Consider the following 288358-nt stretch of genomic DNA (forward strand, 5'->3'; position numbering starts at 1 on the left):
GATGCACCAATATCCGGGTTGGTTTTAGGACATCCCGCACCATTGACTGGATTACCAATGCCTTTTCCAAGGGAAGGAACACCTTTTGTTCCTCCGTATCCAGGATCATTCCTAGGAACGGAAGCCTCCGTGTTGGTTCCAGATGGGATTTTGGTAGGTTCAGAATCCACCCGTGATCCTGGAGAAGTCTGGGTGAGACTCTCCCTGGAAGGCGCTTTTATCAGCAGGTCGTCCCGCTATGGTATGATGTTCACTCCCTGTTTGCGGAAGAGAAACAGCATCTCTGCCATCACCTTGGTAAAAAAAACCTCGGTGCCGTGGAGAGGCCAAATGGCAGGGCCTGAAACTGGTAGTGACAGTCCTGCAGTGCAAACCTTAGATATGTCTGATGAGGCGGCCAAATCAGAATGTGAAGGTACGAATCCTTGATGTCGAGAGACACCAGGAATTCCCCCTCCTCCAGACCTGAGATCACCGCTCTCAGAGACTCCATCTTGAACTTGAACACCCTTAAGTACGGGTTCAGTGACTTGAGGTTTAAAATGGGCCTTACCGAACCGTCCGGTTTCGGTACTACAAACAGGTTGGAATAATAACCCTTGTTTTGTAGGTGTAGTGGAACTGGAACAATGACCCGAGTCTGTACCAGTTTTTGAATCGCTGCCTGCAAAGTCAAACCTGCTTCTGGAGAAGCTGGGAAGCCGGATTTGAAGAATCTGGGAGGTGGGAGTTCCTGAAATTCCAGTCTGTATCCCTGTGCGATAAGCTCTTTGACCCAGGGATCTTGACATGATGTCGCCCATATGTGACTGAAATAACGTAACCGGGCTCCTACCTGCCTGTCTTCCAGGTAGTGCGGTCCACCATCATGCTGAAGGCTTTGAGGAAGCAGATCCGGAGGTTTGATCCTGAGAACCTGCAGCAGCGAGTTTTCTGGGTTTACCTTTACCGCCTCGTAAGGTTGTAGAAGAACCCTTGGATTTTCCTTTAAATTTTGCAGTTCGAAAGGACGCCAGAGTTGGAGCAGAGTAGGTTTTCCTAGCTGGGGGTGCTGCGGAAGGAAGGTATGTAGACTTGCCTGCCGTAGGTTTGGATATCCACGTATCCAGTTTATCTCCAAAAAGAGCCTCACCCGTGAATGGTAGGCTTTTCACGCCTTTCCTGGAATCCGCATCCGCAATCCCCTGGCGTAACCACAAGCCTCTGCGTGCTGACACTGCCATGGCAGTGGTGCGTGCATTGAGCAAACCAATTTCCTTTAAGGCCTCCACCATAAAGTTAGCAGAATCCTTAATATGCTGTAGGAGTAAAATAATCTCCCCCCCGGGTAAGGAATCTAAGCCGTCAATTAGGTTACCTGACCACTTAGCAATGGCCCTAGTGATCCATGCACAAGCAATAGTGGGTCTCTGGGCCACCCCAGCCGCAGTGTATAAAGATTTGAGAGACGTCTCATTCTTGCGGTCAGCTGCGTCCTTTAAGGACGCGGCCCCGGGAACCGGTAAGACTATCTTACGCAACAACCTGAACACTGATGCGTCCACAATCGGCTGGTTTTCCCATTTCTTCCTATCCTCCGCAGGAAAGGGAAAGGAAGAAATCAGCCTTTTAGGGATCTGAAACTTTTTGTCAGGGTTAACCCACATCTCTGCAAACAGGCATTTAATTCCTTTGAAGCGGGGAAAGTAGCTGAGGATTTCTTTTTAGTGTTAAAATAAGATTCCTCTTCTACATCTTCAGTCTTGTCAGGAATATGTAGGACAGATCTGATAGCCTCAATGAGAGCCTGTACACCCTGTGACAGGACAGCATCCCCCCACTTGCATCCACTTCACCCTTCTCTGGATCCGACGTGTCAGGATCAGTATCACCGTGCACGATTTGGGCCAGAGTATGCTTTTGTGAGCAAATGGCAAGAGTGTGGGGCACAGGCATGGGAGCTGAATCTCTATTTATCAGATCATCCATAGACTCCCGTAAGAATTTTGTCTCATTCTCAGTATAAGACAGCTTAGTAGAAATATTTGAAATCATACCTTTAATGGAGGCCAACCATGGGGGTTCAACCCCACTGGACTGGGAGTGAACACTATCCTGAGTACAGGGTAGTGAGTCCCCAGGGGATGAGAGACATTCCGCTGTAAAAGACACACAGTCCCTGGACATGATTGTAAAGGGACACCCACACACACACACTAGTGAAAACTCAGTATATGTAGGCAGGGTCCTCAGAGAGACAAAGAAATCAGAGCCAGCCACACAGTGCCCCTTTTAGCAAGGTAAAACCTAGCTGGGTCGCACAGAAATAAGCTTCTTAGTAGTGGTTATAATCTTAAACTTGCTTACCTCCCCTTTACTAAGACCCCCTGGTACCACCGAAGAGACTTGGAGTCCTCGTGGAGGAGCTGCGTGTTCCTAGGAATGCTGCCTGTATGAGCTGCAGAGGGACATGGCGCTGGAGAGCTGTAGGATCCGCTCTGAGTGAAGCCCCGCCCCCTGTAATGGCGCGCGGCTTCCCACATTTTTTACACTGGCCCTAAGGTGAAAAAATGTCTAACCAAGAGTTAAAACCCCTGTTAGTATGTTGTGGCCAGTGTGGGCATCAGCGGAGGCTCAGCGCGCCCCTCACAGTGGGACACATTGTCAGTGTGTGTCTGTCTGAGCCCCCTGAAGTGCAGCCTGCAGTCAGAGCTGCGCTCCAGCCATTGTGCCGCCATTCCCATCGGCGCCCTGCTAACCGGGACGCCGGCGTTATACTCGCCACTCTTCATCTTCTGGCTCTGTTAGGGGGTGGCAGCGTGCTGCAGGATGGTATGCTGCGCCGTGGTGTGGCTTGCGAATAGCTCCCTCAGGAGCTCAGTGTCCTGTCAGCAGAGAAACGGGACCATTAACTCTAAGGAAGTTGGGCCGTTCTCCCTAAGTCCCACGAAGCAGTCAGGCTGTTACCAAACAGCCCTGACTGAAAATAACAAACATTTAAAATAAAAGTAGAAAACTCTTCAGGAGCTCTCCAAAGCATGACCAGCTCCTCCGGGCACATTTTCTAAACTGAGTCTGGTAGGAGGGGCATAGAGGGAGGAGCCAGCCCACACTATTGATTTCTTAAAGTGCCCATGGCTCCTAGTGGACCTGTCTATACCCCATGGTAGTAATGTGGACCCCAGTATCCTCTAGTAAGAGAAAGAAAACAATAGAACATATTACATCATTGTCAGAAATGCATCTTGTAGTACTGTAGCATGATAGAGCAGAGTACATGATAAGCACTTCTATAAACAACCAAAACAAGTCTATAAACCATGACGGTGACTGTACAAATATGTACACAGATATGTAAGGTTAGAACTGTACAGAATATCACAGAGGTCAGACAGTACTGTAATATCACGTGCTAATTGATCTATTTCAAAGCAGAATATAAATCACAAAGTCAACCCATATTAGGATCTAGAGGTTGTATAGAGCTTTTACCTAGTCGGGACAAACACCATCTATACTCTTTTTTTTATGAAACTGAGGCATAGAATGAATCACATCTAAATAGATGGCGTTCATGGTTAACAACTTTGTTTACTAAGGGTCTCTATTTAAAGAGATCAGGGACAACAGGGGCACACCAGGATCTGGTGATAATTACTTTTGCAAAAGTAGTAAGGCACAGGTAGGGATAGCCATCAACCTCTATGATTCAAAATAATCGATGGTCTATGACTGATGTTGAATACTTTTACCATCGATGGGGGAGAACAAGATGGTTTCCTACCATTGATGGTCCAGTGTTACCACAAAGCCACGCCCCCGGGCTCTGTTTGGCTCGCATTTCATTGTACAGTAATGCAGGGGTGACCATTGATGGGTAAAACCATCGATGGATTCCCTCCAGATGGTTTTACATTATCGAGGTCATCCATAAATGGTACCATCAATGGTGACCATCGATGGATAACCCACCTATGGACATCCCTAGCATAGGGTGTAACAATATATAGTCAGTGAATGGTTTTTTTCTAAATCAATCCCAAAAGGACATATTCTAGGATTTAAAGAGGAAAGGGAAGGGGAAGGGGAAGTAGATACAATGGGGTATATTTACTAAGCTCCCGATTTTGACCGAGATGCCGTTTTTTCATCAAAGTGTCATCTCGGTAAATCTCGGTCATTTACTAAACACTAATCACGGCAGTGATGAGGGCATTCGTAATTTTTTGCTAGTTCAGGTAAAAAATTACGAATGAATACACCATCGGTCAAAACGCGGCTGTTTAAGTATGAATCTCGGTCATTTACTAAGAAGTGCAAAGCAAAAAAACACAAAACACTGCCGTGAAAAATTACAACTCGTAAAAAAGTCCTAAAAAAAACCAGACCTGCTTTTTTTATCCGTGATTTGAGATGCATGCAGGGATCCATGAGATCCGTGCATGTATATCAGTGGGAAGGGGTGTGAAAGTGCTTATTTTTGCTAAAAAAAATTGCGTGGGGTTCCCCCTCCTAAGCATAACCAGCCTCGGGCTCTTTGAGCCGATCCTGGTTGCAGAAATATGGGGGGGAAAATGACAGGGGTTCCCCCATATTTAAGCAACCAGCATCGGGCTCTGCGCCTGGTCCTGGTCCCAAAAATACGGGGGACAAAAAGAGTAGGGGTCCCCCGTATTTTTAAAACCAGCACCGGGCTCCACTAGCTGGACAGATAATGCCACAGCCGGGGGTCACTTTTATACAGCGCCCTGCGGCCGTGGCATCAAAAATCCAACTAGTCACCCCTGGCCGGGGTACCCTGGGGGAGTGGGGACCCCTTCAATCAAGGGGTCCCCCCCCCCAGCCACCCAAGGGCCAGGGGTGAAGCCCGAGGCTGTCCCCCCCCATCCAATGGGCTGCGGATGGGAGGGCTGATAGCCTTTGTTGTAAAATAAAAGATATTGTTTTTAGTAGCAGTACTACAAGTCCCTGCAAGCCTCCCCCGCATGCTGGTACTTGGAGAACCACAAGTACCAGCATGCGGCGGAAAAACGGGCCCGCTGGTACCTGTAGTACTACCACTAAAAAAATACCCAAAAAAAGACAAGACACACACACCGTGAAAGTATAATTTTATTACTTACATACACACATACATACATACTTACCTATGGCCCCACGCAGGTCGGTCCTCTTGTCCAGTAGAATCCAAGGGTACCTGTTGAATAAATTATACTCACGAGATCCAGGGGTCCAGGCTCCTCGGCAAATCCAGGGTTAATCCACGTACTTGCCAAAAATAAAAAAACGGTGTCCCGACCACGAACTGAAAGGGGACCCATGTTTGCACATGGGTCACCTTTCCCCGAATGCAAGAAACCCACTTTGCCTTCTGGCTAAGTGGGTTTCTTCAGCCAATCAGGGAGCGCCACGTTGTAGCACTCTCCTGATCAGCTGTGTGCTCCTGTCTTCACTGACAGGCAGCACACGGCAGTGTTACAATGTAGCGCCTATGCGCTACATTGTAACCAATGATGGGAACTTTCTGCTCAGCGGTGACGTCACTTTAGGTCAACCGCAGGGCAGAAAGTTCCCATCATTGGTTACAATGTAGCGCATAGGCGCTACATTGTAACACTGCCGTGTGCTGCCTGTCAGTGAGGACAAGAGCACACAGCCGATCAGGAGAGTGCTACAACGTGGCACTCCCTGATTGGCTGAAGAAACCCACTTAGACATCAGTCAGAGTGGGTTTCTGGCATTCGTGGAAAGGAGTCCCATGTGAAAACATGGGGCCCCTTTCAGTTCGTGGCTCGGCTTTCCGTTTTCTTATTTTATGCAAGTACGTGGATTACCCCTGGATTTCCCGAGGAGCCTGGACCCCTGGATCTCGTGAGTATAATTTCTTCAACAGGTACCCCTTGGATTCTACTGGAGAAGAGGACCGACCTGCGTGGGAACTTAAGGTAAGTATGTATGTATGTGTGTATGTATGTAATAAAATTATACTTTCACGGTGTGTGTGTCTTGTCTTTTTTGGGGTATTTTTTTAGTAGTAGTACTACAGGTACCAGCGGGCCCGTTTTTCCGTCGCATGCTGGTACTTGTGGTTCTCCAAGTACCAGCATGCGGGGGAGGCTTGCTGGGCCTTGTAGTACTGCTACTAAAAACAATATCTTTTCTTTTACAACAAAGGCTATCAGCCTCCCCATCCGCAGCCCATTGGATGGGGGGGGGCAGCCTCGGGCTTCACCCCTGGCCCTTGGGTGGCTGGGGGGGGGGACCCCTTGATTGAAGGGGTCCCCACTCCCCCAGGGTACCCCGGCCAGGAGTGACTAGTTGGATTTTTGATGCCACGGCCGCAGGGCACTATATAAAAGTGACCCCCGGCTGTGGCATTATCTGTCCAGCTAGTGGAGCCCGGTGCTGGTTTTAAAAATACGGGGGACCCCTACTCTTTTTGTCCCCCGTATTTTTGGGACCAGGACAAGGCGCAGAGCCCGATGCTGGTTGCTTAAATATGGGGGAACCCCTGTCATTTTTTTTCCCATTTTTCTGCAACCAGGATCGGCTCAAAGAGCCCGAGGCTGGTTATGCTTAGGAGGGGGGACCCCACGCATTTTTTTTCATTATTTTACAGTGTTTAATTAAAAAAAAAAAAAAATAAGAACCCCAGCACGGATCACACAGATCCGGCCGAGATTGATTGTAAAAAAAAACGGCAGTGTTTTGCTAATCACTGCCGTAAAAATAGGTAAAAAAAAACGAATGACATCGACATCGGAAGAAAAGAAAAACCCGAATACGACAGCTTAGTAAATCCATCGTAATCAATTCAAAAAGTTGCAGTTTTACACTGTCGATGTCATTCGTGATTGAACTTTGACCTTTTTTCGGAAATTACGAATCTTAGTAAATTTACCCCAATATCTTCCCACACCTTGGTCCAGAAGGAGTACACTACTGGACATTGCCATAGTGTCACACGCCAGAGGCGGCGTTCGCCGCGCTTACCCCTGCGTGCCTGCTGGTCTGTGTTGCGGCCTCCGCCTTCGGTGGGCCACGGGCTCCGGCGTCTCGCTGGCGCGGCTCCCGGCGGTTCTCCAGGGCAGGGGCGCCGCCATGTCACCCGGCATCACGTGGACGGGGGGCAGGTGACGTCATCAGACTGTTCCGCCAATCCAGCGGTGGCGGGAGATTCAAAGTCAGACGCCGGACAGAGCCTCAGCGCCTGAGTATCGTCTTTCCCCTGAAGTGGATGCCAGCGCTCTTGTTCCCGGCAAGAATCTCTGAAGCTGTACTCCAGTGTCTCCGGCATTTCCAGGTGCCAGTTCGCTGCACAGGTTCCAGCGTTCCCAGCGGCTGGTGTGTCTCTCTGCGGTCCAGTCACCAGTGCTCCTAGGAATCAGCGTGGGCTGCGGGCCCTAATCACCGTTCTCAAGTTCTGCAAATCATCAGCGTCTCAGTCACCGTTCTCAAGTTCTACAAATCATCAGCGTCTTAAACCACTGCACTTAAGCTCTGCAAATCATCAGCGTCTCAGTCACCGTTCTCAAGTTCTACAAATCATCAGCGTCTTGAACCACTGCACTTAAGTTCTTCAAATCACCAGCATCTTAATCTCCGTTCACAAGTTCTTTAAGTCATCTGTGTCTTTAACCACCGTTTACAAGTTCTTCAAATCATCAGTGTCTCTTAAACATCGCTCACAATTTCTTCAGTCACCAGTATCTTTAACATTGCTCACAAACCCTTCAATGGGCCTGGACATTTCCTCATAAGTTCCCTTCATGCTATATGACTTTGAGTTGTTCTTTTCCTGCAATAAAGCTCTTCAATATTTCACCAAACCTTACTGTCAGAGTCCTGTATGAGGAAATCCTATATCAGGTCACCCCTGTTCCGGCCCAGTTGTGGTTCCTCTTCCCAACCATCGGAAGAATCCCCGAGTTCACAACACCCCCAATCTAGGTCAGTGACACATAGTAAATGTCAAAAGTCTGAGTCATCTGCATTACATTTAGGGCAAAAATCATTAGTCCGAAAGCCTGCCTTTAGCATATACATGGAGTGGTAGATTTAATGGCACCTAAAATCTGAAGCCAGTACTCATCTGAGAGAGAGCCTATGTCAGCTTCCTATTTAAGCTTAAGAGGAATTAGTAGAGAAGGGAAGGTCCTAACATTAAGGCTATGGCAGTGCCGAAACTAGATATGTGCGCTGTGTGCCTTGCACACAGCGCAGGATGACTTGGGGCACAATCAGCCCTCCTCTCCCAGCCAAGCCGACGCTTATAGTGCAGCAACCCCGGCCCCCCCTGTTTAAAAGGGCCCCCCACCACAGTGGCACAGATCAGATCTCTTATAGATCTGATCTGCGGTGCACTGCTGCGCTCGAGTGTGCGGCTCCTCACTGCATGGTGCACACTGGCAGCACGGCGCCGAAGTTGGAAATCCGTACACAGGACAGCTGAGCGACGGCTCAGCTGTCCAATAACATTTGTAGCAGCAGCAGCAGCCTGTGGGGAGGGAGGAGGAAGGATCACTGGCAGCAGAGTCAGGCAGCGTGTGGAGCCGCCAGGTGCACGGAGGTTGTGTGTTGCTTGGAGCTCATCTGCTGTCTGTGTCCATGGTCACAGCCCCCTGTCTGCCAGCCAGCCAAACAGAATAAAGTAAGGCTGGCTGTATTACCATCTATCTGCTATAAATTAATTTAGAATGTGAAAAGGAGCGGATGATCCGAACCACATTGACCTGCAGACCTGCAAATATACCAGTTTTTATTGCATTATACCTTATGCCTTGTGAGATACGTTTGTATTCCGCCATCGGAGATATATATGTATAGACCCGTCAAAGACTGCGGCATATCATTAATGTAATTCATCGGCCTTCCTCTTTATTAGGGGCCAGGAGGGGGGATTCTACCTGCCGTAATGTGACAAAAGGAGCTCTACCTGTGGTACTGTGTCAGAGGGGATTCCACCTGCTGTAATGTGTGACAGAGGTTCTACCTGGTGTAATGTGTGTAAGTGGCACTACTGTTTGGCGTAATTTGAATAATGGAGACTACTGTGTAACGTAATATGAATTGGTATTATTGTTTGGTCACGTCCCTTCCCCATGAAGCCAGCCCTATATTTTTGGCGCACACCTACGACGCGCACTGGCCCTATGTTTAATATTGGGGGGGGGCGCCAATGCTGTTTCTTGCACACATCGCTAAAATGTCTAGTTACGGCACTGGGCTATGGTAAATCATAGATATCTGCTTTTTGGGACCTAGGTACTCAAGCAAATTTTTTGCAGGAGACAGAGCGAGGGAAGGAGGGGAATTGCCAAACTGGGCTCGTATGGCATGTCTCAGCTGTAAATATCTATAAAAGTCTGTTCTAGGAAAATCAAACTCATTCTGGAGTTGAAGAAAAGACTTAAAGTGACCATCATGGAACAACTGTCCCAGAGAAACAACACCATTAATAATATAAACATTATCTGAAGTTTCAGTCGCTCGAAATAGGAAGAATTGAACCAAAGAGGGGAATCTCCATCATGGTTCCCCCATTCAAATAAAGTGTAAGAATATCTCCATATTAGAAGGGCCTGACACAATAAATGAGGAAGGCCAGACAGAGAGCTGTCAAATAGTAAGAATTGTAGAGGAGTCATGAAGTCCAGGGCCGCAACTAGGAAGGGGCTAAGGGGGCATGCACCCCGGGTGCAGAATTTGAGGGGGCGCCGAGGAGTTTCAGAGGAGCAGGGGAGTTTTTTGTGTTTTATTATCGGCAGTGCTGTGCTGCTCCAGTGAGACAGCAGACAGCTCCCTGAGCAGTGTCTCTGATCCACCTGTCTGCCCGCAGCTGGCTCCGATGCTGTGCAGGTGAGATCCAGTACCTGGGATCTCTCCTATGCCAGCTACTGTCTTAAACTCTCTTCTTTGCCATGCAGTGCAGTAACTAACTAACATGTGCCATGCAAGCTGTAGAAGCAAGCTGTTGGTGTTGTGTTTTTCAGCAGGCTATGATCCCAGTTGCCTGCCCAGCACCAACCGATAACAAGCTGCCAGCTACACACCATTTAGAGTGCACACTGCCCCAGGCTTTTGCTTGTTAACAGGTGCAGTCACCGATTTTACAGGAAGCAAAGGCTCACTTTGCTATACATCCACTTGACAGTGGAAACTACGAGTCTGGACAACCTCAAACTCTCACCGAGTATCATTACAGCAGCTTTTGTGGTGAGTTTAAAGACAGACTTTGTTATCAGCACTGTGCTCCCAGTTAGCAGTATCAACCTCCGATTTGCTTCCCAGATGGGGGGATTTGGTGTAGCTACAGGGGGGTGTAGTGGAACATGCTGCTGGGGTAGGGGGCATGTGAAGCTTAGGGCAATTGGCGCACATAGGGGAATATTTCCAATAGTATCCCCTTCTATTAAAATGTTTTGATAATCTAATTATTTTAGTCTGACAGGGTTTGTTTTTTTTGGGGGGAAGCCCTTGCCCCGGGTGACGTAAATCCTAGTTTCGGCCCTGCATGAAGGACCCCACCCGCTCAGCAGTTATGGTATGATTGGTAACCAAGGTAGCCCAGGAAGATAGGTGTACCAATTGAGAGGCCACATATTACATACGACGACTGGGGAGCCCAAGACCTCCCTAGGCCTTAGATCTGAATAAAGTTTCAATCGATACATGAGCCATCCTATCACCACAAATAAAAGAGGAGAGGATGCTATCATTCTTTGTGTATTTTTAATATTGGACTGAAGTTATTAAACTGTTAATGCAGGGGATATCGCAAATATCTCCTACATTAGTTAACTATCGAGACTAGACTGCATGACACCACCTCCATAGAACCTGATATTAGGGATTAAGCTCTGAAAAGCATACTCTTATGAGCTTGACCACTATACGTACGCAGGGCCGGTCCTTGGCCTTGTGGCGCCCCGGGCAAAATATAGGGGCATGGCTTCAAATGGGGGCGTGGTCAGTTACGCCCCCATTTATGTCCCCTGTAGCGACGCTGAAAGAAAAAATTAAATAAAAAAAAGTATACTTACCATCCCCGTTCCTGATCCAGACCGCTGCAGACCTCCTCCGCCGGCGGCGCCGCTCTTCTCCTCTCCTCGATCTATGGGAGAGACGTTATTACGTCTCTCCCATAGAACAGCATAGGCACTAGAGGTCAATTATGACCCCTAGTGTCTGTGCCACTATGCTGTGCGGTGCGCGATGACGTCATCGCGCACCGCACAACTAAGGTCCTCTCAATGAAGGGAAACTAGACGCTACGCGTCTGGTTCCCTTCAAAGCGGGGGGCACAGTGGGGCACTGCGGGGGGCACAGTGGCAGATCTTGCTCTGGTGCGGAGCCCTCCGGAAGGCGGCGCCCCGGGCAAAAGTACCGCTTGCCCGTGGCAAGATCCGCCACTGTACGTACGTAAAGCCATCTGGTATTAGAAGATAGTGGGCATAGGGAAGGGTCTTTTCATATCCCTCCTCTGTGTGTCTACAGCTCCTTTTCCATTACCTTGCTCTCACTTTCCATTATGCCTTGCAGCTTACACACACACAAACAGTATGCACTCCTGATGTTGACTACAGAATATCGAATGTTATGATGTCAACATGGCCAAAATGTCCACATACTGTATGACATGGGTGACGTAGTGAAAATAACAATATTATTGTAAGGGTGACCTGACAAATGCCTTGTGGATATTGTGAACATGTTGACATTTCATCGGTGTCAACATGGTGGCTGTTGCCCTAATATACCTAATCTATATATAGAGTATATGTACTTACCATTTTAAATAATGTCCAGAAGCGTCCAGGAAGCAGGTAACGACAATCATGCAGCTGTGGAAGCTTCTTTGCAAGTGGACACATGCACTATAGCTTTTATCCACATGCTCGAACCTAGTTCTGCCGACACATAAGTGGGTCTTACTCATACCTTCGTCTGAATCAGGGACATGTTGTGAGGTAAATGGCTTGGGAGGCACTGACTAGTACCATAGCCAGATTTACATAAAATATATGAGCCTAAGGGTACATGTGGGCATTATACACAGGTGCAGCAGTATATACTATGACAGGAAAGACTCTGCCTCACCTCACCATACGTCACTGTTCTGAATGGTCGTAAATAGCATAGACCAAATACAGTATAGGACTGTGCATGCATATACGAACACATGGTGACCATGAAAAAGACCTATATGCCTTGAAAATCCTTATTAGTTGCAAGGAGCCATAGGCAAGTGCAAATAGCGGATGATGGTCACCATCACCAGTGAACCATTGATTATTGACAATGGGGGGTAATTCAGACCTGATCGCTAGGGTGCTTTTCTTGCAGCCCTGCGATCAGATAGTCGCCGCCTACAGGGGCAGGGGAAAAGCACTGTGCAGGTGTGAGATCGCATTTGTAGCAGAGCTGCACAAACATCAGTTCGCTGCTGCAATGGATTCCTGGTGATCGGGGGCGGGGCTGACGTCAAACACCCTCCCTCCAAACACCTGAGCCCATCTGCGTGTTTCCGGACACTCCTGTAAAACGGTCACTTGCCACCCACAGGCGGCCTCTTCCTGTCAATCACCTTGCAATCCCTTTTTTCGCACCACCCCATCGCTTGGCAAAGATGCCTGGTGCAGTCGTCCGACGCGCAGGCGCATTGCATACACATGCGCAGTTCAGATCTGATCGGCTACTGTGCGAAAACGCACAGCAGCGATCAGGTCTGAATTGAAAAGTATTGATGCTCTTCTTTTCCACGATTAAGTATAGATGATGCTTTCCTGAGCGTGTTTAAACAAAAAAGTTTTGCTTTTGGGTTTTTGTTTGGAGATGTGTTTCTGCTGTATTATACAGATTTTGTAGTTTTACATGAAATAAAAAGTATAAAATGTGGACACAAGTGACATGCACCTGCTGTAAATGGATGCATATGCTACAGTTGCCAGAACGCATCCCAAGCTCTGCATGTGGGTGAAAAAATAGGATTTTGGTACTCACCGTTAAATCCTTTTCTCCTAGTCCGTAGAGGATGCTGGGGACTCCAAAAGGACCATGGGGTATAGACTGGATCCGCAGGAGCTTGGGCACACTAAAAAAGACTTAAGACTGAGTGTGAACTGGCTCCTCCCTCTATGCCCCTCCTCCAGACCTCAGTTATAGGAGCTGTGCCCAGGAGAGACGGACATTACAAGGAAAAAATTTTGTCTTAACTAAGGGCTACCAAACTACCAGCCCACACCAAAAACATACCGTACAACCGGAATAACACCAAACCAGATAACAGTATGCATAAAACTCCAGCAACCCGCTGTAACAAACCAATACACAACTCGTGTACAAACTAACTTAACCAGTAAGAAAACACACTGCAAGTAATAGTCCGCACTGGGACGGGCGCCCAGCATCCTCTACGGACTAGGAGAAAAGGATTTAACGGTGAGTACCAAAATCCTATGTTCTCTTACGTCCTGGAGGATGCTGGGGACTCCAAAAAGACCATGGGGATTATACCAAAGCTCCAGAACGGGCGGGAGAGTGCGGACGACTCTGCAGCACCGACTGAGCAAACGCCAGGTCCTCTTCAGCCAGGGTATCGAACTTATAGAATTTAGCAAAAGTGTTCGAACCCGACCAAGTAGCCGCTCGGCAAAGCTGTAGTGCCGAAACACCTCGGGCAGCCGCCCAAGATGAGCCCACCTTTCTGGTAGAATGGGCTTTAACCACCTTCGGCACCGGTAACCCCACCGAAGAATGAGCCTGTTGGATCGTACTACAAATCCAGCGTGCAATAGTCTGTTTTGACGGGGGATGACCAACCTTGTTGGCCGCATACAAAACAAACAACTCTTCAGTTTTCCTAGTAACAGCTGTTCTAGAAACGTAAACCTTTAGCGCTCTTACAACATCCAGAGATTTTGGAATCGCCACTTCTTCCGAAGCTACCGGAACCACAATAGGCTGGTTAATGTGAAATGACGAAACCACCTTTGGTAGAAATTGTTGACGAGTCCTCAATTCCGCCCTATCCACATGAAAAATCAAGTATGGACTCTTATGAGATAAAGCTGCCAATTCCGATACTCGCCTGGCAGATGCCAGCGCCAAAAGCATAACCACGTTCCAAGTGAGAAATTTTAATTCAACCTTCCGCAAAGGTTCAAAACAGGAAGACATGAGGAACCGCAAAACGAGATCAAGGTCCCATGGCGCTACAGGTGGTACAAACGGTGGATTGATATGCATTACACCCTTCACAAAAGTCTGAACCTCTGGGAGGGTAGCTAACTCTTTTTGAAAGAAAATAGACAAAGCCGAAATTTGCACTTTGATGGAACCCAATTTCAGGCCTGCATCTACACCCGCCTGTAAAAATAAGATTTTACTCACCGGTAAATCTATTTCTCGTAGTCCGTAGTGGATGCTAGGACTCCGTAAGGACCATGGGGATTAGCGGCTCCGCAGGAGACTGGGCACAACTAAAGAAAGCTTTAGGACTACCTGGTGTGAACTGGCTCCTCCCACTAAGACCCTCCTCCAGACCTCAGTTAGGATACTGTGCCCGGAAGAGCTGACACAAATAGGAAGGATTTTGAATCCCGGGTAAGACTCATACCAGCCACCCCAATCACACCGTATAACTCGTGATACTATACCCAGTTAACAGTATGAAATATAACTGAGCCTCTCAACAGATGGCTCAACAATAACCCTTTAGTTAGGCAATAACTATAAACAAGTATTGCAGACAATCCGCACTTGGGATGGGCGCCCAGCATCCACTACGGACTACGAGAAATAGATTTACCGGTGAGTAAAATCTTATTTTCTCTAACGTCCTAAGTGGATGCTGGGGACTCCGTAAGGACCATGGGGATTATACCAAAGCTCCCAAACGGGCGGGAGAGTGCGGATGACTCTGCAGCACCGAATGAGCAAACTCTAGGTCCTCCTCAGCCAAGGTATCAAACTTGTAGACTGTTGCAAGAGTGTTTGAACCCGACCAAGTAGCAGCTCGGCAAATTTGTAAAGCCGAGACCCCTCGGGCAGCCGCCCAAGAAGAGCCCACTTTCCTCGTGGAATGGGCTTTCACAGATTTAGGGTGCGGCAGTCCAGCCACAGAATGTGCAAGTTGAATCGTGCTACAGATCCAGCGAGCAATAGTCTGCTTAGAAGCAGGAGCACCCAGCTTGTTGGGTGCATACAGGATAAATAGCGAGTCAGTTTTCCTGACTCCAGCCGTCCTAGAAACATATACTTTTCAGGGCCCTGACTACATCCAGAAACTTGGAATCCTCCAAATCCCAAGTAGCCGCAGGCACCACAATAGGTTGGTTCACATGAAAAACTGCTACCACCTTAGGAAGGAATTGGGAACGAGTCCTCAATTCCGCCTTATCCATATAAAATACAGATAAGGGCTTTTGACAAAGCCGCCAATTCTGATACACGCCTGGCCGACGCCAAGGCCCACAGCATGACCACTTTCCACGTGAGGTATTGTAGCTCCACGGATTTAAGTGGCTCAACCCAATGCGACTTCAGGAAATCCAACCCTACGTTGAGATCCCACGGTGCCACTGGAGGCACAAACGGGGGCTGACTATGCAGCACTCCCTTAACAGAAGTCTGAACTTCAGGCAGTGAAGCCAGTTCTATTTTGGAAGAAAATCGATAGAGCCGAAATCTGGACATTAATGGAACCCAATTTTAGGCCCATAGTCACCTCTGACTTGTAGGAAGTGCAGAAATCGACCTAGCTGAAATTCCTCCTTTGGGGCCTTCCTGGCCTCACAGCACGCAACATATTTCCGCGATATGCGGTGATAATGGTTTGCGTTCACTTCTTTCCTAGCTTTAAATAGCGTAGGGACAACTTCCTCCGGAATGCCCTTTTCCTTCAGGATCCGGCGTTCAACCGCCATGCCGTCAAACGCAGCCGCGGTAAATCTTGGAACAGACAGGGCCCCTGCTGCAGCAGGTCCTGTCTGAGCGGCAGAGGCCATGGGTCCTCTGAGATCATTTCTTGGAGTTCTGGGTACCAAGCTCTTCTTGGCCACCCGAAACAATGAGTATAGTTCTTACTCCTCTCCTTCTTATTATTCTCATTACCCTGGGTATAAGAGGCAGAGAAGGGAACACATACACTGACTGGTACACCCACGGTGTTACCAGAGCGTCCACAGCTATCGCCTGAGGGTCCCTTGACCTGGCGCAATATCTTTGTAGCTTTTTGTTGAGGCGGGATGCCATCCTGTCCACCTGTGGCCTTTCCCCACGGTGTACAATCATTTGGAAGACTTCTGGATGAAGTCTCCACTCTCCCGGGTGGAGGTCGTGTCTGCTGAGAAAGTCTGCTTCTCAGTTGTCCACTCCGGGAATGAACACTGCTGACAGTGCTAACACATGATTTTCCGCCCATCGGAGAATCCTTGTGGCTTCTGCCATCGCCATCCTGCTTCTTGTGCCGCCCTGTCGGTTTACATGAGCGACCGCCGTGATGTTGTCTGACTGGATCAGCACCGGCCGGTGTTGAAGCAGGGGTCTAGCCTGACTTAGGGCATTGTAAATGGCCCATAGTTCCAGAACATTTATGTGTAGGGAAGTCTCCTGACTTTCCCATAGGCCTTGGAAGTTTCTTCCCTGTGTGACTGCCCCCAGCCTTGAAGGCTGGCATCCGTGGTCACCAGGACCCAGTCCTGTATGCCGAATCTGCGGCCCCCTAGAAGATGAGCACTCTGCAGTCACCACCACAGCGACACCCTGGCCCTTGGAGACAGGGTTATCCGCCGATGCATCTGAGGATGCGACCCGGACCATTTGTCCAACAGATCCCACTGGAAGATCCTTGCATGGGACTTGGCGAATGGAAATTCTTCGTAAGAAGCTACCATCTTTCCCAAGGCTCGCGTGCATTGATGCACCGATACCTGTATTTGTATTAAGAGGTCTCCGTCTAGAGACGCCAACTCCATGGACTTCTCCTCCGGGAGAAACCCTTTTTATCCTGTTCTGTGTCCAGAACCCTAGCCAGGAACAGTAGACGCGTCGTAGGAACCAGCTGCGACTTTGGAATATTCAGAATCCAGCCGTGCTGTTGTAGCACTTCCCGAGATAGTGCTACTCCGACGAACAACTGCTCCCTGGACCTCGCCTTTATAAGGAGATCGTCCAAGTACGGAATAAGTACTACGGCCATTACCTTGGTAAATACCCTCGGTGCCGGGGACAGACCAACGGCAACGTCTGGAATTGGTAATGACAATCCTGTACCACAATTTTGAGGTACACCTGGTGAAGAGGGTAAATAGGGACATGCAGGTAAGTATCCTTGATGTCCAGTGATACCCTGAAATTTTCCAGGCTTGCAATAATCGCCCTGAGCGATTCCATTTTGAACTTGAACCTTCGTATATAAGTGTTCAAGGATTTCAATTTTAGAATGGGTCTCACCGAACCGTCTGGTTTCGGTACCACAATCATTTTGGAATAGTAACCCCGGCCTTGTTGAAGGAGGGGTACCTTGATTTCACCTGCTGGAATTACAGCTCTTGAATTGCCGCCAGTACTACCTTTCTCCGAGGGCAGCAGGCAAGGCTGATGTGAGGCAACGGCGAGGGGGAGTCGTCTCGAACTCCAGCCTGTATCCCTGTGATACTACTTGCAGAACCTAGGGATCCACCTGTGGGCAAGCCCACTGGTCCCTGCAGTTCCCGAGACGCGCCCCCACCGCACCTGTCTCCACCTGTGGAGCCCCAGCGTCATGCGGTGGACTCAGAGGAAGCGAGGGAAGATATTTGATCCTGGGAACTGGCTGACTGGTGCAGCTTTTTCCTTCTTCCCTTGTCTCTGTGCAGAAAGGAAGCGCCTTTGACCCGCTTGCTTTTCTGAAGCCGAAAGGGCTGTACCTGAAAATACGGTGCTTTCTATGGCTTTTGTGAGGAAACCAGAGGTAAAAATTTCTCTTCCCAGCTGTTGCTGTGGATACGAGGTCCCAGAGACCATCCCCAAACAATTCCTCACCCTTATAAGGCAGAATCTCCATGTGCCTTTTAAAGGCAGCATCACCTGTCCACTGCCGGGTTTCTAATACCCTCCTGGCAGAATGGACATTGCATTAATTCTGGATGCCAGCCGGCAAATATCCCTCTGTGCATCCTTTATATATAAGACAACGTCTTAAATATGCTCAATGTTAGCAAAATATTATCCCTGTCTTAGCGTATTAATATTATCTAACAAGGTATCAGACCACGCTGCAGCAGCACTATTTATGCTGAGGCAATTGCAGGTTTCAGTATATAACCTGAGTGTGTAAATACAGACTTCAGGATCGCCTCCTGCTTTTTATCAGCAGGTTCCTTCAAGGTGGCCGTATCCTAAGACGGCAGTACCACCTTTTGACAAACGTGTGAGCGCCTTATCCACCCTAAGGGATATCTGACCTATCCTCTGGCGGGAAAGGGTACGTCATCAGTAACTTTTTAGAAATTACCAGTTTCTTATCGGGGGAAACCACGCTTCTTTACACACTTCATTCATTCATCTGATGGGGGAACAAAACACTGGCTGCTTTTTCTCCCCAAAAATAAAAACCCCTTTTATGTGGTACTTGGGTTCATGTCAGAAAATGCATAACACATTTTTCATTGCCGAGATCATGTAACGGATGTTCCTAGTGGATTGTGTATATGTCTCAACCTCGTCGACACTGGAGTCAGACTCTGTGTCGACATCTGTGTCTGCCATCTGAGGTAACGGGCGTTGCTTGAGCCCCTGATGGCCCTTGAGACGCCTGGGCAGGCGCGGGCTGAGAAGCCGGCTGTCCCACAGCTGTAACGTCATCCAGCCTTTTATGTAAGTAGTTGACACTGTCGGTTAATACCTTCCACCTATCCATCCACTCTGGTGTCGGCCCCACAGGGGGCGACATCCCATTTATCGGCCTCTGCTCCGCCTCCACGTAACCTTCCTCATCCAAAATGTCGACACAGCCGTACCGACACACCGCACACACACAGGGAATGCTCTGACTGAGGACAGGACCCCACAAAGTCCTTTGGGGAGACCGAGAGAGAGTATGCCAGCACACACCAAAGCGCTATATAATTTAGGGATTAACACTATATTGAGTGAATTTTTCCCAATAGCTGCTTGTATATATAATATTGCGCCTAAATTTAGTGCCCCCCCTCTCTTTTTAACCCTTTGAGCCTGCAAACTACAGGGGAGAGCCTGGGGAGCTGTCTTCCAGCTGCACTGTGAAGAGAAAATGGCGCCAGTGTGCTGAGGGAGATAGCTCCGCCCCTTTTTTGCTGACTTTTCTCCCGCTTTTTCATGGATTCTGGCAGGGGTATTTATCACATATATAGCCTCTGGGGCTATATATTGTGATATATTTGCCAGCCAAGGTGTTTTTATTGCTGCTCAGGGCGCCCCCCCCCCAGCGCCCTGCACCCTCAGTGACCGGAGTGTGAAGTGTGTATGAGGAGCAATGGCGCACAGCTGCAGTGCTGTGCGCTACCTTGGTGAAGACTGATGTCTTCTGCCGCCGATTTTCCGGACCTCTTCTTGCTTCTGGCTCTGTAAGGGGGACGGCGGCGCGGCTCCGGGAACGAACACCAAGGCCAGTTCCATGCGGTCGATCCCTCTGGAGCTAATGGTGTCCAGTAGCCTAAGAAGCCCAAGCTAGCTGCAAGCAGGTAGGTTCGCTTCTTCTCCCCTTAGTCCCTCGATGCAGTGAGCCTGTTGCCAGCAGGTCTCATTGTAAAATAAAAAACCTAAAATAAACTTTCTTTCTAGGAGCTCAGGAGAGCCCCTAGTGTGCATCCAGCTCGGCCGGTCACAGAAATCCAACTGAGGTCTGGAGGAGGGTCTTAGTGGGAGGAGCCAGTGCACACCAGGTAGTCCTAAAGCTTTCTTTAGTTGTGCCCAGTCTCCTGCGGAGCCGCTAATCCCCATGGTCCTTACGGAGTCCCCAGCATCCACTTAGGACGTTAGAGAATACTCAAACGTTTGGCCCCGTAAATCTCCCGTACTTTTCAGGATGGCTCACTCACAATCAGGGTGTAGGTGCTGGGGGGTGCAAGGGTTGGTGATGGTGGGGAAGGGGGGTGGAATGTATATGCACCTAGGCCCACCACTCTCTAGTTCCGCCAGTGGGTCAGGGATAGGTTGAGTAAGTGTAAGCAGCGGTAGGGTGCAGCGGCAGCTAGGACTCAGGGTTATTCCGTAGCGGACAGTCAGTACGGGCCGGTGGTTGCACAATTATGTTTAATTTTATTTCTCTGCGGTGTATTATATCTATTTGTATAATTAATAACTAGGGAGAAATTAGATTAAGCCATGTTACTTTACTGAGAGAATGTAAGTGCTAGACATGTCCCTGGGCGGTGCACCCCCTAATAAAATTAGCTGCGCACGCCTATGACTATCATGTAGGATATCACATGGTCTGGAAGATGCCTGTATGTGTAGGAATATAACCAATGTCATCATCATACAACAGAGGTTCAGCCAGACTCTTGTCACCTCCTGCCCTCTGCGTCTTTCAGCCACACCAGCATCTCCCATTGTAAAAAAAATAAAAAAAATTGAACCTGCACTGGATACAGCATACAGTGTTTGTTCACGTGTCAAAAACCAACATACAGGCTATTTGAGTGAAATCTACAGTGCATCCGGAAAGTATTCACAGCACTTCACTTTCCACATTTTGTTATGTTACTGCCTTATTACAAAATAGAATAAATTAATTTTTCCCTCAAAATTCTACACACAATTACCCATAATGACAACGTGAAAAAAAAGATTTTTATTTTATTTTTTCAAATGTATTAATAATAAAAAACTAAGAAATCACATGTACATAAGTATTCACAGCCTTTGCTCAATACTTTGTTGATGCATCTTTGGCAGCAATTACAGCTTCAAGTATTTTTGAATATGATGCCACAAGCTTGGCACACCTATCTTTGGGCAGTTTCCCCCATTCCTCTTTGCAGCACCTCTCAAGCTCCATCAGGTTGGATGGGAAGCGTCGTTGCACAGCCATTTTCAGATCTCTCCAGAGATGTTCAAATCGGATACAAGTCTGGGCTCTGGCTGGGCTACTCAAGGACATTCACAGAGTTGCCCTGAAGCCACTCCTTTGCTATCTTGGTTGTGTGCTTAGGGTCGTTGTCTGAACGATGATCCGTCGCCCCAGTCTGAGGTCAACAGTGCTCTGGAGCAGGTTTTCATCCAGGATATCTCTGTACATTGCTGCATTCATCTTTCCCTCTATCCTGACTAGTCTCCCAGTTCCTACCACTGAAAAATATCCGCACAGGATGATGCTGCCACCACCATGCATCACTGTAGGGATGGTATTGGCCTGGTGATGAGCGGTGCCTGGTTTCCTCCAAACATGATGCCTGGAATTCACGCCAAAGAGTTCAATCTTTGTCTCATCAGACCAGAGAATTTTGTTTCTCATGGTCTGAGAGTCCTTCAGGGGCATTTTGGCAAACTCCAGGCGGGCTGCCATGTGCTTTTTACTAAGGAGTGACTTCCGTCTGGCTACTCTCCCATACAGGCCTGATTGGTGGATTGCTGCAGAGATCGTTGTTCTTCTGGAAGGTTCTCCTCTCTCCACAGACTGCTGAATGCTGTAACTCTGACAGAGTGACCATCGGGTTTTTGGTCACCTCCCTGACTAGGGCCCTTCTTCCCCGTTCGCTCAGTTTAGACGGCCAGCCAGCTCTAGGAGTAGTCCTGGTGGTTCCCAACGTCTTTCATTTATGGATGATTTAGGCCACTGTGCTCATTGGGACATTCAAAGCAGCAGATATTTTTCTGTACCCTTCCCCAGATTTGTGCCTCGAGACAATAATGTCTCAGAGGTCTACTGACAATTCCTTTGACTTCATGCTTGGATTGTGCTCAGACATGCACTGTCAAGTGTGGGACCTTATATAGACAGGTGCGTGCCTTTCCAAATCATGTCCAATCAACTGAATTTTTCACAGGTGGACTCCAATTAAGCTGTCGGAACATCTCAAGGATGATCAGTGGAAACAGGATGCACCTGAGCTCAATTTTGAGCTTCATGGCAAAGGCTATGAATACTTATGTACACATGATTTCTCAGTTTTTTATTTTTAAGAAATGTACAAAAATCTCAAAAAACCTTTTTCATGCTGTCATTATGGGGTATTGTGTGTAGAATTTTGAGGGGAAAAAATAAATTTATTCCATTATGGAATAAGGCTGTAACATGACAAAATGTGGAAAAAGTGAAGCGCTGTGAATACTTTCCGGATGCACTGTACATAGCACTAGGTAGGTGGTGCTGCCAGAATGTATAGTTCAGCAAACTAAATATAAAGGGGAGCTCTACAAAGATGTAGAGCAAAAAATACTATTTGTCTTTTCCAGGGCACACTTACAAGTTTAATGAAAAATATAAAAAAAAATAACTTTTATTTAAAAATACTAGGCTGTAGAATTTATTTTTATTTTTTTGTTCATAAACAAAGGGGATTTTAGTAATTATCTGTTAGGGTAAAATACCCAATTGTTAAAAAATGATGGGTTATACGTAACTCTAATTGTAGCTTACCTGGTTTTGCATAGCGATAATCCCTTAAAAAAAAAAAAGGGTGGAAAACACTCTGACAAAATGTATATCCTGATACAGGGGTCTCTATCATTGGAAATATTGAACATAATGTTAATACAGTTATTCTCTTTTGGTCTACCTATATGTAGAACTCCCCTTTACACCATCATCTACCACCTGCATCTCTCAGCCACACCATCATCTCCTCCCTGCATAATTTCTCAGCCACACTATCATCTCCCCCCTGTGTCGTCTCTCAACCACACCATCATCTCCTCCCTGCATGGTATCTTAGCCATGCCATCTTCTGCTCCCTATGTCATCTCTCAGCCACGCCATCATCTCCTTCCTGTGTCGCCTCCCAGCCACGCCATCATCTCCCATCTGCATCTCTCACCATGCCCCTCACTTTGTGTGTCTCAGCCTCCTCCTTCACTATGTGTCTCTCAGCCTGCCCCTCTTCAATCTATCTCTCAGCCTTCCACCCTTCACTCTGTGCCTCTCAGCATCCCCCTTCACTCTGTGCCTCTCAGCCTGCTCTCCCTTCACTCTGTCTCTAAGCCTGCACCCCCCGTCACTCTGTGTCTCTAAGCCTGTCCCCCTTTCACTCTGTCTTTCAACCTCCACCTTCCTTCACTCTGTGTCTCTCCACCTACCTTCACTCTGTGCCTCTCAGCCTGCACCCCCCTTAACTATGTGCCTTTCAGCCTGCACCTCCCCTTCACTCTGTCGCTCAGACTGCACCCCCTTCACTCTGTGCCTCTCAGCCTGCACCCCCCCTTTACTCTGTGCCTCTCAGCCTGCACCCCCATCCACTCTGTGTCTTTCAACCCCCACCACCCTTCACGCTTTGTCTCTCAGCCTGCAGCCACCTTCACTCTGTGTCTTTCAATCTCCACCTTCCTTCACTCTGTGCCTCTCAGTCTGCACCCCCCACCTTCACTCGGTCTCTCAGCCTGCATTCCAGTCACTCTGAGTCTTTCAACCTCCACCTCCCTTCACTCTGTCCTCTCAGTCTGCACCCCCCCCCACCCCCACTTCACTCTGTCTCTCAGCCTGCACCCCAATTTACTGTGTGTCTTTCAGCCTGTCCCCATTCCCCCCTTCACTGGTAGCCGTCCTCACCTATGACTGTGTGTGCCGGTGGACAGTGTCACTGAGGTCAAGCAGGTGCTGCCGCAAGAACAGCTTAGAAAGCTCTTCACAGCAGGACAGAATCAGAAACAGGCTGGCGGACAGATGAGCACGCTGACGTCATTGCGTAGTTCAATGAGGCGGAGCCAGGACTAGGAATTTGAAAGGCTGTCAATGGCATGGCAACCATGATTGACACGGCAGCTGATGGCGGGGCGCCGCAAGTGGGGACAGGAATTGGACGCTCGGCAACTGCAGCAGGCATCTGTGAGGGGAGGTGCCGGACATTAGGGGGTGCATGTGCGCACCAGGCACCCCCTGTGCGCACGCCTATGGGATCAAGATGATGATGATAATAATAATAATAATAAGGGGGTTATTTATGAAAGCTTATAGACATAAAATTGTGAGAGATAAAGTACACTCCTAACTGCAATTTCTCATATGTCCTAGAGGATGCTGGGGTCCACTTCAGTACCATGGGGGTATAGACGGTTCCGCAGGAGCCAAGGGCACTTTAAGACTTTTCTAGAGTGTGAACTGGCTCCTCCCTCTATGCCCCTCCTCCAGACCTCAGTTTAGAAAATGTGCCCAGGCAGACTGGACGCACTCCAGTGGAGCTCTACTGAGTTTCACTGAAAAGACTTTATGTTAGGTTTTTTATTTTCAGGGAGACTGCTGGCAACAGTCTCCCTGCTTCATGTGACTTAGGGGGAAGAAGCAGGAACCAACTTCCTAAAGAGTTTCATGGCTCTGCTTCTTGCTGACAGAACACCATTAGTTCCTGAAGAGTACTGAACACTAGCTGCGGCTATGCGCTCACTCCCACTGCACGCCGTCACCCCCCTAACAGAGCCAGAAGTCAGAAGACGCATGAGTATTATTACCAGAGATCTGCAGAGGGACCTCCGGTCATCGTGATGGCTCAAGGTACCGCGCAGCGAGCGGGAACGCTGCGCGGGCATGCTATCCATACACAGCGCACAGCAGGGTGCAGGGCGCGGGCGCGCTGGGCAGCATGAAAACCTACTCTGATTGGCAAAAAGGTAGCATATTGGGCCGTGGCACAATCCTACACCCCCGCCAGTATAAATATTACCTCATGTTTGCTGAGGAAAAATGCGCCATTGCAAGGGGCGGGGCTCATTCCTCAGGCAGCCAGCACACTGCTCAGCGCCATTTTCTTCCAGCAAAAAGCAAGGGAAGAAACGCTGATCCTCCTCTCAACTTAAGATTTTAGTATCAGAGTGCAAAAAGGGGGGGTAAGTGTATATTGTGGTATTATAACTTATTATTGACAATATATATAGAGCGGAAAGTCTCTGTGTACAAAGTACACGACACAGGGATTTTTGTTTAAGCGCTGAGTTGTGGACTGGCAAAGTTTTTCTGTGTCCCTCTGACAGATTTTACTGTGGGTCTGTCCCCTATAAGCCCCGGAGTGTCTGTGCTGTGATTGTGCACGTGTGTGACATGTCTGAGGCAGGGAGCTCTCCCTCTGTGGGAGCCATGTTAGGGACACAGAGTTGTAATGTGACACCAAGAGCCTGACTGGGTGAAAGATTTACGTGATAGTGTGAATCACATCAGTAAGAGATTGGATAAGTCTGAGTCTCATGCAGAAAACTGAAAATAATCTGTTGAAGATGTGATTTTAAATAGTTCTGCCTTTCATCCACAGGGGACCCCTCTGGGTCACATAAACTTTTGCACAAGTAGTATGAACTGATACCGACACGGACACTGATTCCTGTGTCGACACTAGTGATTCCAGGGGAATAGGTCCTTAAGTTAGCGAAAAACATTCAAAACATGTTTTAGCTATAAAGGAGGTATTAGAAGTTACGGGACCCCTCCTTTACCACAGGAGAGGGCTTACTTTAGTAAAGAAGTGATGTAACTTTCCCTCCACCTCATGAGCTGAACAGTCTCTTGGAGGGAGTCTGGTTTAACCCGAAAAGAAATTTCAGATTCCCAAAAGAAGTCAGGCAGATTAGCTTTGTCCATGCAGAGGACAGGAAAAGGTGGGAGTCACCCCCCATTTTAGACAGTGCCCTGTCACGGTTAAAATAAAAAGGTGTTTTTTCCCTGCGCCTGGGACGGCTTCACTTAAGGAGCCGGCAGACCGCAAATTGGAGTCTACGTTGTAATCTATTGATGTGGCCAATGGGACACTACTCAGGCCTACCATTGCCTGTGCGTAGGTGAGTGGTGCTATTGAAAAGTGGTCAGAAAACTTGTCATTAGACATTGACACAATAGAGATGAGATACTCCTAACGTTAGGGCATATCAAAGACGCTGCTGCGTACATGCTAGAAACCATAAAAGATATTGGTCCCTTGGGATCAAGAGCAGCTACCATGGCAATCTCAGCACAGAGGGCGTTGTGGATTTGCCAATGGAAGGCTGACGCAGATTCCAAAAGGAATATGGAGGTTCTCCCGTATTAAGGTGAGTCCTTATTTGGAGATGGGCTGGATGCTTTAGTTTCTGCGGCTACCGCAGGTAAGTCGACATTCTTGCCTATTGCTCCTGTGCCGGCGAAAAAGACACATCACTCTCAGATGCAGTCATTTGGGCTCAAAAATTACAAAAAAGTTCCCCTCTCTTTGTGGGTAAAGAAAGGGGAAAAGGAAATAATGTCCACAGCGTCTCCAGGATCACAGGAGCAGAAATCAACCTCTGCTCCTGCCAAATCTTCAGCATGACGCTGAGGCTCCCTTGCGGGAGTCCGCTCAGGTGGGGGCACGTCTGAAACTCTTCAGTCAGTTCTGGGTTCAATCTGGCCTAGACCCGTGGGTCATACAAATAGAGTCCCACGGGTACAAACTGGAGTTTCAAGACATTTCCCCAGGCCGTATTTTCAAAATCGACCTAACCAGCTTCTATCCCAGATAGGGAAGTGGTGGCAGCAGCAATACAAAAATTGTGTCAGGATCAAGTTTTTGTCCTGGTTGCCTTGTTACAACAAGGAGAAGGGTTTATTGCAACCCTATTCGTGGTTCCGAAGCCGGACGGCTCAGTCATACTGATTCTAAACCTGTATACTCTGAATCTCTACCTGCAAAGGTTCTAGTTCAAGATGGACTCCCTGAGGGCAGTGGTTTCCAGTCTGGAGGAGGGGGACTTCAGGGTGTCAGTAGACATAAAAGATGCCTACTAACACGTTCACATTTATCCTCCACATCAAGCTTATCTGAGATTCGCAATACAGAACTGTCATTACCAATTTCAGACGTTGCCGTTTGGACCTTCCACGGCACCAAGGGTTTTCACCAAGGTGATGGCAGGAGATGATGGTCCTCCTTCGACAACAAGGAGTCAATATAATTCCTGACCTGGAAGATCTCCCGATAAAAGCGAGATCCAGGGAAAAATTGGTGCAGAACATGGCACTCTCCCTGACAGTACTTCAACATCACGGTTGAATCATAAGTTTTCCAAAGTTACAATTGAAACCGACGACAAGGTTGTCCTTTCTGGGGATGATACTGGACACAGAAGTACAGAGGGTATTTCTTCCAGTAGAAAAGGCTCTGGAAATCCAGAGAATGGTCAAACAAATTCTGAAACCAACAAGAGTGTCGATTCATCAATGCATTCGGGTGTTGGGGAAGATGGTAGCGACCTACGAGGCCATACAGTTTGGCCGATTCCGTGCCAGAGTATTCCAGTGGGACCTGTTGGACAAGTGGTCCGGATCCCACCTACACATGCACCGGAAGATAATCCTGTCATCCAAAAGCCAGAATTTCGCTCCTGTGGTGGCTACACAGTTCTCACCTACTAGAGGGACGCAGGTTCGGGATTCAGGACTGGGTCCTAGTAACCACGGATGCAAGTCTCCGAGGCTGGGGTGCAGTCACACAGGGAGAAAGCTTCCAAGGAAGATGGTCAAGTCAGGAAACCTGTCTTCACATAAACGTTTCGGAGTTGAGAGCCATTTACAACGGCCTTCTACAAGCGGGGCATCTTCTTCAAGATCAACCCGTACAGATCCAGTCGGACAATGTAACAGCAGTCGCGTACATAAACCGTCAGGGCGGAACGAAAAGCAGAGCGGCGATGGCAGAGGTGACAAAGATCCTCCTCTGGGTATAAAGACATGCAAGTGCTCTGTCGGCAATTTTCATTCCGGGAGTGAACAACTGGGAAGCAGACTTCCTCAGCAGACACGATCTCCATCCAGGAGAAAAAGGCCTCCACCAAGAAGTCTTCGCAGAGGTGTCAGGTCTTTGGGGAGTTCCTCAAGTAGACATGATGGCATCTTGTCTCAACAAGAAGCTTCAGAGATATTGTTCCAGGTCGAGAGACCCTCAAGCAATAGCAGTGGATGCACTGGTGACCCAGTGGGTGTTTCGGTCGGTGTATATTTTTCCTTCACTTCCAAAAGTGCTCAAGATCATAAGGAGAACAAGGGTTCGAGCGATCCTCATTGTCCCAGACTGGCCAAGGAGAGCTTGGTATCCAGATCTTCAGGAGTTACTCATAGAAGATCCTCGTCCACTTCCTTTTCGCGAGGACCTGCTGCAGCAGGGGCCATGCGTGTATCAAGACTTACCGCGGCTACGTTTGACGGCATGGCCGTTGAGCGCCGGATCCTAGCCCAAAAGGGTATTCCCAATGAAGTCATTCCCACTCTGATTCAGGCCAGGAAAGGAGTAACGTCTAAACATTACCACCGTATTTGGATAAAATATGTGTCTTGGTGTGAATCCAAGAAGGCTCCTATGGAAGAGTTTCAGTTAGGACGTTTTCTCCATTTTCTGCAGGCAGGTGTGGATGGGTTCAATCAAGGTCCAGATTTAGGCTTTGTCCGTTTTCTTTTAGAAACAATTGGCCTCCCTTCCAGAAGTTCAGACGTTCGTGAAAGGGGTTCTGCACATCCAACCTCCATTTGTGCCTCCAGTGGCACCATGGGATATTAATGTGGTGTTGCAGTTCCTTCAGTCGGATTGGTTTGAACCTCTACAGGAGATAGAGTTGAAGTTTCTCACTTGGAAAGTGGTCATGCTGTTGGCCTTGGCATCCGCAAGGAGGGTGTCTGAGTTAGGGGCCTTGTCTCACAAGAGTCCTTACTTGATCTTCCATGAAGATAGGGCTGAGTTAAGAAATCGTCAGCAATTTCTTCCGAAGGTGGTTTCTTCTTTCCATATAAACCAACCTATTGTGGTGCCAGTGGCTACTGACGCCTTCGCTGCGTCAAAGTCTCTGGATGTGGTCAGAGCTTTGAAAATTTATATCGCTAGAACAGCTCGGATACAGAAAACAGAGGCTCTGTTTGTCCTGTATGCTCCCAACAAGATTGGGTGTCCTGCTTCTAAGCAGACCATTGCGCGCTGGATCAGAGGTACGATTCAGCACACTCATTCCACGGCAGTATTGCCGATACCGAATTCGGTGAATGCCCATTCTACTAGAAAGGTGGGCTCATCTTGGGCGGCTGCCCGGGGGGTCTCCGCGTTACAACTTTGCCGAGCAGCTACATGGTCAGGGGCAAACACGTTTGCTAAGTTTTACACACTCTCCTGCCCGTACTGGAGCTTTGGTATAACCCCATAGTACTGAAGTGGACCCCAGCATCCTCTAGGACGTATGAGAAAACAGGAAAACAGGACTTTAATACCTACCGGTAAATCCTTTTCTCCTAGTCCATAGAGGATGCTGGGCACCCGACCCAGTTGTGTTACATTTGTTTTCAGCATGTTGCTGCAAATGGTTCATGCCTGTTGGCATGTGTTATGTTGAATGCCATGTTGTGCGGCATCATGGTTGAGGTGTGAGCTGGTATGAATCTCACCATTAGTATAAAAGTAAATCCTTTCCTCGAAATGTCCGTCTCCCTAGGCACAGTTCCTATAACTGAGGTCTGGAGGAGGGGCATAGAGGGAGGAGCCAGTTCACACTCTAGAAAAGTCTTAAGGTGCCCATGGCTCCTGCGGAACCGTCTATACCCCATGGTACTGAAGTGGACCCCAGCATCCTCTACGGACTAGGAGAAAAGGATTTACCGGTAGGTATTAAAATCCTGTTTTTTCAAACACAGCCTGTAAAATGGAAGGCAGAAGTTAATTATCTGGTACTTAGGGGTCTATTCATAAAGAGAAAAGCCCTAAAACAGGGCTTTTCTCTGCTTTGGGCTATTCACAGAGCGGGTTACTGTGGAGAAGTTTCTGCCTTCTCCAGCTGTACCCCCTGCTCCATGCCTGAATCGCATCACCCAGAGCCGGCCCTAACCAATATGATGCCATAGGCAAGATTTTGGCTGGTGCCCCCTAGCACCGCCGCTAGTTCTTCAGGAGATGCCTTGCATGAGTCAGCTGGCAGCTCTGCTAATGTCGGGTGCCTTTTGTTTATGAAAATGCATCTTATTTGCATTACTATGTGGCTAGGATGCAAAAGCAACTTCTGCTGATTAAAATGATATGCAGCATGCCTATATTCTGTGTGTGACTGCGGCTGTATCTGCATATGAAATGCTACATTACAGTGATTTCCAGGAATACACTGCAACGTAGCATTTCGTATGCAGATACAGCCGCAGTCACACACAGAATATAGGCATGCCGCATATCATTTTAATCATCAGAACCTGCTGGTGCCCCTAAGCATACCAAATGCCCTAGGCATTTGCCTAGTTTGCCTATGCCTAAGGCCGGCTCTGGCATCACCATACTTTAGTATGGTGAGTGTGATTCATGAAAGAACAGAAAGCTCCGCTTTCCGCTTCTCCAGTGTGTTCTCAGGATGGTGCAATCTGAACATCAGTTCAAAACGAGCAGGGGAGCCCAATACTTCCCTGCTCTCTGCCTGGCAAGCGGCACTAGCTCCGCCCCCTGACCACCCAGCAGCCTCCCGGGAGCTCAGATGGCGGCGCATGCGCAGAAGGGACCTGTCAGCTAACTCAACGCATCGCAGAGGGGACTACTGAAGACGGAATCGCCAGAGCCGTGGATACCGGATCGCATTTCCGCTAGAGATGAGCGGGTTCGGTTCCTCGGAATCCGAACCCCCCCGAACTTCAGCCTTTTTACACAGGTCCGAGGCAGACTCGGATCTTCCCGCCTTGCTCGGCTAACCCGAGCGCGCCCGAACGTCATCATCCCGCTGTCGGATTCTCGCGAGGCTCGTATTCTATCGCGAGACTCGGATTCTATATAAGGAGCCGCGCGTCGCCGCCATTTTCACACGTGCATTGAGATTGATAGGGAGAGGACGTGGCTGGCGTCCTCTCCGTTTAGACTGTAGACTAGAGAGAGAGTAGAGAGTGACACTTGATTTACTAATTTTGGTGAGCATATTAGGACGGAGTACTACTTGCTGATAGTGTGACCAGTGACCACCAGTTTAATCCGTTCTCTGCCTGAAAAAAAAACGATACACAGTGTGACACAGTCACATACCATATCTGTGCTCAGCCTCAGTGTGCCCTCAGTGTGCTGCATCATCTATGTAATACTGTATATCTGACTGTGCTGAGTGCTCACTGCTCACACAGCTTAATTGTGGGGGAGACTGGGGAGCAGTTATAGCAGGAGTACATATTTTTAACAGTGCACACTTTTGCTGCCAGAGTGCCACTGTCAGTGCCAGTGTGACTGACCAGTGACCACTACTACTTGCTGATAGTGTGACCAGTGACCACCAGTTTAATTAATCTGTTCTCTGCCTGAAAAAAAACGATACACAGTGTGACACAGTCACATACCATATCTGTGCTCAGCCTCAGTGTGCCCTCAGTGTGCTGCATCAACTATGTAATACTGTATATCTGACTGTGCTGAGTGCTCACTGCTAACACAGCTTAATTGTGGGGGAGACTGGGGAGCAGTTATAGCAGGAGTACATATTTTAACAGTGCACACTTTTGCTGCCAGAGTGCCACTGCCAGTGCCAGTGTGACTGACCAGTGACCACTACTACTTGCTGATAGTGTGACCAGTGACCACCAGTTTAATTAATCCGTTCTCTGCCTGAAAAAAAACGATACACAGTGTGACACAGTCACATACCATATCTGTGCTCAGCCTCAGTGTGCCCTCAGTGTGCTGCATCATCTATGTAATACTGTATATCTGACTGTGCTGAGTGCTCACTGCTCACACAGCTTAATTGTGGGGGAGACTGGGGAGCAGTTATAGCAGGAGTACATATTTTAACAGTGCACACTTTTGCTGCCAGAGTGCCACTGCCAGTGCCAGTGTGACTGACCAGTGACCACTGACCACCAGTATATTGTGATTGTCTGCCTGAAAAAGTTAAACACTCGTCGTGTGGTGTTTTTATTCTATAAACGCATTCTGCTGACAGTGTCCAGCAGGTCCGTCATTATATAATATATACCTGTCCGGCTGCAGTAGTGATATATATATATATATTTTTATATCATTATCATCCAGTCTATATTAGCAGCAGACGCAGTACGGTAGTCCACGGCTGTAGCTACCTCTGTGTCGGCAGTCGCTCGTCCATCCATAATTGTATACCACCTACCCGTGGTGTTTTTTTTTTTTCTATCTTCTTGATACTAGTAGCTTACTTTAGGAGTCTGCAGTGCTGAGCTGACAGTGTCCAGCAGGTCCGTCATTATATAATATATACCTGTCCGGCTGCAGTAGTGATATATATATATTTTTTTTATATCATTATCATCCAGTCTATATTAGCAGCAGACGCAGTACGGTAGTCCACGGCTGTAGCTACCTCTGTGTCGGCAGTCGCTAGTCCATCCATAATTGTATACCACCTACCTGTGGTGGTTTTTTTTTTTTTCTATCTTCTTGATACTACTAGTAGCTTACTTTAGGAGTCTGCAGTGCTGAGCTGACAGTGTCCAGCAGGTCCGTCATTATATAATATATACCTGTCCGGCTGCAGTAGTGATATATATATATATTTTTTATATCATTATCATCCAGTCTATATTAGCAGCAGACGCAGTACGGTAGTCCACGGCTGTAGCTACCTCTGTGTCGGCAGTCGCTAGTCCATCCATAATTGTATACCACCTACCTGTGGTGTTTTTTTTTTTTCTATCTTCTTGATACTACTAGTAGCTTACTTTAGGAGTCTGCAGTGCTGAGCTGACAGTGTCCAGCAGGTCCGTCATTATATAATATATACCTGTCCGGCTGCAGTAGTGATATATATATATATTTTTTATATCATTATCATCCAGTCTATATTAGCAGCAGACGCAGTACGGTAGTCCACGGCTGTAGCTACCTCTGTGTCGGCAGTCGCTCGTCCATCCATAATTGTATACCACCTACTTGTGGTGTTTTTTTTTTTTCTATCTTCTTGATACTAGTAGCTTACTTTAGGAGTCTGCAGTGCTGAGCTGACAGTGTCCAGCAGGTCCGTCATTATATAATATATACCTGTCCGGCTGCAGTAGTGATATATATATATATTTTTTTTATATCATTATCATCCAGTCTATATTAGCAGCAGACGCAGTACGGTAGTCCACGGCTGTAGCTACCTCTGTGTCGGCAGTCGCTAGTCCATCCATAATTGTATACCACCTACCTGTGGTGTTTTTTTTTTTTTCTATCTTCTTGATACTACTAGTAGCTTACTATAGGAGTCTGCAGTGCTGAGCTGACAGTGTCCAGCAGGTCCGTCATTATATAATATATACCTGTCCGGCTGCAGTAGTGATATATATATATATTTTTTATATCATTATCATCCAGTCTATATTAGCAGCAGACGCAGTACGGTAGTCCACGGCTGTAGCTACCTCTGTGTCGGCAGTCGCTCGTCAATCCATAAGTATACTAGTATCCATGCATCTCCATTGTTTACCTGAGGTGCCTTTTAGTTGTGCCTATTAAAATATGGAGAACAAAAATGTTGAGGTTCCAAAAATAGGGAAAGATCAAGATCCACTTCCACCTCGTGCTGAAGCTGCTGCCACTAGTCATGGCCGAGACGATGAAATGCCAGCAACGTCGTCTGCCAAGGCCGATGCCCAATGTCATAGTACAGAGCATGTAAAATCCAAAACACCAAATATCAGTAAAAAAAGGACTCAAAAATCTAAAATAAAATTGTCGGAGGAGAAGCGTAAACTTGCCAATATGCCATTTACCACACGGAGTGGCAAGGAACGGCTGAGGCCCTGGCCTATGTTCATGGCTAGTGGTTCAGCTTCACATGAGGATGGAAGCACTCAGCCTCTCGCTAGAAAAATGAAAAGACTCAAGCTGGCAAAAGCACAGCAAAGAACTGTGCGTTCTTCGAAATCACAAATCCACAAGGAGAGTCCAATTGTGTCGTTTGCGATGCCTGACCTTCCCAACACTGGACGTGAAGAGCATGCGCCTTCCACCATTTGCACGCCCCCTGCAAGTGCTGGAAGGAGCACCCGCAGTCCAGTTCCTGATAGTCAGATTGAAGATGTCAGTGTTGAAGTACACCAGGATGAGGAGGATATGGGTGTTGCTGGCGCTGGGGAGGAAATTGACCAGGAGGATTCTGATGGTGAGGTGGTTTGTTTAAGTCAGGCACCCGGGGAGACACCTGTTGTCCGTGGGAGGAATAGGGCCATTGACATGCCTGGTGAAAATACCAAAAAAATCAGCTCTTCGGTGTGGAAGTATTTCAACAGAAATGCGGACAACATTTGTCAAGCCGTGTGTTGCCTTTGTCAAGCTGTAATAAGTAGGGGTAAGGACGTTAACCACCTCGGAACATCCTCCCTTATATGTCACCTGCAGCGCATTCATCATAAGTCAGTGACAAGTTCAAAAACTTTGGGCGACAGCGGAAGCAGTCCACTGACCAGTAAATCCCTTCCTCTTGTAACCAAGCTCACGCAAACCACCCCACCAACTCCCTCAGTGTCAATTTCCTCCTTCCCCAGGAATGCCAATAGTCCTGCAGGCCATGTCACTGGCAATTCTGACGAGTCCTCTCCTGCCTGGGATTCCTCCGATGCATCCTTGCGTGTAACGCCTACTGCTGCTGGCGCTGCTGTTGTTGCTGCTGGGAGTCGATGGTCATCCCAGAGGGGAAGTCGTACTCGTAAGCCCACTTTTACTACTTCCACCAAGCAATTGACTGTCCAACAGTCCTTTGCGAGGAAGATGAAATATCACAGCAGTCATCCTGCTGCAAAGCGGATAACTGAGGCCTTGGCATCCTGGGCGGTGAGAAACGTGGTTCCGGTATCCATCATTACTGCAGAGGCAACTAGAGACTTGTTGGAGGTACTGTGTCCCCGGTACCAAATACCATCTAGGTTCCATTTCTCTAGGCAGGCGATACCGAAAATGTACACAGACCTCAGAAAAAGACTCACCAGTGTCCTAAAAAATGCAGTTGTACCCAATGTCCACTTAACCACGGACATGTGGACAAGTGGAGCAGGGAAGGCTCAGGACTATATGACTGTGACAGCCCACTGGGTAGATGTATGGACTCCCGCCGCAAGAACAGCAGCGGCGGCACCAGTAGCAGCATCTCGCAAACGCCAACTCTTTCCTAGGCAGGCTACGCTTTGTATCACCGCTTTCCAGAATACGCACACAGCTAAAAACCTCTTACGGCAACTGAGGAAGATCATCGCAGAATGGCTTACCCCAATTGGACTCTCCTGTGGATTTGTGGCATCGGACAACGCCAGCAATATTGTGTGCGCATTAAATATGGGCAAATTCCAGCACGTCCCATGTTTTGCACATACCTTGAATTTGGTGGTGCAGAATTATTTAAAAAACGAGAGGGGCGTGCAAGAGATGCTGTCGGTGGCCAGAAGAATTGCGGGACACTTTCGGCGTACAGGCACCACGTACAGAAGACTGGAGCACCACCAAAAACGCCTGAACCTGCCCTGCCATCATCTGAAGCAAGAAGTGGTAACGAGGTGGAATTCAACCCTCTATATGCTTCAGAGGGTGGAGGAGCAGCAAAAGGCCATTCAAGCCTATACAACTGAGCACGATATAGGAGGTGGAATGCACCTGTCTCAAGCGCAGTGGAGAATGATTTCAACGTTGTGCAAGGTTCTGCAACCTTTTGAACTTGCCACACGTGAAGTCAGTTCAGACACTGCCAGCCTGAGTCAGGTCATTCCCCTCATCAGGCTTTTGCAGAAGAAGCTGGAGACATTGAAGGAGGAGCTAACACAGAGCGATTCCGCTAGGCATGTGGGACTTGTGGATGGAGCCCTTAATTCGCTTAACAAGAATTCACGGGTGGTCAATCTGTTGAAATCAGTGCACTACATTTTGGCCACCGTGCTCGATCCTAGATTTAAAACCTACCTTGGATCTCTCTTTCCGGCAGACACAAGTCTGCTGGGGTTCAAAGAACTGCTGGTGACAAAATTGTCAAGTCAAGCGGAACGCGACCTGTCAACATCTCCTCCTTCACATTCTCCCGCAACTGGGGGTGCGAGGAAAAGGCTCAGAATTCCGAGCCCACCCGCTGGCGGTGATGCAGGGCAGTCTGGAGCGACTGCTGATGCTGACATCTGGTCCGGACTGAAGGACCTGACAACGATTACGGACATGTCGTCTACTGTCACTGCATATGATTCTCTCCCCATTGAAAGAATGGTGGAGGATTATATGAGTGACCGCATCCAAGTAGGCACGTCAGACAGTCCGTACTTATACTGGCAGGAAAAAGAGGCAATTTGGAGGCCCTTGCACAAACTGGCTTTATTCTACCTAAGTTGCCCTCCCACAAGTGTGTACTCCGAAAGAGTGTTTAGTGCCGCCGCTCACCTTGTCAGCAATCGGCGTACGAGGTTACATCCAGAAAATGTGGAGAAGATGATGTTCATTAAAATGAATTATAATCAATTCCTCCGTGGAGACATTGACCAGCAGCAATTGCCTCCACAAAGTAGTACACAGGGAGCTGAGATGGTGGATTCCAGTGGGGACGAATTGATAATCTGTGAGGAGGAGGATGTACACGGTGATATATCGGAGGATGATGATGAGGTGGACATCTTGCCTCTGTAGAGCCAGTTTGTGCAAGGAGAGATTAATTGCTTCTTTTTTGGTGGGGGTCCAAACCAACCCGTCATTTCAGTCACAGTCGTGTGGCAGACCCTGTCACTGAAATGATGGGTTGGTTAAAGTGTGCATGTCCTGTTTATACAACATAAGGGTGGGTGGGAGGGCCCAAGGACAATTCCATCTTGCACCTCTTTTTTCTTTCATTTTTCTTTGCGTCATGTGCTGTTTGGGGGGTGTTTTTTGGAAGGGCCATCCTGCGTGACACTGCAGTGCCACTCCTAGATGGGCCAGGTGTTTGTGTCGGCCACTAGGGTCGCTTAGCTTACTCACACAGCTACCTCATTGCGCCTCTTTTTTTCTTTGCGTCATGTGCTGTTTGGGGAGTGTTTTTTGGAAGGGCCATCCTGCGTGACACTGCAGTGCCACTCCTAGATGGGCCAGGTGTTAGTGTCGGCCACTTGGGTCGCTGAGCTTAGCCATCCAGCGACCTCGGTGCAAATTTTAGGACTAAAAATAATATTGTGAGGTGTGAGGTGTTCAGAATAGACTGAAAATGAGTGGAAATTATGGTTATTGAGGTTAATAATACTTTGGGATCAAAATGACCCCCACATTCTATGATTTAAGCTGTTTTTTAGGGTTTTTTGAAAAAAACACCCGAATCCAAAACACACCCGAATCCGACAAAAAAAAATCGGTGAGGTTTTGCCAAAACGCGTTCGAACCCAAAACACGGCCGCGGAACCGAACCCAAAACCTAAACACAAAACCCGAAAAATTTCCGGTGCTCATCACTAATTTCCGCAAGGGTCGGTATACATGAATAGCTACTTATCAAAGCTATATAGCCCATCGAACTGATGTGATCTATAGTGATAAGTAACAATTCACTTTTTTTATACATGAATAGACCCCCTTATCTCTCACAATTTTATCTCTCACCGAGCTTTGATAAATACCCTCCTAATAAAATAATTATTATTATAATTATTATTATTCATATAAAATTATACTCATATAAAGTCTTTGTTGTAAAATAACAGTCAAAGGGGGGTATTTATAAAAGCTCGGAGAGAGATAAAATTGTGAGAGATAAAGTACCAGTCGATTAGCCTCTGCCTTACATTTACATTTATGTTATAGTTACGAGCTGATTGGTTGGTACTTTATCTCTTACAATTTTATCTCTCTCCAAGCTTTGATAAATAGCCCCCCCAAAAAAATAAGAATTTACTTACCGATAATTCTATTTCTCGTAGTCCGTAGTGGATGCTGGGAACTCCGTAAGGACCATGGGGGATAGCGGCTCCGCAGGAGACTGGGCACAAAAAGTAAAAGCTTTAGACTATCTGGTGTGCACTGGCTCCTCCCCCCATGACCCTCCTCCAAGCCTCAGTTAAGATACTGTGCCCGGACGAGCGTACATAATAAGGAAGGATCTTGAATCCCGGGTAAGACTCATACCCGCCACACCAATCACACCGTACAACTCGTGATCTGAACCCAGTTAACAGTATGATAACCGTAGGAGCCTCTGAAAAGATGGCTTCCAACAATAAACAACCCGATTTGTTTGTAACAATAACTATATACAAGTATTGCAGACAATCCGCACTTGGGATGGGCGCCCAGCATCCACTACGGACTACGAGAAATAGAATTATCGGTAAGTAAATTCTTATTTTCTCTGACGTCCTAGTGGATGCTGGGAACTCCGTAAGGACCATGGGGATTATACCAAAGCTCCCAAACGGGCGGGAGAGTGCGGATGACTCTGCAGCACCGAATGAGAGAACTCCAGGTCCTCCTCAGCCAGGGTATCAAATCTGTAGAATTTTGCAAACGTGTTTGCCCCTGACCAAGTAGCTGCTCGGCAAAGTTGTAAAGCCGAGACCCCTCGGGCAGCCGCCCAAGATGAGCCCACCTTCCTTGTGGAATGGGCTTTTACAGATTTTGGCTGTGGCAGGCCTGCCACAGAATGTGCAAGTTGAATTGTACTACAAATCCAGCGAGCAATAGTCTGCTTAGAAGCAGGAGCACCCAGCTTGTTGGGTGCATACAGTATAAACAGCGAGTCAGATTTTCTGACTCCAGCCGTCCTGGAAACATATATTTTCAGGGCCCTGACTACGTCCAGCAACTTGGAGTCCTCCAAGTCCCTAGTAGCCACAGGTACCACAATAGGTTGATTCATGTGAAACGCTGAAACCACCTTAGGGAGAAATTGAGGACGAGTCCTCAATTCTGCCCTAACCGAATGAAATATCAGGTAAGGGCTTTTATAGGATAAAGCCGCCAATTCTGATACGCGCCTGGCTGAAGCCAGGGCCAACAGCATGACCACTTTCCATGTGAGATATTTCAAATCCACTGTGGCAAGTGGTTCAAACCAATGTGATTTTAGGAACCCTAAAACTACATTGAGATCCCAAGGTGCCACTGGGGGCACAAAAGGAGGCTGTATATGCAGTACCCCTTTGACAAACGTCTGAACTTCAGGCAGTGAAGCCAGTTCTTTCTGGGAGAAGATCGACAGGGCCGAAATTTGAACCTTAATGGATCCTAATTTTAGGCCCATAGACAATCCTGCTTGCAGGAAATGTAGGAAATGACCCAGTTGAAATTCCTCCGTAGGGGCCTTCTTGGCCTCACACCACGCAACATATTTTCGCCAAATGCGATGATAATGTTTTGCAGTTACATCCTTCCTGGCCTTGATCAGGGTAGGGATGACTTCATCTGGAATGCCTTTTTCCTTCAGGATCCGGCGTTCAACCGCCATGCCGTCAAACGCAGCCGCGGTAAGTCTTGGAACAGACAAGGTCCCTGCTGGAGCAGGTCCTTCCTTAGAGGTAGAGGCCACGGGTCCTCCGTGAGCATCTCTTGCAGTTCCGGGTACCAAGTTCTTCTTGGCCAATCCGGAGCCACGAGTATCGTTCTTACTCCTCTCCTTCTTATGATTCTCAGTACTTTTGGTATGAGAGGAAGAGGAGGGAACACATATACCGACTGGAACACCCACGGAGTTACCAGAGCGTCCACCGCTATTGCCTGAGGGTCCCTTTACCTGGCGCAATATCTGTCCAGTTTCTTGTTGAGACGGGACGCCATCATGTCCACCTTTGGTTTTTCCCAACGGTTTACAATCACTTGGAAGACTTCTGGATGAAGTCCCCACTCCCCCGGGTGGAGGTCATGTCTGCTGAGGAAGTCTGCTTCCCAGTTGTCCACCCCCGGAATGAACACTGCTGACAGTGCTATCACATGATTTTCCGCCCAGCGGAGAATCCTTGCAGCTTCTGCCATTGCCCTCCTGCTTCTTGTGCCGCCCTGTCTGTTTACGTGGGCGACAGCCGTTATGTTGTCCGACTGGATCAATACCGGTTGACCCTGAAGCAGAGGCCTTGCTTGACTTAGGGCATTGTAAATGGCCCTTAGCTCTAGGATATTTATGTGAAGAGACGTTTCCATGCTTGACCACAAGCCCTGGAAATTTCTTCCCTGTGTGACTGCTCCCCAGCCTCTCAAGCTGGGCTCCGTGGTTATCAGCATCCAATCCTGAATGCCGAATCTGCGGCCCTCGAGAAGATGAGCCTTCTGTAACCACCACAGGAGAGATACCCTTGTCCTTGGAGATAGGGTTATCCGCTGATGCATCTGAAGATGCGATCCGGACCATTTGTCCAGCAGATCCCACTGAAAAGTTCTTGCATGGAATCTTCCGAATGGAATCGCTTCGTAAGAAGCCACCATTTTTCCCAGGACTCTCGTGCACTGATGCACTGACACTTGTCCTGGTTTTAGGAGGTTCCTGACTAGCTCGGATAACTCCCTGGCCTTCTCCTCCGGGAGAAACACCTTTTTCTGGACTGTGTCCAGAATCATCCCTAGGAACAGTAGACGTGTTGTTGGAATCAGCTGTGATTTTGGGATATTCAGAATCCACCCGTGCTGACGTAGCACTACCTGAGATAGTGCTACTCCGACCTCTAACTGTTCCCTGGACCTTGCCCTTATCAGGAGATCGTCCAAGTAAGGGATAATTAATTAGAGATGAGCGGGTTCGGTTTCTCTGAATCCGAACCCGCACGAACTTCATGTTTTTTTTCACGGGTCCGAGCGACTCGGATCTTCCCGCCTTGCTCGGTTAACCCGAGCGCGCCCGAACGTCATCATGACGCTGTCGGATTCTCGCGAGACTCGGATTCTATATAAGGAGCCGCGCGTCGCCGCCATTTTCACACGTGCATTGAGATTGATAGGGAGAGGACGTGGCTGGCGTCCTCTCCGTTATAGTAGAAAAGAGTAAAGACTGAGTGACTTAGTTATAATTGTGGGGAGGATTGGGGACGGGGAGCAGCTGTTAGGGAGTACAGTGATTTAGATTAGGAGAGAGAGAGAGAGAGAGAGATTGACCTGATTTACTGGAGCTTAGGAGTACTGTAGAAGAGAGTGCAGAGTTTACTAGTGACTGACTACAGTGACCACCAGACAGTGCAGTTTTATTTAATATATCCGTTCTCTGCCTGAAAAAAACGATACACACAGTGACTCAGTCACATACCATATCTGTGTGCACTGCTCAGCCCAGTGTGCTGCATCATCTATGTATATATTATATATCTGACTGTGCTCAGCTCACACAGCTTATAATTGTGGGGGAGACTGGGGAGCACTGCAGTGCCAGTTATAGGTTATAGCAGGAGCCAGGAGTACAAGACAGTCACATACCATATCTGTGTGCACTGCTCAGCCCAGTGTGCTGCATCATCTATGTATATATTATATATCTGACTGTGCTCAGCTCACACAGCTTATAATTGTGGGGGAGACTGGGGAGCACTGCAGTGCCAGTTATAGGTTATAGCAGGAGCCAGGAGTACATATTATATTAAAATTAAACAGTGCACACTTTTGCTGCAGGAGTGCCACTGCCAGTGTGACTGACCAGTGACCTGACCACACTGACCACCAGTATAGTTAGTAGTATACTATATTGTGATTGCCTGAAAAAGTTAAACACTCGTCGTGTGACTTCACTTGTGTGGTGTTTTTTTTTTTATTCTATAAAAAACTCATTCTGCTGACAGACAGTGTCCAGCAGGTCCGTCATTATATAATATATATACCTGTCCGGCTGCAGTAGTGATATATATATATTTTTTATATCATTATTTATCATCCAGTCGCAGCAGACACAGTACGGTAGTTCACGGCTGTAGCTACCTCTGTGTCGGCACTCGGCAGTCCGTCCATAATTGTATACCACCTAACCGTGGTTTTTTTTTCTTTCTTCTTTATACATACATACTACGACATCTCTTTATCAACCAGTCTATATTAGCAGCAGACACAGTACAGTACGGTAGTTCACGGCTGTGGCTACCTCTGTGTCGGCACTCGGCAGTCCGTCCATAATTGTATACCACCTAACCGTGGTTTTTTTTTCTTTCTTCTTTATACGTACATACTACGACATCTCTTTATCAACCAGTCTATATTAACAGCAGACACAGTACAGTACGGTAGTTCACGGCTGTGGCTACCTCTGTGTCGGCACTCGGCAGTCCGTCCATAATTGTATACCACCTAACCGTGGGTTTTTTTCTTTCTTCTTTATACGTACATACTACGACATCTCTTTATCAACCAGTCTATATTAGCAGCAGACACAGTACAGTACGGTAGTTCACGGCTGTGGCTACCTCTGTGTCGGCACTCGGCAGTCCGTCCATAATTTTTTTCTTTTTCTTTTTTTCTTTGCGTCATGTGCTGATTGGGGAGGGTTTTTTGGAAGGGACATCCTGCGTGACACTGCAGTGCCACTCCTAAATGGGCCCGGTGTTTGTGTCGGCCACTAGGGTCGCTAATCTTACTCACACAGCTACCTCATTGCGCCTCTTTTTTTCTTTGCGTCATGTGCTGATTGGGGAGGGTTTTTTGGAAGGGACATCCTGCGTGACACTGCAGTGCCACTCCTAAATGGGCCCGGTGTTTGTGTCGGCCACTAGGGTCGCTAATCTTACTCACACAGCTACCTCATTGCGCCTCTTTTTTTCTTTGCGTCATGTGCTGATTGGGGAGGGTTTTTTGGAAGGGACATCCTGCGTGACACTGCAGTGCCACTCCTAAATGGGCCCGGTGTTTGTGTCGGCCACTAGGGTCGCTTATCTTACTCACACAGTCAGCTACCTCATTGCGCCTCTTTTTTTCTTTGCGTCATGTGCTGTTTGGGGAGGGTTTTTTGGAAGGGACATCCTGCGTGACACTGCAGTGCCACTCCTAGATGGGCCAGGTGTTTGTGTCGGCCACTAGGGTCGCTTAGCTTAGTCATCCAGCGACCTCGGTGCAAATTTTAGGACTAAAAATAATATTGTGAGGTGTGAGGTATTCAGAATAGACTGAAAATGAGTGGAAATTATGGTTTTTGAGGTTAATAATAATATGGGATCAAAATGACCCCCAAATTCTATGATTTAAGCTGTTTTTTAGGGTTTTTTGAAAAAAACACCCGAATCCAAAACACACCCGAATCCGACAAAAAAAATTCGGTGAGGTTTTGCCAAAACGCGGTCGAACCCAAAACACGGCCGCGGAACCGAACCCAAAACCAAAACACAAAACCCGAAAAATTTCAGGCGCTCATCTCTATAATTAATACGCCTTTTCTTCGAAGAAGAATCATCATTTCGGCCATTACCTTGGTAAAGACCCGTGGTGCCATGGACAATCCAAACGGCAGCGTCTGAAACTGATAATGACAGTTTTGTATCACAAACCTGAGGTACCCTTGGTGAGAAGGGTAGATTGGGACATGGAGATAAGCATCCTTGATGTCTAGAGATACCATATAGTCCCCTTCTTCCAGGTTCGCTATCACTGCTCTGAGTGACTCCATCTTGAATTTGAACCTTTTTATGTAAGTGTTCAAAGATTTTAGATTTAAAATTGGTCTCACCGAGCCGTCCGGTTTCGGTACCACAAACAGCGTGGAATAATACCCCTTTCCCTGTTGTAGGAGGGGTACCTTGATTATCACCTGCTGGGAATACAGCTTGTGAATAGCTTCCAATACTGCCTCCCTGTCGGAGGGAGACGTTGGTAGAGCAGACTTCAGGAACCGGCGAGGGGGAGACGTCTCGAATTCCAATTTGTACCCCTGTGATACTACCTGCAGGATCCAGGGGTCTACTTGCGAGTGAGCCCACTGCGCGCTGAAATTCTTGAGACGGCCCCCCACCGTGCCCGAGTCTGCTTGCAGAGCCCCAGCGTCATGCTGTGGACTTGGCAGAAGCGGGGGAGGGCTTCTGCTCTTGGGAAGAGGCTGCATGGTGCAGTCTTTTTCCCCTTCCTCTGCCCCGGGGCAGGAATGAGCGGCCTTTTTCCCTCTTGCCCTTATAGGGACGAAAGGACTGGGTTTGAAAAGACGGTGTCTTTTTCTGCTGAGAGGTGACCTGGGGTAAAAAGGTGGATTTTCCAGCCGTTGCCGTGGCTACCAGGTCCGATAGACCGACCCCAAATAACTCCTCCCCTTTATACGGCAATACTTCCATATGTCGTTTGGAATCCGCATCACCTGACCACTGTCGCGTCCATAACGTTCTTCTGGCAGAAATGGACATCGCACTTACTCTAGATGCCAGGGTGCAAATATCCCTCTGTGCATCTCGCATATATAGTAATGCATCCTTTAAATGCTCTATAGTTAATAATATACTGTCCCTATCCAGGGTATCAATATTTTCAGTCAGGGAATCCGACCAAGCCACTCCAGCACTGCACATCCAGGCTGAGGCGATCGCTGGTCGCAGTATAACACCGGTATGTGTGTATATACCTTTTAAGATATTTTCCAGCCTTCTATCAGCTGGTTCCTTGAGAGCGGCCGTATCAGGAGACGGTAACGCCACTTGTTTTGATAAGCGTGTGAGCGCCTTATCTACCCTAGGGGGTGTTTCCCAACGTGCCCTAACCTCTGGCGGGAAAGGGTATAGTGCCAATAATTTATTAGAAATCAGCAGTTTTTTATCGGGGGAAACCCACGCTTTATCACACACCTCATTTAATTCATCTGACTCAGGAAAAACCACTGGTAGTTTTTTCACACCCCACATAATACCCTTTTTTGTGGTACTTGTAGTGTCAGAAATGTTCAATGCCTCCTTCATTGCCGTGATCATGTAACGTGTGGCCCTACTGGACATTACGTTTGTCTCGTCACCGTCGACACTGGATTCAGTATCCGTGTCAGGGTCTGTGTCGACCATCTGAGGTAACGGGCGTTTTAGCGCCCCTGACGGTGTCTGAGACGCCTGAACAGGCACTAATTGATTTGTCGGCTGTCTCATGTCGTCAACAGTTTTTTGCAAAGTGCTGACATTGTCATGTAATTCTTTAATTACTACCATCCAGTCAGGTGTCGACTCCCTAGGGGGTGACATCACTAACACAGGCAATTGCTCTGCTTCCACATCATTTTCCTCCTCATACATGTCGACACAATCGTACCGACACCCAGCACACACACAGGGAATGCTCTGATAGAGGACAGGACCCCACTAGCCCTTTGGGGAGACAGAGGGAGAGTTTGCCAGCACACACCAGAGCGCTATATATATACAGGGATAACCTTATATAAGTGTTACTCCCTGTTATAGCTGCTGTATTTATATATTAGCTGCCAATAGTGCCCCCCTCTCTGTTTTACCCTGTTTCTGTAGTGCAGGACTGCAGGGGAGAGTCAGGGAGCCGTCCTTCCAGCGGAGCTGTGAAAGAAAATGGCGCTTGTGTGCTGAGGAGAAAGGCTCCGCCCCCTTCACGGCGGCCTTTTCTCCCGCTTTTTTCAGGAAACTGGCAGGGGATAAATGCATCCATATAGCCCAGGAGCTATATGTGATGCATTTTTTTAGCCATATAAGGTTTTTATATCGTTTTTATTGCGTCTCAGGGCGCTCCCCCCCAGCGCCCTGCACCCTCAGTGACCGGAGTGTGAAGTGTGCTGAGAGCAATGGCGCACAGCTGCAGTGCTGTGCGCTACCTTATTTGAAGACAGGAACGTCTTCTGCCGCCGCTTTCTCCGGACCTCTTCGCTCTTCTGGCTCTGTAAGGGGGCCGGCGGCGCGGCTCCGGGACCCATCCAGGCTGAACCTGTGATCGTCCCTCTGGAGCTAATGTCCAGTAGCCAAGAAGCCCAATCCACTCTGCAGTCAGGTGAGTTCGCTTCTTCTCCCCTTAGTCCCACGATGCAGTGAACCTGTTGCCAGCAGGACTCACTGAAAATAAAAAACCTATTTAAACTTTTACTTCTAAGCAGCTCAGGAGAGCCACCTAGCTTGCACCCTTCTCGTTCGGGCACAAAAATCTAACTGAGGCTTGGAGGAGGGTCATGGGGGGAGGAGCCAGTGCACACCAGATAGTCTAAAGCTTTTACTTTTTGTGCCCAGTCTCCTGCGGAGCCGCTATCCCCCATGGTCCTTACGGAGTTCCCAGCATCCACTAGGACGTCAGAGAAAATAATAATAATAATAATTGTATAATCCAGTGGGTCGCAAACTGTGTGCCTAGGCACCCAGGGTACTTGCAGGGGTCCCTTGAGAGTTAGTGGTCCAGAACCAATCTAAATTATTTGGGTGTGGTACGCAAGGTCGACCACACTTAAGGGCCATATACACTAGACATTTTGACCAACATGGCCGATACCGATGATTGTGAACGATATATCGTTCACATCGTCTAGTGTGTATGGTCCTAGAAATCAATGATGCGCGCACCTGTTGATTGCAGGTTGGCGGTCGGAGGTGCTGCATGCTCAATGTGAGCAATGTCACTTGTGACATCGCTCATCACGGCATGTGTGTACAGAGCTGCGATGAGCAATGTGCACAATGTGACATTGCTCACCTCCCCGGCAGCGGCTCCCTCCCCGCCAGCAGCTCTGACCCTGGCAGCGGCTCCCTCCCTGTCAACGGCTTCCTTCCCGCCAGCGGCTCCCATGTCTCTCCCCGCCAGCGGCTTCATTCTAGCTGAGCCGCTGATGGGAGCTCAGCGTCTCTGTCCACTGTCCCACCAATTACATTTTTTACACCCACTGCCTACCAATTATATTTCCACTGTGCCAACGTAATAAAAAATACAATTATATTGGGTTCTTATTTTTATATATATATATATATATATATATAATATAAAGTCCAAAGGTGCGGCACTCCTAGCGGCTTGAATAAAGGACAACAGCAGGGCATGCGTTGTGAAAACGTTTCAATGCCTTTATTACAGCATTGTCATCAGGTCTTCTTTGCCGCAATAAAGGCATTGAAACGTTGTCTACACGCATGCCCTGCTGGTGTCCTTTGTTTAAGCCGCTAGGAGTGCCGTACCTTTGGACTTTATGTGACTATTATTAGTCGAGGCGCAGTAACGTGGTCATAATGGGAGACCGGGCACTCTGGTCTGTATATATATATATATATATATATATATAGTGACAAGGATCACAAACACGGGGACTCAGATGAACACTTTCAGTGTTTATTTTGAACAGCAGGTCACCACATAGCAAGTTAAATCCATATGCAGTCGGTATTACAGGCAGTAGCATACAGGCACTCTCAGCATAGCAGACTCTTGATAAACCCCAGTGGTCCCTAGTCTAACCCACACAACCCGGCCTATCATTTGGGTAGCTACTCCACCATCAAGAGCAAGGTGACTCTGCCCTGAAAACCCTTATATCAGAAAATCCCAGGTGCTGCTGATCACACACCTGGGATTCTGCTACTGCTTCCAAAATCTGGTCTGGATCCTCCACATTACTTTCACATGGAAAAATGCTGTCTCTGCCACAATATATATATATATATATGTGTGTGTAAAATTTATTGAACCTATTATAATTAATTTTTTATTAAGTTGGTGGGGCAGTGGGTGATAAAAAAAAATAAGATTTTACTCACCGGTAAATCTATTTCTCGTAGTCCGTAGTGGATGCTGGGAACTCCGTAAGGACCATGGGGAATAGACGGGCTCCGCAGGAGACTGGGCACTCTAAAAGAAAGATTAGGTACTATCTGGTGTGCACTGGCTCCTCCCTCTATGCCCCTCCTCCAGACCTCAGTTAGGATACTGTGCCCGGAAGAGCTGACACAATAAGGAAGGATTTTGAATCCCGGGTAAGACTCATACCAGCCACACCAATCACACCGTATAACTCGTGATACTATACCCAGTTAACAGTATGAAATATAACTGAGCCTCTCAACAGATGGCTCAACAATAACCCTTTAGTTAGGCAATAACTATATACAAGTATTGCAGACAATCCGCACTTGGGATGGGCGCCCAGCATCCACTACGGACTACGAGAAATAGATTTACCGGTGAGTAAAATCTTATTTTCTCTGACGTCCTAGTGGATGCTGGGAACTCCGTAATGACCATGGGGATTATACCAAAGCTCCCAAACGGGCGGGAGAGTGCGGATGACTCTGCAGCACCGAATGAGAGAACTCAAGGTCCTCCTCAGCCAGGGTATCAAATTTGCAGAATTTAGCAAACGTGTTTGCCCCTGACCAAGTTGCAGCTCGGCAAAGTTGTAAAGCCGAGACCCCTCGGGCAGCCGCCCAAGATGAGCCCACTTTCCTCGTGGAATGGGCTGTTACTAATTTAGGATGCGGCAATCCAGCCGCAGAATGCTCCAGCTGAATTGTGCTACAAATTCAGCGAGCAATAGTCTGCTTAGAAGCAGGAGCACCTATTTTGTTGGGTGCCTACAGGATAAAAAACGAGTCAGTTTTCCTGACTCCAGCCATCCTGGAAATATAAATTTTTAAGGCCCTGACTACGTCCAGTAACTTGGAATCTTCCAAGTCCCTAGTAGCCGCAGGCACTACAATAGGTTGGTTCAAGTGAAAAGCTGATACCACCTTAGGGAGAAACTGGGGACGAGTCCTCAATTCTGCCCTATCCATATGGAAAATCAGATAAGGGCTTTTACATGACAAAGCCGCCAATTCTGACACACGCCTGGCCGAAGCCAAGGCCAATAACATGACCACTTTTTTCCACGTGAGATATTTCAGATCCACAGTTTTAAGTGGCTCAAACCAATGTGATTTCAGGAAACTCAACACCACGTTGAGATCCCAAGGTGCCAAAGGAGGCACAAAAGGGGCTGAATATGTAGCACTCCCTTTACAAATGTCTGAACTTCAGGCAGTGAAGCCAGTTCTTTCTGGAAGAAAATCGACAGAGCCGAAATCTGGACCTTAATGGAACCCAATTTTTAGGCCCATAGTCACTCCCGACTGTAGGAAGTGCAGAAAACGACCCAGCTGAAATTCCTCTGTAGGGGCCTTCCTGGCCTCACACCACGCAACATATTTTCGCCAAATACGGTGATAATGGTTTGCGGTTACTTCTTTCCTGGCTTTTATCAGCGTAGGAATGACTTCCTCCGGAATGCCCTTTTCCTTTAGGATCCGGAATTCAACCGCCATGCCGTCAAACGCAGCCGCGGGAAGTCTTGGAACAGACAGGGCCCCAGCTGTAACAGATCCTGTCTGAGCGGTAGAGGCCATGGGTCCTCTGATATCATTTCTTGAAGTTCTGGGTACCAAGCTCTTCTTGGCCAATCCGGAACCACGAGTATCGTTCTTACTCCTCGCCTTCTTATTATTCTCAGTACCTTTGGTATGAGAGGCAGAGGAGGGAACACATAAACCGACTGGTACACCCACGGTGTCACTAGAGCGTCCACAGCTATCGCCTGAGGGTCCCTTGACCTGGCGCAATATCTCTTTAGCTTTTTGTTGAGGCGGGACGCCATCATGTCCACCTGTGGCCTTTCCCAACGGTTTACCAACAGTTTGAAGACTTCTGGATGAAGTCCCCACTCTCCCGGATGTAGGTCGTGTCTGCTGAGGAAGTCTGCTTCCCAGTTGTCCACTCCCGGAATGAACACTGCTGACAGTGCTAAGACGTGATTTTCCGCCCATCGGAGAATCCTTGTGGCTTCTGCCACGCCATCCTGCTTCTTGTGCCGCCCTGTCGGTTTACATGGGCGACTGCCGTGATGTTGTCTGATTGGATCAGTACCGGCTGGTTTTGAAGCAGAGATCTTGCCTGACTTAGGGCATTGTAAATGGCCCTCAGTTCCAGAATATTTATGTGTAGGGACGACTCCTGACTTGACCAAAGTCCTTGGAAATTTTTTCCCTGTGTGACTGCCCCCCAGCCTCGAAGGCTGGCATCCGTGATCACCAGGACCCAGTCCTGTATGCCGAATCTGCGGCCCTCTAGAAGATGAGCACTCTGCAGCCACCACAGCAGAGACACTTTGGTCCTTGGAGACAGGGATATCAGCCGATGCATCTGAAGATGCGATCCCGTCCAAGAGGTCCCACTGAAAAGTTCTTGCATGGAACCTGCCGAATGGAACTGCTTCGTAGGAAGCTACCATTTTTTCCAGGACTCGCGTGCAGTGATGCACCGACACCTGATTTGGTTTCAGGAGGCCTCTGACTAGAGATGACAGCTCCTTGGCTTTCTCCTGCGGGAGAAACACTTTTTTCTGTTCTGTGTCCAGAACCATCCCCAGGAACAGTAGATGCGTCGTAGGAACCAGCTGCGACTTTGGAATATTCAGAATCCAGCCGTGCTGTTGTAGCACTTCCCGAGATAGTGCTACTCTGACAAACAACTGCTCCCTGGACCTCGCCTTTATAAGGAGATTGTCCAAGTACTGGATAATTCTTTCGGCCATTACCTTGGTAAATACCCTTGGTGCCGGGGACAGACCAACGGCAACGTCTGGAATTGGTAATGACAATTCTGTACCACAATTCTGAGGTACTCCTGGTTAGGAGGGTAAATAGGGACATGCAGGTAAGCATCCTTGATGTCCAGTGATACCCTGAAATTCTCCAGGCTTGCAATAATCGCCCTGAGCGATTCCATTTTGAACTTGAACCTTCGTATATAAGTGTTCAAGGATTTCAATTTTAGAATGGGTCTCACCGAACCGTCTGGTTTCGGTACCACAACATTTTTGGAATAGTAACCCCGGCCTTGTTGAAGGAGGGGTACCTTGATTTCACCTGCTGGAAGTACAGCTTGTGAATTGCCGCCAGTACTAACTCCCTATATCCGAGGGCAGCAGGCAAGGCTGATGTGAGGTAACGGCGAGGGGGAGTCGCCTCGAACTCCAGCTTGTATCCCTGTGATACTACTTGCAGAACCCAGTGATTCACCTGTGGGAAAGCCCACTGGTCCCTGAAGTTCCCGAGACGCGCCCCCACCGCACCTGTCTGTGGAGCCCCAGCGTCATGCTGTGGACTCAGAGGAAGCGGGGGAAGATTTTTGATCCTGGGAACTGGCTGTCTGTGCAGCTTTTTCCTTCTTCCCTTGTGCAGAAAGGAAGCGCCTTTGGCCCCCTTGCTTTTCTGAACACGAAAGGACTGTACTCGATAATACAGTGCTTTCTTAGGGTGTGAGGAAACCTGAGGTAGAAATTTTTCTTCCCAGCTGTTGCTGTGGATACAAGGTCCCAGAGACCATCCCCAAACAATTCCTCACCCTTATAAGGCATAATCTCCATGTGCCTTTTAAAGTCAACATCACCTGTCCACTGCCGGGTCTCTAATACCCTCCTGGCAGAATGGACCTTGCATTAATTCTGGACGCCAGCCGGCAAATATCCCTCTGTGCATCCCTCATATATAAGACTACGTCTTTAATATGCTCTATGTTAGCACCATATTCTCCCTGTCTAGGGTAAATATTATCTGACAGGGTATCAGACCCTGCTGCAGCAGCACTATACATGCTGAGGCAATTGCAGGTCTCAGTATAATACCTGAGTGTGTATATACAGACTTCAGGATAGCCTCCTGCTTTTTATCAGCAGGCTCCTTCAAAGTGGCCGTATCCTAAGACGGCAGTGCCACCTTTTATGACAAACGTGTGAGCGCCTTATCCACCCTAGGGGATATCTCCCAACGTGACCTATCCTCTGGCGGGAAAGGGTACGCCAGCAGTAATTTTTTTGAAATTACCAGTTTCTTATCGGGGGAACCCACGCTTCTTCACACACTTCATTCACTCATCTGATGGGGGAACAAAACACCGGCTGCTTTTTCTCCCCAAACATAAAACCCCTTTTATGTGGTACTTGGGTTAATGTCAGAAATGTGTAACACAATTTTTATTGCCGAGATCATGCAACGGATGTTCCTAGTGGATTGTGTATATGTCTCAACCTCGTCGACACTGGAGTCAGACTCCGTGTCGACATCTGTGTCTGCCATCTGAGGTAACGGGCGTTTTTTGAGCCCCTGATGGCCTTGAGACGCCTGGGCAGGCGCGGGCTGAGAAGCCGGCTGTCCCACAGCTGTTACGTCATCCAGCCATTTATCGGCATCTGCTCCGCCTCCACATAAGCCTCCTCATCAAACATGTCGACACAGCCGTACCGACACATCGCACACACACAGGGAATGCTCTGACTGAGGACAGGACCCCACACAGCCCTTTGGGGAGACAGAGAGAGAGTATGCCAGCACACACCAGAGCACTATATAATGTAGGGATAAACACTATCACTGAGTGAATTTTCCCCAATAGCTGCTTGTATAAACAATATTGCGCTAAATTTAGTGCCCCCCCTCTCTTTTTAACCTTTTGAGCCTGAAAACTACAGGGGAGAGCCTGGGGAGCTGTCTTCCAGCTACACTGTGAAGAGAAAATGGCGCCAGTGTGCCGAGGGAGATAGCTCCGCCCCTTTTTCGCAGACTTTTCTTCCGCTTTTTTATGGATTCTGGCAGGGGTAATTATCACATATATAGCCTCTGGGGCTATATATTGTGATTATTTTGCCAGCCAAGGTGTTTTTATTGCTGCTCAGGGCGCCCCCCCCCCCCCCAGCGCCCTGCACCCTCAGTAACCGGAGTGTGAAGTGTGTATGAGGAGCAATGGCGCACAGCTGCAGTGCTGTGCGCTACCTTGGTGAAGACTGAAGTCTTCTGCCGCCGATTTTCCGGACCATCTTCATGCTTCTGGCTCTGTAAGGGGGACGGCGGCGCGGCTCCGGGAACGAACACCAAGGACGGGTCCTGCGGTCGATCCCTCTGGAGCTAATGGTGTCCAGTAGCCTAAGAAGCCCAAGCTAGCTGCAAGCAGGTAGGTTCGCTTCTTCTCCCCTTAGTCCCTCGTTGCAGTGAGCCTGTTGCCAGCAGGTCTCACTGTAAAATAAAAAACCTAACATATACTTTCTTTCTAGGAGCTCAGGCGAGCCCCTAGTGTGCATCCAGCTCGGCCGGGCACAGAAATCTAACTGAGGTCTGGAGAAGGGGCATAGAGGGAGGAGCCAGTGCACACCAGATAGTACCTAATCTTTCTTTTAGAGTGCCCAGTTTCCTGCGGAGCCCGTCTATTCCCCATGGTCCTTACGGAGTTCCCAGCATCCACTAGGACGTCAGAGAAAACTTCATTGGTTCCCCCTTCTACAGCCCTGCCCACCCAGAAATGCCTCCCCAATATTAAAATATGTAAAAAAGGTGCCAATCCCAAAGATATATTTCATCTTTTAAATTGTCTGAAAAATTGCTTAGTGTGTACACTTTCGTTTGTCGGGGCTCTGGGAAGTTCAAGGGAAATTGCTCATCTTCCACATTGTTCATCTCTCACATTGGTCATGTCTTCTAGTGTGTAGGGCCCTTTAGGTTGACAGAGTCTATGTCGACCATTATTGGTCGACGGTAAGTAGGTTGACACGGACTCTAGGTCGACATGTACTAGGCTGACATGACAGAAGGTCAACATGAGTTTTTGCACTTTTTTTGGTGTCGTTTTCACCGTACAGTGACCGGGATCCCCAATTAGTGCACCGTGTCCGCTTGCCATGCTGCGGGCAAGGTACCTCGCTCCGCTGCGCTCAGCACAGGTTACCGTTCCCAATTGTAGTCCACGTGGATCGTAAAGTATGAAAAAGTTCAATTTTTTTTTGTTTTTTTGTAAAACTCATGTCGACCTTTTGTCATGTCGACCTAGAACATGTTGACATAGAAACCATGAAGACATACTTGCTGTCGACCGATACTGGTCAACCTAGACAGTGTTGACCTAAGTGTGGTTGACCTAGAGACCGGATACCAAATTATTTATGGTCAATGTAATAGGCAAAACCAGTGCTGGTGGCTGTAAACCATAAAATATGTGGACAAACAAAAGCAAATCTTGTCCCTCACCCCCTAAGGAAGACATGTAAACACAATTTACTTAATTTAATATTCCTTTTAAATTTCTCAGTAAGAAACGTTTGGGGTGTAGACAGGGCCGGTTCAAGGGCGCAGAGCGCCCCGGGCAGGAAAGGGGCGTGGCCTAATACAGGGGGCGTGGTGAGTCACGCCCCCTGTACATTGAAAGCGCCGCTTGAATGCTGAGCGGTGCGCGATGACATCATCGCGCACCGCACAGCAAAAGGTCCTCTCCACGAAGAGAAACTAGACGCTATGCGTCTAGTTCCCTTCGTGGAGAGGACCTTTGCTGTGCGGTGCGCGATGACGTCATCGCGCACCGCTCAGCAGTTACTCTCCACGAAGGGAAACTAGACGCATAGCGTCGCCCCGGGCAAAAGTCCTGCTTCCCCGTGGCAAGAACCGCCACTGGGTGTAGAGTAGGATCTTGATCCGAGGCACCAACAGGCTCAAAGCTTTGACTGTTCCCAAGATGCACAGCGCCGCCTCCTCTATAACCCCGCCTCCGTGCACAGGAGCTCAGTTTCGTTAACCAGCCCAATGCAGTAGCAGGTACCAGGGGCGACAATTGCTCGTAGCCAATTACACCACACACTCACCACAGGAGAGGGTGTCAGCGGCTATTGCCATACCAACCCAAAGAAGCTAAGTGCATCAGGGTGGGCGCCCTGTGGAGCCCAGTGTACCTCGCAGAAAGAGATTTAACAACGGTAAGTTCTTACCATAAATCTCGTTTTCTGCTGCGGGATACACTGGGCTCCACAAGGATTAACATCGGGGATGTCCTAAAGCAGTTCCTTATGGAAGGGGACGCACTGTAGCGGGCACAAGAACCCGGCGTCCAAAGGAAGCATCCTGGGAGGTGGAAGTATCGAAGGCATAGAACCTAATGAACGTGTTCCCTGAGGACCACATAGCCGCCTTGCACGGTTGTTCAAGGGTCGTACCACGGTGGGCCGCCCAAGAAGGTCCAACCGACCGAGTAGAATGGGCTTTGATGGTAGCAGGAACCAGACGACCAGCCTGTACATACACGTGCCGTGTAAAAAATCTAATACTGTAGGGTGCCGTAATTAAAAAGAAGTTTGAGAACCACTGGTATAATCTGTACCCATACTCTGCCATGCGTTCTTGAACATATGTCCGCAACACTTTCTTTCATAATAATAAATAGATAGAATACAGCATTTTTTTTAATGTTATGATATAATACTAAGGGGGCTATTTATCAAAGCTTAGAGAAAGATAAAATTGTGAGAGATAAAGTACTAACCAATCAGGTCCTAATTTACATGTTGCAGACTGTATTTGAAAAATGACAGGAGCTGATTGGTTGGTACTTTATCTCTCACAGTTTTATCTTTTACCAAGCTTTGATAAACATCCCCCTAAATAGCATTGTTATATAGTTGAACAAACGCTTTTGATAGCTTTTTGAACTACAGTACAGTAAAAAAAATTATCTACACATAGACAACATGCATCTTTAGCAACTACTCTCTGGAGCAGTGGCGTAACAAGGATGGGACGAGCAGGGTGTGTGACCTGGGCGACGTGACGGGTCAAGAAGAGGGGGCGCCATGGCGACATTATTAGCACTACTATCTCTGCCGGCAGTGATGCAGCTGCTATGGACCCGGCCAGGCTGCCTCCAGGGCCAGCATCCCCTGCACCCAGTCACACTAAACTCCCTCCCTAAAAAACAGCCCTGCCCTGGGTCCATGCAGGGGCAGGTCTGGTGAGCCGGAAACCTGCGCACCTCGACCCTTGCGACAGTCAGGAGCCCAGCGACTCTTTAAGCTAGAAAGAGTGATGGAGATCTGTGCCGCCCTCCCCCCAGCAGCACCGGCGCCCTCCCTCCTCCAGCAGCCGCACAATGAAAGGCAAGCAGAGCTGGGCCTCCTGTGGCTCAGTTCCCCATGGTGTCCGGTCGGTGCTGCGACCCGGCCTCACAATGCGGACATTATCGGCTGGGGCGGTGCCATGTGGCTGCATAGCAGCTTGAATAGCTCCGTGTCCTGCCTGGACATCCCCACTGCCGCCAGTCTCGCCATTAGCCACTGGAGGCCTATATCTGGTTCCGCGGGCCTCCCTCTCCCCCTGCAGGTCACCTGAGGTGGATTGGAGCACAGAGCAGGGCGTGCCCAAGGAGCCTTGTACCCCCTACCCGTGTGTGTGTGACAGCCTGTACCCCCCTACCCTTGTGTGAGACACCTTGAACTTTCACCTACCCCTGTGTTTGTGACACCCTGTACCCCCTACCCCTGTGTGTGTGTGTGTGTGTGTGACAGCCTGTACACCCCTACCCATGTGTGTGTGACACCCTGTACCCCCATACCCGTGTTTGTGACACCCTGCCCGTGTTTGTGTGTGCGTGACACCCTGTACTCCCCTACCCCTGTGTGTGTTTGTGTCACCCTTTACACCCCAACCTGTGTGTGTATGACACCCTGTAGGAGGTACACCTGGTAGGAGGTATCCCTGTGTTTGTGGGTGTGACAGACTGTACCCCCCTAACCCTTTGCGTGTGTCACCGTGTACCCCCTTACCCCCTGCCGCCGGTCTCACCATTAGCCACTGGAGGCCTGTACCTGGTTCCACGGGCCTCCCTCTCCCCTTCAGCTCACCTGAGGTGGATTGGAGCACAGAACGGTGAGTGGCCGAGGAGCCCTGTACCCCCCTACCACTGTATGTGTGTGACACCCTGTACCCCCCTATCCCTGTGTGTGTGTAAGTGTGACACCCTGTACTCCCGTACCTCTGTGTGTATGTGAGACACCCTGAACCCCCCTACACGTGTGTGTGTGTGTGTGTGTGTGTGTGTGTGTGTGTGTGTGTGTGTGTGTGACACCCTGAACCCCCCTACACCTGTGTGTGTGACACCCTGTACCCCCCTACCCCTGTATGGACACCCAGTATCCCCCTACCTCTGTGTGAAACCCTGTACCCCTCTACCCCTGTCATCCCATCCCTGCTTGTGTTTGTGATATCCTGTATCTCCCTACCTCTGTAACACCCTGTACCCCTCTAGCCTTGTGTGTGTGTGTTACACCTTGTGCCGCACCCCTCCCCAATGTATCGCAACCTGTATCCCGCTACCTGACATCCTGTACACCCCTACTCTCCATGTATGACACACTGTACACCCCTTACACCTGTATGTCCTCTTGTAGCTCCCTGCTGCTCACCTGGTGAACGCTGGTTGGAAGGCATAGCGCTCTTTACAAAGATGTCCACCAGCTATTCTGAGCTTCGGGAAGAGACACTGCATCGGAGCCACACACAGCTGACCCGGCGGTGGATCTCCACAACAGGTGCACATTCCATTGGCAGTTATTAATATCAGAGTGAGACACCACTACCATACATTCAGCCATGGTAACTCCACAGCTAATGTGTTTTTGTATATATTTATATTGAGTATATACTCATATTTTTATTGATTAGTCTGTGTGATTTATTAATAAATGTGATATTTTTATTTACACTTTTCCTCTTCTTCCCCCTCTCTCTTCTTCTCCCCCTCTCTATTCCTCTTCTTCTCCTATTCCTCACTCCATCCCTCTTCTGCTTCTCCTACTCCCCCATCCCTTTCTTCTGCTCTTCCTCCCCCCTCTTCTTCTCCCCTCTCTCCTCCTTCTCCTGCCCTTTCATCTTCTCCTCCTCCCTCTCCCCCCCCCCATCTTATTCTACTCCTCCCTCTCACTTTTTCTCCCTCTCTTCTTCTCCTCCCTCCCTTTTCCCTCTTCTACTTCTTCTCAACTCCCCCCCCCCCCTCTTTCTCCTCCCTCCTTCCCTTTTTCTTCTTGTCCTCCTCCCTCACTTTCTCCTTCCCTCTTCTTCTCCTACTCCCTCCATCTCTTCCACTCTCTTCTTCTCCTCCTTGCCCCCCTCTTCCTCTTCTGCTTCTCTTCCTGTTTCTTGTCCTACTACCTTCCCTCCCACCCCTCTTCTCTCTTCTTATTCTCTATTCTACTCTCTTCTTCTCCTCCTCCCTATTGGCTTTCACAGTCCTCCCTACACTATCCTTTATATGTATACCACATAGACTGCCTCTGCTTCATTTTCCTATTGCCCAGCACTCTATCCCTGTCCTAGTTTATGTAAGATTTCATCTATATAAGCTTTTATAGTTTGTTTGGTGTTTTTTGTGTTGTTGTTGTTGTTTTTTTTTTGGGGGGGGGGGGCGGCGGCACAATTTTTTATCTTGCCCTGGGCGCCAAAATCCCTCGTTACGCCTCTGCTCTGGATTGACATTTTAGCTGGGATCCCTCCGAGTCCCAGTCACACAAGAATATACTGTTCTTATGCTGTCAGCTCAAGAGGACACGCATAATCCTAATGACTTCATCAAGTGCTGACAGGTTTTAAGTAAATGGAGGGCAACTGCTAAAAAACAAGTAAGCGTTTCAAAGTGTATGACACAGATTCATCACATTGTTTAAGGTCAGCCATCAAGACAGGGTGACCACAATTTACTGTTATAACACAAGTCAAAGTGGTGCTCCTGGGCCTTGTTATTTGTAGTCACCTGTCAGTCACAATTGTTTTACAGATATGATAAAGGGGATTATTAAACACTGAATAAATTGGTATAGATTAGTATTACCCAATTCTAATGTTCTAAAAAATAATTAATTATATTACTTTTCTCTGACGTCCTAGTGGATGCTGGGAACTCCGTAAGGACCATGGGGAATAGACGGGCTCCGCAGGAGACTGGGCACTCTAAAAGAAAGATTAGGTACTATCTGGTGTGCACTGGCTCCTCCCTCTATGCCCCTCCTCCAGACCTCAGTTAGATTTCTGTGCCCGGCCGAGCTGGATGCACACTAGGGGCTCGCCTGAGCTCCTAGAAAGAAAGTATATGTTAGGTTTTTTATTTTACAGTGAGACCTGCTGGCAACAGGCTCACTGCAACGAGGGACTAAGGGGAGAAGAAGCGAACCTACCTGCTTGCAGCTATCTTGGGCTTCTTAGGCTACTGGACACCATTAGCTCCAGAGGGATCGACCGCAGGACCCGTCCTTGGTGTTCGTTCCCGGAGCCGCGCCGCCGTCCCCCTTACAGAGCCAGAAGCATGAAGATGGTCCGGAAAATCGGCGGCAGAAGACTTCAGTCTTCACCAAGGTAGCGCACAGCACTGCAGCTGTGCGCCATTGCTCCTCATACACACTTCACACTCTGGTCACTGAGGGTGCAGGGCGCTGGGGGGGGGCGCCCTGAGCAGCAATAAAAACACCTTGGCTGGCAAAATAATCACAATATATAGCCCCAGAGGCTATATATGTGATAATTACCCCTGCCAGAATCCATAAAAAAGCGGGAGAAAAGTCTGCGAAAAAGGGGCGGAGCTATCTCCCTTGGCACACTGGCGCCATTTTCTCTTCACAGTGTAGCTGGAAGACAGCTCCCCAGGCTCTCCCCTGTAGTTTTCAGGCTCAAAAGGAGAGGGGGGGCATTAAATTTAGGCGCAATATTGTTTATACAAGCAGCTATTGGGGAAAATTCACTCAGTGATAGTGTTTATCCCTACATTATATAGCGCTCTGGTGTGTGCTGGCATACTCTCTCTCTGTCTCCCCAAAGGGCTGTGTGGGGTCCTGTCCTTAGTCAGAGCATTCCCTGTGTGTGTGCGGTGTGTCGGTACGGCTGTGTCGACATGTTTGATGAGGAGGCTTATGTGGAGGCGGAGCAGATGCCGATAAATGGGATGTCGCCCCCTGTGGGCCGACACCAGAGTGGATGGATAGGTGGAAGGTATTAACCGACAGTGTCAACTACTTACATAAAAGGCTGGATGACGTAACAGCTATGGGACAGCCGGTTTCTCAGCCCGCGCCTGCCCAGGCGTCTCAAAGGCCATCAGGGGCTCAAAAACGCCCGCTCCCTCAGATGGCAGACACAGATGTCGACACGGAGTCTGACTCCAGTGTCGACGAGGTTGAGACATATACACAATCCACTAGGAACATCCGTTACATGATCCCGGCAATAAAAAATGTGTTACACATTTCTGACATTAACCCAAGTACCACTAAAAAAAAAAAAGGGTTTTATGTTTGGGGAGAAAAAGCAGGCAGTGTTTTGTTCCCCCATCAAATGAGTGAATGAAGTGTGAAAAAGCGTGGGTTCCCCCGATAAGAAACTGGTAATTTCTAAAAAGTTACTGATGGCGTACCTTTTCCCGCCAGAGGATAAGTTACGCTGGGAGATATCCCCTAGGGTGGATAAGGCGCTCACACGTTTGTCAAAAAAGGTGGCACTGCCGTCTTAGGATACGGCCACTTTGAAGGTACCTGCTGATAAAAAGCAGGAGACTATCCTGAAGTCTGTATTTACACACTCAGGTACTAGACTGAGACCTGCAGATAGTGCTGCTGCAGCGTGGTCTGTAACCCTGTCAAACAGGGATACTATTTTGCGAACATAAGACGTCGTCTTATATATGAGGGATGCACAGAGGGATATTTTGCCGGCTGGCATCCAGAATTAATGCAATGTCCATTCTGTCAGGAGGGTATTAGAGACCCGACACTGGACAGGTGATGCTGACTTTAAAAGGCACATAGAGCCTTATAAGGGTGAGGAATTGTTTGGGGATGGTCTCTGGGACCTCGTATCCACAGCAACAGCTGGGAAGAAAATTTTTTACCTCAGGTTTCCTCACAGCCTAAGAAAGCACTGTATTATCAGGTACAGTCCTTTCGGCTTCAGAAAAGCAAGCGGGTCAAAGGCGCTTCCTTTCTGCACAGAGACGAGGGAAGAGGGAAAAAGCTGCACCAGTCAGCCAGTTCCCAGAATCAAAATTCTTCCCCCGCTTCCTCTGAGTCCACCGCATGACGCGGGGGCTCCACAGGCGTAGCCAGGTACGGTGGGGGGCCGCCTCAAAAATTTCAGCGATCAGTGGGCTCGCTCACAGGTGGATCCCTGGATCCTTCAAGTAGTATCTCAGGGGTACAGGCTGGAATTCGAGGCGTCTCCCCCCCGCCGTTTCCTCAAATCTGCCTTGCCGACAACTCCCTCAGGCAGGGAGGCTGTGCTAGAGGCAATTCACAAGCTGTATTCCCAGCAGGTGATAGTCAAGGTGCCCCTACTTCAACAAGGACGGGGTTACTATTCCACACTGTTTGTGGTACCGAAACCGGACGGTTCGGTGAGACCCATTTTAAATTTGAAGTCCTTGAACACATACATAAAAAAATTCAAGTTCAAGATGGAATCGCTCAGGGCGGTTATTGCAAGCCTGGAGGAGGGGGATTACATGGTATCCCGGGACATCAAGGATGCTTACCTACATGTCCCCATTTACCATCCTCACCAGGAGTACCTCAGATTTGTGGTACAGGATTGCCATTACCAATTCCAAACACTGCCGTTTGGACTGTCCACGGCACCGAGGGTCTTTACCAAGGTAATGGCAGAAATGATGATACTCCTTCGGAAAAAGGGAGTTTTTAATTATCCCGTACTTGGACGATCTCCTTATAAAGGCGAGGTCCATGGAGCAGTTGTTGGTCGGAGTAGCACTATCTCGGGAAGTGCTACAACAGCACGGATGGATTCTATACATTCCAAAGTCACAGCTGGTTCCTACCACACGCCTGCTGTTCCTGGGGATGGTTCTGGACACAGAACAGAAAAAAGTGTTTCTCCCGCAGGAGAAAGCCAAGGAGCTGTCATCTCTAGTCAGAGACCTCCTGAAACCAAAACAGGTATCGGTGCATCACTGCACATGAGTCCTGGGAAAAATGGTAGCTTCTTACGAAGCAAAATTCCATTCGGCAGGTTCCATGCAAGAACCTTTCAGTGGGACCTCTTGGACAAGTGGTCGGAATCGCATCTTCAGATGCATCGGCTGATACCCTGGTCCTTGGAGACAGGGTTATCTCTACTGTGGTGGCTGCAGAGTGCTCATCTTCAAGAGGGCCGCAGATTCGGCATACAGGACTGGGTCCTGGTAACCACGGATGCCAGCCTTCGAGGCTGGGGGGCAGTCACACAGGGAAGAAATTTCCAAGGACTTTGGTCAAGTCAGGAGTCGTCCCTACACATAAATATTCTGGAACTGAGGGCCATTTACAATGCCCTAAGTCTGGCAAGGCCTCTGCTTCAAAACCAGCCGGTGCTGATCCAATCAGTCAACATCACGGCAGTCGCCCATGTAAACCGACAGGGCGGCACAAGAAGCAGGATGGCGATGGCAGAAGCCACAAGGATTCTCCGATGGGCGGAAAATCACGTCTTAGCACTGTCAGCAGTGTTCATTCCGGGAGTGGACAACTGGGAAGCAGACTTCCTCAGCAGACACGACCGACACCCGGGAGAGTGGGGACTTCATCCAGAAGTCTTCCAACTGTTGGTAAACCGTTGGGAAAGGCCACAGGTGGACATGATGGTGTCCCGCCTAAACAAAAAACTAGATATTGCGCCAGGTCAAGGGACCCTCAGGCAATAGCTGTGGACGCTCTAGTGACACCGTTGGTGTACCAGTCGGTTTATGTATTCCCGCCTCTGCCTCTCATACCAAAGGTACTGAGAATAATAAGAAAACGAGGAGTAAGAACGATACTCGTGGTTCCAGATGGGCCAAGAAGAGCTTGGTACCCAGAACTTCAAGAAATAATATCAGAGGACCCATGGCCTCTACCGCTCAGACAGGATCTGCTACAGCAGGGGCCCTGTCTGTTCCAAGACTTACCGCGGCTGCGTTGGACGGCATGGCGGTTGAATTCCGGATCCTAAAGCAAAAGGGCATTCCGGAGGAAGTCATTCCTACGCTGATAAAAGCCAGGAAAGAAGTAACCGCAAACCATTATCACCGTATTTGGCGAAAATATGTTGCGTGGTAGTGAGGCCAGGAAGGCCCCAACAGAGGAATTTCAGCTGGGTCGTTTTCTGCACTTCCTACAGTCAGGAGTGACTATGGGCCTAAATTTGGGTTCCATTAAGGTCCAGATTTCGGCTCTGTCGATTTTCTTCCAGAAAGAACTGGCTTCACTGCCTGGAGTTCAGACATTTGTAAAGGGAGTGCTACATATTCAGCCCCTTTTTTGTGCCTTCTGTGGCACCTTGGGATCTCAACGTGGTGTTGAGTTTTCTTAAAATCACATTGGTTTGAGCCACTTAAAACTGTGGATTTGAAATATCTCACGTGGAAAGTGGTCATGTTATTGGCCTTGGCTTCGGCCAGGCGTGTGTCAGAATTGGCGGCTTTGTCATGTAAAAGCCCTTATCTGATTTTCCATATGGATAGGGCAGAATTGAGGACTCGTCCCCAGTTTCTCCCTAAGGTGGTATCAGCTTTTCACTTGAACCAACCTATTGTAGTGCCTGCGGCTACTAGGGACTTGGAAGATTCCAAGTTACTGGACGTAGTCAGGGCCTTAAAAATTTATATTTCCAGGATGGCTGGAGTCAGGAAAACTGACTCGTTTTTTATCCTGTAGGCACCCAACAAAATAGGTGCTCCTGCTTCTAAGCAGACTATTGCTCGCTGAATTTGTAGCACAATTCAGCTGGAGCATTCTGCGGCTGGATTGCCGCATCCTAAATTAGTAACAGCCCATTCCACGAGGAAAGTGGGCTCATCTTGGGCGGCTGCCCGAGGGGTCTCGGCTTTACAACTTTGCCGAGCTGCAACTTGGTCAGGGGCAAACACGTTTGCTAAATTCTACAAATTTGATACCCTGGCTGAGGAGGACCTTGAGTTCTCTCATTCGGTGCTGCAGAGTCATCCGCACTCTCCCGCCCGTTTGGGAGCTTTGGTATAATCCCCATGGTCCTTACGGAGTTCCCAGCATCCACTAGGACGTCAGAGAAAATAAGATTTTACTCACCGGTAAATCTATTTCTCGTAGTCCGTAGTGGATGCTGGGCGCCCATCCCAAGTGCGGATTGTCTGCAATACTTGTATATAGTTATTGCCTAACTAAAGGGTTATTGTTGAGCCATCTGTTGAGAGGCTCAGTTATATTTCATACTGTTAACTGGGTATAGTATCACGAGTTATACGGTGTGATTGGTGTGGCTGGTATGAGTCTTACCCGGGATTCAAAATCCTTCCTTATTGTGTCAGCTCTTCCGGGCACAGTATCCTAACTGAGGTCTGGAGGAGGGGCATAGAGGGAGGAGCCAGTGCACACCAGATAGTACCTAATCTTTCTTTTAGAGTGCCCAGTCTCCTGCGGAGCCCGTCTATTCCCCATGGTCCTTACGAAGTTCCCAGCATCCACTACGGACTACGAGAAATAGATTTACCGGTGAGTAAAATCTTATTTTCTACCAACCCAGGTCCGACCCATGTTTCCATACGTGTTCCAACCTAGGTCAGACCCAGGGGCAGATTTAGGGATAAGGGTGCCCCTAGGCAAAACATAAACGGCCAACCTCCCCCCATCCCCCTCCGTCTGCTTTTTTTTTTTTATTGACTGGTTATAAGTCCTCATTTGATGATAGCAAGTTTAATAGGGTAATAAAAGAAAGCCACTATGATTTATGATTTTTTTTTATTATTATGTATACATATTTACTAAGGGGACAGCTTACAGGGGTAGTATGTACATGTCCTACCTGTTTACACTCCATTCAAGATGGCATGTGGTCAGGGAAGTATCTAGAGAGAAGGAGGCCCGTGTGCAGGCTCCGCCACGCCATTTTCCCAGTGATTCCTGCAGTGCTGCTGTTTCGCCACGGGACTCTGAAGGGTATTACAAACAATGGGTGCAGGGTGTGCAGTGTGGGCCTCCCTGGATCCCGAAGACACATGTGCACCGCACACACTGTACACATTATAAATACACCAGTGCATGTGGTACAGTAGAGTGGAAATATTTTGCAGTTACTGCTACTTTTGGGTTGACCGTACCAAAACAAGCTTCTAAGTGCCACCCCTAGGCATGTGCCAAATGGGAAATTTGCCACTGGTCAGAACCCGTTTACAGTGCACCGTGGACCCAGGTTATTCCCAGGTGAACCCTAGTCTGCCCTGCATGTCACTCACAGACACTCCCTTGAGGTGGACCTCTGCATACACAGCCAATCAGCAGCTTTTAAGCTTAACCTGAGTCAGATAACCTGGGTCGCAGCATTTACACTGCAATCTTACCAGGGTCCAACCCTGATAGCTACCAGGTGCGGATTCCTGAGTCACTCGTACCCTTAACACCGAGTCATGACCCGGGTAGACCCAGCAATAATCCAAGTTATTTCCGCAGTGGAAAAGAAGTGAGTGTTGGCTCCCAAACTTTCTTGAATCAAGGTGCCCTACCTAGAGTATCAGCATTTTTTTTCTGTCACCGCTAGGCCAACAGTTTTTATTGAAAAATTCTGCAAAAATTATTAAATTATGTAAATGTGTTTGTCCACGTATTTTATGATTGCCAGCCACCAGCAATGGTTTTGCCTATCATAAATAGTTAGATTTTATAATGGACTACTAACTTGTGGCCCCCTGCAAGTGCTTTGCAGCACCCACATTGGGAACCACCGAAAATAGGATTTTAATACCTACCGGTAAATCCTTTTCTCGTAATCCATTAAGGGATATTGGGGAAATCTAGTAAGATGGGGTATAGATGGGGTCCAAAGAAGCCAGTGCACTTTAAATTTCTTCACCTGGGTGTGCTGGCTCCTCCCGTCTATGCCCCCTCCCACAGGCAGTTATAGGTAAAAACGTGCCAGAAGGAGAAGGAATAAATATATATATATATATATATATATGAGAAGGAAATATGATAACAAAGAGTGGTGAGATTTACAAACCAGCACACCACTAACATACAACAACCAGTAACGGCTGGGAACAATAACAGCAACAGCTGAACAGGTAACCACATAACAAGAACCTGCAGAAAAGTCAACGCACTGAGGCGGGTGCCCAATATCCCTTATAAACGATGAGAAAAGGATTTACCAGTAGGTATTAAAATCCTATTTTCTCTAGCATCCATAAGGGATATTGGGGAAATCTAGTACGTTGGGGATGTACCAAAGCTTCCAGAACGGGGGCGGGAACGTGCAGAGACTGCTGCAGCATCGCCTGCCCAAATTGGGTATCCTCTTAGGCCAGGGTATCAAACTTGTAGAATTTCACAAAGGTGTTCTTCCCTGACCAGGTAGCAGCTCGGCAAAGTTGTAAGGCCGAGACTCCATGGGCAGCCGCCCAGGAAGAACTCACTGATCTCATAGAGTGGGACTTCAGAGACTTAGGAACAGGTAAGGCTGCCGACACATAGGCCTGTTGAATAGTAAGCCTAATCCAACGAGCAATGGACTGCTTTGAAGCAGAACAACCCTTTTTCCGCGCATCATAGAGCACGAACAAAGAATCCGTCTGTCTGATCCAAGCCGTTCTCTTGACATAGATCTTCAAGGCTCGTACAGCATCCAATGCCTCCCGAGGAGCAGAAGCGCCAGAACTGGATGGAATCACAATAGGCTGATTCAAGTGAAACGCAGAGACAAACTTCGGCAGCAACTGCTGTCTAGTCCGGAGCTCTGCTCTGTCTTCGTAAAAGACCAAGTATGGACTTATACATGATAAGGCCCCCAATTCTGAAACACGTCAAGCAGAAGCCAGGGCCAGTAACATCACCACCTTCCACGTGAGGTACTTCTCTTCTACCATCATCAGAGGTTCAAACCAGGAGGACCGTAGAAAATCCAACACCACATTGATATTCCCAGGGTGCCGTAGGCGGCACAAAAGGAGGGTGGATGTGGAGCACCCCTTGCAAGAAGGTCTGAACTTCAGGCAACACTGACAATTTCTTCTGGAAAAGAAAATGGAGAGGGTTGAAATCTGGACCTTAATGGAACCCAGATGTAAGCTCTTATCCACACCTGCCTGCAGGAAACGTCCCAAGTGAAACTCAGCAGGCGGATTTGTGCATTCCTCGCACCATTAGACATATCTCCTCCAGATACGATGATGGTGTTTTGACGTCACAGGCTTCCTGGCCTGAACCATGGTAGCAATAACCTTCTTGGAAAGGCCCTCGTGAGCTAGAATGTTCCGCTCAGCCTCCATGCCGTCAAACAAAGTCGCCGTAAGTCTGGGTAGACAAACGGTCCTTGTTGAAGGAGATCGCTTCTTAGTGGTAGAGACCAAGGGTCTTCGACGGACATATTCAGAAGATCCGCGCAACCCCACCGGTCAATGATCTGCTGAAACACCAGATGGTGGAGCCCCCACTCTCCCGGGTGGAGATTGCAACGACTCAGGAAGTCCGCTACCCAGTTGTCCACACACAGAATGAAGATTGCTGACATTGCTCTTGCATTTCTTTCCGCCTACAGGAGTATTTTTGACACCTCTCGAATGCAGGCTCTGCTTTTTGTCCCTCCTTGTCGATTGATATACGCCACAGACGTGGCGTTGTCAGACTGTACCTGGATCACGTGATCCTTGAGCAGGGAAGAGGCCTGAAGCAGAGCATTGTAGATCACCCGAAGTTCAAGAATGTTGATCGGAAGGAGGGCTTCGTGGCCTGACCACCTTCCCTGGAACTGCGTCCCCTGGGTGACAGCTCCCCATCCCAGTAGACTTGCATCCATCATGAGAAGGGTCCAATCCTGAATCCCGAAACTCCGGCCTTCCAGATTTGAGGACTGTAGCCACCACAGGAGGGATATCCTGGCCTGAGGTGACAGCCAAATCATCCGGTGCATCTGTAGATGCGATTCGGACCACTTGCTCAGAAGATCCAACTGAAATGCTCTGGCATGGAACCTCTCATACTGGATCACCTCGTATGAGGCAACCATCTTTCCCAACAATCTTATGCAAAGATGGACGGACACTCGATTAGGTTGGAGCACCATGCGGACCATCTGCTGAAGTGTGTTTGCCTTGTCCTCTGGTAGAAACACCTTCTGGGCCACAGTATACAGCAACATCCCCAGGAACAGGAGCCTCTGAGTTGTCTCCAGGTGGGACTTCTGTAAGTTAAGGATCCACCCATGGACTTACAGAAGATGGATGGTGCAGTCAATATGGAGCAACAAAAGCTCCCTGGATCAGAAGATCGTCCAGATAAAGGACCACATTGAGCCCCTGGACCAGGAGTTGGAACATCATCTCCGCCATCACCTTCGTGAATACCCTCGGGCTGTGGACAAGCCAAAGGGTAGTGCCTGGAATTGGAATTGATTGTCCAGCAGGGCAAACCTCAGGTACGTCTGATGAGGTGGCCAAATTGGAATATGGAGACAGGCGTCCTTGATATCCAAGGAGACCATAAATTCCTGTTCTTCCAGGCCCACAATCACTGCTCTCGCAGGGATTCCATCTTAAACACCTTCAAATAAGGATTCAAGGATTTTAGATTCAAAATGGATCTGATCGAACTGTCTGGTTTCGGCACCACAAACAGGTTTGAGTAAAACCCCGTGCCGTGTTGTGGTAGAGGTACTGGAACAATGACGTGAGACTGGACCAACTTTTGGATTGCCTGTTGCAACGTAACTTGCATATCTCCCAAAGCTGGTAAGCTTGATTTGAAAAATCGATGGGGTGAGTACTGTCAAACTCCAGCTTGTAGCCCTGAGAAACGAGATCTCTGACCTATCCTGGCAGGAAGTCTTCCAGACGTGGCTTAAGTGACGCAGTTTAGCTCCCACCTCGAGATTCCCTTCGGGGTGGGTGGGCACAGTCATGCTGAGGCCTTAGTGGAAGCAGAACCGGTAGACTGTTCCTGAGAACTGGTGCTTGCAGGTTTTCTGGACTTACCTCTGGTGCCTCTAGTCGCATTGGACGCACCTCTGGCCTTAGATCGAAATCTGTGAGATCTAAAGGACTGGACAGACAGCCCCGGATAGGAGCGTCTCACCGGCGGGGCCCCAGAGGGGAGAAACGTGGATTGTCCAGCCGTAACTTTGGAAATCCAGGTATCCAATTCAACCCCTAAAAGCCAATCTCCAGAAAAGGGGAGGGATTCCACACTACGTTTGGATTCTGCGTCCGCAATCCACTGACGCAACCAGAAGGCCCTGCACGCCGACACTGCCATGGCTGAAGTCCGAGAATTAATGTTCCCCATCTCGAGTGAATCACAGAGGACACGTGTAGTGTCCTGAATGTGTTTCAGAAGGGTTACCATAGTAACTAAGGGCATATCTCCCGAGAGGCCCCCCTGAATTTGAGTGGTCCAGGAATGAATGGCATGGGTCATCCAGCAACCCACAATGACCGGTCTTTGTGATGTACCAGCTGCTGTGTATATAGACTTTAGGGTAGTCTCTATCCTCCTATCCCCAGGATCCTTCATGGTAAAAGAGGCCGGGGCAGGCAGCACCGCCTTCTTAGACAGACGAGAGACTGATACATCCACCCCATGGGGCTCCTCCCAAAATTTTCTACCTTCAGGAGCAAATGGGAAAGTGCGCAAAAACTTTTTGGACACTTGGAATTTTTTGTCTGGATTTTTCCAGGCTTGTTTGAAGAGGTATTCTAACTCTGTAGAGTCAGGTAAAGTGACATTTGGCTTGTTCTGTACAAAGAAAAATGACTGCTGTGATGTAGCATCCTCTAGTGGGAGCTTTAACACGTCCCGTATAGCCAGAATCAGGGGTTCACGGGATCCAGGTCATCCCCATCCTCCTGTATATCCTCATCTGTATCAGAGAGTAGAGCAGGTAACCCACGTTTCTGTGGCCCTGCATGAGAGAAGGGGGGCTGTGCATCTGCCCTAGCAGCTAAATCTGCAACAGCTTGTTGTAGTAGCTGAGTCTTCTGCACATTAGCAGTGAGCTGGGATGACATATCTGACATCATAGTCTTAAGAGAACCTAACCAGTGGGGCTCTGGACCCTCTCCCCCAGCCCCTTCACTGGTTTGTGAATATTGACTGCATTGTTCACATGAAACAGAATCAGTAGATAATGGAGAGAATCTGGTGTGACATACACTGCACAATTTGTGTTTACCCATGTTTCACAGTAAGCACAATAACATACACATACAAACAGTGATATTGCAAGCCTGCACTACTGTATGTGAGTAGACACTGAGAGAGGGGACACCAGCACACCCTGAGCTACACAGCCCCAGTGAGGCTGTCAGCTCACTATAATACTGTAAACACTAACAGTTTCTATCCTAAATTTGATTTAGATAGTGTACACAAACGTCTTTCCCCTTTGCTACACCCTGTACCAGATATCCAGCGTGGCTGAGAATCAGGAAGTGCTGTGTGTGCTGTCTGTGACTGCAGTAACCAAAACGCCTCAGGTCCCGCTCTGAGGTAGTTCTGCCCCCTCCAATGGCGCCGGAGATACCTAATATTATTATACTGGAAAAGTCTCCTTTTTAGCTCAAAACCCCACAAGTGCTAGTCAAGCGTTTGTGCCAGTTCCCACACAGGGGATCTTAGCGGGATCCCCCGGGAGGGTCCTGTACGCCGCGCCCGTGGTCAGCCGCACTTTGAACCAGGGGACCCCCCTAGCGCTGTCCCCGGTTTGTACTCACCACCGATGTCACCTTCAGGCAGCGTTAGGGGAGTGCAGCGTGCTGCCGCTGTGACAGCCAAGGCAAAGTGCCCCGCTGAACAACAACCCCTCAGGACGGTGGTCCTGCATCGGGGAAGCGGCTCTGCACCTCGTAAGGCCGATGACCGCCCCCTCCAACTCCCACGGCGCAGGTATGCTGTTGCCCAGACAGCATACCGAAAATAACAAATAGAAAACAAAGAAATGGAAGAAACTCTCTGGAGCTTGCAGAGTGTGCACCCTCTCCTGAGGGCACTTTTTTCTAAACTGCCTGTGGGAGGGGGCATAGAGTGGAGGAGCCAGCACACCCAGTTGAAGAAATTTAAAGTGCACTGGCTCCTTTGGACCCCGTCTTACTAGATTTCCCCAATATCCCTTATAGATGCTAGAGAAAGAGGGGATTTTTCTTTTAAATCAGTAATTTTCTATTCCTAATACTGCAAATAAAGCTGATTTTCTATTGCACACCACCTCACATGTACCATACCCTCCAACAATTTACACATAAAAATGGGTACAAATTCGAAAAGGGGGCGTGGCCACGGGTAAACTGATGAGGTCACCTCCCTTTTCCTATACTTTCAATGGAAGTTTGGAGAGCCAAAAATCGGCAGACCATAAAAAGGTACTGTACCTGCAAAAAAGGTACAGTTGGAGGGTATGCATGTACTATGTGTAAATATTGCTGCACTGTTCTGAAATAATGCAGTGATTAGTATGTAATGTAATAGACCTATCAAAGCCTACAACTTCTGGAAATTTAGGAGCTCGTCTCCTGGTAATTAAGAGTGCTAGCGGTCGGTGCTGATTGTACCATTTACTGTAACCGCACGTGACAGGTCTCAGTATGCCCCGGCCACATAAATATAAGCTGTATACCGTGCAGAAGGCGCCTACCCACGCCTGCCTACGGACACCTGTAGGTAATATTGTGTGCAGCGCGGCTTGCCATTGGTCATGGCCCAGCCCCGCATCGCACCCTCCCCCTGCATTGGCAGCTCTGTGACCATCTTTGGTAACAGACTGAATCAGACTGGCCGGGCAGATGTCGTCATGCGGCTGGTAACGTCACGGGTTCCTTATTTTAACGCACCGACGTCCGGGGTGGACAAATAGATAGTACTGCCGCCATATTTAATGTGGTCATGATTGGGTGTGCTGATATTTGGGCTAGGGGAATATCGCTGTCCACCGGGCCATATGATGTGCGTTAGGTGCTCCCCACAGCGTATGCACAGTAACATAACAGTAGGCGCACCTATAACAAGCTGGTGTTTGGCAGTATACGGCGCATGGTGGAGGGCTATGGGGCAAGGATGACATAGGACACGCCCACACCCGGCGCATTCTCACACCGCTATACCATATTCCTGTATGGGCAGCGCTCGCGTGCCGTGCATCACACCCGCCCACCGGTTCATTTCGCGGAAGTGATTTCCCGCGGCGTATGCTGGGAGCTGGCTGGTGGCTGCCGGAAGCGGGGCAGAGAGGGAGCAGCGGCTGAGGTGAGCAGGGAGGGGCCGGTGTGGCAGCCGGTACAGGAGTGGGCTCAGGGTGCATAGCCTGTACGTGGGTGCATGGTAGGTGTGCGCCTGCCTGGCTGCATGCATGTGTGTGCTCGTCACATGATGTGAGTAGTGAGGCTGCTGTCACTTGTATGCTGTCACTTGTATGCTGCTACCCGTCCTACGTGTTACACCCCATAGCGAGACATGACACATAGGTGTGTGTGTGTGTTTGGAAAAATGTCCTGATGCCTGTGCACCGACAGTGCTGGTATCCTTGTACTAGCTCCTAGTGTACGTGTGCATGCAATGTGCGTGCCTTGTTGCAGCAGGCTGCTGTGCGATGTCACCCACCGCTGACTAAGGACTGGATTGTGGGGGTATTTGGGGCAGTATAAGCTGCAGGTAATTCTTGCAGTGGAGGAATGTGCAGCTCTCTGCTCAGACATGTTCGGCCACTTCCTGTAGCAGCAGGCCTCCTGTAGTGCTAGTCCCTGCTGCGCTGTAGGGTGTAATGAGGCTATCAGACTTCCTCATTCTTGTGCTGCCTGTTAAGAGCTCAGACATCTATCCTTGTAATACACTTTTTCATTTGACTAGAGATAATATCTGCATTATCCCTATTAAAGCAAGCTCTTTATTTTCTACCAGTGTATAGCTTTATAGTATTACATTTTCATGTACAGGTGATTTTCTTATGACTTTGCTTTACACTTTCTTCTCTATTGATTCTCAGTTATAAAGTCATGGCGGAGCTGCAGAGTCTTGTTCTTCGCCTGGAGAAGGCTGTGGGAAAGCTGGAGGTTCTTGCAGCAGGGTCAGGGGCAGGTGCATCCTCTGAAGGTGAGCGATCTTTTTTACCTTTTCCCCTATGCACTGTATCTGTAGGTAGTCACATAGATTACATCTGTGTAATCTGTTGTTGATGTATTTTTTTTCCCCCCCACCCTAGACACAGCACAGTTTGTTCAGATCTATGACTCGCTCATCAGTGGACCTGTAGGAGAATTTATGAAAAGCAGTAAGGCAATTGGTGGAGATCTAGAGAAACAGGTCAGTCTACCAGGTTCCATATGAAGTGACTGATAACAGAGTAAAATAACACATACATAGCTAGTTCACAAGCTAGTTCACACACCTTAACAGAATGAGCGGCCAACGTTTTTGTGATAGATGTGACTAGTAGGGTACAATATGTTGACAGGATGATGATGTTGACCATGTCAACACTAATCATATATTCAGAGATGAAGTGTCAACATATTGTCCCTGGTGTCTTCCGTGTGACAGTCAGTTCCAGGTCAGACCTCCGATGCTGCAGCCACCCAGTAAGTATTTCTACCCGAATGTTGACATTCTGGTGTCAACCTTTTGACTACATCCCAATGTGAAACATTTTGTGTAATAAAAGGACATGTGTAGCCATTGCCTTGCAGATAACAAACTAATGGCTCCAAGTCTGTACTCCATTTTGTGTGCATAGCATTGAAAGCACACAAGCTCAAGCTGTGCTTGTATTAGGGACCATTTATTCACACAGAAAATGACCCAGTTTTCTAATGACAGACCGAATGGACCATCTTTTATACACTGCTGGTGAACTAGTATATACTATGCCTGTTCTGCTTAGGAATATGAGCCCTGTTGCAAGTGCTTTTTAATGTCCAGTTGTGCACTATTGATTATCAATGAACATGGCTCAAGCACAGTAAAATGGCCTCTGTGATTTACCTCAGGACTGATTCAAACCGCCCTGCAATTCTGTCCTTTGCATTATGTCTCATATGGAAGTTGGGGTATCGCCAGCAATATATGCAGAAGTTTCTGACGGGGTACCATCCACTGTGTAGTTCAGATGTGGAGATAAAATGGCTGTATTGAGAAACAAAACAAGTAATCGGTTCGTAAAAAGGAGTGATTTGCTTTACTTTTTTTCCCATTCAGGCTGAGCTGCTTCTTGTTGGCCTAAATTTACAGCGTGATGTTTTGGTAAAAGCTTCACAGTTTCAGCAGCCAGAAGAGGTTAGTTAATATGCTGTTTCATAATAATAAATAGAAATGTTACTGTAGTAACATACTTTTTGTCTTTCCAGTTTGAGTTGTAAATCTGTTTTCTGCCCCATACAGAAAGAACTCTCTGCTCTTCTTGCCCCTCTGTCTGGTCAGATTCAGGCTGTGCAACAATTTAGAGAGCAGAATCGAGGTAGCAAACTATTTAATCATCTTTCAGCAATAAGTGAAAGTGTCCCTGGCCTTGGATGGGTAGCAGTGGTAAGATATGATGATTTTTATGTTTTATTTTGGGAGATTACAAATATATGTATATATAATATACATTTTTTTTTTTTTTGTGTGACATTGCACTTGTGGTTTTTATTATTATTAATATATAAAAAAAAAAAAAATATATATATATATATATTTATATTTATTTATATATATATATATATATATCTATCTATCTATCTATCTCTATATATATATCTATCTCTATATATATATCTATCTATCTATCTCTATATATATATATATCTATCTATCTATCTATCTCTATATATATATATATATATATATCTATCTCTATATATATATATCTATCTCTATATCTATCTCTCTCTATATATATATATATATATATATATATATATATATATATATATATATATATATATATATATATCTATATCTATATATCTCTATCTATATCTATATATATATATATCTCTATCTATATCTATATCAAAGGGACAGTATTCGGCACTCCTATAAATTTAAATATGCAACATGCCCGGTGCCATCCACAAAACAGGTAATGTAGCAAACGGATACTGGCGGCACTCACGGTCTTGTATGGACACAAAGAAATGAGATGACCCAAATCAATGTAGCTTAACGTTTCGGTCTTTATTCGACCGTCATCAGAAGTCACAATGAAAATATCACATAAGCTTACCTTTATACAAACAAAGAATCGCCACACGTGCAGCGTCCCCGGTTCTCACGGAGATTCACTTCCGGTTGCGTTATTCCTCATGGACAACAATGCCCTGCAGGCGTCGCATACCGGTGTGCGCATATCCCATCACCATAGTAACATATACAAAAAGGGTTGGCCCAGTGTCCCGGACAATAGCACTGTTTAAGGAAAGCAAAAATAATACAGCTTGGGACATACTGAAAAAATGTTACATCAAGAGGCGTGCATGTGCTGCATGTAGATAACCTTATATACATCTATAATATGTGCAAGATGCAGATTATTACTAATACAGCAGCCATCATGATGAATTATAAAAAACAAGCAAATGAAAGAGTTTCATTGAGCCCGTTGGGTGACACCGTGTTTAGCCGGTGTATCCAGCGGGCTTCTTTCTGTAAGAGGATTCTATGCCTATCACCTCCCCGTTTGGAGAATGGGACCTGCTCTAACATTTTATAACGTAGAGTGGCCAAACCATGCTGATGCTGTTTAAAATGTTTGGCCACCGGCTGATCAATATGCTTACCCTCTAAAATTTGCTTGATCGCACTTCTGTGCTGCAACATCCTCTCTTTAAACTGACAACTAGTTTTGCCTATGTAAAGGAGCCCACAGGGACACCGTATGCAATAAATGACAAATTTACTAGTGCAGGTTAAAACCTGCCTAATCGCAATTTTATTACCATTGTGTGGATGTAATATATAATCACCGGTCTCCAAATAGAGACAGGTGGTGCAACCTGTGCATTTATAATTGGCAGGTTTCTTAGAAAGAAAAGTCACAGTGGGGGGGACAGAGAATGGGGAGACATCATTATGCACTACCTTACCCCTAATGCTAATATATATATATTATAGCAATCAGCGGCACTCACGGCTCCCCGATAGGGAAATGAAGACTCTCAGTCGTTGTGCGGTCAACGTTTCAATGTTATTGAGTTTAACATTTTCATCAGGACATAAACAAACAGTGGAAACACATACCTTTATACCTGTCCAGAGGAAGTCCGTGGCGTCCGCCGGGTCTCTGTCCTCAAATGATGACGTCACGGAGCCGCGGCGTCACGGAGAACCCTGGAACACCTGTGTGTGCTGATTGCAGCCGAAGCCGCGTGATAAAAAACAAAAACACATAGATACAATCATAACTTATACATGCTGGAAACTAACTTGGATATTTTGCAACATTATGAATTCACAATTAACAGAGATATAGCTACATAAAGTGGCATTGATGGATACAATATGATGCATGATCTAAAATAAATTTCAGTGATGGGGTCTATACCAATTAACCCAATACATCTACTAGTTAATCCCATAAGGGAAATACATACGATAGCCAAATATAATAAGGAGAACTTCACAGGTTATGATCGTCTAATATTATGTTGCTTGGTTCTGTGGACCAAACTTATAGTATGGCGAGAAGCAAAATTGTCTGCCCATGAACCCACAAGTGCAGAATATTAGAGAAAACAGTGTAAACCCGAGTGCTCGTTGAGTCCTCTGGGCGACAAAGTGTCTAATAGGAAAATCCACCTGGCTTCAGCTTGAAGTAACCTAAGTCCCCTATTGCCACCACGTTTGAGTGGAGGGACATGGTCAATAATTTGATGTTTAAGAACGGCTAGTGAATGTTTGGCGTTTAAAAAATGTCGTGCGACGGGTTGGTCGCTTCTACCAGTGGTTAGGGCTGCTCGGACCGATGTCCGGCCATGCGTTCTTTAAACGAGCATTCCGTTTTGCCGACATAATGTAGCCCACAAGGGCAACTTAACAAGTATATTACATATTTGGTGGAACATGTAAGTCTATACCGTATTTTGAACAGTTTGCCTGTATAAGGGTGGCAAAAACTGGTGCCTACTATCATATGATTGCACGTAGTGCAACCCAGACATTTAACACATCCAGCCCTTTGTGGATTTAAAAAGGATGTGGTGGTGGATATTACGGCTGGTGGAAATTGTACATTAGTTTTGACTAAATGATCTCGCAAATTGCGTCCTCGTTTATATGCGGGCATTAGACTGGTGTTTGATAGTGAACTCAGCTGTTTATCAGATTGGATTATGGGCCAGAAGTTTTTGCTGACATGATTAATTTCATGACTTAAAGTGTTGAATTTATTGACCCATATAAATTTATTAAGACTTGTTTTTTTCTTTGTTTTGAATAATTTTGATCTAGGAATTTTCATGACTTTTGTTTTAATGGATTGCAGTTCAGAAAGTTGGTAACCTCTATCTGAGAATTTTTCTATCATTTTATCTAATGCTGTACTCACTTTTGTCTCATCGCTAACTATCCTGTGTACTCTGAGCATTTGTGGGTATGGAAGCCCTTTACGTAATGAAATAGGATGATGGCTAGAAGGAAGTAGAATATTATTACGATCCATGGGTTTTACATACAAGTCAGTGACCATTTTATTGTCAGAGATCATAATTTGTACGTCAAGGTAATTGACGCTGGTCTTATCAATACTGTATGTCAATTTTACAGGAGATGGAGACCCGTTATGTGTTTCAATAAGGGTAATTAATGACTCTGTTGAGCCTGTCCATAGGACCAACAGGTCATCTATGAATCGCAAATACAACATAATATTGGAAGAAATGGTAGTGTCAGAAAAAAATAAATCATCCTCAATCTGAAACCTAAAACTGTTAGCAAAGGATGGGGAAACATTACTACCCATAGAACAACCTTGTAATTGGAGAAAGTATTGATTATTAAACATAAAATAGTTTCGCTGTAAAGTAAGTTGTAACAATTCCATGAAGATATCTATACTGGGTCCCTTGTATGCAGGGTTGTTGGTAATTAGAGACCTCACTGCCGAAAGACCTTGGTCATGGGGTATACAAGTATACAGATTGTTAACATCTATAGTGGCCAGTATACAATTTGATGGAATCACTGGTAACTTGTCCAGTTGCTTTAATAAATCTGTAGTGTCCTTGAGGCAGGAGTCTCTAGCTTGAATACAGGGCTGTAAATAAAAATCCAAAAAAACAAACACATTGGTACAGGGAGTCCCGTGCGGAAATAGTTGGTCGTCCAGGTGGGGTAAGACTGTTCTTATGAATTTTAGGGACAGAGTAGAGGATAGGTGTAACGGGAAACTGGGTTATTAGTGCATCCACTTCTTCCTTGGTTAACTGACCATCGTTAAATGCTCTTGATAGAATTAAATCCAATTCACGTTTAAAGCGTGCTGTGGGATCATGTGGTAGCTTTCGATGCGTGTGAATGTCATCCAGTTATCTGTTTAGTTCTGCTACATAATCGGAAGTGTTCTGAACCACTAGGGCCCCGCCCTTATCGGCCGGGCGAAATACTATATCGTCATATTTACTCAGTCTGAGTAATGCTTCCCATTCGTTTTTGGTAAGGTTCGAATGGTTCTGGCGATCTTGTTTAATATGGCCCTGTATTTGATGGTCAACTGTTTTACAGTAAGTGCGGATCGCCTGGTTCTGTGATATTGGGTCGAATTTTGACTTTCTACGTAATGTAGCAGGTAATGCGTTGTCATCGGTGACAGTAGAAGGACACAAATTGAAATGTTCCTTTAGTCTTAATTGTCTGCCTAGTTTGTATTGCTCTATTTTCCACTCAAATGGATCGATGGTATTGGTGGGAACAAAATTGAGGCCTTTTGCTAAAAGTTTGTTCTCCCCATTGAGAACAAACTTTCTACATTACGTAGAAAGTCAAAATTCGACCCAATATCACAGAACCAGGAGATCCGCACTTACTGTAAAACAGTTGACCATCAAATACAGGGCCATATTAAACAAGATCGCCAGAACCATTCGAACCTTACCAAAAACGAATGGGAAGCATTACTCAGACTGAGTAAATATGACGATATAGTATTTCGCCCGGCCGATAAGGGCGGGGCCCTAGTGGTTCAGAACACTTCCGATTATGTAGCAGAACTAAACCGACAACTGGATGACATTCACACGTATCGAAAGCTACCACATGATCCCACAGCACGCTTTAAACGTGAATTGGATTTAATTCTATCAAGAGCATTTAACAAAGGTCAGTTAACCAAGGAAGAAGTGGATGCACTAATAACCCAGTTTCCTGTTACACCTATCCTCTACTCTGTCCCTAAAATTCATAAGAACAGTCTTACCCCACCTGGACGACCAACTATTTCCGCACGGGACTCCCTGTACCAATGTGTTTCTGTTTTTTTGGATTTTTATTTACAGCCCTGTATTCAAGCTAGAGACTCCTGCCTCAAGGACACTACAGATTTATTAAAGCAACTGGACAAGTTACCAGTGATTCCATCAAATTGTATACTGGCCACTATAGATGTTAACAATCTGTATACTTGTATACCCCATGACCAAGGTCTTTCGGCAGTGAGGTCTCTAATTACAAACAACCCTGCATACAAGGGATCCAGTATAGATATCTTCATGGAATTGTTACAACTTACTTTACAGCGAAACTATTTTATGTTTAATAATCAATACTTTCTCCAATTACAAGGTTGTTCTATGGATAGTAATGTTTCCCCATCCTTTGCTAACAGATTTAGGTTTCAGATTGAGGATGATTTATTTTTTTCTGACACTACCATTTCTTCCAATATTATGTTGTATTTGCGATTCATAGATGACCTGTTGGTCCTATGGACAGGCTCAACAGAGTCATTAATTACACTTCAGTGATCGCGCTGAGCCAAAAAAAAAGTGGGTCCCAGGGACCCTTCACTTTTAAAATTTGGGGTCCTTCCGGTTTTTTTCTTGGTCCCATCGGAATGAAGGTTCTTATTAATCTTAAACTTGTTTGGACACTACAAAAGTGTTGCAAGATGGGGGGATGGGGTGACAATGCTGCTGGGCTGTGTAGCATGCAGGACACCCTGCACCAAAGGTGTAACTAGACATTTTGGTGCCCTTAGGCAGAAAGTGAATTGGTGTTCCACCTCCTAGATCGCAAAGTATAGGAAGTGCGCGGCGCAAATTTTTTGGGGCGTGGCTTCATAGGGAAGGGGCGTGACCACATAATAGTGTCAATTCACATTACGCCAGACAGTAGTGCCGCTTATGCACATTGCACCAGGAAGAACCTACTTTGCACACTGCGCCAGTTACAGCACGTCATACACTTTGTTCCAGGTAGAGGACTTATACAAATTGCACCAGGTAGAGCACGTTATCATACACAATGCGCCCGGTAGAGCACGTTATTATACACATTGTGCCCGGTAGAGCACGTTATTATACACATTGCGCCTGGTCGAGCACGTTATTATACACATTGCGCCAGGTAAGAGCACGTAATTATACACATTGCGCCAGGCAGAGCACGTTATTATACACATTGCGCCAGGCAGAGCACGTTATTATACACATTGCGCCAGGCAGAGCACGTTATTATACACATTGCGCCAGGCAGAGCACGTTATTATACACATTGCGCCAGGCAGAGCACGTTATTATACACATTGCGCCAGGCAGAGCACGTTATTATACACATTGCGCCAGGCAGAGCACGTTATTATACACATTGCGCCAGGCAGAGCACGTTATTATACACATTGCGCCAGGTAAGAGCACGTAATTATACACATTGCGCCAGGCAGAGCACGTTATTATACACATTGCGCCAGGCAGAGCACGTTATTATACACATTGCGCCAGGCAGAGCACGTTATTATACACATTGCGCCAGGCAGAGCACGTTATTATACACATTGCGCCAGGCAGAGCACGTTATTATACACATTGCGCCAGGCAGAGCACGTTATTATACACATTGTGCCAGGCAGAGCACGTTATTATACACATTGCAGTAACCATTTATGACCTCCGGTCGCGCGGGGCTCTGAGACACTGGATGGGGTGCAATACAATGCAGATAGATGGGATCTGATCTCAATAACTGTCAGGCTGCACCGACGGACGCTACCCCTCTGCCCTGAAGCTCCAATACTGTCTGCAGTGAATCAAAGCAGTGCAGCCCCAGGTGCTGGGAGGCCGACTGCACGAAGGGGCCGTTTGACACATGTGGCTCCGCCCCCAGCAGCGAGTCACTGACACCATTTTTTATGACAGCACAGTGCAGTGAGTGCACTGGCACAAGTAGCCAGCCGGTGCCTGTAGTGTCCGCAGCCTGGAGGAGCTCTTTGTGAAATCGCAAGCAGAGGCTGTCCTCTGGCAAGATGGAGCTCCTCCAATCGCTTCCCCTGACGGGCTGGACACTGCTAAATATACCGACAATCAGTTACAACTGTGTTAAAGTAGTGGAGCGCCAGGTGCAATGGGAAAGTCAGTGTCACACTGCACAGTTGTACCGATTACCGGTATATTTAGCAGTGGCCAGCCCGACAGGGGAAGTGATTGGAGGAGCTCCTTCTTGCCAGCCTCTGCTTGCGATATCACAGATAGCTCCTTCAGAATGCACTGTGCTGTCAGAAAAATGGTGAGAGTCGGTGACTCGCTGCTGGGGGCGGTGCCACGTGTGTCAAACGGCCCCTTCGTGCAGTCGGGCTCCCGGGGAAATTCCAGGTGACTTTAGTGCCCAATCCAACCCTGCATACCGGTCATTGTTCTATCTCCCCGTGTGCCCGGCTCCCGTCGCCCGAGGTCAGGCCCCCGAACCTTACATTCTATCTCCCCGTGTGCCCGGCTCCCGCCGCCCGAGGTCAGACCCTGACACTCTGGGCAGCCTCACATTGCACACACGGAGCATGATGCGGAGCTTGCAGCACCCGGACATCCCGCATCTGCACCGGCTACTCCGGGTGAAGCGGGGCGCTGCAGCACTGCTTACCTACAGCTGGAGCTGTGCAGCCCGGGCGGCTCCTGCAGCTTACACCGCCCTCTCAGGGAATATCGGGTCTCATTGAGCGGGTCCCGGGTAGGGGGGTGGCGGCGGGCAGATACGGAGCGGTACTCGCGGTCGCAGAGGAGGGTGCTGGCAGCGAAGCGGAGGTGGAGCCGGATAAGGATAAGATTCATGTGCTGCCGGCGGAGCCCAAGTCAGCGCGCAGCGGGGAGCTGGATTCAAAGCGGGAGATGCTGCAGGCTGTGATTGGCTGAAGACTACAGCAGGTGATTGGCTGAGGAAACCTCCTGCGTTCCACTGACTGGCTTACGACATGCAATTGCAATGCAAACACATTCAGATGAGCGCGTCCTGTGGGACCCGCTCATCTTCTAAATGTGAGTCCTGGGCGGCCGTTTCTGGGTAAAATACGCGCCATAGCGCGTTTTTGCGATCACTGCACTTATTGAAACACATAACTGGTCTCCATCTCCTGTAAAATTGACATACAGTATTGATAAGACCAGCGTCAATTACCTTGACGTACAAATTATGATCTCTGACAATAAAATTGTCACTAACTTGTATGTAAAACCCACGGATCGTAATAATATTCTACTTCCTTCTAGCCATCATCCTATTTCATTACGTAAAGGGCTTCCATACTCACAAATGCTCAGAGTACGCAGGATAGTTAGCGATGAGACAAAAGTGAGTACAGCATTAGATAAAATGATAGAAAAATTCTCAGATAGAGGTTACAAACTTTCTGAACTGCAATCCATTAAAACAAAAGTCATGAAAATTCCTAGATCAAAATTATTCAAAACAAAGAAAAAAACAAGTCTTAATAAATTTATATGGGTCAATAAATTCAACACTTTAAGTCATGAAATTAATCATGTCAGCAAAAACTTCTGGCCCATAATCCAATCTGATAAACAGCTGAGTTCACTATCAAACACCAGTCTAATGCCCGCATATAAACGAGGACGCAATTTGCGAGATCATTTAGTCAAAACTAATGTACAATTTCCACCAGCCGTAATATCCACCACCACATCCTTTTTAAATCCACAAAGGGCTGGATGTGTTAAATGTCTGGGTTGCACTACGTGCAATCATATGATAGTAGGCACCAGTTTTTGCCACCCTTATACAGGCAAACGGTTCAAAATACGGTATAGACTTACATGTTCCACCAAATATGTAATATACTTGTTAAGTTGCCCTTGTGGGCTACATTATGTCAGCAAAACGGAATGCTCGTTTAAAGAACGCATGGCCGGACATCGGTCCGAGCAGCCCTAACCACTGGTAGAAGCGACCAACTCGTCGCACGACATTTTTTAAACGCCAAACATTCACTAGCCGTTCTTAAACATCAAATTATTGACCATGTCCCTCCACTCAAACGTGGTGGCAATAGGGGACTTGGGTTACTTCAAGCTGAAGCCAGGTGGATTTTCCTATTAGACACTTTGTCGCCCAGAGGACTCAACGAGCACTCGGGTTTACACTGTTTTCTCTAATATTCTGCACTTGTGGGTTCATGGGCAGACAATTTTGCTTCTCGCCATACTATAAGTTTGGTCCACAGAACCAAGCAACATAATATTAGACGATCATAACCTGTGAAGTTCTCCTTATTATATTTGGCTATCGTATGTATTTCCCTTATGGGATTAACTAGGAGATATATTGGGTTAATTGGTATAGACCCCATCACTGAAATTTATTTTAGATCATGCATCATATTGTATCCATCAATGCCACTTTATGTAGCTATATCTCTGTTAATTGTGAATTCATAATGTTGCAAAATATCCAAGTTAGTTTTCAGCATGTATAAGTTATGATTGTATCTATGTGTTTTTGTTTTTTATCACGCGGCTTCGGCTGCAATCGGCACACACAGGTGTTCCAGGGTTCTCCGTGACGCTGCGGCTGTCACGGCTCCGTGACGTCATCATTTGAGGACCGAGACCCGGCGGACGCCACGGACTTCCCCTGGACAGGTATAAAGGTATGTGTTTCCACTATGTTTGTTTATGTCCTGATGAAAATGTTAAACTCAATAACATTGAAACGTTGACCGCACAACGACTGAGAGTCTTCATTTCCCTATCGGGGAGCCGTGAGTGCCGCTGATTGCTATATTTATTTATGGACACCCCATTTGGGGTAGTTACTTGGAGGGCACCAGCTTAGCAATTTTATTATACTTCTGGACGGAGTGCTGCTGATCTCCATTATATATATATATATATATATATATATATATATATATATATATATATATATATATATATATATATATATATATAATGACTACGGGTAGCTAACAGAGTGAGGATGATCTGCCCTGAGCATTTTTGCACAATTGGTTAATTGCTACCACGAACTTCTTTCATACATTGCTTTCATATTATTTCTAGACCCCCAAACCTGGTCCCTTCGTGAAGGAGTTCACTGATGCAGCAATGTTTTACACCAACAGGGTGCTGAAGGAATATAAGGATGTGTAAGTTGTTATAGGCAATAGTCACTGTGTACTGCCAGTCCTGCTAATGTCACGCCCCAACATTTGCTCTGCCTGATATCTACATTTCAAACAGCTTTATCTGTGGCTATTTCATTTACAACTGCGCTGTAGCGGAGTACAGCCCATAGATATGGTAGGGTGTGGTCATTGTATTAGTCATTAGATTAGTCTGAATTCACATGAGTAGTTTTGTTTCATGCACTTTTGGTTTAATTTCCCTCATTACATTCATGTGCCATTATGGATTGTTAGGGACTTTATTTATTGCGGACTTACATTTCTGTGAATTTGTCCATTGCTTTAAAAAACACAAATAGAAGCATATGCACTTCATGGGATACATTTACATTGCCGGCGGTCAGGATACCAATGTTGGAATCCTGACCGCTGATGATGCGGACAGCCAGAATCCCGGCTAACGGGCTATTCCCACTCGTGGGTGTCCACGACACCCATAGTGGGAATAGAACCTGTGGCGAGCGCAACGAGTCACCGAACCCACAAGGGGCTTGCTAGCGCTCGCCCTGCTGCCGGCGTTCTGGTGGCCAGGATCCCAGCGTCGGTATGCTGACCAAGGGGATCCCATACCAAATGCAACTTTATCTTTAAATGACCCTACTTATGAGGGACAATTTTATTGGCAGATCAGCTGTTTCAGAAGCGCCCATGGCTGCCAGCAATGTGGTGTTTTTTTTTCCTCTCCCCACATAAAGGTGCACAGGAAGGGTAGAGATGTTGGGCTTTCTGTAATAGGCAGGCAGATCTGTTTGCAGCCAGACATCACTGGATGCTCAGTACAATCTTGCCGCTCATTGAATGCCTGGTGTGGGGCTGTGGAAGGACATGAATGGTGGGTAAATGTAATTTATTGTTTATCTTTCATGGCAGAGATAAGAAACATGTAGACTGGGTCCGTGCATATCTGAACATCTGGACAGAGCTGCAGGCCTATATAAAGGAACATCATACAACAGGCCTGAGTTGGAAAAGGACTGTGAGTCCACTGATTACTGTCTTTACTTTGTGATGGAACAGGGAAGCTGATGAGACTGCTCATGAAATGTGTTGTACATTTTTTTTTTCCTGTTTGACATTTAGGGTCCAAAGGTTGGGAGTGCCACTTCTGCACCATCTGCTCCTCTGGCCCCCAGAGCTGGACCACCCCCACCTCCTCCCGGAGGACCTCCTCCCCCTCCCCCTCCCCCACCAGTCTCTGCATCTGCTCCAGGTGATGACTCAGTGTCTCGTTCCCAGCTGTTTGCAGAACTCAACCAGGGAGAAAATATTACCAAAGGTGAGTGAAGTAGAAATAATGGTCTAAGAAGAATTAAGGCAATGACAAGGAAATGTCAAACTATTTGCATGTAGTGCAGGTATTAAACAATGGATACAGAAACTATACTGAAATGTGGGTGAAGCCTCTATGTTGGGAATAACAATTAGCTCTGTTTATTTAATGTGGGTGAAAAAAGGGGGTAGCCTCAAGCTTTAAAGTGCTTGGAGCTATATTCAACTTGAGCCCCATCTTTGCTCCCACTAAATGGGTGAGATTCAAATTATATATCACACCCAATTTCCTTTCTAAAATGATCTCCGTTATCGTGCATATTGCGCCCATAGTAATCAGGTTTAGCTGTGTAAAGGGTTGGGTGCCTCGCTACTTCGGGAGTAGTGAGCTGAAATAATGATACAACGTCCCTAAGGGCAGAAACAGAACAAGTGTGGAAAGGGGTGAAAAGAATTGAATCCCGCCCAATGAATCTGTTTTCGGCGTTGACTCATAGAATCCGGGATAAGTTCCAGACCTATGTGTTAACGTGGTTGCGCTGTCCGAAAATGGCTTATTTATTAGGAACTTCTTTTCAAGTTCATTCAGACCAGAAGAGAAATCCCAGTTAAGTGCACACTGTGGGCTGCCTTCAGGAAGTAATTGAATAGCCATGGGGGGATCAATTAGTAAATTACTGCAGCTAATTGAATCCCACCCAATACCTCTTTCTTGGCAAATTTCATGTAGTGTTCAATTTAAGTGGAAAACATAACTCCCTGCAATTTTTTTTTATGTGATCTTAAAAAGCGCATAAGTTGGCCCAAGAATATCTGGTAATATGAGAGTAAATGACAATCGACCATTTGTTCCCACATGCCATAAAACAGACAAAAACATTCAGACAGGTTGGTTAGATCAAATGGATTTAACACATTTGTCTGACTTGTTTTTACCTGTTTTAGCAATAAGTAAATTGATACTTAACAGATAAAAAGCAGTGTCAGCATGTTGAGAGAAGTAGAGGGGTCATTTATCCTTAAAGGCTGACCATATTTATTCACAGGTAGACTCTTGTTGTTGGGCCAATATCTGTCTTCTGTGCAGTGGTGCAAGTGGGCGGGTACGGGTGGGTACGGCGTACCCGTAAGAATTTAGCCGTGGGTACGCCGTACCCACACCGACGGGCCGCCGCCGCTCCTCGGACCGCCGCTGATGTGAGGGAAGGAGAGCGCAGCCTGTGCCTCTCCTTCCCCTCAGTCTCCGGCGGCTGTCATAGTTTAATTCAGCGCCGATCCGTGAGCCAATCAGAGCTCGCGGTGCGAGCTCTGATTGGCTCACGGATCGGCGCTGAATTAAACTGTGAGACACCCGCCGGAGACTGAGGGGAAGGAGAGGCACAGGCTGCGCTCTCCTTCCCTCACACAGGACGGCAGCGGTGAGCAGGGAAGGGGGGGGGGGGGGTGTTATACCTGGCACTGGGGGATATCTGGCACTGGGGGGGCATTTCTATCTGGCACTGGGGGATATCTGGCACTGGGGGGCATATATACCTGGCACTGGGGGGCATATATACCTGGCACTGGGGGATATCTGGCACTGGGGGGGCATTTCTATCTGGCACTGGGGGATATCTGGCACTGGGGGGCATATATACCTGGCACTGGGGGATATCTGGCACTGGGGGGCATATATACCTGGCACTGGGGGATATCTGGCACTGGGGGGCATATATACCTGGCACTGGGGGATATCTGGCACTGGGGGGCATATATACCTGGCACTGGGGGATATCTGGCACTGGGGGGCATATATACCTGGCACTGGGGGATATCTGGCACTGGGAGGCATATATACCTGGCACTGGGGGATACCTGGCACTGGGGGGCATATATACCTGGCACTGGGGGGCATATATACCTGGCACTGGGGGGCATATATACCTGGCACTGGGGGATATCTGGCACTGGGGGGCATGTATACCTGGCACTGGGGGATATCTGGCACAGGGGGGCATGTATACTTGGCACTGGGGGATATCTGGCACAGGGGGGCATGTATACCTGGCACTGGGGGATATCTGGCACTGGGGGGGCATGTATACCTGGCACTGGGGGATATCTGGCACTGGGGGGGCATGTATACCTGGCACTGGGGGATATCTGGCACTGGGGGCATATCTGGCACTGTAGGGGCATTTCTGTATCTGGCACGGGGGGCAATGTATATCTGACACAGTGGGGGCATTTGTGTATCTGGCACTGTGGGGCAATGTGTATCTGGCACTGTGGGGCAATGTATATCTGGCACTGTGGGGCAATGTGTATCTGGCACTGTGGGGCAATGTATATCTGGCACTGTGGGGCAACGTGTATCTGACACTGCGAGGCAATGTATATCTGGCACTCTGGGGGCATTTCTGTATCTGGCACTGTGGGGCAATGTGTATCTGTCACTGTGGGGCAATGTGTATCTGTCACTGTGGGGCAATGTGTATCTGTCACTGTGGGGCAATGTGTATCTGTCACTGTGGGGCAATGTGTATCTGGCACTGTGGGGCAATGTGTATCTGGCACTGTGGGGCAACGTGTATCTGGCACTATTGGGGTCATACGTGTATCTGCCCCTCCCCCATATGTGTATCACGCCCCCATTTCCATTGGCCACGCCCATGTGTCATTTGGCCACACCCATTTTTTGCGCGCTGAGGGTGCAGGGCGCTGGGGGGGGAGCGCCCTGAGACGCAATATAACACACATATACCTTAGCTGGCAAAAGGAATACATCACATATAGCTCCAGGGCTATATGGATGTATTTTTTCCCCTGCCATTTTACACAAAAAAGCGGGAGTTAAGGACGTCGTGAAGGGGCGGGGCCTATCTCCTCAGCACACTGGCGCCATTATTCCCTCACAGCTCCGCTGGAAGGACGGCTCCCTGATTCTCCCCTGCAGTACTGCATCTGATTCAGGGTAAAAAAGAGAAGGGGGGGCATTTTGGCAGCAAATAACTAGATTAACAGCAGCTATAAGGGATTAACACTTATATAAGGTTATCCCTGTATATATATAGCGCTGGGTGTGTGCTGGCAGACTCTCCCTCTGTTTCTCCAAAGGGCTAAGTGGGGTCCTGTCCTCTATCAGAGCATTCCCGGTGTGTGTGCTGTGTGTCGGTACGCGTGTGTCGACATGTATGAGGAGGAAAATGAGGTGGAGGCGGAGCAGTTGCCTGTGTTAGTGATGTCACCCCCTAGGGAGTCGACACCTGACTGGATGATTGTGTTTAAGCAATTAAGTGATAATGTCAGCAATTTACAAAAAACTGTTGACGACATGAGAAAGCCGGCAAATCAATTAGTGCCTGTTCAGGCGTCTCAGACACCCTCAGGGGCCCTAAAACGGCCGCTACCTCAGTTGGTCGACACGGATCCAGATACAGATACTGAATCTAGTGTCGACGGTGACGAGACAAACGTAATGTCCAGTAGGGCCACACGTTACATGATCACGGCAATGAAAGAGGCATTGAACCTTTCTGACACTACAAATACCTCAAAGGCGGGTATTATGTGGGGTGTGAAAAAACTGCCATAAAGCGTGGGTTTCCCCCGATAAAAAACAGCTAATTTCTAATAAGTTATTAGCACTATACCCTTTCCCGCCAGAGGTTAGGGCACGGTGGGAAACACCCCCTAGGGTAGATAAGGCGCTCACACGTTTATCTAAACAAGTAGCGTTACCGTCCCCTGATACGGCCACCCTCAAAGAACCAGCTGATAGGAGGCTGGAAAATATCCTGAAAAGTATATACACACATACTGGTGTTATACTGCGACCAGCAATCGCATCAGCCTGGATGTGCAGTGCTGGAGTCGCATGGGCGGATTCCCTGACTGAGAATATTGATACCCTGGATAGGGACAATATTCTGTTAACTATAGAACATTTAAAGGATGCATTGCTATATATGCGTGATGCGCAGAGGGATATTTGTACCCTGGCATCAAGAGTAAGCGCAATGTCCATCTCTGCCAGAAGAGCATTATGGACCAGACAGTGGTCAGGGGACGCAGATTCCAAACGGCACATGGAAGTATTGCCGTATAAGGGGGAGGAGTTATTTGGGGCTGGTCTAACAGACCTGGTGGCCACGGCAACGGCTGGAAAATCCACCTTTTTACCCCAGGTTACTTCACATCAACAGAAAAAGACAGTCTTTTCAAACTCAGTCCTTTCGTTCCCATAAGTACAAGCGAGCAAAAGGTCACTCTTTTCTGCCCAAGGGCAGAGGAAGAGGAAAAAGGCAGCACCATGCAGCCGCTTCCCAGGAGCAGAAGCCCTCCCCTGCTTCTGCCAAGTCTTCAGCATGACGCTGGGGCTTTACAAGCAGACTCAGACACGGTGGGGGCCCGGCTCAAGTATTTCAACGCGCAGTGGGCTCACTCGCAAGTGGATCCCTGGATTCTACAGGTAGTATCAAAGGGGTACAAACTGGAATTCGAGGCGTTTCCTCCTCATCGGTTCCTGAAGTCTGCTTTACCAAAGTCTCCCTCCGACAGGGAGGCAGTTCTGGAAGCCATTCACAAGCTGTACTCCCAGCAGGTGATAATCAAGGTACCCCTCTTACAACAGGGGAAGGGGTATTATTCCACACTATTTGTGGTACCGAAGCCGGACGGCTCGGTGAGACCAATATTAAATCTAAAATCTTTGAACACTTACATAAAAAGGTTCAAATTCAAGATGGAGTCACTCAGAGCGGTGATAGCGAACCTGGAAGAGGGGGACTATATGGTGTCGCTGGACATCAAGGATGCTTATCTCCACGTCCCAATATATCCTTCTCACCAAGGGTACCTCAGGTTTGTAGTACAAAACTGTCATTATCCGTTTCAGACGCTGCCGTTTGGATTGTCCACGGCGCCTCGGGTCTTTACCAAGGTAATGGCCGAAATGATGATTCTTCTACGAAGAAAAGGCATCTTAATTATCCCTTACTTGGACGATCTCCTGATAAGGGCAAGAACCAAGGAACAGTTAGAAGTCGGAGTGGCACTATCTCAGGTAGTGCTAAGTCAGCACGGATGGATTCTAAATATTCCAAAATCGCAGCTGATTCCAACGACACGTCTACTGTTCTTAGGAATGATTCTGGACACAGTCCAGAAGAAGGTGTTTCTCCCGGAGGAGAAGGCCAGGGAGTTATCCGAGCTAGTCAGGAACCTCCTAAAACCAGGACAGGTCTCAGTGCATCAGTGCACAAGGGTCCTGGGAAAAATGGTGGCTTCTTACGAAGCGATTCCATTCGGAAGATTCCATGCAAGAACTTTTCAGTGGGATCTACTGGGAAAATGGTCCGGATCGCATCTTCAGATGCATCAACGGATAACCCTGTCGCCAAGGACAAGGGTGTCTCTCCTGTGGTGGCTTCAGAGGGCTCATCTACTAGAGGGCCGCAGATTTGGCATTCAGGATTGGATCCTGGTAACCACGGATGCCAGCCTGAGAGGCTGGGGAGCAGTCACACAGGGAAGGAATTTCCAGGGCTTGTGGTCAAGCATGGAAACATCTCTTCATATAAACATTCTAGAACTAAGGGCCATTTACAATGCCTTAATTCAAGCAAAACCTCTGCTTCAGGGTCAGGCGGTGTTGATCCAGTCGGACAACATCACGTCAGTCGCCCACATAAACAGACAGGGCGGCACGAGAAGCAGGAGGGCAATGGCAGAAACTGCAAGGATTCTTCGCTGGGCGGAAAATCATGTGATAGCACTGTCAGCAGTGTTCATTCCGGGAGTGGACAACTGGGAAGCAGACTTCCTCAGCAGACACGACATTCACCCGGGAGAGTGGGGACTTCACCCAGAAGTCTTCCACCAAATTGTAAACCGTTGGGAAAGACCAAAGGTGGACGTGATGGCGTCACGTCTAAACAAAAAACTGGACAGATATTGCGCCAGGTCAAGGGACCCTCAGGCAATAGCAGTGGACGCTCTGGTAACGCCGTGGGTGTACCAGTCAGTGTATGTATTCCCTCCTCTGCCCCTCATACCGAAAGTATTGAGAATCATAAGAAGGAGAGGAGTAAGAACTATACTCGTGGTTCCGGATTGGCCAAGAAGGTCTTGGTACCCGGAACTTCAAGAGATGCTCACGGACGAACCGTGGCCTCTACCTCTAAGACAGGACCTGCTACTGCAGGGGCCTTGTCTGTTCCAAGACTTACCGCGGCTGCGTTTGACGGCATGGCGGTTGAACGCCGGATCCTGAAGGACAAGGGCATTCCAGAAGAAGTCATCCCTACTCTGGTAAAAGCCAGAAAGGAAGTAACCGCAAAACATTATCACCGCATTTGGCGTAAATATGTTGCGTGGTGTGAGGCCAAGAAGGCCCCTACACAGGAATTTCAACTGGGTCGTTTCTTGCATTTCCTGCAAACAGGACTGTCTATGGGCCTAAAATTAGGGTCCATTAAGGTTCAAATTTCAGCCCTGTCGATATTCTTCCAGAAAGAACTGGCTTCAGTACCTGAAGTTCAGACATTTGTGAAAGGGGTGCTGCTGCACATACAGCCTCCTTTTGTGCCTCCAGTGGCACCTTGGGATCTCAATGTTGTGTTGAGATTTCTAAAATCACACTGGTTTGAACCATTGTCTACGGTAGATTTAAAATATCTCACGTGGAAGGTGTCGATGCTGTTGGCCTTGGCTTCAGCTAGGCGTGTGTCAGAATTGGGGCTTTATCATGTAAAAGCCCTTACCTAAATTTTCATTCTGACAGGGCGGAATTGAGGACTCGTCCTCAATTTCTACCTAAGGTGGTTTCTGCATTTCACATGAACCAACCTATTGTGGTACCTGCGGCTACTAGGGACTTAGAGGACTCTAAGTTGCTGGACGTTGTCAGGGCCTTGAAAATATATGTTTCCAGGACGGCTGGAGTCAGGAAAACTGACTCGCTGTTTATCCTGTATGCACCCAACAAGCTGGGTGCTCCTGCTTCAAAGCAGACGATTGCTCGTTGGATTTGTAGTACAATTCAGCTTGCACATTCCGTGGCAGGATTGCCACAGCCAAAATCAGTAAAAGCCCATTCCACAAGGAAAGTGGGCTCATCTTGGGCGGCTGCCCGAGGGGTCTCGGCTTTACAACTTTGCCGAGCAGCTACTTGGTCAGGGGCAAACACGTTTGCTAAATTCTACAAATTTGATACCCTGGCTGAGGAGGACCTGGAGTTCTCTCATTCGGTGCTGCAGAGTCATCCGCACTCTCCCGCCCGTTTGGGAGCTTTGGTATAATCCCCATGGTCCTTACGGAGTCCCAGCATCCACTTAGGACGTTAGAGAAAATAAGATTTTACTTACCGATAAATCTATTTCTCGTAGTCCGTAGTGGATGCTGGGCGCCCATCCCTAGTGCGGATTGTCTGCAATACTTGTATATAGTTATTGTTACAAAAAATTCGGGTTATTATTGTTGAGCCATCCTTTCAGAGGCTCCTTTAAATTTATCATACTGTTAACTGGGTTCAGATCACGAGTTGTACGGTGTGATTGGTGTGGCTGGTATGAGTCTTACCCGGGATTCAATATCCTTCCTTATTATGTACGCTCGTCCGGGCACAGTATCCTAACTGGCTTGGAGGAGGGTCATAGGGGGAGGAGCCAGTGCACACCACCTGATATCTCAAGCTTTTATTTTGTGCCCTGTCTCCTGCGGAGCCGCTATTCCCCATGGTCCTTACGGAGTCCCAGCATCCACTACGGACTACGAGAAATAGATTTATCGGTAAGTAAAATCTTATTTTTTTCTACTTGCACCACTGCTTCTGTGTAGACTTAGAGCCACCACAATACACTGGTTGAATACTTACAGCAGGCATGCCCAAACTGCGGCCCTCCAGCTGTTGTGAAACTACATATCCCAACATGCCCTGACACAGTTTTGCTGTCAGAGAATGCTAAAGCTGTGTCAGGGCATGCTGGGATGTGTAGTTTCTCAACAGCTGGAGGGCTGCAGTTTGGACATGCCTGACTTACAGTATGTAACCAGTATTTCAGTTATTTAAAGAAAAAAAAAGTCTCAAATAATTGAGTTTTTTAAAATGTACTTTTAGAGACTACTGGTTCACAACTGAAACAATCCGTTTATCGTTTGTAATATGTGCAAATGAATGCTTTTGCAAGTGTATTTTATAATGAATGTGCAAAACAATATACCAAAGGTATACATTATTCAGGCACTGCTTAGGGTTGTTTTATCTGGCAGTTGTTAAATGGGGGTTAGTCAGTCTCCCAGAAATTTTTAGGCATTAAAAAACAAATCACATGAAAAACACAATACATTTGATACTAGATAACAGGCCATAAAAATAGCAATTGGTCAGTTAGTATTCACAGTCTCTGACCATGAGTAATTACAGTCCTGACTAGATATTGGACACTTTAAAATCAATAGGCATGCCACCCTGGGACATGAATCCAGCTTGGGGTAAATATTTACCAACTTGGTTTTGGGGTACAAATTAGCAATGGTCCAAATCGGCGGTGGATTCCGACGCAAGAAAATTGTCATTCTTATTCCACAATACACCTGCTAGAGGTTCTAAAGTATAAAGCTTTGTTCAAAGTGTGTTACAGGAACCCCTGGTAATAATGCCCACTGTCCAATGGAAAATAACCTGACCAGTTTCGCTGCTAGTTTACATCTTTATCAAATCTGTATTTTGATGAGTATTATTAAGCCATGTACGCACTTGTCCGATCCTCGGCATATTAGACTACAGCTAAGGCTTTATCCAATCCTACTGTAGACCTGTTCGCAGATTCTACAGCCAATCCTCGCTACACACTTGTCCAATTGTTAAGCAGAACACCAATCTGAATCTGCTGAAAAAATACATTCAGCTGTGGAGGAAGGGGATTCATTAATGAGAAATGTAATCTGGATGAAGGACGGAGGAATGAATAGGCATTTAATAATCCTCCCCAAAGCAAATTGTGTTGGGTCACCCCCCCCAAAGGTATATCAAGCCCTAGGATCTTGGAGCTGACCCTGGTTTTAAAAATATCGGCAACAAAACAAATAGGGGGTCCCCTGTACTTGCAGGGGGTAATGCCACAGCCAGGGGACACACTTGACTGAGTCCCATAGCCGAATCCTTCTCCCCCCTTACTAGTAATCCCAGGCTGGGGGATTCCTGGGGAAGTGGGGACCCACCCAATAAAGCCCCCCCCCACCCCCCTCCCCTCCTCCAGGGCACCCAAGGCCACGGTTTAAAGGTGCGTACACACGGTGAGATAAATCTGTGAGTTTGACTATATAGTCAAAATCTTAAAGAAAGTTAGTGCATATCTCATGGTGTTAGGCAGCTTGCGACACCGATTCGATCCCAATGCGCACTCCCGTGGGGTCGGTATCGTAAGGCTAGAGAGACACTGCAGGCAAGTCAATCTTGACTATCTAGTACAAAGTATAGTCAAGATTTGGCATAGCAATCATCTCACTATGTTTACACACCGGGGATTTCTCCAGGAACCTCTGGGCAGTGGGAGCCAGGTAAGTAGTCCATTAGTGAAATAATACTGTCTTTTACTTGAGGACTACAGGTCCCAGCAAGCCTTTCACACACATACATATGCTAGTACTTGAAGAACCACAAGTACCAGCAGATGGGGCATTAAGGGCCTTCTGGTATCTATGGTCACTTTGTAAAAGAAATATAAAAATAAATACAGAACGCCAAATGTGTTTATAGTTAGCCAGCACCTTCACTTGGGGGCCGGTGGCCTTCAAGCTCGTTTGCATGTCTGCCGCCCATCCAGGACTTTCTCTGCGTCTTCTATCTTCAGGAGCTCTATCTAGCTCCTCCTGCGTACTGACACCCACTAATTTGTGCTGGCTAATATTAGCCAGCACAAGGGAGTGGGATGATGACACTGCTTGCTGTGCCCATTATTACTTTAAAAAAAAAACAGGGGGGCATTGTGTCAATAATTTTTCTTCTTTGACCACTAGGGTTATCTCGACCATGCTTCGAGCTAGGAAATCGTCTTCATCCCGAATTTATCATGGAGTCTGGAAAGCTTTCTTCTCTTGGTGTTCACAGCGGCAGTTTAGTCCGCGGTCTTTTCGCCTTACACAGCTTTTGGCATTTCTCCAGTTATGGCTTGATCTGGGCCTTAGCCTTTCCTCACTTAAGGTCCAGGTTTCTGCCCTTTCTGTCCTCTTTCAACGTCTGACGTTAGGACCTTTTTTGCAGGGTGTACTACATGTACACCCTCCATTTGTGCCTCCGGTTTCTCCATGGGACTTTCCGTTTTTCAGATTCTTCAGTCGGCGCCGTTTGAACCGCTGGATAATGTTGAGCTTAAGTGGCTCATGTGGAAACCGGTAATTTCTGCAGCGGGGTACACTGGTATTCCACAGGGAATAACATCGGGGTGTAGAGTTGGATCTTGATCCGAGGCACCAACAGGCTAAAGTTTTGACTGTTCCCAGGATGCACTGCACCGCCTCCTCTATAGCCCCGCTTCCAGGCACTTTGAGTTCAGTTTGTAAGTTGGTGCCAGCAGTGCAGGTCACTAACAAGGGGAGCTGCGCTAGGCAGCCCTGAAAAGAGCTTTTTAGAAGTCTTCATGGGCTACAGAACTTTCTATGTCTTTATGACATGCTGTGCTGCGGCTCCATCACCTCCCTGCATACTCCCGCGGCCGGGTTCTCGTGTACTTGCAGTGGGGAGACACCGATTTTTAGGCACACCACCGCTGTCACTCTCCAGGATTGCGTGGCTGCACTAAAAGGAGGAGGTAAGAGAGTCCCCCAGGCGGGATCCGCCGGTATATCGCGATCTGGTCGCGGTGCCAGGAGACGGACCGCGCCGCTGGTGTGAACACTGTCGCACAGGGACCCCACTACATCCACCAGGGCAAGGAGCACAGGTCGCATTTATTAAAATCCGTTTATAAAGGGCTCCACAGTACCCGATGGTAAGGTCCAGCAGAGGGAATAAGGCGCCGACCTGTAGCCCCTCCCCCAGCTTCGGGCGCCATATAATGCTGGTGTTCCTGCCCCTTCACTCTCTCTCTCTCTCTCTCTCTCTCTCTCTCTCTCTCTCTCTCTCTCTCTCTCTCTCTCTCGTGTCATCAGCGCTTTGCATTTACAGACACTTAAGTATTCTACATGTAATTTTAGACAGTGTTAGTTAAAAACAAGTGTACTGTTAACTGAATATTTAGTACAAGTATTCTGTGATATACGTCCAGTGTTTACTGTGCATTGTTATATATCTATACATGCCTATGGGTGGTCTTCAGGTTGCCGACGGTCGGGATCCCGGCGCACAGTATACCGGCGCCGGAATCCCAACAGTTTTTCTCCCTCGGGTGGGTCCATGACCCCCCCTGGAGGGAGAACACCGTGCCCGCAACGGGCTCATTTGCGCTCGCCATGCTGTCGGTATGCTGGCAGCTGGGAGCCCGGCATACCATACCACACTTCATACCTATATGTAATTACTAGTCCAGTGCAGTTTTATTGTTTATATGTAATAATTCCTGCATTGTACCTGTGACTGAGTGTGCCTGTAGCTGCTTTGTGGATTCCATTCTTGCGTATCACACATTTTGCTATCACTATATTCTGTACCCTGGGGAACGAAGTGCGTCAGGGTCTCCTATAATACATAGTGCTACACAGGGTAAACTGTTTGTATTTCTCACTCTGTTTTTCAGTCACCCCATACCACTTAAATCCTCTGTGCTCTATATTTACTGTCACAAAACACGGGATTATTTGCTGGGTTTTGTGTTTGGCTATATTGTACTGTTACGCCCTAAGGCTACATCCCATACAATGACTGCTACACAGGGTGGGACATCCGCGGACGCTCCTGCATCATGCATTGCTGTTGTCACGGATTCACCAGCGGGGGAAGTGTTAGCTGCTGGTTCAGGCGCTGGGGTTCATACATCTCCAAGTCCGTCTGCGGTACCTGTGGCCAATCAGGACCCACCTTAGGTAGTTTTCTCAAATTGCTGACTACGCTTGTATTGCGTCTTATGCCCCCTGTGGGGCCTCCCATACCATTGCAGCCACACATTGTCCCTGTAGTTGGCGGATACTTTGTCTACCCAGTTACAGCAGTTAAATCAGACTTTGGTTAGACAAAAGTCCACCCCACGTCCCTCTGGGGCCAAGGGGTCATCTAAGCGGGCCATTTCTTTCTCACAATCTACTAATATTTTGGATAATTCTTCCGATGAGGATGGGGAATATACTGATCCGTCAGACACTGATACAGTTGCTTCTGATGAGGAATCTCCAACCCAGGTTGATGTTCCTGACCTTGTGGAGGTTATCAAGCTGATTCTTCAAATTGATGATGACATTGAGTCTCCCGTTACATCTAAGAAACCCGATAAGTTTAAACGTCAGAAGGTTACTAAAGTAGTTTAACCACGTTCTGACCTTTTAATTGACATACGTCAGGAATCCTGGTCTTCTCCAGGAAACTCTTTCCTGTCTAAAAAGATGCTAGCTCGTTATCCTATCCCTGCGGAGTTGAGTAACAAGTGGGAAACTCCACAGCCGGTGGACTCTCATGTCGCCCGTCTTGTCATCTACTCTGCTTGTCACCTCACTGAAGGAACCAACAGCTAAGCGTGTGGAGGGATGCCTGAAGTCTATTTACACTCTTAGCGGTGCTGTACATAGACCCACTAAGAAATTGAAGCATGGGTTCAGGCAATTGAGGATGAGCTACCTCAGGATTTTTCTGACACTGCCAGACAATATCTGTCGTATATTACCACAGCCTCATATTCAGGAAGTGGCCTCTGATGCAGGGGTCCTGGCGGCCAAGGCATCTACTACATCTATCCTGGCTCGCCGGATTCTGTGGTTGAGGTCCTGGGAAGTGGGCCTGGACACTTAAAAAGACCTTTGAGGTACTTCCTTTCAAGGGAGACATACTTTTTTGGGAGGATCTGAACAAGATTGTGACTGACTTGACTGTTGGCTAAGACTGCGTTTCTCCCAAGTACTAATCCTTCTGCTCAGAAGGCTGAGTACCACCTTTCATTCCTTTCGACCTCCAAGTAAAGCAAAAGGTCAGGCATACCCGAGACAGGCTCGTACTTCCAAAACCACTAAGCCCAAATCTAAACAATCCTGGGCCGCCCGTCAGCCTGCTTCCAAACAAGACAAGCCTGCATGATGGGGCGGGCCCCCCCTGGGGGACCCCAGGGTGGGAGGCCAACTTCTGCAGTTCACCCAGGCCGGGTTAAAGCCCACTTCAGATGCTTGGGTGCGGGAAGTGGTCTCTCATGGGTACGCAATCTCTCCTGGAAACAGGAGTGGTAATGCCGGTACCTCTATCCCAGAGAGGCAGGGGATACTATTCGACCCTGTTTCTAGTTCCGAAACCGAATGGGTCCTTCCGGCCTATCCTCAACCTCAAATCATTGAACAAGTTTGTAAGAGTGTCCAGATTCCGTATGGAAACTCTGTGCTCTATTTTGCTGGCCATGGAACCCGAGGACTATATGGTATCCCTGGACGTACAGGATGCTTACCTGCACATACCTATTGCCATTTCGCATTTAGCAATATCTGCGGTTTGCTATTGGCAACCTTAATTTTCAATTCCAGGCTCTGCCATTTGGACTGGCCTTGGCATCTCGGATTTTTACCAAGGTCATGGCTGTGTTGACTGCTTTCCTCCGTCATCAGGGAATCGGGATCCTGCCGTATCTGGACGACTTGTTGATTCTAGCGAACTCCCAAGATGCCGGTCCAATTCCTACAAGCCCACGGGTGGCTCTTCAATTGGAAGAAGTCCTCGCTGGTCCCTGCTCGGAGCATGGTGCACCTGGGGGCGCTGCTGGACACACACAGCCAAAGACTTTCTGTCTCCGGAGAAGGTCCTGAAACTTCAGGAAAAGATCAGATGCTTCCTCTCTCGCCAGAGTGTCGATACACTTGGCGATGCAAGTACTAGTCCTCATGGTGTCTGCTTTCGACATGGTAGAGTATGCTCGATTTCATTCCCGCCCTCTGCAAAGGTTAATCCTTTCCAAATGGGACGGCAAGCCTCATCAGATTAGGTCTCAAATGATCTCCTTGACACCGGAGGTTCGTCTGTCACTGAGCTGGTCGCTACAGGACCAGCAGTTGAGCAGGGGCCGTCCCTTCTGGATATCCAACTGGGTCCTCCTGACAACAGATGCCAGTCTGCGAGGTTGCGGCGCGGTGATGGAGCAACACACACTCCAGAGTCAGTGGACTAGGGAGGAATCCCTCCTCCCGATAAACATTCTGGAATTGCGGGTAGTGTTCAATGCGTTGACACTGGCCCTGCCTCTGGTACAGAACAGGCCTGTTCAAGTACAATCAGACGCCACCACGGTGGCATACATAAATCATCAAGGCGGCATTCGAAACCGCATGGCAATGATGGAAGTGTCAAAAATCCTCCAATGGGCGGAACGCCATCTGCCAGCCATATCGGCAGTGTTCATTCCGGGACTCCTCAACTGGGAAGCGGACGTGCAAGCCGGAGAGTGGAGTCTTCATCCCAAAGCCTTTCAACTCCCTAGTAGACAAGTTGGGCCTACCAGATGTAGACCTGATGGCATCTCGACACCATCACAAAGTTCCGGTCTTCAGAGCAAGGACAAGGGCTCCTCAAGCAGCGTTCGTGGACGCACTGCCAATTCCATGGAAGTATTAGCTGCCATACGTGTTCCATCTAGTGTCACTCCTGCCCAGGGTAATACGGAAGTTCAAGCAAGGAGGAGGAATACTACTTCTAGTTGCTCCAGCGTGGCCCAGACGGCATTGGTTCTCAGACCTACAGGGTCTCTCGATAGAGCGTCCCCTTCTACTTCCTCAACGCTCAGACCTCCTCGTTCAGGGCCCTTGTCTACCTGGACCTGGCCAGACTGGCTTTGACTGCTCTTGAAGCATCACTCCTGAGAGCAAAAGGATTCTCTGAGGCTGTCTTTCAAACTATGTTGAAAGCCCGTAAACCAGCTTTGGCTCGGATTTATTACGGGTCTGGAATTCTTACTTTACATGGTGTGCTGCTAAGAATTATGATGCATATACTTTAAAAACTTCCAGACTTTTGGCTTTTCTTCAACAAGGCCTAGACTTGGTCCTTCGTCTGGCCTCCCTCAAGGTTCATATATCTGCCTTTGTCGGTGTGGTTTCAGAGAAAAATTGCGTCTCTCTTCCTGACATTCACACTTTCACTCATGGTGTTCTACAGATTCAACCTCCCTATGTCCCTCCTGTGGCTCCATGGGATCTGTCTGTCGTCTTAAATGCCCTGCAAGAGTCTCTATTTGAACCTCTCGAGTCTGTAGACCTTAAATGCCTTGCGCTTTAGGTCGTATTTCTGTTGGCTATTGCCTCTGCTAGGAGGTTGTCGGACTTAGGTGCTTTGTCCTGTCCTGTCTACCTTTTTCTGATTTTTCACCGTGACTGGGCAGTTTTTTGAACTCACTCTGGTTATTTGCCTAAGGGGGTTTCATCTTTTCACCTTTTAACCAGGAGATTGTGCTTCCGGGCCTTCATCTCTTCTGGTCTGTCTTTGGATGTGGTGTGGAAAGGACTGCCTCTATCAGGTGGTCAGATTCCCTTTTTGTGCTTTTTGGTTTTCACAAACATGGCTGGCCTGCGAATAAGCAAACCTTGGCCAGATGGATTAGAATGGTGATTGCACAAGCTTATGCGCAGGCTGGGCTCCCAGCTCCTGCTGCTATCAAGGCCCATTCTGCTCGGTTGGTTGGACCTTCTTGGGCGGCAAGCCTTGGCGTGTCCGCAGAACAATTGTGCAAGGCGGCTACATGGTCCTCTGTGAACACGTTCATCAGGTTCTATGCCTTTGATACTTCTGTCTCCCAGGATGTTTCCTTTGGACGCCGGGTTCTTGTGTCCACTACAGTGCGTACCCTCCCATGAGGTACTGCTTTAGGACATCCCCGATGTTATTCCTTGTGGAATACCAGTGTACCCCGCTGCAGAAAAGCAGTTTTATGGTAGACTTGCCATTGTTAAATCTTTCTGCGAGGTACACTGGATTCCACAGGGCGCCCACCCTGACGCACTTAGCTTCTTTGGGTTTGTATGGCATTAGCCGCTAGTCCCTTCTCCTGTCATGAGAATATGGTTCTATGTGACTAACATTTACCGTCTCTTACCTGCTACTGCATTGCACGGGTTAACAAAACTGCGCTCCAGTGCCTCAGGGCGGGGCTATAGAGGAAGCGGTGCAGTGCATCCTGCGAACAGTCAAAGCTTTAGCCTGTTGGTGCCTCAGATCAAGATCCAACTCTACACCCCGATGTTATTCCCTGTGGAATCCAGTGTACCTCACAGAAAGATTTAACAATGGTAAATCTACCATAAATCTCCTTTTTCTTCTCGCCATTTCATCTGCTCGATTGTGTTTCCGAATTCAGTGCCTTATCCTGGCGCTCCCCTTTTCTGGTGTTCCATTCCGACCGTGCGGTCCTGCGGACCAGGTTGGGTCATCTGCCTAAAGTGGTCTCCCGTTTCCTCATCAATCAAGAAATTGTGGTTCCGGCTTTTTCTGCCTCCTCGGCTTTGGAGGCTACCCTAGACGTAGTGCGGGCTCTCCAGATTTATGTTGACCGGACTAAGGACCTCCGCAGGTCGGATGCTATGTTTGTCCTCTGACTGTCACGGGGATGGCCTTCTACGAAGCAGTCTATAGCTCGATGGCTCCGTTTGACTGTCCAGCATGCCTATACGGCAGCCAGTCTTCCAGTCCCTGCGGGGGTTACGGCCCATTCCACTCGTTCTGTTGGTCCTTCTTGGGCTGCTAGCCAGAGAGCCTTGGCTGAACAGCTCTGCAGGGCAGCTACGTGGTCTACTGCTGCCACTTCTGTCAGGTTTTATGCCTTTGACACCTTTGCGTACCAGGACGCCTCCTTTGGGCGTTATGTTCTCGGCGTAGTCCAGGAGCGTTCCCACCCCTGAGTGGACAGCTTTTATCACTCTGCCCCCTAGTGGATGAAGAAGAAAATAAGATTTATGTTCTTACCTGGGTGTCCATAGGGGACATAAGGCTCCCTCCTTTCATGCACCTGTCTTGCTTGACATTGTTCCTCTGTTAGTTGGTGTGTACAGTTGATGGCCGTATATGGCTCTGTCTGTGTAATAGTCTTCCTTTCCTCATTTCCTCGCTCCTGCCGGAGTCTTGCTAACTAAAAACTGGTAGGCTGCGGTCAGAGAAGGACTGAGGGCTGCTGGGAAGAGTTCTGTTAACTCTTTGGTGTCCAGACTCAGTCCTCAGCCTTCCTATACCCAGCATTTATCCCTGTGCCCCCTATGGACTCGAAGAAAAAGATTTACCCAGGTAAGAACAGAACGCTTATTTTGAAATTGGATGCCACGCCTGCCGCTATTATGCCCGCCATCCACTGCCGAACTCTACACAGGATTAAATTTACAGTTCTGCCACCCCGTTATTGGCGCCTCTGCAGCCTCACCCTACCCAGATTCCCATTATGTCCCGTGGCAGATTGTGCTGGGTCCCCTCCGGATCCTGCACCGCTGCCACGCTGATAATATGCTGGGTTGCCGGGACCAGAGATCGGTTGCCAGCTCCGGTCTTCGCAGCCTACACACTACAATATCTGTCGGCGGCCGGTTCTCATAGTTTTTAAGCATGGTTAAAAACCAGGAGACCCGATAAGCGACTAGGATTGGCTGTGCGGTTGGTCGGGAGTCCGATCTCCTGAGTATTGGACAAGTGTAATACCTAGCTTTAGTCCTATAAAGAGTAGTTGCATGTACACAAACATGTTGAAATTAAGCTATATGACCACCGTAAATATATCTTGTACTTCTCATTTGTGATATAGCTCTGAAACATGTTTCGGATGATATGAAGACTCATAAAAATCCTGCTTTGAAAGCTCCGAGTGGTCCAATTCGAGGACCTAAACCATTCACTAGTCCAAAACCAACAAACATTGGTTCTCCTGCAGCCAAACCGGCTCCCAAGAAGGAACCAGCAATACTGGAATTAGAGGGCAAAAAATGGAGAGTGGTAAGTGTATACTGAAAAGTTAATCACTAGAAGTACCCATCATTTAACCTTTTCATATACTTATGGATGAGAACTGGGTTTTGGAGCTTAGCTTAGGGGTACAGAATACATACTATTTGCCGGCTGTCAAGATCCTGACTGCGGCATCCCACCTGCCATAATGCCGGTAGCGGGGCGAGCGCTAAGAGTCCCCTTGCAGGCTCGCTGTGCTCGCCACAGGTACTATTTTCACTCTATGGGTGTCGTGGAAACCCACGAGTGGGAATAGCCCGTGCGCCGGTATTCCCAGCATCCGTATCATGACCACCGGTATCTCGACAGCTGGCAAACTGATTGCATACTAAGGGTACAAGTGACCCTGTTTGGTGTAGTTGCATATGGTTGGCTAATTGCAAGATGCTGTGGCATGTAGCCATGTTTACGCTGGTAACATACACAGGTAATCCATTAGGCAATATTTTACAAACCAATCAATTTCCAGGAATAGGTTAAGACTAGGGGGGGTGTATATATGTGTGTGTGTATGTATATCTATCTATCCATCTCTCTCTCTCTCTCTCTCTCTCTATCTATCTATCTATCTATCTATATATATATCATATATATATATATATATATATATATATATATATATATATAATCTATATATCTATATATATATATATATATATATATATATATATATCTATATATACATACATACTCACTCGCTCACTCACTCTCTCTGAAGGGGCTACGTGCCCCGAAACGTTGATGCTGTAACCTGCAGTTTTTGCACTAAGTTTGTTTTGCACAAGAAGTCAAGTCTCTGAGTGCCGCCTTTTATATCTGAGATATATATATATATATATATATATATATATATATATATATATATATATATATATATATATATATATATATATATATATATATATATATATATATATAATCCAAACAAATGACCGGCACTCTCTTAATAATACCAACTGAGCCGGGTGCCATACAGACACTGTGACGTGTAATGTAGAAGCAGGCAGATTGTCGGCACTCCAGGCATTCACAAAAAGAACAAGCTGACACGTAGCAATATACTACGTGTCAGCTTGTTCTTTTTGTGAATGCCTGGAGTGCCGACAATCTGCCTGCTTATATATATATTTTTTTTTTTTTTTTTTTTTTTTCCATAAAAAAAAAATGGATAACTGCAGTTTTCACACTATCACCATACATAAAATGTAAGTATCTCCAGAGTGTATTAAAGTTTTAAAAACAATTTTCAGAAGTAGCTAATGCCATTTTCAGATGGTGGAAACAGGTACTTTCTTCGGAATATGCTTTTGTGATCCCCTTTCTTTCTGATCTTCCTCCCGCACAACACAGCCAAGCAGAGTAGCTAGCTAGATTTCGGTGTCTGTAGTGAACCGTAGCAGGAAGCATAGCCGGTCATAGCCCGCTGTCTGCTGTAAATCAAGTACTATTTTTAATACAAATTAATATATGCCTGTAAGTACTGTAAGTTGGAGGACACACAGCAGAAGTTTTCTTCAGGTCTGAGCTGACTGGCCACTGGTCCCTTCTGTAGAGTGAAGAAGCTGGATGGGCAGTTGTGAAGAGCAGCAGCACAAATAGGGGCTGTAATCGCTGGGACAGGACTTTTCCGCTGTGGCTATCCCAGCACTGATAGACATTCATGTGGGATTTGCATAGATTACATTGAATAGCAGCGTTATTATCACACACTCTAATCACAAACCCATTCTAATAAATATGCCCCTAAATCTGTTGGGACTGGCAAATTTAGTTGACTTGTTGAATTTGTAAAATCCAAATAATATGGGATGGTTGGATCAGAATTTATTTTGTTTTGCTAGGACACAGAATAACCTATATGCAGTTTGTTCAGTGATCATTTGTCTTATTCTTTCACAGGAGAACTACGAGAATGCATCCAGTCTGCAGATAAGTGACACTGAACTCAAGCAAGTGGTTTATATCTACAAGTGTGTAAACAGCACCTTGCAGATCAAGGGCAAGATCAATTCCATCATTGTAGGTGAGCAAGCAAAGAGTGGAGGCAAGGTACTCTTGTACTGCTCAGATCTGATGCTGAGTACACACTACACACTACACAGCATGTGTACCCAGCTGATGTGACGTGGCAAGTGCATACACGTTTGTCAATACTGGATACGACGGGGTGAGTCACGGGACATGCTGCATTCTGCAGCATCATTGCTAGCGCCATTCCCCATCGGCCATGATGCAGGGGATGTCGCTAGCGACCCATGGGTACACACTAGACTATGTATCTGATGTCAATCTGGTCCGCAGGATCAGGCGACATATTGACTAGTGCAGGGATGGGGAACCTTCGGCCCTCCAGCTGTTGAACTACATATCCCAGCATGCCCCGCAACAGTTTTAACATGGCCAGATAGCAAAACTGTAGCAAGGCATGCTTGTATGTATAGTTCAACAACAGCTGGAGGGCCGAAGGTTCCCCACCCCTGGTCTAGTGTGTACCCAGTTTAAGTGTAACATAGATTACGGTGCATTATAAACCTAGGTACATACCATACAAGAATTGGACCAATTTGCTAATGATAGTGTGATCTGTTTAGTTCTGTAGTGTACGAGAATGATTGTTTTGGAGTTTTGCAGATAAACAGGAAAAATCAGTCATGCAGTTTTTGATTATCCGATCAGTCAGCCAAGACAAAAATCTTGGCCTGTATCTCACGATAATGTACAGTGTGTGGGCATTCTTGATAATCTGATATTTCCCACATTTTTTCCATGACTGTCATCCTCCTTGTGGGCTGACACATGCAAGTTCAGTGTGGTGTGGCAAGAAGTGTTTTTTTTTTATATATATATATATATATATATATATATATATATATATATATATATATATATATATATATATATATATATATATATATATATATATATATATATAAAAAAAAATAATAGCTTACTGTGTTGCTCAGATCTGCTGAAATTGCCCCATTTGTTGGGATGACCAAAATCAATCGGACAGTATTTACCTAGCGTAAGCATGGGGTTTATGATAAGCATTGTGATCTTGTCTCCCCAGATAACTGCAAAAAGCTTGGCTTAGTGTTTGAAGATGCTGTCGGCATTGTGGAAATCATTAATTCCCGTGATGTAAAAGTACAGGTGCGATGTTATGTAATTCCTTTAATGGCCTCCTATTACCTATTTAAAGTGCTCTTAAACGGTTCAGACTTTAAAGTGGGACGAATTACGTCAAATTTGTGTTTGCTTCATGAATTTTATTGGTGTGAAGGAATGCCTGCTAAGTTACAGCAGTGTGTAGTCTGTAAATAATTTACGTTGTGGATCTTCGGTCTGTTCAATGACTTCTTTACCTCATATTTCAAAAGTATTTAGTTTCACTTAACATTCTTGGAACATTGTTATATTTTGCTGTTATTTTTAAAGGGCATGGGTGTTTTTCAGTACCATTTCACTTTCTTATGTTTAGGTGTTGGGTAAAGTGCCAACAATATCGATCAACAAGACTGATGGCTGCCATGTTTACTTAAGTCAGGATAGCATTAAATGTGAGATCATCAGTGCCAAATCCTCAGAGATGAACATTTTGGTCCCAGGCAGCGGAGGAGAATTTGTAAGTATAATTGTCCCCCTTGCTTGGCATGTATATACTATAGATACCGGTATATTATAATTTAGCTTAGGTACATGGTGGATAAACAACAGACAGAGAGGAGGGGGTGCAAATCCCCACCCCTGAATTCCCTTCCGCACACTGAAAATTACCTGTAACCATCCCTGAACCTATCTGGTAATAAAATTCTGAGAATTAGTCACAAATGTTTGCAAACACATGTTTAGCTGCTGGCCACGTCACGGCTTCTCCGATACAGCAGTCCTAACCTACATAATAGCAGTGCCCACATGGGGCCATGTAATTTGTCACAGTAGGCCTCATGATAAAGGCTATTACTAAAACACTTCCAGACAGAGAGCTAACTTACCCAGGAGCCACCCCCAGGATCTCCCATTGGCACTACAAGGAACAGCATGCCTTCCAAATGCTGCTCCCATTCAATGCCTCTTGCACACAAGCAGACAAACAATTTGGCAGTTGCTCAATCATACCTGGAGATAATTGTATATTGTATAAATGTATATACTATAGATACCGGTATATTATAATTTAGCTTAGGTACATGGTGGATAACCTTATTTAAAACTACAAAAAAAAGTCATAAAGAAAAGTACTGCTCTGAGAAATGACCTGTTAATACTGTTGGTTACTGTGTTTCTCCTAATGCTGTAGCTGCTATGGAATCTCTGAATGTAATATCTGTCTCTGCAGAGTGAGTTCCCAGTGCCAGAGCAGTTTAAGACGGTTTGGAATGGTAAGAAGTTGGTGACCACGGTGACTGAGATCGCTGGGTAGATGCAACAATCTGCCTTCCATGACATGGCTGGACACCATGTCTTCTACAGCCCTCTGTGTTCTCTCTGCTGCTTCTCTTGAGGATTGCTCTAGCTGTAGGATAGAGACCTGATCTTACAGCTCTATGCTGATTAATGTCCTGCTGTACCACACCTAATTAGTGCCAGAAGTTAACCGAGAGCTGCTTATGCTAATCTCTTGTCCCACCCTGCCCATGCCAATTTAAAGGGTAGGACGCTGACTGTCACTATATACGATTTAGGCTAGTGGCTGGAGGGAGCAGTAAAATGTTAATTGGACCAAAGTATGACTGGGTAGGGAGCAGTTTGTTTAATTCCATGCACACAGGGAATAGCACAGCTCTTGCCCACTGAATATTGGCTTTTTCTTTTCAGCACTTCCAGGGTTTACTTTTTATATAGAAATATCTACAGAAATATGCAATTCTTTTCCTTAATCTCTTACTCTTCCTGGCTTGTCACTCCTGTACTGATACTTAATGCCAATGTGTACCGAACCTTTCTAATGTGTTAGCAGGTTCTGTTCTAATATTAAGGGAACAGGAACAGTCCCTGCACAGACTGTGGAACGAGTTTACAAATCAATCATTTTATTAAAAATTCAAAGTTAAGTGAAATGAACAGTGTCTTTTCTTTTTTTTCTTCTGTAAAGTCATGACAATACCAATAACATGTATGAGATATCATGGACCGTAAGGCTGGGGTCACACATAGCGGCCAAGCGGGTCCTGCTTGGCTGGGAGGTTTTTTTTTGTGTGCACACGGATCCTGTTCCGCGGGATGCCACAGAACAGGATCCGGCCAGTGACACACAGCATTTTAATGGAACACATTCTGGCACAGCCGCACTGTGTCAACACATAAATTGAAATGTATGTGTTCACATTGAAATCGTCCTGTCATCTGGCTCAACCACAACATGCTGCAGTTGTATCCAGCGGCGGGAATGCCGCCCATGTTTGGGTGCGCAGTCTACTTGCAGCCAAGTCAGCAGGTCCCGCTTGGCCGCTATGTGTGGCCCCAGCCTAAGCTAAGAGGGTATCTTTACTCTTAGAATATCTTTATAAGGGCAGATTTAACGAGTGCTATTCTTTTCATCACTTGTTGCCAATCTGCTCCTTACTGTCATTTTTTTTCAAACACTACAGTCTGTAGGTTTTTACACTAAGTGCTTGTACTTACAGCCAGGTAAAACTGCTTTGAATTTACATGCACCACACAGCGGCCTGGAGAGTTGTTGCAGCTCTCATCAGAGACTATAAAATCTGCTTTCATATTTTGCAAAAACAGAACATTAAGTATTGCCATGACTCTGTGGGCAACATAAGGAACACTTTGTCTATACCTGCTGTTATTGTAGTGTAATGTCTGGAGAACACAATGTAATGTACAACAACCTGAGTAAAAATAGATTTTATGAAAACAAGTCACTTTAATTTCTTTCTCTTACTATTGGGTTCCAGACTATAATTCACATGGCCATTTTAGATAGTCAATTAATGAGTATTTCCACACATGAACACAGGTTGAAAGAATGACATGGAGAATCTGTTCAGGTATGCAGCGTACAGTACAAATAGTATATTGTTTTCAGCTGTTAGGTCAGTCACTGTTTCTAGCAGTTGAAGCCATAGCATGTATCAGTGCAATTCAGGGGGGATGGGGGTGGGGGTTCCACATATAAACTAGCCCCAGATAGGATTGTTAGTGGAGGAAGGGTAGTATGTGCTCAATGAACCACTGCTCTGAAAATTGCAGATGGTCACCATCTGCAGCCAAGAACACCAACTTTCCAGACTTGTCCATTTCTTTCAAACCCAAACGATCCTACAAAGGGTAAAATAATTTGAGATATTATTGAATAACAATGCACAAGCAATTCTTTAAACATTATTTAAAGTTGACAAAATACTGGACTACAACTTTAGATGGTTTTTATAAGTAAATATTTTACTACTGAACATTGTGTTGTAAAGTTGATCCACAGGTCTAATCTTGCCTCAGATGGAAGCCTGAACTGTTGGCCACAATTTAACACCATGTTGCCTTATATGAAGAGATGCATACATAGATGCATGCTGACTGAATTCTAGAATATTTGACTGTTATGGAAAAAAAACTATTGGTAACAAAGTGTTGGGGAAAAAAGTTTTACAAAGTACACCCATCATCAAATGAGGGCATCATGGATAAAGACAGAGGTTTGGAAAAGGTTAGGGCAAATATTGTGGCTGAATTATTCCTCTTAATATGGGCACATGTATAGTTTACAAAAAAAAACTGTGACTTTTTGTTTTTATTACCTCTATATACAGGGAGCTCTCTTGTAGTGGGATGGTCTCTTTACTTTGTCCAGTTTGGTAGAAACCAAACCACTAGAGGAAGGAAATGGATGTTGTAAACTTGTGGCTGGGAGCAGCAAACTGTAATAAATTTTAAACAATGTACTAACCTCCGATTCAGCTGGATCCACCATTGAGTCTTTCAGGAATTTTACCATAACAAATTTATCCAGAGCTTGAAGATTGCGCTTATATGTCTCATTTACATCCTAAAAGGCAAAGAAAGGGTAAAGCTGATGGGAAGATTAGATGACCTTACATAAAGAATGTGAGCTAGCATTAACCGCACTAGGACATAAACATCTACTTCAGTCACTATACTATTACCAGTCAGCCACTAGATGGACATTTGAAAAAATTTGCACATCAGGCTGTGAAGTCAGTTCATGTACAGATCGGCGGGTCGCTCATACACATAAGACATGCCAATATATTGGCATTGGCTGTGCTGCAGAGCTGACACAACATTTCTGAACAACGTTATTCAGACATATTGGGTGTGCACACCCACGATGACCTACAGATATACTGAATGGGGAATATATCAGTGTGTACTTAGTGTAAGAGTTTATTTTACATGACTACAGGTTGAGTATCCCATATCCAAATATTCCGAAATACGGACTTTTTTGAGTGAGTGAGATAGTGAAACCTTTGTTTTCTGATGGCTCAATGTACACAAACTTTGTTTAATACACAAAGTTATTAATAATACTGTATTAAATGACCTTCAGGCTGTGTATATAAGGTGTATATGAAACATAAATGAATTGTGTGAATGTAGACACACTTTGTTTAATGCAAAAAGTTATAAAAAAATATTGGCTAAAATTACTTTTAGGCTATGTGTATAAGGTGTATATGTAACACAAATGCATTCTGTGCTTAGACTTGGGTCCCATCACCATGGTATCTCATTATGGTATGCAATTATTCCAAAATACGGAAAAATCCCATATCCAAAATACCTCTGGTCCCAAGCATTTTGGATAAGGGATACTCAACCTGTACTTTAATTTCTCTATCGTCCTAAGTGGATGCTGGGGTTCCTGAAAGGACCATGGGGAATAGCGGCTCCGCAGGAGACAGGGCACAAAAAAGTAAAGCTTTACTAGGTCAGGTGGTGTGCACTGGCTCCTCCCCCTATGACCCTCCTCCAGACTCCAGTTAGATTTTGTGCCCGAACGAGAAGGGTGCAATCTAGGTGGCTCTCCTAAAGAGCTGCTTAGAGAAAGTTTAGTTTAGGTTTTTTTCTTTACAGTGAGTCCTGCTGGCAACAGGATCACTGCAACGTGGGACTTAGGGGGAAAGTAGTAAACTCACCTGCATGCAGAGTGGATTTGCTGCTTGGCTACTGGACACCATTAGCTCCAGAGGGATCGAACACAGGCCCAGCCGTGGAGTCCGGTCCCGGAGCCGCGCCGCCGACCCCCTTGCAGATGCTGAAGCGTGAAGAGGTCCGGAAACCGGCGGCTGAAGACTCCTCAGTCTTCATAAGGTAGCGCACAGCACTGCAGCTGTGCGCCATTTTCCTCTCAGCACACTTCACTGGGCAGTCACTGAGGGTGCAGAGCGCTGGGGGGGGGCGCTCTGAGAGGCAAATATAAACCTTATACAAGGCTAAAAATACCTCACATATAGCCCATAGGGGCTATATGGAGATATTTAACCCCTGCCTGACTGGAAAAATAGCGGGAGAAGAACCCGCCGAAAAAGGGGCGGGGCCTATCTCCTCAGCACACGGCGCCATTTTCTGTCACAGCTCCGCTGGTCAGAACGGCTCCCAGGTCTCTCCCCTGCACTGCACTACAGAAACAGGGTAAAACAGAGAGGGGGGGCACATTAATGGCTATATATATATATATTAAAGCAGCTATAAGGGAGCACTTAATATAAGGATATCCCTTGTATATATAGCGCTTTGTGGTGTGTGCTGGCAGACTCTCCCTCTGTCTCCCCAAAAGGGCTAGTGGGTCCTGTCTTCATTAGAGCATTCCCTGTGAGTTTGCGGTGTGTGTCGGTACGTGGTGTCGACATGTATGAGGACGATATTGGTGTGGAGGCGGAGCAATTGCCAAATATGCAGATGTCACCCCCCAGGGGGTCGACACCAGAATGGATGCCTTTATTTGTGGAATTACGTGATGGTTTATCTTCCCTTAAACAGTCAGTTGAGGACATGAGGCGGCCGGACAATCAATTAATGCCTGTCCAGGCGCCTCAAACACCGTCAGGGGCTGTAAAACGCCCTTTGCCTCAGTCGGTCGACACAGACCCAGACACGGGCACTGATTCCAGTGACGACGGTAGAAATTCAAACGTATTTTCCAGTAGGGCCACACGTTATATGATTTTGGCAATGAAGGAGACGTTACATTTAGCTGATACTACAGATACCGTAAAACAGGGTATTATGTATGGTGTGAAAAAACTACAAACAGTTTTTCCTGAATCAGAAGAATTAAATGACGTGTGTGATGAAGCGTGGGTTGCTCCTGATAAAAAGTTGATAATTTCAAAAAAGTTATTGGCATTATACCCTTTCCCGCCAGAGGTTAGGGCGCGCTGGGAAACACCCCCTAAGGTGGACAAGGCGCTCACACGCTTATCCAAACAAGTGGCGTTACCCTCTCCTGAGACGGCCGCACTTAAGGATCCATCAGATAGAAAGATGGAAGTTATTCAAAAGAATATATACACACATGCAGGTGTTATACTACGACCAGCTATAGCAACTGCCTGGATGTGCAGTGCTGGAGTAGTTTGGTCAGAATCCCTGATTGAAAATATTGATACCCTAGATAGGGACAATGTTTTACTGTCGTTAGAACAAATAAAGGATGCATTTATCTATATGCGTGATGCACAGAGGGATATTTGCACACTGGCATCTCGGGTGAGTGCTATGTCCATTTCAGCCAGAAGAGCCTTATGGACACGACAGTGGACAGGCGATGCGGATTCAAAACGTCACATGGAGGTTTTGCCGTATAAAGGGGAGGAGTTATTTGGAGTTGGTCTATCAGACTTGGTGGCCACGGCTACTGCCGGGAAATCCACTTTTTTACCTCAAGTCACTCCCCAACAGAGAAAGGCACCGACCTTTCAACCGCAGCCTTTTCGCTCCTACAAAAATAAGAGAGCAAAGGGCTTGTCGTACCTGCCACGAGGCAGAGGAAGAGGGAAGAGACACCAACAGGCAGCTCCTTCCCAGGAACAGAAGCCCTCCCCGGCTCCTGCAAAAACCTCAGCATGACGCTGGGGCCTCTCAAGCGGACTCGGGGACAGTGGGGGGCCGTCTCAAAAATTACAGCGCGCAGTGGGCTCACTCGCAGGTAGACCCCTGGATCCTGCAGATAATATCTCAGGGGTACAGGTTGGAATTAGAGACGGATCCTCCTCATCGTTTCCTGAAGTCTGCCTTACCAACCGTCTCTTCCGAAAGGGAGAGGGTGTTGGAAGCCATTCACAAGCTGTACGCTCAGCAGGTGATAGTCAAAGTACCCCTATTACAACAAGGAAAGGGGTATTATTCCACTCTATTTGTGGTACCGAAGCCGGATGGCTCGGTAAGGCCTATTCTAAATCTGAAGTCCTTGAACCTCTACATAAAAAAGTTCAAGTTCAAGATGGAGTCACTCAGAGCAGTGATAGCGAACCTGGAAGAAGGGGACTTTATGGTATCCTTGGACATCAAGGATGCGTATCTACACGTTCCGATTTACCCCGCACACCAGGGGTACCTCAGGTTCATTGTTCAAAACTGTCACTATCAGTTTCAGACGCTGCCGTTCGGATTGTCCACGGCGCCTCGGGTCTTTACCAAGGTAATGGCCGAGATGATGATTCTTCTTCGAAGAAAAGGCGTATTAGTTATCCCATACTTGGACGATCTCCTAATAAGGGCAAGGTCCAGAGAACAGCTGGAGACAGCTTTAGCACTATCTCAAGAGGTGCTAAGACAACACGGGTGGATTCTGAATATTCCAAAATCCCATTTAATCCCGACAACTCGTCTGCTGTTCCTAGGAATGATTCTGGACACGGTTCAGAAAAAGGTTTTCCTTCCAGAGGAAAAAGCCAAGGAGTTATCCGATCTGGTCAGGAACCTCCTAAAACCAGGAAAAGTGTCAGTACATCAATGCACAAGAGTCCTGGGAAAAATGGTGGCTTCTTACGAAGCAATTCCATTCGGCAGATTCCATGCAAGAATATTCCAAAGGGATCTGTTGGACAAATGGTCAGGGTCGCATCTGCAGATGCACCTGCGAATAACCCTGTCACCAAAGACAAGGGTGTCACTTCTGTGGTGGTTGCAGAAGGCTCACCTATTAGAAGGCCGCAGATTCGGCATTCAGGATTGGATCCTGGTGACCACGGACGCCAGCCTGAGAGGCTGGGGAGCAGTCACACAAGGAAGAAACTTCCAGGGAGTATGGACGAGTCTGAAAAAGTCTCTTCACATAAACATTCTGGAACTAAGAGCAATCTACAATGCTCTAAGCCAGGCGGAACTTCTCCTGCAAGGAAAGCCGGTGTTGATTCAGTCGGACAACATCACGGCGGTCGCCCATGTAAACAGGCAGGGCGGCACAAGAAGCAGGAGTGCAATGGCAGAAGCTGCCAAGATTCTTCGCTGGGCGGAGAATCACGTGATAGCACTGTCAGCAGTGTTCATCCCGGGCGTGGACAACTGGGAAGCAGACTTCCTCAGCAGACACGATCTTCATCCGGGAGAGTGGGGTCTACATCCAGAAGTCTTCAACATGTTAATAGACCGTTGGGAAAGACCAATTGTAGACATGATGGCGTCTCGCCTCAACAAGAAACTGGACAAATATTGCGCCAGGTCAAGAGATCCACAGGCAATAGCTGTGGACGCACTGGTAACTCCTTGGGTGTACCAGTCAGTGTATGTGTTTCCTCCTCTGCCGCTCATACCAAAGGTATTGAAGATCATACGGCAAAGAAGAGTAAGAACAATACTAGTGGTTCCGGATTGGCCGAGAAGGACTTGGTATCCGGAACTTCAAGAGATGCTCACGGACGAACCGTGGCCTCTACCTCTGAGAAGGGACCTGCTACAGCAGGGTCCCTGTCTTTTTCAAGACTTACCGCGGCTGCGTTTGACGGCATGGCGGTTGAACGCCAGATCCTAAAAGGGAAAGGCATTCCAGAAGAAGTCATTCCTACCTTGATTAAGGCACGGAAGGAAGTCACCGTGAAACATTATCACCGCATTTGGCGAAAATATGTAGCGTGGTGCGAGGATCGGAGGGTTCCGACGGAGGAATTCCAACTGGGTCGTTTCCTACATTTCCTGCAATCAGGATTATCTATGGGTCTCAAATTGGGATCCATTAAGGTTCAAATTTCGGCCCTGTCAATATTCTTCCAAAAAGAATTGGCCTCTGTCCCTGAGGTCCAGACTTTTGTCAAGGGAGTACTGCATATACAGCCTCCTGTGGTGCCTCCGGTGGCACCGTGGGATCTAAATGTAGTTTTAGATTTCCTCAAATCCCATTGGTTTGAACCATTGAAAAAGGTGGATTTGAAATATCTCACATTGAAAGTGACTATGTTACTAGCCCTGGCCTCTGCCAGGAGAGTATCTGAATTGGCGGCTTTATCTTATAAAAGTCCTTATCTAATCTTCCATTCGGATAGGGCAGAACTGCGGACTCGTCCGCATTTTCTCCCTAAAGTGGTATCAGCATTTCATCTGAACCAACCTATTGTGGTGCCTGCGGCCACTAGCGACTTGGAGGACTCCAAGTTGTTGGACGTTGTCAGAGCCTTAAAAATATACATTGCAAGGACGGCTGGAGTCAGAAAATCTGACTCGCTGTTTATACTGTATGCACCCAACAAGTTGGGCGCACCTGCTTCTAAGCAGTCGATTGCTCGTTGGATTTGTAACACAATTCAACTTGCACATTCTGTGGCAGGCCTGCCACAGCCTAAAACTGTAAAAGCCCACTCCACAAGGAAGGTGGGCTCATCTTGGGCGGCTGCCCGAGGGGTCTCGGCATTACAACTCTGCCGAGCAGCTACGTGGTCGGGGGAGAACACGTTTGTAAAATTTTACAAATTTGATACCCTGGCAAAGGAGGACCTGGAGTTCTCTCATTCGGTGCTGCAGAGTCATCCGCACTCTCCCGCCCGTTTGGGAGCTTTGGTATAATCCCCATGGTCCTTTCAGGAACCCCAGCATCCACTTAGGACGATAGAGAAAATAAGAATTTACTTACCGATAATTCTATTTCTCGGAGTCCGTAGTGGATGCTGGGCGCCCATCCCAAGTGCGGATTATCTGCAATACTTGTACATAGTTATTGTTAACTAATTCGGGTTATTGTTAAGGAGCCATCTTTAAGAGGCCCTTTCTGTTGTCATACTGTTAACTGGGTTTAGATCACAAGTTGTACGGTGTGATTGGTGTGGCTGGTATGAGTCTTACCCGGGATTCAAAATGCCTCCCTTATTGTGTATGCTCGTCCGGGCACAGTACCTAACTGGAGTCTGGAGGAGGGTCATAGGGGGAGGAGCCAGTGCACACCACCTGACCTAGTAAAGCTTTACTTTTTTGTGCCCTGTCTCCTGCGGAGCCGCTATTCCCCATGGTCCTTTCAGGAACCCCAGCATCCACTACGGACTCCGAGAAATAGAATTATCGGTAAGTAAATTCTTATTTTCTCATACGTCCTAGAGGATGCTGGGGTCCATTTCATGACCATGGGGTATAGACTGTTCTGCAGGAGCCATGGGCACTTTAAGACTTTTCAAGGGTGTGAACTGGCTCCTCCCTCTATGCCCCTCCTCCAGACCTCAGTTTTAGAAATGTGCCCAGGCAGACTGGGTGCACTCCAGAGAAGCTCTACTGAGTTCCTCTGAAAAGACTTATGTTAGGTTTTTTATTTTCAGGGAGAACTGCTGGCAACAGACTCCCTGCTTCGTGGGACTGAGGGGGCAGAAGTAGGAACCAACTTCCTAAAGAGTTTCATGGCTCTGCTTCTGGCTAACAGGACACCATTAGCTCCTGAAGGGAACTGAACGCTAGCCGTGCCTAGATGCTCACTCCCACAGCATGCCGTCACCCCCCTCACAGAGCCAGAAGTCAGAAGACAGGTGAGTGTTAGAAGACAGATCTTCAATCAAGAAAGTGACGGCTAAAGGTACCGCACGGCTGGCGGGAGCGAAGCGTGCCATGTTGCCCACACATACACAGGCACTGCGGGGGGGCAGCATGAAACCTATGGAAACTGGCATAAATAAGGGGCATAAGTTGCTGAGGCACAGTCCTACCCCCGCCAGTATAAAAAATTACCTCATAAAAGCGGAGGAGAAACACACCATTGAAGAGTGGAGCTTCCTCCTTAGTCAGCCAGCACAGTGCTTAGCGCCATTTTATTTTTCATCCACTAGGGGTCACTGGAGTACTCTTGGGTTATGGACTGGGCGTAGCCGGAAATGGCACATATTTAAATATTTAAATTAGTAACTGGCCATCCCCTCCATAATCCCATAGAGCCTTCAGTATTTTTCTGTGCCTCTAGCGGAAGGTACTGAGGACTGAATGTCCTGTGATTCTTCAAGCAAGATTATTTTTGGTTTTCTACCTGATCCCTTCCCAACTTATCAGAGAAGTTCGGGTTAGGGATCATTGGTGCTGCATTAGCAGCAGATGGTCTGCCAGCGCTCATACAAAGGGCCCCGCCATTGACTAAAATCAGCGCAGCTGATTGCAGCCACGAGCTGCACAAGGACGCAGGACGGCGCTTACAGGAAAGTTCCGTCATGGCCTCCGCAGGTGGTGCAGGTACTGAGCGGTAGGCAGCTCTCACTGCCGCCGCTCACTTACTTACTTTTTCGATCTATTGCGGCCGGTCAGCTCACGCTGCCGCCCATTATGTGGGGACTGTGTGTATTTATATACTGTAACTGTAAATGTTCCCCTGCTGCCTGCCACTTGTAAAATCCCTTGCTAATTCTTCACTTGCAGGGAGCCAGCGAGCGAACCCCGGCACTGCGCAGGCCGCTCAACGCTTCCTGGGTCACCCGGCGCCGCTGGCCGCTTGCAGGGGTAGCTAGCGAGCAGCTCCCGCCACTACCGCTGGAACGCTCGCCTCTCGCCGATCCGTCCTCCTCCCTACCCTGGTACGGCTCTGATGGGGTGTGCGGCCGAGCTGACCGCGGACAGCTGCTGCTGCGGCCTGCTCTGGCAGCCGCTCACCAATCTCCGACGTGCAGTTGGTAAGACTTGCACTTCCCGTCTGCTGAACAACGGGGGGGGGAGCAGTGTGGGGGAAATCGGCAGCCATAATAAAGGCTGCACCTGCAAATAATACTCTTCTGCAGGAGAGAGAGGGGGGGAGGAAGCCCGCAGGGAGGCCCCAATAACTAAGCTGCGTTTAGGCAGCAAAATCATCAGGAATTTTAAGCCTGTGGCCAATATCAGAGTCTCTGTTACATATACAATATAACTGTTGTGTGTGTGTGTGTGTATATATGTATATATATATATATATATGTGTGTGTATATGTGTTTACACACTGATAGTATACAGTGTCTGTGTATATACATGTGCATGTATTAATATATATCTATGTGTGTGTGTGTATATATATATATATATATATATATATATATATATATATATATATATGGAACTTGGTGTATCAGCAATCTTGCACTAAGAGAGCACATGGCCGGACACCATTTTAACATTACTTCCTGGTTCTTCCCAGGAAGTTGCTGCCCTACAACACTCGGCCTCTAGAGGAGCCGGGGTGTTGTTAGGAATTTTATTTTCTTGGTTTTGTACAGCACAAGATGAACACGTGTGCTGTAATGTAGATTTATACACACTTTATTTACGTGGTAGTAAGTCACGGTACTGGTCTATCCTTCTGTACTTGTTTGTCCGTGTACATTAGGAGTAAGGCTAAGACATAGCAGCTTCGCTGCAGAGTCCGTCGGACAAATAAGACTGCACATACGCACTATTGCCGTTCCTCGTTGGGGGAGGCTGGCGTATATACGGACTGTGAACAATTGTTATTGTTTTCTAATTTGACAGTTTCAGAGATACCCGTCGCAGTGTGTCCTACAGTATACAGCAGTAGGGCTGTTGTTTAACCTGGTTTGGGCCCGGTTTCGGCTTAACAGGGCAGTGGTTGCATGGCAAAACCGTTCACGTTTGCCCTACAAGAAGCACACCTTACGCCTCTCGCTGATCACACTTGTGGATCTGCTCAATATCTAGGTACAGTTTCTGTGGACGTCAGCCAGTTTATTTCTCGCTTTTCAGTTTCACTAGTGCGGCACGACGTGTTTTTTTTTTTTTTTTCGCTACGTGCTTAACAGGACGGTGTCCGTTTCTAAACGAGAATAGAAACATTACCTTACGCTGCCCACATGTTTCGTCCTGTCTTGGACAAATTCCTGAATAAATAGATTCAGGATATAGTCGTTACATCTCGGTCCTTTCGGGCCCGTGCTACAGAAACAGCCACAGGCGGGTCAGGTGGTAGTGTACGTGGTTTTCGATAACCTCTACTTGTCTGATTGTCGCCAATATACGGTTAAAGTGCTGCCACCTACTTCCAGGCATCTTTAACCAGGGTTTCAGTGGCGTTTACAGCTAAGCCACTGAAAAGCCAGGGCTAGAATGAGTTTCCAGGCCATCGCCGATCGTCAGTTGTGGGCATCCACAGTTGGGGGATCCACAATTTTTGGGTTCGCAGTTTACCAGACAAAGGTTGATTGTTTTCCACCATTGCAATTTGCAAGACGGGTCTGCCTGGGTCATAAGACGCGGTTCTGCACACCGCCATACAAGCTCTAGTAGATTGAGCACTTAGACTGCAGTCAACAACATTATTCCAGTTTGGGGTAGTTCCAAAGCTGGCTGAATCTGTCAGTCCGATACTGACCCTTCAGGTCAATCAGGGCGTCGCTTATACTACACATTCATGAATACCTGCAGTTGGTGACTACAGGTTGAAAATCACAGTGATTCTGGATTTCAACAAGAATAAGTACTTAGACGCATCAGGCGTACTTAAGTTGGCAGTAAAAACCATTCTCGTTTTCAAGCGCTACCGTTTTGGCTTCGTATGGCACCTAGGGTTGTCACAAGTAATGGCTATTGTGATAGCTCATCCCTGGAAGTGATAACAGTTCAGTGTTTTGCAGATCTGCTCATTAAAGCTCCGTCTCAAAACTTCATCATGCAACGGCCCTTACTAACGTACAAGGGTGTCGTTCAGCACGGTTAGATTGTTAACCTAGAGATATCAAGCCTCATTCCGTAACAACGGACTCATGCATAGGGATAATTCCGTGATTACACGGATTTACCTGCCTGAACATACCACACAAACTGTTCGTCATCACGTACAGTTCGTACGCAAGCCACAGACGGTCTTGATCCGTTTGGCCTTTTGCCTATTGGTAAGGAGAGTGACGTCTTTCGACGCACTCTACTTCGCATGGAGTCACTCAGGTCATTTTTACCTGGAAGTTCTTGCACGCTCCTACAAGTTCATCAAATAGTACGGTTGTCTCTAAGGGCCAGAGTTTCACTACTCTAGTGGCTCCAAGTACATAATTTTACCGCAGGGACAATGTTCGGCGTCTGGAATTGGATAATTCTAAATATGAACGCGAGTCTCAATCATTTGGGACCCCAGGTCCCCAACCTCTAACTTCACAAATCACGGAGATTTCGGTCAAACGCGCTGCGGCAAGTGGGCCACATGCTCCGTTCTCAGACTGTCCAAGTGCGGTCAGACAACACAACGGCGATCGCATACATTACCGATCAAGGACGGAATCGAAGTCGCATGACCATGCGGCAAATTGCTCCATGTTCATTCTGGGAGTGAACAGCTGGAAGGCAGCTTATTCCAGGACACTGAGCATTGAATTCTTAAGTGTTCCAGATGTTGGTCCAGCGGTGGAGTTACCCACAGGGGTATCTATTGGCATCTCGCAAAAACAAATAAAAAAAAAAAAAACATCCAAGTATGTGTCCATCCCAGTATGTGTCCCAGTACAAGGGCTCCGAAGGCAGCAGATGTAGATGCTCTGATGCTCTCACGATCGCGTGGCTGTACAGCGTTGTGAATCTGTTACAACGGTTACGCTGCTTCCTCGGGTACTAAAATGGATCATACAAGACTCCATGACAGTCATACTAGTGGCGCCACATTGGCCTCGGAAGCCATGATTCTTGGATCTCCGCGAACTACTCGCAGCCGATCCTTCACCGCTCTCGCCACGTCCGGACCTGTCCCACTAGGGTCAGTTCTTTTACCCCGATTTAGCGCGGCAGCGTTTGACGGGGTGGCTGTTCAAAGCGCTCTCAAGAACGGATGGCTTTCCAGAATCTGGTATACAAACCATGTTAGGGGCTGGGAAGCCAGTACGGCAGCTCATTATCACAAGGTTTAGCGTGCCTCTATAGGTTGGTGTGACGCTCAGAAGTTTCCAACATCATTTTCAAGTTATCCCGTCTTTTAATATTTTTACAGACTGGGTTTGGTGAAGGATTATATTCTACACTCAAGGTGCAGGTCTCGGCATGTCAATTTACCTGCAAAGGTGTTTGGCTCCTTTACCGATTGTACACACTTTCCTGCACGGTGTCCTCAGACGACCTCCATTTATACCACCTACAGCGCCATGGGACGTGATCTGGTTTTACCACCCACAGCGCCAGGGGACGTGATCTGGTTTTAGGTTTTTTATTTACAGTCTTCATTTGTTGAATTCTTACAACAAGTGGATGTTACGTTTATCAATTGGTAAACACTTTTCTCTTAGCCTTAGCATCTCAGCAAGGCGTGTTTTAACATAGGGTGCCTTGCATGACAAGGCCCCAAATCTGGTGTTTTATGGTCATAGGGCGGAACTTCGCACAAATTCCATGTTCCAGTCAAAGATCGTATAATGTCACGCATCAATTAACTAATGTAGTTCCTCGGTTATCAATATGTTAGAGAACTTAAGTTACTTTGAATGTGGTACGCGAACTACGCGTTTATGTAACCCAAACAATTGTACGTAGAACAGACACATTGTTCTCTATAATGTAGTGAAGATGGCTTTACAAGCTTCCAAGCAGTCCTTATGTCATACGTCAGGCTTAGCTTCATAATAGGCTACAACGCCTACATCAGGGTCAGACCATTCCAAACGTTCTAGTGAACGTCATAAGCAGCCTTCAACCGCCTACATCAGTGTCAGACCATTCCATACGTTCTTTGGGAACGTCAGGAGCAGCAGGTCGTGGAGTTTCTACGAAACAGCGTAGACGAGCTGCTACATGGTCATCAGTGCATGACCATCAGTGCGCATGTTGGTGCGCTTTTACAGATTGGCTACGTTTGTGGCATCAGCATTTAGCTTTGGCCGTCTAGTGTTACAGGTGCCAAACTGCTCTCCCGCCCAAGGGGGAAACTTTGGTACGTCCCAAGAGTACTCCAGTGACCCCTAGTGGATGAAAAAGAAAATAGGATTTTGGTACTTACCAGGTAAATCCTTTTCTTTGAATCCATAGGGGGCACTGGACGCCCACCCAGAGCAGTTTACCTGTCTTGTGGTAAGGTCTGTGGATCTTATGGTAACACTTTATCACCAATGCATTCGATGTTATGGTATCAACTGATTGTTATCAGTTCCGTTATGTGTCAACTTTAGGGTTGACCATTATATTATAATGTTATAGGTTCATATAATGTTATATGTAATTCTCTATGGTTCATACTCTCTATCACTCCTGTTCGGCCCAGTAAAAATACTGAAGGCTCTATGGGATTATGGAGGGGATGGCCAGTTACTAATTTAAATATTTAAATATGTGCCATTTCCGGCTACGCCCAGTCCATAACCAAAGAGTACTCCAGTGCCCCCTATGGATTCAAAGAAAAGGATTTACCTGGTAAGTACCAAAATCCTATTTTCTCTCTCTCCTCAGGCTGCAGACACAACGCTGGTCCTCCTCCACTACTGAACAAGTATCAGGGTGCAAAACAGGGGGACCACAGTGAATTTGGTGCTATATAATTGTGTGATTAGCATTATAAAAGCGCTGCATATCAGTGGGCATTTTGTATTCACAAACATTGTGTTACTGGCGCTGGGTTGTGAACTGGCAAATCCTATCTGTGGCCCTCTGCCAGATTTTACTGTGGGTCTGTCCCCTATAAGTCCCGGACAGTCTGTGGTGTGGTTGAGCACGTGTGTGACATGTCTGTGGCAGGGAATCTCTTCCTCTGTGGAAGACATGTTAGAGACACAGAGGTGTAATATGACACTAAGAGCCTGACTGGGTGAAAGGTTACATGATAGTGTGAATCACTAGTGAATCTCATACAGAAAACTGAATATAATCTGTTGAAGATGTGATTTTTAATAGTTCTGCCTTTCATCCACAGGGACCCCTATGGGTCACATACAAATTTGCAAGTAGTACAAACTGATACCGACACGGACTCTGTTTCCTGTGTCGGCACTAGTGATTCCAGGGGAATAGGTCCTAAATTAGCAAAAAAGCATTTAAAACATGTTTTAGCTATAAAGGTGGTGTTAGAAGTTACGAAGCCCCTCTTTTTACCACAAGGAGAGGGTTTACTTTAGTAAAGAAGCAATGTAATTTTCCCTCCACCTCAGGAGTTGAACAGTCTCTTGAAGGGAGTCTGATTTAACCTGAAAAGAAATTTCAGATTCCCAAAAGGAATTCAGGCAGCTTACCTTTTTCCAAAAGGTGGGAGTCACCCCGCATTTTAGACAGGGTCCTGTCATAAAAGAGAAAAGGTGTTTCTCCCTGCACCTGGAATGGCTTCACTTAAGGAGCCGACAGGCGCAAGTGAGTGAGATGATCTATTGATGTGGCCAATGGGACACTACTCAGGCCTACCATTGTGGGTGAGTAGGGCTATTGAGAAGTGGTCAGAAAAGTTGTCATTAGACATTGACACAATAGATGGAGACGAGATACTCCTAATGTTAGGTCATATCAAAGACGCTGCTGCGTACGTACTAGAAACCATGAAATATATTGGTCTCTTGGGATCAAGAACCGCTACCATGGCAGTATCGGCTAGGAGGGCGTTGTGGATTCACCAGTGGAATGCTGATGCAGATTCCAAAAGAAATATGGAGGCTCTCCCGTATAAAGGTGAGGCCTTGTTTGGTGATGGGCTGGATGCGTTAGTCTCGGCGGCTACCGCAGGTAAGTCGACATTCTTGCCTTATGCTCCTACACCGGCGAAAAAGACACAACACTCACATGCAGTCCTTTCGGCCAACAAATACAAAAAGGCCAAAGGTTCCCCCTTTTTTTGCAGGTAGGGGAATGGGGAAAGGAAAGAAATCCGCAGCATCTCCCGGATCGCAGGAGCAGAAGTCCACCCCTGCTTCTGCCAAATCTGCAGCATGACGCTGGGGCTCCCTTGCAGGAGTCCGCTCAGATGGGAGCACGTCTGAAACTTTTCAGTCAAATCTGGATTCAATCTGGCCTGGACCCATGGGTCTTACAAATAGGGTCCCATGGAGACAAACTAGAGTTTCAAGACGTCCCCCCCTCCCCCCAGCATCCTCTAGGACGTATGAGAAAATAGGATTTTAATACCTACCGGTAAATCCTTTTCTCCTAGACTGTAGAGGATGCTGGGCACCCGACCCAGTGCGTACTTTACCTGCAGTTTGTTCTTTATAGTTACACAAGTTGTGTTTCATTTGTTTTCAACATGTTGCTGTAAATCAGGCATGTCCAACCTGCGGCCCTCCAGCTGTTGAGAAACTACACATCCCAGCATGCCCTGACACAGCTTTAGCATTCTCTGACAGCAAAACAGTGTCAGGGCATGCTGGGATATGTAGTTTCACAACAGCTGGAGGGCCGCAGGTTGGACATGCCTGCTGTAAATGGTTCATGCCTGTTGGCATGTGTTATGTTGAATGCCATGTTGTGCGGCATCATGGTTGAGGTGTGAGCTGGTATGAATCTCACCATTAGTATAAAAGTAAATCCTTTCCTCGAAATGTCCGTCTCCCTGGGCACAGTTCCTATAACTGAGGTCTAGAGGAGGGGCATAGAGAGAGGAGCCAGTTCACACCTTTGAAAAGTCTTAAAGTCCCCATGGCTCCTACAGAACCGTCTATACCCCATGGTACTGAAGTGGACCCCAGCATCCTCTACGGACTAGGAGAAAAGGATTTACCGGTAGGTATTAAAATCCTATTATTGCACAGATTTTACAAGATTGGATCACCACTATAATCCAATTAAGGAGATCAGCAAACTATGTATACTCCATTGTCCAATTAATTGTACTATCAAGAGTATCACCAAGTAATTTTCCAACAAAGAGTTCTTAATAATATCTCCTCACAAACCGATTCTCCTGATGAAGTCCTTTTAAGATCGAAAAGCATTGGAAATAGAGAGCAATTCTCCTTTAACATTAATGAACATCAGTCCCTTGAAAATCTTTTGTTCAAAGGGGGTCTGTCATTTCATATACTGTATGTACTGTGGGTTTTGCCTTAAATTGCATTTGAATTGTATTTTTAATATACTTATATTTGGTTGCTTGATGAAATTTGAATATTAACAATTTCAATTACAACAGTACGCCCTCAGAATTTGTTTGTATTTGGATATATATATATATATATATATATACATACATACACACACTGCTCAAAAAAATAAAGGGAACACTTAAACAATACAATGTAACTCCAAGTCAATCACACTTCTGTGAAATCAAACTGTCCATTTAGGAAGCAACACTGATTGACAATCAATTTCATATGCTGTTGTGCAAATGGAATAGACAACAGGTGAGAATTATAGGCAATTAGCAAGACACCCCCAGTAAAGGAGTTGTTCTGCAGGTGGTGACCACAGACCACTTCTCAGCTCCTATGCTTTCTGGCTGATGTTTTGGTCACTTTTGAAAGCTGGCGGTGCTTTCACTCTAATGGTAGCATGAGACGGAGTCTACAACCCACACAAGTGGCTCAGGTAGTGCAGCTCATCCAGGAAGGCACATCAATGCGAGCTGTGGCAAGAAGGTTTGCTATGTCTGTCAGCGTAGTGTCCAGAGCATGGAGGCACTACCAGGAGACAGGTCAGTACATCAAGAGACGTGGAGGAGGCCATAGGAGGGCAACAACCCAGCAGCAGGACCGCTACCTCCGCCTTTGTGCAAGGAGGAACAGGAGGAGCATTGCCAGAGCCCTGCAAAATGACCTCCACCAAGATTGGCAAATTCGCCACTGGCACCCTGTGCTCTTCACAGATGAAAGCAGGTTCTCACTGAGCACATGTGACAGAGTCTGGAGATACCAAGGAGAACATTCTGCTGCCTGCAACATCCTCCAGCATGACCGGTTTGGCAGTGGGTCAGTAATGGTGTGGGGTGGCATTTCTTTGGGGGGGCCGCACAGCCCTCCATGTGCTCGCCAGAGGTAGCCTGACTGCCATTAGGTACCGAGATGAGATCCTCAGACCCCTTGTGAGACCATATGCTGGTGCGGTTGGCCCTGGGTTCCTCCTAATGCAAGACTTCATGTGGCTGGAGTGTGCCAGCAGCTCCTGCAAGACGAAGGCTTGATGCTATGGACTGGCCCGCCCGTTCCCCAGACCTGAATCCAATTGAGCACATCTGGGACATCATGTCTCGCTCCATCCACCACATGCACCACAGACTGTCCAGGAGTTGGCGAATGCTTTAGTCCAGTTCTGGGAGGAGATCCCTCAGGAGACCATCCGCCACCTCATAAGGAACATGCCCAGGTATTATAGGGAGGTCATACAGGCACGTGGAGGCCACACACACTACTGAGCCTCATTTTGACTTGTTTTAAGGACATTACATCAAAGTTGGATCAGCCTGTAGTGTTTTTTTCCACTTTAATTTTGAGTGTGACTCCAAATCCAGACCTCCATGGGTTAATAAATTTTATTTCCATTGATAATTTTTTTGTGATTTTGTTGTCAGCACATTCAACTATGTAAAGAACAAAGTATTTAAGAAGAATGTTTAATTCATTCAGATCTAGGATGTGTTATTTTAGTGTTCCCTTTATTTTTCTGAGCAATATATATATTATATACATATATATATATATATATATATATATACATATATATATATATATATACACACACACACACACACACACACACACACCACCACCACCCCCCCCTGGCTCCTCCCCCTATGACCCTCCTCCAAGCCTCAGTTAGATTTTTGTGCCCGAACGAGAAGGGTGCACACTAGGTGGCTCTCCTGAGCTGCTTAGTGAAAAGTTTAGTTTTAGGTTTTTTATGTTCAGTGAGACCTGCTGGCAACAGGCTCACTGCATCGAGGGACTAAGGGGAGAAGAAGCGAACTCACCTGCGTGCAGAGTGGATTGGGCTTCTTAGGCTACTGGACATTAGCTCCAGAGGGACCGATCACAGGCCCAGCCATGGATAGGTCCCAGAGCCGCGCCGCCGGCCCCCTTACAGAGCCAGAAGACAGAAGAGGTCCGGAAAATCGGCGGCAGAAGACGTCCTGTCTTCAACAAGGTAGCGCACAGCACTGCAGCTGTGCGCCATTGCTCTCAGCACACTTCACACTCCGGTCACTGAGGGTGCAGGGCGCTGGGGGGGGGCGCCCTGAGACGCAATAAAAACACCTTGGATGGCAAAAAATGCATCACATATAGCTCCTGGGCTATATGGATGAATTTAACCCCTGCCAGAATACACAGAAAAACGGGAGATGAGGCCGCCGAGAAGGGGGCGGAGCCTATCTCCTCAGCACACTGGCGCCATTTTCCCTCACAGCTCCGTTGGAGGGAAGCTCCCTGGCTCTCCCCTGCAGTCACTACACTACAGAAAGGGTTAAAAAAGAGAGGGGGGCACTAATGACGCGCAGTATTAAAAATACAGCAGCTATAAGGGGAAAAACACTTATATAAGGTTATCCCTGTATATATATAGCGCTCTGGTGTGTGCTGGCAAACTCTCCCTCTGTCTCCCCAAAGGGCTAGTGGGGTCCTGTCCTCTATCAGACATTCCCTGTGTGTGTGCTGTGTGTCGGTACGTTTGTGTCGACATGTATGAGGAGAAAAATGATGTGGAGACGGAGCAGATTGCCTGTAATAGTGATGTCACCCCCTAGGGGGTCGACACCTGAGTGGATGAACTGTTGGAAGGAATTACGTGACAGTGTCAGCTCTGTATAAAAGACAGTGGTTGACATGAGACAGCCGGCTACTCAGCTTGTGCCTGTCCAGACGTCTCATAGGCCGTCAGGGGCTCTAAAGCGCCCGTTACCTCAGATGGCAGATATAGACGCCGACACGGATACTGACTCCAGTGTCGACGGTGAAGAGACCAATGTGACTTCCAGTAGGGCCACACGTTACATGATTGAGGCAATGAAAAATGTTTTACACATTTCTGATAATACGAGTACCACCAAAAAGGGGTATTATGTTCGGTGAGGAAAAACTACCTGTAGTTTTCCTGAATCTGAGAAATTAAATGAGGTGTGTGATGATGCGTGGGTTTCCCCCGATAACAACTGATAATTTCTAAAATGTTATTGGCATTATATCCTTTCCCGCCAGAGGTTAGGGTGCGTTGGGAAACACCCCCTAGGGTGGATAAAGCGCTCACACGCTTGTAAGAACAAGGGCTCTACCCTCTCCTGAGATGGCCGCCCTTAAGGATCCTGCTGATAGAAAGCAGGAGGGTATCCTAAAATGTATTTACACACATACTGGTGTTATACTGCGACCAGCAATCGCCTCAGCCTGGATGTGCAGTGCTGGGTTGGCGTGGTCGGATTCCCTGACTGAAAATATTGATACCCTAGATAGGGACAGTATATTATTGCCTATAGAGCATTTAAAAGATGCATTTCTATATATGCGTGATGCACAGCGGAATATTTGCCGACTGGCATCAAGTCTAAGTGCGTTGTCCATTTCTGCCAGTAGAGGGTTATGGACACGACAGTGGTCAGGTGATGCGGATTCCAAACGGCATTTGGAAGTATTGCCTTATTAAGGGGAGGAGTTATTTGGGGTCGGTCTTTCAGACCTGGTGGCCACGGCAACAGCTGGGAAATCCACGTTTGTACCCCAGGTCACCTCTCAACATAAAAGACGCCGTGTTATCAGGCGCAGTCTTTTCGTGGGCAAGCGGGCAAAAGGTTCCTCATTTCTGCCCCGTGACAGAGGGAGAGGAAAAAGGCTGCAGAAATCAGCCAGTTCCCAGGAACAGAAGCCCTCTCCCGCCTCTGCCAAGCCCTCAGTATGACGCTGGGGCTTTACAAGCAGAATCAGGCACGGTGGGGGCCCGTCTCAATGAATTTCAGCGCGCAGTGGGCTCACTCGCAAGTAGACCCCTGGATCCTTCAGGTGATATCTCAGGGGTACAAATTGGAATTCGAGACGTCTCCCCCTCGCCGTTTCCTAAAGTCGGCTTTACCGATGTCTCCTTCTGACAGGGAGGCAGTTTTGGAAGCCATTCACAAGCTGTATTCCCAGCAGGTGATAATCAAGGTACCCCTCCTGCAACAGAGAACTGGGTATTATTCCACACTGTTGTGGTACCGAAGCCGGACGGCTCGGTGAGACCGATTCTAAATCTAAAATCTTGAACACTTACATACGGAGGTTCAAATTCAAGATTGAGTCACTCAGAGCAGTGATTGCGAACCTGGAAGAAGGGGACTACATGATGTCTCGGGACATCAAGGATGCTTACCTTCATGTCCCAATTTACCCTTCTCACCAAGGGTACCTCAGGTTTATGGTACAGAACTGTCACTATCAGTTTCAGACGCTGCCGTATGGATGGTCCACGGCACCCCGGGTCTTTACCAAGGTAATGGCCGAAATGATGATACTCCTTCGAAGGAAGGGAATTTTAGTTATCCCTTACTTGGACGATTCCCTGATAAGGGTAAGATCCAGGGAACAGTTGGAGGTCGGTGTAGCACTATCTCAGGTAGTGTTGCGGCAGCACGATTGGATTCTCAATATTCCAAAATCGCAGCTGATTCCGACGACTCGTCGTCTGTTCCTAGGGATGATCCTGGACACAGTCCAGAAAAAGGTGTTTCTCCCGGAAGAGAAAGTCAGGGAGTTATCCGAGCTAGTCGGGAACCTCCTATAACCGAGCCAAGTCTCAGTACATCAATGAAAGGGTTCTGGGAAAAATGGTGGCTTTCTACGAAGCAATCCCATTCGGCAGATTCCACGCAAGAACTTTCCAGTGGGACCTGCTGGACAAATGGTCCGGGTCGCATCTTCAGATGCATCAGCGGATAACCCTGTCACCAAGCACAAGGGTGTCTCTCCTGTGGTGGTTGCAGAGTGCTCATCTTCTAGAGGGTCGCAGATTCGACATTCAGGACTGGGTCCTGGTGACCACGGATGCCAGCCTGCGAGGCTGGGGAGCAGTCACACAGGGAAGGAATTTCCAGAGCTTATGGTCAAGCCTGGAGACATCACTTCACATAAATATCCTGAAGCTAAGGGCCATTTACAATGCTCTAAGCTCAGCAAGACCTCTGCTTCAAGGTCACCCGGAGTTGATCCATTCGGACAACATCACGGCAGTCACCCACGTAAACAGACAGGGTGACACAAGAAGCAGGAGGGCAATGGCAGAAGCTGCAAGGATTCTTCGCTGGGCGGAAAATCATGTGATAGCACTGTCAGCAAGTGGGGACTTCACCCAGAAGTCTTCCACATGTTTATAAAACTCGACAAGTATTGCGCCGGGTCAAGGGACCCTCCGGCAATAGCTGTAGACGCTCTGGTAACACAGTGGGTGTACCAGTCAGTGTATGTGTTCCCTCCTCTGCCTCTCATACCCAAGGTACTGAGAATTATAAGATGGAGAGGAGTAAGCACTATATTCGGGCTCCGGATTGGCCAAGAAGGACTTGGTAACCGGAACTTCAAGAGATGCTCACGGAGGATCCGTGGCCTCTACCTCTAAGAAGGGACCTGCTCCAGCAAGGACCCTGTCTGTTCCAAGACTTACCGCGACTGCGTTTGACGGCATGGCGGTTGAACGCCGGATCCTGAAGGAGAAAGGCATTCCGGATGAAGTCATTCCTATCCTGATCAAAGCCATGAAAGATATAACCGCAAAACATTATCACCGCATTTGGCGAAAATATGTTGCGTGGTGCGAGGCCAGTAAGGCCCCGACGGAGGAATTTTCAACTAGGTCGATTCCTACATTTCCTGCAAACAGGAGTGTCTATGGGCCTGAAATGGGGGTCCATTAAGGTTCAAATTTCGGCCCTGTCAATTTTCTTCCAAAAAGAACTAGCTTCAGTCCCTGAAGTTCAGACGTTTGTGAAATATATACTGTATATACAGCCTCCTTTTGTGCCTCCAGTGGCACCTTGGGATCTAAATGTAGTTTTTGGGTTCCAAAAGTCACATTGGTTTGAACCACTTAAATATGTGGAGTTAAAATATCTCACATGGAAAGTGGTCATGCTGTTGGCCCTGGCCTGGGCCAGGTGCGTGTCAGAATTGGCGGCTTTATCCTGTAAAAGCCCTCATCTGATGTTCCATTCGGACAGGGCGGAATTGAGGACTTGTCCTCAGTTTCTCCCTAAGGTGGTTTTCAGCGTTTCACCTGAATCAACCTATTGTGGTGCCTGCGGCTACTAGGGACTTGGAGGACTCCAAGTTGCTAGACGTTGTCAGGGCCCTGGAAATATAGGTTTCCAGGACGGCTGGAGTCAGAAAATCTGACTCGTTGTTTATTCTGTATGCACCCAACAAGCTGGGTGCTCCTGCTTCTAAGCAGACTATTGCTCGTTGGATTTGTAGTACAATTCAGCTTGCACATTCTGTGGCAGGCCTGCCACAGACAAAATCTGTAAAAGCCCATTCCACAAGGAAGGTGGGCTCATCTTGGGCGGCTGCCCGAGGGGTCTCGGCTTTACAACTTTGCCGAGCAGTTACTTGGTCAGGAGCAAATACGTTTGTAAAATTCTACAAATTTGATACCCTGGCTTAGGAGGACCTGGAGTTCTCTCATTTGGTGCTGCAGAGTCATCCGCACTCTCCCGCCCGTTTGGGAGCTTTGGTATAATCCCCATGGTCCTTACAGAGTCCCCAGCATCCACTAGGACGTCAGAGAAAATAAGAATTTACTTACCGATAATTCTATTTCTCGTAGTCCGTAGTGGATGCTGGGCGCCCATCCCAAGTGCGGATTGTCTGCAATACTGGTACATAGTTATTGTTACCAAAAAAATCGGGTTATTGCTGTAGTGAGCCATCTTTTCTAGAGGCTCCTCTGTTATCATGCTGTTAACTGGGTTTAGATCACAAGTTATATGGTGTGATTGGTGTGGCTGGTATGAGTCTTACCCGGGATTCAAAATCCTTCCTTATTGTGTACGCTCGTCCGGGCACAGTATCCTAACTGAGGCTTGGAGGAGGGTCATAGGGGGAGGAGCCAGTGCACACCAGGTAGTTCTAAATCTTTACTTTTGTGCCCAGTCTCCTGCGGAGCCGCTATCCCCATGGTCCTTACGGAGTCCCCAGCATCCACTACGGACTACGAGAAATAGAATTATCGGTAAGTAAATTCTTATTTTCTGCTATAAGAATGTCTGGGGAAAAGACTGTGTCCCTCATGTACCATTAAGTTTACACATTCTCCAGGAGGGGGTCTCTCCTATGTACCCAGTGTTCTCTACCCTCACAGAGTAGTAGTATGCAGGAACAGGAGTGGTTAGAATCATTGAAGAGCATGATTACTAATATCAATACAGAGTTAGCTACTGTCAGACCCTTAAACAATCTGTAGATGATTTTTTGGTTAAGGCTGCTGACCACAGACAGGCTGCTCAGCCCCCTCTGTTGGTTTCTCATAAACGCACGCTCCCACCTGTGCTCCAGTCTGACTCGGATACTGAAATACCAGAGCTGGATGAAGTAGAGGTAGACGTGGAAGATGACAATTCTCTGTCTCCGGGTGTTGAGGCCCTAATTTATTCTATAGAAGTCCTCAACATACCGGATAAGGAGACAGAACCAGAGGAATTGTTTTTTAATGTGAAACCAAAATCTTCTGCCACCTTTCCTATCTCAAAGGAATTAAACTCCCTCTCTAAAGTAGCGTGGGTCAATCCTGACAAGAAATTCCTAACTCCTAAACAGTTACTAAAATTCCTTTCCTTTCCCACCTGAGGACAGGAAGGTATGGGAAAATCCCCTGGCCGTGGATACTTCAGTGTCCAGGCTGTCGCGCAAAATTGTGCTGCATGTACCTGGGGCTCTCTCAAACACCCAGCTGACCACAAAATTGAGACTACTCTCAAATACTATAGCTTGTGGCTGGATTTCAAGGGCCATGGTTAAATGGTCTGATAATGTAATAAGGGGGTTTGACTCGTTATCTCAGTATGAGATCATTACACTACTGCATCATATCCAAGATGCTGAAAATTTTTATGAGTGAGGCCATTAAAGAATTATGTCTCATCAATGGCAGTGCCACAGCTTTGGCGGTCTCGGCTCGCAGGGCTCTGTGGCTGTGTCAATGGTCAGTGGATGCTGATTCCAAGAAAGGGGTGAAGAATCTACCCATTATAGGAAAGGCCTTGTTTGGGAAGAACTGAACAAGTAGATATCTCAGGCAACGGCGGGTAAATCCACATATCTGCCGTCTGCTGCACCTCCTGCTAGATGTCCCTATCCTGGGCCCTTTCTGCAGTCTTTTCTTTTCGATTCAGAGGCAGAGCCATAGGTGCCACAAATGCTGCTAGAGGAAATCAAGTAAGTCCCGTAAACCAGCGGATGCTGGATCTCTGGACCAGGCCTCCGGATCCTCATCTACTAAGCCAGGCATGTCCAAACTGCGGCCCTCCAGCTGTTGAGAAACTACACATCCCAGCATGCCCTGACACAGCTTTAGCATTCTCTGACAGCAAAACTGTGTCAGGGCATGCTGGGATATGTAGTTTCACAACAGCTGGAGGGCCACAGTTTGGACATGCCTGTACTAAGACCTCCGCGTGACGGTTGGCCCCAGCAGCGAGGTGACTTTCAGGTAGGTGCCCGTCCTTAACACTTCACCCATGTGTGGGCAAAGTCCTGCCGGGATCCTTGAGTGAGGGACCTCATATCCCAAGGGTACCGGTTGGAATTTCAAGTACTGCCTCCTGCCAGATACTTCGAATCAGGCTTACCAGCTTCACCTGTAGCAAGAGTTACCTTGCAAAATGCCATTCAGAAACTGCTTCTAACTGGAGTTATTGTTCCTGATCCTCCTCCACTGCACAACAGGGGATTTTACTCAAGTCTATTTGCCGGACGGCTCGGTACGGCCATTCTTGAACCTCAAATCTCTGAACCCATATCTTTGTGTGTTCAAATTCAAGATGGAATCCCTAAGGGCTGTGATCTTCGGTCTGGAGTTTCTGGTATCCCTGGATATCAAGGATGCATATCTACATGTCCCGATATGGCCTCATCAGGCTTACCTCCAGTTCGCTATACTGGACCACCACTACCAGTTTCAGGCCTTACCCTTTGGCCTCTCCACAGCTGCAAGGGTGTTCACAAAGGTCATGGCGGAGATGATGCTGCAATTGCGCATGATGGGAGTCAACATAGTCCCCCTACTTGGATGATCTCCTGAGAAAGGCAGCGTCCAGGGAGCGTCTGCTACACTGCATCGACTTGGCTACTCGCCTTCTTACAGAACATGGGTGGATCCTGGAATTTCCAAAAGTCTCACCTGGAACCGTCAGAGAATACAGTTCCTGGGGATGATACTGGACACAGTGGCTCAGAAGCTATTCCTCCCCATAGACAAGGCCTTGACAATCCAGGCTATGGTCTGCTCGGTACTCAGATGTCGCAAGGTCTCGATTAATCTTTGCATCTGTCTACTGGGCAAGATGGTGGTCTCCTATGAGGCGATCCAGTACAGCAAATTCCATGCCCGCCCGTTTCAGCTGGATCTTCTGGACAAGTGGTCAAGGTCTCACCTGCAGATGCACCAGTGTATGACCCTGTCGTCAAAGGCACGGATTTCCCTGTAATGGTGGCTCCAAATCTCTCACCTGGTGGAGGGTCGGGGCTTCAGTACCCAATCTTGGGTCCTGCTGACAACGGATGCCAGCCTCCGGGGTTGGGGGGCTGTGACCCAGGGAGCTCAGGTTCAGGGAAGGCGGTCAATTCTGGAATCTTCACTACCAATCAACGTCCTGGAACTCAGAGCAATTTACAATGCTCTCCTACAGGCCTCCTATCTTCTCCGAAATCAGGCCATACAGGTGCAGTCGGACAATGCCACGACGGTGGCGTACATAAACCGACAGGGAGGAACAAGAAGCAGGGTCACGATGCGAGAGGTATCAAGGATCCTCCTCTGGGTGGAAGCCAACGCAAGGGCCATATCAGCCATATTCATTCCAGGAGTGGACAAATGGGAAGCGGCCTTCACCCTCAGGTGTGTTTCAACAGCTGGTTCACCGGTGGAGCTGTCCGCATATAGACCTGATGGCTTCTCGTCGCATCGTTACTGTTCCAGAATGAGGGATCCGCAGGCGGCAGCTGTGGACACTCTGACGGCACCGTGGACTTACCAGTTTGTGTATATGTTTCATCCAGTCCCTCTCATTCCAAGAGTTCTAAAAAGACTCAAAAGGGAAAGTGTTCAGGCAATTCTAATTGCCCTGCATTGGCCTCGACGGGCCTGGTATGCAGACCTCCTGACCATGTCTCTGGAGGAGCCCTGGCCTCGAGCGCTCCTCAAGGACCTTCTTCAACAAGGGCCTTCGTCTATCCAGACTTACTGCAGCTACGTTTGATGGCTTGGAGGTTGAGAGGGAGATTCTAGCCAGAAAAGGTCTTCCCTCCAAGGTTATTTCAACTATGGTCCAGGCCCGTAAGGTGGTCACGTCAAAACATTACCACCGTATCTGGAAGAAATATATTTCTTGGTGTGTGAGCATAAGATATTCTCCTGTGGAGTTTAAAACTTGGCCGTTTTCTGCTCTTCCTACAAGCAGGAGTGGATATGGGCCTACGGTTAGATTCCATCCATGATCAGATTTCGGCTCCAGAAACAGCTGGCAGTGCTTCCGGAAGTACAGACGTACCTGAAGGGTGTTCTCCATATTCAACCACCTTTTGTTCCTCCCATGGCTCCGTGGAATCTCAGTGCGGTCTTGAATTTTCTCCAGTCAGACTGGTTTGAACCCTTGCAAAGGGTGGATTTGAAGTATCTAACTTGGAAGACTGTCATGTTACTGGCCTTAGCCTCTGCAAGACGTGTATCAGAATCCAGTAAGAGCCTGTATTTGTTCTCGGCCTTATAGTTGTGCCGTGCAGCTACTTGGTCTGGTTCGAAAACGTTTGTAAAATTTTATAGGTTCGATACCTTGGCCAGAGATGACCTTCAATTTGGTCAGGCGGTTTTGCAGGGGTCTCAGCACTCTCCCACCCGTCCTGGAAGCTTTGGGACTTCCCCATGGTACTAATGTCATCACTTTATACTCTAGGACATAAGAGAAAAAAGAGATTTATGGTAAGAACTTAACTTTGTTAAATCTCTTTCTGCGAGGTACACTGGGTTCCACAGGGATAACATTGGGGTGTAGAGTTGGATCTTGATCCGAGGCACCAACAGGCTAAAAGCTTTGACTGTTCCCAGGATGCTTGGCGCCGCCTCCTCTATAACCCTGCCTCTGTGCACAGGAGCTCAGTTTTGTTAACCAGTTCAATGCAGTAGCAGGTAAAAGAGACGACAACCGTTAGTACCCACATACACTACATTCTCACGACAGGAGAAGGTACCAGCGGCTAATGCCATACAAACCCAAAGAAGCTAAGTGCGTCAGGGTGGGCGCCCTGTGGAACCCAGTGTACCTCGCAGAAAGAGATTTGACAAAGGTAAGTAATTACCATAAATCTCCTTTTCTGCAGCGGAGTACACTGGGGTTCCACAGGGATAACATCAGGGATGTCCTAAAGCAGTTCCTCATGGGAAGGGACGCACTGTAGCGGGCAGAAGAACCCGACGTCCAAAGGAGACATCCTGGGAGGCGGAAGTATCAAAGGCATAGAACCTTATGAACGTGTTCACTGAGGACCACGTAGCCGCCTTGCACAATTGTTCAAGGGTCGCACCACAGTGGGCCGCCCAAGAAAGTCCAACAGACCGAGTAGAATGGGCTTTGATGGTAGCAGGAGCTGGAAGGCCAGCCTGTACATAAGCATGTGCAATCACCATTCTAATCCATCTGGCCAAGGTCTGCTTGTTAGCAGGCCAGCCACGTTTGTGAAAACCAAAAGGAAGGAAACAGATCTCCTAAGATAAGCTGTCCTCTTCACATAAATACGGAGAGCCCGTACCACATTCAAAGACCGCTCTTTGGACGATAAACCTGGAGATGTAAAGGCCGGAACCACAATATCTTGGTTAAGGTGGAAAGATGACACCACCTTAGGTAGATAACCAGGGTGAGTTCAAAGAACCTCACGGTCACAATGAAAAATCAGAAAGGGTGACCGCCAGGACAAGGCACCCAAGTCTGAAACCCGTCTAGCAGAGGCAATAGCCAGCAGAAACAATACCTTAAGAGTAAGCCATTTAAGTTTCACAGACTCAAGAGGTTCAAACGGAAACTCTTGTAAGGCCTCCAAAACAACAGACAAATCTCAAGGCGCTACAGGCGGGACATAGGGTGGTTGAATACGTAAAACACCCTGAGTGAATGTATGAACATCAGGCAGAGTCGCAATATTTCTCTGAAACCATATCGACAAGGCAGAAATATGAACCTTGAGGGAGGACTTAGGCCCTGTTGCAGAAAGCCAAGAGTTTGGCAGTACTAAACTTGTATGCATCATAATTGTTAGTTGCACACCAAGCAAAATAAGAATTCCAGACCCTACGATAAATCCGAGCAGAAGCCGGTTTACGGGCCTTCAACATAGTTTGAATGACCGCCTCCGAAAAACCTTTGGCCCTCAGTACGGAAGCTTCAAGAGTCACGCCGTCAAAGCCAGCCGGGCCAAATCCTGGTAGACACAAGGGTCCTGAACGAGTTGGTCTGGGCGCTGCAGAAGCAGAAGAGGACGCTCTATCGAGAGACCCTGCAGGTCTGAGAACCAATGCCATCTGGGCCACGCTGGAGTGATCAGAAGTAGTATTCCTGGTCCTTGCTTGAACTTCCTTATCACCCTGAGCAGAAGTGACACCGGAGGAAACACGCACGGCAGCCAAAAGTTCCATGGAATTGGCAGTGTGTCCACGAACGCTGCTTGAGGATCCCTTGTCCTTGCTCCGAAGACCGGAACCTTGTGATTGTGTTGAGACGCCATCTGGTCTACATCTGGCCACTAGGAGTTGAAAGACCTCCAAATGCAGGATCCACTCTCCGGCGTGTACGTCCTGATGACTGAGGAAATCCGCTTCCCTGTTTAGGACCCCCGGAATGAACACTGTCGATATGGCTGGCAGATGGCGTTCCGCCCAACGAAGAATCTTTGACACTTCCATCAGTGCTTTGCGGCTTCGGGTGCCGCCCTGATGATTTATGTACACCACCGCGGTGGCGTTGTCTAACTGTACTTGAACAGGCCTGTTCTGTACTAGAGGCAGGGCTAGAGTCAACGCCTTGAACACTGTCCGCAATTCCAGAATGTTTATCGGGAGGAGAGATTCCTCCCTGGTCCACCGCGCCCCAACCCCGCAGACTGGCATCCGTCGTCAGAAGGACCCAGTTGGAGATCCAGAATGGACGACCCCTGCTCAGTTGATGGTCCTGCAGCCACCAGGTTAGTGACAGACGGACCTCCGGAGTCAAGGATATCATGTGAGACCTGATCCGGTGAGGCAGGCCGTCCCACTCGGAGAGAATTAACCTCTTCAGAGGGCTGGAATGAAATTGAGCGTACTCCACCATGTCGAAAGCTGACACCATGAGGCCTAGTACTTGCATCGCCAAGTGTATTGACACACGTGGGCGAGAGAGGAAGCATCTTATCTTGTCCTGAAGCCTCAAGACCTTCTCCGGAGACAAAAACAACCGCTGTTTGAGGGTGTCCAATAGTGTTTCCAGGTGCACCATGCTCTGAGCAGGAACCAGGGAAGACTTCTTCCAGTTGATGAGCCACCCGTGGTCTTGCAGGAATTGGACCGTCAGTTCCAGATGACGAAGGAGAACGTCTGGAGAGTTCGCCAGGATCAACAAGTCGTTGAGATACCTTGACGGCGGTTTAGGGCAGTCAAGACCGCCATGACCTTGGTGAAACCTTGAGGAGCCGAGGTCAGACCAAAAGGCAAGGCCTGGAATTGAAAATATAGGTTGCCAATAGCAAACCGAAGGTATTGTTGATGCGACACTGCAATAGGTACATGCAGGTAACCATCCTGTATGTCCAGGGGTACCATATAGTCCTTGGGCTCCAAGGTCAGAACAACAGAGCAAAGAGTTTCCATACAGAACTTGGAGACTTTCACAAATTTGTTCAAAGACTTGAGGTTGAGAATGGGCCAGGAAGATCCATTCGGTTTCGGAACTAGGAACAGCGTTGAATAGTACCCCCTGCCTCTCTGAGCCAGAGGCACCGGCACTACCACTCCCGTGTCCAGGAGGGATTGTACCACCAGATAGAGAGTTTTTACTTTTACCGGATCTGAAGGGACGTTTTTTTAAGTAAAACTGGCGAGGGTGACGTGTCTTGAAAGAGATGGGTGATGACACCCAGGCATCCAAAGTGGTCTGTGACCATACCTGAGCAAACCGTAGAAGTCTGCCTCCCACCCTGGGATCGCCCAGGGGGAGGCCCGCCCTGTCATGCAGCAGGCTTGTCTGTTTTGGCAGCAGGCTGACGGGCAGCCCAGGTACGTTTAGGTTTGGGCTTAGTGGATTTGGACGTGCAAGCCTGTTACGGGTACGCCTAACCCTTTGCTTTACCTGGAGGTCAAGTAAAGAAAAAGTGACCTTTGTTGGGAGCACTCACTCTTGGAAACAATGTTAGTTTAATTTATGCGTAATAATGTGAATATGAGAAAATTAAAACGTAACCTTTAATTATATTAAAGTAAAATAAGAGTACACCAGAATTTCTTACTGTGTTTAAAAATATGGTTAAACAATGTAAACCATCGGTTTGAAACTAAGACTGTGAATATATAGATGAATATATAAGGCAAAAAATACGGCAAAAAATACCAAGCCCTCCAGGTATTGATTTCTAAGGTTAGTGCCATAGCCGATGTATTGCCATCAGAAAAACCTACAACACCTGGTATTCCTTAGTGGTCAACCACCTAAGTACTGACCAGGCCCAACACCGTATTGCTTCCAAGATCAGACGAGATTGGGCATGTGCGGTGTGGTATGGTAGTAGATTTAAGGTTGATAAGGCAAAACCCTGCAGCTGGTATGCAGCTATTAGGTACACCATAAGCCTGGTTGTTATGATGGGCAGATGATCATGTTTGACCGTCATTGCATCAAATTGTACCCCAAATGTATAGGTATACGGAGGTTTAAATCATATGGTCAATGAGTTTTGCCGACAGGAACCGCCTGTATGTTGCTTTTTGTGCTGTGCAACATCATTAAGAATGGGTTTTTATCGTTTGATAAGGCAAAGATAAACCCTTTGTTACACTGAGGACATGCCAACAAAATTAGTAAACATCCAAGCATAAATATGTTTGAAGTAATATAGTATCATTAAAGCTGAAACTGAATTGATCTAGAACATTCCACCTTCCTCCCCTCCACCCTCACAAAAGGTATAGGGCAGGAAATTAAAATGGACCAGAGAACATATTTGTCAGCTGAGAAGACAGATTTGAAAAAGTGGATTAGGTAGATAGGAAATATATCTCCAGAGACACAATCTCTATTATCCACAGAAAGGCTAACTAACCCAGTAGAGCCTGAAGTACTGTCTTTGTAACAATATTGTCGAGCTAGTATGCTTTCAATAAAACAATTATGCATGTATCCACAGTGTATCCACAATGTATCAATCAAAATTGTGACATATGTCCATGCCAGGTATCATATTGTATTGTCATAACAAGGGTATATACTCTGGTTTTATGCCTGTATTTAAAACCTGTGTAGACAATACCCAGTGCTGATTTCACAGGAATGAGAGAGTGACAACACCTGTACAATAATTGCCACAATCCTGAATGGTAGCGGATTATTCCTGATTATAATGCGTCAGCCACATGAGGACACAGTGTCACCATATATTTTTATAGCATCTAAAAAGCAAAAAGTTTACCATATATAATAAATAATGCCTTTAGTGGATGGCATAGATTTGCCGGTAAGGACCAGTGCACATAGCCCCCCCCCCAAAAAAAAAATAACCCCCCCCCCCCCCTTTCCCTCCCCCCCCCCCCCTTTTTCAGCAATCTCGCCTCCTCACAAGTTGGATATCATCACAATACAGATATTCACATAAGCATTACACAAATTTTCTCACAATTTCTCATCCAGCATCAAACATCCCCCTTTTTTTTACATTAGCACTACATATTTTTCCACAATCATTCATAGCACTTTCACGACTTAATTTTCACAGTAATCCACTATTTAGGTTATAACTCTTTCACTTCACACACATTTTTCCTCTGCTCTCCCCTTTCTCCCCACACACACCTCCACTCCCATTACAACACCCTCATTGCAATTAAAAACTTTAAGCACTATTAATCAACACGGCTCACTATTTTTCCTACACTACACAATTCATCCATTTACCCACCACTAATCACACCCATTAAATTCCTTTTTAATTTATATAAGTCTATATAATTATATTTTTATATATACAACAAACAATGTTTTATTCTATTACTAATTTTTATTCATACAACTTCTATCAAAAAAAAACTAATTTTTCATTTAATCAAGATAGCATTTAATTTCCCCTTTAGGATACCCTTCATAGCTGTGTGCAGGACATCTATTCAGTATTTACCTATTTCTGCATTAACATGCAGCTCACTACACGTTGTCTGACCCTATCATGTTAATGACTAACATGTGCAGCCAATTGGGGATTATCCTTGCAGATTTAAGCCCGGTCCGGACACCGTGTGTTCACACTACCCGTGAACAAGCAACTGTGAAACGTACGTCGGGGAGGTGGACGTGGTCACGGTGAGCGCGCTCACGTGACCAGCAGACCGGCAGGAGAGGAGACCAGGCGAGCCGCATAGACATACAGCTCGTGAAGTCGAGCGGTCAGCGGCACTTAGCGAGCAGGAAACATACACCATTTGGTCATAAGTATAAATTTTTTCTTATCCTGCACACCATTGGTCTCCCGCTCTCCAGCCACGCACTAATGTAATTTAACGCTATGTGCACTGATCCTTACCGGCAAATCTATGCCATCCACCAAAGGCATTATTTATTATATATGGTAAACTTTTTGCTTTTTAGATGCTATAAAAATATATGGTGACACTGTGTCCTCATGTGGCTGACACATTATAATCAGGAATAATCCGCTACCATTCAGGATTGTGGCAATTATTGTACAGGTGTTGTCACTCTCTCATTCCTGTGAAATCAGCACTGGGTATTGTCTACACAGGTTTTAAATACAGGCATAAAACCAGAGTATATACCCTTGTTATGACAATACAATATGATACCTGGCATGGACATATGTCACAATTTTGATTGATACATTGTGGATACACTGTGGATACATGCATAATTGTTTTATTGAAAGCATACTAGCTCGACAATATTGTTACAAAGACAGTACTTCAGGCTCTACTGGGTTAGTTAGCCTTTCTGTGGATAATAGAGATTGTGTCTCTGGAGATATAGGGGGTAATTCCAAGTTGATCGCAGCAGGAAATTTTTCAGCAGTTGGGCAAAACCATGTGCACTGCGGGGGGGCAGATATAACATTTGCAGAGAGAGTTAGATTTGGGTGGGTTATTTTGTTTCTGTGCAGGGTAAATACTGGCTGCTTTATTTTTACACTGCAAATTAGATTGCAGATTGATCTCACCACACCCAAATCTATCTCTCTCTGCACATGTTATATCTGTCCCCCCTGCAGTGCACATGGTTTTGCCCAATTGCTAACAGAATTCCTGCTGCAATCAACTTGGAATTACCCCCATATTTCCTATCTACCTAATCCACTTTTTCAAATCTGTCTTCTCAGCTGACAAATATGTTCTCTGGTCCATTTTCATTTCCTGTCCTATACCTTTTGTGAGGGTGGAGGGGAGGAAGGTGGAATGTTCTAGATCAATTCAGTTTCAGCTTTAATGATACTATATTACTTCAAACATATTTATGCTTGGATGTTTACTAATTTTGTTGGCATGTCCTCAGTGTAACAAAGGGTTTATCTTTGCCTTATCAAACGATAAAAACCCATTCTTAATGATGTTGCACAGCACAAAAAGCAGCATACAGGCGGTTCCTGTCGGCAAAACTCATTGACCATATGATTTAAACCTCCGTATACCTATACATTTGGGGTACAATTTGGTGCAATGACGGTCAAACATATGTTTCTCTATTAAGAGATCATCTGCCCATCATAACAACCAGGCTTATGGTGTACCTAATAGCTGCATACCAGCTGCAGGGTTTTGCCTTATCAACCTTAAATCTACTACCATACCACACCGCACATGCCCAATCTCGTCTGATCTTGGAAGCAATACGGTGTTGGGCCTGGTCAGTACTTAGGTGGTTGACCACTAAGGAATACCAGGTGTTGTAGGTTTTTCTGATGGCAATACATCGGCTATTGCACTAACCTTAGAAATCAATACCTGGAGGGCTTGGTATTTTTTGCCGTATTTTTTGCCTTATATATTCATCTATATATTCACAGTCCTAGTTTCAAACCGATGGATTACATTGTTTAACCATATTTTTAAACACAGTAAGAAATTCTGGTGTACTCTTATTTTACTTTAATATAATTAAAGGTTACGTTTTAATTTTCTCATATTCACATTATTACGCATAAATTAAACTAACATTGTTTCCAAGAGTGAGTGCTCCCAACAAAGGTCACTTTTTCTTTACTTTTCTTCCCTTTATTACCTATGTAATAGACCTATGGGAGCACCATCGACAATCACCTTCTTTATCTACCTATAGAAATTTTCTCCTCAATGGTAGATGGTGATAAATTCCGAAAGTTTTCTTTGGGTTGGTCGGTTTTCTTGGAAACATACTCAAATCACTAATTTACTTAACATCACTCAGTCCTGTGCGGCATCCTTAACCCAATTCTTTACTGTTTACCTGGAGGTCGAAAGGAACGAAAGGAAGTACTCTTCGGAGCTGAAAGAGTAGTACTAGGAAGATATGCAGTCTTAGCAGACGCTAAGTCAGCGACAATCTTGTTGAGATCTTCCCCAAAAAGAATGTTTCCTTAAAAGGGATAACCTTAAAGGTCTTTTTCGAGTCCAGATCTACAGACCAGGACCGCAACCAGGGGATCCGGCGAGCCAGAATAGACATGGTAGACGCGTTGGCCGCTAGGATACCTGCATCAGATGCCGCCTCCTGAATATAATGAGAGGCTGTAACAATGTAACAAAGACACTGTTTAGCATTATCGGGAAAATTAGACTGTAATTCCGCTTCAACTTCCTGAACCCAGGCCGAGGCCACAATAGTAGGCCTAAGCACAGCTCCAGCCAGAGTGTAAATGGACTTCAGGGGTCAATATATGCGCCATCGGCATCAGATGAAGTATCTGTAACATGCGTGGATTGTGAGGATGTAATGGCCCGCTTAGATGACACCTTGGACTTACGCTGGCGAGGGTTAGGATTTTGCTTGGCCAAATACCGATTTAATTGCTGTAACGGAGAGGACAGAGTATCTGCCCATGGCGGATTAAAAGCAGGGACAATATGTGGCTGTAAAGGCACAGGAGGTCCCATAGGGAGCGCAAGTCTAGTTACCAGAGTAGTCAGTAAATTAGAAAATGTAGCCCACAGCGGGTCATTAGTTGCCCCCGTTGCAGAAAAATGACTGAGGGGTACAAAACCCCCAGTACCTGAACCCTCAGCTGCAATATTTTCCTCAGAGACATACATGAAATGAGCATTGCAGGATGTAAGGTCAGCCACAGACTCCCCACCCTGTTGAGCTGACATTGGGGGTCATTCCGAGTTCGCTCGTTGCCGATTTTCACTATGCTGCGATTTGTTGCAAAATGCGCATGCGCAAGGCACGCAGGGCGCATGTGCTTAGTTATTTAACTAAAAACTTCGCCGTTTTGCTGTGGATCCTGTGGCGCTTTTCAGTTGCACTGCTGATCGGTGAATGATTGACAGGAAAGGGGCATTTCTGGGTGGTAACTGAGCGTTTCCCGGGAGTGTGCTAAAAAACGCAGGCGTGTCAGGAAAAATAGGATTTTGGTATTTACCAGGTAAATCCTTTTCTTTGAATGCATAGGGGGCACTGGAGTACTCTTGGGATATGGACGGCTTCCGAAAGGAACAGGGCACTGAATATTCAAATTCAGTAACACTCCTCCCCTCCATACTCCCCGAGTACCTCAGTGTTTTTTACTGAGCCGAACAGGAGCGATAGAGAGGTTGACAATGGAGAATTACCTAGAACATAACGGACAACCATAAAGTTGACACATAACGTAACTGACAACGAAACAGTTGACACCATAACCGATAGAACTAGAAAAGTTGAACCAGTCGGTGAAAATGTGTTACCATAAGATCCCCTGAGCTTACTACAACCCAGGTAAAACTGCACTTCTTTTTCATCCACTAGGGGTCACTGGAGTACTCTTGGGACGTACCAAAGCTTCCTCCGTGGGCGGGAGAGCTGTTTGACACCTGTAACACTAGGCGGCCAAAGCTAGATGCTGATGCCGCAAAACGTATCAAACTTGTAAAAGCGCACAAACGTGTGCACTGAAGACCATGTAGCCGCACGGCAAAGCTGCGTCGTAAAGCTCCACGACCAGCTGCCCATGAAGTTCCCACAGAACGTGTGGAATGAGCTGTTACTGATGTATGCGGCTGTAACCAAGCATTAAGGTAAGCCTGACCTATAGTCAGTTTTATCCATCTGGATAAGGTCTGCTTAGAAACTGGCCAACCCATCTTGGCCGCATCATAGAAAACAACGTATCCGTCTTACGACCTGTAGACGTTCGGGATACATAAACGCGTAATGCGCGTACCACATCCAGAGTTCCAGAATGTGCTGTCAACACAGGAACTACTATTGGATGATTGATGTGAAAAGATGACACTACCTTTGGTAAGAAAGCGGGATTCGTTCGAAGTTCCGCTCTGTCATTATGAAACACCAAACACGGTGGCTTGCATGACAAAGAACCCAAATCTGAAACACGCCTTGCCGAAGCTAAGGCTAGAAGAAAAATTGTTTTCCAAGTGAGAAACTTTATATCCACTTGCTGTAAGGGTTCAAAATATGAAGACTGTAAGAAATCTAAAACCAGATTCAAGTTCCATGGCGCTGTAGGTGGAATGAATGGAGGCAGTACTCTGAGGACACCTTGTAGAAAAGTGTGTACCGACGGCAATAGAGCCAATGTCTTTGAAAATAAATTGACAACGCAGATACCTGCACCTTTAGTGTAGATAAACGCAGTCCTCCATCTAACCCCGTCTGTAGAAATAACAAAAGACGGGATAACTTGAAAGATGATGTCGGAAACTCCCTAGCTTCACACCAACCTATATAGGCACTCCAAATTCTGTAATAATGAGCTGCCGTAACCGGCTTCCTAGCTCGTAACATGGTTGGTATAACCGATACTGTAATGCCCTCTTTTCTTAAGAGGGCGGTCTCAACAGCCACCCCGTCAAACGCAGCAGCGCTAAATCGGGGTAAAAGAACGGACCCTGTTGTAACAGGTCTGAACGTAGTAGGAGCGGCCAAGGATCGTATGCGAGTAGTCCGCGGAGATCCGAGAACCAAGCTCTCCGAGACCAATGCGGCATCACTAGTATGACTGTGACGGACTCTCTTTTGATCCGTTTTAGCAACTGAGAGAGCAGCGGAAAACGGTGGAAACAGATACACGAGCCTGTACGGCCCCGCGATTGTGAGAGCATCCACCGCCACTGCCCTTGGATCTCTCGTTCTGGACACATACTGGGGCGTTTGTAATTGTGGCGAGATGCCATCAGGTCCACCTGAGGATAACCCCACTTGTGGACCAACCTTTGAAACACCTCTGGATTTAATGCCCATTCTCCTGGATGAAAATTCCGACGGCTGAGATAATCCGCCTCCCAGTTGTCCACTCCCGGAATGAACCCTGCCGACAATATCACCTGGTGGTATTTTGGCCAATTGAGGATTTGAGCTACTTCCCGCATTGCCATGCGGCTTCTCGTTCCTCCTTGTTTGTTGATGTATGCGACTGCCGTCGCGTTGTCTGACTGCACTTGGACAGTCTGAGAGGGAAGCATGTGTAATGCTTGTCGTAGTGCATTGTAAATAGTTCCAGGACATTTTTAGACAGCAATTTTCCTAATAGGCGAATACACAAATGTACCGAGAGTGTGCGTGGCTTGAGCACTTATTGTACCAGATGAATAATCTGTACTTTCTGTTGTAGTAGGGAAAATTCTTTGATTTACCGTATCGAGAATCATACCTAGGAATTGAAGTCGTTGAGACGGAATTAGATGCGATTTCTTGAAATTGACACTCCAACCGGGGTGTATGTTTAGCAGCGCAAGTTGGAGGAGCATCTGTTGAGACGGAGCTTTCATGAGCAGATCGTCTAAGTACGGAACGATAGTCACTGCCAGGGATCTGAGATGAGCTATCATCACAGACATCACTCTGGTGAATACCCGAGGCGCTGACGAGAGGCCAAACGGTAGAGCCTGTGTGGCGTATTGCAAAACGCAAGAACCTCTGATGAGGTGACCAAATCGGAATGTGTAAGTACGCATCCTTGAAATCAAGCGCAATCATGCAATCTTGTAGCTTCAAATCTGCAAATACTGACCGCAGAAATTCCATCTTCAATCTGTAGTAAGTGACTTACTGATTGAGACTGACGGAGCCCTCCGAAATCGGTACCACAAACAGACGGGAATAATAACCCTGACCTTGTTGGTGTACCAGGCTGGAATTAAAAACTGCTGAATCCAGCAGAGACTGAATGGCAATCTGTCAAAACGCCTTCTTGTCGTCCGACAGAGACAGTCCAGTTTTGAAAAAACGCAGTGGCGGAAGACAGCTTTCTTTTAACACTAAATTGCGGATACATCCATCAGTGGATGTCTGGAATCCCGGCAAATGTAACGTCTGAAGGCGCGCTCCCACAATTGGAAATCCAATATGGCCTGGGAGCCCGTCAAGCCACTGGCTTGTTGATGATTTTAGTGCCCTGGTGTTACAAGGCGTGGCTGTACCACAGCCTTGACAGGACTGAAGTCTAAAGTGAACGCCGGACCAGAGTATTTCCGTCTTAGTACCGGTGGAGGCAATGGCAGGAAACTAGACTCTCCCCCCTCCGCCTTGGCCTGAGAAATGCATTTGTCAATTTTAGGACCAAACAACTTCTGGCCACCGTATTCTTTTGACCTCTGACTCCGCTTGCCAAGAACGCAGCCAGAGAACCTGTCGTGCTGTAACTAGCGACGATGAAAGGCGAGAAGCGAGCTAACAGCCTGCAGCAGAAGCTGTACATAGCTACTCAGCAGCTTCTCAGATTTGATTAACGATAAGTATAACGTGATCGTCATTGTTTCCATACAAAGAGCGCCTTAGTGACCCAAATCTATCTTACGTCTGAAGGGTCTTTATAAGGTCTGACACAGACGAATCCACCAATGGCGGATTCTCCAATGTAGATGTCACTGTGTGGAAACGGGTAACTAGAATTACATTTGTGAGGTATAGAACCGGTTATTCGGTTATTTTGTGTTTCTACTAACATCTTATTAAGATATCCTAAATAAGAACCCCATTGCTCCTTAGTCTCTGTAAACTTCAGAGACTGACGCACTGGTCATTATCAATGTCTGGGCTGTCAAAAAAACTGCACTTCTGACTGCTGGTCTAATGTGCCCTCCTCACCCTTATTTAGCGCCGTGAGGTTTGGCATAGAATTGTCAGACCGCAACATAGCAGAAACGGTTAAAGTATAAGACCAATTAAATTAATACCCTGTTACCCAAAGTGAAGTTGGACTTTTGCAACGGCTGAGACTCCTCCGTTAGATTTGGCGGTCTTCTCCGAGACTCGGATCTTGACGCTCGTGTCGAACGGTGGCCAATTCTAATTGCAACCCAGCCATTACATTTGCGTAGCATAGGAATGAAACCGGGTTCCGGAGTGGAAACCTACAAAACATATGGAACATGTGGTAGATTCATGTACAGACATTGCAGTAAAACGTCTTTTGTAGTCTTTGCTGGTGCCGTACTCATTACGCAGACAGACCACACAATAAACAAAGACAGACACTTGCACGCTCAGTAAAAGTGTTACTTAAGGTGTGCAATATACATATATATATGGCCGAAATGCATTCACTTGGCCAGCCTATATAAAACCTGAAGCAAAAATTCCCACTAACACCCCTGCGCCTCCGGTGGAGTAGTGTTGTAGGACAGGAACGTTCTGGAATTATAAACCGGAAGCATGGTTAAAATGGCCCCCATGCCATGCTTACACTGATAATCCCAGATCAGGTTACAATACATGCCTCCTGTGTTAATATAGGCTCAATAGTCTATACAGTGATAATCACAGGTCAGGTTATTAATATAACCTATGAATGTGGCAGCCTGTCATGCAGCATATTATAAGTTTATCCTCCCTTGCAGCAGCGCTGCCTGTGGCTTGTCCCCCCCCCCTCCCCCTGTGCTCCGTGTCTCAGCGGGGAGCGGGTGCCGGGAAGCTGACCTTGCAGGGAGGCAGGGAACGTTGTGAGGAGAGCGGCCGAGTGTTCGGCTGGCTGGAGCGGCGTGTAGCGACTTCCGGCGGCGCTAGAGAGAGTGCTATGCTGCAGCGGTCTCCCTGGCTTTGAAGTCCGTACAGCGAGGACGGAGCGGCTGGGGCGGGCGCTGTATTAGCGGCGGGTGCGGGCGGCGGTAATAGAAACGGACCCCACACAGCGGGGTGGCAGCGCGCGCTGACCGCCCCGTCCCCCCCAGCATACCTTGTCTTGTAGGGAGGGCTGCGACGGGGCTTCTATCTGTAAGCTCCGTCCAGCTGTTCAGTTCAGGGCTGCGACGGGGCTTCTTCCTGTAAGCTCCGTCCAGCTCTCGTTCTTGGCTGCGACGGGGCTTCTATCTGTAAGCTCCGTCCAGCTCTCGTTCATGGCTGCGACGGGGCTTCTATCTGTAAGCTCCGTCCAGCTGATCACTCCTTCATGGCTGCGACGGGGCTTCTTTCTGTAAGCTCCGTCCAGCTGATCACTCCTTCATGGCTGCGACGGGGCTTCTTTCTGTAAGCTCCGTCCAACTCTTGCAGCATTTAGTGTGCTGCGTGTGGCAGTGAGGGTGCTCTTTGTGAGGACCGACACGCCATGCGCTGCTCCGTGCAGCGGCACCATCCCGGACCCATGGTTTTAGAAGAAACTGGGAAGGGATGTGTGCGTAAGTAGTAAAAATAAAAATTAAAATAAAAATATTCACAAAGTGTGGGAGCCCCCCACACCAGCCCTGTTGCTCCGACGAGCACAGAAAAAACACTGAGGTACTCGGGGAGTATGGAGGGGAGGAGTGTTACTGAATTTGAATATTCAGTGCCCTGTTCCTTTCGGAAGCCGTCCATATCCCAAGAGTACTCCAGTGACCCCTAGTGGATGAAAAAGAAAACGCGGGAGTGGCTGGAGAAACGGGGGAGTGGCTGGCCAAACGCAGGGCGTGTTTGTGACGTCAAACCAGGAACTAAACGGACTGAGCTGATCGCAATCTGTGAGTAGGTCCGGAGCTACTTAGAAACTGCAAAGAATTATTTAGTAGCAATTCTGCTAATCTTTCGTTCACTATTCTGCTAAGCTAAGATACACTCCCAGAGGGCGGCGGCCTAGCGTGTGCAATACTGCTAAAAGCAGCTAGCGAACGAACAACTTGGAATGAGGGCCATTATACGAAAGCTTTACCGTAGGGTGAAAAAGTACAATAAAAGCAGACAAAATACCTGACAAAAATCCCCCTAGGTAGTGGGACTACAGGCAGAGCACACACTGAGGATTTAAGAGGCAAATGGTGACTGTAAAACACAGAGAAAAATACCAATATAGTATATCCTGTGAGACCCTATATAATATGAAAAACCTGACACACTTAGCCCCCCTCAGGGTACAGAATATAGGGATAGCAATATATGCCAGATACATGGAATGGAAATGACACAGCAGCTAATGGCACACACACACTCACATGTACAATGCAGAAACTATCACAAACAACAATAAAACTGCACTGGACTAGCAATACTAAGTAACTACACTACTTAAGTAAAGCTAAACAGGTATATAGATATAACAATGCACAGTAAAGACTGGATGTATATCACAGGGTACTTGTACTAAATATCCCTGACAGAATGCACTTGTTGTTAACTAACACTGTCTAAAGACATGTAGAATACTTAAGTGTCCTGTAATTGCACAGCACTGATGATGCAGGCTCTACACCCCAATGTTATCCCTGTGGAACCCCAGTGTACCCCACTGCAGAAATAGGAATTTAATAGCTACCGGTAATACCTTTTCTCCTAGTCCGTAAGGGATACTGGCCGCCCACCTCAGTGCTTCATGTTACTGCTTACCTGGTTGTAAGTGTTCTTGTTTGGGTCTGCTGTTGCTGTCCCTGTTCCTGTTGGTTAGCGTTGCTATCCTTTGTTGTAGTTAGCATTGCTTTCCTCTGTTCTGGTTAGCACTACTATCCTTTTTTTGTTGTTGCGTGTTGCTTCGTTACCTCACCGCTTTCGTATTTTCCTTCTCTCAAAGTATGTCCGTCTCCTCAGACACAGTTTTCCTAGACTGAGTCTGGTGAAGGCGGCATAGAAGCCAACACACACTAATGATTTCTTAAAGTGCCAGGCTCCACTGGACCAGATCTATACCGCATGGTACTAATGTCATCCCAGTATCCCCTACAGACTAGGAGAAAAGGAATTACCGGTAGGTATTAAATTCCTATTTTATTGGGTGAGTGCAGAACTGCTTATTGTGTTGTCAGAAGCATTATTACATTGTTCTCTGCAAACAGCGGGGTTTCTTCTACCTCTTTTCCACCTAAGAAACAGGTCTGCCTGTGCTTTTGAACACTGGTCCAAGCCGGGTTAGACCTGGTACTTATCCCTTTCTCACTGCGGCGCCGAACCGGGGCGTTCCCAGGTTGGCATCATTTGCACTCCACATGGGTGTAGTCTCTTTTGGCCAGCGCTTGAAGATGACATCTCCAAGCAGCAGTAAATCCAGCAGTCCGGGACCACCAGAGCAATGGCCTCGGTCCCATTAGGCCTCTCCCCCTCAGTGAAGGTGTCCCATGTCATGATGGAGACAAGCCCATTACTCTGTCAGCTGCTAAGCCCCAGCCGCCTGCACGCACCATCATCATGGAGCACTGCTTGCTGTCTGCATAGGGCAGACGGTCTGCATCGTGTCCCCCAATTTCCCAACTGCCCGCGGGACACTGTGGCTCAGGAGATATCAGCTCTCCTTATGCTGTAAACAGGTTCCGTGTCATATGACACAGGTTACCTGTTTACACTGCCCCCTTTTTGAGACTCTTCCTCTAAACAAAAATCTGTGTTGTGCAAAAACACAGTATTTTCAAGGCAGTGGAAAAATAGGATTTTGGTACTCACCGTTAAATCCTTTTTTCCTAGTCCGTAGAGGATGCTGGGGACTCCAAAAGGACCATGGGGTATAGACGGGATCCGCAGGAACTTAGGCACACTAAAAGACTTAAGACTGGGTGTGAACTGGCTCCTCCCTCTATGCCCCTCCTCCAGACCTCAGTTATAGGAACTGTGCCCAGGAGAGATGGACAGTACAAGGAAAGATTTTTGTTTTAACTAAGGGCTACCAAAATACCAGCCCACACCAAAGACATTCCGCACAACCGGAATAACACCAAAAACAGATAACAGTAAATATAAAAACTCCAGCAACCAGCTGTAACAAACCAACACACAAGTCGTGCACAACCAACTCAACAGTAAGAAAATTCACATAACGCAAGTAATAGTCCGCACTGGGACGGGCGCCCAGCATCCTCTACGGACCAGGAGAAAAGGATTTAACGGTGAGTACCAAAATCCTATTTTCTCTTACGTCCTAGAGGATGCTGGGGACTCCAAAAGGACCATGGGGATTATACCAAAGCTCCAGAACGGGCGGGAGAGTGCGGACGACTCTGCAGCACCGACTGAGCAAACGCCAGGTCCTCATCGGCCAGGGTATCGAACTTATAGAATTTAGCAAAAGTGTTCGAACCCGACCAAGTAGCTGCTCGGCAAAGCTGAAGTGCCAAGACACCTCGGGCAGCCGCCCAAGATGAACCCACCTTTCTGGTAGAATGGGCTTTAACCACCTTCGGCACCGGTAACCCCACCGAAGAATGAGCCTGTTGGATCGTATTACAAATCCAGCGAGCAATAGTTTGTTTTGACGCTGGATGACCAACCTTGTTTGCCGCATACAAAACAAACAACGCTTCAGTTTTCCTAGTAACAGCTGTCCTAGAAACGTAAACCTTTAGCGCTCTTACAACATCCAGCGATTTTGGAATAGCCACTACATCCGAAGCTACCGGAACGACAATAGGCTGGTTAATGTGAAATGACGAAACCACCTTTGGTAGAAATTGTGGACGAGTCCTCAATTCCGCTCTATCCGCATGAAATATCAAGTACGGACTCTTATGCGATAAAGCCGCTAATTCCGAAACTCGTCTGGCAGATGCCAGCGCCAAAAGCATAACCACCTTCCAAGTGAGAAATTTTAATTCAACCTTCCGCAAAGGTTCAAACCAGGAAGACATAAGGAATCGCAGGACAACCTCAAGGTCCCACGGGGCTACAGGCGGTACAAACGGTGGATTGATATGCATCACACCCTTCACAAAACTCTGCACCTCTGGGATGGTAGCTAACTCTCGTTGAAAGAAAATAGACAAAGCTGAAATCTGCACCTTGATGGAACCCAACTTCAGGCCTGCATCTACCCCCGCCTGTAAAAAGTGGAGAAAATGACCCAAGCGAAAATCCTCCGCAGGGGCCTTTTTAACCTCACACCAGGAAACGTATTTCCTCCAGATATGGTGATAATGTTTTGCCGTAACCTCTTTCCGAGCCTTAATGAGAGTTGGAATGACCTCCCTGGGAATCCCCTTACGAGCTAAGATCTGGCGCTCAACCTCCATGCCGTCAAACGCAGCCGCGGTAAGTCCGGAAACACGCATGGACCCTGTAACAACAGATCCTCCCTTAGAGGAAGCGGCCAAGGATCCTCCACCAGCAAGTCCTGAAGATCCGGGTACCAGGCCCTTCTTGGCCAGTCTGGAACGACGAGAATTGCCTGAACCCTTGCTCAACGAATGATCCCCAGCACCTTTGGAATGAGAGGAAGAGGAGGGAACACATACACCGACTGGAAGATCCACGGAGACACCAGGGCGTCCACCGCTGTGGCCTGTGGGTCCCTTGACCTGGAACAATACCTCGGGAGCTTCTTGTTGAGCCGAGACGCCATCATGTCTATCATCGGAATTCCCCAGCGTCCTGTCACTTCTGCAAAAACCTCTTGGTGCAGAGCCCACTCTCCCGGATGAAGGTCGTGTCTGCTGAGAAAATCCGCTTCCCAGTTGTCCACCCCTGGTAGGAAAACCGCTGACAGTGCGCTGAGGTGTTGTTCCGCCCAGCGAAGTATCTTTGTTGCCTCCGCCATTGCCGCTCTGCTCTTTGTTCCGCCTTGCCGGTTTACATGGGCCACCGCTGTGATTTTGTCTGACTGTACCAGGACCGGACGACCCTGAAGAAGACTTCTTGCTTGGAGCAGGCCGTTGTAAATGGCTCTTAACTCTAGAACATTTATGTGGAGACAGGCTTCCTGGGGCGACCATTTTCCCTGGAAATTTCTTCCTTGGGTGACTGCGCCCCAGCCCCGGAGACTTGCATCTGTTGTCAGAAGTACCCACTCCTGGATACCGAATCGGCGTCCCCCCAGGAGGTGATTCACTTGTAGCCACCATAGGAGAGAGATTCTGGCTCTGGGAGACAGACTGATCTTCTGGTGAATGTGTAGATGAGACCCTGACCATTTGCTCAGCAAGTCCCACTGAAAAACACGGGCGTGAAATCTGCCGTATGGAATGGCTTCGTACGCCGCAACCATCTTCCCCAGAACCCGAGTACAATGATGTACCGACACACTTGACGGTTTCAGAAGTTCCCTGACCATCGTCTGCAATTCCCGAGCCTTTTCTTCTGGAAGGAATACCTTCTGCAACTCCGTATCCAGAATCCTGCCCAGAAACGTAAGCCGAATGGTCGGAATCAACTGTGATTTTGGCAAATTGAGGACCCAACCGTGTTGTCGCAGGACCGATAGAGACAACTCCACACTCTTCAGCAATCGTTCCTTGGACCGCGCCTTTATCAGGAGATCATCCAAGTACGGGATAATTGAAACCCCTTGTTTGCGAAGCAGCACCATCATTTCCGCCATGACCTTGGTGAAAATCCTCGGAGCCGTGGAAAGCCCAAACGGCAACGTCTGAAATTGGTAATGAGAATCCTGTATCGCAAACCTGAGGAAAGCCTGATGCGGAGGATATATCGGGACATGTAAGTAGGCATCCTTTATGTCGACTGACGCCATAAAATCCCCCCCTTCCAGGCTGGAGATGACAGCTCGAAGGGTTTCCATCTTGAACTTGAAAACTTTCAAGTATGGATTGAGGGATTTTAAATTTAGAATTGGTTGACCGAACCGTCCGGTTTTGGCACCACAAAGAGGCTCGAGTAGAACCCCTCCCCCCTCTGAGATGAGGGAACGGGAACAATGACCCTCTGCAGACACAGTTTTTGAATTGCTGCTAGCACTACCTCCCTGTCCGGAAGCCCAACTGGTAATGCCGAAATGAAGAATCGGTGAGGGGGCATCTCCTGAAACTCTAGCTTGTATATCCCTGAGACACAATCTCTAGTATCCAGGGATCCAGGGCTGATCGAAACCAGACCTGACTGAAACTTTGTAGACGGCCCCCCACCGGTTCGGACTCCCCCAGGGAAGCCCCAGCGTCATGCGGTGGCCTTGGTAGCAGCAAGGGAGGACTTTTGGTCCTGGGCGCTTGACCCTGCAGAAGATTTCCTTCCCCTCCCTCTACCTTTTGAAGCGAGGAAGGATGAGCCTTTTCCACGCCTGTATTTGTTGTGACGAAAGGACTGCATCTGTTGATGTGGTGCCTTTTTCTGTTGTGTGGGAACATAAGGAAGAAAAGAGGACTTACCCGCAGTCGCGGTCGAGACCAGGTCAGCCAAGCCGTCCCCGAATAAGACAGTACCTTTGAAGGGTAGCGCTTCCATATTTTTCTTGGAGTCGGCATCCGCGTTCCATTGATGGATCCACAGGGCCCTCCTGGCTGATATCGACATGGCATTGGTTCTTGAACCCAAGAGACAGATGTCCCTTGCCGCATCCTTTATGTAATCTGCAGCGTCCTTAATATAACCAAGAGTTAGCAGTACATTATCTTTATCCAGAGTATCTATATCATTTGCTAAATTTTCAGCCCATTTAGCAATGGCACTACTCACCCATACCGACGCCACAGCAGGTCTGAGCAATGCACCCGAATTAGCGAAAATGGACTTCAGAGACGTCTCCAGCTTGCGATCCGCCGGATCTTTGAGAGCTGCTGTGTCTGGAGACGGAAGCGCCACTTTCTTAGACAAACGAGATAAAGCTTTGTCAACAGTTGGAGATGTCTCCCATTTTTCCCTGTCGTCAGAGGGAAAGGGATACGCCATGTAAATTCTCTTGGGAATCTGCCATTTCTTATCCGGCGACTCCCAAGCCTTTTCACAAAGAGTATTCATTTCATGAGAGGGAGGAAATTTTACCTCAGGTTTTTTACCCTTGAACAAGCAAATCCTTGTTTCCTGTACCGCCGGTTCATCAGAAATGTGTAAAACGTCTTTTATAGCCACAATCATCTACTGAATACTCTTAATTAAACGTGGATGTAACGCTGCCTCAGTGAAATCGACGTCGGAATCAGATTCCGTGTCGGTATCAGTATCCCCCACCTGATTAAACGGCCGCTTTTGGGACCCAGATGGGGTTTGAACCTGAGACAAAGCCTCTTCCATGGACCTTTTCCACACCTGGGTCTGCTCCTCAGATTTATCTAACCTTTTTGTCAATGAAGTTACACTCGAGTTTAACATACTGAGCAATGTCATTAAATCTGGAGCCGGCTGCGTCGACATTCCCAAGTCTAGCCCTGCATCCACTCCTCCAATAACCTCCTCCGGTGAATAAGCTTCTGCCTCTGATATGTCGACACAGAGTACCGACACAACACAAACACCCAGAATGTCCCTGTTAGGTGACAGGCCTACATGAGAACCCAGATAGAGGACACAGAGGGAGTATGCCAGCCCACACCCCAGCGCCCATATATCGCAAACACGATAAATGTACCCAGCGCTGGCTACCGTAATAAGCACCAAGTACTGCGGCCCCCTTCAGTAAAAAGCCCCCCTTTTACTTGTAAAAGTTTGGAAGCGTGGAGGTCCTCCGCAGCGTCTCACTGTGTCCGCCTCGTGGAGCAGAGAAAATGGCGCCGGTGAGCTGCGGACCGAAGCTCCGCCCCCTTCCCGGCGCGCTCCGGCCCACCAAATTCAAATTGTGAGAAAATGCCGGCGGGGGTCTGTGATGAGTGCCCCCCCCCCCAGTGCCCTGCACCCAGTAAATACCGTTGGTGAAGTGTGTGGGAGCATGTGCTGTACCTTCTGTCACTGAAGTCTTCTGCCGTCCTGAAGTCTTCTGATCTTCTCATACTCATCTGACTTCTTTCTTCTGGCTTCTGTGAGGGGGTGACGGCGTGGCTCCGGGAACAAGCAGCTAGGCGCACCAAGTGATCGAACCCTCTGCAGCTAATGGTGTGCAGTAGCCGAGAAGCAGAGCCTTGAAACTCACAGAAGTAGGTCCTGCTTCTCCCCCCTCACTCCCACGCTGCAGGGAGCCTGTAGCCAGCAGGTCTCCCTGAAAATAAAGAACCTAACAAAAGTATTTTCTAGAGAAACTCAGTAGAGCTCCCCTAGTGTGTGACCCATCACTCCTGGGCACAAAGTCTAACTGAGGTCTGGAGGAGGGGCATAGAGGGAGGAGCCAGTTCACACCCAGTCTTAAGTCTTTTAGTGTGCCTAAGTTCCTGCGGATCCCGTCTATACCCCATGGTCCTTTTGGAGTCCCCAGCATCCTCTAGGACGTAAGAGAAAGGGGTATTAATCACTTTGCACTGTGATGGTTTTGTCTGTATCCACTTACAGTAGATTTTAATTTGTCAGCAGTTTACATGTGAATAGTCAATTTACATTTATGAGCAACGAGAATGCCAGGCTGAACAACCCAGACCACAATGAAGCCATGCAGAGCTGTAAACTGTGAATGTCTGGCCCCTGTGTATACAGATCCAAATATCCCAAAAATCAATGACAACTTCTCACTCACCAGCTCCTGGTTGAGGTCTGCCAGGAAAATGCTGCCATTTCTGTATTGTTCTTCATTGAGTGGGTCATGCCAGTACTCTGCCTGCACCAAGCTTTAGGACACAGAATAAGACCGAAAAACAAGTGAATTTAGCAGTCTATTTCAATAGCTTATCAAATACAAATGTAAGTAACATTTTCAGCTATATTTATCTATATAACTATAGCAGTCTACTTTCTGTGTGTGTACTCACCGTTCCTGCACAGCTTTAGTATAAGCTTCAGCATTCAAAGTCTTTCTAATCCAGTCACAAATCATCAGGCTTTCTCCAGGACACCGAGGGAAGCCATATACACCTAAACAGGGATACAGCCACAAAGAGAAATGGTGAGGGGTATCGAAGCACATCACGCATCGAAGGAAGCCAAAATACTGGATAATCTGCAAATATCTGGAGCAAAGGGATCATTAATCACTATAGCATGCAAATAACTAGGTTTGGTCCACTCATGTACCAAAAGACAGCTCAATTTGTGGCCATAACATCTCTACATTTGCATTATGATGATCAATGATTTCAGTGAATACAAATATTTCTGATGCACATTATATGTACGCTACCTAATGCCACTGAAGTGAGGTTGATGCACTGTAAAGCATGTTAAAAAGTAATATGCAGGATCCTTCCTGGTTTTCTTCGATAAGTGAAAATAGTAGTAGCTATATTAAGAACTTGCCCTACCTACAGTAGCGCACGCAGGGGGGTTTCCGAGTACCTGGAAACCCCCCCTGATTAGCCAAATGTTTATTTGTGAGACGGAGACAGCAGTGTCTCCGTCTCAGCAAAAGCCGCGATCGTGACCACGGAGGTACAGCAGCAGCAGAGAGCTACTGTACGCAGCTCTCTGCAGAGAGAAAGTCCGGGGAGAGCTGCTGGCTGCACATGCTCAGCCGCAGCAGCTCTCTCCCACCTCACAGAACCGCTACTCTGCTCCTGCCTCCCAATGCTCGCAGCCCCTGGTGGTATGTAAACCACCAATACTGTATATGAAGTGTGTAAGTGTGTGTATGTATCTACAGGGATGCATGCGTGGTTTGTATATGTATGAATGTGTATGAGATTATAATATATGTATATTATATATACATATACATACATACACACACACACACACACACACACATACACAATATGTCCAGCACTCACAATATGAACAGACGAAACAACTTGGTCCGGTGCACAACCTCAAAAGGGCATACAGGATGGAAGAAATGGTGTCACTCAGAAATAATTTAGACGACACAGCCACAGATGACATACAGTATGTGCATTCACAGATACACACCCACGGAAACCCCCCTAAGTAAATCCTGCGGTTGCCCCTGACCTAGGGTCATGGAGAATATAAATACCCTAATTAGAACATGCACACTAAAGTGCAGTACTTTTTTACATGGACAATTTGTTTTCTATGAGGCATGTTTCTAGAACTCTGCAAGCAGTATATTACATGGGATCCGGTCTCTAGGTCGACAGTAACTAGGTCGACCACTATTGGCCGACAGTAACTAGGTCGACAGGGTCTCTAGGTCGACAGTTCAAAAGGTCGACATGAGTTTTTCACGTTTTTTTTCTCTTTTTTTGAACCTTTTCATATTTAACGATCCACGTGGACTACAACTGGAACAGTAATCTGAAGCGATAACGAAGTGGTAGCGGAGCAAGGCACCTTTTGCAAGGGGACACGGTGCACTAAATGGGGTTCCCATTCACTCTACGAAGAAATTGACACAATTTTTTAAAAAAAAACTTATGTCGACCTTTTGACCTGTCGACCTAAAGACCCTGTCAACCTAGTTACTGTCGACCAATAGTGGTCGACCTAGTTACTATCTACCTTCCACACCACACCCATATTACATGCCCCAAGTCATCGAGCAAGAAGGATGCACTGTAGTGCTGTTCTTGTCCTCATGGAACCCTAAAAGGTAAGTACACACTATGCAATTATTTGGCTGATTTACCAATAACTGGGAGATCCGCCCGATTTATTGTATAGCGTGTATGAACAATCGTTTTGCAGATAACCTCGGACAAACCTTGCCCAGAAACTCTATTATTAGATCTTTCGGCGGAACCAAAAATCTCGCTCACAATCTCATGATACAGACCAGTGTGCGCGCGCATTCTCAATAATTTGACCATATGTCCAGGTGTAAAAATTGGGTAGTGTCTGGGTAAACTCCATTTCTTCTTTGGGTTCCATAGGGATCCACAGGGATAACATTGGGGTTATAGGTGGTAGGATCAGCTCCTTGGCACCATACAGTTAAGTCTTTCAGCTATCCCAGGATGCCTCAGTCCCTCTCCCTATAACCCCACTCTGCCCAGCCAGGTCAGTTTTTTGTATAGTGCAGCAGGAAGCTAGATGCACCCTTTAACAGGGGCCTACTCTTGCAGCCCCAAAGCCTCTTTTATTTTATTTTTTTTCTATTTTTACACTGAGCCTGTTATTGCTGGATGTCTATTAGACTCCAGCACACAGACTCCAACACTCCCAAGGTTCCGGCATATGGATCCCAATCCCAGGATCTGCAGGCAGCATTTGTGGACGCTCTCTCCATCAAGTGGCCCTTCTGTCTTTCCTCCAGTGGCCCTTCTGTCTTTCCTCCAGTATCCCTTCTGCCAAGGGTTCTACGGAAACTCAAACAGCAAGTTTGTAGTAGCCCCAGACGCCACTGCTTCTCAAACCTGCAAGGCCTCTCAGTAGGAGTTCCACTTCCACTACGCCAAGACCTCCTGTCTCAGGGACCGTGTCTGCACCCGGACCTACCACGCCTGTCTTTGACGGCATGGCGCTTGAGTCTTCCATACTAAGGGCAAAAGGTTTTTCTCATCCAGTCATGCAAACCATGCTTAAGGCTCAAAAGACGGCCTCTGCCCGCATCTACTACTGGCTATGGCATTCCAGTGGTGTGCTTCCAAGCGCTATGACCCTGCAATATTATGGAATTCTTGCCTTTCTACAAAGGGGATTATTATTGTTATTATTACATTTTATTTATAGGGCTCCACAAGTGTTTTGCAGCGCCGTACAAAGGACAGTACAGGCAGAAAAATAAGATTTTACTCACCGGTAAATCTATTTCTCGTAGTCCGTAGTGGATGCTGGGAACTCCGTAAGGACCATGGGGAATAGACGGGCTCCGCAGGAGACAGGGCACTCTAAAAGAAAGATTAGGTACTATCTGGTGTGCACTGGCTCCTCCCTCTATGCCCCTCCTCCAGACCTCAGTTAGGATACTGTGCCCGGAAGAGCTGACACAATAAGGAAGGATTTTGAATCCCGGATAAGACTCATACCAGCCACACCAATCACACCGTATAACTCGTGATACTATACCCAGTTAACAGTATGAAATATAACTGAGCCTCTCAACAGATGGCTCAACAATAACCCTTTAGTTAGGCAATAACTATATACAAGTATTGCAGACAATCCGCACTTGGGATGGGCGACCATCATCCACTACGGACTACGAGAAATAGATTTACTGGTGAGTAAAATCTTATTTTCTCTGACGTCCTAGTGGATGCTGGGAACTCCGTAAGGACCATGGGGATTATACCAAAGCTCCCAAACGGGCGGGAGAGTGCGGATGACTCTGCAGCACCGAATGAGAGAACTCAAGGTCCTCCTCAGCCAGGGTATCAAATTTGTAAAATTTAGCAAACGTGTTTGCCCCTGACCAAGTTGCAGCTCGGCAAAGTTGTAAAGCCGAGACCCCTCGGGCAGCCGCCCAAGATGAGCCCACTTTCCTCGTGGAATGGGCTTTTACTGATTTAGGATGCGGCAATCCAGCCGCAGAATGCGCCAGCTGAATTTTGCTGCAAATCCAGCGAGCAATAGTCTGCTTAGAAGCAGGAGCACCTAGTTTGCTGGGTGCATACAGGATAAAAAGCAAGTCAGTTTTCCTGACTCCAGCCGTCCTGGAAACATAAATTTTCAAGGCCCTGACTACGTCCAGTAACTTGGAATCTTCCAAGTCCCTAGTAGCCGCAGGCACTACAATAGGTTGGTTCAAGTGAAAAGCTGATACCACCTTAGGGAGAAACTGGGGACGAGTCCTCAATTCTGCCCTATCCATATGGAAAATCAGATAAGGCTTTTACATGACAAAGCCGCCAATTCTGACACACGCCTGGCCGAAGCCAAGGCCAATAACATGACCACTTTCCACGTGAGATATTTCAGATCCACAGTTTTAAGTGGCTCAAACCAATGTGATTTCAGGAAACTCAACACCACGTTGAGATCCCAAGGTGCCACAGGAGGCACAAAAGGGGGCTGAATATGTAGCACTCCCTTTACAAATGTCTGAACTTCAGGCATTGAAGCCAGTTCTTTCTGGAAGAAAATCGACAGAGCCGAAATCTGGACCTTAATGGAACCCAATTTTAGGCCCATAGTCACTCCCGACTGTAGGAAGTGCAGAAAACGACCCAGCTGAAATTCCTCTGTAGGGGCCTTCCTGGCCTCATACCACGCAACATATTTTCGCCAAATACGGTGATAATGGTTTGCGGTTACTTCTTTCCTGGCTTTTATCAGCGTAGGAATGACTTCCTCCGGAATGCCCTTTTCCTTTAGGATCCGGAATTCAACCGCCATGCCGTCAAACGCAGCCGCGGTAAGTCTTGGAACAGACAGGGCCCCTGCTGTAGCAGATCCTGTCTGAGCGGTAGAGGCCATGGGTCCTCTGACATCATTTCTTGAAGTTCTGGGTACCAAGCTCTTCTTGGCCAATCCGGAACCACGAGTATCGTTCTTACTCCTCGCCTTCTTATTATTCTCAGTACCTTTGGTATGAGAGGCAGAGGAGGGAACACATAAACCGACTGGTACACCCACGGTGTCACTAGAGCGTCCACAGCTATCGCCTGAGGGTCCCTTGACCTGGCGCAATATCTCTTTAGCTTTTTGTTGAGGCGGGACGCCATCATGTCCACCTGTGGCCTTTCCCAACGGTTTACCAACAGTTGGAAGACTTCTGGATGAAGTCCCCACTCTCCCGAGTGTAGGTCGCGTCTGCTGAGGAAGTCTGCTTCCCAGTTGTCCACTCCCGGAATGAACACTGCTGACAGTGCTAAGACGTGATTTTCCGCCCATCGGAGAATCCTTGTGGCTTCTGCCATCGCCATCCTGCTTCTTGTGCCGCCCTGTCGGTTTACATGGGCGACTGCCGTGATGTTGTCTGATTGGATCAGTACCGGCTGGTTTTGAAGCAGGGGCCTTGCCTGACTTAGGGCATTGTAAATGGCCCTCAGTTCCAGAATATTTATGTGTAGGGACGACTCCTGACTTGACCAAAGTCCTTGGAAATTTCTTCCCTGTGTGACTGCCCCCCAGCCTCGAAGGCTGGCATCCGTGGTCACCAGGACCCAGTCCTGTATGCCGAATCTGCGGCCCTCTAGAAGAGGAGCACTCTGCAGCCACCACAGCAGAGACACCCTGGTCCTTGGAGACAGGGTTATCAGCCGATGCATCTGAAGATGCGATCCCGACCACTTGTCCAAGAGGTCCCACTGAAAGGTTCTTGCATGGAACCTGCCGAATGGAATTGCTTCGTATGAAGCTACCATTTTTCCGAGGATTCGTGTGCAGTGATGCACCGATACCTGTTTTGGTTTCAGGAGGTCTCTGACTAGAGATGACAGCTCCTTGGCTTTCTCCTGCGGGAGAAACACTTTTTTCTGTTCTGTGTCCAGAACCATCCCCAGGAACAGTAGGCGAGTGGAAGGAACCAGCTGTGGAATGTTTAGAATCCATCCGTGCGGTTGTAGCACTTCCCGAGATAGTGCTACTCCGACCAACAACTGCTCCTTGGACCTCTCCCTTATAAGGAGAACGTCCAAGTACGGGATAATTAAAACTCCCTTTTTTCGAAGGAGTATCATCATTTTTGCCATTACCTTGGTAAACACCCTCGGTGCCGTGGACAGTCCAAACGGCAGTGTCTGGAATTGGTAATGGCAATCCTGTACCACAAATCTGAGGTACTCCTGGTGAGGATGGTAAATGGGGACATGCAGGTAAGCATCCTTGATGTCCAGGGATACCATGTAATCCCCCTCGTCCAGGCTTGCAATAACCGCCCTGAGCAATTCCATCTTGAACTTGAATTTTTTTATGTATGTGTTCAAGGATTTCAAATTTAAAATGGGTCTCGCCGAACCGTCCGGTTTCGGTACCACCAACAGTGTGGAATAGTAACCCCGTCCTTGTTGAAGTAGGGGCACCTTGACTATCACCTGCTGGGAATACAACTTGTGAATTGCCTCTAGCACAGCCTCCCTGCCCGAGGGAGTTGTCGGCAAGGCAGATTTGAGGAAAACGGCGGGGGGGAGACATCTCGAATTCCAGCTTGTACCCCTGAGATACTACTTGAAGGATCCAGGGATCCTGTGAGCGAGCCCACTGATAGCTGAAATTTTTGAGGCGGCCCCCCACCGTACTTGGCTACGCCTGTGGAGCCCCCGCGTCATGCGGTGGGCTCAGAGGAAGCGGGGGAAGAATTTTGATTCTGGGAACTGGCTGACTGGAGCAGCTTTTTCCCTCTTCCCTTGTCTCTGTGCAGAAAGGAAGCGCCTTTGACCCGCTTGCTTTTCTGATGCCGAAAGGACTGTACCTGATAATACAGTGCTTTCTTAGGCTGTGAGGAAACCTGAGGTAAAAAATTTTCTTCCCAGCTGTTGCTGTGGATACGAGGTCCCAGAGACCATCCCCAAACAATTCCTCACCCTTATAAGGCAGATCTATGTGCCTTTTAAAGTCAGCATCACCTGTCCAGTGTCGGGTCTCTAATACCCTCCTGACAGAATGGACATTACAATAATTCTGGATGCCAGCCGGTAAAATATCCCTCTGTGCATCCTTCATATATAAGACGACGTCTTTAATATGCTCTTATGTTAGCAAACTAGTATCCCTGTTTGACAGGGTCACAGACCACGCTGCATCAGCAATATCTGCAGGTCTCAGTTTAGTACCTGAGTGTGTAAATACAGACTTCAGGATAGCCTCCTGCTTTTTATCAACAGGTACCTTCAAAGTGGCCGTATCCTAAGACGGCAGTGCCACCTTTTTTGACAAACGTGTGAGCGCCTTATCCACCCTAGGGGATATCTCCCAGCGTAACTTATCCTCTGGCGGGAAAGGGTACGCCAACAGTAACTTTTTAGAAATTACCAGTTTCTTATCGGGGGAACCCACGCTTTTTCACACACTTCATTCACTCATCTGATGCCTGCTTTTTCTCCCCAAACATAAAACCCTTTTTTAGTGGTACTTGGGTTAATGTCAGAAATGTGTAACACATTTTTTATTGCCGGGATCAAGTCACGGATGTTCCTAGTGGATTGTGTATATGTCTCAACCTCGTCGACACTGGAGTCAGACTCCGTGTCGACATCTGTGTCTGCCATCTGAGGGAGCGGGCGTTTTTGAGCCCCTGATGGCTTTTGAGACGCCGGGCAGGCGCGGGCTGAAAAGCCGGCTGTCCTATAGCTGTTACGTCATCCAGCCTTTTATGTAAGGAGTTGACACTGTCGGTTAATACCTTCCACCTATCCATCCACTCTGGTGTCGGCCCCACAGGGGGCGACATCCCATTTATCGGTATCTGCTCCGTCACCACATAAGCCTCCTCATCAAAACATGTCGACACAGCCGTACCGACACACCGCACACACACAGGGAATGCTCTGACTGAGGACAGGACCCCACAAAGCCCTTTGGGGAGACAGAGAGAGAGTATGCCAGCACACACCAGAGCGCTATATAATGTGGGGATTAACACTATAACTGAGTGAATTTTCCCCAATAGCTGCTTGTAAATACAATATTGCGCCTAAATTTAGTGCCCCCCCTCTCTTTTTAACCCTTTGAGCCTGAAAACTACAGGGGAGAGCCTGGGGAGTTGTCTTCCAGCTGCACTGTGAAGAGAAAATGGCGCCAGTGTGCTGAGGGAGATAGCTCCGCCCCTTTTTCGCTGACTTTTCTCCCGCTTTTTTATGGATTCTGGCAGGGGTATTTATCACATATATAGCCTCTGGGGCTATATATTGTGATTATTTTGCCAGCCAAGGTGTTTATATTGCCCTCAGGGCGCCCCCCCCCCCCCCCAGCGCCCTGCACCCGTCAGTGACCGGAGTGTGAGGTGTACATGAGGAGCAATGGCGCACAGCTGCAGTGCTGTGCGCTACCTTGGTGAAGACTGAAGTCTTCTGCCGCCGATTTTCCGGACCATCTTCATGCTTCTGGCTCTGTAAGGGGGACGGCGGCGCGGCTCCGGGAACGAACACCAAGGACGGGTCCTGCGGTCGATCCCTCTGGAGCTAATGGTGTCCAGTAGCCTAAGAAGCCCAAGCTAGCTGCAAGCAGGTAGGTTCGCTTCTTCTCCCCTTAGTCCCTCGTTGCAGTGAGCCTGTTGCCAGCAGGTCTCACTGTAAAATAAAAAACCTAAAATATACTTTCTTTCTAGGAGCTCAGGAGAGCCCCTAGTGTGCATCCAGCTCGGCCGGGCACAGAAATCTAACTGAGGTCTGGAGGAGGGGCATAGAGGGAGGAGCCAGTGCACACCAGATAGTACCTAATCTTTCTTTTAGAGTGCCCAGTCTCCTGCGGAGCCCGTCTATTCCCCATGGTCCTTACGGAGTTCCCAGCATCCACTAGGACGTCAGAGAAAAAACTTAGCATTACAGTAAATAAACAAAAATAGACTACAGGTAACAAAGAGCACCACAATTCTCAAAATATAATACAGGTCTGTAAGTAGCGAGGGATTAATCAGTGTACTACTTGGGGCTGGCGGCCATAGATAGAGATTAGCCTTTACCAGTAGGAGAGAAAGCAGGTAAAGATGGTCGCTGAGTAGGAGAGAGCTACGAGTGAAATGTGTCGAGAAGAAGGCTTTAACAAAAGGAAAGAGGGCCCTGCTCTGAAAAGCTAACAATATAGTGGGGAGGGGCGACAGACAGATGACATGAGTTGCAAGCAAGCGGGAGGAAGCCTGATGGCAGTATGCAAGCAAAGCAGAGATGTTCAAGGCATGGCGCAGTGGGGAGGGAGGATCAGTCTAAGAACTAAGTTATGCATCAGGGCTACGCTTTAATAAATAGGTGGGTTTTCAGTGCCCGTTTGAAGCTTTGCAAGGTCGGGGAGAGCCTAATGGAGTGGGGGAGCGCGTTCCACTGAAGGGGTGCAGCACGGGCAAAATCTTGAACTCGTGCATGGGAAGCAGTGACCAGGGCAGAGGAGAGGCGACGGTCATCAGCTGACTGTAGTGGGTGGGAGGGAGTATGAAGGGAGAGGAGGTTGGAGATGTAGGGAGCAGTGGAATTAGAGATGGGCTTGTATGTGAGGGTGAGGAGTTTGAAGAGGATTCTGTAGGGGAATGGGAGCCAGTGTAGATTTTGTTGAAGGGGAGTGGCAGATGTGGAACGGTGGGAGAGGAAGATAAGCCTAGCTGCGGAGTTCAGGACAGTTTGGAGGGGAGCAAGTGAGGCCAGTGAGGAGAACATTGCAGTAGTCGAGTCGTGAGATGACCAGTGAATGGATGATAAGTTTAGTTGCACTCTGGGAGAAAAATGGTCTGACGCGAGCAATGTTGCATAGCTGGAAACGACAGGATTGCGCCAGAGCTTGGAAGTGGGGTGCAAAGGAGAGGGAGGAGTCAAGAGTGACGCCCAGGCAGCGGAGTTGGGGAACGAGGGAGATGATTGTGTTGTCAACAGTGATAGAGATATTTGTAGGGGGGTGTTGCTCTGGCTGGGGGAAAGATAATGAGTTCAGTTTTGTCCATGTTGAGCTTCAAAGAGCACTCAGACATCCAGGAGGAGATGGCAGAGAGGCAGCTGGAGACCCGAGAGAGGACAGAGGGGGACAGATCAGGAGATGAGAGGTAGAGTTGTGCGTCATCAACATATATGTGGTATTGAAGGCCAAATGGGTTAATGAGCGCACCCAGGGAAGAGGTGTACAGGGAGAACAGAAGGGGACCTAGGACAGAACCCTGAGGGACACCAACAGGAAGGATGGAAGGGTGTGAGGTGGTTCCGGAGGCAGACACAGAGAAGGAGCGGTTAGTGAGAAAAGAGGTAAACCAGTCAAGGACGGTGCCAGAAAGGCCAACGTTTTGGAGTGTGCAGAGGTGAGAGGGTGACCCACGGTGTCAAAGGCAGCAGAGATGTCCAGAAGGATGAGCAGAGAGAAGTGGCCCTCGAATTTGTCCGAAAGCAGGTCATTGCCGACTTTCACCAGGGCAGTCTCGGTGGAGTGGGTGGGCGAAAGCCAGATTGTAGTGGATCAAGGATGGAGTTGCAGGAGAGGTAGCTTGTGAGATGGCTGTAGACCAGTCGTTCAAGTAGTTTGGAGGCGAATGGGAGAAGAGAGATGGGGCGGTAGCTAGTGAGTGATGAAGGGTCGAGGTTGTTTTTTTTGAGAATAGGGGAGACCAGAGCATGTTTGAATGGTGAGGGAAAGATGCCGGTAGAGAGCGATAGGTTAAAGAGGTGAGCAAGGTGGGAGCAGGCAGTGGGGGGGAGAGAGCGGAGAAGACGAGAGGGGAGGGGGTCCAAGGGGCAGGTTGAGGGGGTGGGGATAAGATGAGGGAGTGGACTTCCTTGTCTCAGGTGGGACGGAAGCAGGACAGGGTGGGATAGATGGAAGGGAGGGATGATGGGGGCAGCAGAGCGGTGACGGGAGGAGATGTCATTTTGGATATCCTCAATTTTGGAGATGAAGAAGGAGGCAGTCAGTGGCAGTGAGAGAGGAGGGGGGACGAAGGACAGTGTTGAAAGTTTCAAAGAGACGGCGTGGACTGGAGGACTGAGAGGAGATGAGTGCTTGGAAAAAGGATTGCTTGGCGAGAGAAAGAGCAGAGCTGTAGGAGAGAATAAACTTGAAATGGAGGAAGTCCGCCAGAGAGTGAGATCTCCTCCAGGAGCGTTCTGCGGACCGTGAACATTTTTGTAGGAATCGTGTTAGTTTGGTGTGCCAGGGTTGGGGTTTGGTGTGGCGGAAGGGGACAGAGGAGAGAGGGGCCACAGAGTCAAGAGCAGCAGTAAGGGAAGAGTTATAGAAGGTGGCTGCCTGGATGGGACAAGTCATAGTGGAAAGAGGACAGAGGAAGGTCTCGTGGGAGGACAGGATAGTGATTGAACCTTGGCCTTTCCTGGCTTCCCTCAAAGTGCATGTTTCTGCTTTATCTGTCTGGTTTCTATGCAGGATTGCCTCGCTTCCAGATGTTCGCACCTTCTTTCAGGGTGTCATTCGAGTACAGCATCCCTACGTCCCGCCAGTGGGACCTGTCTGTGGTTCTGGATGCCCTTCAACAGGCTCCTTTTGAACTTTTGGAATCAGTAGATCTCAAATGGTTAACTGCAAAGACTTTGTTCCTTCTGGCATTGCATCTGCCAGACGGGTGTCTGATTTGGGAGCTCTCTCCTGTCACCCTCAATTCCTGATTTTTCATCTGGACAGGGCTGTCCTTCGTACTAGACCGGGTTACCTACCTAAGGTGGGCTCCCGTTTCCACATAAATGAGGACATAATGGTTCCACCCTTCATCTCCCCGGATCTCTCAGCTGCAGAGAGTTCTCTGGATGTGGTTTGTGCCCTCCGTATCTATATGGACCAAACCAATTCACTACGAAGATCGGATTCCCTCTTCATCCTTTATGGCAGGCATGTCCAAACTGCGTCCCTCCAGCTGTTGAGAAACGACATATCCCAGCATGCCCTGACACAGTTTTGCTGTCAGAGAATGCTAAAGCTGTGTTAGGGCATGCTGGGATGTGTAGTTTCTCAACAGCTGGAGGGCCGCAGTTTGGACATGCCTGCTTTATGGTTTTCACAAACGTGGTTGGCCAAATAATAAACAGACTCTGGCCAGATGGATTAGAATGGCAATCGCTCAAGCATATTCTCAGGCTGGTGTTCAAGTCCCAGCCTCTATCTCTGCTCATTCTACTCGGTCTGTAGGACGATCACGGGTAGTGCCCCACTTAACAATTGTGCAAGGTGGCTACGTGGTCTTCTATCCACACTTTTCTTAGGTTCTATACCTTTGATACATTCACCTCCCAGGATGCTTCACTTGGACACTGGATACTCTATCCACTCAGGAGCATCCCACCCTTGAAGTACTGCTTTAAGACATCCCCGATGTTATCCCTGTGGAGCTCTAAGGAACCCGAAGAAGAAAAGGAGAGTTATGGTAGACTTACCTTTGTTAACTCTCTTTCTTCGAGATCCATAGGGTCCACAAGGTGCCTGCCCTGATGCACCTGGCCTCTCTGGGTTTTGCGGCTTTGGTCACTAGTTCCCTTCTCCTGTCTGTGAGAGTGGGTTCTTAGGAGTACCATGTCTTCCTTCTCCTGTCATCCTCTTCGTGCTTTGGGCTTATTACCAAAACAGACCTGCCTGGGCAGGATTATAGGGAGAGGAACCGAGGCATCCTGGGATATCTGAAAGACTTAACTGTATGGTGCCCAGGAGCTGATCCTACCACCTATAACCCCCGATGTTATCCCTGTGGACCTCGAAAAAAGAGAGCTAACAAAGGTAAGTCTACCATAACTCTCCTTTTTTCCCCATTGCCTGATTTTTTGAGAATCAGACGATTTTTCAAAAATAAAATATAGTGTGTAGCAAATATCTGGACCTTCGTTTAGGCCAGAGGTTCCCAAACGCGGTCCTCAAGACACCCCAACAGTCCAGGGTTTAGGTATATCCATGGCTCAGCACAGATGGTTAAATCAAATTGACTGATGTGCTAATTAAGTCACCTGTAGCCAAGCATGAATACATTTAAAACCTGGACCGCAGGGGTGCCTTGAGAACCGCGTTTGGGAACCTCTGGTTTAGGCTAATAATCGTCTTTCTCAAAAAAATCAGACATGGTGTATCTAGCTTAACAGTGGGCGTTTTCAAGATATTGTCAGGAATAACTAGTACCATCTGTAGATCTGTTGTGTTAGTCAACGATAAGCACTACAATGGAAAGATGACGCCTTTTTCTGGCAAAATAAATTGTTTATGTTTTCGAGAAGTCACGTGCACAAAATAATAACATTAATTCTACAGATGCAGAATCACAGCTTTTGTAATGTTGAAATGTGTGTGAATAGATTATAATTTTATATATATATATATATATATATATATATATATATATATATATACACATATATATATATACACATACACACACAGGTTGAGTATCCCATATCCAAATATTCCAAAATACGGAATATTCCGAAATATGGACTTTTTTGAGTGAGACTGAGATAGTGAAACCTTTGTTTTTTGATGGCTCAATGTACACAAACTTTGTTTAATACTCAAAGTTATTAAAAATATTGTATTAAATGACCTTCAGGCTGTGTGTATAAGGTGTATATGAAACCTAAATGAATTGTGGGAATGTACACACACTGTTTAATGCACAAAGTTATAAAAAATATTGGCTAAAATTACCTTCAGGCTATGTGTATATGTGACATAAATGCATTCTGTGCTTAGATTTAGGTCCCATCACCATAATATCTCATTATGATATGCAATTATTCCAAAATACGGAAAAATCCCATATCCAAAATTCCTCTAGTCCCAAGCATTTTGGATAAGGGATACTCAACCTGTATATATATATAAAATATATAATCCATAGAGGTCTGTACTCACTGCTTCAGTGATGCCAACATGGTGGTGCTAAATTGTGTAGACCATAAGTCCATTAATATAGAGAATAAAATGCAGGAGGCACTCACAGGCATATGATAGGCAGTAAATAGATTTTTTTACTCGCAGATGCATATCTACAAATAGTGGTAGTCGACGTTTCGAACCCCGCAGGGTCTTAGTCAAGAAAACATGATCAGTATAGAAGCAGAACATCCACAACACCACCATCATGGATGATCTGCTGCTAGACTGATCAGGTTGTTTTAACAAAGGGCTATAACAATAGTGTATTATGCACATGATATAAAAAAAGAAGTGGAGGACACTACCTTGGTGTTGCCCTCCAATTGAGATGAGATTCTTCATGGGTGGTGAGGGACATTTCTGTGCCACAGCTCTCCTGCAAATAAATGTGAAGGTAGTATGGTCATCACAGGGTAATTTAGAAGCAATGTACAATCTACAAAGCTACACACACACACGCCAAATAAATGGATCTGTGTTACATTCATCTATATATGGGGACGGCCACAGTGGATGATACTGTTCAATGTTTGTACCTAAATCCACATTTTACATAGACAGACAGACAGACATAAAAGTCAGATTAGATGTTTACTACTTTAGCAAAAGTTTAGTAGAAGTGAGTGCAGACATTTTAGTTTGATTTTCTTTAGTCTACAATAAAAAACCCTAGAGGTGTGTACATACGGTGCAATTTTTCTTACGATTTTGACTATATAGTCAAAATCGTAAGAAAATTGGGATTTTTGTTTACTTACCGTAAAATCTCTTTCTCTGAGTCCATCTGGGGGACGCTGCGCCGTTACTTGTGGGTTAGAGGTGTGTGGTAGTGGAGTTTGGCACAGAACTATCAAAAGCTGACTCCTCCCCCCCTCTAACCCCTCCCATCTCCTTCCTGCTCAGCCCTGTTCAGTTAACGTTTAGCCAAGCCAAAGGAGATAGACCAGAATAAAAAATTAACCAATTAAACCAGACAAACTATGGGAGGGATCGCAGCGTCCCCCAGATGGACTCGGAGAAAGAGATTTTACGGTAAGTAAACAAAAATCCCAATTTCTCTGTCCTCCATCTGGGGGACGCTGCGCCGTTACTTGTGGGACTTCCCAAAGCAAGCTAATGAGAGGAGGGAGACGTTGACGGCATAGCCGTCTGTAAAATACGACGCCCAACAGAGGCAGTCTCCAAACCAAAAGTATGAAACCGGTAAAACTTTGTGAACGTATGGACTGACGACCAGGTCGCCGCCCTGCATAGTTGCTCAACAGATGCACCACCGCGAACAGCCCAAGACGCTCCAACTGCTCTAGTCGAATGAGCCCTAATTGAGTCAGGAACCGAAACGTTTGAGGACACGTAAGCCTGTCTGATGGCCGAAGTTACCCAACGGGCCACAGTGTTCTTAGAGGCAGGCCAACCTCGTTTGGGAGCATCAATCAATACCAGCAAGGAATCCGTACGACGGAAAGACTCCGTGCGAGACAAATAAATACGTAAGGCCCGAACAACATCCAAGAGAGCCAAATGGGAATCCTCCCCCTGAGAAGATGACGGATTAAAAGCTGGAAGAACGATGTCCTGATTTAAATGGAATGCTGAAACAACCTTTGGAAGAAATGAAGGCTTTGTCCGCAGCACCACCCGATTTTCATGAAACACTAACAAGGGCGGCCTGCAAGAAAGAGCCGCCAACTCAGACACTCGTCTAGCTGAGGCAATCGCCAAAAGAAAAACAACTTTTTGTGTTAGATAACGTAGTTCCACAGATTCTAGAGGTTCAAATGGAGACTTTTGAAGAGCCTTAAGTACCAAGTTTAAATCCCAGGGAGGAATCGGAGGAACAAAAGGTGGTTGAATTCGAAGTACTCCCTGCAGGAATGTTTGAACCTCTGGGATGATTGCTAATTTCTTTTGAAAAAGGACCGACAAGGCCGAAACCTGACCCTTCAGGGAAGAAAGTTTTAAACCTTTGTCAAGACCCTCCTGGAGAAAGGAGAGCAGGCGAGGAAGTCTAAACAAATGCGGAGTCAAGTTCCTTTTCTCGCACCAAGCAATGTAAATACGCCATACTCTATGGTAAATGCCAGAAGTCACCGGCTTTCTAGCCCGAATCATTGTCTGAACAACCGCACGAGAAAGACCCTTTGCCTTCAGAATGTTGGATTCAAGAACCAAGCCGTCAAAGCCAGCCGATTTAAATCTGGGTGGCGACAAGGTCCTTGAAGAAGAAGATCTGGTCGCAGAGGGAGGCGAAAGGGATCTCCGACGACCATGCTGCTTAGAAGAGTGTACCACTGTCGGCGCGGCCAATCCGGAGCCACCAGAATTACTGCAAGGCCTTCTCGCCGAATGCGTTGGAGTAGACGTGGGAGCAGTGGAATTGGTGGGAACACGTAACCCAGCTGAAATTGCCACGGAGCTGTTAGTGCATCGATCAGAAATGCTTGAGGATCCTGAGTTCTTGATCCGTAAACCGGAAGTTTTTTGTTGAGGCGTGACGCCATCAGGTCTATGTCTGGCATTCCCCAGCGATCCACTAGAGAAAGAAACACTTCCTGGTGAAGTTCCCATTCTCCCGGATGAATCGTGTGACGACTCAAAAAATCTGCTTCCCAGTTTTCGACTCCCGGAATGTGAATTGCTGAAATCACGGGAATCCAATGCTCCGCCCACGTGAGAATCTGAGCAACCTCTCTCATTGCGGACCAGCTGCGAGTTCCTCCCTGTTTGTTGATGTAAGCCACTGCCGTGGCATTGTCGGATTGCACCCGAACTGGATGGCCCTGCACCATGGTCTGAATCCGAATGAGAGCATACCGGATCGCTCTCAATTCCAGAATGTTGATTTGTAGTTTTGACTCTTGATTGCTCCAGCGCCCCTGTAAATGATGAGTCTGGAACACTGCTCCCCAACCGCTGAGGCTTGCGTCCGTGGTTACCATCATCCAAGACCAGACCGTGAACGGCGCACCCTTCCTCAGATTGTGACTGTGAAGCCACCAGTAGAGCGACTGACGAGTTCTTATCGACAAGCGTATCAACTGCAGTTCGAGACGTGAATCCGTCCGAGTCCAACAGTGGAGAATCTGAGCTTGAAGAGGTCGGGCGTGGAATCTGGCGTATGGAACTGCCTCGAATGAGGACACCATCTTGCCCAGTACCTGCATGCATCTGAGGACTGACACTGCCGGCAATTTTAACAGGGTTCTGATTCTGGCTTGTAAGTCCTGAATCTTGTCTGTAGGAAGAAACACCTTCTGGCTGTTGGTGTCGAATAGAAGACCCAGAAAAAACATTTTCTGTGACGGGAGTAAAGACGACTTTGGAAAATTGATTATCCACCCGAACGACTGTAGAGTCTCTATCGTTAGACGCAGGTTCTGAGTGAGAATCTCCGGTGACGGGGCCTTGATCAACAGGTCGTCCAAGTATGGGGTGATGTTGACCCCTTTGCAACGGAGAACTGCGACGACATGACCCAGGACCTTCGTAAAAACCCGGGGAGCCGTAGAGAGACCAAAGGGAAGGGCCCGAAATTGAAAATGCCACGGACCTACTGCAAATCTCAGAAGGGATTGATGTCCTGTCCAAATTGGAACATGTAGGTATGCGTCCTTTATGTCTATTGAAGCCAAATATTCCCCTGGCTCCATGGCTGCGATAATGGAGCGAATGGATTCCATCCTGAATTTTTGGGATGAAAGGTACGGATTGAGAGCTTTTAGATTTAGAATGGGTCGAAACGAACCGTCCGGCTTGTCTACGAGAAAAAGACCCGAGTAAAAGCCCCGACCTCTCTGAGGAGCTGGGACCGGAAGGATTACTCCATTTTGTAATAATGTTGCTGTTGCCTGAAGGAGAGCTTGACGTCTGGAGGGGTCGTCTGGGAGAGGTGTGACAAATAGTCGGGTTGGGACTGTCTCTTCGAAATCCAACATATATCCTCTGGAAATGACCCCTATTTCCCACCGATCTGGTTTCGATAGGAGCCACACTTCCCTGAAGTGAAGTAAACGAGCCCCAACCTGTATTGATCCCTCCAGAGGGCCCGAAGCGTCATGCCTCAGGCTTGTCGGCAGGCTTACTGGCCGGTCTGCGAGTAGCCTGAGCTCCTCTACCTCTGAATGATCCCCTCCGTGGAAATCTGGAAAAGGGTCGAAAGGACTGGAAGTTACCTCTGCCCTGCGTACGAAAGGACCGAAATCTTGTAGGTTTTGGTTTGTTAGGAGCAGACGGAAGGAAAGGGCTCTTTCCTCCCGTAGTATCTGAAATTATCTTCTTTAACTCTGATCCAAAGAGAAATTCGCCTTCAAAAGGAACTGCCGTCAAGGTCTGCTTTGAGTCCGAATCAGCATTCCAAACCCTAAGCCAAAGAGATCGTCTTGCGGATACTGTTAAGGCAGAAACACGGGACTGTAGCGCCACCGAATCCAATAAGGCTTCACCCACGTAAGTAAGAGCCTCAGAAATCTGTTCTGCTAATTGAATGGCCTCCGACGGATCGTCTGACTGCATCCCAGATACAACCTGTGCAAGCCACTCATCAACGGCTTTAAGCACCCAGGCACTCGCCAGAACTGGACGGAGAGAGACACCTGATAAGGAAAACATAGATTTTAGTAATGCTTCTATCTTCCTATCGGTAGAGTCTTTTAAAGTCACAGACTGTACTGACGGAATAACCGTAGCTTTTGCTAAATGCGAAATAGGAGCGTCTACCTTTGGGGCAGTTTCCCAAAATTTTGTATCCTCCTCTGTAAAAGGATATAGAAATTTTAACTTTTTAGGAGCTTGGAAACGCGAATCCGGTTTTAGCCAGGGTTCTTTTAAAATATCCGCAAAGTGCGAATAAGAAGGGAAGGCAGTAACCTGTCTCTTCTGTCGTTTGAAGAAAGAGGAAGAAGTCTCGGCTACTGCCTCATCCTGAATATTAAGGGTCTGACGAATGGCTTCGATTAGTAGCCTAACACCTGAACTAGTAGATAAATCCTCATCTTCCCAAGCCGAATTTTCGTCCCATTCAGGATCTACCTCCCCTTCTTCCAATGGAGATGTCAGAGTATCCAACTCCTCTCCCGGAAATGCAATAGCGGGCAACGGCTGCGTTCGCTAAGAAGCCGCCGAACTACTGGCCGAATTTACAAATTTATTTACAGACTGAGTCAAATCAGTGAGACACTTTCCCATATTCTGGGCCCACAGCGGTTCCACCTGAGTCTGGGCCAAAGCTGCTTCCGACCTTGACTGACGCAAATCTGAAATTGCATCCACCATGGCCTTGACCCAAGGGGGCATTGACTGATCTGTGGATCTGGCCTGCTGATCTGCCGCTGGTGCACCCGAGCATGATGTACAGAGGGTCCCTGCATCAGCACTCCCCTTAGCCAGCTTTGTGCCACATTGTGAACATGAGAAATAAACCACTGAGGTTGTTTTTCCCTTTGTAGGTTTCTCTGGCTTGCTGGTCATCCTTTACTCTGGTGTACTATGTCCTGTCCCCCAAGTTTGTTAACAAATATCTCTGAGATTCAAACCCACGAGAATGTGCTTATGTTTCTGTTAACATGCTGCTTTAGCCCACCGGACTAGAGGAGACACTGTGATCCCCCCCCCTTTTATACTTGCGGTTTTGTGTATGTAATCCCCCTCCGTAGCACAGCGTCCCCCTGTCTGCAGGCAGAGAAGATGGCGCCGTGACCAGCAGCGCGCGCGCGGGCAGAGCTGAGCGGGAAGACGGCTCTGCCCGCCTGACGTCACTCCTCTCACTCTCCGTCAAAACCGGAAGTTCGGCTCCCGTGCGCCGCTACACAGAGCGGTTGTCACGGCAGCACAGCCACGGTCCAGGGAGTGAATAACACCCTCCCGGACCTAACCACAGTCCTCCACATCACATTCCACCCCAGTTCAGCCATCCGGGCTGTCTGTGGATGGTCGCGCGCTCCGGGGGGGGGGTGCTGGTAGCGGCGGGGGAACAATGCAATGTCCATTAGTAATAGGAAAATAGGGACAGCCCAATACCGTCAATGACAGATTGTGGCTGTCCAGTACCTGATGCTGCTTTCTTCTCTCTCTCTCTCTCTGAAGGCCCCAGTGACCAAGGTATAGTGGCCTCCATGCAGCAGTCTGGAATGGGATACTAACCCCTTCCACTGTTATACCTGTCACCTGTAAACAGGGACTAGGTATTTGTGGAAAAAAAAAAAAATCTAAAGAGAAATAAAAACTGTGTCGGTACCCCACAGGCACAAAACTAAAACTGAACAGGGCTGAGCAGGAAGGAGATGGGAGGGGTTAGAGGGGGGGAGGAGTCAGCTTTTGATAGTTCTGTGCCAAACTCCACTACCACACACCTCTAACCCACAAGTAACGGCGCAGCGTCCCCCAGATGGAGGACAGAGAAATATAGTGCATATCGCACCATGCGTATAGTCCTTGTGATACCGATGTGCGGTCCCGCGGTATTGGCATCGCAAGGGAAAATAGACTCTGCAGGCAGCCCAACATTGACTATATCAGTGGGGCCGGGCTCCGGCCACATCAAATAGTCAATCTTGGGCTCTACAGTGCAACGTACCGTGTGTACACGCCTTAACTAAACAATCTTTGCGAGAACTCACATGAGCAACTTGGAACCGAGCAGCCGCCAACAGGTATGTACACATACCAACAGGTAATACTTGCCGATATATTAAGAAATGACGAAAGTAAACGTGCGCTTAGCATATTTTAGATACTAAATATTTAGATTTTCTGTCCCCATACAATAGTATGGTGATGACGAAAAGGAGATTTATGGTAGACTTACCATGGTTAAATCTCTTTCTGCGAGGTACACTGGGTTCCACAGGGAATACATCAGGGTGTAGAGTTGGATCTTGATCCAGAGGCACCAACAGGCTAAAAGCTTTAGACTGTCCCAGGATGCACTGCAGGGCCTCCTCTATATAACCACACCACCAGGCACTGTGAGCTCAATTTTAGTTAACCAGTCCAATGCAGAAGCAGGCAAAAGAGAAGTCAGATGTTAGTCACATAGAACCACGTTCTCACGACAGGAGAAGGTACTAGTGGCTAATGCCATACAAACCCAAAGAAGCTAAGTGCGTCAGGGTGGGCGCCCTGTGGAACCCAGTGTACCTCGCAGAAAGAGATTTAACCATGGTAAGTCTACCATAAATCTCCTTTTCTGCAGCGGAGTACACTGTGTTCCACCGGGAATAACATCGGGATGTTCTAAAGCAGTTCCTCAAGGGAGGGGACGTACCTTGGCGGGTATAAGAACCCAGCGTCCAAAGGAAGCATCCTGGGACGCGGAAGTATCAAAGGCATAGAACCTAATGAACGTGTTCACTGAGGACCACGTAGCCGCCTTGCACAATTGTTCTACGGACACGCCACGTCGGGCCGCCCAAAAAGGTCCAACAGACCGAGTAGAATGGGCCTTAATAGCAGCAGGACCTGGGAGCCCAGCCTGCGCATAAGCTTGTGCAATCACCATTCTAATCCATCTGGCCAAGGTCTGCATATTCGCAGGCCAGCCACGTTTGTGGAAACCAAAAAGTACAAAGAGGGTATCTGACCTCCTAATAGAGGCAGTCCTCTCCACATAAACACGGAGAGCCGTTCCACATCCAAAGACCGCTCTTTGTAGGACAAGTCAGAAGATATGAAGGCCAGAACCACAATCTCCTGGTTAAGGTGAAAAGATGACACCACCATAGGCAAATAACTGGGACGAGTTCGGAGAACTGCGGGTCGCAATGAAAAATCAAATAGGGTGGACGACAGGACAAAGCGCCTAAGTCCGATACTCTTCTGGCAGAGGCAATAGCCAATAAGAAAAGGACCTTGGCTGTGAGCCATTTAAGGTCCACTGACTCAAGAGGTTCAAATGGAGACTCTTGCAGGGCATTCAGGACAACAAACAAATACCATGGAGCCACAGGAGGGACATGGGGAGGCTGAATCCACAGTACGCCCTGAGCGAATGTATGAATGTCAGGTATAGATGCAAGTTTTCTCTGAAACCACACCGAGAAGGCAGAGAAGTGAACCTTGAGGGAGGCCAGACAAAGTCCTAAATCCAGGCCTTGTTGCAAAAAAGCCAGAAGTCTGGAAGTACTAAACTTGTAAGCATCATAATTCTTAGCAGCGCACCAGGTGAAGGAAGAATTCCAGACCCGATAATAAATCCGTGCAGAAGCCGGTTTGCGGGCCTGTAGCATAGCTTGAATAACCGCCTTGGAGAATCCTTTGGCCCTCAGGACTGAAGCTTCAAGAGCCACACCATCACAGCCAGTCTGGCCAGGTCCAGGTAGACACAGGGGCCATGAACGAGGTCTGGGCGATGAGGAAGTAGAAGAGGACGCTCTATCGAGAGACCCTGTAGGTTTGAGAACCAATACCGTCTGGGCCACGCTGGAGCGACTAGAAGTAGTATTCTTCCTTCTTGCTTGAACTTCCGTAGAACCCTGGGCAGAGACGACACTGGAGGGAACACGTAGGGCAGCTGAAAGTTCCATGGAATTGCCAGAGCGTCCACGAACGCTGCTTGAGGATCCCTTGTTCTTGATCTGAAGACCGGACTTTGTGATTGTGTCGTGATGCCATCAGGTCCACATCTGGTAGACCCCACTTGTCCACTAGGAGTTGAAAGACTTCCTAAAGAAGACTCCACTCTCCGGCATGTACGTTCTGACGACTGAGGAAATCTGCTTTCCAGCTGAGGACTCCCGGAATGAACACTGCCGACATGGCAGGCAGATGGCGTTCCGCCCAATGAAGGATTTTTGACACTTCCATCATTGCCATGCGGCTTCGAGTGCCACCTTGATGATTTATGTATGCCACCGTGGTGGCGTTGTCCGATTGTACTTGAACAGGCCTGTTCTGTATCAGAGGCAGGGCAAGAGCCAAAGCATTGAACACTGCCCGCAATTCCAGAATGTTCATCGGGAGGAGAGATTCCTCCTTGGTCCACCAACCCTGGAGAGAGTGTTGCTCCAGCACCGCGCCCCAACCCCGCAGACTGGCGTCCGTAGACAGTAGGACCAAGTTGGGGATCCAGAAGGGACGGCCCCTGCTCAACTGTTGGTCTTGTAGCTACCAATTCAGTGACAGGCGAACCTCTGGAGTCAAGGAGATTATTTGTGACCTGATCCGATGAGGCAGGCTATCCCACTTGGAAAGGATTAACCTCTGTACAGGGCGGGAATGAAATTGAGCGTACTCCACCATGTCGAAAGCAGACACCATGAGGACTAGTACTTGCATAGCTGAGTGTATCGACACTCTTGGGCGAGCGAGGAAGCATCTGATCCTGTCCTGAAGTTTCAGGACTTTGTCTGGAGACAGAAACAGTCGTTGGCTGTGTGTGTCCAGCAGTGCCCCCAGGTGCACCATGCTCCGAGCAGGGACCAGCGAGGACTTCTTCCAGTTGACGAGCCACCCGTGGGCTTGTAGGAAGTTTACCGTCAGTTGTAGATGACTGAGGAGGACAACTTGGGAGTTTGCCAGGATCAGCAAGTCGTCCAGAAACGGCAGGATCCAGATTCCCTGACGACGCAGATGAGCCGTCATCACGGCCATAACCTTGGTGAAGATCTGAGGAGCCGTGGCCAGTCCAAACGGCAGAGCCTGGAACTGATAATGAAGGTTGCCAATAGCAAACCGCAGATATTGCTGATGCAATATGGCAATAGGTATATGCAGATAGGCATCTTGTATATCCAGGTATACCATATAATCTCCGGGTTCCACAGCCAGTACAATCGAGCGCAGCGTTTCCATATGGAACTTGGACACTCTCACAAATTTGTTCAGTGATTTAAGGTTGAGTATAGGCCGGAAAGAAGGAACGAAAAAGTGGTACTCTTTGCCTTCTGTGCAGAAGGATTGGTATTTGGGAGAAACGAAGTCTTAGCAGCCGCTAAGTCGGTTACAATCTTATTCAGATCCTCCCCAAATAGGATGTCTCCCATAAAAGGGAGTACCTCCAAGATCTTTTTGGAGTCCAGGTCCACCTTCCATTACCTCAACCACAGAATTCGGCGAGCCAGGATGGACGCAGTCGACGCCTCGGCCACCATTACACCTGCGTCAGAGGACACCTCCTGAATGTAGTGGGAGGCAGTGGCAATATGAGGGAGATATTGTCTGGCCGTGTCAGTTATATCCTGAGGCAGCTCTTCCTCTAATGCCTGAACCCATGCTTCAATTCCTTTTGTGGTCCAGGAGGCTGCTATAGTGGGTCTATGTACAGCACCTGTAAGGGAGTAAATAGACTTCAGGCATCCTTCGACACGCTTATCTGTCGGTTCCTTTAGTGTGGTGACAGGCAGAGTAGATGACACCACAAGACGGGTGACATGGGAATCAACAGGCAGTGGATTTTCCCACTTGTTACACAACTCAGCAGAGAGAGGATAACGAGCTAGCATCTTTTTAGTAGAGATGCGCGGGTTCGGTTTTACTCGGGGCTCGAAACGGCATCTTATTGGATCACGGATGTCACGCATTTTGGATAGCCAATAAGCAAAACCCGAAATACCTGAGTAAATCCGAGTAAAACCGAACCCGCTCATCTCTACTTTTTAGAAAGGGAGAATTTCTTTCCTGGAGAAGACCAGGGTTCCTGCCGTATGTCTACCAAATGGTCAGAATGTGGTAAGATAAATTTAAACATCAGAAGGTAACTAAAGTTATCAGGCTTCTTAGACGCAGTAATGGGATTTACATCATCATCTATTTGTAGAATCAGCTTAATAGCCCCCATTAGGTCAGGGACATCAACCTGCGTCAGTTTCCTCGTCAGAAGCGACTGTATCAGTGTCTGACGGATCAGTATACTCCCCATCCGAACCCGCTTAGAGGACCCCTTGATCGCAGAGGGACGTGGGGTAGGTTTTTGTCTAACGAAAGAGTGATTCAATTGTTGTATCTGGGTAGACAGAGTATCCGCCCAGGGCGGATTTACCATAGGGACAATATGTGGCTGCAATGGCACAGGAGGTCCCATAGGGGGCATAAGGCGTGTCACTAGCGTATTAAGCATATTTGAGAACGCCGCCCAAGGTGGCTTACTGATTGGTTAAAGGAGCTGCGGACTGACTGGGAGATGTATGGCACATATTCATTGGCGCTTCTATAATGGGTGCAATGTGAGCGGTGCACACGGGCCCCTGAGTCCAGGGGGGGGCCACACCGCACACATTGCACCCATTTAAATACTTACCTAACCGGAGTCCAGCGGCGGGCGCAGCGTCCGCGGCGGAAATTGCCGCCAAAATGACCGCCACGCATGCGTGGTAGCCAAATTGGTCTCCGGATCATGGCGGGCGCCATGTTTCCGGAGACCTGTGCATTGCCGGAGTCTACAGCGCTGTTCAGAGGAGGGGGCCCACCCGGAGGTGCACACGGGCCCCCTCCTCTGTAGAAACGCCCCTGCACATATTACACAGACCATCATTCAAAGCTTCCCCCTGCATAATACAGGAGCATCCATGGATTTCCTGCCCTTTGTGTTAGGCATTTTAGTGAATGTAACCACAGAGCGTATGAGTACGATAAAGCCTGACAGAGTACAATACCTGCGAATAAATCCCCTAGAATGTGACAGCGTACACAGTACACAACACCAGCATCTAAATCCGGTACTATGTGACTGCGTATACAGTACACAACACCAGCGAATAAATCCGGTATGATGTGACCGAGTACACAGTAGAATACACTTAACGGTAAATACTGTGCAGCACTATATATGAGACCCTGACGCACCTAGTCCTAGGGTACAGAATACAGTGATAGCTACAGCTTGTGATACACTGAAAGTGAAATTCACACAGCAGATATAGGCACAGCCACAGTGACAATGCAGTTAATTATTTTAGTCAGACAATTAAACTGCACTGGACTAGTATGTATGTATGTATGTATGTATGTATGTATGTATGTATGTATGTATGTATGTATACATACACACACACATATATATATATATATATATATATATATATATATATATATATATAGCAGTGGAAATAAGTGCGGCACTGGGAGTCTTGTAATTGAAGTGAAGCAAAGCCGTGTATTAATTAGATCTACGTTTCGGGGACGCAGCCCCTTCGTCAGGATAACCATTCAGTGCAAAAAACAGTGTTTAGATAGTAATAACATAAAGAGGTACTCACCGCCGCCACCAGCCGCGCTGCCCGGGTCCCGGTCCCGACGTCACTACGTCCACTGGAAGTGACGCGGCTCCGGTCCGTGCGGCTAGCGCACTGGGGCTGGAGAACAAGTAACCATAGGAACAAGTTATAGACAACAACAAATGTTGATGAAGTGCATCGTGCTAGACATCTATATAGAATCTGATGATAAACATATCATATCAAATACCTAACTTGCGGCTCTACCATTGACAGAATAAACATGAAAAACAATGCAATTTGTGAGACATTACAAACAAAGATTAAAAAAGTGCATCGTGCTAATCTGATAGATAAAAACAGATGGTGAACGCATGGTAAATGCTATTTGTCTTGCGGCATAACCACAGACAAAAATAAAAAATTGTGAGACAATACAATATATGAATAACGTTAAAAAACGAATATTATAGTCACAGCCTGATAACAGTCCTACTAAACGCAAACTACTAAGGGAGCATTTTTAAGTGTATAAACCCATGTGGGTATTAATTAATAAAATCAGTCTTGAATTGCTCAATCAAGTAATGTAGCAGCATAATGGGGGAGAGAATTCTATTTAATGCATATCCAGATACATAATACTAAACCAATGTCCTTGTACACACTATGTAAAATACACTAAGGCTAAAAGTTACGGATCCATGAACACTACAAATTTAAATTTAATAGAGGGGATATCAAGGAAAGATCAAGAGGTAATGATATCGATACAATAAACTGTATCAACCTCCACTGGTACCCATTACTCAAATATTCTTATAAAAAACATTTAAGACTAAGAGCCTCATTTAGGCCCCGAGGGGACTGGGTATTAAGTGTGTGGATCCATTTTGCTTCGGCCTGTAACAACTTCCTCGAACGGTCACCACCTCGTAGAGATGGTGGAACTTGATCGATGATCTTGTACCGAAGAGTGGCCATACCGTGTTTAGCCACCGCAAAATGGCGTGCCACGGGTTGGTCACTGTCACCTTTTTTGATGGCCTCACGTATGGCATACCTGTGTTGTGCCATCCTTGTCTTGAAGGCACAATCGGTCTTGCCCACGTAGGCCAACCCACAAGGACAGGTGAGGAGATAAACAACGAATTTTGAATCACAGGACAAGGGATATCTGATGTTGTATTTCCTCCCAGTATGTGGATGCTGAAAACTATCACCCTGTAACATATAACCGCAGGTGGTGCATCCACTGCATTTAAAGCATCCATTTCTACGTCTAAGAAAGTTTTTTGAATTGTTCTTATTAAACGTAGAGATGTCTGTCTTAACAACGAAATCTCTTATACTACGCCCCCTGGAAAAACTGGGCAGTAGTCTCGACTGGTAGACTTCACCCAGTTCCCTATCCGAAGCTATAATTGGCCACAATTGTCTGATATGTTTAGTTAGCTGCGGGCTATCAGTGTTAAATCTTGTAACCCATGGGAACCTTCCTTTGAGTTGTTTATGAGGCTTAGATTTCAATAGTTGTTGCCGTGTAACCATCAAAGCTTTTTGTTTGGCTTGTTCAAGCAGCCTTGTAGGGTACCCCCTCTCTCTAAATTTTAGGAACATCTCTTCCAGTTGTGCATCTCTAATTGCCTGTTGGCTATTGATCCTACATACCCTTAAAAATTGTGAATATGGGAGCCCTGTGATGGTGGATTTAGGGTGGAAACTGTCAAATCTTAAAAGATTGTTCCTGTCTGTGGCCTTTGTAAATAATTCTGTATTGAAATTAATCTCCTTTGCATTACACTCCATAGTGAACTTGATGGGACTTGTTCCTAAAATTTAGAGAGAGGGGGTACCCTACAAGGCTGCTTGAACAAGCCAAACAAAAAGCTTTGATGGTTACACGGCAACAACTATTGAAATCTAAGCCTCATAAACAACTCAAAGGAAGGTTCCCATGGGTTACAAGATTTAACACGGATAGCCCGCAGCTAACTAAACATATCAGACAATTGTGGCCAATTATAGCTTCGGATAGGGAACTGGGTGAAGTCTACCAGTCGAGACTACTGCCCAGTTTTTCCAGGGGGCGTAGTATAAGAGATTTCGTTGTTAAGACAGACATCTCTACGTTTAATAAGAACAATTCAAAAAACTTTCTTAGACGTAGAAATGGATGCTTTAAATGCAGTGGATGCACCACCTGCGGTTATATGTTACAGGGTGATAGTTTTCAGCATCCACATACTGGGAGGAAATACAACATCAGATATCCCTTGTCCTGTGATTCAAAATTCGTTGTTTATCTCCTCACCTGTCCTTGTGGGTTGGCCTACGTGGGCAAGACCGATTGTGCCTTCAAGACAAGGATGGCACAACACAGGTATGCCATACGTGAGGCCATCAAAAAAGGTGACAGTGACCAACCCGTGGCACGCCATTTTGCGGTGGCTAAACACGGTATGGCCACTCTTCGGTACAAGATCATCGATCAAGTTCCACCATCTCTACGAGGTGGTGACCGTTCGAGGAAGTTGTTACAGGCCGAAGCAAAATGGATCCACACACTTAATACCCAGTCCCCTCGGGGCCTAAATGAGGCTCTTAGTCTTAAATGTTTTTTATAAGAATATTTGAGTAATGGGTACCAGTGGAGGTTGATACAGTTTATTGTATCGATATCATTACCTCTTGATCTTTCCTTGATATCCCCTCTATTAAATTTAAATTTGTAGTGTTCATGGATCCGTAACTTTTAGCCTTAGTGTATTTTACATAGTGTGTACAAGGACATTGGTTTAGTATTATGTATCTGGATATGCATTAAATAGAATTCTCTCCCCCATTATGCTGCTACATTACTTGATTGAGCAATTCAAGACTGATTTTATTAATTAATACCCACATGGGTTTATACACTTAAAAATGCTCCCTTAGTAGTTTGCGTTTAGTAGGACTGTTATCAGGCTGTGACTATAATATTCGTTTTTTAACGTTATTCATATATTGTATTGTCTCACAATTTTTTATTTTTGTCTGTGGTTATGCCGCAAGACAAATAGCATTTACCATGCGTTCACCATCTGTTTTTATCTATCAGATTAGCACGATGCACTTTTTTAATCTTTGTTTGTAATGTCTCACAAATTGCATTGTTTTTCATGTTTATTCTGTCAATGGTAGAGCCGCAAGTTAGGTATTTGATATGATATGTTTATCATCAGATTCTATATAGATGTCTAGCACGATGCACTTCATCAACATTTGTTGTTGTCTATAACTTGTTCCTATGGTTACTTGTTCTCCAGCCCCAGTGCGCTAGCCGCACGGACCGGAGCCGCGTCACTTCCGGTGGACGTAGTGACGTCGGGACCGGGACCCGGGCAGCGCGGCTGGTGGCGGCGGTGAGTACCTCTTTATGTTATTACTATCTAAACACTGTTTTTTGCACTGAATGGTTATCCTGACGAAGGGGCTGCGTCCCCGAAACGTAGATCTAATTAATACACGGCTTTGCTTCACTTCAATTACAAGACTCCCAGTGCCGCACTTATTTCCACTGCTGCTTATGGGACCTGGGTCCTAGGAGGTGAGGGCACGGGAGCACTTTGCCGTTACGCTGGGGAGCGAGAGGAGTGCCGGGTCTTCTATACTATATATATATATATATATATATATACACACACACACACACACACACACACACACTCGGTCTGAGACCGGAAGTATATATTAGAATACTCGTTCAATATATTCTGGTAGAGGTACACTTGTTCTTAACTAGCGCTGTCTTAAAATGACATGTAGAATACTTAAGTGTCTGTAGAATCACAGCGCTGATAAATCAGGCGGATATACAGAGGAGACCTTGCCCTGCAGTCCCAGAAACCAGTCGCAGCTACTGTGATAAGATGGTGCCCAAAGTCTCAGTCAGGGAGTGAGGGAGAGTGTGAGGCAGCTCCATGGCGGGAACACCAGCAGTAGATGGCGCCCGAAGCTGGGGGAGGGGCTACAGGTCAAGCGCCTTATCCCCTATGCTGGTCCTCACCACCGGATCCTATGGAGTCTTATTAAACATGGATAATGTGTTATCCGACCTGTGCTCCCCTGCCCTGGTGGATATAGTGGGGTCCCTGCACGGACACAGTGTCAACGCCAGCGTCGCGGTCCGTCTCCCGAGACCACAATTTAATGGCAGGTCCCGTCTGGGGAACCCTCTTACCTCCTCCCTGAGAAGCAGCCACACGATCCAGGAGAGCGTCTGCGGTGGTGTGCCTAGAAACCAGAGCGTCTCCGCTGCAAGTACCCGGGAACAGAGCAAGTGGGAGTATGCGACGCCGCTGGGGAGGTGATGGAGCCGCAGCACAGTATGTCACACTGGCATATGAAGTGCTGCAGCCCTTGAAGTCTTCTAAGTAGCTTTTTCAGGGCTGCCTAGCGCGCGCGCGCCCCCCCCCCCCCCCCCTCCTGTTAAGTGACCTGCTTATGCAGGCACCAACTATAAAACTGAGCTCACAGTGCCTAGAGGCGGGGTTATGTAGAGGAGGACCTGCAATGCATCCTGGGACAGTCTAAAGCTTTAGCCTGTTGGTGCCTCTAGATCAAGATCCATCTCTACACCCCGATGTATTCCCTGTGAAACACAGTGTACCCCGCTGCAGAAATCGCTAGATGTTTGCAGATACCGTAGAGAAAAGTGATTTTTGTCAACGTTATCTGCCTTCATACATACAGAGGCTCGTTGTAAATGTCAAATAGTGCTGAATATAGCACATTTGGCACTTACCACTCTTTTTTTTTTTTACATCTCCCTCACAACAGAGAAAAGTGATTACCACTGACTCATGTTCAACTCTGCATTGATCCCATGTATTCCCCTATCATTAGATATTACTTACAGGAACTGTCCACCCTGGGAGAAGCCCATGCCATTGTAGCCCTGCTGCAGATTGGGATCCTTTGCTAGCTGCTCACAAACCAGATCCACTTGTTTATTCACATTGAGGAAAAAGCTGTTCTCCATGTCCTAGGGAGAAACAGGACAGCATGTTCTTCAAAGAATACACACGCAGTGTAAAGGGTTAATAACACCTTTGTGGAACAAGTTATTTAGCATTTATCCATATGTACATTAGTCAAAGGTGCACTTACCGTAATATATACAGTGATTCTCAATGCAAACCATAACGTATAGTCAATAAGGAATTGTGATAATAAGAATTTACTTACCGATGATTCTATTTCTCGTAGTCCGTAGTGGATGCTGGGGACTCCGTAAGGACCATGGGGAATAGCGGCTCCGCAGGAGACTGGGCACAAAAGTAAAGCTTTAGAACTACCTGGTGTGCACTGGCTCCTCCCCCTATGACCCTCCTCCAAGCCTCAGTTAGGATACTGTGCCCGGACGAGCGTACACAATAAGGAAGGATTTTGAATCCCGGGTAAGACTCATACCAGCCACACCAATCACACCATATAACTTGTGATCTAAACCTAGTTAACAGCATGATAACAGAGGAGCCTCTAGAAAAGATGGCTCACTACAGCAATAACCCGATTTTTTTGGTAACAATAACTATGTACCAGTATTGCAGACAATCCGCACTTGGGATGGGCGCCCAGCATCCACTACGGACTACGAGAAATAGAATCATCGGTAAGTAAATTCTTATTTTCTCTGACGTCCTAGTGGATGCTGGGGACTCCGTAAGGACCATGGGGATTATACCAAAGCTCCCAAACGGGCGGGAGAGTGCGGATGACTCTGCAGCACCAAATGAGAGAACTCCAGGTCCTCCTCAGCCAGGGTATCAAATTTGTAGAATTTTACAAACGTATTTGCTCCTGACCAAGTAACTGCTCGGCAAAGTTGTAAAGCCGAGACCCCTCGGGCAGCCGCCCAAGATGAGCCCACCTTCCTTGTGGAATGGGCTTTTACAGATTTTGTCTGTGGCAGGCCTGCCACAGAATGTGCAAGCTGAATTGTACTACAAATCCAACGAGCAATAGTCTGCTTAGAAGCAGGAGCACCCAGCTTGTTGGGTGCATACAGAATAAACAACGAGTCAGATTTTCTGACTCCAGCCGTCCTGGAAACCTATATTTCCAGGGCCCTGACAACGTCTAGCAACTTGGAGTCCTCCAAGTCCCTAGTAGCCGCAGGCACCACAATAGGTTGATTCAGGTGAAACGCTGAAAACCACCTTAGGGAGAAACTGAGGACAAGTCCTCAATTCCGCCCTGTCCGAATGGAAAATCAGATGAGGGCTTTTACAGGATAAAGCCGCCAATTCTGACACGCACCTGGCCCAGGCCAGGGCCAACAGCATGACCACTTTCCATGTGAGATATTTTAACTCCACATATTTAAGTGGTTCAAACCAATGTGACTTTTGGAACCCAAAAACTACATTTAGATCCCAAGGTGCCACTGGAGGCACAAAAGGAGGCTGTATATACAGTACCCCTTTCACAAACGTCTGAACTTCAGGGACTGAAGCTAGTTCTTTTTGGAAGAAAATTGACAGGGCCGAAATTTGAACCTTAATGGACCCCCATTTCAGGCCCATAGACACTCCTGTTTGCAGGAAATGTAGGAATCGACCTAGTTGAAAATTCCTCCGTCGGGGCCTTACTGGCCTCGCACCACGCAACATATTTTCGCCAAATGCGGTGATAATGTTTTGCGGTTATATCTTTCATGGCTTTGATCAGGATAGGAATGACTTCATCCGGAATGCCTTTCTCCTTCAGGATCCGGCGTTCAACCGCCATGCCGTCAAACGCAGTCGCGGTAAGTCTTGGAACAGACAGGGTCCTTGCTGGAGCAGGTCCCTTCTTAGAGGTAGAGGCCACGGATCCTCCGTGAGCATCTCTTGAAGTTCCGGTTACCAAGTCCTTCTTGGCCAATCCGGAGCCCGAATATAGTGCTTCCTCCTCTCCATCTTATAATTCTCAGTACCTTGGGTATGAGAGGCAGAGGAGGGAACACATACACTGACTGGTACACCCACTGTGTTACCAGAGCGTCTACAGCTATTGCCGGAGGGTCCCTTGACCCGGCGCAATACTTGTCGAGTTTTATAAACATGTGGAAGACTTCTGGGTGAAGTCCCCACTTGCTGACAGTGCTATCACATGATTTTCCGCCCAGCGAAGAATCCTTGCAGCTTCTGCCATTGCACTCCTGCTTCTTGTGTCACCCTGTCTGTTTACGTGGGTGACTGCCGTGATGTTGTCCGAATGGATCAACTCCCGGTGACCTTGAAGCAGAGGTCTTGCTGAGCTTAGAGCATTGTAAATGGCCCTTAGCTTCAGGATATTTATGTGAAGTGATGTCTCCAGGCTTGACCATAAGCTCTGGAAATTCCTTCCCTGTGTGACTGCTCCCCAGCCTCGCAGGCTGGCATCCATGGTCACCAGGACCCAGTCCTGAATGTCGAATCTGTGACCCTCTAGAAGATGAGCACTCTGCAACCACCACAGGAGAGACACCCTTGTGCTTGGTGACAGGGTTATCCGCTGATGCATCTGAAGATGCGACCCGGACCATTTGTCCAGCAGGTCCCACTGGAAAGTTCTTGCGTGGAATCTGCCGAATGGGATTGCTTCGTAGGAAGCCACCATTTTTCCCAGAACCCTTTCATTGATGTACTGAGACTTGGCTCGGTTATAGGAGGTTCCAGACTAGCTCAGATAACTCCCTGACTTTCTCCTCCGGGAGAAACACCTTTTTCTGGACTGTGTCCAGGATCATCCCTAGGAACAGACGACGAGTCGTCGGAATCAGCTGCGATTTTGGAATATTGAGAATCCAATCGTGCTGCCGCAACACTACCTGAGATAGTGCTACACCGACCTCCAACTGTTCCCTGGATCTTACCCTTATCAGGGAATCGTCCAAGTAAGGGATAACTAAAATTCCCTTCCTTCGAAGGAGTATCATCATTTCGGCCATTACCTTGGTAAAGACCCGGGGTGCCGTGGACCATCCATACGGCAGCGTCTGAAACTGATAGTGACAGTTCTGTACCATAAACCTGAGGTACCCTTGGTGAGAAGGGTAAATTGGGACATGAAGGTAAGCATCCTTGATGTCCCGAGACATCATGTAGTCCCCTTCTTCCAGGTTCACAATCACTGCTCTGAGTGACTCAATCTTGAATTTGAACCTCCCTATGTAAGTGTTCAAGATTTTAGATTTAGAATCGGTCTCACCGAGCCGTCCGGCTTCGGTACCACAACAGTGTGGAATAATACCCCGTTCCCTGTTGCAGGAGGGGTACCTTGATTATCACCTGCTGGGAATACAGCTTGTGAATGGCTTCCAAAACTGCCTCCCTGTCAGAAGGAGACATCGGTAAAGCCGACTTTAGGAAACGGCGAGGGGGAGACGTCTCGAAATTGTACCCCTGAGATATCACCTGAAGGATCCAGGGGTCTACTTGCGAGTGAGCCCACTGCGCGCTGAAATTCATTGAGACGGGCCCCCACCGTGCCTGATTCTGCTTGTAAAGCCCCAGCGTCATACTGAGGGCTTGGCAGAGGCGGGAGAGGGCTTCTGTTCCTGGGAACTGGCTGATTTCTGCAGCCTTTTTCCTCTCCCTCTGTCACGGGGCAGAAATGAGGAACCTTTTGCCCGCTTGCCCACGAAAAGACTGCGCCTGATAATACGGCGTCTTTTATGTTGAGAGGCGACCTGGGGTACAAACGTGGATTTCCCAGCTGTTGCCGTGGCCACCAGGTCTGAAAGACCGACCCCAAATAACTCCTCCCCTTAATAAGGCAATACTTCCAAATGCCGTTTGGAATCCGCATCACCTGACCACTGTCGTGTCCATAACCCTCTATTGGCAGAAATGGACAACGCACTTAGACTTGATGCCAGTCGGCAATATTCCGCTGTGCATCACGCATACATAGAAATGCATCTTTTAAATGCTCTATAGGCAATAATATACTGTCCCTATCTAGGGTATCAATATTTTCAGTCAGGGAATCCGACCACGCCAACCCAGCACTGCACATCCAGGCTGAGGCGATTGCTGGTCGCAGTATAACACCAGTATGTGTGTAAATACATTTTAGGATACCCTCCTGCTTTCTATCAGCAGGATCCTTAAGGGCGGCCATCTCAGGAGAGGGTAGAGCCCTTGTTCTTACAAGCGTGTGAGCGCTTTATCCACCCTAGGGGGTGTTTCCCAACGCACCCTAACCTCTGGCGGGAAAGGATATAATGCCAATAACATTTTAGAAATTATCAGTTGTTATCGGGGGAAACCCACGCATCATCACACACCTCATTTAATTTCTCAGATTCAGGAAAACTACAGGTAGTTTTTCCTCACCGAACATAATACCCCTTTTTGGTGGTACTCGTATTATCAGAAATGTGTAAAACATTTTTCATTGCCTCAATCATGTAACGTGTGGCCCTACTGGAAGTCACATTTGTCTCTTCACCGTCGACACTGGAGTCAGTATCCGTGTCGGTGTCTATATCTGCCATCTGAGGTAACGGGCGCTTTAGAGCCCCTGATGGCCTATGAGACGTCTGGACAGGCACAAGCTGAGTAGCCGGCTGTCTCATGTCAACCACTGTCTTTTATACAGAGCTGACACTGTCACGTAATTCCTTCCAACAGTTCATCCACTCAGGTGTCGACCCCCTAGGGGGTGACATCACTATTACAGGCAATCTGCTCCGTCTCCACATCATTTTTCTCCTCATACATGTCGACACAAACGTACCGACACACAGCACACACACAGGGAATGCTCTGATAGAGGACAGGACCCCACTAGCCCTTTGGGGAGACAGAGGGAGAGTTTGCCAGGACACACCAGAGCGCTATATATATACAGGGATAACCTTATATAAGTGTTTTTCCCCTTATAGCTGCTGTATTTTTAATACTGCGCGTAATTAGTGCCCCCCTCTCTTTTTTAACCTTTTCTGTAGTGTAGTGACTGCAGGGGAGAGCCAGGGAGCTTCCCTCCAACGGAGCTGTGAGGGAAAATGGCGCCAGTGTGCTGAGGAGATAGGCTCCGCCCCCTTCTCGGCGGCCTTATCTCCCGTTTTTCTGTGTATTCTGGCAGGGGTTAAATTCATCCATATAGCCCAGGAGCTATATGTGATGCATTTTTTGCCATCCAAGGTGTTTTTATTGCGTCTCAGGGCGCCCCCCCCCCCCCAGCGCTCTGCACCCTCAGTGACCGGAGTGTGAAGCGTGCTGAGAGCAATGGCGCACAGCTGCAGTGCTGTGCGCTACCTTGTTGAAGACAGGAAGTCTTCTGCCGCCGATTTTCCGGACCTCTTCTGTCTTCTGGCTCTGTAAGGGGGCCGGCGGCGCGGCTCTGGGACCTATCCATGGCTGGGCCTGTGATCGGTCCCTCTGGAGCTAATGTCCAGTAGCCTAAGAAGCCCAATCCACTCTGCACGCAGGTGAGTTCGCTTCTTCTCCCCTTAGTCCCTCGATGCAGTGAGCCTGTTGCCAGCAGGTCTCACTGAACATAAAAAACCTAAAACTAAACTTTTCACTAAGCAGCTCAGGAGAGCCACCTAGTGTGCACCCTTCTCGTTCGGGCACAAAAATCTAACTGAGGCTTGGAGGAGGGTCATAGGGGGAGGAGCCAGTGCACACCAGGTAGTTCTAAAGCTTTACTTTTGTGCCCAGTCTCCTGCGGAGCCGCTATTCCCCATGGTCCTTACGGAGTCCCCAGCATCCACTAGGACGTCAGAGAAATGAGGTATATCATAATACTCAAATAGTGTAGCTAATGTTATGTAAATATTTATTGGAGCTCATTGCAGATTCTTTAATCCACTGCCATATTCATCACTGGACAAAGCACAAAAGTTAGGTAGACAAGGTACCTAAACTATTGCTGATGAAACACAACTTTTGGTAAAGAAATCTGCGTGAAAGAGGGAAACACATTGTTGAAGGACCAGTAGTTTGAGACACTGAGCGATATGATAATGAAAAATGTAATTTTGAGATAAGGTGTGACAAGCAAGATATATGGGGAGATTTATCAAAGTTTAGAGAGAGATGATGTACCAATCAGCTCCTAAGTGTCATTTTCAAACAGCCTGCAAAATATCAGGAGCTGATTGGTTGGTACTTTATCTCTTTCCAATCTGTGATAAATCTCCCTATTTACATCTGCTGTTTTAGGATCAATTCTTCAATAGATGCTGGAAATCAAAATAAATAGGTCCTGCTCAGTGACGAGATTTGTATGGGTCCCAAATTTTTCACATATGCTATTGCCTTGCAGTCTACATCTACACTGATCACTGTATTAGGGACAGCATTCTGAACTACGTAGGACCTCCTTTACCTACAGAAAAGTCTGAATTCTTTTTTCAATGGATTCACTAATGCTTTATCCAGTCAGCTAGATTAAGCCTACGTCTGAAACTGTGCAGCTGACCCTCCTTCAAATCACAACATATTGCGGATGATGGCAAAAGACCACTTGAAATGTTGATAACAAAACTATTGACAGAGATTGTGATAGCATGCTGGGCGGTCTTGCCCTGCCTGCGATGGACGGCCTCCAGCACGCGATCAAAAGTATTGCAAATTCTGCTACTTACTGAATAACGTCCCACGTTTGGGAAACCCTGGGCTATGCCATTGTTGGACAAAACTAGCATTGGATAAAGCTCCAAGCTAGGAATTTAGCAAGATACTCACTCCACATTCAAATCCCTATGTGACTGGGTATCCGGACGATAGGTCGACAGGTTCAAATGGTCAATATGACAATGGTCAACACAGCATATGGTTGACATGAGTTTTTTGGGGGGGATTTGTTTAACTTTTTCATATGTTACCAGCCACTACAAATTACAATTGGACTACAATTGGGAATAGAAACCTTGCCCGAAGCTCGCCATGCGGAGTCTGCAGCGCACTGACTGGGGTTCCACTTGCGACAAGGTAAAATTTTACACCAAAAAAATAAGATTTTACTTACCGGTAAATCTATTTCTCGTAGTCCGTAGTGGATGCTGGGGACTCCGTAAGGACCATGGGGAATAGATGGGCTCCGCAGGAGACATGGGCACTTTAAGAAAGAATTTAGATTCTGGTGTGCTCTGGCTCCTCCCTCTATGTCCCTCCTCCAGACCTCAGTTAGAGAAACTGTGCCCGGAAGAGCTGACAGTACAAGGAAAGGATTTTGGTAATCCAGGGCAAGATACATACCAGCCACACCAATCACACCGTATAACTTGTGATAACATACCCAGTCAACAGTATGAACAACAACAGAGCATCAGTTCAACCCTGATGCAACAATAACATAGCCCTTATTGCAGCAATAACTATATACAAGTATTGCAGAAGAAGTCCGCACTTGGGACGGGCGCCCAGCATCCACTACGGACTACGAGAAATAGATTTACCGGTAAGTAAAATCTTATTTTCTCTAACGTCCTAGTGGATGCTGGGGACTCCGTAAGGACCATGGGGATTATACCAAAGCTCCCAAACGGGTGGGAGAGTGCGGATGACTCTGCAGCACCGATTGAGCAAACACAAGGTCCTCCTCAGCCAGGGTATCAAACTTATAGAACTTTGCAAAAGTGTTTGAACCTGACCAAGTAGCCGCTCGGCACAGCTGTAATGCCGAGACCCCTTGGGCAGCCGCCCAAGAAGAGCCCACCTTCCTATGGAATGGGCCTTAACTGATTTTGGCAGCGGCAATCCAGCCACAGAATGAGCCTGCTGAATCGTGTTACAGATCCAGCGAGCAATAGTTTGCTTTGAAGCAGGCGCCCCAAGCTTGTTGGAAGCATACAGGATAAACAAAGATTCTGTTTTCCTGACCCTAGCCGTTCTGGCAACATAAACCTTCAAAGTCCTGACCACATCAAGTAACTCGGAATCCTCCAAGTCAGTAGTAGCCACAGGCACCACAATAGGTTGGTTTATATGAAAGGATGAAAACACTTTCGGCAGAAATTGTGGGCAGGTCCGCAATTCTGCTCTATCCGCATGGAAAACCAGATAGGGGCTTTTATGTGACAAAGCCGCCAATTCTGACACACACCTAGCCGAAGCCAAGGCTAGTAGCATGACCACCTTCCACGTGAGATATTTCAATTCCACCGTTTTGAGTGGTTCAAACCAATGTGATTTCAGGAAACTATACACCACGTTAAGATCCCAAGGTGCCACTGGAGGCACAAAAGGGGCCTGAATATGCAGCACTCCCTTTACAAACATCTGAACTTCAGGTAGGGAAGCCAGTTCTTTTTGAAAGAAAATGGATAGGGCCGAAATCTGGACCTTAATGGAACCCAATTTTAGGCCCAAAGTCACTCCAGACTGTAGGAAGTGAAGGAAACTGCCCAGCTGGAATTCCTCCGTAGGGGCATTCCTGGCCTCACACCAAACAACATATTTTCGCCATATACGGTGATAATGTTGAGCCATCACATCCTTCCTAGCCTTTATCAGCGTAGGAATGACCTCATCCGGAATGCCTTATTCTGCTAGGATCCGGCGTTCAACCGCCATGCCGTCAAACGCAACCGCGGTAAGACTTGGAACAGACAGGGCCCCTGTTGCAACAAGTCCTGTCTTAGAGGCAGAGGCCACGGGTCCTCTGTGAGCATTTCTTGCAGATCTGGATACCAAGTCCTTCTTGGCCAATCCGGAACAATGAGTATTGTGCTCACTCCTCTTTTTCTTATGATTCTCAGCACCTTGGGTATGAGAGGAAGAGAAGGAAACACATAGACCGACTGGAACACCCACGGTGACACCAGCGCGTCCACAGCTATCGCCTGAGGGTCTCATGACCTGGCGCAATACCTCTGTAGCTTTTTGTTGAGGCGGGATGCCATCACGTCCACCTGTGACAGTTCCCACCAACTTGAAATCTGCGAGAAGACCTCCTGATGAAGTCCCCCCTCTCCCGGGTGGAGGTCCTGCCTGCTGAGGAAGTCTGCTTCCCAGCTGTCCACTCCCGGGATGAACACTGCCGACAGTGCGCTTACGTGAGTTTCCGCCCAGCGAAGAATTCTGGTGGCTTCTGACGGAATCAGAACCGGTTGGTCGCGAAGCAGGGTCTCCGCTTGACGTAGGGCGTTGTATACGGCCCTTAATTCCAGGATGGTGATGTGAAGGCAAGTCTCCTGACTTGACCACAGACCTTGGAAATTCCTTCCCTGTTCGACTGCTCCCCACCCTCGGAGGCTTGCATCCGTGGTCACCAGGACCCAGTCCTGAATGCCGAATCTGCGGCCCTCGAGAAGGTGAGCACTCTGCAGCCACCACAGGAGAGACACCCTGGCCCTGGGGGATAGGGTGATTAACCGATGCATCTGAAGATGTAATCCGGACCACTTGTCCAGTAAGTCCCATTGAAAAGGTCCTCGCATGGAACCTGCCGAAGGGAATGGCCTCTTATGATGCCACCATCCTTCCCAGGACTCGAGTGCCGTGATGCACTGACACCTGTTTTGGTTTTAATAGGTTCCTGACCAGTGTCATGAGCTCCTGAGCTCTCTCTATCGGGAGATAAACCCTTTTCTGGTCTGTGTCTAGAATCATGCCTAGGAAAGGCAGATGAGCCGTAGGAACCAACTGCGACTTTGGAATATTTAGAATCCAGCCGTGTTGCCGTTACACTTCCAGAGAAAGTGATACGCTGTTCAGCAACTGCTCTCTTAATCTCGCTTTTATGAGGAGATCGTCCAAGTACTGGATAATTGTGAAACCTTGCTTCCGCAGGAGCACCATCATTTCCGCCATTACCTTGGTGAAGATTCTCAGGGTCGTGGGGAGACCAAACGGCAACGTCTGAAATTGGTAATGACAATCCTGTACCGCAAATCTGAGGTACGCTTGATGAGGTGGATAAATGGGGACATGCAGGTATGCATCCTTTATGTCCAGAGACACCATAAAATCTCCCCCTTTCAGGCTTGCGATGACCGCTCTTAGCGATTCCATCTTGAACTTGAACCTTTTCAGGTATATGTTCAGGGATTTTAAATTCAATATGGGTCTGACCGAACCGTCCGGTTTCGGGACTACAACATGGTCGAATAATAATCCCCTCCTTGTTGGAGGAGGGGAACCTTGACCACCACCTGTTGAAGATACAATTTGTGAATTGCAGTTAACACTATTTCCCTCTCGTGGGGGGAAGCCGGCAGGGCCGTCGGTGAGGGGCATCTCCTCAAAGTCCAGCTTGTATCCCTGAGACACAATATCAATTGCCCAGGGATCCAACAGGGAGTGAACCCACTTGTGGCTAAAATTACGAAGACGTGCCCCCACCGGGCCTAGCTCCGCCTGTGGAGCCCCAGCGACACGCAGTGGACTTTGTAGAGGCCGGGGAGGACTTCTGTTCCTGGGAACTAGCTGTGTTGTGCAGCTTCTTTCCTCTGCCAAGAAAGGACGCACCTCGGACTTTCTTGTATCTTTGTGATCAAAAAGTTGCATTTGATAATGTCGTGCTTTCCTAGGCTGTGCAGGAATATAAGGCAAAAGATCAGAATTAACAGCTATAGCTGTGGAGACCAGGTCCAAGATCCCTTCTCCACACAATCCTCAGCCTTCCATATGCCTCCTAAGTCGGTATCACCTGTCCATTGCATATTCTACAGGACGCGTCAAGCAGAAATCGACATAGCGTTGACTCTAGAACCCAGTAGACTAATGTCTCTTTGGGCATGTTTTATACTGTATATACAGGTTGAGTATCCCATATCCAAATATTCCGAAATACGGAATATTCCGAAATACGGACTTTTTTGAGTGAGAGTGAAATAGTGAAACCTTTGTTTTTTGATGGCTCAATGTACACAAACTTTGTTTAATACACAAAAGTTATTAAAAATATTGTATTAAATGATCTTCAGGCTGTGTGTATAAGGTGTATATGAAACATAAATGAATTGTGTGAATGTACGCACACTTTGTTTAATGCCCAAAGTTATAAAAAATATTGGCTATAATGACCTTCAGGCTGTGTGTAGAAGGTGTATATAACATAAATGCATTCTGTGCTTAGATTTAGGTCCCATCACCATGATATCTCATTATGGTATGCAATTATTCCAAAATACGGAAAAATCCGATATCCAAAATACTTCCGGTCCCAAGCATTTTGGATAAGGGAGAATCAACCTGTATATATCTTAAGACAGCATCTTTAAAATATATATATATATATATATATATATATATATATATACACACACACACATATACACATATATATATATATATATATACATACTAGGGTCTCAATCTCTGCTGATAAGGTACCTGACCACGCTGCTACAGCGCTATAAACCCATGCCGACACAATCGCCGGTCTGAGTAGTGTACCAGAATGTGCACGCTATCTGCAGGATCCCTGAGGATAGCTGTTAAGTCAGGGCTACCTTTTGGGCAAACGTGACACCCTAGGGGAAGATTCCCATCGTATCCTGGCCCTAGTAGGGAAAGGATACTCCCTGAGAATTCTTTGTGGGAAACTGCAGTCTCTTGTCTGGAGATTCCCGCTCTTTTTCATCATAAGAGGAGGGAAATTTACCTCAGCTTTCTTCCGCTTAAACATGTGTACCCTTGTGTCAGGGACAGATGAGTCATCAGTGATATGCAAATCATCTTTTATTACAATAATCATATATTGGGGTATATGCAATTGTGGTCGAATTCCCGAAATTGGCGAATTTCGGGTCATTTTCGACCAAAAAAAAAAATTCGCCTATGCAATGCAGTGCTTTCCGACCAAAAAACGGACTTTCAAAATTCGACTTTTTGAAATTCGACTTTTTGCAAATTCGACTTTTCTGCAATGATACAAGTGCTGCAATTCGACCAAAGCATATTCAATTCAAGTTTGGAAATTCGACAGCAGTGCTTTTAGACAGCAAATTCGTCATTTTCAATCCGCCACACTTTGGAGGGTGAAAACAAATAAAAAAAATTTAAACATGTTTTTTTTGGTGTTTTTTTTTTTGGGGAATAGCAGATCTATTTACATTAGAAGGGATTAGGTACTTTTTTGGGGGGGGGGGGGAGGCACAAATATTATTTATATATTTTTTAAAATATTATTTATTTATTTTTATTTTTTTTTATTGCTGGAACGGTAAAATCAGAAAAAAAAATGGCGTGGGGTCCCCCCTCCAAAGCATAACCAGTCTCGGGCTCATTGAGCTGGTCCTGGTTCTAAAAATGCGGGGAAAAAATTGACAGGGGATCCCCCGTATTTTTAAAACCAGCACCGGGCTCTGCGCCTGGTGCTGGTGCCAAAAATACGGGGGACAAAAAGAGTAGGGGTCCCCCGTATTTTTAACACCAGCATCGGGCTCCACTAGCTGGACAGATAATGCCACAGCCGGGGGTCACTTTTATGCCGTGCCCTGCGGCCGTGGCATCAAATATCCAACTAGTCACCCCTGGCCGGGGTACCCTGGGGGAGTGGGGACCCCTTCAATCAAGGGGTCCCCCCCCCCCAGCCACCCAAGGGCCAGGGGTGAAGCCCGAGGCTGTCCCCCCCCATCCAATGGGCTGCGGATGGGGGGGCTGATAGCCTTTGTGATAAAAAAAAGATATTGTTTTTTCCATTAGTACTACAAGTCCCAGCAAGCCTCCCCCGCAAGCTGGTACTTGGAGAACCACAAGTACCAGCATGCGGGAGAAAAGCGGGCCCGCTGGTACCTGTAGTACTACTGGGAAAAAAATACCCAAATAAAAACAGGACACACACACCGTCGACAGTAAAACTTTATTTCACACTACCGACACACACATACTTACCTATGTTCACACGCCGACATCGGTCCTCTTCTCCATGTAGAATCCACGGATACCTGAAAAGCAAAGTTCAATATACTCACCTCAGGGTCCAGAGATAAATCCACGTACTTGGCAAAAAAAGAAAACGCAAATACCCGCTCCAGAACGGACTGAAAGGGGTCCCATGCTGACACATGGGACACCTTTCCACGAATGAGGCCTGTCAGTGACAGCTGTCACTGACAGGTCTCTAAGCCAATCAGGAAGCGCAACTTCGTTGCGCTCACCTGATTGGCTGATCGCTGTGACAGCGCATCGCACAGCTCCCTCCATTATATTCAATGGTGGGAACTTAGCGGCTAGCGGTGAGGTCACCCGCCGGTCAGCGGCTGACCGGCGGGTGACCCCACCGCTAGCCGCAAAGTTCCCACCATTGAAAGTAATGGAGCGGCTTTGCGAGGCGCTGTCAGAGTACAGACGGCGTCCAGCCAATCAGGTGAGCGCCACGGCAGTAGCGCTTCCTGATTGGCTGAAGGGACATCAGTGACAGGAGTCACGTGATGTCCCGGCATTCGGGGAAAGGAGTCTAATGTGAAAACATTGGACCCCTTTCATTAGTCCGGTGGATCGTGTTCGGTTTGTTTTTTTACAAAGTACGTGGATTTACCTCTGGACCTGGACCTCTGGACGCTGGAAGGTGAGTATAATTTTTTGACAGGTACCCTCGGATCGTCGGAGATCGTTGCAGTCGGCGTGTCAACACAGGTAAGTATGTGTGTGTCGGCGTATGAAATAAAGTTTTACTATCAAGGTGTGTGTGTCCTGTTTTTATTTGGGTATTTTTTTCCCAGTAGTACTACAGGTACCAGCGGGCCCGTTTTTCTCCCGCATGCTGGTACTTGTGGTTCTCCAAGTACCAGCTTGCGGGGGAGGCTTGCTGGGACTTGTAGTACTAATGGAAAAAACAATATCTTTTTTTTTAACACAAAGGCTATCAGCCCTCCCATCCGCAGCCCATTGGATGGGGGGGGACAGCCTCGGGCTTCACCCCTGGCCCTTGGGTGGCTGGGGGGGGGGGACCCCTTGATTGAAGGGGTCCCCACTCCCCCAGGGTACCCCGGCCAGGGGTGACTAGTTGGATATTTGATGCCACGGCCGCAGGGCACGGCATAAAAGTGACCCCCGGCTGTGGCATTATCTGTCCAGCTAGTGGAGCCCGATGCTGGTGTTAAAAATACGGGGGACCCCTACTCTTTTTGTCCCCCGTATTTTTGGCACCAGCACCAGGCGCAGAGCCCGGTGCTGGTTTTAAAAATACGGGGGATCCCTGGCCGATTTTTCCCCTGCATTTTTAGAACCAGGACCAGCTCGATGAGCCCGAGGCTGGTTATGCTTTGGAGGGGGGACCCCACGCCATTTTTTTTTAGGGTTTTTCCCCGTTTTTTCCCGTTTTTTAAAATCGCGGCAAAATCCGCCAAATCGGCCGATTTTCGCCCGCGACTCTGGCGAATCCGTTTTTCATTGCATATGGTGAATTCCGGAAGCCACCTTCCGGAATTCACCTGGCGAATTTGGTCGAATTGAAAAAACGGCGATAATTGCCGCGAATTCGCCCGCTATTGCATATACCCCTTTGAATACTTTCCTGCCATTTTGGCTGTAACTTTGCATTATCGTAGTCGACACTGGAGTCAGACTCCGTGTCGATATCAGTGTCTATTATTTTGGATAGTGATCATTGAGAGACTCTGAAGGTCTCTGCGACATAGGGACAGACATGGGTAGATTCCCTGTCTGTTCTCTAATCTTTTGTGCAATAATTTCACCTTAGCACTTAATTACACATATCCAAACAGGTGTCGGCGTTGTCGACGGAGACACCCCTCACACACACATTTGCTCCATCTTCTCCTTAGGGGAGCCTTTTACCTCAGACATGTCGACACACACGTACAGACACACCACACACTCAGGGAATGCTCATCTGAAGACAAGTCCCCCACAAGGCCCTTTGGAGAGACAGAGAGAGTATGCCAGCACACACCCCAGCGCTATTAACCCAGGAATAGCACAGTAACTTAATGTTAACCCAGTAGCTGCTGATTATATTGATTTTTGCGCCTAATTATGTGCCCCCCCCCTCTCTTTTTACCCTCTTCTACCGTGTATCTGCAGGGGAGAGGCTGGGGAGCTTCCTCTCAGCGGTGCTGTGGAGAAAAAACATGGCGCTGGTGAGTGCTGAGGAAGAAGCCCCGCCCCCTCGACGGCGGGCTTCTGTCCCGCTTAAATATACATTTTCTTGGCGGGGGCTCATACATATATACAGTGCCCAACTGTATATTATGCAAACTTTTGCCAAAGAGGTCCTAATTGCTGCCCAGGGCGCGGCGCCCCCCCCCCCCCCCCCCTGCGCCCTGCACCCTTACAGTGACCGGAGTATGTGGGTGTGTGTAGGAGCAATGGCGCACAGCTGCAGTGCTGTGCGCTACCTCAGTGAACACTGGAGTCTTCTGCCGCCGATTTCGAAGTCTTCTTGCTTCTTATGCTCACCCGGCTTCTGTCTTCCGGCTCTGCGAGGGGGACGGCGGCGCGTCTCTGGGATCGGACGACGAGGGTGAGATCCTGTGTACGATCCCTCTGGAGCTAATGGTGTCCAGTAGCCTAAGAAGCAGGACCTATCTGCAGAGAGTAGGGCTGCTTCTCTCCCCTCAGTCCCACGATGCAGGGAGTCTGTTGCCAGCAGAGCTCCCTGAAAATAAAAAATAAGATTTTACTTACCGATAAATCTATTTCTCGTAGTCCGTAGTGGATGCTGGGGACTCCGTAAGGACCATGGGGATATAGCGGCTCCGCAGGAGACAGGGCACAATAATAAAAGCTTTAGGATCAGGTGGTGTGCACTGGCTCCTCCCCCTATGACCCTCCTCCAAGCCTCAGTTAGGATACTGTGCCCGGACGAGCGTGCATAATAAGGAAGGATATTGAATCCCGGGTAAGACTCATACCAGCCACACCAATTACACCGTACAACCTGTGATCTGAACCCAGTTAACAGTATGATAACAACGAAGGAGCCTCTGACAAGATGGCTCACAACAAGAATAACCCGATTTTTGTAACAATAACTATGTACAAGTATTGCAGACAATCCGCACTTGGGATGGGCGCCCAGCATCCACTACGGACTACGAGAAATAGATTTATCGGTAAGTAAAATCTTATTTTCTCTGACGTCCTAGTGGATGCTGGGGACTCCGTAAGGACCATGGGGATTATACCAAAGCTCCCAAACGGGCGGGAGAGTGCGGATGACCCTGCAGCACCGAATGAGAGACTCCATGTCCTCCTCAGCCAGGGTATCAAATTTGTAGAATTTAGCAAACGTGTTTGCCCCTGACCAAGTAACTGCTCGGCAAAGTTGTAAAGCCGAGACCCCTCGGGCAGTCGCCCAAGATGAGCCCCCTTCCTTTTGGAATGGGCTTTTACAGATTTTGGCTGTGGCAGGCCTGCCACAGAATGTGTAAACTGAATTGTATTACAAATCCAGCGAGCAATCGTCTGCTTAGAAGCAGGAGCACCCATCTTGTTGGGTGCATACAGGCTAAACAGCGAGTCAGATTTTCTGACTCCAGCCGTCCTGGAAACATATTTTTCAGGGCCCTGACAACGTCAAGTAACTTGGAGTCCTCCAAGTCCCTAGTACCCGCAGGTACCACAATAGGTTGGTTCATGTGAAAAACAGAAAACACCTTAAGGAGAAATTGAGGACGAGTCCTCAATTCTGCCCTGTCAGAATGAAAAATTAAGTAAGAGCTTTATATATGATAAAGCCGCCAATTCTGACACACGCCTGGCTGAAGCCAGGGCTAATAGCATCGTCACCTTCCATGTGAGATATTTTAAGTCCACAGTGGTGAGTGGTTCAAACCAATGTGACTTTAGGAAACTCAAAACAACATTGAGATCCCAAGGTGCCACTGGGGCACAAAATGAGGCTGTATATGCAGTACCCCTTTTACAAACATCTGAACGTCAGGCACTAAAGCCAGTTCTTTCTGGAAGAAATTCGACAGGGCCGAAATTTGAACCTTAATGGACCCTAATTTTAGGCCCATAGACAGTCCTGTTTTCAGGAAATGTAGGAAACGACCCAGTTGGAATTCCTCTGTAGGGGCCTTCTTGGCCTCACACCACGCAACATATCTTCACCAAATGCGGTGAAAATGTTTTGCGGTTACATCCTTCCTGTCTTTGACCAGGGTAGGGATGACTTCATCTGGAATGCCCTTTCAGGATCCGGCGTTCAACCGCCATGCCGTCAAACGCGGCCGCGGTAAGTCTTGGAACAGACAAGGCCCCTACTGGAGCAGGTCCTTTCTTAAAGGTAGAGGCCACGGGTCTTCCGTGAACATCTCTTGAAGTTTCGGGTACCAAGTCCTTCTTGGCCAATCCGGAACCACGAGTATCGTTCTTACTCATTTCCCTCTTATGATTCTCAGTACTTTTGGTATGAGAGGCATAGGAGGGAACACATACTCTGACTGGTACACCCACAGTGTTACCAGAGCGTCCACCGCTATTGCCTGAGGGTCCCTTGACCTGGCGCAATATCTGTCTAGTTTTTTGTTCAGGCGGGACGCCATCATGTCCACCTTTGGTTTTTCCCAACGGTTTACAATCATGTGGAAGACTTCCCGATGAAGTCCCCACTCTCCCGGGTAGAGGTCATGCCTGCTGAGGAAGTCTGCTTCCCAGTTTTCCACTCCCGGAATGAACACTGCTGAGAGTGTTATCACATGATTTTTCGCCCAGCGAAGAATCCTTGTAGTTTCTGCCATTTCCCTCCTGCTTCTTGTGCCGCCCTGTTTACGTGGGCGACTGCCGTGATGTTGTCCCACTGGATCAATACCGGCTGACCTTGAAGCAGAGGTCTTGCTAAGCTTAGAGCATTGTAAATTGCCCTTAGCTCCAGTATATTTATGTGGAGAGAAGTCTCCAGACTTGATCACACTCTCTGGAAATTTTTTCCTTGTGTGACTGCTCCCCAGCCACTCAGGCTGGCATCCGTGGTCACCAGGACCCAGTCCTGAATGCCGAATCTGCGGCCCTTTCATAGATGAGCACTCTGCAGCCACCGCAGAAGAAACACCCTTGTCCTTGGAGACAGGGTTATCCGCTGATGCATCTGAAGATGCGATCCGGACCATTTTTCCAGCAGATCCCACGGAAAGGTTCTTGCGTGAAATCTACCGAATGGGATCGCTTTGTAAGAAACCACCATTTTTCACAGGATCCTTGTGCAATGATGCACTGATACTTTTCCTGGTTTTAGGAGGTTCCTGACTAGCTCGGATAACTCCCTGGCTTTCTTCTCCGGGAGAAAACATCCTTTTCTGGACTGTGTCCAGAATCATCCCTAGGAACAGTAGACGTGTCGTCGGAAAAAACTGCGATTTTGGAATATTTAGAATCCACTCGTGCTGTCGTAGAACTACTTAAGATAGTGCTACTCCGACCTCCAACTGTTCTCTGGACCTTGCCTTTATCAGGAAAGCGTCCATATTTCTTTTAAGAAGAATCATCATTTCGGCCATTACCTTGGTAAAGACCCGGGGTGCCGTGGACAATCCAAACGGCAGCGTCTGAACTGATAGTGACAGTTCTGTACCACGAACCTGAGGTACCCTTGGTGAGAAGGCAAATTTGGACATGTAGGTAAGCGTCCCTGATATCCAGTGACACCATATCGTCCCCTTCTTCCTGGTTCGCTATCACTACTCTGAGTGACTCCATCTTGATTTGAACGCTTGTATGTAAGTGTTCAAATATTTCAGATCTCACCGAGCCGTCTGGCTTCAGTACCACAATATAGTGTGGAATAATACCCCTTCCCTTGTTGTAGAAGGGGTACTTTGATTATCACCTGCTGGGAATACAGCCTGTGAATTGTTCCCAATACTGCCTCCCTGTCGGAGGGAGACGTTGGTAAAGCAGACTTCAGGAACTTGTGAGGGGGAGACGTCTCGAATTTCCAATGTACACCTGGGATACTACGTGTAGGATCCAGGAGTCCACTTGTGAGTGAGCCCCCTGCGTGCTGAAACTCTTGAGATGACCCCCTACCGCACCTGAGTCCGCTTGTACTGCTGCGGATTTGGCAGAAGCTGTGGAGGGCTTCTGTTCCTGGGAATGGGCTGCCTGCTGCAGTCTTCTTCCCTTTCCTCTACCCCTGGGCAGATATGACTGGCCCTTTTGCCCGCCTGCCCTTATGGGGACGAAAGGACTGAGACTGAAAAGACTGTGTCCTTTTCTGCTGAGATGTGACTTGGGGTAACAAAAGGTGGATTTTTCAGCTGTTGCCATGGCCACCAGGTCCGATGGACCGCCCCTTTATACGGCAATACTTCCATGTGCCGTCTGGAATCTGCATCACCTGACCACTGTCGTGTCTTCGTCTGGCAGATATGGACATCACATTTACTCTTGATGCCAGAATGCAAATATCCCTCTGCGCATCTCGCATATATAGAAATGCATCTATAGTCAATAAAATCTTGTCCCTGTCAAGGGTATCAATATTTTCAGTCAGGAAATCCGACCAAGCCCCCTCAGCGCTGCACATCCAGGCTGAGGCGATTGCTGGTCGTAGTATAACACCAGTATGTGTGTATATACTTTTAGGATATTTTTCAGCTTCCTATCAGCTGGCTCCTTGAGGGCTGCCGTATCTGGAGACGGTAACGCCCCTTGTTTTTATAAGCGTGTGAGCGCCTTATCCACCCTAAGGTGTGTTTCCCAACTCGCCCTAACTTCTGGCGGGAAAGGGTATACCGCCAATAATTTTCTTTTTTTTTTTTTTTTTGAAAGAATATTTTATTGGGTGAAATAGAATTTGGTTACAACTCGTGAGAGAAAAGTAGCAGGCTTATTACAAAATCTTAGTCAAACATCATTATACTGTAACAAGTGTCTGCGGTCTGATATATATCATCAAAAGTCAATAGGAGTGTAACTCATTATAACATTGAGATAGAATTTAACATTTTATGTATGTGGAGAAGAATATACTGGTCAAAAAACTGATAAAAGAAATATGTGTAGTAGATTGTAGGAAAGATGGAGAAAGAAAATAGTATAGAACTTTAGTGGTTATGCATGGGGAGAGACAGGAAGGTAGTAAGGGTGCAGATAAAGAGAATAAGAGAAAGAGAGGGGGAGAGAGTAGGTGATAAAGTGGGTAGGGGAAGGTAGGATTGGGGATAGGAATTACAAATTCGGAGATGCAATCAGAAGATACAAGTAGTGGGGGGGGGGGGGGGGGGTTTGCCAGTCGGGGTGTAGTATCACGCTAGGTGTATTCAGATGATTTTAGATGGTTGACAATGGAGGTTCGGCGTTGTAGTAATCGGTCCAAGGTGACCAGACGCGGATAAATTGAGTCGGGGTGTCATGGAGGACTGAGGAGATTCGTTCCAGTCTGTAAGTTGACCATATGGCATTGATAGTAGCAGGGACGGGAGGGGGGGTTGTGGATTTCCAGTGCGCTGCGATCTGACATTTCGCTGTGTTAAGTATGTGATTGATTAGTTTGAGCGTGGGACGTGGGAGGTTGGGTATCGGTCTAGCTAAGAGAGAATAAAAGGGTGAGGAGGGCATATCAAAGTCAGTGATATTTTTAATTAATTTGTGTATTTCCTTCCAGTATTGACTTATAACAGGACACGTCCACCAAACGTGTAATAAGGATCCTCTCTGGCCACATTGTCGCCAGCAAAGATCTGAGGCATCAGGGAAAATTGCACGGAGTCGGGTCGGCACCAAATACCATCTGGTATATAATTTATAAGCATTCTCTTTAATGCCCACTGAAATTGAGCATTTAGATATGGCCAGTTTAATTAGGGACCAGTCTTCGGGGGTGAGAACCTCCCCCGTGTCATTCTCCCATGCCAATTCGTGGGATTCCTTAGTAGGTTGATTGTGTGATAGCAAAATCTGATAGATTGACGAGATAAGACCTCTAGATAAGTGATGTGAGCGACATAGGGATTCGATAGCTGAGGTGGGTGTGAGGGGAGTGCCTGGGGAGGGACGGTGGAGCGAGTGGTGGAAATGTCGGATTTGTAAAAATTGGTAAAAAACTCTGTGGGGGAGGTTAAAGCGCGATTGTAGATTAGCAAAGTCCGGGAAGGTATGTAGGGGAGCTAAATCCAAGGGAAACAAAATATTGTGGGCGGTCCAATGTGGGAAATGACAATGATCTATACCAGGAGTGAAGATAGGATTGTTCCATAAGGGGACCAGGAGGGGGTGAAATGAGCGAAGTTTGTATAATCGTGTGCAGTAGTCCCATATGGATAGTGTGAATCGTATTGTGGGGAGCATAGTTGAGGTTGGTGGGCGTTGTGTACGCAGGCACCATAAGAGAGTGGAAGGGGAGTATACCGATAATGTGTGGGCTTCTATATGTGTCCATACTTTCTGATTGGGCGGAGCATGCCAGTGAATGCATGATGCTAGTTGGGTGGCTCGGTAGTATTTGATTAGATCAGGTATGCCTGTACCTCCTGTGGATTGATGTTTGTGTAATATTCGCATCTTAACTCTTGGTTTTTTGGTTGCCCATATAAAGTTTGAAATGTCGCGCTGTAGGTTTTTAAGGACTGACGTAGGAATGTGGATTGGGAGCGTCTGCCATAAATATAATAAGCGGGGTAGAACGTTCATTTTGACCGCCGCAGTACGTCCAAACCATGAAATATATTGTTTATTCCACGCTAATAGGTCCGTTTTGATAGAGGCAAGCAGTCTTGGGAAGTTGGCTGCGTATAGTCGGGGATACGATTTTGTTAGATAGACTCCCAAGTATTTAAGCTTCTCAGGCTGCCAGCGGAAAGGGAAGTTCATTTGTAGTAGTGTTAAGTCTGAGTTTGGGATGTTGATGTCTAAGAATTCTGTTTTATCTGTGTTGATGTTATAATTTGAGTGTGAGCCATAAATGTGGGTCTCAGCAAATAAGGTTGGGAGGGAGACAGTGGGGTTGGTCAGTGTCAATATTACATCGTCCGCATACATTGCTATCTTGTGGTCCGAATGACCTACTCCTATACCTGTGATGTTGCTATTAAGCCTTATTCTGGCTGCGAGAGGTTCCATGACAAGGGCAAACAACAAGGGAGAGAGGGGGCATCCCTGTCGGGTGCCGTTTTTAATTTGGAAGGGCTCAGACGCGAGGCCATTTACTAACACGGAAGCGGAAGGGTTGTGATAGAGCGAGTTAATACCGTTGAGAAAAGCGCCTCGAAATCCCATATGATGTAGGGTTTGAGTCAGAAATGGCCAAGCCACCCTGTCAAAGGCTTTCTCAGCGTCGAGCGCCACCACCAGGGTCGGCAGTGAGCGGGTTGTTGCTATTTGAATAAGGTTGATCAGACGCCTCGTATTATCGGATGCTTGTCTGTTGGGGATAAAGCCCACCTGGTCTGGGTGGACCAGGGACGTCAAAATAGGGGAAAGGCGCATGGCAAGAATCTTAGCGAAGAGTTTTAAATCGACATTTAAAAGAGAGATAGGCCTATAATTGCCCATCTCTAGTGGGTCTCTCTGTGGTTTAGGGATAATTATGATGTTGGCCCTGGTGGTGGCGTCATCGAGTGTGCCTCCCTCCAGAAGTGAGTTGAAGAGTGGGCGGAGCATAGGTAGCAGCGATTCTGCAAATTTTTTGTAGTATAGGGCGGTGAAGCCGTCAGGCCCTGGCGCTGCAGAGCGGCGTAACGATTTGATGGCTAATCTAATTTCTTCATCAGTGATCGTTGCATTAAGGCTTTGAAGCTGTGCTATGGATAACGTGGGTAGAGAGCATGAGTTCAGATATTGGGTGAGAGAGGTGATGTCTGTGGGTACGGTAGAGGGGTTGTGCGAGAGGTTATAAAGTGATTTATAGAATTGACGGAATTGTCTGGTCATAACTTGAGGGTCGTGGGTAATGGTGCCGTCAGTACATTTTAGCTTGAGGATACGGTTACGAGTGCGTTTAGCTCGCAGCTTGCGAGCCAAGATGGTGTCTGCTTTATCTGATTTTTCATAAAAAGTTTGTCGAACCCACAACAAAGTTTGTGCTGCCTTTTTAGATAATATTTGCGACAGTTGTCCCTTAACAGCGAGTATTTTTAGATAAGTGCGTCTTTTAGGATGATTGTGGTGTAGGTCTGTCAGGGATGTTAGTGTCTTTTCTAGCTCTAGTATGCGTAACATCTCTGACTTTTTTGATGCAGCTGACAAATTGATAAGGGTGCCCCGGAGGGTGGCCTTATGAGCTTCCCACAGGATGGATGTGGGGATATCAGGAGTAGTGTTAAGGGTAATAAAATCCGTGAGAGCTGTAGTGATAGTCTCAATATTTGATTGTTTCAAGAGGAGGGATTCGTTCAGTCGCCAGTGGCGAGTGGGTCGGGGGCCTATCTGAGAAGAAATTTCTAGTTCGATTGCTAGGTGATCTGACCATGGTACAGGGAGAGTCTGAGCGCCTGCAAGAGATTGAGATGTGGCACGGTCTACAAAGAAGTAGTCAATGCGAGTGTGCAAGTCATGGGGGGGAGAGTAATGTGTGAAACCTCTCGCGTTGGGGTATTGTACTCTCCATGCGTCATATAGATCGTGAAGGGCCAATCGTGACATGAGCGCTTTAGATGTCTTGGCATGTTTGGGGGGTGTGTTAGAGGGGCGTGATCTATCTAGTTTGGGGTCCGCGATAGTATTAAAATCCCCTCCTATAATGATAAGTCCTCGGGGCATCTGGGTAAGTTGATTAAAGAATGTGGCATAGAGGGAACCCTGTTGGTCATTAGGGGCGTAGACTGAGGCCAATATGATTGGGGTGTTGTTATACGTACCCTTGAGGATAAGAAACCGACCCAGTGGATCGGAGATAGAGTCATGTATGGTGATCGGCGTATTGTGGTGGATGAGTATTGCCGTACCTCGGCGTTTAGCGTTCATGGAGGAGTGATAGGCCGTGGGATATTGTTTGGTCGTGAGGGAAGAGTGGGGGGTTTTGAGATGTGTCTCTTGCAGCATAACAATGCTAGATTTACGCCTGTGAAAATATTGGATGGCCATAGCCCTTTTAGTTGGGGAGTTAAGACCGTTTACATTGAGAGTTAAAACTGTCAACTTCATGGTGGGTCAAAAGAGAAAGAGCACAGTAGCAGATGGGATTCACATCCCGACTGGCGGAAAGGGCAGGGAGGGAGAACAGGGAGCAGGTTAGAGATAGTGAGAGAGGGGTTAAGAGTCAGAGGGAAGAAAAGGGGACCTACTCCTTTAGTGGAGCTTGGTCCATTGTAGGCAGAGGGAGTGTCGTCCTGACACATCCATCTGAGTGTGAGGGTGTGTAGAAACAGCAAAAATCGCTGAACGTGAAGTTTAGTGAACATATCAAATTAACGTCTAAAAAGAACGTCTAAACAGAACGGGGTGGCCTAGGGGAGAACAGGGGGCAACACCAACACGGTAACATATTGATGCCAGAATTGTCTTGTAGGACCATTATCAAACTTATTGTTGAAGTACATCAGGAAGTATATAAGGAATTAACATTAATAGAGTACAGTATGAAGCAGAATTTTCTATGTTAGCGTGTCTAATGTAATTGATGTTATTAAATTAAATTAAGCCGGGGTCCATTCCTTCGATGGCGCCAGGGGTCTAGAAGGCAGAGTAGATTGTTGGCTTATTTCTGGTGCATCTTCTAGGAGACCAAACGACTTTAGTAAATCGTATCCTTGGTTTGGGGTCTTGACAGCGTGGGTCGTGCCATTTCTGTTGACCAATAATTGGAAGGGGAAGCCCCACTTGTATTTAATAGAGTGGGTTCTCAAAGTCTTGGTGACATTCAATAGATCTCTCCTTTTCTTTAGGGTCGATGGTGCCAAGTCCTGAAAGAGTTGAAGTTGAGACCCGGAATGGGAGACCGTCGAGAGCCCTCTAACCGCAGTCATAATTTGCTCTTTCGCTTTGAAATAGTGGAAGCGGAGGATAACGTCCCGTGGTGGTTGGGTCGAGGGCGGTTTTGGGCGGAGGGCCCTATGGGCTCGGTCTAAGTGAAGAAGGTCCACTGAGATGTCAGGGCTTATGTGGAGAAAAAGGTCCTTTAGGTAGGCTGGTAGTGCATCGGCAGTTATTGTTTCCGGAATGTTGCGTACGCGGATATTATTCCGCCTATTTCTGTTTTCAATATCCTCGAGCTGGTCTTTATATGTGTCCATCTCTGCCCGTAAATCTGTAAATTCTTGATCCATGACGCTTTGGTATTGACAGATTTCATCTACCTTCTGCTCGAGGGTGCCCGTTCTGGAACCTAGGTCTTCCAATTCCGATTTAAAATCTGCTAGGGCCGATCTCATCTCTGATTGTATCGTTTTAGTGACTATGGCGATCACATCCTGAGCCGACAAAGGAGGGTCGGTACGAGAGGCACCAGCCATGTTTAGGTTGCTTTCAGCTATAGGTGATTGTTTCGGCAGAGAACCTGCTTTTTCCCACGCCCTGATAATACTGGGTTTGGATGGAGCAGGGGCCTTTCGGCGCTTCTGTGGCATTCCGTGAGAAAAAATAAAGTGAAGAATGGAAAGTTCTGTAATACGGAATAAATGCTATGGGGCTTCCCGTGATTAAATGGCAATTAAGGTCTCATTGAAGTAGATGCATCAGAGGCAGATAGTGTTAGCAATAGCAGCGTGTAGTTGTGCCCCCGTTCCGGTCAGACCACCCCATGATCTAGAGGTAGATCTTCATCAGGCGAATTAGTGAAGGCGCTTGTAGTGAGGAACTGGGCTCTGTAAGTTAGGAATGGAGTGGAGGGCGCGGGTGAGCAGCACCATCCAGAGGGAGGGAGGGGGGGTGGGGGTTCAGGTGTTGTGCTTTGCTTTGAGGTGGTGATATATCGGCCGGTGTCTCGAGGGCCGTGTGTGTGTGTACTCTCTGTGAAGCTGAGGCACAGGGTTCCAGGGAGTGTCCAGCAGGGTCCTCCAGCCAGGATCCTCAGTATCAGATGAGGGCGGTGTTGGCGTTGTGAGGTTGCTGTCTCTGCCACCTCCAAGATGGCCGCCAAGCGGGTCCGTTTAGAGTGCGGGGGTAGAGTGCAACTGTACCCTGGCAATGTAGGTAGAGGTATCTAGTGGTGAGTGGTGCCCTGTATGGGGCGCTCTGGGCCTGGCAATGCAGCCGGTGTTGTAATGCTTATTGGCAATGAATGCCACCTCCAATATGGCCGCTGTGCTATGCACTCGTAATAAGAGTGCTAATTTACAGGGTGAGTGTGGATAATTGTGGGGAGCTATGTACCTTTGGTGGGGGGGGGGTCCGATGCCAGGGAGGTCCCCGCAGTATGTGTGTGGAGAGCTGCGTTGGTGGTGTGGAGCTTGTAGCGGCCGGACGCCACCTCCAAGATGGCCGACGGCCGGGTCTGAGCTCTGATTGTAGAGGAGATGCGGCGAGGACCGGAGGTCTGGCAGGTCCCGCTGACACGTCCAGCGGTTGTGGGGAGCTATGTACCTTTGGTGGGGGGGGTCCGATGCCAGGGAGGTCCCCGCAGTATGTGTGTGGAGAGCTGCGTTGGTGGTGTGGAGCTTGTAGCGGCCGGACGCCACCTCCAAGATGGCCGACGGCCGGGTCTGAGCTCTGAGTGCAGAGGAGATGTGGCGAGGACCGGAGGTCTGGCAGGTCCCGCTAACACGTCCAGCGGTGAGCGGAGCCCGGAGCCGTCAGGTGGGGAGCTTCACCAGGTCTGTGTGGTAAGTGTGGTAAGTCCAGCTTACAGTGTGGGGCCCGTCCTGAAGGTCTGCCCCTTCCAATATGGCCGCCGGACGGAGCTCTTCTGGATGAAGCAGCACCCAGCACCGCTTATTATTATGCGATGGTGTTTATCAGCGGCAGCAGGAGGTGAGTAAGCACCTTTGGGAGAGGGGGTCCTGTCTCCGGGGGTATTCCGCAGCTTGCGGGTCAGCGGGAGGCCGCGTCGGGTCTTCACTTAAATCGAGGCCCCAGGCTGAAGGGTGCGACTGGGCCTCAATCCGCAGGAGCTATTTCCAATCGCTCCCCGATTCCGAGGTCGCAGTCCAAGTCACTCCCTGAGTGCTGTAGTTGGGGATCTGTAAACTGGGGGACTTTGTGAGGGGTTTAGGTTAAAAAATAACCAGTTTGAGCCTCTGGGAGTGGGGAGCTCAAAGCAGTGTGTCTGTTCCTCACAGTAGCTAGGCCACACCCCCCCCAATAATTTTCTATCGGAGGAAACCCACGTATCATCACACACTTCATTTAATTTATCTGATTCAGGAAAAACTACAAGTAGTTTATTCACACCCTACATAATACCCTTATTTGTGGTACTTGTAGTATCAGAAATATGTAACACCTCCTTCATTGCCCTTAACATGAAACGTGTGGCCCTAAAGGAAAATACGTTTGTTTATTCACCGTCGACACTGGAGTCAGTGTCCGTGTCTGTGTCTGTGTCAACCGACTGAGGTAAATGGGCGTTTTTACAAGCCCCTGACGGTGTCTGAGACGCCTGGACAGGTACTAATTTGTTTGCCGGCCGTCTCATGTCGTCAACCGACCTTGCAGCGTGTTGACATTATCACGTAATTCCTAAATAAGCCATCCATTCCAGTGTCGACTCCCTAGAGAGTGACATCACCAATACAGGCAATTTGCTCCGCCTCCTCACCAACATCGTCCTCCTACATGTCGACACACACGTACCGACACACAGCACACACACAGGGAATGCTCTGATAGAGGACAGGACCCCACTAGCCCTTTGGGGAGACAGAGGGAGAGTTTGCCAGCACACACCAAAAACGCTATAATTATACAGGGACAACCCCTTATACAAGTGTTTTCCCTTATAGCATTTTTATATATGTAATCATATCGCCAAATAAGTGCCCCCCCCTCTCTGTTTTAACCCTGTTTCTGTAGTGCAGTGCAGGGGAGAGCCTGGGAGCCTTCCTCACAGCAGAGCTGAGCAGGAAAATGGCGCCGTGTGCTGAGGAGAATAGGCCCCGCCCCCTTTTCGGCGGGCTCTTCTCCCGGAGTTTGTGAGATCTGGCAGGGGTTAAATACATCCATATAGCCTCAAGGGCTATATGTGATGTATTTTAGCCATAAAAAGGTATTATACATTGCTGCCCAGGGCGCCCCCCCCCAGCGCCCTGCACCCTCAGTGACAGTTGGTGACTGTTGGTGAAGTGTGCTGACAACAATGGCGCACAGCTGCAGTGCTGTGCGCTACCTTATGAAGACTGAAAGTCTTCTGCCGCCTGTTTCTGGACCTCTGGACCTCTTCAACTTCGGCATCTGCAAGGGGGGTCGGCGGCACGGCTCCGGGACGAACCCCAGGGTGAGACCTGTGTTCCGACTCCCTCTGGAGCTAATGGTGTCCAGTAGCCTAAGAAGCAAATCCATCCTGCACGCAGGTGAGTTTACTTCTCTCCCCTAAGTCCCTCGTAGCAGTGAGCCTGTTGCCAGCAGGTCTCACTGAAAGAAAAAAACCTAACTTAAACTTTTATTCTAAGCAGCTCAGGAGAGCCACCTAGATTGCACCCTTCTCGGCCGGGCACAAAAATCTAACTGAGGCTTGGAGGAGGGTCATAGGGGGAGGAGCCAATGCACACCACCTGATCCTAAAGCTTTTATTATTGTGCCCTGTCTCCTGCGGAGCCGCTATATCCCCATGGTCCTTACGGAGTCCCCAGCATCCACTAGGACGTCAGAGAAAACCTAACAAAATACTTTCTTACAGCAAGCTCAGGAGAGCTCACTGAACAGCACCCAGCTCGTCCGGGCACAGATTCAAACTGGAGGAGGGACATAGAGGGAGGAGCCAGAGCACACCAGAATCTAAATTCTTTCTTAAAGTGCCCATGTCTCCTGCGGAGCCCGTCTATTCCCCATGGTCCTTACGGAGTCCCGAGCATCCACTAGGACGTTAGAGAAAAAATAATGTTGACCTTTTCATGTGTCTGCCATTTTTGTGTCAACCTTTTGAACCCGTTGACCATTTGGGGACGACCTAAACACTGTCAACCTATTGTACCACAACCATGTAACTGTATGGTCAGATCAAACAGACTCATTACAGTTTTAGATGCATACTGTAAGGTTACTAGATGCTGTTTTAGAACAGGCAATGTGTAGCTGTAAGGATGTGCCCATTTACTACTAATACTTATATTTGTAATAAAGAGAGTGACGACTACAACCTCCTACACATCATAAAGCTCCTCTACATATGCCTCACCCACCTCAATGACCGTTTTCCCAATCTTCAGAGACAGCACATAAATTCCAGGAATTTGCTGCTCCACCATTTTCTTAATGCCCCCCATACTGAGGGGATTACAGCAGGAGTCACCTAGCAGACATTAAAACAAGAATTACATAGGCAGAGGCTCGGGACTGCATCGGACTATACTGCGACACGGCTTACCCATTCCATGCCATATGACTAGCGGCAGCGGGTCCCCGCACACACCCAGCAGAAGCACTGCGGACACAACCAAGCTGATCCCCTTCATGTTACACCTGTGCCGCAGCCTCACTGATGGTCCCACTTCGAATCACAAGTCACAAGTTTCGGCACTTCCGCGTTCAGTCACATGATGTTGTTGTTGTTGCCATCATGTGACCAGGCTGTGGCAGGAGGGTGACAGGAGCTCTCAGTATCTGCGTGTACGCACAGCGATTTTGTATTTCCAATTATATCATGCAATGTTATGTACTACTGGTATACAGATATATCATAATATAGATATTGTATATTTTGAACGTTATGCTGACTACGAATGACAAAAATTGGTGTAAACGGTTTTGTTGTGATACAGCGGAATCATTAATGAAAAGGAGAATACAGGGCCTTATTCAGATTTTGGGGCCTATTTATCATAGATTGCATTTTCAATGTTATCTGGTTGCAATATGTGATCACATCGGGCGGATTTCTTAATCAGCACCTGCAGGGACAAGGGCACAGAAAGGTGCCCATGCCCATCCCTGCGTTGTGCTGTGACAGCTGGCAGGGGTGCAGGGCATGCACGGTCAGCATGACCAGAGCCGGCCATAGGCATAGGCAAACCAGGCAATTGCCTAGGGCATTTGATATGCCTAGGGGCATCAGCAGCTTCTGCTGATTAAAATGATATGCACATACTCTGCATATGAAATGCTACACACAGAATATAGGCATGCTGCATATCCATACTTGCCTACCTAACCCTCTCCATGAGGGAGAAAATGCTCTGTTCCTGGACTTTCCTGGTAATGTATGATTTAGAACAACAAGGAGAAAAGAAGACTCTTTTTACCCCCGTCTAACATTGGCAGCAGATCCATCTATTTTCCTCTATTAGTTAACCTCTGTCACTTTACTTTGGTACTATGTAATTCGTGAACTCTCATCAGTGATTCCAGAGCTTCCCATTGACGTTCACTTTCCCTACTATCATACCACACTGGAAACGCCCCAAACCGTCCGAACTTGGAAGCAAATCAGTGTTGGGCTGGGTCAGTACTCTAGTCGCGGACCATTGAGGAAGACTCAGTATAGTAGAGCACGCGTTGGTCCCACATGCTCAGTGTCTAACACTGACAGCAGATTCACTCTGCCTTCTCATTTCCTTTTGCTCCTCACCTCTTTCATTAAAGCATCATGTTGGCACCAATATAGGACAGGGTTTTAATTTCGCAAATTTTGTTAATAGAACGTACCACTCAATATCTAATTTACTTACCGCACCTAGATCCAGCTCCGTCAGCCAGGACTGCATTAACATCATTTTCATATCAGCAATTTTGCTAATTGTTTAATTGTTCTCCTTTTTGACTGTCTTTTTTTCTCATTAACCACTGAGTATTTTAATTTTGTAATAATAAAAATTGATTTTTAATATTATATCTCATCTCGTTCAGTTTATACATTGTTCAAATTAAGAGTGCACCCAAAAAAAGAGTCTTCTTTTCTCCTTGTTGTTCTATGTCTTAACACTGACTCAGGGTGCACCACCAAACTGTTTAAAAATTAGAAAACTTAGTTTTCCTGTTATTTTTTATTTTGGTATTGATTAAATTGTTTCTCTTACGTCCTAGAGGATGCTGGGGACTCCAAAAGGACCATGGGGTATAGACGGAATCCGCAGGAGCTTGGGCACACTAAAAAGACTTAAGACTGGGTGTGAACTGGCTCCTCCCTCTATGCCCCTCCTCCAGACCTCAGTTAGACTTTGTGCCCAGGAGTGACTGGATGTACACTAGGGGAGCTCTACTGAGTTTCTCTAGAAAATACTTTTGTTAGGTTTTTTATTTTCAGGGAGCCCTGCTGGCTACAGGCTCCCTGCAGCGTGGGAGTGAGGGAAGAGAAGCAGGACCTACTTCTGTGAGTTTCAAGGCTCTGCTTCTCGGCTACTGGACACCATTAGCTCCAGAGGGTTCGATCACTTGGTGCGCCTAGCTGCTTGTTCCAGGAGCCACGCCGTCAATCCCCTCACAGAAGCCAGAAGTCGGGTGAGTATGAGAAGATCAGAAGACTTCAGGATGGCAGAAGACTTCAGTAACGGAAGGTACAGCACAGCGGTGAAGCTGTGCTCCATGCTCCCACACACATCACCAACGGTATTCACTGGGTGCAGGGCGCTGGGGGGGGGGGCACCCTGGGCAGCATGTTACTGGAGTTTCTTTTAGGGCGGCAGAATGATTGTGGGTGCCTCGGCACCGTGTACAGAACCCCGCCGGCATCTTTTACAATTTTGAAATTGGCGGGCCAAAGCGTGCCGGGAAGGGGGCGGAGCTTCGACCTGCAGCTCACGGGCGCCATTTTCCCTGCTGCACGTGGCTGAGGGATAGACGCTGGTCGGACCTCCACGCTTTCCAAGTAACGGGGGGGCTTGTTCTGAGGGGGGCCGCAGTGTTGGTGCTTAATAGTGGTGTAGGCAGCGCTGGGTACATGTATCGTTTTTTGCGATATATGGGCGCTGGGGTGTGAGCTGGCATACTCCCTCTGTGTCCTCTATCTGGGCTTTTTTGGTAGGCCTGTCACCTAGCAGGGACCTTCTGTGTGTTGTGGTGTGTCGGTACTGCGTGTCGGCATGTCTGAGGCGGAAGCTTATTCACCGGGGGAGGTTATTGGGGGAGTGGATGCGGGGCTAGAATTGGGACTGTCGACGCAGCCCACACCTGATTTGCTAGCATTGCTCAGTACATTAAACTCGAATGTAACTTCCTTATCAAAGAGGTTAGATAAGTCTGAGGCGCAGACTCAGGTGTGGAAAAAGTCCATGGAAGAGGCTTTGTCTCAGGTTCAAACCCCATCTGGGTCGCAAAAGCGGCCATTTAATCAGGTGGTAGATACTGATACCGACACGGACTCTGATTCCGACGTCGATTTCACTGTGGCAGCGTTACATCCACGTTTGGTTAAGAGTATTCAGTACATGATTGTGGCTATAAAAGATGTTTTACACATTTCTGATGAACCTGCGGTTCAGGAAACAAGGATTTGCTTGTTCAAGGAAAAGAAACCTGAGGTGAAATTTCCCCCCTCTCATGAAATGAATACTCTTTGTGCAGTGGCGTAACTAGAAATTTTTCTCCCCCAAGCCAAAAAATCCTTCGGCGCCCCCCCCATACCCCCCGTAATTGGCACTAGCAAAGGTAGAAAAATGTGCGCGCCGCAGGCGCGCGGCGGCAAAAAGGGGGTGTGGCTTTGTCGAAATGGGCGTGGCTTTGCGTGGAGGGCGTGGCATTGCAGGAAAAGACTACCTTATACCCCAGTTTTGCAACCTGCACGCCCAGACGTTGGCCACCACAGGAAAGAAAAATAATCCTGATTCATGCCCCTTACATTATTTGTCATTTTTCCTCCTTATAGTAATGCCCAGTATACATTATTCCACATACTGCAATGGCCCTTAGACATTATTCCACACACAATAATGCACATGACACAATATGCACACACTGTAATGCCCCAGACACATTATGCCACACACCGTAATGCCTGTGACACATTATGACAGGAATCGCAATGCCCGTTATACATTATGCTACATACTGCAATGCCCCTGATACATTATAGCACATACAATGTCTGTGACACAGTATGACACACACCACAATGATCCTGAGACATTATACCACATACCACAATGCCCGTGATATAGTATACAACACACCGTAATGCCTGATACATTATGACACACACCGCAATGTCCGTGATACATTATGCCACACACCGTAATGCCCATTACACATTAAGTTCTACAGTAAGGCTTCTAATTACTTTTAAATTACCTGCTCGTTGCCAGGGGTTTCATGCTCTTGGTTCCATGCACGGTGCCAGGGGTTTTCATGCTCAGGGTGTCATGCTCGTTGCCAGGGGTTTCATGCACTGGGTGTCATGCTCGTTGCTAGGGGGTAGTGCTTGTTGCTAGGGCCATGCTCCCAGTGCCACATATGCCCCCAGTGCCAGATATTCCCCCACAGTGCCAGGTATATGCCCCTAGTGCCAGATATTCCCCCACAGTGCCAGGTACATGCCCCCAGTGCCACATATACCCCCCCCCCCAGTGCCACATATGCCCCCTCAGTGCCTGCTCCCCCCAGTGCCAAATATTCCCCCACAGTGCCACATATGCCCCCTCAGTGCCTGCTCCCCCCAGTGCCAAATATTCCCCCACAGTGCCAGGTATATGCCCCCAGTGCCAGATATTCCCCCACAGTGCCAGGTATATGCCTCCAGTGCCAGGTCTTCCCCCCACAGTGCCAGGTATATGCCCCCCAGTGCCAGATCTGCCCCCACAGTGCCAGGTATATGCCCCTAGTGCCAGATCTGCCCCCACAGTGCCAGGTATATGCCCCCAGTGCCAGATCTTCCCCCCACAGTGCCAGGTATATGCCCCCAGTGCCAGATCTGCCCCCACAGTGCCAGGTATATGCCCCCAGTGCCAGATCTGCCCCCACAGTGCCAGGTATATGCCCCCAGTGCCAGATCTGCCCCCACAGTGCCAGGTATATGCCCCCAGTGCCAGATCTTCCCCCCACAGTGCCAGGTATATGCCCCCAGTGCCAGATCTGCCCCCCACAGTGCCAGGTATATGCCCCCAGTGCCAGATATGCCCCCACAGTGCCAGGTATATGCCCCCAGTGCCAGATCTGCCCCCCACAGTGCCAGGTATATGCCCCCAGTGCCAGATCTGCCCCCCACAGTGCCAGGTATATGCCTCCAGTGCCAGATCTGCCCCCCACAGTGCCAGGTATATGCCCCCAGTGCCAGATCTTCCCCCCACAGTGCCAGGTATATGCCTCCAGTGCCAGATCCGCCCCCCACAGTGCCAGGTATATGCCCCAAGTGCCAGATCTTCCCCCCACAGTGCCAGGTATATGCCCCCAGTGCCCGCTCCCCCGCCCCCCCCCCCATCCCATGTGTTGGAGGGACACGGAGCGCACATCGCGCGTCTCTCCTGTGTCCCTCCCTGGCTCTCCCCCGCTGGTCTAATAAAGGAAGTGCCGGTTCGTGAGCCAATCAGAGCTCACGAACGGCACTTCCTTAAACCGGCCGGGGGAGAGCCAGGGAGGGACACAGGAGAGACGCGCGATGTGCGCTCCGTGTCCCTCCAGGTCCAACACAGCAGGGAGGGAGAGGAGACCGCAGATTGACATGCGGACGCTCGTCCGCATGTCAATCTGTTCTAAGTCAGTGGCGCCCCCGCAGCCCCTCGCCCCCAAGCCACCGCGAGGACTGCGGGGGCAGTAGTTACGCCACTGTCTTTGTGAAAAGGCTTGGGAGTCGCCGGATAAGAAATGGCAGATTCCCAAGAGAATTTACATGGCGTATCCTTTCCCATCTGATGACAGGGAAAAATGGGAGGCATCTCCGACTGTTGACAAAGCTTTATCTCGTTTGTCTAAGAAAGTGGCACTTCCGTCTCCCGACACGGCAGCTCTCAAGGATCCGGCGGATCGCAAGCTGGAGACGTCTCTGAAGTCCATTTTCGCTAATTCGGGTGCATTACTCAGACCCGCTGTGGCGTCGTTATGGGTTAGTGCTATTGCTAAATGGGCTGAGAATTTAGCTAATGATATGGATACTCTTGATAAAGATAATGTCCTTCTAACTCTTGGTTATATTAAGGACGCTGCAGATTACATAAAAGATGCGGCGAGGGACGTCTGTCTCTTGGGTTCAAGAACCAGTGCCATGTCGATATCAGCCAGAAGGGCCCTGTGGATCCATCAATGGAACGCTGATGCCGACTCCAAGAGGGCTATGGAAGCGCTACCCTTCAAAGGTACTGTCTTGTTTGGGGACGGCTTGGCTGACCTGGTCTCGACCGAGACTGCGGGTAAGTCCTCTTTTCTTCTTTATGTTCCCACACAACAGAAGAAGGCACCACATCAGCAAATGCAGTCCTTTCGTCACAATAAATTCAGGCGTGGTAAAGGTTCGTCCTTCCTCGCTTCAAAAGGTAGAGGAAGGGGAAGGAAACCTTCTGCAGGTTCGGGCGCCCAGGACCAAAAGTCCTCCCCTGCTGCTACCAAGTCCACCGCATGACGCTGGGGCTTCCCTGGGGGAGTCCGAACCGGTGGGGGGCCGTCTACAAAATTTCAGTCAGGTCTGGATTCAATCAGGCCTGGATCCTTGGGTACTAGAGATCGTGTCTCGGGGATACAAGCTGGAGTTTCAGGAGTTGCCCCCTCACCGGTTCTTCATTTCGGCGTTACCAGTAGTTCTGCCGGACAGGGAGGTGGTGTTAGCAGCAATTCAAAAACTGTGTCTACAGAGGGTCATTATTCCCGTTCCCTCGTCGCAGCCACTCGGCTTACGTTTCTGGGCATGGTTCTGGACACGGAGTTACAGAGGGTATTCCTTCCAGAAGAAAAGGCTCTGGAATTGCAGACGATGGTCAGAGAACTTCTGAAGCCGTCGAGTGTGTCGATACATCATTGTACTCGGGTTCTGGGGAAGATGGTTGCGGCGTACAAAGCCATTCCATACGGCAGATTTCATGCCGCGTGTTTCAGTGGGACTTGCTGAGCAAATGGTCCGGGTCTCATCTACACATTCACCGGAAGATAAGTTTATCTCCCAGAGCCAGAATTTCTCTCCTGTGGTGGCTACAAGTGAATCACCTCCTGGGGGGACGCCGATTCGGTATCCAGGAGTGGGTACTTCTGACAACAGATGCAAGTCTCCGGGGCTGGGGCGCAGTCACCCAAGGAAGAAATTTCCAGGGAAAATGGTCGCTCCAGGAAGCCTGTCTCCACATAAATATTCTAGAGTTAAGAGCCATTTACAACGGCCTGCTCCAAGCAAGAAGTCTTCTCCAGGGTCGACCGGTCCTGGTACAGTCAGACAACATCACAGCGGTGGCCCATATAAACTGGCAAGGCGGAACAAGGAGCAGAGCAGCAATGGCGGAGGCCACAAAGATACTGGGCGGAACAACACGTCAGCGTACTGTCAGCAGTTTTCCTACCAGGGGTTGACAACTGGGAAGCGGATTTCCTCAGCAGACACGACCTTCATCCGGGAGAGTGGGCTCTGCACCAAGAGGTTTTTGCAGAAGTGACAAGACGCTGGGGAATTCCGTTGATAGACATGATGGCGTCTCGGCTCAACAAGAAGCTCCCGAGGTATTGTTCCAGGACAAGGGACCCACAAGCCACGGCGGTGGACGCCCTGGTGTCTCTGTGGGTCTTCCAGTCGGTGTATGTGTTCCCTCCTCTTCCTCTCATTCCAAAGGTGCTGGGGATCATTCGTCGAGCAAGGGTTCAGGCGATTCTCGTTGTTCCAGACTGGCCAAGAAGGGCCTGGTACCCGGATCTTCAGGACTTGCTGGTGGAAGATCCTTGGCCGCTTCCTCTAAGGGAGGATCTGTTGTTACAGGGTCCATGCGTGTTTCCGGACTTACCGCGGCTGCGTTTGACGGCATGGAGGTTGAGCGCCAGATCTTAGCTCGTAAGGGTATTCCCAGGGAGGTCATTCCAACTCTCATTAAGGCTACGAAAGAGGTTACGGCGAAACACTATCACCGTATCTGGAGGAAATATGTTTCCTGGTGTCAGGTTAAAAAGGCTCCTGCGGAGGATTTTCACTTGGGTCGTTTTCTCCACTTTTTACAGGCGGGTGTAGATGCAGGCCTGAAATTGGGTTCCATCAAAGTGCAAATTTCGGCTTTGTCTATTTTCTTTCAAAAAGAGTTAGCTGCCCTCCCAGAGGTTCAGACTTTTGTGAAGGGTGTAATGCATATCAATCCACCGTTTGTACCGCCTGTGGCGCCATGGGACCTTAAATGTCGTCTTGCGGTTCCTCATGTCTTCCTGGTTTGAGCCTTTGCGGAAGGTTGAATTAAAATTTCTCACTTGGAAGGTGGTTATGCTTTTGGCGCTGGCATCTGCCAGGCGAGTATCGGAATTGGCAGCTTTATCTCATAAGAGTCCGTACTTGATTTTTCATGCGGATAGGGCGGAATTGAGGACTCGTCAACAATTTCTACCAAAGGTGGTTTCGTCATTTCACATTAACCAACCTGTTGTGGTTCCGGTAGCTTCGGAAGAAGTGGCGATTCCAAAATCTCTGGATGTTGTAAGAGCGTTAAAAGTTTACGTTTCTAGGACAGCTGTTATTAGGAAAACTGAAGCGTTGTTTGTTTTGTATGCGGCCAACAAGGTTGGTCATCCCGCGTCAAAACAGACTATTGCACGCTGGATTTGTAGTACGATCCAACAGGCTCATTCTTCGGTGGGGTTACCGGTGCCGAAGTCGGTTAAAGCCCATTCTACCAGAAAGGTGGGCTCATCTTGGGCGGCTGCCCGAGGTGTTTCGGCACTACAGCTTTGCCGAGCGGCTACTTGGTCGGATTCGAACACTTTTGCTAAATTCTATAAGTTCGATACCCTGGCCGAGGAGGACCTGGCGTTTGCTCAGTCGGTGCTGCAGAGTCGTCCGCACTCTCCCGCCCGTTCTGGAGCTTTGGTATAATCCCAATGGTCCTTTTGGAGTCCCCAGCATCCTCTAGGACGTAAGAGAAAATAGGATTTTGGTACTCACCGTTAAATCCTTTTCTCCTAGTCCGTAGAGGATGCTGGGCGCCCGTCCCAGTGCGGACTATTACTTGCATTATATATATATTTTTTTTCTTAATGGTTAAGTTAGTTATACACGACTTGTGTATTGGTTTGTTACAGCTGGTTGCTGGAGTTTTATGCATACTGTTATCTGGTTTGGCGTTATTCCGGTTGTACGGTATGTTTATGGTGTGGGCTGGTAAGTTGGTAGCCCTTAGTTAAGACAAAAATCTTTCCTTGTAATGTCCGTCTCTCCTGGGCACAGTTCCTATAACTGAGGTCTGGAGGAGGGGCATAGAGGGAGGAGCCAGTTCACACCCAGTCTTAAGTCTTTTTAGTGTGCCCAAGCTCCTGCGGATCCCGTCTATACCCCATGGTCCTTTTGGAGCCCCCAGGATCCTCTACGGACTAGGAGAAAAGGATTTAACGGTGAGTACCAAAATCCTATTATCTCTATTATATCCTGTGCGGTATTCCCCCAAAATTTTTTGGTAATGTATGATTGCCATCACCTGTGGTGAAACACCTTTCTTATCAATTAACTAGCTCACCACAGGTGATGGCAATCATACATTACCAGGAAAGTCCAGGAACAGAGCATTTTCTCCCTCATGGAGAGGGTCAGGTAGGCAAGTATGGATATGCAGCATGCCTATATTCTGTGTGTAGCATGTCATATGCAGATACAGCCAGTCTCACACAGTATATAGGCATGCTACATATCATTTTAATCAGCAGAATCTGCTTGTGCATCCTAGCCACATAGCAATGCATTTTCTTAAAAAAAGGTGCCCAACGTTAGCATTGAGGCAAGATTTATGAGGACACATCTGTATCCAAGCAGAGGCAGAGGTCACAGTGTTAGTGGCAGTGTGAGTGCTGTGTGCATGTGAGTGGGTTGGTTGTGCAGTAGTGTTCGGAAAATGTGTAAGGAGCGTTATGTGTGTCATGTAAAAATGCATTAATAATGTGCAACATATGTGTAAGGGGCACTATGTGTGTCATTATGTGTATAAGGGCATTAATAATGTGCGGCATATGTGTAACAGGGTACTACTGTATGTGTGTCATTATGTGTATAGGGGCACTAATAATGTGCAGCAAATGTGTAGGGGGCACTATGTGTGTCATTATGTGCATATAATGTGCAAATATTACATTGCTGAGGCTGAAGGGTGGGGCTTCTCCTCAGACTTGCCAGAACACTCACTGGGTGCCATTTTCTCCTGCAGAAACTCATGTGTGAAGCTCCTGGACACTGTTACTCCTCATGACAACGCTGATACAAGTACAGGGTGTTATAGAAGGGGCAGAGAGTGTTCATATAATTAGGGTGGTCATTCCGAGTTGTTTGCTAGCAAAAAAGCGGCACTTCTGCGCATGCGCGACGTACTTTCATAACAGCCGATGTTTTTTTACACAAGGTCTAACGAAGCTTTTCAGTCGCACTGCTGGCCGCAGAGTGATTGACAGGATGGGAGCGTTTCTGGGTGTCAACTGACCGTTTTTAGGGAGTGTTCAAAAAAACGCAGGCGTGCCTGGAAAAACGCAGGCGTGGCTGGGAGAACGAAGGGCGTGTTTGTGACGTCAAAACAGGAACAGAATGGTCTGAAGTGATCGCAAGCGCTGAGTAAGTCTGGAGCTACTCTGAAACTGCTCAAAAATATTTTGCAGCCGCTCTGCGATCCTTTAGTTCGCACTTCTGCTAAGCTAAGATACACTCCCAAAGGGCGGCGGCTTAGCGTTTGCACAGCTGCTAAAAGCAGCTAGCGAGCGAACAACTCAGAATGAGGGCCTAGGTCTGTGGGCCTATTATTGGTATATGCGCTGTAAGTGGGTAATATTTCCACAATTCACAATAAGGCGCAGTGTGTGAACTGGCAAACCCCTCTGTGTCTCTCTGACAGACTTTAGTGTGGGTCTGTCCCCAATAGCTCCCCTGTGTGATAGGGGTGTGTGCGTGTGTGTGTGTGTGTGTGTGTGTGTGTGTGTGTGTGTGTGTGTGTGTGTGTGTGTGTACAAGTGTGTAATATGTCAGACATTGGGGAGGGTTATTCCCAGGAAGAACCCATTTTAGATGCACAAGAGGGTAATGTGGTGGCCCTTCCCTCTCAGAAGGAGCCGGAGTGGGTGAGAATGTTGCAAAAGAATATGTCAATGCTTGCAAAGAAATTCTCTGAACAACAGACTAAATATTGGAGGCAGTCTGTGGAGGATGCACTCTTTACTGACCCCTCCATATCATCCACTCAGGTCCCATCCAGTTCCAAGAAAAGGTCTCTGGCCCAGATAATGCAAGGGGACACAGACACAGATTCCGACTCTGACGTCGACACTGGGGATTTGAGAGGGGTAGACCCCAAATTAGCCAAAAGCATACAATGTATGATAGTTGCTATAAAGGAAGTGTTGGAGTTTCCTGAAACAACATTGGTCCCAGAGGAAAAGGATTATTTTAAATTAAATAAAAAGCAGGTTGTGACTTTTCCTCCTTCAAAGGATTTGAATGCGTTCTTTGAAGAATCCTAGGCTAACCCTGAGAAGAAATTTACCCTGTAGCGTACCCTTTCCCTGAGGAAGACAGGCACAAATGGGAGACACCCCCAATGATAGACACCTCAGTTTCTCGGCTGTCTAAGAAAATCGTTTTGCCTACCCCTGGTTCAGTCTCTTTAAAAGATCCAGCTGACCGTAAATTAGAAACAACCCTAAAATCCATATATATGGCAAACGGAATGGTGCTCAGGCCCACCATTGCTTGTGCGTGGGTAGGTAACGCTGTGGAAAAATGGTCTGACAACTAGTGATGAGCGGGTTCGGTTTCTCGGAAACCGAACCCACCCGAACTTCACGCTTTTTACACGGGTCCGAGGCAGACTCGGATCTTCCCGCCTTGCTCGGCTAACCCGAGCGCGCCCGAACGTCATCATCCCGCTGTCGGATTCTCGCGAGGCTCGTATTCTATCGCGAGACTCGGATTCTATATAAGGAGCCGCGCGTCGCCGCCATTTTCACACGTGCATTGAGATTGATAGGGAGAGGACGTGGCTGGCGTCCTCTCCGTTTAGAGTAGACTAGAGAGTAGTAGAGAGTAGAGACACTTGATTTACTAATTTTGGGGAGCATATTAGGACGGAGTACTACTTGCTGATAGTGTGACCAGTTTAATTAATCCGTTCTCTGCCTGAAAAAAAACAATACACAGTGTGACACAGTCACATACCATATCTGTGCTCAGCCTCAGTGTGCCCTCAGTGTGCTGCATCATCTATGTAATACTGTATATCTGACTGTGCTAAGTGCTCACTGCTCACACAGCTTAATTGTGGGGGAGACTGGGGAGCAGTTATAGCAGGAGTACATATTTTAACAGTGCACACTTTTGCTGCCAGAGTGCCACTGCCAGTGCCAGTGTGACTGACCAGTGACCACTGACCACCAGTATATTGTGATTGTCTGCCTGAAAAAGTTAAACACTCGTCGTGTGGTGTTTTTATTCTATAAACGCATTCTGCTGACAGTGTCCAGCAGGTCCGTCATTATATAATATACTATACTATACGTCGGAAGGGGCTACGCCCCCTTAACCCCTGCACGCCTTTCTGGGGTTCAATATATGGAGTATTACCTGCATTCCTAGTTTTGTTAGTGTTTGAATATTGCACAATGATAGGGCGTCCGATGGTGAAGGGGGCGTAGTCCCTTGCAACAGGAAGGGGTTTGGGGAGTGGGGACCGCGGATGGGGGAGGGGGTATGAAGGCGCTGTGGGTGGGGTAGGAGCAGGGGTGTCGCAGGTGGGGGATGGCAGCTGCAGGGCTGTTGCGGATGGAGGAGGGGTTCCGAAGGCGCTGCAGATGGGGAAGGGGTGGGTGCGGGTGTGCAGTGGATGGGGGAGGTGTCCAGGGGGCGCGGTGGGTGGGGGAGGGGTGGATGCGGGGGTAACGTGGGTGGGGGAGTGGTGGGTGCGGTGCTGTTGCGAATGGTGTAGGCGATGCGGATTGGGAAGGACCTGCTGCGTGGGTGGGGTAGGGGATCCAAAGGTGCAGCGGGCGGGGGAGAGCCAGATGCGGGGTGTGGCGGATGGGGGAGGGGCTGCTGTAGATGGGGGAGGGGTTTGGAAGACACTGCGGGTGGGGTAGGGGGTCCGAAGGCGCAGTGGGTGGGGGTGCCACGGGTGGTGGAGGGGCAGGTGCGGGGGATGGGGAGGGGTCCAGGGGCGCTGCAGGTGGTGGAGGGGCAGATATCAGTGCACATAGTCTCTGTGGTAGTTAGTGAGGGTTGGTGATGGTGTGAGAGGGGTGAAGGCCAGTACACAGACAGGCAGTTAGAGAGCAGGATGAGGGTGACAGGGCATAGGGAGTACTTAGCAGATATAGGGGTGGGCTACAGGTGTGATGTCACAGTGTGTGTACCTTTGCTCTCATGTGTGAGGTATGTGAGGTATATGTGAGGTATGTGTGAGGTATGTGTGAGGTAAGGATGTGCGGGTCGTGGTGGCCACTAACCTCCAGGCTGCTGCTGTGAGATGGTGACTGCAGAGGGAGGGAGCTCAGACCCAGCAGCAATGGGTCGTGGTCAGCATTCCTTCCTGGCCCCGTTCCGCCGCACACTGTCCGCCCCGTCTGACGGGCGTCATTCCTCCATCCTGCATGGCAGCGTCAGCTGCTGTGATCGCGGAGCATAGGTAAGCGTCCGGAGCCCTGTGGGCGGGCAGGCATGGTGTTTCCCTGGAGAGGTGCGGCGCGCGTCCTTAGGCTGCAGACGGGCTCCGGTGTGTAGGTGGGAGAGGAGCTGCGGGCGGCGACTCGCTGCCTGCAAGTACCCTCCATATCAGCGCTGTTCCCCTCCCTGCAGATAGTGTCAGTGGCCGTGGTGTACTTTTGCTACTGGTGGCCAGGGCCGGTGCTAGGGTGTTCGGCGCCCCCCTGCAAACTATGAATTTTGCGCCCTCCCATATTCCTTTGTTGTGCATCTGGAAAAGTGGTGTGGTCTCACAACTAAGGGGCATGGCCACACAATAGTACCCCCATTTAAAATTACGCCACAATGTAGCACAATCTTATTCATCTTATACGTAATGCCCCACCCGTAGTAGTAGCGTCCTTATACGTAATGCCCCACCCGTAGTAGTAGCGTCCATATACGTAATGCCCCCCCAATAGTAGTAGTGTCCTTATACATATTGCCCCCCCAGTAGTAGTAGCAGTTATATGCAATGCTCCCCAACAGTAATAGTAGCGTCCTTATACATAATGCCCCCCCCCAGTAGTAGTAGCATCCTTATACATAATGCCCCCCCAGTAGTAGTAGCATCCTTATACATAATGCCCCCCCAGTAGTAGTAGCGTCCTAATACATATTGCCCCCCCAATAGTAGTAGTGTCCTTATACATAATGCCCCCCCAGTAGTAGTAGCAGTTATATGTAATGCCCCACAACAGTAATAGTAGCATCCTTATACGTAATGCCCCACCCGTAGTAGTAGCGTCCTTATACGTAATGCCCCCCAGTAGTAGTAGCAGTTATATGTAATGCCCCCCAACAGTAATAGTAGCGTCCTTATACGTAATGCCACCCCAGTAGTAGTACCGTCCTTATACATAATGCCCCCCCAGTAGTAGTAGCATCCTTACATGTAATGCCCTCCCAGTAGTAGTAGCACCGTCCTTATACAGAATGCCCCCCAGAAGTAATAGAGTCCTTATACATAATGCCCCCCCCAGTAGTAGCGTCCTTATATGTAATGCCCCCCAGTATTAGTAGCCTCCTTATACGTAATGCCCCCCCCTATAGTAGTAGCATCCTTATACGTAATGTCCCACTATAGTAGTAGCGTCCTTATACGTAATGCCCCCCATAGTAGTAGCGTCCTTATACGTAATTCCCCCCCATAGTAGTAGCGTCCTTATACGTAATTCCCCCCCTATAGTAGTAGCGTCCTTATACGTAATGCCCCCCCTATAGTAGTAGCGTCCTTATACGTAATGCCCCCCCTATATTAGTAGCGTCCTTATACGTAATGCCCCCCCTATAGTAGTAGCGTCCTTATACGTAATGCCCCCCCTATAGTAGTAGCGTCCTTATACGTAATGCCCCCCCTATATTAGTAGCGTCCTTGCATGTAATGGCCCCCTCAGCAGTGGCGTCCATAAAGTGCGCACACACAGACATACCTCACACACACACACACACACAATTCACACATATATACAAACACACACACCCCACCATATACACACACACTCGCACACTATATACACACACGCACACACATTTCTCTCTCACCCTCCACTTACCAAGTCTAGCTGGCCGTCACTGCAATGCTGATTCCACCACTGTTCAGCTGTCTGGTCCCGTGTAGCTCCGCCACTCTATTCCGTGTAGCCCCGCCCCTCGTGACGCCGTAGCTCCGCCCCCTTTTCGGGATCCGCACTGCACAGCACACAGCCCGCTGTCACAGGTGATTGGGGGTGGGGCGAGGACAGGCACAGCAGCCGGCAGCTAGTGGCCATCCTCACCTCCTATACTGTAAGGTAGGGTCTTGCACCTGACTGCTGCTGGCGCTGGGTATGGGGTAGCTCTCTGCAGCAGATGCAGTTGACGCCGCCCAGCTCTGTGACTCCGCCCAGCGTTACGAGCACAGAGTCACAGATTAAGGCAAATATATAGGAGATACCTGTCCGGCTGCAGTAGTGATATATATATATTTTTTATATCATTATCATCCAGTCTATATTAGCACTGCAGCAGACGCAGTACGGTAGTCCACGGCTGTAGCTACCTCTGTGTCGGCAGTCGCTCGTCCATCCATAATTGTGTACCACCTACCCGTGGTGGTTTTTTTTTTTTTCTATCTTCTTGATACTAGTAGCTTACTTTAGGAGTCTGCAGTGCTGAGCTGACAGTGTCCAGCAGGTCCGTCATTATATAATATATACCTGTCCGGCTGCAGTAGTGATATATATATATATTTTTTATATCATTATCATCCAGTCTATATTAGCAGCAGACGCAGTACGGTAGTCCACGGCTGTAGCTACCTCTGTGTCGGCAGTCGCTCGTCCATCCATAATTGTATACCACATACCCGTGGTGTTTTTTGTTTTTCTATCTTCTTGATACTAGTAGCTTACTTTAGGAGTCTGCAGTGCTGAGCTGACAGTGTCCAGCAGGTCCGTCATTATATAATATATACCTGTCCGGCTGCAGTAGTGATATATATATATATTTTTTATATCATTATCATCCAGTCTATATTAGCAGCAGACGCAGTACGGTAGTCCACGGCTGTAGCTACCTCTGTGTCGGCAGTCGCTCGTCCATCCATAATTGTATACCACCTACCTGTGGTGTTTTTTTTTTTCTATCTTCTTGATACTAGTAGCTTACTTTAGGAGTCTGCAGTGCTGAGCTGACAGTGTCCAGCAGGTCCGTCATTATATAATATATACCTGTCTGGCTGCAGTAGTGATATATATATATTTTATATCTCATTATCATCCAGTCTATATTAGCAGCAGACGCAGTACGGTAGTCCACGGCTGTAGCTACCTCTGTGTCGGCAGTCGCTAGTCCATCCATAATTGTATACCACCTACCTGTGGTGTTTTTTTTTTTCTATCTTCTTGACACTACTAGTAGCTTACTTTAGGAGTCTGCAGTGCTGAGCTGACAGTGTCCAGCAGGTCCGTCATTATATAATATATACCTGTCCGGCTGCAGTAGTGATATATATATATATTTTTTATATCATTATCATCCAGTCTATATTAGCAGCAGACGCAGTACGGTAGTCCACGGCTGTAGCTACCTCTGTGTCGGCAGTCGCTCGTCCATCCATAATTGTATACCACCTACCCGTGGTGTTTTTTTTTTTTCTATCTTCTTGATACTAGTAGCTTACTTTAGGAGTCTGCAGTGCTGAGCTGACAGTGTCCAGCAGGTCCGTCATTATATAATATATACCTGTCCGGCTGCAGTAGTGATATATATATATTTTATATCTCATTATCATCCAGTCTATATTAGCAGCAGACGCAGTACGGTAGTCCACGGCTGTAGCTACCTCTGTGTCGGCAGTCGCTAGTCCATCCATAATTGTATACCACCTACCTGTTGTGTTTTTTTTTTCTATCTTCTTGATACTACTAGTAGCTTACTTTAGGAGTCTGCAGTGCTGAGCTGACAGTGTCCAGCAGGTCCGTCATTATATAATATATACCTGTCCGGCTGCAGTAGTGATATATATATATATTTTTTATATCATTATCATCCAGTCTATATTAGCAGCAGACGCAGTACGGTAGTCCACGGCTGTAGCTACCTCTGTGTCGGCAGTCGCTCGTCCATCCATAATTGTATACCACCTACCCGTGGTGTTTTTTTTTTTCTATCTTCTTGATACTAGTAGCTTACTTTAGGAGTCTGCAGTGCTGAGCTGACAGTGTCCAGCAGGTCCGTCATTATATAATATATACCTGTCCGGCTGCAGTAGTGATATATATATATTTTATATCTCATTATCATCCAGTCTATATTAGCAGCAGACGCAGTACGGTAGTCCACGGCTGTAGCTACCTCTGTGTCGGCAGTCGCTCGTCAATCCATAAGTATACTAGTATCCATCCATCTCCATTGTTTACCTGAGGTGCCTTTTAGTTGTGCCTATTAAAATATGGAGAACAAAAATGTTGAGGTTCCAAAAATAGGGAAAGATCAAGATCGACTTCCACCTCGTGCTGAAGCTGCTGCCACTAGTCATGGCCGAGACGATGAAATGCCAGCAACGTCGTCTGCCAAGGCCGATGCCCAATGTCATAGTACAGAGCATGTAAAATCCAAAACACCAAATATCAGTAAAAAAAGGACTCAAAAATCTAAAATAAAATTGTCGGAGGAGAAGCGTAAACTTGCCAATATGCCATTTACCACACGGAGTGGCAAGGAACGGCTGAGGCCCTGGCCTATGTTCATGGCTAGTGGTTCAGCTTCACATGAGGATGGAAGCACTCAGCCTCTCGCTAGAAAAATGAAAAGACTCAAGCTGGCAAAAGCACAGCAAAGAACTGTGCGTTCTTCGAAATCACAAATCCACAAGGAGAGTCCAATTGTGTCGTTTGCGATGCCTGACCTTCCCAACACTGGACGTGAAGAGCATGCGCCTTCCACCATTTGCACGCCCCCTGCAAGTGCTGGAAGGAGCACCCGCAGTCCAGTTTCTGATAGTCAGATTGAAGATGTCAGTGTTGAAGTACACCAGGATGAGGAGGATATGGGTGTTGCTGGCGCTGGGGAGGAAATTGACCAGGAGGATTCTGATGGTGAGGTGGTTTGTTTAAGTCAGGCACCCGGGGAGACACCTGTTGTCCGTGGGAGGAATAGGGCCATTGACATGCCTGGTGAAAATACCAAAAAAATCAGCTCTTCGGTGTGGAAGTATTTCAACAGAAAGGCGGACAACATTTGTCAAGCCGTGTGTTGCCTTTGTCAAGCTGTAATAAGTAGGGGTAAGGACGTTAACCACCTCGGAACATCCTCCCTTATACGTCACCTGCAGCGCATTCATCATAAGTCAGTGACAAGTTCAAAAACTTTGGGCGACAGCGGAAGCAGTCCACTGACCAGTAAATCCCTTCCTCTTGTAACCAAGCTCACGCAAACCACCCCACCAACTCCCTCAGTGTCAATTTCCTCCTTCCCCAGGAATGCCAATAGTCCTGCAGGCCATGTCACTGGCAATTCTGACGAGTCCTCTCCTGCCTGGGATTCCTCCGATGCATCCTTGCGTGTAACGCCTACTGCTGCTGGCGCTGCTGTTGTTGCTGCTGGGAGTCGATGGTCATCCCAGAGGGGAAGTCGTACTCGTAAGTCATCCTGCTGCAAAGCGGATAACTGAGGCCTTGGCATCCTGGGCGGTGAGAAACGTGGTTCCGGTATCCATCATTACTGCAGAGGCAACTAGAGACTTGTTGGAGGTACTGTGTCCCCGGTACCAAATACCATCTAGGTTCCATTTCTCTAGGCAGGCGATACCGAAAATGTACACAGACCTCAGAAAAAGACTCACCAGTGTCCTAAAAAATGCAGTTGTACCCAATGTCCACTTAACCACGGACATGTGGACAAGTGGAGCAGGGCAGGCTCAGGACTATATGACTGTGACAGCCCACTGGGTAGATGTATGGACTCCCGCCGCAAGAACAGCAGCGGCGGCACCAGTAGCAGCATCTCGCAAACGCCAACTCTTTCCTAGGCAGGCTACGCTTTGTATCACCGCTTTCCAGAATACGCACACAGCTAAAAACCTCTTACGGCAACTGAGGAAGATCATCGCAGAATGGCTTACCCCAATTGGACTCTCCTGTGGATTTGTGGCATCGGACAACGCCAGCAATATTGTGTGTGCATTAAATCTGGGCAAATTCCAGCACGTCCCATGTTTTGCACATACCTTGAATTTGGTGGTGCAGAATTATTTAAAAAACGAGAGGGGCGTGCAAGAGATGCTGTCGGTGGCCAGAAGAATTGCGGGACACTTTCGGCGTACAGGCACCATGTACAGAAGACTGGAGCACCACCAAAAACGCCTGAACCTGCCCTGCCATCATCTGAAGCAAGAAGTGGTAACGAGGTGGAATTCAACCCTCTATATGCTTCAGAGGTTGAAGGAGCAGCAAAAGGCCATTCAAGCCTATACAACTGAGCACGATATAGGAGGTGGAATGCACCTGTCTCAAGCGCAGTGGAGAATGATTTCAACGTTGTGCAAGGTTCTGCAACCTTTTGAACTTGCCACACGTGAAGTCAGTTCAGACACTGCCAGCCTGAGTCAGGTCATTCCCCTCATCAGGCTTTTGCAGAAGAAGCTGGAGACATTGAAGGAGGAGCTAACACAGAGCGATTCCGCTAGGCATGTGGGACTTGTGGATGGAGCCCTTAATTCGCTTAACAAGGATTCACGGGTGGTCAATCTGTTGAAATCAGAGCACTACATTTTGGCCACCGTGCTCAATCCTAGATTTAAAACCTACCTTGGATCTCTCTTTCCGGCAGACACAAGTCTGCTGGGGTTCAAAGAACTGCTGGTGACAAAATTGTCAAGTCAAGCGGAACGCGACCTGTCAACATCTCCTCCTTCACATTCTCCCGCAACTGGGGGTGCGAGGAAAAGGCTCAGAATTCCGAGCCCACCCGCTGGCGGTGATGCAGGGCAGTCTGGAGCGACTGCTGATGCTGACATCTGGTCCGGACTGGAGGACCTGACAACGATTACGGACATGTCGTCTACTGTCACTGCATATGATTCTCTCCCCATTGAAAGAATGGTGGAGGATTATATGAGTGACCGCATCCAAGTAGGCACGTCAGACAGTCCGTACTTATACTGGCAGGAAAAAGAGGCAATTTGGAGGCCCTTGCACAAACTGGCTTTATTCTACCTAAGTTGCCCTCCCACAAGTGTGTACTCCGAAAGAGTGTTTAGTGCCGCCGCTCACCTTGTCAGCAATCGGCGTACGAGGTTACATCCAGAAAATGTGGAGAAGATGATGTTCATTAAAATGAATTATAATCAATTCCTCCGTGGAGACATTCACCAGCAGCAATTGCCTCCACAAAGTACACAGGGAGCTGAGATGGTGGATTCCAGTGGGGACGAATTGATAATCTGTGAGGAGGGGGATGTACACAGTGATATATCGGAGGATGATGATGAGGTGGACATCTTGCCTCTGTAGAGCCAGTTTGTGCAAGGAGAGATTAATTGCTTCTTTTTTGGTGGGGGTCCAAACCAACCCGTCATTTCAGTCACAGTCGTGTGGCAGACCCTGTCACTGAAATGATGGGTTGGTTAAAGTGTGCATGTCCTGTTTATACAACATAAGGGTGGGTGGGAGGGCCCAAGGACAATTCCATCTTGCACCTCTTTTTTCTTTCATTTTTCTTTGCGTCATGTGCTGTTTGGGGAGTGTTTTTTGGAAGGGCCATCCTGCGTGACACTGCAGTGCCACTCCTAGATGGGCCAGGTGTTTGTGTCGGCCACTAGGGTCGCTTAGCTTACTCACACAGCTACCTCATTGCGCCTCTTTTTTTCTTTGCGTCATGTGCTGTTTGGGGAGTGTTTTTTGGAAGGGCCATCCTGCGTGACACTGCAGTGACACTCCTAGATGGGCCAGGTGTTTTTTGGAAGGGCCATCCTGCGTGACACTGCAGTGCCACTCCTAGATGGGCCAGGTGTTTGTGTCGGCCACTTGGGTCGCTTAGCTTAGCCATCCAGCGACCTCGGTGCAAATTTTAGGACTAAAAATAATATTGTGAGGTGTGAGGTGTTCAGAATAGACTGAAAATGAGTGGAAATTATGATTATTGAGGTTAATAATACTTTGGGATCAAAATGACCCCCAAATTCTATGATTTAAGCTGTTTTTTAGGGTTTTTTGAAAAAAACACCCGAATCCAAAACACACCCGAATCCGACAAAAAAAATTCGGTGAGGTTTTGCCAAAACGCGTTCGAACCCAAAACACGGCCGCGGAACCGAACCCAAAACCAAAACACAAAACCCGAAAAATTTCCGGTGCTCATCACTACTGACAACTTGCTTGTTAACATAAACACGGTTGACAGGGATGAAATAGTCCTAACTCTCGGCCATATCAAAGATGCTGCAGGTTACTTAGTTGAAGCTATGAAGTATATTGGGTTGCTGAGTTCAAGATCGTCCGCTATGGCGATTTCAGCCCGCAGGGCGCTGTGGATCCGCCAATGAATGCTGATGCGGAATCAAAAGAGAATATTGAGGCGCTTTCTTACAATGGAGAAGCCCTCTTTAAAGACAAGCTGGGTGCCATGATTTCAACAACTACATCAGGCAAGTCAGCATTTCTGCCTTCCGCAGCTGCTCCACCTAGGAAAGGATTTAATTCTCATACAATGCAATCCTTTCGGCCCAACAAGTCCAAAAAGGCAAAGGGTACCCCCTTCTTCGCAGGAAGAGGTCGAGGAAGGGGCTCCCCTGCGGGAGTACGATCGGGTGGGGGCATGTCTACTGTCTTTCAGCCAGGTCTGGGTTCACTCAGATCTGGATCCTTGGGTATTGCAGATAGTATCCCAAGGGTACAAATTGGAATTTCAGGACCTTCCCCCATGCCGATTTTTCAAATCAGCCTTACCAGCTTCTGTTCAGGACAGAGCAAATGTGCTGAACGCAATACAGAAATTATGTAAAGACAACGTAATTTCCTTAGTTCCTGTGTCACAACAGGAAAAAAGGTTTTTATTCAAGCATGTTTGTAGTGCCGAAACCGGATGGCTCGGTCAGACCGATTTTAAACCTAAAGACTCTGAACCTTTATTTGAAAAGGATCAAATTGAAGATGGAATCCCTGAGAGCGGTGATCTCCAGCTTGGAGGAAAAGGAATTTCTGGTATCGATGGACATCAAAGATGTTTATTTACATGTTCCCATCTACCCGCCGCATCAGGCATACCTGAAGTTTGCGGTGCAGGACTGCCACTACCAGTTCCAAACATTGCCTTTCGGGCTCTCCACGGCTCTGAGAATATTCCCCAAGGTGATGGCGGAGATGATGGTTCTTCTTCGTAAGAAAGGAGTCAAAGTCATCCCATACTTGGACGATCTCCTCATAAAAGCGAGATCCAGGGAGAAACTAGTGCAGAACATTGCACCTTCCCTGACGGTGCTTCAACAGCACGGTTGGATCATAAACCTTCCAAAATCACAATTGGAACCCACAATGAGGTTATCATTTCTGGGAATGATATTGGACACGGAAGCATAGAAAGTATTCCCACCGGTGGAAAAGGCTCTGGAGATCCAGAGGATGGTCAAACAAGTTTTAAAACCAGCACGCGTATCGATTAATCAGTGCATCCGCCTGCTGGGGAAGATAGTAGCGGCCTACGAGGCTCTACAATTTGGCCGATTCCACGCCAGGGTGTTCCAGTGGGACCTACTGGACAAGTGGTCCGGATCGCACCTACACATGCACCAGAGGATAATCCTGTCAACAAAAGCCAGTATTTCACTCTTGTGGTGGCTTCAAAGTTCTCACCTCCTGGAGGGACGCAGGTTCGGGATTCAGACTTGGATCCTGGTGACCACAGATGCAAGCCTCCGAGGTTGGGGAGCAGTCACGCAAGGGGAAAGCTTCCAAGGACGATGATCAAGTCAAGAAGTACTCCTTCACATAAACATTCTGGAATTGAGAGCTGTGTACAACAGCCTTCATCAAGCGGCACACCTTCTTCAAGGTTGTCCCATACAGATCGAGTCAGACAATGTAACGGCAGTAGCTTACATAAACCGCCAGGGAGGAACAAAAAGCAGAGCGGCAATGGCAGAGGTGAGAAAGATACTCCTCTGGGCAGAAAGACATGCAAAAGCTCTGTCGGCAATTTTAATTCCGGGAGTGGACAACTGGGAAGCAGACTTCCTCAGCAGACACGATCTCCATCCAGGAGAATGGGGCCTCCACCCAGAAGTCTTTGCAGAGGTAGAAGATTGTTGGGGCGTTCCTCAAGTAGATATGATGGCATCACGTCTCAACAAGAAGCTTCAGAAATATTGTTCCAGGTCGAGAGACCCACAAGCAATAGCAGTGGATGCACTGGTGACCCAGTGGGTGTTCTAGTTGGTGTATCTGTTCCCTCCACTTCCACTAATACCGAAAGTTCTCAAGATCATCAGAAGAACAAGGGTTCGAGCAATTCTCATTGCTCCAGACTGGCCAAGGAGGGCTTGGTATCCAGATCTTCAGGAGTTATTACTGGAAGATCCTCAGCCTCTTCCTCTTCGCGAGGACCTGCTTCAGCAGGGGCCATTTGTTTATCAAGACTTACCACGGCTGCTTTTGATGGCATGGCTGTTGAGCGCCAGATCCTAGCCCGTAAGGGTATTCCAAATTAAGTCATTCCCACGCTTATTCTGGCCAGGAAAGGGGTAACGTCCAAACATTACCATCGTATTTGGAGAAAATATGTATCTTGGTGTGAATCCAAGAAGTCTAAATTAGGACATCTTCTCCTATTTCTACAGGCGGGAGTGGATGCTGGCTTGAGATTAGGGCCTATCAAGGTCCAAATTTCGGCCTTCTCCATTTTCTTTCAGAAACAGTTGGCTTCCCTTCCTAAGGTCCAGACATTTGTGTAGGGGTTTCTGCGCATCCAACCTCCCTTTGTGCCTCCTGCGGCGCCATGGGATCTTAATGTGGTGTTGCAGTTCCTTAAATCGGACTGGTTTGAGCCTCAACAAGAGGTAGAAATGAAGTTTCTCACTTGGAAAGTGGTCATGCTATTGGCCTTGGCCTCAGACAGACGAGTGTCTGAATTAGGGGCTCTGTCACACAAGAGACCTTATTTGATTTTTCATGAAGATAGAGCTGAACTGCGGACGCGTCAGCATTTTCTTCCAAAGGTTGTGTCTTATTTCCATATCAACCAACCTGTGTGTTATGATTCCAGTACTCCTGACCGGAGGAGATCTCATGGCAATGGTCAGAGTACTGGAAGGGAATGCTGGTTATGGGAGCGGGAATAGAAAATAGCCCCTGGCGCCCTAACTCCGTTGTCTCGCCCGTGCTGTCAGAAATCCCCTGCGAGACTATGGTTGCTTGAGCCCATGGCAGCCGCGTTTGAAGGGCGGATTAAGTCTGCCCAACTCCGATGCCCCCTCAGGTCTTAATGGGAGACAAAGGGAAATCCGAGACAGGGTGATAAAAAGGGGCCCTCTGACTAAACAACCAGGCCAGGGGCTACAAGCTAACTGACAAAACCTAAAGTATGTGCGGAAACCCGCCAGGGAAAAGGACAACCAAAATCCACTTGTCCAATACTCCTACCCGGCACCGCCGGATACCAGAGTGGACCTGTGGAAGCGGAACCCTCCGCAAAATGCACCAAAACATAAATAATAAATAATAAAGCGGACAAGCCGCAACACACGGCAAGGCCGTGACTCACGAACACCACTGGATGTTATAAGGTGATTAGTCAGGACTCCAGGAATTAGATGACAAACTTCCGAGTTCAGAGCTTCCAATACTGGAATGACCGGATACAGCAAGACTGGAACAGACTCTCAGCAAACAAAGACAGCATGCAGGAAGCTATTACCGGCGTCTGTGAGAAGCCCTGGGAGTGTATTTAACCAGGAGTCCTCCAATCAGCTGCCAAAAGGCTGATTAGAATAAATGCCGTGCAGCTGCCTTGCTACCCGGCCAGAGAGCAGGAGAAAACATTAACCCTTAAAGCCTAGCAACGGGGAACACGGTCCGCCAGTGGCGTCCCCGTTGCTAGGGTCCGTGCGGCTCAGCGCGCCCGGCATCCAGCGTTGCCAGGGAGCCGGCGGCTGTTCGCGTACGGCGTCCCTGGTTGCTAGGCGCCGGGCCGCACTGACGAGCGGACCCCGGCGCCTAACAGTATCCCCCCCTTGAGGAGGGGTCAAGGAACCCCTAAAGCCAGGCTTCCAAGGAAACTCCCGAAAAAATGCCCTCATGAGCCTTGGGGCATGAAGATCCTTATCCAGGACCCAGGACCTTTCCTCTGGACCATAACCTCTCCAGTGAACCAGAAAATAGAGCCGGCCCCTGGACAACTTGGAATCGAGAACCTTCTCCACCAGGAACTCCTGTTGCCCCTGTACATTCACTGGAGATCTTCCCTGAGAGATCTTCCAAGGAAATTTATTGGAAGAAATGTATGGCTTCCACAGGGAGCAATGAAACGTATTACCAATCCGAAGAGATTTTGGTAAACGTAACCGGAAAGCAACTGGGTTAACTTTTTTAATGATATGAAATGGTCCAATAAATTTGGGTCCCAACCTAGCTGAAGATTGTCGAAGTCTAATGTTACGAGTCGACAACCATACCCTATCTCCCACCTTAAAACTGCAAGGACGTCGGAGCCGGTCAGAAAATTTTTTCTCTCGAAAGGCCGCTTTTCTGAGAGCAAGGTGCACTTTTTTCCAAATGGCTCTGAGATGGGAGGTTAAGGTTAGCGAGGAAACTGAGGAATGTTGAAAAAAAGAATTAGCTCTGGGGTGAAAACCAAAAACTGAAAAGAATGGAGACACGTTGGTGGATGAATGACAAGAATTATTGTAAGCAAACTCCGCCAATGGAAGAAACTCGGACCAATCATTCTGGAGTTTAGCTGAATACAAACGCAAATACTGTTTCAATGATTGGTTAACTCGCTCGGTTTGCCCGTTGGACTGTGGGTGGTAACCAGATGTTAATGATAATCTCATCTTTAATGAAGCACAGAAACACTTCCAGAATTGTGCAATGAATTGTGGACCCCGATCAGAAACAATATCAGTGGGCAACCCATGAAGTCTGAAAACATGGCGGAGAAACAACACTGCCAATCCTTGGGCAGATGGCAGTCGGGGAAGGGCAATGAAATGAGCCATCTTGCTAAAACGGTCTACTACCACCCAAATGACTCTGCATCCAGCTGAAAGGGGAAGGTCCACCACAAAATCCATGGAAATATTATGAGACCATGGCCTGAGAGGGACATTCAAGGGCATAAGTTGCCCGATAGGCAAGGAACGGGGAACCTTATGCTGTGCACAAACCTGACATGAAGAAACAAACTCCTTAACGTCTTTAGAAAGACCAGGCCACCATACTGAGCGGGAGACTAACTCCAATGTCTTAGAGATCCCCGGATGCCCGGAAACTTTGTTATCATGGAACTCAGTCAAAACAGTAGCTCTCAAGAACTCAGGGACGTAAAGACGACCAGCAGGAGTATTTCCAGGAGCTTGGTGTTGAAGCTGTTTTAACTGGGTAAATAAATCTTGTGTGAGGCCTGCCCAAATGACTGAAGATGGAAGTATGGGAGTAACAGGACTGTTATCATGAACCGGAAGAAAACTGCGTGACAGAGCATCTGCCTTGGTATTCTTGGAACCTGGCCTGAAAGTTATAATAAAATTGAAACGAGTAAAGAACAAAGCCCAACGAGCCTGCCGGGCATTCAGCCGCTTAGCTGATTCGATGTATTGCAGATTCTTATGGTCAGTCAATACTGAAATGGTATGTGTTGCTCCCTCAAGCCAATGCCTCCACTCCTCGATAGCCCATTTAATAGCCAGTAACTCCCGGTTACCAACATCGTAGTTGGATTCAGCGGATGAGAATTTCCTGGACATAAAGGCACAAGGATGTAGTTCCAGAGTGTCCGGATCCTTCTGAGATAGGATAGCCCCCACTCCAACCTCCGAGGCATCAACCTCAACAATGAAGGGCAATTCTGGGTTGGGATGTCTGAGGACTGGAGCTGAGACAAAAGCTTGTTTCAAGGCCTGAAAGGATAACTCGGCTTCATGTGACCAGTTGGTAGGATCCGCTCCCTTCTTAGTCAGTGCAACAATGGGAGCAACCAGGTCGGAAAAAGAATGAATAAATCTTCTATAATAATTCGCAAACCCTAAAAAGCGCTGAATTGCTTTTAAGTTGGTGGGTTGCGCCCAGCTAAGGATGGCTTGGAGCTTCTTAGGTTCCATGCAGAATCCCCGAGGGGAAATAATGTACCCTAAAAAGGATACCTCCGTGACATGAAACTCACACTTCTCCAGCTTGGCATATAGATGATTTTCACGTAATTTTTGAAGAACCTGACGCACCTGGGTAACATGTTGTTCAATTGATTCAGAATAGATCAGGATGTCGTCTAAGTAAACGACCACGAATCTTCCTAGAAAATCACGGAGCACATCGTTAATGAGATCCTGGAATACTGCCGGAGCGTTAGACGAGCCGAACGGCATCACCAGATACTCGTAGTGACCCGACTGAGTACTGAAAGCCGTCTTCCACTCATCTCCCGACTTGATTCGGATGAGGTTATACGCTCCCCTCAGGTCAATTTTAGAAAAAATCACAGCCGAACGCAGCTGATCAAAGAGGACAGAAATCAGCGGCAGAGGGTAAGTATTTTTAACTGAGATCTTATTCAGGGCTCTAAAGTCAATGCAAGGTCTGAGTGATCCGTCTTTTTTCTCCACAAAGAAGAAGCCTGCACTTAAAGGGGATTTAGATGGCCTGATAAATCCTTTCCCTAGGCTCTCCTTAACATACTCATTCATGGCCGCAGTTTCTGGCCCGGATAATGCATATAACCTTCCCTTCGGCAATGTGGCACCAGGAATTAGCTCAATAGCACAATCATAAGGCCGATGGGGAGGCAGAATGTCTGCATTGCCCTTGGAAAACACATCAACAAAGTCCTGGTATTCCACGGGAATGAGTTCGGGAATGGCAGCAGCTATTCTGACGGGAAACGTAATACATTCCTTATTACAGATGGTACCCCATTGTGAAATCTCCCCTGACTGCCAATCAATGGTGGGATTATGAAAGGCCAGCCAAGGGTGACCCAGAACCACTGGAACTGCTGGGCAATGGGTAAGGAAAAACTCGATCTTTTCGGAATGAAGAGCTCCTACCGTAAGTAGTACAGGGGGTGTACAGAGGGAAATAACCCCATTGGACAAGGGACTCCCATCTAAACCATGCATGGTGATACACCTACCCAAGGCTAACTGAGGAATACCTAAGGCCTTGGCCCACGTTAAGTCCATAAAGTTCCCTGCAGCTCCACTGTCAACAAAAGCCGACACCGAGGAACAGAGGCTACCAAAGGAAACTTTAGCTGGGACTAAAAGGGAGTTATTCGAGGAGATAAGCTGCAGACCAAAGTGAACCCCCTCACAATTCACTTGGTCGAGTTGTTTTCCTGACTTGATCGGACAATTACGGGCAAAATGTCCCTTACCCCCACAGTACAAACAAAGACCAGAGTTTTGCCTTCTGGCTCTTTCTTCTGGAGACAGCCGGGAGAGACCCATCTGCATGGGCTTCTCTACGTCCTTAGGAATGGAAAATACACATGGAGTAGACCTGACAGGTGCTCCTTTTTCAGCCCTCCGCTCTCTGAGACGACGATCAATCTTAATAGAAAGCTCCATGAGTTTATCGAGAGTCTCAGGAGCGGGATACTGAAGGAGACTGTCTTTTATAGACTCTGATAAGCCGAGGCGAAACTGACTGCGCAGGGCTGGGTCATTCCAGCCACAGTCGTTCGACCAACGGCGAAACTCTGTACAAAAAACTTCTGCAGGATTTCTACCCTGTCTGAGAGTGCGTAACTGACTCTCAGCGGATGCCTCTCTATCAGGGTCATCATACAAAAGCCCTAAAGACCCAAAAAAGGCGTCTACTGATGACAACGCCGGATCCTCTACTTTTAAACCGAATGCCCAGGTCTGAGGATCTCGCTGGAGCAAAGAAATAATAATTCCGACCCGCTGAGATTCAGTACCTGAGGAGATCGGTCTTAACCGAAAATAAAGTTTACAGGATTCTTTAAAATTAAAAAACTCCTTCTTATCACCAGAAAAACGGTCAGGCAAGTGCATTTTTGGTTCAGGGACTACCCTCGGGGAAGTTCGTAAAAGATCTTCCTGCGACTTCACCCGAAGGGAAAGATCCTGAAACATCTGAGTAAGTTCTTGAATCTGGCTGACTAGGAGCTGACCAGGATTTGGCCCTAAACCTGTGGGATTCATGAGGCCGATAACTCTTACAAAACTGAATAAGGAAAAAATTAAACCCAGTTTAATTTTAGGTTTTGGTATGGCCGGTAATAATGTTATGATTCCAGTACTCCTGACCGGAGGAGATCTCATGGCAATGGTCAGAGTACTGGAAGGGAATGCTGGTTATGGGAGCGGGAATAGAAAATAGCCCCTGGCGCCCTAACTCCGTTGTCTCGCCCGTGCTGTCAGAAATCCCCTGCGAGACTATGGTTGCTTGAGCCCATGGCAGCCGCGTTTGAAGGGCGGATTAAGTCTGCCCAACTCCGATGCCCCCTCAGGTCTTAATGGGAGACAAAGGGAAATCCGAGACAGGGTGATAACAAGGGGCCCTCTGACTAAACAACCAGGCCAGGGGCTACAAGCTAACTGACAAAACCTAAAGTATGTGCGGAAACCCGCCAGGGAAAAGGACAACCAAAATCCACTTGTCCAATACTCCTACCCGGCACCGCCGGATACCAGAGTGGACCTGTGGAAGCGGAACCCTCCGCAAAATGCACCAAAACATAAATAATAAATAATAAAGCGGACAAGCCGCAACACGCGGCAAGGCCGTGACTCACGAACACCACTGGATGTTATAAGGTGATTAGTCAGGACTTCAGGAATTAGATGACAAACTTCCGAGTTCAGAGCTTCCAATACTGGAATGACCGGATACAGCAAGACTGGAACAGACTCTCAGCAAACAAAGACAGCATGCAGGAAGCTATTACCGGCGTCTGTGAGAAGCCCTGGGAGTGTATTTAACCAGGAGTCCTCCAATCAGCTGCCAAAAGGCTGATTAGAATAAATGCCGTGCAGCTGCCTTGCTACCCGGCCAGAGAGCAGGAGAAAACATTAACCCTTAAAGCCTAGCAACGGGGAACACGGTCCGCCAGTGGCGTCCCCGTTGCTAGGGTCCGTGCGGCTCAGCGCGCCCGGCATCCAGCGTTGCCAGGGAGCCGGCGGCTGTTCGCGTACGGCGTCCCTGGTTGCTAGGCGCCGGGCCGCACCGACGAGCGGACCCCGGCGCCTAACACTGTGGTGGTGCCAGTGGCTTCTGACACCTCAGCCGTTTCAAAGTCCTTGGAAGTCGTCAGACCGTTGAGGACTTATGTTGCAAGAATGGCTCGGATAAGGAAAACAGAATCTTTGTTTGTCCTCTATGACCCCAACAAGATTGGGGGTCCTGCTTCTAAGCAGACTATTGCGTACTGGATCAGAGGTACCATTCAGCACGCTTATTCCATGGCAGGATTGCCGTTACCGAGTTCGGTAAAGGCCCACTCTACAAGGAAAGTGGGTTCTTCCTGGGCGGCTGCTCAGGGTGTCTCGGCGTTGCAAATTTGCCGAGCAGCTACTTGGTCAGGGGCAAACACGTTTGCTAAGTTTTACAGGTTTAACACCTTGGCTGCTGACGACCTTCAGTTTGGTCAGTCAGTTCTGCAAGAACATTAGCACTTTTATGCCCGTACTGGGAGCTTTGGTACATCCCCATGGTACTAGAATGGACCCCAGCATCCTCTAGGACGTAAGAGAAAATAGGATTTTAATTACCTACCGGTAAATCCTTTTCTCGTAGTCCGTAGAGGATACTGGGCGCCCGCCCAGTGCTCATTCTTCCTGCAAATTACGTTTTGTCTTTTTACACAGGTTCTCATGTGTTAAGATGTTTTACAGCAGCTGCTGTTACGTTATGCATGCACGTTTGCATGGGTTATGTTAAAGGCCATGTTAGGCGACATGTTTTTGGTATGCTGTGAGCTGGTGTGAATGTCGCCACTAGTTTAATGTAAATTCTTCTCTCGAAGTTGTCCGTCTCCTCGGGCACAGTTCCTATACTGAGGTCAGGAGTAGGGGCATAGAGGGAGTAGCCAGTTCACACTGTTGAAAAGTCTTAAAGTGCCGAAGGCTCCTGCGGAACTGTCTATACCCATGGTACTAAAATGGACCCCAGCATCCTCTACGGACTACGAGAAAAAGATTTACCGGTAGGTAATTAAAATCCTATTATATTCATATTGTTTTTACTGTTTGGTGCACTTTACCACTTCACCCTAGTGCGCTTTGTTTACGTGCATCTATAAACCCTGTGACTCCATACAGTTTGAAATGAGCTGCAAGTTAAAAAAAATTAAATATATATAGAGAGAATCATATAAATATTTCTATTGTTTGTACAGTTTGGTGGTGTGCTTTACCCTACTCCACTTTGTTCACATGCATCTATAAGCCCTGTGACTCCACACAGTATATATAATATTTCTATTGTTTGTACTGTTTGGTGGTGTGCTTTACCCTAGTACGCCTTGTTCACGTGCATCTATAAGCCATGTTACTCCACGCAATTTGAACCAAGCTGCATGTTCAGCCTTTGTGCAATACTGGTGAAAACAGTATCGTGAGCTTTGCGGTGGCAGTGTTGGACTGGTGAGCAAATGGCCCACCGGAAAAATTCATTGTTGGGGGCCCGTGTTTAGGGGTATGACCAGCCTCCAGAGTGGGTGTGGCCAGCCGCCACAAAGGTTTGGCTATCAGAGAGTGAATAGTCTTGGCACCTTGATAAATAAATATATATATATATATATAGTAAATACTGTTAGTGCATGCATGATAATGTACCAGGTGAATAACAGCAATGCACTGTAGAAAATACACCATAGTCATGTGCAGTATAAGGTAACATATGTATACTGTATAATTCAAGTGCACAGTGTGGAAAAACAAACAAACAAACAAACAAAAAACACAAACAAACAAACAAGCAAACCAGGCAGTGGGGCCCACCGGGTTTTTACCCTGTACCCCTGTGGACCACCTGTGAGATGGTTAAAATTGAGTGGAAATCAATATTATTGAGGTTAATAATACTCTAGAAAACAAAGGCCCAAGTTATGTGATTTAAGATTTTTCTGTAAATGTAAAAAATAAAATAAAAATGCTAATCCAAATCCAGAACCAGTAACGGCGGTTTGGCAAATTCAAATCCAAAATCAGAAAATCAGACGAGGAATCAGAGCCAAATCCGAATCCAGCAAAAATTGTCTGGCACACATCTCTAATTCTAATAATGATTATTGTAATGAAATGGTGGAGGAATTTACAGGAAGTGTACACGAGACAAGTGAAACAGATGTAGTAATTCTGCTATAACAGTAACTAGCGAAGCCACTGCAGTTTGTCTATGATTAGTAAAAGCAGAGCCGGCCCTAACCAATATGATGCCCTAGGCAAGATTTTGGCTGGTGCCCCCTAGCACCACCGCTGGTTCCACCTATGAACCTTGCACCTCTTTTCCAGCACCATCACCCCTCACCCATAGCAGTCCTTATTTTGGTGTTTGTACCCCCCATATTTTAAATAGGAACAGTTCACACATTTGGCACACAGCCAAAAAGGGTGTGTTTTTGCTGACAAAGGGCCATGGCCACACAATAGTAACCCCAATTCCAATTAGGCCACACAGTACTGCAACTTTATTCACATTTGATCATGCAATAGTGTCCATAATTCATATTACATCCCACATTAGTATCACTTTACCTTATAAACGTTACTCCTCACAGTAGAGCCCCTTATTCACATTACATCACACTGAATTGCTCCTTATTCACATTACACCACACCATATTGTTCTTTATTCACATTAGATGACACAGTAGTGACTTTTCTATACACAACGACACATAGTAGAGCACCTTTTACACATAATGTCACAGAGTAATGCCCCTTACACATATGAGACACAATATTAATGTCCTTATAAACATAATGCACCTTACGCATTATGACAACCTTTATTAATGTCCTTTTACACATAATGTCCCTTACACATATGCTGCACATTATTAATGCCCCTATACGCATAATGACACACATACAGTAGTACCCTGTTACACATATACCGCACATTATTAATGCCCTTATACACATAATGACACACATAGTGCCCCTTACACATATGTTGCACATTATTAATGCATTTTTACATTACACACATAATGCTCCTTACACATATTCTGTACAACACTACTGCACAACCAACCCACTCACACACAGCACTCACACTGCCACTAACACTGTGACCTCTGCCTCTGCTTGGATACAGATGTGTCCTCATAAATCTTGCCTCAATGCTAATGTTGGGCACCTTTTTTTTTATGAAAATGCATCTTATTTGCATTGCTATGTGGCTAGGATGCACAAACAGCTTCTGCTGATTAAAATGATATGCAACATGCCTATATACTGTGTGAGACTGTGGCTGTATCTGCATATGAAATGTTACACACAGAATATAGGCATGCCGCATATCATTTTAATCAGCAGAAGCTGCTGATGCCCCTAGGCATATCAAATGCCCTAGGCAATTGCCTAGTTTGCCTATGCCAATGGCCGGCTCTGAGGAAAAGGGTAAAGAAAATATGTCCTCTGACCTTGTTTGGCTTTCTGCAATGGGTTGCAGAGTTTGCTAGTGGGACATTAATGGGATGCACAGCCTACATCCTGTGCAAACTATATCTGGAAACCACATTGCTAACGCGTTGTAGCTTGTATTTGCTCACCTGAAACATGAACTCTAATGGATTACGGGCCTAATTCAGAGGTGTACACTATTGCTATTACAACTGCGATTTTCTACACTGCGCAGCTGCTAATGTTAGCAGGTGGAGCTGCCGCCCAGAAATGAAAATAGACACCAACCAGAGCAAATGCAACTCATTTGCCGTTTGCATTCACATACGCAGCCTATACCCAAGAACGTTAAATATCAACTGCTCAAGTAGGTCTATAGCTATGCAGACAAGACACAGCTGTAATTATGCAGGCGCCATGTTTTTGTATGCAGGATCTCGCAGCTGATATCACATACACCCCCTGTAAACGGCCATGACATGCCTGCGTTTTTACAACCTTTTCCTTCTAACACCATGTTACCACCTCCATAGCCACTTCCTGTCAATCACACTGCGACTGAATTCTCATTGCGAACGCAACTGCAAAGATACCTTTACACATGTGAAGTGCGATTGCAGCAATTTGTCAGTAATCGTTCAACTGTGAATATATGGACATAGCGTACAGCTCTGAATTAGGGTCAACTTGTTTTCCTCCAGGGACCACAGAAAGGAAGTATTGGCTTTGCTGCTTCCTGCCCCACAAAGCAGCAGCTGACAAAGGGTAAAAGCCTTATACATACTCAATATACACAAATTCACAATGATCCCACTGCAAACGTAGGATATATAGTAGGCTTTGCTTGTATGCAATTCACACACACACATATTACAAAGACAGACACAAACACACACAGTTACTTTGGGAGTCTGAGGTAAGTTGAGATCATGCGGCAGAAGGGGTTCCAATGCTGATAGGTTCAAAAGGTCGACAAGTTTTTTTGGTGTTTTTTATTTTACATGTTTTTCATCTTTTGCTTGATTACCATCCTCCTGTACTACAATTGGGAATAGTAACCTATAGTGAGCACAGCAGTACTTAAGGAAGCCACTTTCCCCAATCGTGATGAGCAAAGTGAGCCCGCCAGGGTACATGTTTATACTGACAGTGGTCACATATAATGAAACATAAAAAAATTACACCCAAAAAACGTACAAAAAACTTGTGTCTACCATTTTTTTGTATCGACCAATGTCAGCCTGTTGACCTTTTGTACCTGTCGACCTTTTGACCCTGTCAATATTATGCATGTAGACAATATGGGGTCTACCTAATGACTGTCTGTCTAGTTACTGTAGATCTTCTATACCACAAGTCGCTGATGGGGCCAGGGCAGAGAACTTGGCATAATCAGGCCCCACCTGAAATAATGCCACAATTAGTGCGGCTCCTGGGGACAGGACCAAAATGGTGCGATTCTGATTGAATCGCATTATCTTGGCTCCACCAGAAAACATTTGGTTGGTCAAGAATGGTGGTGTTCTGTTCTTTTACTTAATACATACGGAACACCTCTAAATGACCCTCACTGTTTTTCGGAGACTACTGATGAGATGATTCAATTAGACAAGAGGATGCTTGACCCCTAAATCTGGGTAAACACTATTTAATTATTGGGCTAATCAGCAGTTTCCTAATGATGGGGTACTGCATTTGAGGCCGGCGATAAGTAGCATTCAAGAATATGAGGGCGTGTCAGCAACGTTTTATGCGCATACCGAAGCTAATGGCTGCATCTTCAGACGCAATTTCACTGACCCCGACAGCGTTGTTTTCTTGGATATCTGGAGTAACCTGATGGTCACTTAGATATCCGATGGGCCAGCAAATGTTCACTCTGCAGATCTGATGCTGTGTCTTTAGTTCAGATGCAGCCGGCACATACGAGAACCTAGAAGTGGGTGCCTTTATAGACAAAATGCCTTTTACGGCAATGAATCAGGCCCTCTGGGCATACTAAGCAATTTCCCTTTGACTGTTATTATTAAAAATCTCTTTAAAGTTGTTCCTTAACCCGGAATACAGCTAAGAGACAATGGGCCTGGTTCAGAAATGGGCGAGATGACACAGGCAGCGGCCGTACAATCATTTGTTAATTCCGCAGGAGGTGTCTAGTGTAAATAGACGCCCACTGCTGTCCTCTCTGATCCGCTGCTTTGTCCCAGGATGCAGCATCAGATCATCTGTGGGAACATCGGTCATCTGAGTAACCCTCAGGATGGCCAGGAAGTTCACGCTGCTGAGGCTAGTGAAGCTGCATCCAATCACACAGCCACTGGCTTCAGCACGCCCCCCGTTTTCTGTAAGTCTGCCTTTTGCTGCCTCAATGCCAGCAGCATGTCAATCATATGGGGCACTGCCTGTGACATTGCAGCACCAGATCTGCACATGCGCATATGCGGCTTCTGCGCATGCGCAAATCTAAAAACATTGGCCATGTACATAAACATCTGTGAATTAGGCCCAATTATTTTTTTCCTAAGATTTTTTTTTTCTAAGAGCCAAACACAAAAACACACAAACTAATAACAAACAGGTGATATATAGCAGGGTACTACTCAGTACACAGGTCACAACATAAGTTCTACTGCAATTCCGGTAATGACACAGAAGAGGGATTAAGAGCTTACTGTAAGTATTTTTAAACTCACATGAACCAGGCCCAGATTTGTGGTGAGGCCACTGAGGCCTGAGCAGCAGAGTCGCAGGTTAGCAGACAGGGCCCTATCATTTTATCCCTTTCTTGTTATTTATGTCTACCAGTTTTTTTCTGGGATCCGGTCTGAAGATCGACACTGTCTAGGTCGACAATGTTTAGGCCGACCACTACAGGTCGACAATCACTAGGTCGACAGGGTTGGAACATACTTACCTACTTTGTGGCTGCTCCGGGAGGGAGGGAGCAGCCAGGTCACACAAGAGGGGGCGTGGAGGAGGCGGTACGGAGGCGTGGTGATGAGTTTGCATCATCATAGCCACGCCCCTGCTCTGTAATGCCCACAATATCGGTATTGCAGGGCAGGGGGCGGGGCTACGATGACGCGAATTAGCGCAATCGCATCATCGCCCCTCCCCTTTTTTCTGATTAACGGGCTGAAAGTGGTGGGGGGCGTGGGGAGCAGCGGGAGGGGAGGGAGGTGCGGCGGGGGGCAAGCGGGATGCGGGAGACTTGTCCCCTTCCCAGGGGGGCCGGGAGTGCCACCCTAATTTCGGGAGCCTCCCGGCCTTTCCGGGAGAGTGGGCAACTATGGGTTGGAAGGTCGACAGGGTTTAAAGGTCGACATGTGCTAGGTCAACAGGTCAAAAGGTTGACATGAGTTTTTCACTTTTTTAATATTTTTTTTAACTTTTTCATACTTAACGATCCACATGGACTACAATTGTAATGGTCATCTGTGCCGAGCGAAGCGATAGCGGAGCAAGGCACCTTGCCCGAAGCATGGCGAGCGAAGCGAGCCATGCGAGGGGACACGGTGCACTAACTTGGGTTCCCGGTCACTCTACGAAGAAAACGACACAAAACCCCCCAAAAAAACTTGTGTCGACCTTTTGACTTGTCGACCTAGCACATATCAACCTAAAACCCTGTCGACCTTCCAACCCTGTCGACCTAGTGACTGTCGACCTATAGTGGTCGACCTAGACACTGTCGATCTAATGATCCACACCCCCTATGTATGATCATTATTGGAAAATAGGCAAATCTTTACTATAAAATGTTATCTTTTATTTTCAGGATTTTAAATTGCTATATGCGCAGATCGTTTTAATTTGCCAGCTGCTCACTGAAAATGTTATGCTGTTCCTCACACGTGCACTGGGCCTAACCTGATGGTTAGCAATACACTCCGATGGTGGGGACACTGCGCATGTGCAGAAGGGTCCTGCATCCCAGCATGTGGTGCCCTCTAAGGCTCAGGGCGTTTGGGGACAGGAAAGGGGCAGCATCCAGGTCCATTCCTTAAATCGGAGTCTTGTCGTCTCCGTTCTGTGGTAGTGCTGAAGTCAGTGTCTGCATCTGGTGATCCAGATTTACTGGCCTCGGCTGCGGATCTGTGACAGAAATCTGAGTAACCTGAAGGTTAGTTTACAAAGAAAAGAATCAGGAAGAAGCAGGATGAAGACTCTGGTGGGGCACACTCTAAAGTATTCAATTAGCTCCAACAATATTGAAGCTATCGAATTCACCCCCTGCGTATTCAATTGCGGGCCATTTTCACCAATGCCTTTTCACTTCTGTTTTTTAGCAAAAAGGCATTGGCATGGATTCGCCAATCCACATGTTTTTCGCTCCTGCTGAATTTTTTCATCTAGGTGAAAAAACATCCCTGCTATTGAATAGCGCAAATCCACATTCACCCTAAAAAAATATTGAAAATTGCTAGGCTAATTGAATACCCCCCTCTGTTTTTCACCCCACCCCCGGCCCTCACCTACTGGGAGCCGGAAGTCGGCGAGGGCAGTGACGCATGGCAGCAGGCGCGGGAAGACACCATAGCAGGGACTGAAGAGAGTGTGATATGATGCTGGCGTCGCAGTCACACTCCCGGAAGCAGCCCTTGCTCTGCGGTGCAGGTTACGTGCTATATTTTTCTCTGACGTCCCAGTGGATGCTGGGAACTCCGTAAGGACCATGGGGAATAGCGGGCTCCGAAGGAGGCTGGGCACTCTAGAAAGATTTATGACTACCTGGTGTGCACTGGCTCCTCCCACTATGACCCTCCTCCAAGCCTCAGTTAGATCTTGTGCCCGGCCGAGGTTGGATGCACACTAGGGGCTCTCCTGAGCCCTTAGAAAGAAAGTATAGATTTAGGTTTTTTATTTTCAGTGAGACCTGCTGGCAACAGGCTCACTGCAGCGAGGGACTAAGGGGAGAAGAAGCGAACTCGCCTGCTTGCAGCCGGATTGGGCTTCTTAGGCTACTGGACACCATTAGCTCCAGAGGGATCGACCGCAGGCCCAGTCCTTGGTGTTTGGTCCCGGAGCCGCGCCGCCGTCCCCCTTACAGAGCCAGAAGCCAGAAGAGGTCCGGAAAATCGGCGGCAGAAGACATCAGTCTTCACCAAGGTAGCGCACAGCACTGCAGCTGTGCGCCATTGCTCCTCATACACACTTCACACTCCGGTCACTGAGGGTGCAGGGCGCTGGGGGGGGGGGGGGGGGGGGCGCCCTGAGAAGCAATAATAACACCTTGGCTGGCAAAAATACCACAATATATAGCCCCAGAGGCTATATATGTGGAAAATACCCCTGCCAGAATCCAGAAAAAAGCGGGAGAATAGTCTGCGGAAAAGGGGCGGAGCTATCTCCCACAGCACACTGGCGCCATTTCTCCTTCACAGATCCGCTGGAAGGAAGCTCCCTGGCTCTCCCCTGCAGTCTACACTACAGAACAGGGTAAAAAGAGAGGGGGGGCACTAAATTTAGGCGCAGTATAAATTATATAAACGCAGCTATAGGGGACATAACTCAGTTAGTCCCTGCATTATATAGCGCTCTGGTGTGTGCTGGCATACTCTCACTCTGTCCCCCCAAAGGGCTTTTGTGGGTCCTGTCCTCATTGGAGCATTCCTTGTGTGTGTGCGGTGTGTCGGTACGGCTGTGTCGACATGTTTGATGAGGAGACTTATGTGGAGGCGGAGCAGATGCCGATAAATGAGATGTCGCCCCCTGTGGGCCGACACCAGAGTGGATGGATAGGTGGAAGGTATTAACCGACAGTGTCAACTCCTTACATAAAAGGCTGGATGACGTAACAGCTATGGGACAGCCGGCTTCTCAGCCCGCGCCTGCCCAGGCGTCTCAAAGGCCATCAACGCTCCCTCAGATGGCAGACACAGATGTCGACACGGAGTCTGACTCCAGTGTCGACGAGGTTGAGACATATACACAATCCACTAGGAACATCCGTTACATGATCCCGGCAATATAAAATGTGTTACACATTTCTGACATTAACCCACTAAAAACAAAGGGTTTTATGTGTGGGGAGAAAAAGCAGGCAGTGGTTTGTTCCCCCATCAAATGAGTGAATGAAGTGTGAAAAAGCGTGGGTTTCCCCGATAAGAAACTGGTAATTTCTAACAAGTTACTGATGGCGTACCCTTTCCCGCCAGAGGATAAGTTACGCTGGGAGATATCCCCTAGGGTGGATAAGGCGCTCACACGTTTGTCAAGGTGGCACTGCCGTCTTAGGATACGGCCACTTTGAAGGTACCTGCTGATAAATAGCAGGAGGCTATCCTGAAGTCTGTATTTACACACTCAGGTACTAGACTGAGACCTGCAGACTGCTGCAGCGTGGTCTGTACCCCTTTCAAACAGGGATACTATTTTGCAAACATAAGCCGTCGTCTTATATATGAGGGATGCACAGAGGGATATTTTGCCGGCTGGCATCCTGAATTATTGCAATGTCCATTCTGTCAGGAGGGTATTGGAGACCTGACACTGGACAGGTGATGCTGACTTTAAAAGGCACATAGAGCCTTATAAGAGTGAGGAATTGGTTGGGGATGGTCTCTGGGACCTCGTATCCACAGCAACAGCTGGGATGAAAATATTACCTCAGGTTCCCTCACAGCCTAAGAAAAGCACTGTATTATCAGGTACAGTCCTTTCGGCTTCAGAAAAGCAGGCGGGTCAAACGAGGGAAGAGGGAAAAAGCTGCACCAGCAGCCAGTTCCCAGAATCAAAATTCTTCCCCTGTTTCCTCTGAGTCCAACGCATGACGCGGGGGCTCCACAGGCGTAGCCAGGTAGGGTGGGGGGCCGCCTCAAAAATTTCAGCGATCAGTGGGCTCGCTCACAGGTGGATCCCTGGATCCTTCAAGTAGTATCTCAGGGGTACAAGCTGGAAGTCGAGGCGTCTCCCCCCCGCCGTTTACTCAAATCTGCCTTGCCGACAACTCCCTCAGGCAGGGAGGCTGTGCTAGAGGCAATTCACAAGCTGTATTCCCAGCAGGTGATAGCCAAGGTGCCCCTACTTCAACAAGGACGGGGTTACTATTCCACACTGTTTGTGGTACCGAAACCAGCCGGTTCGGTGAGACCCATTTTAAAATGGAAATCCTTGAACACTTACATAACAAAGTTCAAGATGGAATCGCTCAGGGCGGTTATTGCAAGCCTGGACGAGGGGGATTACATGGTATCCCTGGACATCAAGGATGCTTACCTGCATGTCCCTATTTACCTTCCTCTCCAGGAGTACCTCAGATCGTGGTACAGGTTTGCCATTACCAATTCCAGACGCTACCGTTTGGACTGTCCACGGCACCGAGGGTGTTTACCAAGGTAATGGCAGAAATGATACTGGTCGGAGTAGCACTATCTCAGGAGGTGCTACAACAGCATGGCTGGATTCTGAACATTCCAAAGTCACAGCTGGTTCCTTCCACTCGCTTACTGTTCCTGGGGATGATTTTGGACACAGAACAGAAAAAAGTGTTTCTCCCGCAGGAGAAAGCCGAGGAGCTGTCATCTCTAGTCAGAGACCTCCTAAAACCAAAAAGGGTATCGGTGCATCGTTGCACACGAGTCCTGGGAAAAATGGTGGCTTCATACGAAGCAATTCCATTCGGCAGGTGCCATGCGAGGACCTTCCAGTGGGACCTCTTGGATAAGTGGTCGGGATCGCATCTTCAAATGCATCAAATGATAACCCTGTCTCCAAGGACCAGGGTGTCTCTACTGTGGTGGCTGCAGGGTGCTCATCTTCTAGAGGGCCGCAGATTCGGCATACAGGACGGGGTCCTGGTGACCACGGAGGCCAGCCTTCGAGGCTGGGGAGCAGTCACACAGGGAAGAAACTTCCAGGGCCTATGGTCAAGTCAGGAGACTTCCCTACATATAAATTCTGGAACTGAGGGACATTTACAATGCCCTAAGTCAGGCAAGGCCCCTGCTTCAAAACCAGCTGGTACTGATACAGTCAGACAACATCACGGCAGTCGCCCATGTGAACCGACAGGGCGGCACAAGAAGCAGGATGGCAATGGCAGAAGCCACAAGGATTCTCCGATGGGCGGAAAATCACGTACTAGCACTGGCAGCAGTGTTCATTCCGGGAGTGGACAACTGGGAAGCAGACTTCCTCAGCAGACACGACCTACACCCGGGAGAGTGGGGACTTCATCCAGAAGTCTTCCTGCTGTTGGTAAACCGTTGGGAAAGGCCACAGGTGGACATGATGGCGTCCCGCCTCAACAAAAAGCTAAAGAGATATTGCGCCAGGTCAAGGGACCCTCAGGCGATAGCTGTGGACGCTCTAGTGACACCGTGGGTGTACCAGTCGGTTTATGTGTTCCCTCCTCTGCCTCTCATACCAAAGGTACTGAGAATAATAAGATGGCGAGGAGTAAAAACGATACTCGTGGTTCCGGATTGGCCAAGAAGGGCTTGGTACCCGGAACTTCAGGAAATGATATCAGAGGACCCATGGCCTCTGCCGCTCAGACAGGACCTGCTTCAGCAGGGGCCCTGTCTGTTCCAAGACTTACCGCGGCTGCGTTTGACGGCATGGCGATTGAACGCCGGATCCTGAAGGAAAAGGGTATTCCGGAAGAAGTCATTCCTACGCTTATTAAAGACAGGAAAGATGTTACGGCAAAGCATTATCACCGCATATGGCGGAAATATGTTGCATGGTGCGAGGCCAAAAAGGCCCCAACAGAGGAATTTCCACTAGGTCGATTTCTACATTTCCTGCAAGCAGGAGTGAATATGGGCCTAAAACTAGGCTCCATTAAAGTACAGATCTCGGCTCTGTCGATTTTCTTTCAAAAAGAACTAGCTTCAGTACCTGAAGTTCAGACATTGTGAAAGGAGTGCTGCATATTCAGCCCCCGTTTGTGCCCCTGTGGCACCTTGGGATCTCAACGTGGTGTTGAGTTTCTTAAAATCACATTGGTTTGAGCCACTAAAAACCGTGGATCTAAAATATCTCACGTGGAAAGTGGTCATGTTATTGGCCTTGGCTTCAGCCAGGCGAGTGTCAGAATTGGCGGCTTTCTCATGTAAAAGCCCTTATCTGATTTTCCATATGGATAGGGCAGAATTGAGGACTCGTCCCCAGTTTCTTCCTAAAGTGGTGTCAGCGTTTCACCTGAACCAGCCTATTGTGGTGCCTGCGGCTACTAGGGATTTGGAGGATTCCAAGTTGCTAGACGTTGTCAGGGCCCTGAAAATATATGTTTCCAGGACGGCTGGAGTCAGAAATCTGACTCGCTGTTTATCCTGCATGCACCCAACAAGCTGGGTGCTCCTGCTTCTAAGCAGACTATTGCTCGCTGGATTTGTAGTACAATTCAGCTTGCACATTCTGTGGCAGGCCTGCCACAGACTAAATCTGTAAATGCCCATTCCACAAGGAAGTTGGGCTCATCTTGGGCGGCTGCCCGAGGGGTCTCGGCTTTACAACTTTGCCGAGCAGCTACTTGGTCAGGGGCAAACACGTTTGCAAAATTCTACAAATTTGATACCCTGGCTGAGGAGGACCTGGAGTTCTCTCTTTCGGTGCTGCAGAGTCATCCGCACTCTCCCGCCCGTTTGGGAGCTTTGGTATAATCCCCATGGTCCTTACGGAGTTCCCAGCATCCACTAGGACGTCAGAGAAAATAAGAATTTACTCACCGGTAATTCTATTTCTCGTAGTCCGTAGTGGATGCTGGGCGCCCATCCCAAGTGCGGATTGTCTGCAATACTTGTACATAGTTATTGCTAACTAAAGGGTTATTGTTGAGCCATCTGTTGAGAGGCTCAGTTGTTTTCATACTGTCAAACTGGATATAGTATCACGAGTTGTACGGTGTGATTGGTGTGGCTGGTATGAGTCTTACCCGGGATTCAAAATCCTTCCTTATTATGTCAGCTCGTCCGGGCACAGTGTCCTAACTTGGAGGAGGGTCATGGTGGGAGGAGCCAGTGCACACCAGGTAGTCATAAATCTTTCTAGAGTGCCCAGCCTCCTTCGGAGCCCGCTATTCCCCATGGTCCTTACGGAGTTCCCAGCATCCACTACGGACTACGAGAAATAGAATTACTGGTGAGTAAATTCTTATTTTCTTGACCTAAAAAATCCATAACCCAGTTAAAGAAGTGACAGGACTAGCTCTTGATCACCACCCGTTGCCTATAAGTGGTACAGCAACATTGCTTTTCTTATTTCTAACTTTAAACATAGAATTGATAGCAGATAAGAACCATATGGCCCATCCAGTCTGTCCGTTTGGTAAGGATTGGTGTTAGAGACTTGGGTGGTCATTCCGAGTTGTTCGCTCGCAAGCTGCTTTTAGCAGCTTTGCACACGCGAAGCCGCCGCCTACTGGGAGTGAATCTTAGCATAGTAAAATTGCGAACGAGAGATTAGCAGAATTGCGAATAGACACTTCTTAGCAGTTTCTGAGTAGCTCCAGACTTACTCGGCAACTGCGATCAGTTCAGTCAGTTTCGTTCCTGGTTTGACGTCACAAACACACCCAGCGTTCGCCCAGACACTCCCCCGTTTCTTCAGACACTCCCGCGTTTTTCCCAGAAACGGCAGCGTTTTTTCACACACACCCATAAAACGGCCAGTTTCCGCCCAGAAACACCCACTTCCTGTCAATCACATTACGATCACCAGAACGAAGAAAAAAACCTCGTAATGCCGTGAGTAAAATACCTAACTGCATAGCAAATTTACTTGGCGCAGTCGCAGTGCGAACATTGCGCATGCGCAATTAGCGGAAAATCGCTGCGATGCGAAGAAAATTACCGAGCGAACAACTCGGAATGAGGGCCTTGGTTAGGGTCTATGGTATTAAGGACAGGGTATTGGGGTTGTTTTTGCAGTTTTGGGGCCTAATTCAGACTTGATTGTAGATGTCTGAGAAAACGCAAATCTACGATCAATTTCTTTGACATGCGGAGGGACAGCCCCCCCCCCTCTCTCCCGCAGATATGCGAGTGCATCGCACGGCACCGATGCTTTTGCATGTTTAGAGTAGCCCTCTGCCTGCGCAGCCTAGCAAAGGCAGACAGCTACCCACCATGTTAAAGGTCGCAACGGCTGCGTGTGACATCACACCGCAGCCCGCCCCGCAAATGATCTGGACACGCCTGCGTTGTCTGGACCGCGTCCCTAAAACAGAGCATCGACGCCCAGAAAATGCGGCGTCGATGCCCCGTTCCCAAGCCCCTCTAGGTCTTAAACTGCATTCTGAAGAGTACGCAGTTTAGGATCTTGCACATGCGCGGATTTGTGTACGTGCATGCGCAAATGTGCAGAAATCGCTTCATATCGATTTTTGCACATCAGCGTCAGGGTCTGAATTGGCCCCTTGTTTAGGAGTGAGGGTATTAGGGTTAATTTGGGGGATGGGGTTACGGTATTAGGGATTGTATATTAGGATTGGGTTATCAGTTTACCTTAATGTATTAGGGTTAGGGGTTATGATTAGGTAGAGGTTTGGGGTTATGGCATACTTGCCTACCTGACCCTCTCCATGAGGGAGAAAATGCTCTGTTCCTGGACTTTCCTGGTAATGTATGATTGCCATCATCTGTGGTGAGCTAGTTAATTGATAAGAAAGGTGTTTCACCACAGGTGATGGCAATCATACATTACCAGGAAAGTCCAGGAACAGAGCATTTTCTCCCTCATGGAGAGGGTCAGGTAGGCAAGTATGGGTTATGGTAGTGTCAGAGGTTAGTGTATTAGGGCCAGGGATAGGGTATTACATACCTCCCAACATGACCCTCTCCAGGAGGGACAGAATGCTCTGCTCCTGGACTTCCCTCTTACTCTATGATTGCCATCACCTGTGCTGAAACGCCTTTCTTATTCATTAACCTGTTCAACACAGGTGCCGGCAATCATAAATTAAGAGAAAAGTCCAGAAGCAGAGCATTGTGTCCCTCCTGGAGAGGGTCATGTTGGGAGGTATGGTATTAGGTTTACTGTTTAGGGTAATTAGGCTGCTATAGCTGCACACAATGTGTCAGTAAGCCAGTGCCATACAGGGTAGGCTGCTATAGGTGCTCACAATGTGTCAGTACAGTAAGCCAGTGCCATACAGAGTAGGCTGCTATAGATCATACTTGCCTACCTTACCCTCTCCATGAGGGAGAAATTGCTCTGTTCCTGGACTTTCCTGGTAATGTATGATTGCCATCACCTGTGGTGAAACACCTTTCTTATCAATTAACTAGCTCACCACAGGTGATGGCAATCATACATTACCAGGAAAGTCCAGGAACAGAGCATTTTCTCCCTCATGGAGAGGGTCAGGTAGGCAAGTATGCTATAGATACTCACAGTTTGTCAGTAAGCCAGTGCCATACAGGGTCACACCCTCCAACATGACCCGCCCCACTAGGTACAAAATGCTCTGTTTCTAGACTTCCCTCTTAATTTATTATTGCCATCACCTGTGAAGAAACCGCTTTCTTATCATTTAGCTCAGAGGTTCTCAAACTCGGTCCTCGGGAGCCCACACAGTGCATGTTTTGCAGGTAACCCAGCAGGTGCACAGGTGTATTAATTACTCACTGACACATTTTAAAAGGTCCACAGGTGGAGCTAATTATTTCACTTGCGATTCTGTGAGGAGACCTGCAAAACATGCACTGTGTGGGCCCCCGAGGACCGAGTTTGAGAACCTCTGATTTAGCTAGTTCAACACAGGTGATGGCAATCATAAATTAAGAGGGAAGTCCAGAAACAGAGCATTTTGTACCTAGTGGGGCGGGTCATGTTGGAGGGTCTGCAGGGTAGGCTGCTATAGATACTCACAATGTGTCAGTAAGCCAGTGCCATACAGGCAGGGTAGGATGCCATAGATACTCACAATGTGTAAGTAAGCCAGTGCCATACAGGGTAGGATGCTATAGATACTCACAATGTGTAAGTAAGCCAGTGCCATACAGGGTAGGATGCTATAGATACTCACAATGTGTAAGTAAGCCAGTGCCATACAGGGTAGGATGCTATAGATACTCACAATGTGTAAGTAAGCCAGTGCCATACAGGGTAGGCTGCTATAGTAAAACACAATGTGTCAGTAAGCCTCTGCCATACAGGGTAGTCTGCTATAGATACAATGGGCAGATGTACTAAGCCTTGGAGATGGACAAAATGGAGAGAGGCAAAGCACTAACCAATCAGCACCCAACCATAATTTCTAAAATGCATCCTGTAGCATGACAGTGAAGACTAGCCAGCACCCCATCCCTCTCTACCCCATCATCCCCCAAGGACCAGCACATCTCCCCCAATGTGTCAGTACAGTAAGCCAGTGTTATGCAGGGTAGGCTGCTATAGGTGCTCACAATGTGTCAGCAAGCCAGTGCTATACAGGGTAGGCTGCTATATATAAACACAATATGTCAGTATGCCAGTGCTATACAGGGTAGGCTTCTGTAGTTACACAGTATGGGGGGAGTTAAATTTATATTTTTGCTGGCATCCAGCAGATGGCACCCAATGGAGCTATTACATTGTAGCTCTGTTCAGGCGTGGTCAACTGCTGGCGCAAGGGTTGGTGAGCTGAAATGCGTGAAAAGTGACCCGTTTGAGCACTCAAACGGGACTTTCTCTAACGTCCTAGAGGATGCTGGGGTCCAATTAGTACTATGGGGTATAGACGGGTCCGCAGGAGCCTTCGGCACTTTAAGACTTTTTTTTTACAGTGTGAACTGGCTCCTCCCTCTATGCCCCTTCTCCAGACCTCAGTTTAGAAATTGTGCCCGGTGAGACTGGAGGCACGCTAGTGGAGCTCTACAGAGTTCTGCTGGAAAAGACTTTGTTAGATTTTTTTATTTTCAGGGAAGCTGCTGGCAACAGCTTCTCTGCTTCGTGGGACTTAGGGGGGGAGTAGGAACCAACTTCCTGTGTAGTTCCATGGCTCTGCTCCTGCTGACAGGACACCATTAGCTCCTGAAGGGTACTGAACATAGCCAGCGCCTGCCTACCGCTCACTCCCACAGCACTGCCGCCACCCCCTAAAAGAGCCAGAAGTCACAAGAGTGGTGAGTATATCACCGGAGACCTGCAGAGAGGGGCCCTCTGGTCATCGTTGGCGGCAAAAGGTACAGCGCAGCGGCGGGATGGCTGCGCTGACATGCATCTCCATAACACTATAAGCCCTTCACGCACAGGGTGCAGGGCGCGTGGGGCGCCCTGAGCTGCATGATAAATCCTACTCTCACTGGCAAAACATAAGACACAAGTACAGCCTCTGGTTTTACACAACCCCAGCCAGTAAAAAATAAGATTTTAAACCTACCGGTAAATCTTTTTCTCCTAGTCCGTAGAGGATGCTGGGGACTCAGTAAGGACCTTGGGGTATAGACGGGCTCCGCAGGAGACATGGGCACTCTAAGACTTTAGAATGGGTGTGCACTGGCTCCTCCCTCTATGCCCCTCCTCCAGACCTCAGTTAGGACTGTGCCCAGAGGAGACGGACAGTACGAGGAAAGGATTTTTGTTAATCTAAAGGCGAGATACATACCAGCCCACACCATACATACCGTACAACCTGGCATACACTAAACCAGTTAACAGCATGAACAAAACAGCATCAGCCAGAGACTGATCTCAACTGTAACATAACCCTTATGCAACAACTATATACAAGCCTTGCAGAAATAGTCCGCACTGGGACGGGCGCCCAGCATCCTCTACGGACTAGGAGAAAAAGATTTACCGGTAGGTTTAAAATCTTATTTTCTCTTACGCCCTAGAGGATGCTGGGGACTCCGTAAGGACCATGGGGATTATACCAAAGCTCCAGACCGGGCGGGAGAGTGCAAGTGACTTTGCAGCACCGACTGAGCAAACATGAGGTCCTCATTAGCCAGGGTATCAAACTTGTAGAATTTTGAAAAAGTGTTTGAACCCGACCAAGTAGCTGCCCGGCAAATCTGTAATGCCGAGACGCCTCAGCCAGCCGCCCAAGAAGAGCCCACCTTCCTAGTGGAATGGGCCTTTACCGAAATAGGTAACGGCAATCCAGCCGTAGAATGAGCCTGCTGAATCGTGTTACAGATCCAGCGAGCAATAGTCTGCTTAGAAGCAGGAGCGCCAAGCTTGTTGGCCGCATATAGGACAAACAGTGCCTCTCTTTTCCTAACTCGAGCCGTCCTGGCTACATACATTTTTAAGGCCCTGACTACATCAAGGGACTTGGAATCCTCCAAGTCACCTGTAGCCACAGGCACCACAATAGGTTGGTTCATATGAAACGACAAAACCACCTTAGGTAGAAATTGAGGACGAATTCTCAACTCCGCTCGGTCCACATGGAAAATCAGATAGGGGCTCTTGTGAGACAAGGCCGCCAATTCGGCCCCTGCCTCGCAGATGCCAAGGCCAACAACATGACGACTTTCCAAGTGCGATATTTTAATTCAACCGTTTGAAGAGGTTCAAACTTAGAGATGAGCGGGTTCGGTTTCTCTGAATCCGAACCCGCCCGAACTTCATGGTTTTTTTCACGGGTCCGAGCAGACTCGGATCCTCCCGCCTTGCTCGGTTAACCCGAGCGCGCCCGAACGTCATCATGACGCTGTCGGATTCTCGCGAGACTCGGATTCTATATAAGGAGCCGCGCGTCGCCGCCATTTTCACACGTGCATTGAGATTGATAGTGAGAGGACGTGGCTGGCGTCCTCTTCATTTAGATTATAAGAGAGAGAGATTTACTGGAGCTTAGGACTAGGAGGAGTACTGTAGAAGTGTAGAGAGTGCAGAGAGTTTACTAGTGAGTGACCACCAGACAGTGCAGTTTATTTAATATATCCGTTCTCTGCCTGAAAAAAGCGATACACACAGTGACTCAGTCACATACCATATCTGTGTGCACTGCTCAGGCTCAGCCCAGTGTGCTGCATCATCTATATATATTATATATCTGTCTGACTGCTCAGCTCACACAGCTTATAATTGTGGGGGAGACTGGGGAGCACTGCAGTGCCAGTTATAGGTTATAGCAGGAGCCAGGAGTACATAATATTATATAGTGAGTGTCCACCAGACAGTGCAGTTTATTTAATATATCCGTTCTCTGCCTGAAAAAAGCGATACACACAGTGACTCAGTCACATACAATATCTGTGTGCACTGCTCAGGCTCAGCCCAGTGTGCTGCATCATCTATATATATTATATATCTGTCTGACTGCTCAGCTCACACAGCTTATAATTGTGGGGGAGACTGGGGAGCACTGCAGTGCCAGTTATAGGTTATAGCAGGAGCCAGGAGTACATAATATTATATTAAAATTAAACAGTGCACACTTTTGCTGCAGGAGTGCCACTGCCAGTGTGACTGACCAGTGACCTGACCACACTGACCACCAGTATAGTTAGTAGTATACTTATATTGTGATTGCCTGAAAAAGTTAAACACTCGTCGTGTGACTTCACTTGTGTGTTGTTGTTTTTTTTATTCTATAAAAATAAAACTCATTCTGCTGACAGACAGTGTCCAGCAGGTCCGTCATTATATAATATATAATATATACCTGTCCGGCTGCAGTAGTGATATATATATATTTTTTATATCATTTATCATCCAGTCGCAGCAGACACAGTACGGTAGTTCACGGCTGTGGCTACCTCTGTGTCTGCACTCGGCAGGCAGTCCGTCCATAATTGTATACCACCTAACCGTGGTTTTTTTTTTCTTCTTTATACATACATACTACTACGACATCTCTTTATCAACCAGTCTATATTAGCAGCAGACACAGTACAGTACGGTAGTTCACGGCTGTGGCTACCTCTGTGTCTGCACTCGGCAGGCAGTCCGTCCATAATTGTATACCACCTAACCGTGGTTTTTTTTTCTTTCTTCTTTATACATACATAGTTACATAGACATCTCTTTATCAACCAGTCTATATTAGCAGCAGACACAGTACAGTACGGTAGTTCACGGCTGTGGCTACCTCTGTGTCTGCACTCGGCAGGCAGTCCGTCCATAATTGTATACCACCTAACCGTGGTTTTTTTTTCTTTCTTCTTTATACATACATAGTTACATAGACATCTCTTTATCAACCAGTCTATATTAGCAGCAGACACAGTACAGTACGGTAGTTCACGGCTGTGGCTACCTCTGTGTCTGCACTCGGCAGGCAGTCCGTCCATAATTGTATACCACCTAACCGTGGTTTTTTTTTCTTTCTTCTTTATACATACATAGTTACATAGACATCTCTTTATCAACCAGTCTATATTAGCAGCAGACACAGTACAGTACGGTAGTTCACGGCTGTGGCTACCTCTGTGTCTGCACTCGGCAGGCAGTCCGTCCATAATTGTATACCACCTAACCGTGGTTTTTTTTTCTTTCTTCTTTATACATACATAGTTACATAGACATCTCTTTATCAACCAGTCTATATTAGCAGCAGACACAGTACAGTACGGTAGTTCACGGCTGTGGCTACCTCTGTGTCTGCACTCGGCAGGCAGTCCGTCCATAATTGTATACCACCTAACCGTGGTTTTTTTTTCTTTCTTCTTTATACATACATAGTTACATAGACATCTCTTTATCAACCAGTCTATATTAGCAGCAGACACAGTACAGTACGGTAGTTCACGGCTGTGGCTACCTCTGTGTCTGCACTCGGCAGGTAGTCCGTCCATAATTGTATACCACCTAACCGTGGTTTTTTTTTCTTTCTTCTTTATACATACATAGTTACATAGACATCTCTTTATCAACCAGTCTATATTAGCAGCAGACACAGTACAGTACGGTAGTTCACGGCTGTGGCTACCTCTGTGTCTGCACTCGGCAGGCAGTCCATAATTGTATACTAGTATCCATCTCCATTGTTTACCTGAGGTGCCTTTTAGTTGTGCCTATTAAAATATGGAGAACAAAAATGTTGAGGTTCCAAAATTAGGGAAAGATCAAGATCCACTTCCACCTCGTGCTGAAGCTGCTGCCACTAGTCATGGCCGAGACGATGAAATGCCAGCAACGTCGTCTGCCAAGGCCGATGCCCAATGTCATAGTACAGAGCATGTCAAATCCAAAACACCAAATATCAGAAAAAAAAGGACTCCAAAACCTAAAATAAAATTGTCGGAGGAGAAGCGTAAACTTGCCAATATGCCATTTACGACACGGAGTGGCAAGGAACGGCTGAGGCCCTGGCCTATGTTCATGGCTAGTGGTTCAGCTTCACATGAGGATGGAAGCACTCAGCCTCTCGCTAGAAAAATGAAAAGACTCAAGCTGGCAAAAGCAGCACAGCAAAGAACTGTGCATTCTTCGAAATCCCAAATCCACAAGGAGAGTCCAATTGTGTCGGTTGCGATGCCTGACCTTCCCAACACTGGACGTGAAGAGCATGCGCCTTCCACCATTTGCACGCCCCCTGCAAGTGCTGGAAGGAGCACCCGCAGTCCAGTTCCTGATAGTCAGATTGAAGATGTCAGTGTTGAAGTACACCAGGATGAGGAGGATATGGGTGTTGCTGGCGCTGGGGAGGAAATTGACCAGGAGGATTCTGATAGTGAGGTGGTTTGTTTAAGTCAGGCACCCGGGGAGACACCTGTTGTCCGTGGGAGGAATATGGCCGTTGACATGCCAGGTGAAAATACCAAAAAAATCAGCTCTTCGGTGTGGAGGTATTTCACCAGAAATGCGGACAACAGGTGTCAAGCCGTGTGTTCCCTTTGTCAAGCTGTAATAAGTAGGGGTAAGGACGTTAACCACCTCGGAACATCCTCCCTTATACGTCACCTGCAGCGCATTCATAATAAGTCAGTGACAAGTTCAAAAACTTTGGGTGACAGCGGAAGCAGTCCACTGACCAGTAAATCCCTTCCTCTTGTAACCAAGCTCACGCAAACCACCCCACCAACTCCCTCAGTGTCAATTTCCTCCTTCCCAAGGAATGCCAATAGTCCTGCAGGCCATGTCACTGGCAATTCTGACGATTCCTCTCCTGCCTGGGATTCCTCCGATGCATCCTTGCGTGTAACGCCTACTGCTGCTGGCGCTGCTGTTGTTGCTGCTGGGAGTCGATGGTCATCCCAGAGGGGAAGTCGTAAGCCCACTTGTACTACTTCCAGTAAGCAATTGACTGTTCAACAGTCCTTTGCGAGGAAGATGAAATATCACAGCAGTCATCCTGCTGCAAAGCGGATAACTGAGGCCTTGACAACTATGTTGGTGTTAGACGTGCGTCCGGTATCCGCCGTTAGTTCACAGGGAACTAGACAATTTATTGAGGCAGTGTGCCCCCGTTACCAAATACCATCTAGGTTCCACTTCTCTAGGCAGGCGATACCGAGAATGTACACGGACGTCAGAAAAAGACTCACCAGTGTCCTAAAAAATGCAGTTGTACCCAATGTCCACTTAACCACGGACATGTGGACAAGTGGAGCAGGGCAGGGTCAGGACTATATGACTGTGACAGCCCACTGGGTAGATGTATGGACTCCCGCCGCAAGAACAGCAGCGGCGGCACCAGTAGCAGCATCTCGCAAACGCCAACTCTTTCCTAGGCAGGCTACGCTTTGTATCACCGCTTTCCAGAATACGCACACAGCTGAAAACCTCTTACGGCAACTGAGGAAGATCATCGCGGAATGGCTTACCCCAATTGGACTCTCCTGTGGATTTGTGGCATCGGACAACGCCAGCAATATTGTGTGTGCATTAAATATGGGCAAATTCCAGCACGTCCCATGTTTTGCACATACCTTGAATTTGGTGGTGCAGAATTTTTTAAAAAACGACAGGGGCGTGCAAGAGATGCTGTCGGTGGCCAGAAGAATTGCGGGACACTTTCGGCGTACAGGCACCACGTACAGAAGACTGGAGCACCACCAAAAACTACTGAACCTGCCCTGCCATCATCTGAAGCAAGAAGTGGTAACGAGGTGGAATTCAACCCTCTATATGCTTCAGAGGTTGGAGGAGCAGCAAAAGGCCATTCAAGCCTATACAATTGAGCACGATATAGTAGGTGGAATGCACCTGTCTCAAGCGCAGTGGAGAATGATTTCAACGTTGTGCAAGGTTCTGATGCCCTTTGAACTTGCCACACGTGAAGTCAGTTCAGACACTGCCAGCCTGAGTCAGGTCATTCCCCTCATCAGGCTTTTGCAGAAGAAGCTGGAGACATTGAAGGAGGAGCTAACACGGAGCGATTCCGCTAGGCATGTGGGACTTGTGGATGGAGCCCTTAATTCGCTTAACAAGGATTCACGGGTGGTCAATCTGTTGAAATCAGAGCACTACATTTTGGCCACCGTGCTCGATCCTAGATTTAAAGCCTACCTTGGATCTCTCTTTCCGGCAGACACAAGTCTGCTGGGGTTGAAAGACCTGCTGGTGACAAAATTGTCAAGTCAAGCGGAACGCGACCTGTCAACATCTCCTCCTTCACATTCTCCCGCAACTGGGGGTGCGAGGAAAAGGCTCAGAATTCCGAGCCCACCCGCTGGCGGTGATGCAGGGCAGTCTGGAGCGACTGCTGATGCTGACATCTGGTCCGGACTGAAGGACCTGACAACGATTACGGACATGTCGTCTACTGTCACTGCATATGATTCATATGATAGAATGGTGGAGGATTATATGAGTGACCGCATCCAAGTAGGCACGTCACACAGTCCGTACTTATACTGGCAGGAAAAAGAGGCAATTTGGAGGCCCTTGCACAAACTGGCTTTATTCTACCTAAGTTGCCCTCCCACAAGTGTGTACTCCGAAAGAGTGTTTAGTGCCGCCGCTCACCTTGTCAGCAATCGGCGTACGAGGTTACATCCAGAAAATGTGGAGAAGATGATGTTCATTAAAATGAATTATAATCAATTCCTCCGCGGAGACATTGACCAGCAGCAATTGCCTCCACAAAGTACACAGGGAGCTGAGATGGTGGATTCCAGTGGGGACGAATTGATAATCTGTGAGGAGGGGGATGTACACGGTGATATATCGGAGGGTGATGATGAGGTGGACATCTTGCCTCTGTAGAGCCAGTTTGTGCAAGGAGAGATTAATTGCTTCTTTTTTGGGGGGGGTCCAAACCAACCCATCATATCAGTCACAGTCGTGTGGCAGACCCTGTCACTGAAATGATGGGTTGGTTAAAGTGTGCATGTCCTGTTTTGTTTATACAACATAAGGGTGGGTGGGAGGGCCCAAGGACAATTCCATCTTGCACCTCTTTTTTCTTTTCTTTTTCTTTGCATCATGTGCTGATTGGGGAGGGTTTTTTGGAAGGGACATCCTGCGTGACACTGCAGTGCCACTCCTAAATGGGCCCGGTGTTTGTGTCGGCCACTAGGGTCGCTAATCTTACTCACACAGTCAGCTACCTCATTGCGCCTCTTTTTTTCTTTGCGTCATGTGCTGTTTGGGGAGGGTTTTTTGGAAGGGACATCCTGCGTGACACTGCAGTGCCACTCCTAGATGGGCCCGGTGTTTGTGTCGGCCACTAGGGTCGCTAATCTTACTCACACAGCTACCTCATTGCGCCTCTTTTTTTCTTTGCGTCATGTGCTGTTTGGGGAGGGTTTTTTGGAAGGGACATCCTGCGTGACACTGCAGTGCCACTCCTAGATGGGCCCGGTGTTTGTGTCGGCCACTAGGGTCGCTAATCTTACTCACACAGCTACCTCATTGCGCCTCTTTTTTTCTTTGCGTCATGTGCTGTTTGGGGAGGGTTTTTTGGAAGGGCCATCCTGCGTGACACTGCAGTGCCACTCCTAGATGGGCCCGGTGTTTGTGTCGGCCACTAGGGTCGCTAATCTTACTCACACAGCTACCTCATTGCGCCTCTTTTTTTCTTTGCGTCATGTGCTGTTTGGGGAGGGTTTTTTGGAAGGGACATCCTGCGTGACACTGCAGTGCCACTCCTAGATGGGCCCGGTGTTTGTGTCGGCCACTAGGGTCGCTTATCTTACTCACACAGCGACCTCGGTGCAAATTTTAGGACTAAAAATAATATTGTGAGGTGTGAGGTATTCAGAATAGACTGAAAATGAGTGTAAATTATGGTTTTTGAGGTTAATAATACTTTGGGATCAAAATGACCCCCAAATTCTATGATTTAAGCTGTTTTTTAGTGTTTTTTGAAAAAAACACCCGAATCCAAAACACACCCGAATCCGACAAAAAAAATTCGGTGAGGTTTTGCCAAAACGCGTTCGAACCCAAAACACGGCCGCGGAACCGAACCCAAAACCAAAACACAAAACCCGAAAAATTTCAGGCGCTCATCCCCAGACTGTGACTTAAGGAACTGTAACACCACGTTAAGGTCCCACAGTGCCACTAGGGGCACAAAAGGAGGTTGGATGTGCAGCACTCCCTTTACAAAAGTCTGGACTTCTGGGAGAGAAGCCAATTCCTTCTGAAAGAATATAGATAAGGCTGAAATCTGCACCTTAATGGAGCCTAACTTTAGGCCCATATCTTTAGGCCCATACCTTTCCTAGCTAGGATTTGGTGTTCAACCGCCATGCCGTCAAACGTAACCGCGGTAAGTCTTGGAACACACAGGGCCCCTGTTGTAACAGGTCCTCCCTGGGAGGAAGAGGCCACGGATCTTCTGCGATCATTTCCTGAAGATCTGAATACCAGGCCCTTCGAGGCCAATCTGGAACAATGAGTATTGTCTGCACTCTTGTTCGTCTTATGATTCTCAATATTTTTGAGATTAGCGGAAGAGGAGGGAACACATATACCGACTGAAAAACCCATGGTGTCACCAGGGCGTCCACCGCTACTGCCTGAGGGTCCCTCGACCTGGAACAATACATCTGAAGTTTCTTGTTGAGGCGTGACGCCATCATGTCTATTTGAGGAAGTCCCCAACAACTTGTTATCTCTGCGAAAACTTCTTGATGAAGACCCCACTCTCCTGGATGGAGATCGTGTCTGCTGAGGAAGTCTGCTTCCCAGTTGTCCACTCCCGGAATGAAGACTGCTGACAGAGCGCTTATGTAATTTTCCGCCCACCGAAGAATCCTGGTGGCTTCCGCCATTGCCACTCTGCTCCTTGTTCCGCCTTGGCGGTTTACATGCGCCACGGCTGTGACATTGTCCGACTGAATCAGAACGGGTAGGTCATGAAGAAGATTCTCCGCTTGTCGTAGGCCGTTGTATATGGCCCTTAATTCCAGCACGTTGATGTGTAGACAAGCCTCCTAGCTTGACCACAGTCCCTGAAAATTTCTTCCTTGTGTGACTGCTCCCCATCCTCGGAGGCTCGCGTCCGTGGTCACTAGAACCCAGTCTTGAATGCCGAACCTGCGACCCTCTAGGAGGTGAGCACTCTGAAGCCACCACAGGAGAGACACCCTGGCCCTGGGGGACAGGCTTATTTTCTGATGTATTTGTAGATGGGACCCCAACCACTTGTCCAGAAGGTCCCACTGAAACGTTCTCGCATGGAACCTGCCGAAGGGGATGGCCTCATAGGCCGCCACCATTTTTCCCAATACTCGAGTGCATTGATGAACAGACACTCTTTTTGCTTTTAGCAGGTCCCTGACCATGTTCTGGAGTTCCTGGCCTTTTTCCGTTGGGAGAAAAACCCTCTTCATTTCCGTGTCCAGAATCATACCCAAAAATGATAGCCGAGTTGTCGGAATCAACTGCGACTTTGGTAGATTTAGGATCCAGCCGTGTTGCTGCAGCACTCTTAGGGAGAGCGACACGCTTTTCAGTAATTGATCTCTCGATCTCGCTTTTATCAGGAGATCGTTCAAGTATGGGATACTTGTGACTCCTTGCCTGCACAGGAGCACCATCATTTCCGCCATTACCTTGGTGAAAATCCTCGGGGGCGTGGAAAGCCCAAACGGCAATGCCTGAAACTGGTAATGACAATCCTGTACAGCGAATCGCAGGTACGCCGGATGAGGGGGATAAATGGGGACATGAAGGTATGCATCCTTTATGTCTAGTGATACCATAAAATCCCCCCCTTCCAGGCTGGAGATCACTGCCCGGAGAGATTCCATCTTGAATTTGAACCTTTTCAAATACAGGTTCAGGGATTTTAGATTCAGAATGGGTCTGACCGAGCCATCCGGCCTCGGGACCACAAACAGGGTGGAATAGTACCCTTTTCCCTCTTGCATTAGGGGAACTTTGATAATCACTTGCTGTTGACACAGCTTTTGAATGGCAGCTGAAACTATTTCCCTCTCTGGGGGAGAAGCTGACAAAGCCGATTTGAAAAATCGGCGAGGAGGCACTTCTTCGAACTCCAGCTTGTAGCCTTGGGATACAATTTCGATCGCCCAAGGATCCAAATCCGACTGAACCCAGACCTGGCTGAAGAGTCGAAGACGTGCCCCCACCGGTGCGGACTCCCTCAGCGGAGCCCCAGCGTCATGCGGTGGATTTTGTAGAGGCCGGGGAGGACTTTTGTTCCTGGGAACTAGCCGTAGCAGGCGTTCTTCTCCCTCTACCTTTACCTCTGGCGATGAAGGAAGAGCCCCGACCCTTTCTGAACTTATGCGACCGAAAGGACTGCATCTGATATTGAGGTGTTTTCTTTTGCTGTGGGGGAACATAAGGCAAAAAAGAAGACTTACCCACGGTAGCCGTGGAAACCAGGTCCGCGAGGCCCTCCCCAAATAATACCTCACCTTTGTAAGGTAAAGTTTCCATATGTCTTTTTGAATCGGCATCACCCGTCCATTGGCAGGTCCACAGGGACCGTCTAGCAGAAATTGCCATGTCATTGGCTCTTGAACCCAACAGCCCAATGTCTCTCACAGCCTCTCTCATATATAACGCTGCATCTTTAATGTGACCCAAGGTCAACAAAGTGCTATCCTTATCTAGGGTGTCAATGTCAGATGACAAGGTATATGCCCATGCAGCAATTGCGCTACCCACCCATGCCGACGCTACTGCCGGTCTGAGCAAGGCACCCGTATGCGTATAAATTGATTTTAAGGTAGTTTCCTGTCTGCGATCAGCAGGATCCTTGAGGGCTGCCTTGTTTGGAGATGGTAGCGCCACCTTTTTGGACAAGCGCGTTAAAGCCTTGTCCACCGTGGGTGAGGATTCCTATCGTAACCTGTCCTGTGAGGGGAAAGGATACGCCATAATAATTCTCTTGGGAATCTGCAGTTTCTTGTCTGGAGTTTCCCAAGCTTTTTCAAATAAGGCGTTCAGCTCATGAGATGGGGGAAACGTTACCTCAGGTTTCTTTTCCTTAAACATGCAGACCCTCGTGTCAGGGACAGAGGGGTCCTCTGTGATATGCAAAACATCTTTTATTGCAATAATCATATAATGAATGCTCTTGGCCACCCTTGCGTGTAACCTCGCATCATCATAGTCGACACTGGAGTCAGAATCCGTGTCGGTATCAGTGTCTGCTATCTGGGAAAGAGGACGTTTATGAGACCCCGAAGGGCCTTGTGACACAGTCAAAGCCATGGATGGACTCCCAGCTTTTTCCCTGGACTCTGCTTTGTCCAATCTTTTATGTAATAAAGTAACATTTGCATTTAAAACATTCCACATATCCAACCAATCAGGTGTCGGCGGTGCCGACGGAGACACCGCAATCATCTCCTCTGCCTCCTCCCAAGATGAGCCTTCCGCTTCAGACATGCCGACACACACATACTGACACCCCCCACACACACTGGGATATACAAATATGGGGACAGCCCCCCAATAAGGCCCTTTGGAGAGACAGAGAGAGAGTATGCCAGCACACACCCAGCGCCACTGGACACTGGAACAAAGTCCCAGTCTGTACAGCGCTTTTATAGATATATAATACACTTACTGCGCCAATTAAATGTGCCCCCCCCCCTCGTTTTTGCCCTCTGTACATGTGTTCAGCAGGGGAGAGTCCGGGGAGCAGCTTCTCTGCAGCGTGCTGTGGAGAAATGGGCGCTGGTTAGTGCTGGAGGATCAAGCTCCGCCCCCTCAACGGCGGGCTTCAGTCCCGCTCAAATTCTTTATACTGGCGGGGGTTTTGTTATATACTGCCTCCGCAGTATCTATTATGCTGGCCAGTGTCCCTTGAGGTTATTATTGCTGCCCAGGGCGCCCCCCCTGCGCCCCCCCTGCGCCCTGCACCCTGACAGTGCCTTATGTGTGTGTGAGTGTGGGAGCAATGGCGCGCAGCGTGACCGCTGCACGGTACCTCAGTGAAGATCTGAAGTCTTCTGCCGCCTGTGAAGTCTTCTTTCTTCTTATACTCACCCGGCTTCTATCTTCCGGCTCTGTGAGGAGGACGGCGGCGCGGCTCCGGGACGAACAGCGAGGACGACACCTGTGTTCCGACCCTCTGGAGCTAATGGTGTCCAGTAGTCTAAGAAGCAGAGCCTATCATTTAAGTAGGTCTGCTTCTCTCCCCTCAGTCCCATGATGCAGGGAGCCTGTTGCCAGCAGTGCTCCCTGAAAATAAAAAACCTAACAAAAGTATTTTCAGAGAAACTCAGTAGAGCTCCCCTGCAGTGCATCCAGTCTCCTCTGGGCACAGGATCCAACTGAGGTCTGGAGGAGGGGCATAGATGGAGGAGCCAGTGCACACCCATTCTAAAGTCTTAGATTGCCCATGTCTCCTGCGGAGCCCGTCTATACCCCATGGTCCTTACGGAGTCCCCAGCATCCTCTAGGACATAAGAGAAAAATATTTGCTTCTGAGGCAGAATCGTGCCATTACAGGGGGGCGGAGCTTCTCCTTAGGCTTGCCAGCACTCACTCAGCGCCATTTTCTCCTGCAGATACACGGAGAAAAGACTGACAGACGCTGTTTTCCTCCTCATAACGTCGCTGAACAAGTACCAGGGTGTTATAGATAGGGGGGGGGAGTGTATAGTAAATTAGGTGAGCGAGCCTAATATTGAATATTACAGTGCTGAAGGTTTTGTCTATATTAATTTTATACACAATTCACTACATAGGGCGCGGTGTGTGAGCTGGCAAATCCCTCTGCGTGTTCTCTGACAGATTTTAGTGGGTCTGTCACCAATAGCTCCCTGTGGTGTGGAAGTGCACGATAGTGTCATGTCGAATGTAAACATGTCAGACATTACAGAGAGCTCTTCCCCAGAGGAAGCCATTTTAGATAGGAGGAGTGTAATGTGGTGGCCCTTCCCACAGCGAAGGACCCAGTGTGGGTGGAAAATCTACAACAGATGATTTCCCAGCTTTCTAGAAAGTTCTCAGAGTCTGAACAAGAGACTAAATATTGGAGAAAATCAGTGGAAGATGTGCTGTATGCCGACCCCTCCACGTCATCCACACGTCCCCCCTCAAGTTCCCAGAAGAGGTCACTTGCGCAAATTATGCAAGGTGACACATACACAGATTCCGACAAAGGTGTCGACACTGGGGATTTGAGAGGGGTAGACGCCAAATTAGCAAAAAGCATTCAATGTATGATAACGGCTATTAAAGAGGTGTTAGAGATTACAGAGGCAACACCTGAACCAGAGGAAAAGGCTTATTTTAATTTAAATAAGAAATCTGTGGTAACTTTTCCTCCTTCAAAGGAATTGAATACATTCTTTGAAAAATCCTGGCCTAACCCAGAAAAGAAATGTCATATTCCTAGAAGAATACGTTTGGCGTATCCTTTCCCTGAAGAGGATAGGAAGAGATGGGAATCATCCCCCATGGTAGACACCTCCGTGTCTAGGTTGTCTAAGAGAATTATTCTACCTGTCCCTGGGTCGGCTTCCTTAAAGGAGCCGGCTGACCGTAAAATGGAGACATCTTTAAAATCCCTTTATATGGCTAATGGAGCAGCACTCAGGCCCACCATTGCATGCGCCTGGGTGGGAAATGCTATAGTAAAATGGTCAGAAAACTTGCTAGATAATCTAGACACAGTTGATAGGGATAATGTGGTCTTAACTCTCGGTCACATGAAGGATTCTGCAGGTTACATGGTGGAAGCCATGAAGGATATTGGTTTATTCTGTTCAAAATCCTCAGCTATGGCGGTTTCGGCTCGCAGAGCACTGTGGATTCGCCAGTGGAATGCAGATGCAGGATCAAAAAAGAATATTGAAGCTCTCCCCTATACGGGTGAGGCACTTTTTGGGGACAAGCTGGATACCTGGATTTCAACAGTTACCTCAGGTAAGTCAGCTTTTCTTCCTCATGCAGCAGCACCTGCAAAGAAGACATACTCTGCTCATCCGATGCAGTCCTTTCGGCCCAACAAGTACAAAAAGGCCAAGGGTACCCCCTTCTTCGCAGGGAGAGGGCGGGGAAGAGGTAAGAAACCTTCAGCAGCATCAGGATCTCAGGAGTAGAAGTCAGCTGTTGCTTCTGCAAAAACCACAGCATGACGCTGGGGCTCCCCTGCGGGAGTCCGCTCAGGTGGGGGCGCGTCTGAAACTCTTCAGCCAGATCTGGATACAATCAGAGCTGGATCCCTGGATATTGCAAATAGTATCTCAAAGTTACAAGTTGGAGTTTCAGGATCTCCCCCATGCAGATTTTTCAAATCAGCCTTACCAGCTTCTGTACACGACAGACAGAAAATAAGAATTTACTTACCGATAATTCTATTTCTCGTAGTCCGTAGTGGATGCTGGGAACTCCGTAAGGACCATGGGGAATAGCGGCTCCGCAGGAGACAGGGCACATCTAAAGAAAGCTTTAGGATCACCTGGTGTGCACTGGCTCCTCCCCCTATGACCCTCCTCCAAGCCTCAGTTAGGATACTGTGCCCGGACGAGCGTACACAATAAGGAAGGATTTTGAATCCCGGGTAAGACTCATACCAGCCACACCAATCACACTGTACAACTTGTGATCTGAACCCAGTTAACAGCATGATAATAGAGAAGCCTCTAGAAAAGATGGCTCACTACAACAATAACCCAAATTTTTTGGTAACAATAATTATGTACCAGTATTGCAGACAATCCGCACTTGGGATGGGCGCCCAGCATCCACTACGGACTACGAGAAATAGAATTATCGGTAAGTAAATTCTTATTTTCTCTGACGTCCTAGTGGATGCTGGGAACTCCGTAAGGACCATGGGGATTATACCAAAGCTCCCAAACGGGCGGGAGAGTGCGGATGACTCTGCAGCACCAAATGAGAGAACTCCCGGTCCTCCTCAGCCAGGGTATCAAATTTGTAGAATTTTACAAACGTATTTGCTCCTGACCAAGTAACTGCTCGGCAAAGTTGTAAAGCCGAGACCCCTCGGGCAGCTGCCCAAGATGAGCCCACCTTCCTTGTGGAGTGGGCATTTACAGATTTTTGGCTGTGGCAGGCCTGCCACAGAATGTGCAAGCTGAATTGTACTACAAATCCAACGAGCAATAGTCTGCTTAGAAGCAGGAGCACCCAGCTAGTTGGGTGCATAGAGGATAAACAGCGAGTCAGATTTCCTGACTCCAGCCGTCCTGGAAACATATATTTTCCGGGTCCTGACAACGTCTAGCAACTTGGAGTCCTCCAAGTCCCTAGTAGCCGCAGGCACCACAATAGGTTTGGTTCAGGTGAACGCTGAAACCACCTTAGGGAGAAACTGAGGACGAGTCCTCAATTCCGCCCTGTCCGAATGGAAAATCAGATAAGGGCTTTTACAGGATAAAGCCACCAATTCTGACACGCGCCTGGCCCAGGCCAGAGCCAACAGCATGACCACTTTTTCTGTGAGATATTTTAACTCCACAGATTTAAGTGGGTCAAACCAATGTGACTTTTGGAACCCAAAAACCACCTGGAGATCCCAAAAGTGCCACTGAAGGCACAAAAGGAGGCTGTATATGCAGTACCCCTTTAACAAATGTCTGAACTTCAGGGACTGAAGCTAGTTCTTTTTTGGAAGAAAATTGACAGAGCCGAAATTTGAACCTTAATGGACCCCAATTTCAGGCCCATAGATACTCCTGTTTGCAGGAAATGTAGGAATCGACCCAGTTGAATTTCCTCCGTCGAGCCTTACTGGCCTCGCACCACGCAACATATTTTCGCCAAATGCGGTGATAATGTTTTGCGGTTACATCCTTCTTGGCTTTGATCAGGCTAGGGATGACTTCATCCGGAATGCCTTTTTCCTTCAGGATCCGGCGTTCAACCGCCATGCCGTCAACGCAGCCGCGGTAAGTCTTGGAACAGACAAGGTCCTTGCTGGAGCAGGTCCCTTCTTAGAGGTAGAGGCTACGGATCCTCCGTGAGCATCTCTTGAAGTTCCGGTTACCAATTCCTTCTTGGCCAATCCGGAGCCACTAATATAGTGCTTACTCCTCTCCATCTTATCAATCTCAGTACCTTGGGTATGAGAGGCAGAGGAGGGAACCCATACACTGATTGGTACACCCACGGTGTTACCAGAGCATCTACAGCTATTGCCTGAGGGTCCCTTGACGTGGCGCAATACCTGTCGAGTTTTTCCCAATGGTTTATAATCATGTGGAAGACTTCTGGGTGAAGTCCTTACTCTCCCGGGTGGAGGTCGTGCTGAGGAAAACTGCTTCCCAGTTGTCCACTCCCGGAATGAAAACTGCTGACAGTGCTATCACATGGTTTTTCGCCCCGCGAAGAATCCTTGCAGCTTCTGCCATTGCCCTCCTGCTTCTTGTGGCACCCTGTCTGTTTACGTGGGTGACTGCCGTAATGTTGTCCGACTGGATCAACTCCGGCTGACCTTGAAGCAGAGGTCTTGCTAAGCTTAGAGCATTGTAAATGGCCCTTAGCTTCAGGACATTTATGTGAAGTGATGTCTCCAGGCTTGACCATAAGCCCTGGATATTCCTTCCCTGTGTGACTGCTCCCCAGCCTCGCAGGCTGGCATCCGTGGCCACCAGGACCCAGTCCCGAATGCTGAATCTGCGGCCCTCTAGAAGATGAGCACTCTGCAACCACCACAGGAGGGATACCCTTGTCCCTGGTGACAGGGTTATCCGCTGAAGCATCTGAAGATGCGACCCGGACCATTTGTCCAGTAGGTTCCACTGGAAAGTCTTGCGTGGAATCTGCCGAATGGGATTGCTTCGTAGGAAGCCACCATTTTTACCCAGAACCCTTGTGCATTGATGCACTGAGACTTGGTTTGGTTTTAGGAGGTTCCTGACTAGCTCGGATAACTCCCTGGCTTTCTCCTCCGGGAGAAACACCTTCTTTCTGGACTGTGTCCAGGATCATCCCTAGGAACAGAAGACAAGTCGTCGGAACCAGCTGCGATTTTGGAATATTAAGAATCCAATCGTGCTGCCGCAACACTACCTGAGATAGTGCTACACCGATCTCCAACTGTTCCCTGGATCTCACCCTTATCAGGGAATCGTCCAAGTAAAGGATAACTAAAATTCCCTTCCTTCAAAGGAATATCATCATTACGGTCATTACTTCAGTAAAGACCCGGGGTGCCGTGGACCATCCCTACGGCAGCGTCTGAACTGATAGTGACAGTTCTGTACCATAACCTGAGATACCCTTGGTGAGAAGGGTAAATTTTGACATGAAGGTAAGCATCCTTGATGTCCCGAGACATCTTCTTCCAGGTTTGCAATCACTGCTCTGAGTGACTCCATTTTGAATTTGAACCTCTGTATGTAAGTGTTCAAAGATTTTAGATTTTAGATTTTAAAAACGGTCTCACCGAGCCGTCTGGCTTCGGTACCACAATAGTGTGGAATAATACCCCGTTCCCTGTTGCAGGAGGGGTACCTTAATTATCACCTGCTGGGAATACAGCTTGTGAATGGCTTCCAAAACTGCCTCCCTGTCAGCGGGAGACGTCGGTAAAACAGACCTTTGGAAACGGCGAGGGGAATACGTCTCGAATTCCAATTTGTACCCCTGAAATATTACCTGAAGGATCCAGGGGTCTACTTGCGAGTGAGCCCACTGCGCACTGAAATTCATTGAGAACGGGCCCCCACCGTGCCTGAACTTGTAAAGCCCTAGCGTCATACTGAGAGCTTGGCAGAGGCGGAAAAGGGTTTCTGTTCCTGGGAACTGGCTGATCTCTGCAGCCATTTTCCTCTCCCTCTGTCACGAGCAGAAAAGAGGAACCCTTTTGTCCGCTTGCCAACCAGGACTGCGCCTGATAATACGGCGTCTTATTTTGAGAGGCGACCTGGGGTACATCCCCTTTTTTTTTAAGGCAATACTTCCAAATGCCGTTTGGAATCCGCATCACCTGACCACTTTACTGGTATAATTGGACAACGCACTTATACTTGATGCCAGTCGGCAAATATTCCGCTGTGCATCATGCATATATAGAAATGCATCTTTTAATTGCTCTATAGGCAATAATATACTGTCCTTATCTAGGATATCAAATTTCCAGTCAGGGAATCCGACCACGCCAACCCAGCACTGCACATCCAGGCTGAGGCGATTGCTGGTCGCAGTATAACACCAGTATGTGTGTAAATACATTTTAGGATACCCTCCTGCTTTCTATCAGCAGGATCCCTAAGGGCGGCCATCTCAAGAGAGGGTAGAGCCCTTGTTCTTACCAGCGTGTGAGCGCCTTATCCCCCCTAGGGGGTGTTTCCCAACGCACCCTAACCTCTGGCGGGAAAAGGTATACTGCCAATAACTTTTTAGAAATTATCAATTGTTATCGGGGGGAAACCCACGCATCATCACACACCTCATTTTATTTCTCAGATTCAGGAAAACTACAGGAAGTTTTTCCTCACCAAACATAATACCCCTTTTTTTTTGGTGGTATTTATATTATCAGAAGAGTGTAAACTTTTTCCATTGCCTCAATCATGCAATGTGTGGCCCTATTGGAAATCACGGTTGTCTCTTCACCGTCGACACAGGAGTCAGTATCCGTGTCGGCGTCTGTATCTGAGGTAACGGGCGCTTTAGAGCCCCTGTATGAGACGTCTGGACATGCACAAGCTGAGTAGCCGGCTGTCTCATGTCAACCACTGTCTTTTATACAAAGCTGACACTGTCACGCAATTTCAACAGTACATCCACTCAGGTGTCGACCCCCCAGGGGGTGACAACACTATTACAGACACTCTACTCCGTCTCCTCATCATTTTTCTCCTCATACATGTCGACACAAACGTACCGACACACAGCACACACACAGGGAATGCTCTGATAGAGGACAGGACCCCACTAGCCCTTTGGGGAGACAGAGGGAGAGTTTGCCAGCACACACCAGAGCGCTATATATATACAGGGATAACCTTATATAAGTGTTTTTCCCTTTATAGCTGCTGTATTGTTTATACTGCGCCTAATTTGTGCCCCCCTCTCTTTTTTAACCCCTTTCTGTAGTGTAGTGACTGCAGGGGAGAGCCAGGGAGCTTCCCTCCAACTGAGCTGTGAGGGAAAATGGCGCCAGTGTGCTGAGGAGATAGGCTCCGCCCCTTTCTCGGCGTCCTTATCATCCGTTTTCTTGTATGTTTTGGCAGGGGTTAAATGCATCCATATAGCCCAGGAGTTATATGTGATGCATTTATTTTAGCCATAAAAGGTTTTCTATCGATTTATTGCGTCTCAGGGCGCTGCCCCCCCAGCGCCCTGCACCCTCAGTGACCGGAGTGTGAAGTGTGCTGAGAGCAATGGCGCACAGCTGCGGTGCTGTGCGCCTACCTTTATCTGAAGACAGGAAAGTCTTCTGCCGCCGATTTTTCCGGACCTCTTCGCTCTTCTGGCTCTGTAAGGGGGCCGGCGGCGCGGCTCCGGTGACCCATCCAGGCTGAACCTGTGATCGTCCCTCTGGAGCTAATGTCCAGTAGCCTAAGAAGCCCAATCCACTCTGCACGCAGGTGAGTTCGCTTCTTCTCCCCTTAGTCCCTCGATGCAGTGAGCCTGTTGCCAGCAGGTCTCACTGAAAATAATAAACCTAAACTAAAACTTTCACAAAGAGCTCAGGAGAGCCCCTAGTGTGCACCCTTCTCGTCGGGCACAGAAAATCTAACTGAGGCTTGGAGGAGGGTCATAGGGGGAGGAGCCAGTGCACACCAGGTGATCCTAAAGCTTTCTTTAGATGTGCCCTGTCTCCTGCGGAGCCGCTATTCCCCATGGTCCTTACGGAGTTCCCAGCATCCACTAGGACGTCAGAGAAAATAACAGAAGCAATACAAAAATTACGTCAGGACGAGGTAATCACCTTAGTCCCATTGCTACAACGGGGAAAGGGATTTTATTCAAGCCTGTTTGTAGTACCGAAGCCGGACGGCTCGGTCAGATCGATTTTAAACCTAAAATCGTTGAATCTTTATCTAAAAAGATTCAAATTCAAGATGGAGTCTCTAAGAGCAGTGATCTCCAGTTTGGAGAAGAAGGAATTCATGGTGTCGGTGGACATCAAGAATGCTTATCTGTATGTTCCTATTTACCCTCCACATCAAGCATACCTGAGGTTTGCGTTTCAGGACTGTCACTATCAGTTCCAGACATTGCCATTCAGGCTCTCCACAGCACCGAGAGTGTTCACCAAGGTGATGGCAGAGATGATGGTTCTCCTTCGCAAGAAAGGAGTCAACATAATTCCTTACCTGGATGATCTCCTAATAAAAGCGAGATCCAGGGAAAAGTTAGTGCAGAGCATTGAACTATCTCTGACAGTACTTCAGAAACATGGTTGGATCATAAACTTTTAAAAATCACAGTTGGAACCGATGATGAGATTGTCATTTCTGGGAATGATACTGGACACCGAGGTACAGAAAGTATTTCTACCGGTGGAAAAGGTTCTGGAAATCCAGACAATGGTCAAATAAATTTTGAAACCAGAACGTGTGTTGATTCATCAGTGTATCCGCTTGCTGGGGAAGATGGTAGCGTCTTACGAGGCTCTACAGTATGGCCGATTCCATGCGAGGGTGCTCCAGTGGGATCTACTGGACAAATGGTCTGGATCGCATCTACACATGCACCAGAGAATAATCCTGTCGACGAAAGCCAGAATTTCGCTCCTGTGGTGGCTACACAGTTCTCACCTCCTAGAGGGACGCAGGTTCGGGATTCAAGCCTGGATCCTAGTGACCACGGATGCAAGTCTCCGAGGTTGGGGAGCAGCCACGCAAGGGGAAAGCTTCCATGGAAGATGGTCAAGTCAAGAAACACATCTTCACATAAACATTAGAGATGTGCACTTGAAATTTTTCGGGTTTTGTGTTTTGGTTTTGGGTTCGGTTCCGCGGCCGTGTTTTGGGTTCGACCGCGTTTTGGCAAAACCTCACCGAATTTTTTTGTCGAATTCGGGTGTGTTTTGGATTCGGGTGTTTTTTTCAAAAAACCCTAAAAAACAGCTTAAATCATAGAATTTGGGGGTCATTTTGATCCCAAAGTATTATTAACCTCAAAAACCATAATTTCCACTCATTTTCAGTCTATTCTGAACAC

The 288358-nt window shown here is 47.7% G+C and overlaps 2 protein-coding genes and 2 pseudogenes across 3 annotated transcripts; 2 read left to right on the top strand and 2 right to left on the bottom strand.

Annotated features, from left to right (window-relative positions):
* Nucleotides 1-71718: 71718 nt before the first annotated feature.
* CAP1 (cyclase associated actin cytoskeleton regulatory protein 1) lies at nucleotides 71719-108691 on the top strand. Of its 2 annotated transcripts, none has more exons than XM_063954092.1 (13): nucleotides 71719-71937; nucleotides 72674-72780; nucleotides 72890-72990; nucleotides 73882-73959; nucleotides 74065-74208; nucleotides 84162-84247; nucleotides 85157-85262; nucleotides 85367-85562; nucleotides 103432-103619; nucleotides 105531-105654; nucleotides 106702-106784; nucleotides 107113-107256; nucleotides 107971-108691. In XM_063954092.1, exons 2-13 carry the CDS (start codon nucleotides 72684-72686, stop codon nucleotides 108052-108054), a joined length of 1431 nt encoding a protein of 476 aa, XP_063810162.1. In that variant the 5' UTR covers nucleotides 71719-71937; nucleotides 72674-72683; the 3' UTR covers nucleotides 108055-108691. The 2 variants fall into 2 exon arrangements, with proteins under 2 accessions (XP_063810162.1, XP_063810163.1); XM_063954093.1 differs by having other exon boundaries at nucleotides 71923-72012.
* Nucleotides 108692-109486: 795 nt separating this feature from the next.
* On the bottom strand, nucleotides 109487-219529 carry PPT1 (palmitoyl-protein thioesterase 1). The gene is made up of 9 exons (XM_063954094.1): nucleotides 219352-219529; nucleotides 219167-219276; nucleotides 189978-190105; nucleotides 173239-173309; nucleotides 159415-159517; nucleotides 159183-159273; nucleotides 110527-110625; nucleotides 110378-110449; nucleotides 109487-109901 (listed from the first exon to the last, which is right to left on the bottom strand). The coding sequence occupies exons 1-9, from the start codon at nucleotides 219437-219439 to the stop codon at nucleotides 109779-109781; spliced, it is 885 nt and encodes a 294-aa protein (XP_063810164.1). The 5' UTR covers nucleotides 219440-219529; the 3' UTR covers nucleotides 109487-109778.
* LOC135054430 (5S ribosomal RNA) lies at nucleotides 140730-140848 on the bottom strand (annotated as a pseudogene).
* On the top strand, nucleotides 144109-144227 carry LOC135054431 (5S ribosomal RNA; annotated as a pseudogene).
* Nucleotides 219530-288358: the final 68829 nt, after the last annotated feature.

Source organism: Pseudophryne corroboree, chromosome 2, assembly GCF_028390025.1.
Source record: "Pseudophryne corroboree isolate aPseCor3 chromosome 2, aPseCor3.hap2, whole genome shotgun sequence".
Lineage (NCBI taxonomy): Eukaryota > Metazoa > Chordata > Amphibia > Anura > Myobatrachidae > Pseudophryne > Pseudophryne corroboree.

Excerpts from the sequence above, each read along its gene's own strand:
- CAP1 (XM_063954092.1), top strand. The coding sequence starts at position 72,684 with ATGGCGGAGCTGCAGAGTCTTGTTCTTCGCCTGGAGAAGGCTGTGGGA. Across the intron at positions 85,263-85,366 it reads GCCTGAGTTGGAAAAGGACT|GGTCCAAAGGTTGGGAGTGC; the intron begins GTGAGTCCACTG and ends TTTGACATTTAG. Across the intron at positions 103,620-105,530 it reads AGGGCAAAAAATGGAGAGTG|GAGAACTACGAGAATGCATC; the intron begins GTAAGTGTATAC and ends ATTCTTTCACAG.
- PPT1 (XM_063954094.1), bottom strand. The coding sequence starts at position 219,439 with ATGAAGGGGATCAGCTTGGTTGTGTCCGCAGTGCTTCTGCTGGGTGTG. Across the intron at positions 219,277-219,351 it reads AGTCATATGGCATGGAATGG|GTGACTCCTGCTGTAATCCC; the intron begins GTAAGCCGTGTC and ends AATGTCTGCTAG. Across the intron at positions 109,902-110,377 it reads AGAGCTCCCTGTATATAGAG|GATCGTTTGGGTTTGAAAGA; the intron begins GTAATAAAAACA and ends TACCCTTTGTAG.